At 43.2% G+C, this 288,358-nt stretch overlaps 3 protein-coding genes across 5 annotated transcripts; 1 reads left to right on the top strand and 2 right to left on the bottom strand.

Annotated features, from left to right (window-relative positions):
- The first annotated feature begins 46,581 nt into the window (after positions 1 to 46,581).
- INO80C (INO80 complex subunit C) lies at positions 46,582 to 70,599 on the top strand. The gene is made up of 5 exons (XM_075271045.1): positions 46,582 to 46,637; positions 51,303 to 51,422; positions 59,849 to 59,960; positions 61,197 to 61,264; positions 69,549 to 70,599. The coding sequence occupies exons 2-5, from the start codon at positions 51,333 to 51,335 to the stop codon at positions 69,678 to 69,680; spliced, it is 402 nt and encodes a 133-aa protein (XP_075127146.1). The 5' UTR covers positions 46,582 to 46,637; positions 51,303 to 51,332; the 3' UTR covers positions 69,681 to 70,599.
- Positions 70,600 to 76,618: 6,019 nt separating this feature from the next.
- On the bottom strand, positions 76,619 to 170,309 carry TMEM245 (transmembrane protein 245). Of its 2 annotated transcripts, XM_075270997.1 has the most exons (18): positions 169,551 to 170,309; positions 164,965 to 165,082; positions 162,599 to 162,700; positions 160,294 to 160,407; positions 156,220 to 156,411; positions 154,586 to 154,755; positions 145,366 to 145,389; positions 132,192 to 132,296; positions 126,835 to 126,917; positions 121,376 to 121,466; positions 113,987 to 114,085; positions 111,438 to 111,569; positions 109,583 to 109,705; positions 96,231 to 96,376; positions 89,175 to 89,275; positions 86,692 to 86,866; positions 83,776 to 83,970; positions 76,619 to 78,655 (listed from the first exon to the last, which is right to left on the bottom strand). In XM_075270997.1, exons 1-18 carry the CDS (start codon positions 170,187 to 170,189, stop codon positions 78,610 to 78,612), a joined length of 2,655 nt encoding a protein of 884 aa, XP_075127098.1. In that variant the 5' UTR covers positions 170,190 to 170,309; the 3' UTR covers positions 76,619 to 78,609. The 2 variants fall into 2 exon arrangements, with proteins under 2 accessions (XP_075127098.1, XP_075127099.1); XM_075270998.1 differs by lacking the exon at positions 145,366 to 145,389.
- A 14,456-nt stretch (positions 170,310 to 184,765) lies between these two features.
- Positions 184,766 to 239,731, bottom strand: FRRS1L (ferric chelate reductase 1 like). 2 transcript variants are annotated; one of them, XM_075272205.1, is made up of 7 exons: positions 239,563 to 239,731; positions 237,491 to 237,687; positions 209,870 to 209,954; positions 203,135 to 203,273; positions 200,225 to 200,471; positions 196,772 to 196,940; positions 184,766 to 184,893 (listed from the first exon to the last, which is right to left on the bottom strand). In XM_075272205.1, the coding sequence occupies exons 2-7, from the start codon at positions 237,681 to 237,683 to the stop codon at positions 184,887 to 184,889; spliced, it is 840 nt and encodes a 279-aa protein (XP_075128306.1). In that variant the 5' UTR covers positions 237,684 to 237,687; positions 239,563 to 239,731; the 3' UTR covers positions 184,766 to 184,886. The 2 variants fall into 2 exon arrangements, with proteins under 2 accessions (XP_075128306.1, XP_075128307.1); XM_075272206.1 differs by lacking the exon at positions 184,766 to 184,893 and having other exon boundaries at positions 196,743 to 196,940; positions 239,563 to 239,730.
- Positions 239,732 to 288,358: the final 48,627 nt, after the last annotated feature.

Raw genomic sequence — 288,358 nt, 5'->3', positions numbered from 1 at the left:
TAGCAAAATTTTTTCATGAGACCCCTTGGTTTTAGTAGAAAGGGTTATATGGGTATCTGATATCATGGTATAGTCTATCATAATCTATAGATAACAAATGGTTGAAGATACCATCTTAAAGTACTGTTCAACTTAGAGTATTTATCACCTTAGTCATTATATATATTAGTCACATTTTAATAATAATAATAATAATAAATTTTGTTTATAAAGCGCCAACATATTCCGCAGCACTGTACAATTTGTAGGGTTCAAATACAAACAGATACATAACAAAGAACGTCATTTCACGCAATGGGACTGAGGGTCCTGCTCGTAAGAGCTTACAATCTATGAGGTAGAGGGGGTGACACAAGGAGAATTAAAAGGAGAATCCAGCACTAAATTCATGGGCTTTGTATCTTTGTATCTTGTAAAGCGCTCACTTATATTCGAGCGCCCGGCTAGTGCCTTGACACCCATATAACCCTTTCTACTAAAACCAAGGGGTCTCATGAAAAAATTGTGCTATTTTAATACCATGAGATCTACCTTGTGATTACGTAATCCATTTAGGATCGAGATGAGAGAGAATACGCCACCCCAAACACAGACAAGCCCTGAGCCGGTACAGACTGGGCGCCCACAACCTAGAGATCGAAACAGGCCGAGTCAGGCAGAGGTACAAGCAACGGGAGAACAGACTGCGCCAGCACTGTGACCAAGGGGCCCTAGAAGACGAGACCCACTTCCTGCTACACTGCACCAAATACTCAGCTGTGAGGGCCGTCTACTACCAAAGACTCTCTGCCCACATCCCAGACTTCACATCTGCAAACGAGAAGAGGAAACTCTACATCCTACTGGGAGAGGAGGAGACCACTGTAGAGGAAGATGAGACGCATGGACTATCAAACCCCCCACCCCCCATGGACTATTAAACCCCCCCACCCACAAGACCACTAAGCCCCCCATCACCCGTCTACCCCATACTCACTGATACCCACACGCCCAAAACAAGAACGACGAGACCCTAAGGACACTCAAACCCCCAACTCATGAACTCCGTAACAACCCCCCTCCACCACCCCCAACCTCCTTTTTTGCTTTGGCAACACAAAATGTTTTATTCTTTGGTAACGCTAATAAAGCTCATTTGTATCTTGTATCTTTGCATCATCAATAATAGAATCCTCACCTTCCTCACAAAACATGAGGTCAAGAGCCAAGCAGGGTTCATGCCAAACCACCGCACCACAGACCATATCTACACACTACATACCGTATTTTACGGACTATAAGGCACACTGGACTATAAGCCGCATTGCCCATGAGCGCCTTATAGTCCGTCTCGGTTCATATATAAGGCGCACCGGACTATAAGCCGCAGTCCGGTGCGCATTATATCTTATTGAAAGCGGCGGCAGGCAGACTTTGCCAGCGGCCGCTTAACCCCCCGCGTGCCAGCCGCTTCTATTGGAAGCGCTCGGCAGGCGAGGAGGGGCTCTATCAGCAAAATCATGCTGATAGAGCCCAACCGTAAACGTTAGGTTAAACTACCCCCCCCCCCCCCCGTTTTAAAATAAAAGCCTGAAACAGAATGTCAAACTTACCGAGCGGTGTAGGGTGGGCGGGCATTCAGGCCTCCTCTTCCTCCGATGTTCCGTCCTCCTCCGGCGCTCGCAAGCTGATAATGGCCAGGGCACATGCGCAGTAGAAGCATTATGATATTGCGCATGCGCCCCGGCCATTATCAGCGAGCGCCGGAGGAGAAGGACGGAACATCGGAGGCAGAGGAGGCCTGAATGCCCGCCCGCCCGCCCTGCACCGCTGGGTAAGTTTCACATTCTGTTTCAGGCCGGCGTGACAGCAGGGCTGCCGGACACTTCCTATTCATTTCTATGGGAGCCGACATGCGAGCGCTCCCCATAGAAATGAATGGACTGCTTTTTTCCATTCATTTCTATAGGGAGCGCTCGCATGCCGGCTCCCATAGAAATGAATAGGAAGTGTCCGGCAGCCCTGCTGTAACGCCGGCGTGTACGGCTGTGATACACGCCGGCGTTCGGTAGTGTGAATGCACCCTTACGGTGTCTTTTATGTATGTATGGAAGCGGCACGCAGTCTTTGCCGCCGCTTCCATCCATATATAAGCCGCACCGGACTATAAGCCGCATTTACGATTTCTGAGGAAATCGTAGGTTTTTATGTGCGGCTTATAGTCCGGAAAATACGGTAATCTCATCAAGTCCCACGTCCACAACACAAGGTAAAATATTCACTTGCTTCGTGGACTTTAAAAAAGTGTTCTTGGGCCCCCCCACTTACCATTGATATCTATTGGTGTCTTTATAGTTCTAGGAAGGCCTTTGGGCCCCTTAAGACTCCAACTCCCAGTAGTAATTGCTATCTCTGCAACCCCTTTAGCTATAAGCCACGTCATCAAGTGGTAAATGAACCTAACAATGAGGGAAATTATCATTGATTTATTTTTATTATAAAACTAATGTATACACAACTACCCTCCACTAATACATGGCAATTATATCAGTAAACATGACATTCAGAGAAATGATAATTCTAAGATTGAAACAGTCATTTAGATGTGAGTTTACTCTCTCACTGACAACATACAAACAAATATATTGCTCAAATGCTTGTGAGATTCATGGCTGTCACTATATTTCTTATGTCACTTGTACCACAAACCCCTGGAGTCCCTGGATAACTGAATGATAGGAGCTTAATGTATTATCTCTTTCCCAGGATTAAATATTGAATTGATGACTCTGTGACGACAATTAAATGCATTAGGACAGCCAAGTGCAATTGTTAAATGTACTTTTAGGTAATGAATTTATGACTTAAAGTCAATTCAGTATTTAGCAAATTTGTTGCTGCAGATAAGATCTGTTTCAGAGGGAGCACTTCTATGTATACTCAGGTAATGTTATACTTAGGTGAATGTTCTATCAGAGCTAGAGCCTAGGAAACTGTGGAAGATTACTTATTGTTATTGAGCTATAAAGGGACTTAGTCTGAGAACTGTCAGGTTGTGTAACCAATATATTAAAATCCTAATCAATTATATAATTAGGACATAACAATTTCAACTTCTTAATTCAAATGTTTAAATACTAGATGGCAGATTGAAGGGAGAACATTTTGGATTTTTTTGTATTACCTATAATATAACACTTTTAAGTCAACCATTTACATAATTTTGCATTATGTCTTTCCTCTGTTAGTGCCTCCAGTTAATTTTTTGGCATTGTTTTGTCTTAATGTGGCGCTTTGCTTTCTTGAGTCATAGATGTGGCATCTTGCTTGTCACTTTTTACAAAAGTGGGCAATGAGCTAAGTGGGACGAGCAGGGACTCCTTGACCAAAAAATTTATTATAATTCATACCAGATTTCAATTCTGTCACACACAAATTTGTCTAATTTTTTAAGAGATTGAAGTCTCTTAATAAAACCCCCACTGGTATAAAGAGTTCCTGAATCATTAAGACTGACATAAGAAAGGATTTTATGCCACCAAAATGTTCTACCTGCCATTCACCTGTAGGCAGCATTTACTGGCACCTGGATTGCTTTGTGAGTATTTTATGGAACATTAACTTGGTGACAGGTTCCCTGTAGGTTATGATCTTAATAAAAATCAGGAAATGAATCCCCGTTGAAGTTGCAATATGATATGCTGGTTGTCTACTGTGGGTGTAAATGGGCTGGCATAAAATAAAGTCACCCTCTCAACATGTCCTGTTGATATGAACATTTGTTATCAGTTCCTTAGGCCTCTGTTTTTACAAAACATGGCATAGGTTTCTTTGTCTTGATTAAACTGTGAATTATTAATATGCCATAATATGGCTTACAATCAGGGTTGGACTGGCTCACCGGGGAATCGGGGAATCCCCCAGTGGGCCCCAAGCATAAGTCCATATGTTCCCAATGCAAATGCATAGGTCAGGGGCCCGATCAGGCCCCTAACCATGACGATCTGGTCCCTAAGCAATGCATTTGCATTGGGAACATGAGTACTTCAAGTGGTGAATGGCCGGATCGCGGCCCTGAAGCTGCATGAAGATCGGCGGCTGCTGGCGTCACGCAGTAGCAGAGAACATGCCTACGTTTTTGTGCCCGCCACCTAGTGGCAAGAACCAATAGAGTTGCAGCTTGTTGCTGGTAGCGTCACTAGTGTGTTGACGGTGTTCGCGGCAGCAGGATTGAGCAGAGGAGAGCAGCAGTGTGAAGGTAAGTTACAGAGACACACATGCGCATACACACACGCATGCACGCGCACGCGCACACACACACACACTTTTGCCCCCAAATGTTTAAATTTCACTAACCCCTTTGAGAACTACAACCCCCAGCAGCTCCAGAGCATCTATTGAGAGTTGTAGTCCCCACCCACAGCTATTTTCCCACTGTATTGTTATGCTGGTTCCTGATCTAGGGAACCAGCATAACAATACAGTTGCAGAAACTACTGAGGATTTTTCTGTCTGTCACTTCCAGTTTGAAAATGGCAGATACCTGGCAGACCTCATTCTAGGCAATGGGGTCTGCCAGTGTCCGTGTGTAACCTCCATTTTAACAGTCCACCTCTTCGCCATTCGGTTTCCCCAGCCTAGTTAAAAAATAGACTTTACCCTGGACAACCCCTTTTAAAGAGGACCTTTCACCTCCTGCTGCACATGCACAGTAATACACCTCTAGAAAGCCGACAGTGTGCTGAATTTTGTGCTTGAACCCTACAAATTGTACAGTACTGTGGAATATGTTGACACTATATAATTTTTATTATTATTGTTAATCACCGCATAGTAAAGAAGCTGCTCATCAGCAGCTAGACACAGAGAAGAACTTAAACCAGTAGGTGGTGGCTCATATATACTTGAGTATAAGCCGAATTTTTAAGCACAGTTTTTGTGCTGAAAAAGCCCCCCTCGGCTTATACTCGAGTCAAGGAAAAAAAAAATATATATATATTTTTTTTTTTTTTTTTTTGGGGGGGGGTCTATGACCAGCCGCAATAGTAATGTAGTAATGTATTTAATCTCCCATAAAATAGCGGAAAAAAAGAAGCTTTAACAAAAATATAATAAAAAAAATAAAATAAATAAAAGTTCTAAATCCCTCCTTTCCCTGGAATACATATAAAAGTAGAAAATGACTGTGAGACACATACACATTAGGTATTCCTGTGTCTGAAAGTGCCCGGTCTACTGAATATAGGGTATCTGCAGTGCTCCTGTTCCGTCGAGAAGGGGTTAATAGGAGCTCTGCAGATACCCTATATTCAGCCAGGCTGAATTCCACATGAGGGAAAAACAAAACAGTCCTCAAGCTCAGGGAAGGGGCGGACAGACAACCAAAACAACCCCTCCCCTTTCCTAGCACCCAGCAACTACTGCACCCAAAAACCATTTTAATTTTTGAAATTTTCCAGTAGCTGCTACATCCCCCCCCCCTCCCAGGCTTATACTCAAGTCAATAAGTTTTCCCAGTTTTTTGTGGTAAAATTAGGGGGGTCGGCTTATACTCGGGTCGGCTTATACTCAAGTATATACGGTACTTAGAGTGCACCCTTCCATCTGTCGTTCAGGATCCACTGGATTTCTGGACAGACAAACTGGATTTGTGTCAGTTTACTCTGGAACAGCTGTCCTGTCTGGCCAGTAGTGTGGCATTAGAGCAGTTGTTTAGTGCAGCGGGGGCCATACTTACCCCAAGGAGAAGTAGCCTGTCCACCCAAAATTTGAAGAGACTCACCTTTGTGAAGATGAATCAGGCGTGGATCAGCCAGGATTTCCATCCACCAATGCCTGATGCAGCAGATTAAATGATCCATGCTTATTCACCTCACTCTGCCACTGGGTCACTATATGGCCTCATAAGGCTACTGCAACCTCTGCAGTCTGCAGCTGGGTCACTGTATGGCCTCCTCACGCTGCTGCAATTTCCACACTCTGCCACTGGGTTACTGATTGGCATGGTATGGCTTCTGCAACATCCACACTCTGCCACTGTGTCCAAATTAGTGAAGTGTGCAGCAGTTCTAAGAGTGAAGTCTGTCATGTGTGTGTCATACTCACTGACTGTATTGTTTGACTACCACAGCAGACTCCCCATGTGTGTTACTGCAATGCACAGTGTTTTACACTAGTATACAGGCTCGCTGCAGCCAGGAAATAGCTGTTGTTTAATGTTATTTACCACAAATCAAATTGGAAAGAATCTTATGTTTTTGGGAAATCTGAAGAAGTGACCGAATCGAATATTGCAAAACTTCGCTCATCTCTAATAAAGTATCAAAACAGCTGTCTTTGGCTGAGAGACGAGGAGGAGGAGGAGGAGGAGGAGGAGGAGGAGGAGGAGGAGGAGGAGGAGGAGGAGGAGGAGGAGGAGGAGGAGGAGGAGGAGGAGGAGGAGGAGGAGGAGGAGGAGGAGGAGGAGGAGGAGGAGGAGGAGGAGGAGGAGGAGGAGGAGGAGGAGGAGGAGGAGGAGGAGGAGGAGGAGGAGGAGGAGGAGGAGGAGGAGGAGGAGGAGGAGGAGGAGGAGGAGGAGGAGGAGGAGGAGGAGGAGGAGGAGGAGGAGGAGGAGGAGGAGGAGGAGGAGGAGGAGGAGGAGGAGGAGGAGGAGGAGGAGGAGGAGGAGGAGGAGGAGGAGGAGGAGGAGGAGGAGGAGGAGGAGGAGGAGGAGGAGGAGGAGGAGGAGGAGGAGGAGGAGGAGGAGGAGGAGGAGGAGGAGGAGGAGGAGGAGGAGGAGGAGGAGGAGGAGGAGGAGGAGGAGGAGGAGGAGGAGGAGGAGGAGGAGGAGGAGGAGGAGGAGGAGGAGGAGGAGGAGGAGGAGGAGGAGGAGGAGGAGGAGGAGGAGGAGGAGGAGGAGGAGGAGGAGGAGGAGGAGGAGGAGGAGGAGGAGGAGGAGGAGGAGGAGGAGGAGGAGGAGGAGGAGGAGGAGGAGGAGGAGGAGGAGGAGGAGGAGGAGGAGGAGGAGGAGGAGGAGGAGGAGGAGGAGGAGGAGGAGGAGGAGGAGGAGGAGGAGGAGGAGGAGGAGGAGGAGGAGGAGGAGGAGGAGGAGGAGGAGGAGGAGGAGGAGGAGGAGGAGGAGGAGGAGGAGGAGGAGGAGGAGGAGGAGGAGGAGGAGGAGGAGGAGGAGGAGGAGGAGGAGGAGGAGGAGGAGGAGGAGGAGGAGGAGGAGGAGGAGGAGGAGTCCAGCACCTCCCATCCTGTTTGTTTGTCCGCAGCTGCACCTTTATTTCTGCAGGGGTCACCACCCTAGAATCCCCAGTCCCTATCTTCTTGCAGCTCTTGCCCTGTTTGTCTGTCAGGTCTTCGTGCTAGAGAGCTAGGAGTCGTCGGGGCCAAGGTTAGCTTGGAGACAGCTGACCACCACCCGTAGGCAGGGCCTAGCTAGCCACCGTAGTGCCAGGGATAGTCTCCTTCCCCTGTCTCCTTAGCGGTGCAATCTGCAGCCTATAATCTGTGTCTGGACTCTGACACGAACGTGATTTTCACCATAGACGAGTATTATCAGGAGAGGGAGGGGGGAGTGATAGGCGCTGCTGGGCAGAAGGGCGTCTCTGGCTAACTGTCAGAAACGCCCTTCTGACTGTAAAGGGGCACAGATCGGAAAAGCCGACAGTGCGCTAAATTCAGCGCACTGTCAGCTTTCTAGCAGTATATGGAACTGCCTGTGCCCAATCTGATGAAAGGTCCTCTTTAATAAATTTTTCAATATCTGTTTCTGGAGGGAGTTGATAAAAACATCAATTCTGACATTGCTTTTAACATTTTAAAATGGTTTCCCTTCATCATAACACATGAATAATATGTTACCTCTTATCCAGGGGTGAGCAATTCATTCATGTCGCCACATGAGAAATTGAAACGGTTCTAGAGGGCTATTCATGCCACTCCAAATTTAGCTCCACCCACTTCTACGCTGACTCCACCCATTCTCAATAATTTTGCCATGTGCCCCCACAAAGTATAATCCTCCTACAGTCACCCTAACATTATACACCCCCATATTATAACATTTTCCTCCAAATGTCCCACAGTATTATGCCCCTCTCCTGGTGCCCCAGTTTAAACTGGGGGAATCTAGAGGGGGACATGAAACTGGGGCAGCTGGAGGGGGACATTAAACAGTGGGGATAGATGGAGGGGGACATTAAACTGGGGCAAATAGAGGCAGACATGTCCCCCTCCAGCTACCCCCCATGGTTGTATATGCTCCTCCAGCTGCCTCAGTTTAATGTCCCCCTCCATCTGCCCCACAGTTTAATGTCCCCCTCCATCTGCCCCCTAGTTTAATGTCCCCCCTCCATCTTCCTTCAGTTTAACTGCCCCCTACATCTGCCCCCAGTTCCCTCCTCTTACTCACACATATGTTCTCTTCTCTTCTTATCTTCCATCAGTCTCCATTCCCAGCAACTTGCTCTTTCTGTGTAACAGCAACCACACTGTCCTGTGTGGCTCCGCCCACTAATGAGACTTAGCCTATCCTAGTGAGTTAAAGGACCTCATCACAGGTCCTTTAGTGGACTTCCCATTCAGCATCTACTTTTATACCACAAGTTATGCGAGCTGGACAGAACCAGTCAGAGGGCCAGATGTGACCCGTGGGCTGTACATTGCCCAGGTCTGCTCTAATCTATGTATTGGTACAATTACGGTGATACCTTATTTATATTGTCTTTCCATGCTTTGTTAATTTTGAAGTGAGATCATTATTCAAAATGAATATCAATCTCACCTTAAATTCTGATATTCATAGCCTTAATTAATCAGGCTGTAATGGGCACAAAGAATGGGGCAACTCTGTGTATATCACCTCAATCTATTCACCTGTACACAGGTACATCCATAATTACAGCCAGACTTACATACTACGACTTTGTGGGTTAACGTGAAAACTGATTATTATATTAATTGAAAGCCAATGTACAAAAATTCCACCCAATGATTTACTGATGTTACTTAGTAAAAATCTAAAGGAGTTGAGGTAAGAAAATTTATTACTGTCATCCGTGAAACTTGAACCATATCTTGGCAAGCTCCGCTACACAACTGCAGTAAAGTTATATTTTGGTGTTGTTTATTTTGACATGTTTCAATTACAACTATTAGGAAAATCCTCAGCAATTTCCGTCAACCATACTGTCTGCCAACTTAAGGAGTAAGCAAGGCAAGGTTTCAATTGTTGTACATACATATTGCCTTTGGTCTACAGAATGCAAGGTTTTCTCAAGGTTATTTGCTGCTAAAAGACACCACTAGCACTGTGCCTCTTAGCTACTTAGCTCAGAGTTAAACCTATAATAAGCATTAATTAATCAGGCTTTCTTACAGCTCATTACACTGCTATAGACATTGTTTGTTTCTCAAGTCTATGTAGACTTTCTAATTACATCATGAGCCTGATGAAAAGTAATTCATAATGACGTCTTTAGAAAACACTTCCAAGTCCTTATGGGTGATTTCTCCTTAGCTCTTACATTTACCAGACTATATACAGTATAGTAATTTTAGTGTGTATTGCTTATATAAAATGTTTTAATATTACTTAGAATTGTTAATGGTTGTTTATTTTAGTTTCCTATATGTAGTCATGGTTTAGACTGTTAAACGCAGAGTCAGAGGTTTAGAATAATAAATAAAAAGTCGTTAAAATTAGTCATTTAAAGAAGGACACATTTTATTTGGAAATAAGAATAGTTGTAATCTGTAAGCAGAAGTTGGCGCTATACATGGAAATACAGATACACACTCCCAATAAAGTGAATGAGACCGCTACTGTATTTCCATATGTATCCATATGATTTAATTTGAAGGAATCAATATTTAAGAAAAAAGACAACAGTCTGCATATTACTATCTCATGTGTATATCCAACTTGACCTCCCAGGCTTTGGGTGACACCACTCCATAGGCACAGCCACCATGTAACACTGCACCTTTACAATATGGTCAGTTAATTTGGAGGAGAGGGTGATTTTTTTTCATATTCCATATGAATCCAACAGAAAAATAAAAATGTTTCAGTGCCTGCATGTATAGTTAGTTCCATACATATGAAAACTGACAGAGCCTGTACGGGAGCACATGGTACCCTTATGGTTCCATACTAGGGACCTTTATGGATTTTGCACAGATAATGGCACTTTACATAGTTAGCTATTCAAAGTCAGTTTTTATTGCCTTATTATTTATGTAATTGAAAAACAATTTCGGATTGTTTTTACTTTCCTTGGCATTTATTCTCTCAGCTTCGATTTTTGCCTCCTTTATTTGTCTTTTACGCAATTTATTTTTCTCTTTATAGTTTTTAATGCTGTGTCACTACTTTCTTGTTTTAGTCATTTTTATCCCTCATTGCCTTTCTTACAGTGATAGTGTGGCTATCACTGTTATTGGTTGAGCTTTGGCAGAGACCTGCATATATTGTCCATAACTTTACAGACTTTGGTGTCCTTTTTGCATCAGGACACCCTGAATAACTCCCTGCTCCCAAGGCAGTGACTTTGGGCTGGCAGAGCCTCTCCCTGCCCTTAAAATACAGACAAGACCACTAGGGCCAGATATACAGACCAGTCACATTAATGTGACCACCTGTCAAAATCCAGAATAACTACCTTTGGCAGAGCGGACCACTGCGAGACAGGAAGAGAAGAGTTGTTGTGATGATGTTCACTGGGATGTTGAGCCATGCCGACTCCAGTGCCGTGTCCAGCTGCGCTAGGTTATGCAGTTGAGCATCCATGGCGCAAACAACCTGATCAAGGTGGTTCTACAGATTCTCGATTTGGTTCAAGTCCGGGCAATTTGCTGGCCAAGGGAGTACAGTAAACTCATCCTGGTGCTCCTCAAACAACACATGTACACTGGGAGCTTTATGACATGTCGTATTGTCCTGCTGGTAGATGCCATCATCCTTAGGAAAAACAATTCGCATGTAGGCGTGAACATGGTCTGAAAGGATACATGCATATTTGTGTTCATCCACAATGATGAGTGCACCCAGATGGCTGATGATACGTGCCTTTTGCGATTGGTTATTTAATGTTGACGTCAAAAGTCAGTGGTGGACACATATGACTGGACTGTGTATGTATGGAGCCATGGTGGCCATCTTGCCATGCAAACCTGTTGAGCCAACTTGGTGACTCTTTTCCCAGGATCTCCTCACATGAATTCCCAACCCTGCCTGAAGCGCTTCGATCTCCTGGCTGCCGTACTGCCTGACTTGATAAGGTCAGAGGCTGTGTTGATGGCCAATTGACCAGTAATCCTGCATAACTGTCATCGTCCTAATTAGTAAGGCTGAGTGCCAGCAATAAGGAAATGACACCACTCACAATGTTAGTTCCTCTCTCAGCCGAGAGGATGTGCACTGACGTAGTATATTTAAGGCAAGTGGGGTTAAATAGCAGCTGACAAAGGAAAAGAGATAAGAACAGCTTAAGTCCTATGTTTGTTCCTGATTGGTGTAATAAGTTAATCACACAAAGAGAGAAAGTTTAAACAGTTCCATATACAGTCATCTGCTCTGGTTTTGGATGGATTCTCCTGAGAGTTATTTCCTGGCAGAGAGCCAAACATGTGTCTTCACTTGCACACAATTTGATCTTATCCTGGGTGTAACTACCGTAACTACCGTAGAGGCAGCGGAGGCGGCTGCCACAGGGCCCGGGCCATCAGGGGGCCCGGTGACAGCCGCTACCGCTGCGTTTTTTTTTTTTTTTTAATAAGCCGTTACGGGCCCTATTCACTTGCCGATCCTGGCTGGGCCGGGATCGGTAAGTGACACCGCGGGCCCCACAAATACTATCATTATACTCGGGGGTCTTTGCAGACCCCCAAGTATAATGATCGGAGGCCCGGGAGAGGTAATAAACATAAAAAACACTTTTACACTGTTACTTACCTCTCCACGATCCTGCCAGGCCTCCTTCTTGACGTCCTTTCTGACGTCTCTGACGTCACATGAACCCGACCTGCGTCCGGGTCATGTGACGTCTGACGTCAGTTTAGAAGGATGGCAGCGGAGAAGACAGCGTAGGAGCCGGGTACAGGTAAGAAACAGTAGTTTTTATTCCCCCGGGTCTCCGATTATTATACTCTGGGGTCTGAAAAGACCCCAGAGTATAATAATTATTTATGGGTGTCCACTATGGGGTATAATACTGTGTGCAGGGGACACTATTAGGGATGATACTGTGTGCAGGGGCTACTATGGGGGATAATACTGTGTGCAGGAGCCACTATGGGACATAATACTGTGTGCAGGGGCCACTATGGGCTATAATACTGTGTGCAGGGGACACTATTGGGGATGATACTGTGTGCAGGGGCCAGTAAGGGACAAAATACTCTGTGCAGGGGCCAGTAAGGGACATAATACTGTGTGCAGGGGCCACTATGGGGGATAATACTGTGTGCAGGGTCCACTAAGGGACATAATAGAGTGCGGAGGAGGGGGCCGGTCGAGGTCTTCGACGTCAGTGTCAGTTGGGGGGGGGGGCATGTTAAAAGTTCTCCACGGGGCCCCGCCTTTCCTAGTTATGCCACTGCATCACATGATTATAACCCTCACAGACTTAAGGACTCATAGAGTGGAGGAACGAAAGAAGAGATTCCATCATAATAATTTGCAGATCCTGGATCTACTTGAAGAAGATGAGGCAGCTGAGGGGCAACATGGTGGCTCAGTGGTTAGCACTGTAACCTTGCAGCGCTGGAGTCCTGGGTTTGAATCCTGCCAGGAACAACACCTGCAAGGAGTTTGTATGTTCTCCCCATGTTTGCATGGATTTCCTCCCATACTACAAGGACATACTGATAGGAGAAAAAAAAAAAAGTACATTGTGAGCCCTATTTGGGGGCTCACAATCTACTTTAAAAAAAAAAAAAGAGGCAGCTGCTCCATGTGAATTCATGGACCAATGGCTGAAGGAGACCTTGCCAGACATAATCTTTTTTTTCAATCTTTGCAGATGAAAGGACCTATCGAGTTCCAGCCAAAACACCTCCTCACGGTGGGCAAAAGAATCATGCACGCCTTCAGGTGATCCAAGATGACAAAACCATATTTTTTTTACATCCCCGCAGTGCAGAAAATGGAGGACTGCTGGAACTTGAGGCCCACTATTCTGTTCTAACTGTTTTACTGTTTACAGCTTCCTGTACATTTTACTTATTTTGGGTGTCCAGTCGACTACGGCACCAGGACTTCTTATTATACAGTAGATGTGTGTAATGAGTCCTCTGCGTCTCACCCTGCAGAGATCATTTCTGCCTTAACTCTCATTTTCTTTATTTTAAGTTGAAGATTGTGCCCTGTTACTGTACCATCTAGGAAGTATTATTAAAGAACTAGCTTCTGCCCGCGACTTCATCTGCGGGTTGTTGTTGACGATGAACCGCTTATAATTAGCCAAATGTGGTTGGCGGTGATCCACCGGGGTCCGCCTGTCGGTTCTGCTACATCTCCCTGTTTGTTTAGGTACAACACTGACGTCATGTTGTCTGTTCGCACTTTGACCGCCTTCCCCTTGAGATATGGGGTGAAGTGCACAAGTGGAAGGTATATCGCCTTGAGTTCCCTCTGATTGGAGGATCACTCTTTCGGGCTGCTCCAATACCCTTGAACAGTCCTCTCATTCAGATGGGCTCCCCATCCTGTCTTGGATGCATCCGTTGTCAACAGAGTCTAAACTGGTTGGACTAAAGCCCTTCCGTCTTTCAGGTGTATTTACCATCTGAGGGAAAGACGGGTACCAGGAGAAAGGCAGATCTTTTGTGCACCCCCCTGTGGAGACCCGTTCCAGGTGCTCAACACTTCCGTCTGGAGGGGACGCAAATGCCATAAAGCTACTGCTCTGGTCGAGGATAACATTAGGCCGAGGCCTCTCCTGGCGGTTCTGACAGATACCCGCCTTGTTTTGTAGAGAAAACGGGCAGCAGCCTGAATTCTCAATCTCCTTGGGATGGAAAGTGAGCTCTGCAGAATCTCTGAGTCCAGAAGGAAACCTAGAAACTTCCTTCAGGTGGATGGTGTCACCTCTGATTTCTCACAATTGATTAGCCACCATAAGCTCTGCAGGAAGGAGGTGGCTAACAGAAGATGACGTTGGAGGACTGGGAGTGACCAAGCTTTTATAAGCCAATCATCCAGATAGGAAACTATGAACAGGCCCTGAAGCCTGAGAGCGGCGGCGACTGGAACCCCCACCTTGGTGAAAGTGTGAGGAGCGGATGAAATGCCAAAGGGTAGAGCAGCAAACTGGTAATGCTCCCTGTGACCGGGGATCTGGCTGGCAATCCTGAGGAACCTCCTGTGTGGTTGAACAATGGGTACATGCAAGTAGAGACCCTTTGGTCTAGTGTGACCCTCACCTCGCCTTGCCCAAAGGAGGAACCTTTTCCAAGCCGCCCTTCTGAATATACTCCCGATGGAGTTCTCCAAGATGGACTGTCGAGTGACAGGGAGAGGGCGAGTTGACACGAAATGGTCTAGAGGTGGCAGAGATAATTTGGCAGGAAGAAAGTGGGAGAGCCGGCCTCCCACAGGGATGTCGGCCACAGGGAGCGAGCACCTGTCAAAGGTTAGCCTTCTTCCTGGGGTCGTCTCTACCACGACCATGTCCAGAGTCTCTTGGCGGAATCTTGAGTGCCTACCTGGCTGTGGTCTGGGATGGGAAGAGCCACGACCTCCACCAGAGGGCTCTCGTCTTCCTCTTGCAGCTTGGGTAACGATTTGCCTTTGATGTCTGCCAAACCTTCCATCAAATCGTCCAGGGCGTGCCCAAAGCCTGCAGGCTCGAATGGAAGGGTACACAAGGTGAACTTTGAGGCTGTGTCCACCCTCCATGGCCTAAGCCAGAGGGGTTTCCGGGCGGCAGTGCCATGCCCTTAGAAGCTACTTTTAACTGTTGACGGGAGCCCACGCCCAGATAATCGGCAGTAGTGAACAGGGAGGACATTGATGAGAGAGAATATCATCCCTAGGGACCCTGGAATCGATATCTCGTTCCAGTTGTTGAATTCGGGAACGAAGACTGTCAGCCACAACAGTGGAGGATATGGCCACCGAAGTTTGCTCAGAGCAGGCCGAATAACATTTCCTGGGGGTCCCGTCCATGTGTCGGTCCAGCAGGTCTTGCAAATTAGAGCCGTCCTCCAGAGGTACCACTGTAAGGTGGAAGAGCTTCGCCTTAGGTGGAGGGCCCCATCGATCCAGCTGGGATGAGGAGATCGGATACAGGGTTCTAAATAATCTGGAAGCTAGATGAGCTCATTCCGGATGTTTCCATTCCATTTCTGTCAACCTTGCTAGGGCTGCGTCCACGTGGAAGGCCCTCCGCCCCCCAGAGGTGGACAAGGAGGCTTCCCCATCAACATCCTTGTTGCCTGACCGGATGGACTTCAGCAGTTTCCGCATCTTATCCATGTCGTCCGAAGAAACAGTTTGGTCGTCCATGGTTAATCGCACCAGAGATGGCAAGGACAAAGAGCACCTATCAGTGCGCTGTTTCTTGGCGACGTGGGAAATGGAATCCCTGATGTCCTTAGAAAAGAGAAAGAAAAAAGGGCCGTCCAATGGCTGGATGGTCATGAAAAAGAAAAAAAACTCACCATGAAGTCTCTTACCCAGCTAACCAACACCGCCCAAGGCCTGCCCCTCACCAGGCAGATGGCCTAGCAGCAGGCTGGAAGTGGAGGAAGCGACTGGAAATAGGCCGCAATATCCTGCCACTAAGGTCAGCAGCAAGTAAGCCAGACTAGGCTGCAAGCGCGGCCGGAACTAGGCCGCAAGTGTGGCCGTAACAAGCCGCAGTGCGGCCAGACCGCAAGCGTGGCTAAACAAGGCCACAAGTGCGCTACAAACAAGGCCCAAGCGCAGCCCAACCCAGGCCGCAGCGCGGCCAAAATAAGGCCTCACAAACACGATCTAACCGCAAGCGGGCAGAGCCTAACTGGAGCGGGCCACACTGCAGCTAACTGACCAGATAGGCAGCCTGCAAAACTGAACCTTCTTCTCTCATTTCTGCCTTAGGCAGAAAAACAAAGAAGATGAACAAAAGAAAAAGGACCGGGACCTCGTACACAGGCCGAGGAGAGGTAACAAAACCCCCAAAACCCCGGTCAAGGAGGACACAAAGTCCTCCCCACCTGTCCTACCTTCCGAAGGACAGAAAAAAACATGTGGGGGGGAGGTCTCTGTGCCCTCTTATAGGGCCTAGTCATGCATATTTAAATTAATTGCTGATTAAAATATTCCATCTGTCCTACCAGCACGCAGGGGCAGAAATACCCCACATTGTGGTGCTGTATGACGACAGGGCATGAATGGACCCCCTGCGTGCCAGCTGCGTCCATTCATTCCTATGGGTGCGTGCTATTCGAAACGTGAGTTTCGAATAATACTCTGTCATCTCTATTAGTGATAGTGGAGATAAGAGTGCTGAGGTTGGCACAAAGTAATTCAATCCTAAAGTCTATAGACTTCAATCACAAGATTTAATCACAAGTCTATAGAAGCTGCAGTTACTCATGGAAGTTAGACAGGGCAGAAGACAGACTGAGGAATTATCACTGCAAAAAAACTTGTAAGTTTCTTTTACAATTGTCTCAGTTTAGTACTTCTCCCACAGAAAACGATGGTAATATCTTTTATCTGGTCTTCTTACGGCTCTGTTCTGTCTCTGACTTTACTAATGCTCCAACCAGAACCTTCTTTCCTCTACCATCAAAGACTCTTGTTCTTCGCAAAACACACTGACCTACCGTACATACAGAAATCAATGAGCTGTAAACACACAGAACCTCTCAGACACCATACAGTAAGTATTGTCTCCCATCTCTGAACTGGCCACCAAACACTACAATGAGACTTTCAAAACCACCCTGGATAAAGTACCACCCTTGCTATTCGAAAATCCCAACACAGACACCGGCAAACTCCTCAAACACGTTTTCTCCAGCGGTGTTCAAGATGTGCTGAATGTCTATGGCGAAAATCTAACACATCTGCAGATTTTCTTCAGTTCAAGTTTATGCTCAAATCCTATAACTCTGCTCCTCACCTTCCCAAACAAACCTACTTCACCTCTCATCTTTTTTCTCTCCAATAACCCTAAAAGACTCTTTGACACCTTTAACTCTCTCTTCACGCCAAAGGTGTAGGTACTTGTCTCAGACCTCAGTGCTCAAGACATGGCCATGTACTTTAAAGACAAAATCAATAACATCCGTCAGAAAATAACCCAATCTCCAAGCAGCATCAGTCCCTTTCCATTCCTTGCTCCTCTTTGTCTCCCAACTCCTTTCTTCTTCTCGCCCCACTACTTGCACAAGTGATCCTATCTTGTCACAGCTCCTCCAATTTCTGTCTCCTGCTTACTAAACTCACCTTACTAAAATTTTTAACCTCTCTCTTTCTTTGTGAATATTTCCCTCCTCCTCCATCCTGTGCTGCTAATAACCTATCTATAACCTCCCCTATCTAATCTGCTATCTCTCTGCTAACTCTCTTCTGGAGCACTTACAATCAGGTTTTCGTGCACTACACTCTTCAGAAACAGCCCACACAAAAGTCTCCAATAATCTCTTGATGGCTAAATCTAAAGGGAACTATTTACTAATATTCTTCTGGATCTCTCAGTAGCATTTGACACTGTAGACCACAAACTCCTCCTCACTATGCTTCACTATATTAGCCTCAGGGATACCAACAGTGGCGTAACTAATGTCTTGTGGGCCCCCTACCTCATCCCTACAGCGAATTCTTGATAGTAATGGTTACAGGTGCTAAGGAGTTTAATCAACCTTAGTGTGGTTAGGGTAATATGTGGGTCTCCTTGGTTTATGGGACAGATGAAAGCTGCAATCTCAATACTGATGCCAGTGTTATAAGCCCCCTAAGGCTCCTGGGTTCTCGTGTGACGACACCCTCTGCACCCCTTCAAGTTATGTCCCTGGATACCGCTCTCTCTTGGTTTTGTTCCTATCTCTCTGACTGCACATTTAGTGTATAATTTGCTAGTGCTATTTCTTCTCCTAGGTCCCTTGCGGTTGTGGTTCCTCAAGGTTCCTTATAGGCCCCCACCTCTTTTCTCTGTACAGAGCTCTAATTGGACAAACCTATCTGCATATTTGGCTTTCAATACCATCTTTATGCTGATGACACCCAACTATATACCTACCTAACTATATACAGTACAGACCAAAAGTGTTAATTCATAGTTTTGATGCCCTTAGTTTGAATCTACAATTTCCATAGTCATGAAAATACAGAAAACTCTTTGAATGAGAAGGTGTGTCCAAACATTTATTCTGTACTGTACCTCATCACCCCTGCTCTACTACAGAACACCAGTGACTATCTCTCTGCTATCTTCATCATGTCTTCTCTTTATCTGAAATGGAATCTTTCAAAAATTTAACTTCTTGTGTTCCCTCCATCTTCTAACTGACCAGTGGCGTAACTAGGAATGGCGGGGCCCCGTGGCGAACTTTTGACATTGCCCCCCCCCAATCGACACCGACGTTGAAGACCTCGACCGACCCCCTCCTCCACACTCTATTATGTCCCTTAGTAAGCCCTGCACACAGTATTATGTCCCATAGTGGCCCCTGCACACAGTATTATGTCCCTTACTGGCCCCTGCACACAGTATTATCCCCCATAGTGGCCCCTGCATACAGTATTATCCTCCATAGTGGCCCCTGCACACAGTATTATGTACATTAGTGTTCCCTGCACACAGTATTATGTCCCTTACTGGCCCCTGCACACAGTATTATGTCCCTTACTGGCCCCTGCACACAGTATTATGTCCCTCACTGGCCCCTGCACACAGTATTATATCCCTTACTGGCCCCTGCACACAGTATTATGTCCCTTACTGGCCCCTGCACACAGTATTATGTCCCTCACTGGCCCCCTGCACACAGTATTATGTCCCTTACTGGCCCCTGCACACAGTATTATGTCCCTCACTGGCCCCTGCACACAGTATTATGTCCCTTACTGGCCCCTGCACACAGTATTATGTCCCTCACTGGCCCCTGCATACAGTATTATGTCCCTTACTGGCCCCTGCACACAGTATTATGTCCCTCACTGGCCCCTGCACACAGTAATATGTCCCTTACTGGCCCCTGTACACAGTATTATGTCCCTTACTGGCCCCTGCACACAGTATTATGTCCCTTACTGGCCCCTGCACACAGTATTATGTCCCTTACTGGCCCCTGCACACAGCATTATACCCCATAGTAGACACCCATAAACAATTATTATACTCTGGGGTCTTTTCAGACCCCAGAGTATAATAATCGGAAACCCGGGGGAATAAAAACATAAAATGATAGTATTTGTGGGGCCCGCGGTGTCACTTACCGATCCCAGCCCAGCCAGGATCGGCAAGTGAATAGGGGCCCTAACGGCCTATTTAAAAAAAAAAAAACGCCGCTGTAGCGGCTGTCACCGGGACTCCTAATGGCCTGGGCCCTGTGGCAGCCGCCTCCGCTGCCTCTATGGTAGTTACGCCCCTTTAACCGAACTAACCCTGATATCTCCATTTCTGTCTGTGGCCTTACTATTACACCGAGGCAACATGCCCGCTGTCTGTAGCTGAGAAATTGATTTGATTATAACCCCGCATTATGCAGTAAAGACTTCTGGGAAAGTTGGGCATGATGTTCAGGGTGCTTCCCATAGAGGGCGGCATAACAGAGGCACAGTCTCCCTGTTTACATCTTGGGAGACAGATTTGCATATTCTTCCCATGTTCCCTTGCAGTGGAGCAACTATGGCTGTATAAGTCTCCACACACCTGAAAAGGTGGTCTCTCCCTAAGGATGGACGTTATCCCCATAACGCTGTCTGGGGGTTATATTTGACTCAGATCTCACCTTTACCCGACATATTCAGGCACTTGTATGCTCTTGCCACCTGCACCTCAAAAAACATCTCTAGAATTCGCCCTATCCTCACCGTGCAAACATCAAAACCCCTCATTATCACTCAGATTCTCTCTCTTCTTCACTATTGCAACTCTCTTCTACTTGGGCTTCCTCTGACTAAACTCTCCCCTCTACAATCCGTCCTGAATGCAGCCATAGCAAAACACCAATTGATTCAAATGGCACTCAAAATTACACAATACACATTATATAAAAATATAAAAATTTTTTATTAACTTCAATAAAAAGAATAACATGAGACAAAAACAATACAAACAGAAGTGTCAGACAGGCAGTATAGAACAGAGGCATAAACACCCATAACTTATATTACAGGGATAAAACCATATATATAACATGAGATTACCAAAAGATCAATGTATACTATATTCCTCCCACATGTATGTAAATCTCTCTATATACTGTGATGCTCCCACCTAAAATTGCAGCCCTAAAGCAGTGGGGCATGGGACAACATATATCTCTAGAGAAGGTATACAAGAACATACAACAATACAAAGAATAAACACATACCAATATTTAAAACTCAGTAAAGAGTCTGGTGAAGAGCCAAGGTCCACCACCTGCTCACACTGCCCCATCGTGCTCTAGAATGCTTTACCCCAGACAATCTGATTAATTTCCAACTACAGCAGCTTCAAAACTGCCCTAAAATCACATCTATTTGGTCAGGCTTATCACTTGACCTGATCATGGTAAAGATTGATGAATTGTAGAACAATAAGACTTTTTATACTTTCTCCCTTGTTCCTCAGATTCTTTCCTCTCCATCTAGAAGTTACCCTGCACTGCATGCACTTAGTATCTGTTTATTTACAGGTACCAGCTGGTGATGGGATCATGCAGCTTCAGTTACATAGCCTTTCTCTGTTAAAAGATGACTGAACTATTGTAGCAAACAAGCCCTCTTACTTTTTCTGTCCCCTTATCTCTTCATAGAATGTAAACTCTTGCTCTCAGGGCCCTCACTCCCACTGTTTGATATGTTTATTTCTTTGTCACATTGTAATGAAGATATATAAATGTATGGTGGACAAGTGGTAGTAGTTCTGTTTCAATAGTTTTTATAATTTTTTTTCTGGTATAAGAGAAGATGGTACAGAAGCCTCAACCAACAGTACAGAGGAGTACAAACAAAATATATAACATACAAATTACACAATAAGGGGGTGGAAGGTGGTGTTGATAGAAGCACGTATGATAAAGGGCTGATAGCCCATATAGGCAGTTGCAATAAGTATTCAAAGAGATGAATAGCAGGTAAGGTTTTACCAAAAACACAGAACACAGAGTAGCAACCAGTAATAGAGAGAGCAAATAGGCAATAATTAGTGCAATGAGCAGTGCGGGCTCAGCAACCAACAACCCCAAGTAAGCAAATACTTGGGAAATGAGAAATCACCTAAGGAAATAGACCTTTCATATGAGTGAGTGGTGTCAATGGTCCTGTAGGGTAGGTGGGAGTGGTTGCTTCCATAGACTAGCTATAATAAGTTTGGCCATCAAGAGGATCTCAGATGACAGTTTACGTCTTTATGGGAGGATCACTTATATGTCCAGGTTGATCAGCGTCATTTAGTGAGAGCGAGGTATCAGTCAAGTTGTAGGGACTTAAGAAGGAATATTTCGCCTGGTACAACAAGGAGTGAGGGTAAGCTGGATGTACAGGTATTGCATACTATATTGGCAGCAGTCAAAAGGGTGTAACTGTTTTAATGAACCTTTCTTGTGGTGGGAGAGGTACAACGGGAGGTTCTGAGTTTTTGTTCATGTTGTAGTAGGACAGAGAAATAAATAAAGAGTGGAGCGAAGTGAGGTCAGTCAGGAATAAAATAGTATCATCAGCATATAGTGAAATGGTGTGGCCAGAGTTTCTATTGAATATATAAAGATCAGGGGCAATAACGGGCATCCTTTTTTTTTTTTTAAATGTAGATTGTGAGCCCCACATAGAGCTCACAATGCACATTGTTCCCTATCAGTATGTCTTTGGAATATGGGATGGAAATCCATGCAAACACGGGGAGAACATACAAACTCCTTGCAGATGGTTTTATGCCCTTGGTGGGATTTGAACACCAGGACTCCAGCACTGCAAGGCTGCAGTGCTAACCACTGAGCCACCGTGTGGCCCCAATAACAGGCATCCTTGACAGGTGCCATTTTAATTTCAAAGTGGGTGAACAGAGTGCCTGTAACAAATACTTTTGCTGAAGGAAGCGAGTAAAGGGCAGATGTTCTAATGAGGAAGTGTCCACAAACCCATAGCACATAGTGCCGTGAAGGTGAATGACCAGTGGATACAGTCGAACGTCTTCTTGGCATCAAGCACCAATGCCAAAATCACAGAGGGGATCCTTTCTCGCTCAATGTGACTTAGGAGGTTTAACTTCCGCCTGATATTATCATGGTCTAGTTGACCTGCAACAAAGCCCCCATGATTAGTAAACACCAAGATGGGCATCAACGAGGCTAGTCTGCAGGCCAAAAGTTTTGAATAAATTTTGAAGTTAGTATTTAGGTGGGAAATTGGTTCACCTGATTTGGGAATGGTGACAAAAAGGGCATCTTGGTTTTCTTTAGGGAATGTACTACTTACTATGGCAGAGTTAAAGGATTAAATAGTTAAATAGGGGAGCAGTAGAGGGGAACAGCATTCTCCCATTACAGTTCCCTAGGGAGTAATATCTAGTTTTGACTATTTTTAAAAAAAATTCATAGTCTGACGAGCAGATTCCACAATTGTTGTCAAGAGAGGAAGAGCGGCTCAGCATTAAAGGTAGAGGGGTTGGACATATTCAGCTGTTCATTATGACAGACACCATGATAGTACGTAAGAGTTAATATCATCCAGGAGTTTGGATAACTGGGCTTGTAATTGCTTTTTGACTAAATGACCTTATGAGCACTGCAGAGTGAGTTGATATGTATATCAGAGGTGGTATTACATGTGAAATAGTTATATTTCCATTAATAGGAGGGAGGGAATTGGCTGCTCTCTGCCACAGAAAGAGTGACCAGAGTATGATCACTTGATCAGCATCAAAAAGGATTGTGTGGATACAGCCAACCACATCCTATCAACAAGAAACAAATCAATTCTGGAATAGCTATTATGTACCTTGGAGTTGAGGAAATAGTCTCTCTCGTTACTATGGTGAGCTCGCCACACATCATAAAGGTCATGATTTCTCAAAAGCTCTTGTCCTCCCCTTTGGAACGAGCAGGAATAGTCCATAGAAGGATTTATCCTCAAATTGAAGTCTCCAGGGAGAAGGAGAACACAAAACAGCCAGAGTTAAGTAAGGGTACCAATAGCCAAGTGAAGGCACTTAAAGCATACCCGAATGTAGAATGAGGGGAAAAACCAGTCTTGAAACCGAACAGTTGGATGTGAAAGGAGACAAATAGGTCATCTGTAACGTTGAAAAGAATCCAATAGACACCTCGGCGGCCAGCTGACCTACAGAAGGTAATATACTGCCATAGGCCTTTGAAGCGAAGTGAAGTAGGTTTTGCAATGTTCTCTGAATCTGGAACTTGTAAAAAATGCTTGAGGATTTTAGCAGTCTTCCACAGATTTGCCGACATGCAGGTGTTAGGAGTATTTAGGTTCATTGCTTTCTTTCCTGGTTGATTAGTCTGTCCTCCCATTTGCACCTGGGAGGAGTGGTCTCTACTCTGTATTTAAACCCATGCCTCCCATGGTTCTGTGCTGAGTGTCGCTTTTACAGAGCTAGGCCTTAGCAGGAGGAGTAGGTGGTTATCTTGGATAGAGGAAGTTCCGTGGTTGGTTTTTGGGAGGTTTTGGGTGAACGAGTTGGTTTGTGTTTTCCCTTCTGTGTTCACCAATCCTCCCTCTGTGTATAATTGACTGTGTGAGTGAATTGCCTTATCCTTTGATTTCTACTCAGTTTCCCTGTGTTTGTTTCCTAGTGTACGGTTCCTTCCCATATTGGTTTGGGGAATTCTTTCCTACATGTTTCCTGTGTGCTGCTTGTGTTGTTAGTCAGCGCACACCCTTGTCAGTCCCTGTCAGTAGCAGCTTCACTTGTTCGTTAGGGGTGACCCCCTTTAGTCTCCAGTCCCTAGAGATCTTATAGGGCATTCCTTCTCCCACTTCCCTCTAGGCCTACGGAATCAGTGAGAGAGGAGCTGTCGGGGTCAGGCTTAGCCTGAGAACAGCCGACCTACACCCGTGAGGCAGGGACCGGGTTAGCTAGTGGGAGTAGTGCAGGGCGAGATTTCCTACTGGTATCCCTTAGCCCCGTTGCAGCTACCAGGACTGACATAACAGTACACTCAGCCGGTAAAAAAAAAAAAAAAAAAAAAAAAAAAAAAAAAGGTTTGTTTGTATTATGACGGACCTGAAACAGTTGTACCAGGCGGTGCAGCAGATCTCCACTGAGATGGAGGGGATCAAGCTACGAATGGATGCCATCCAAGCTTCTGGCGTATCTCAAGTACAGCAGTTGGCTCAACACACAGCCTCTCAGGTGGAGGGCATACAGAGGCAGGTGAGTAGCGCCCCTGTGGGTCGGCCTCTGGAGCCAAAAGTCAGCTTACCTGAACCCTTCCGAGGTAAGAGGTCAGATTTTTTCCGATTTCAAAAGGACTGTCTTTTGTATTTCCGGCTACGGCCGTTTTCCTCCGGTTCTGAGGTACAGAGAGTTGGGATTATTATTACTTTATTGAGAGATGATCCCCTCATCTGGGCACATTCGTTACCAGCCGACTCAGCTTGCTTACTAACTGTAGAGGCGTTTTTCTCCACAATGGGGTTACTGTATGACGACCCAGACAGGGTACGCACGGCTGAGTATAACCTACGACGTGTGGTGCAAGGGGATCACGCTATAGAGAAATATTGCACAGAGTTTCGTAGGTGGGCAGCAGAAGTACACTGGAATGACCCCGCTCTACTTAGTCAGTTTGAGACAGGGCTCTCAGACCAGGTTAAAGACCATCTAGTTTCTCACCCTGTTCCGGGAGATCTAGATGAGGCCATGCAGCTGGCAATTAGAGTTGGACGGCGCCTCCGGGAGCGTGGAGACAAGAGTCCTGGGGGGCTTAACCCTCCTCAATTCTCCGTTTTTAGAGAGGACCCGGGGGACCAACCCATGCAGATTGGGGCCACTGTGCGAAGTGCTAGACCCAAGAGTGAAGGGTCCCGCACAGTACGCTGTTTTGTGTGTGGAGGGATGGGACATGTAGCAAGGGTGTGCCCCTCCAGAGAATGGTTCGCCAAGGAGAGTAATAACCCCAGGTCTATTGAGGGTAAAGGGAGAAAACCTACTAAGGAGGGAGGTGTGCATATTTCCTGTACTCAGACTGCCGGGTTGACCCTTGAAGGATGGGTAAATGGGCAGAAGTGCCGGATTTTGGTTGATTGTGGTTCGGCAGTCAACCTTATTGACTCAGAGTTTTGTGAGCAATTAAGGGTGAGTCCTTTGGTCTTGAAGTCTCAGATACCGGTGTGGGCTATTGATAAGACCCCTCTACAGCAAGCTGTCATCTCCAAACAGGTGGAGGGTCTGGAGTTTGTTGTGGGTGGCCACAGGGAAGAGATTGACTTGTTCTTGTTGTCTAAATTACCAGCACAAGTAGTGTTGGGGTGGCCCTGGCTGAAGCAGCATAACCCTATTATCAACTGGGAGACCGAGTCAGTAGTTTCTTGGGGGCAGGGGTGTAATGGTCGATGTCTGCCCATATCCGTTATGTCTTTGTCTATAGACAATTTGCCTCAAGAAATATGTGAGTTCAGGGAGGTCTTTGAGGAAAGGGCAGCCAAGACATTACCACCACATCGCACCTATGATTGCTCGATTAAATTTATACCAAATGCAGTGCTACCCAAGACACGATTGTACAATCTCACTATTCCGGAGAGGGAGGCGCTCAAAGAGTATATTGAGAGGAGTCTAGAGGTGGGGCATATTCGCCCATCTAAGTCCCCAGTAGCAGTGGGGTTTTTCTTTGTAAAGAAGAAAGATGGAGGGTTGCGCCCTTGTTTGGATTTTAGAGAAATTAACAAAATCACGGTGCGGAATCCCTATCCCATTCCGTTGATCTCGGATCTATTCAGCCAGATTACGGGAGCCCGCTGGTTTAGTAAAATAGATTTACGTGGGGCATATAACTTGCTGAGAATCAAGAAGGGGGATGAGTGGAAAACAGCGTTTAACACACCCCTAGGACACTTTGAGAATCTTGTGATGCCTTTCGGTCTAACCAATGCGCCTGCGTTTTTTCAGAATTTTATTAATGATGTACTAAGTGCCGTCATAGGGAGGGGGGTTGTGGTCTATCTGGACGATATACTCATTTACACCCCGGATTTGGAGACTCATTGGGAGAGAGTGAGAGAGGTTTTAGATCTCCTGAGGGTTAACCAATTAAGTGCTAAGCTGGAGAAATGTGTGTTCGCGGTCAATAAGTTATGTTTCCTTGGCTATATCCTATCGGACAAGGGGTTCGAGATGGACCCTGAGAAGGTCAGGGCAGTCTTGGAGTGGCCGCGACCCGAGAACCTAAAGGCGGTCCAACGGTTCTTGGGGTTCTCCAACTATTATCGCCAGTTTATCAAGGGATTTTCTGAGGTTGTGAAACCTATCTCGGACTTGACTAAGAAGGGGGCTGACTGTGCTAAGTGGTCGCCAGAGGCGCTAGCCGCGTTTGAAGAACTGAAGAAGCGATTCTCGTCCGCTCCCATTTTGAGACAGCCGGATGAGAGGTTGGCCTTCCGAGTGGAGGTGGATGCCTCCTCGGTGGGGGTGGGAGCAGTACTTTCTCAGGAGTTCGAGGAGGGTACGCATCCCTGTGCCTTCTTTTCTAAGAAATTCTCTGCCTCTGAACGGAATTATGACATCGGAGATAGGGAACTACTGGCAATAAAACTAGCATTCGAACATTGGCGTCATTTCCTGGAGGGGGCCAGAAGGCCAGTCCAGGTATTTACTGACCACAAGAATTTGGTTTATCTTGGGTCGGCGAAGAGATTAAATGCACGGCAGGCCAGATGGGCTCTATTTTTTGCGCGGTTCCATTTTACCGTGACTTATGTGCCGGGTTCAAAGAATGTCAAGGCTGATGCTTTATCCCGGTATATGTCGACTGAGGAGGAACGAGAGGCGCCTGCCACTATTCTTGGGGATGGAGTGGTGGTAGCAGTATTGGGCGCGAAATTGGAGAAGGCCTTGATCGAAGCGCAACACGCTGCACCTTCCAAGATACCTAGAAACAAGCTTTTTGTCCCAACTTCTCTCCGACAAAGTCTCCTGAGGGAGTGTCACGAGTCGGTTCTTGCTGGTCACCCGGGGGTTTCAGAGACCATGAGATTGGTGTCTAGGAATTTTTGGTGGCCAGGGTGGAGTAAGGATGTCTTGCAGTTTGTTCAAAATTGTTCGGTCTGTGCAAGAGCCAAGGCGTCGCATACCCGTCCCCACGGTCTTCTACATCCATTGGAACCTCCTAAGGCACCTTGGACTCATCTGTCTATGGATTTCATCACGGGCCTTCCGGTGTCTAAGGGTTTCACGGTCATTTGGGTAGTCGTTGACCGCTTCACGAAAATGTGCCATTTGATCCCGTTTTCCAGGCTGCCATGTGCCAAGACACTATCTGAGGCGTTTATTAAAGAAATTGTAAGGTTGCATGGTCTTCCTGAGGATATCGTTTCGGACAGGGGACCGCAATTTGTGGCTAAATTCTGGCGGGCTTTTTGCAGCAGGTTGGGAGTTACACTGTCGTTTTCCTCCGGGTTTCACCCAGAGTCTAACGGACAAACAGAGAGGAAGAATCAGGATGTGGAACAGTTTTTGAGGTGTTTTGTTCGAGAGAACCAGAATAATTGGGCTGCCTTTCTCCCCCTGGCAGAATTTTCCCTAAACAACCATGATTCCAATGCCACAGGTACCACACCTTTTTTTTGCTCCGGTGGTAGACATCCTGTTTTCGGAGTATTTTCTTCCATTTCTTCCCCAGTTCCGGAGGAGGAGCTATTTTCTAAAAAGCTGCAAGGGGTATGGTCCCGTATCCGAGAGAATCTGGTGCGGGCGTCGCACCAGGCTAAGGTCCAGGCGGATCGGAAGAGAGGAGAGTTGCAGTTCTTCCCTGGTGAGATGGTTTGGTTGTCCACCAAGAATATCAAGTTGAAGGTTCCTTGCAAGAAGCTGGGTCCCAGGTTTGTGGGTCCTTTTAAGATCATCAAGATGGTAAATGAAGTGGCGGCGCAGCTGCAACTACCTAAAAGGTGGAAGATAAACCGGGTGTTCCATGTCTCCTTGTTAAAGAAGGCCAAGAAGGGAACGTCTCCTGTTAAGGTTCCACCAGTTTCTGAGTCCGGGGAGTATGAGATATCCCGAGTTCTGGATAGCAAATATGTTCGGGGGAAGCTACGGTATCTGGTGGCATGGAAGGGATACGGTCCTGAGGATAATTCTTGGGTTCTGGAGTCGGATATGTCAGCCCCCAGACTCGTGGAGAAATTCCACAAGGAGTTCCCGAAGAAGGATGCTCCTAGAGAATCCGGAGTCTTCTCCTTGAGGGGAGGATCCTGTTAGGAGTATTTAGGTTCATTGCTTTCTTTCCTGGTTGATTAGTCTGTCCTCCCATTTGCACCTGGGAGGAGTGGTCTCTACTCTGTATTTAAACCCATGCCTCCCATGGTTCTGTGCTGAGTGTCGCTTTTACAGAGCTAGGCCTTAGCAGGAGGAGTAGGTGGTTATCTTGGATAGAGGAAGTTCCGTGGTTGGTTTTTGGGAGGTTTTGGGTGAACGAGTTGGTTTGTGTTTTCCCTTCTGTGTTCACCAATCCTCCCTCTGTGTATAATTGACTGTGTGAGTGAATTGCCTTATCCTTTGATTTCTACTCAGTTTCCCTGTGTTTGTTTCCTAGTGTACGGTTCCTTCCCATATTGGTTTGGGGAATTCTTTCCTACATGTTTCCTGTGTGCTGCTTGTGTTGTTAGTCAGCGCACACCCTTGTCAGTCCCTGTCAGTAGCAGCTTCACTTGTTCGTTAGGGGTGACCCCCTTTAGTCTCCAGTCCCTAGAGATCTTATAGGGCATTCCTTCTCCCACTTCCCTCTAGGCCTACGGAATCAGTGAGAGAGGAGCTGTCGGGGTCAGGCTTAGCCTGAGAACAGCCGACCTACACCCGTGAGGCAGGGACCGGGTTAGCTAGTGGGAGTAGTGCAGGGCGAGATTTCCTACTGGTATCCCTTAGCCCCGTTGCAGCTACCAGGACTGACATAACAGCAGGTCTTCATCTTTGCTAGCAAGTAGAGGAATCGGGAAGCCCCTCAGATATTTAGTCTGGTTATCACGTAGAATAGAAGTGATCGGGGCCAGTTCCTGATGATGTTGCAGTGTGGCGGCCCACATTTCCCACATAGACAGAAATGTCTTTGTACTTATCCGAGACAGACTCTTTCTTTCTGGTAGCTTGCATAAGGAGATCCTTTTGAAAGAAAGTAGATTTTTGCAATTACATCATGGGGGCATTGTCAGGTAAGTGGCGAGGTTTGGGTAGCCAATGCAATCAGTTAGTAATAATGTCTCTGGTCGCAGATTTAGGCAACATGGTTTTGAAGAAGTCCTGGAGGATAGGCACTAGATCTGAATTGGATACTTGAAGTGAACTGAATCTTTAACCAGCAGTGTTTTTGGCTCTTGGAGGGAACTGAGCCTTTAACCAGCAGAGTTTTTGGCCCTTGGAGTGAACTGAGCCTTGTAGCAGCAGAGTTTTAGTTTATGGCCCTTTGGGTGAATTGATGATTGTAGGAGCCTAATATTATGCTCTATGGATAAATAGAGCCTTGTCAGAGCATAATATTAGGCCTTGAATCAAACACGTGTTAAGAAAGGTAGTCTGCTACACTCCAGGGTCCTTAAAAATTTCAACGCTTTATTCCATATTCATTAAAAAAGATAGTCCAACACAAACATCGTGACAGTAGGAAAACATACAAGTGATATAAAATGATCGCTAACGCGTTTCGGGGTTAATGTCCCCCTTAGTCATGCTATGACTAAGGGGGACATTAACCCCGAAACGCGTTAGCGATCATTTTATATCACTTGTATGTTTTCCTACTGTCACGATGTTTGTGTTAGACTATCTTTTTTAACGAATATGGAATAAAGCGTTGTAATTTTTAAGGACCCTGGAGTGTAGCAGACTTCCTTTATTCACATGTGTTTGATTCAAGATTGATTGTCCTCCATGGTCCAGAGGCAGAGTCTTGCACCTCCAAGTGAAGTCCGGTGAAGTGGTAAGCTCCAGTCTTTCCAAGTATTTGTTTATAATATTAGGCCATTGAGGTGAGCCTTAATGGGGTGATTTTAAATTTTGTTTTTCAACTGTGATGGTAGAGGAGGAGGAGGAGGAACTGAAGACCTGGAGCACACACATCCAATTTCATATTGGGGTGCTTGACCCTGGTGGACATGCAAATGATGGGTCAATCCAGTGGCAGTTCATTTTGTTCAGTGTCAGCCGGTCAGCACTGTCAGCTGACAGATGGCTGCGCTTATCTGTGATGATGCCACCGGCTGCGGTGAAGACCTTTTCTGATAGAACACTGGCAACAGGGCAGGATAGGACAGAGTATACCACTGGTGGAGAATTTGAGCCCTAAAAAGGGCTTTTGTGAAATTTTATGAACTAAGTGTATATACTAGTGGTGTATATACACTGGTGAAGTAGTTTAGCCCTAAAAGAGCTGTTGGTTCTAATTTTTCCTGACTATCCAGACCTAAATACTCTCTTGCCCTCAGCACAACGTCTCTCCCTATCTAACTCCAAATCGAAAATGACACGAATATGGCTGACACTATTCTTATGAATCGTAGGTCACCTGATTTCGCCAGCCAATGACTTTTTCCCATTTTTTTTTCGATGCCTACGTTTTCCTGCTTCCTGTCCCACCTTCCCTGCACAGTTATTGGTGCAAAAAAAGCGCCAGGTAAGGTGGGAGGGGAATTGAATTTTTACTGCGTTTACTGCGTGGTACTCGATTGGAATCGAATATCTCAAATACCTTAATATTTGATTGAATATCTACTCGATCGAATGGTATTCGCTCATCTCTAATTATTATGCCTAAAACGATCTTCCAGGTCTGCAAGTTTCTTTTGAATCTGGGTAAAAGTATTCTCTTGTTCAATCAAGTTCATCAATAAGATGAAGAGGGAGGAACCAAACTTACCCATCTTAGACTCAATATGGTGGACTTTGCCATACAAAGTCCTGCGTAAAGGAATGTATAAAAGCAACCAGGTTTGTAAAGCTTTACTGGAGAGAGCGATGCAAAGTCTGTAACATAGACTTCATGGAGGGCTCCATTATGGCAGTACAGTGTTGGCCAAAAGTATTGGCACCCCTGCAATTTTGTCAGATAATACTCATTTTCTTCCAGAAAATGATTGAAATCACAAATTCTTTGGTATTATTATCTTCATTTAATTTATCTTCAATGGAAAACCACAAAAAGAATTGTCAAAAAGCCAAATTGGATATAATTGCACACCAAACATAAAAATGGAGGAGGACAAAAGTATTGGCACTGTTTGAAAAATCATGTGATGCTTTTCTAATTTGTGTAATTAACAGCACCTGTTACTTACCTGAGGCACCTAACAGGTGGTGGCAATTACTAAATCACACTTGCAGCCAGTTGAAATGGATTAAAGTTGACTCAACCTCTGTCCTGTGTCCTTGTGTGTACCACATTGAGCATGGAGAAAAGAAAGAAGACCAAAGAACTGTCTGAGGATTTGAGAAGCAAAATTGTGAGGAAGCATGAGCAATCTCAAGGCTACAAGTCCATCGCTAAAGACCTGAATGTTCCTGTGTCTACCGTGCGCAGTGTCATCAAGAAGTTTAAAACCCATGGCACTGTGGCTAACTTCCCTAGATGTGGATGGAAAAGAAAAATTGATGAGAGATTTCAACGAAAGATTGTGCGGATGGTGGATAAAGAACCTCGACTAACATCCAAACAAGTTCAAGCTGCCCTGCAGTCCAAGGGTACAACAGTGTCACCCCGTACTATCCGTCAGCGTCTGAATGAAAAGGGACTATATGGTAGGATACCCAGGAAGACCCCACTTCTTACCCAAAGACATAAAAAAGACAGGCTGGAGTTTGCCAAAACTTACCTGAGAAAGCCAAAAACGTTTTGGAAGAATGTTCTCTGGTCAGATGAGACAAAAGTAGAGCTTTTTGGGAAAAGGCATCAACATAGAGTTTACAGAAAAAAAAGAGGCCTTCAAAGAAAAGAACACGGTCCCTACAGTCAAACATGGCGGAGGTTCCCTGATGTTTTGGGGTTGCTTTGCTGCCTCTGGCACTGGACTGCTTGACCGTGTGCATGGCATTATGAAGTCTGAAGACTACCAACAAATTTTGCAGCATAATGTAGGGCCCAGTGTGAGAAAGCTGGGTCTCTCTCAGAGGTCATGGGTCTTCCAGCAGGACAATGACCCAAAACACACTTTGAGAGAAAGCACTGGAGACTTCTAAAGTGGCCAGCAATTAGTCCAGACCTGAATCCCATAGAACACTTGTGGAGAGATCTCAAAATGGCAGTTTGCAGAAGGCACCCTTCAAATCTCAGGGACCTGGAGCAGTTTGCCAAAGAAGAATGGTCTAAAATTCCAGCAGAGCATTGTAAGAAACTCATTGATGGTTACCAGAAGCGGTTGTTCGCAGTTATTTTGTCTAAAGCTTGTGCTACCAAGTATTAGGCTGAGGGTGCTAATACTTTTGTCCGGCCCATTTTTGGAGTTTTGTGTAAGATGATCAATGATTTGACTTTTTTTTCATTCTCTTTTGTGTTTTTTCATTGCAAGCAAAATAAATAAAGATATTAATACCAAAGAGTTTGTGCTTGCAATAATTTTCTGGATGAAAATGAGTATTATCTGACAGAATTGCAGGGGTGCCAATAGTTTTGGCCAACACTGTATATAAAGCATATATTAAGTTAGTTTCCATACTTTAGACAGAGAACTCTAGTTCACATTGTTTGCAAACAGATATACAGTAGTCTACAGCTAATCGCTGCAGCCAATCACTGCTCTGTACAATACAGTTGTATATAGTGTTGGGCTGCTGCGGTTCTGCTGTGATATCTCATTGCAGCTGCTCTGCATACAAGCAAAAGTGACTGACAGATCAGTGCAGGTAAAGTGGGGAATGTACATGATAACTCTTGCTGCAGCCTGCTTTAAAAAGTATGATTGTACAACCCTTTAAATTAATAGGCCCCTGTATGCCCCCTTAAATCAATAATGCCGCCTGTACCCCCCCCCCCCCCCCTTCCTTAATAATACTCCTGTATGTCCACTTAAATCTACGGTGCCTCAGCTAATAAAGCCGACTAATTAAAAATTCTTCTGTATGCTCCAGGAAATACAGAACTGGGGAAAGAGGCTGAGGAAGATGAAACATAAAAAAAAAAAATCCAAAAAACCCAAACACACTCTTCTGTCCCCGGGAATCCGGTGTCCCCTGTTGCTGTACAGTCCAACATCACCTGTTTGCTTTTTCTGGAGGAAGTTCTTGCTGCAAGTGACTTCATACATCAAATGTGATGTCCTGGGTCCCTTTCTGTGACCGCTGTACTTCTGCCAGAACAAGCCCCTAGGTGAGACTTCGGAGCACTGAAGACTGTTTTTTTTAGTTTCACCTTACCTCACCTCCTGCTCAATGACATTATTAAGGCTCCCACCAACAAAAACAATAGCAACAAATATACTCACCTGACTCTGATCTTCTTGTTTGGACTTGCCACTGAGGACTCTCTTTGCCCGCTCATGCAGCCTACAAAATGCTGTCACCACAGGACATCTATATCCCGGATGAGGCGGCCCCCAATAGTGCCACCCACAGGTAATAGCCCCCTACAAAACTAATGTTGTTACCTGTAAGTGGGCACTATTACTGTAATAGTGCCCTAATAACATCTCCCTCACAGGTAATAGTTACCTCCCCCACATAAGTAATGATATTACTTGCAGGGGGCACATTTAGAGTAATTGGTTGATAACTGAGAGCAGTTGTTACTGCTATCTTCTACTAGCACACCTTTGCGAGCCAAGACAAACCCCCAGAAACCTTTGCCAGAGCTTCCCACAAGGGGAGATGTGCTTTGCTGCATCTGGGGATCTGAATTGTCACCAAACAGATAAATGTACTAACAATAAATGCACTGCTGCAGAAACCAACACAAAGTCCTGAAAACTACAAGAGGCATAGATGCAGAGACTTCATACTTAGCAGAGTCAAACTAGGAGAGCATATACAAACAGAGACGAGAATGATATCCGGGAAACTAGTCCATGATGACAAATCCAGCCAGAAATGTCAGCGCAAAATCAAGAGGCAAAAGGGAAATCTGAGGAGGAAGCCAGTAGTCAGAGGTCAAGCAGGTATACACAGAATGGAAGCCAAACTAGGAGTTGCAAACTAATAGTCAGCCTATAACTTTTAGATACGCCCTCTCAGCTGCTAGCTGGACCATGGCAGAAAGCTTCTGAAAGTGCAAAAACTTCCCAGGTTGCCATGTTAATATAAAAGGTGCAGCAGCTGTGTAGACAATGCTGACACTAACATTTTCAATTCATCTGTTTGATTTGACTTTCTTTATCTATCTTTAGTGATGTGTGAAAATCTGTTTTAGTTTTAGGTCAAATTTATTTTGTTGACTTAGGAAGGACTAGTAGTGGGCAGGCTTGCTAGGGAGATAGGGAGAGAGTGTTAGTGAGAAAGGGAGGGAGAGGGAGTGAGAGAGGGAAGTGGTGTGAGTCAGCTCTGAATAATTTACAAGGTATGGTAGTTGTAGGAAAACAGAACAGGAAGCTTCCCTTGTAAACAAATGCAGAAGATGCCAGGAGCTCCCAAAGGAACCCAGAAAATCTCTCGAAACGCTGATAAAGCTATTTGGGTGCACCAGTAGCACTAACCGACCTGAAATTTATTTTTTTTTGCTAGGAAAACCCCTGCTGAATGCTTTGACTAAGAGGTTTCCCTTCATTGCTTTCATTTGCCTTAATAAGGAATTTGGACAACAACTGTCATTGTGAGACAGTTGCTGAGAAGAATTCATCTCCAATACCAAAAATATATATACAGTGGTACATGAACAATAAAAAACATATAAGCAGTGTCCACTTGGATTATGCATAATCCCCATAATATATACAGTATATATATATATATATATATATATATATATATATATATATATATATACACAGTATATTCAGGGGCGTAACTATCTGGGTAGCAGCGGTAGCCACAGGGCCTGGGACATTAGGTTTTTTGTTTTTGTTTCTTTTAATAGAATGTTACCAGCTGGAGTAACTCCAGAAAGTAACGGGCCCTATTTACTTACCTCTCCTGGCTCCAGGCCTACTTGTGTGACGTCCCTGATGTCACATGGCCAGGACCTGCTTCCTTATGCGTCGCGACGCAGGTTGGGGTCAAGTGACGTCCCATATGTTATTAAAGATGACCGACATCAGCAGGGACAGCACCAGAGCCAGGGATAGGTAAGTAACAGTGTTTTTTATGTTTGTAACCTCCCCTGGGTCTCCGAGTCTCCTGAATATACTAATTGTTCATGGGTGTCCACAGTGGAGGCATAATACTGTGTGCAGGGGCCACTAGGGGAAATATTAATGTGTTCAGGGGCCACTATGGGCCATAATACTGTGTACAGGGGTCACTATGGTGCATCATACTGTGTGCAGGGGCCACTATGGGGCATAATAGTGCATGCAGGACTGTGTGGGGAAAGTTGGACGGTTAGGGTCTTCGACCTTGATCGTGGGGGGCCCGATGTCAAAAGTTCGCCAGGGGGTCCCGCCATTCCTAGTTACACCACTGTATATATCTCAGTATAAGAAAGGAGAAACTAGAGTTGGAATCCCAATTCTGAAATTATAGAATTTGTCCATGCTATTCACTCTTATTTTCTGTGCTGTAGACTACAGTCATAAATATTTCTTACAACAAACACTGTATTGGTGCTGATACAGTTGCAGTTTTATCTGCACAGCAAGCTATTTGAAATATAAATATATAAAGTGTCCCTGAGCTCTGTCATGAGAATAGACAAATAAATTTTTCATACAGCTGTCTAAGACTAAGGAAATAAGTAGCATGTGAGAGCATTTTATTGATAGCCTAGTTAAAACCTAACGCATGCTGAAAAATCCCAAGATAAAGCCAGGCTGTCTATTATGGTTATTGATTACATTACAAGTATTGTCAGGAGCATTTTAGTATTTTAGACTTGCTCACTTACTGGATACCTCTCACACTAAACAAATTAGATTTTAGATGTGAGCAGAAGGACAGGATTAGAATAATTTTATCTGTCTACTTCACACTCAAGTCATGTTATTATTGTAATTGTATTAGAGAACAAAGAAGTCTCTGAATGGAATTACATTTGTTTCTTTAAATGTGCATCTAACTCCTTAAAATCCATTATATCAAAGATACAGATTACAGTTATGGACAGCACTGGTGTATTATTAATAATGATGTGCTTGCTTACTCTGTCAATGGACTAGTTAAGCAGAAATGGTCCGCACGCAATTAAAGTAAAGGACTTTAAATATTAGAGATATGATATGGAAAAAAAATCAGTTACTATTTTCAATGCAAACATAAAACAAAGATAATGCGTTTTGGGGTATGATTGCATGCAAGAAAAACCCACCCCTTCATCAGATCTATATAAAATAATAACAGAAACAGAGAGGAAAGAAACTAGTTTCTTTTCTTTCTGTTTTTATTATTATTTTATATACAGTATATTATTTATATAGATTATATAGATTATTTATAGAGATTAGCGAATACCGTTCGATCAAGTAGGTATTCGATCGAATATTAAGGTACTCGACATATTTGATTCCAATCGAATATCACACGGTAAACCCAGTGAAAATTCGTATCCCCTCCCACCTTCCCTGGCGCTTTTTTTGAACCAATAACTGTGCAGGGGAGGTGGAACAGGAAAGAGGAAAACGTAGGCATCGAAAAAAATGAGGAAAAAGTCATTGCCTTGTGAAATCAGGTGACCTCGGATCTATAAGAATAGTGGCAGCCATGTTCGTGTCTTTTGCGGCTGGGATAGATAGGGAGAGACATCGTGCTGAGGGTCAGAGAGAAATTTTAACTTCTGCTAGGCAGGAAAGAGTCTGAAAAGAGCAGCTTATAGGCTCATCCTGCAGAAAGTTCTCAAAACTACGTTTTAGGGCTGAAATTCCGTATCACTGGTATACAGTATATACCGGGGCTGAGACTGTAAACGCTGCTGTGGCAAGTCACAAGTGAAAAGAGGGGTTAAAGAATGACTACTGGGGTGGAAGGGCTGAATTGGCACAGAGGGGCAGGAGAAAAATTCTCTTTTTGTGGGCTGAACCAACAGAATGGGGCTGAGACTGTAAACGCTGGTTTGGCAATTCACAAGTGGAAAAAAGGGGTTAAAGAATGCCTACTGGGGGTGGTAGGGCTGAATTTGCACAAAGGGGCAGAAGAAAAAAATCTCTGCTTCTGGCCTAATGCATTTATTCCTATAAGAGCTTGCTATTCGAAACGGCAGTTTCGAATAGTGTTCACTCATCTCTAATCATAAAGTTACAAGTAGAAGTATGGCTCAGTAAGTGACAATTGTGGTTCATTGTGTACACTCTGTGCCACCAAAAAGGCTAACTGGGGGGCCTACTTGCACCCCCTTGCCAAACTCACCCAAACCTCAGCTGGGGGAAGCCTCCACTCACCCCAAGGGCCATCGGTCCAACTTCTACATCCAATACGTGTAAGGCGCAGAGGGATCGGAGAGGACAGGGCTGTGGTTGTCCAGGTTATCACACAACATGCTCCTATACTTTTCCCTTCTGGTGACACTAGGTCCCTCAGTGGCGGTAATTTGGCCAGGCGGGGGGGGGGGGGGGGGACATTAACATGTCCCGCACCTTGGAGAGTGTTCCCCTGGTGGTTGTGGGCCGGATGGCAGTTGTTAGCCTCTATGAGGAAATCTCCTCTCTGCCGCCAGTCAGGGTTGACGGAAACATTTCCATCATATTCTGCACCAGGTGCTCGTGGCAATCATTTATGCAATTGTTCCTCTCCCCTATCAGAACGAAAGACGAGATGTTATTTTTATACCAGGGGTCGAGGATTACAAAAATCCAGTATTGGTTGCTCTCCATGACGTGAACAATGCCTTTGTCTGTGGAAAAGCAGCCCAACATGAAGTCATCCATGTGTGCCATAGTGTTACTTAGCATGACTTTCCTCCGCTTTCAACTCCCCTTCACACCATCAGTAGAGATGAGCGAACAGTGAAATGTTCGAAGTTCGATTCGAGTAGTCGCTCAATACTCGACTGTTCGATTGAACATCAAACCCCATTATAGTCTATGGGTAATAAATACTCGTTTAGGGGGAAACCACTATTCAACTCAGGAGGGTCACCAAGTCCACCATGACACCCCAGGAAATGATGCTAAAACCCTGGAATGCAACTGGGACAGCAGGGGAAGCATGTCTGGGGGCATCTAACATGCCCAAGTCACTGTATTATGTTGGGATCCCTGTCAGCTTGTGATATGCGCGAGCTGACTTTTTCCCATAGGAATGCATTGTCCAGCGTTGATTGACCGAATGCCGTACAGAGTACAGCATTCGACCAATCAACGCTGGTTCTGCCAGAGGCTAGTCTATGAGGAGGCGGAGTCTAAGATCGGACCAGAATGGAGACTGCTGTGGACCGATCTTAGACCCCGCCTCCTCCGCCAGAACCAGTGTTGATTGGTCGAATGCTGTACTCTATATGGCATTCGGCCAATCAATGCTGGTCAATGCATTCCTATGTCGAGATGTAGCAGTGCTGGCCGTGAGCTCAGCTCGTCTACTCTGAAGATGCAGCCGAGCTGAGCCAATGGCCAGCACTGCTACACCAGAGAACCGCTGCTGCACCGGAGAACCGCTGAACCCTGCTGCACACTCAGCTCTGTTGCATCAGAGAAGCGCTGAACCCTGCTGGCCGCTTAACCCCTTGCTGTACGGCCGCTCCCATGCATTCCTATGGGAGCGAGGTATTCGAAACTCTAGTTTCGAATACTATTTGCTCATCTCTACTTCTTAGCTATTACATTGGCTATTCCCCACGGATCTGACACTAATCTATTCTGTCTCCTAGGACCCCCACAGATCATCAGTCCTGCATTTGTACTACTGCTCTATTCATCTCTGTGGGTCTGCTGAAAAGATGTAGAGTTCAGAATCATCTTTGGCAGTCTCAAAGAGATGAACGGATCAGTAGCGCACATTGTGGATCATCGTTCTATTCACATGGGGCAGAAACAGGACATATGATCAGTGGGGGATCCCAATGGTCAGATCCCCAGTGATCTACTTTTTATTCCTAGAGGGAATAGCTTGATGCCTCTGGTGCTGGCAGCAGACATCTGTGTTCCTGGTATAGCAAGTGCCGAAGTACAGACATCTGTGTTCCTGGTATAGCAAGTGCCGGAGTACTACAGCTCTGCCCCCAATAACACAGCTGGTACACAGCTTTAGTATTCACCACCACCTATTTACAGTGAACAGAGCCTTCTGCTTCCAGATCCGTCCCCAGCATAGGTTCTAGCACTGGAGTGTTAGGATTCTGCCTTGTGTACCGTGTGTACTGGAATCAGGTGCCCTGAAGCAAGATGGCGGGAAGGGCTTCGCTGAACTAAGTTTCCTGTTTCCTGCAGCTGGGCTGGACTCCTGGTCACATGCCTCTGGTCACATGCCTTTTAAGGGGCGTGATATCTTCTACACATTGCTTGTGTATTCCGTTGGAGTTTCCTCTGGCTGACCTCAAGCTCCTGGAGCTGGCTTTATCCCGCTGGTTCCCCAATCCTGCTGGGTCTTGCAGTCCACCTCAGGATCATCTCTACTTGCTGCTGTACCCCTGCTGGGCTCCCCGACTCAGCCACCTGACTACACATCCTTCGGCTTAGCTGCTGCACCTGGCGACTCCGCTGCCCGCACGGAAGTGCGAAAGGTCTGCGCCTGCTGTCGCTGAAGACCCCGGTGCCTATTCGTCCACCTGGTCCGCTCTCCGGGATTCCCGTCCACCGACAGACTCTATCTGCCCTGACATCCATTTGACCTCTGCCTGGTTACGCACCGCCTTCCCGCTCTCAGCCGGCCCTCACTGTCTGCTTGTCTATCCTGTGTCAGTTTTGCAATAAAGGATTGAAACCGGACCACTGGCCTCCTGCGTATCCACTCATATCGTGACATGGAGACTGGCTGGAAGCGCTGAGGGCTGGACTTCCACTGATCTGATACTGGTGACCCTATCGTATGGGAGAGTCATCAGTATCAAAAATGCCCTCCAGCCCAGAAAACATGTTTGATTAAAGTTTTTTATAGACCACAGAGAAAACAAAAATGAAAACAGGACAATGAATATTTTTAGTGAAAAATCTATTTTAATTTTATATTTAGTATTTTAATTAAAATACAAAGAAAACACTATATAGGTACAAAATATAGAAAACCCCATGCAAGGAGCATACAAATAAAGATCACATATAAAAAACCATAATGGGCAAACTAGAGGAGTCCAGAGCGGAGCACACTAGAGGGCATAGGTGTGTCATGACCAGTCTCTCTAGGACCTTCATCAGGTGGGATGCCAGTGTTATAGATCAGTACTCATTGTAGCCCATCGGGTTGGGTTTCTTTGGGACTGGTACCACACAAGATGTTTTCCACAGTTGAGGTACCACTCCCAGCTTTAGACTCATATTGTACATAACACCAATAATAATAATAATAATAACACCACACAGCTGGTCTCCGCACATTTTAAGAACTCTTGCGCTTAACCAATCGGGTCCTCTGGCCTTGTCTGCTTTAATCCTCTTGATTTCCCTACACACTTGAGACTCTTAGATGATCAGATAGCCAGATGGCAATTTGCTGCAAGTCGGTGGGGGTTGGGTCTTGGTGTGTGAGGGGAAGGTGGTTGACAGACATGCTGGTGAAGGAAGAGTTGGCTTGGAGTCTATTGAAGAATAGATTAAGCTCGTTAAGCAACGTCCTGTCACCTTCTATCTGGGGACCTGCCTTCTGCTTGTGTCCAGATATTGCTTTAAGGCTATTCCACACTTTGGAGACCTTTTCTTCCCCCATCTGCAGGAAAGAGGCCCGGGAAGGGAAACCCAGACCACATCATGTTAGAAGAGCATATAGTAGATACTTAATAAGCTACCACTGGTGCAGACATAATGGACATCTCATGGGGCTAGGGTAACAGCTAGTCTCACATCCTGAGGGGCCACATATACACTCCACTGGGATTGGTTGCTATTAGCAAGAAGTGGATTCACAACTGCACTCTTTTTTCGTTGGGAGTTTCTGTCCCATTCCGCTTGAAAAATGCAAAGAGAAAAATCCTACAAGCAGGACTTTTCTTTCCACACTTTTTGGGCAGAAACATTATAGTCTATTGGGTTCACGTTTATTCGTTTTTTAATCGGATTGGGTTTCCGTTTTCCAAGCAGAAATCGGTATTTTCAGACACTGGGATACCTAATGTGTAAGTATTTCACAGTACTGAAGTACTTTTATATGTCTGCTACGGAAAGGGGGGTGGGAGATTTGAATTTTAAATATATTATTTTTTTACTTTTCATCTTGCATTTATTAGACCCCCACAGGAGGTCTGATCACTAATGCAATGCATTACAATGCTAATGAATTGCAATGTGTTACAAAATAATGGCAATTCTAGACTCCTGTTGTCATGCCAATGGGATGCCGGCCTCGGATCTCACTCTGGGTGACAGTGGGAGTAGATGGAATTGATGTCGGAATTGATCGCGGGCATTAGAGCTGGGTCTCTGCAGAGACTGGGCGGGTACAGTGGGCACTCAGCGCCTATCCTATTATAGCAGATGTCAGGAGGGGGCTAAACATCAGCTTGGGGACCATTTTATTTTAAGTGGGGGCTAAATATTTTACATGTAGAGGCAGAGTTAGGGCCATTATGTAACATGTTGGTCGCTGTGGGGTCATTATATTACATGTGGACACTGATGGAGACATTCACTGACTGTGGAGGCACTGAGTTATGTCACATAACTGTTATTGAAGGCACCAAACAATGCCTTATTTTATAAACCTTTATAAGTGATGGCTATTTGGAGGTGCCCGGTTGAGACCCCATGTCCCCTTCTCACACACAACTATATCGTTAATGTACTCCTTTTATCACACAGGCTGCAACCTCAATTCCCCATTTTGTGCAGCCTGCACCCTCATTTCCTCTTTTCTCTCTCCTCTTTTCAGCAAGAGGTGGGAATAGGGGGTACAGGCTGTGTGAGCAAGAGGAGGGAATAGGGGGTGCAGGCTGTGTGAGTAAGAGGAGGGAATAGGGGGTACAGGCTGTGTGAGCAAGAGGAGGGAATAGGGGGAACAGACTGTAAGCAGGATAGGGAATGGGGAGTGCAGACTGTGAGCAAGATGAGAAAATGGGGGTTTTAGACTGTGAGCAAGATGAGGGAATGGGGCATGCAGACTGTGTGAGCAAGAGGAGGGAATAGGCGGTGGAGGCTGTGTGAGCAAGATGGTGATGGGGGGGTGGGAACGCAGGCTGTGTGAGCAAGAGGGTGACGGGGGAAGGGGTGCAGGCTGTGTGAGCAAGAGGGTGACGGGGGAAGGGGTGCAGGCTGTGTGAGCAAGAGGGTGACGTGGAGGTGCAGGCTGTGTGAGCAAGAGGGTGACGAGGAGGTGCAGGCTTTGTGAGCAAGAGGGTGACGAGGAGGTGCAGGCTGTGTGAGCAAGAGGGTGACGAAGAGGTGCAGGCTGTGTGAGCAAGAGGGTGACGTGGAGGTGCAGGCTGTGTGAGCAAAAGGGTGACGTGGAGGTGCAGGCTGTGTGAAGGGGTGATGGGGGGTGAGCATGATGAGAGAATGGCAGTGCAGGATGGGTGTGAGCGTGATGAGAGAATGGCGGTGCAGGCTGTGTGAACAAGAGGAGGGAATGATGGTGCAGGCTGTGAGAGCAGGAGGAGGGAATGGGGTACAGACTGTGAGCAATATGAGGGAATGGGGGGGTGTAGCGCCCCACAGGGTGGGTCACTACAAATGTCATCTTATGTGATCTACACTGTGTACTGTGAAGGTATAGTGGGATCCAGTCAACCTGTTAGCATACACAAAGTTCCACAGCCATTATCTCTTTAAGAAAAGGGGTGGAGCTACAGACTGGAAGAGGGTCTCTCTTTTAGTTCCAGATCAGAGTGTGCGGGAGAGAGGAGCAGGTGTGTGGAGGTGCAGTGTGTGCTCCAGCTGCATGGTGTGACAGCACAGGAGGCCGGAGACCTGCAGAGGTGAGATGAGACCTCACAGGCACGGGGCTGCAGTTATAGGACCATCAATTCCTAACTAGTGTGAGAAACACTTAGAAAATTAAGAAACTCACTGGACCGAGGCCTAGTGAATGCAAGATTCCTGGAGGCTCAGTAACATATAGAGTTGGGGTGAGTGTATCCAGCATTACTCGCGTTACCTGCTGTCCAGAAGGGGGATCTACCCATTTGTAATTAACCTTTGAGCTCCTGGAACCCAGGACCAGAGGAAACCTATTAGAGAGTTTGAGCAGCAATGGAAGGCTGAATCATACTAGTGGTAAAAGGGGAGACTGGCATCTCGCTATACTGGAGCAAGGTGAATCCTCCTGTAACATCTGTTATCTCCTGCTGACTACAGAAGTAAACTGTAAGTGTTTGGTTAACCCCTGTCTGGACTGTATTCCTTTATTGATCATCGCTCCTCTGTTACTCCTCCTGGAAATCTCCCCTTCTTCACCTATATCATCTGGCCCTGGGACCTGCCCTGGTTGGGGAGGGTATAACATCTGGCACTGCATCACCACCTATTCCCAGAGGCCCTATCTACAGTGCCCGGCTTCACCTCAAGCCGAAACCCCAACTGGCGTCACGACAAACTTTTATTTTTCTTTATTTTAATTTAATCAATTTTTGCTTAAAACTCCCCTTTTTCAAGGCGCTGCCGCCCCGGTGTCGGGCCTGCTCGCACCGTGAATCCACATAGGCCGAGCCGGGGCGACTCACCTTTTTGGCATCACGAACAGGATAGCGAAAGTGCGCAAAACTTTTATTTTTGTTGAAAAAGACTGTTGCAGTTTTCAAAATTTTCCCTGCTTTCCAAAATAGCAATGAACAGCAGTTGTATGATTCAAGTTACATTGAGCAGCAGGGTTGGTGTCTTTTTCTTGCAAGCCATGCTGAGTGCAGAGCATGTGACATGCCTGTGCAAGGAGCACTGAAAGGCAGTGAAAGATACAGATTGCATCATCCTCAATTGCAGTCTACCCCTGACAACTGTAGAAGTCTCTGTAGCAGCCGGACCAGCATCCCCTGCAGTGATAAGTGATCCATACATCCATCCCTCCGGATCAACGCTTCACAGTATCAAGTCCGGTGAGTGTGGCCTTGCTGGGGTTAACAAGGGGGGTTGATGTCTCAAGCAAGTAGATCCTCATCTCCAGCCCCAGGCCCCTCTGAATCCCCCATAGACTCTAACCGTGGTCACAACCAAGTAACCATGGCACCTATATTACCGCTAACAATGCCATATATTCCAGGTGCATCCTGGCTGCCCCAGTATACAGGCGAGACCCATAGCCTCAGAGACTTTAAAGAAAAGCTGAGTAGCCTGTTTGACCTTTACCCTATGACAGAGGAGCAAAAGGTCGCAATATTAATAAGTCAACTTGGTGGTGCAGCACAAAGGGAAGTGAAATCCTGGCCATTGAGTGATAAAAGAACTGTAAAGGACATTTTTACCAAACTCAGGATCACCTTTGACACCCGCACCACAGCAGAGATAAAAATGCGGTTTTTCAGCTGTAGGCAAAAACCGCAGGATACTGTGAGAGATTTTGCCCTCAATCTGCAAGAGGCCTTGTGGGCTATTAAACAAGTGGATGATGTACCAGCGCAAATTCCAGTAAGCCCGATTCCTAGTGAAAGTATGCCTACCGTTCCGCTGATGACTCCAGTGAGTAGGAGAAGATTGTCAGGAATCCCATTTCTGTGTAGATCTCAGCGCAATACACAGGGACAACTCCCCATACGTTATAGGGACAATCAGTAAAGGTGTCCTAACCCAATGTGTTTACAGATAGTTGAGTTGTATTTGTATATGTTGAATTGAGTTTATGCAACGTTAAAGGTTTAATTGCAGTGCCGCCTCCCTAACGGATTGCACTAATGGGTGAGTCAGAAATACGGACTGTGCATTACTACTTACGCTCCTGAGCATGGCGCTACCAAGAGAGAATGGACTAAAGGAACTGTGCCAGTGCTTAACATGTTTAGTTTTTCAGGGTTCCTACCACAATAACTTTCTTGTGGGATTGAAACTTTAAAACTTCCGTTTGTCTACCAACCTCTTCAAGTGCATGGAATGCAATTTATGCAGGTGCACCAACGCTCTCGGGGGATGGGGGATGTTTCAAATATGGTGGCCTGTCGGATAGGAGCCATCAAAACAGCCTGTGCAGTGAAGAATTTTCAATGTTCCAAGATACTCCGCAGCTGAACTCGGAGTTAAGGAGGTGGACTAAGCGGTTTGGGGCTGTAATCCGCAAGGAAAGCAACCGTGAATGTTGCTGGGTTGTAAGGAATACACAGCCAGAGACTTTAACGGGTTACAGAAATTGTGTTTACTTGAACGTTTTTGTTTGTTTGAAAGTTTAAATTGATCTTGAGTAAGTTGCACTTTTCTCCTTAGGGAATTTACTTACATATGAAGTTTACACTTGTATGTAATGTCCTTCAAACACTATGATGTTCGTCTTACTGTCTACTAACCCTCTTCTTAGTTCATCGGAGGGGTAGCCCGAGACGTGCTACTTTTAACAAGGGGGGAATGTAGCGCCCCACAGGGTGGGTCACTATAAATGTCATCTTATGTGATCTACACTGTGTACTGTGAAGGTATAGTGGGATCCAGTCAAACTGTTAGCATACACAAAGTTCCACAGCCATTATCTCTTTAAGAAAAGGGGTGGAGCTACAGACTGGAAGAGGGTCTCTCTCTTTCAGATCCAGATCAGAGTGTGCGGGAGAGAGGAGCAGGTGTGTGGAGGTGCAGTGTGTGCTCCAGCTGCATGGTGTGACAGCACAGGAGGCCGGTGCCCAGCAGGGGTTAGACCTAAGCAGGCAACGAAGATGCAGTTATAGGACCATCAATTCCTAACTAGTGTGAGAAACACTTAGAAAATTGAGAAACTCACTGGACCGAGGCCTAGTGAATGCAAGATTCCTGGAGGCTCAGTAACATATAGAGTTGGGGTGAGTGTATCCAGCATCCCAAAGAACTCGCGTTACCTGCTGTCCAGAAGGGGGATCTACCCAGTTGTAATTAACCTTTGAGCTCCTGGAACCCAGGACCAGAGGAAACCTATTAGAGAGTTTGAGCAGCAATGGAAGGCTGAATCATACTAGTGGTAAAAGGGGAGACTGGCATCTCGCTATACTGGAGCAAGGTGAATCCTCCTGTAACATCTGTTATCTCCTGCTGACTACAGAAGTAAACTGTAAGTGTTTGGTTTACCCCTGTCTGGACTGTATTCCTTTATTGATCATCGCTCCTCTGTTACTCCTCCTGGAAATCTCCCCTTCTTCACCTATATCATCTGGGACCTGCCCTGGTTGGGGAGGGTATAACATCTGGCACTGCATCACCACCTATTCCCAGAGGCCCTATCTACAGTGCCCGGCTTCACCTCAAGCCGAAACCCCAACTGGTGTCACGACAAACTTTTATTTTTCTTTATTTTAATTTAATCCATTTTTGCTTAAAACTCCCCTTTTTCAAGTCGCTGCCGCCCCGGTGTCGGGCCTGCTCGCACCGTGAATCCACATAGGCCGAGCCGGGGCGACTCAGGTGCAGACTGTAAGATGAGGGAATGGGGGTGCAGACTGTGAGCAAAATGAGGGAATAGGGGTGCAGTCTGTGTGAGCAAGTGGAGGAAATGGGGGGTGCAGGCTATGGGTGAGCAAGAGGAGGAATCGGGGATGCAGGCTATGTGTGAGCAAGAGGGGGAGTGGGAGCACAGGATGGGCGTGAGCAAGAGGAGGGAATTGCAGTACAAACTGTGCGTGAGCAAAAGGGTGATGTGGGGGGGACCCTCCATTCCTCCCCCCTCTTGATCATACAGAGCCTGTACCCCATTCCACCATTTTGCTCACACGCAGCCCCATTCCCCCCTCTTGTTCTCATATGTTCACTTCTCTCTTCCTGCATGCAGAAGACAGAAACCACAGAACGGACTGTTGAACGCTAGTGTGAACCTAGCATAAGGTACTGAGAAGGGAGGGGGTTCTGAGATGCAGGATGGAGAGAGAGACAGAGAGAGAGAGTGTGTGTTTGTGTGTCTGTCTGTGTTTTGTCATTATACTGGGGGCAGAGATAGAGGGGGGATATGAAACTGAGGGCAGATGAAAGGGGACATGAAACTGAGGGGGAAATGGAGGGGGGTAGATGAAACCGGGAGCAGAGATGGAGGAGGGGACATGAAATGGAGCGGATAAAGGGGGCACTTAAACTGTGGGAGGAGCTGGAGGGGGACCTGTCTAGTTGCCCCCAGTTTAATGTCATCCTCCAGCTACCCCTACGGTTTAATGTCTGCTTCTAGTTGCCCACCGTTTAATGTCCCACTTCATCTGCCATTTATTTATTGCCCCCTCCAACTACCCCCATTGCTAATGTCCCCCTCCAGCTGATCCAGTTTCATGTTTAAACTGGGGCACCAGGAGAGGGACTTAAAGAGGACCTTTTATCAGATTGGGCACAGGCAGTTCCATATGTTGCTGGAAAGCCGACAGTGCGTGCTGAATTCATCGGCTTTCCCGATCTGTGCCCCGAATAAAACGCTATCGGTCCTGGTACCGTAGTGCTTTACAGTCAGAAGGGTGATTCTGACAGTCTGTCAGGAACGTCTTTCTCACACAGCAGCGCCTATCACACTGTAGCGTGTGAGCGGGGAGGAACGCCCCCTCCCTCTGCTCACAGTGCTCGTCCATAGACGAGTATTATCAGGAGGGGAGGGGGGAGTTCCTCCCCGCTCACACTGTATAGCGCAATAGGCGCTGCTGTGGAGAAGGATGTTCCTGGCTGACTGTCAGAAACGCCCTTCTGACTATAAAGAGCTACGCTACCGGGAGCGATAGCGCTTTACCCGGGGCACAGATCGGGAAAGCCGAAAGTGCGCTGAATTCAGCGCACTGTCGGCTTTCCAGCAGTATATGGAACTGCCTGTGCCCAATCTGATGAAAGGTCCTCTTTAATACTATGGGGAAGTTAGAAAGGAACATTACAATGCGGAGACATACATACCTCCCAACTTTTGAAGAACTGAAAGAGGGACAAAATGTGCGCTGCGGCAAATTGAGCCCTGCCCACTTTTATGTTGACTCCGCCCACTCATTAATTTTTCATGTGCCCGCGCACAGTATAATCCTCCTACAGTCACCCGTAAATTTCATGTCCCCCATCTCTGCCCCCAGATTCATGTCCCCCATCTCTGCCCCCAGATTCATGTCCCCTCCATCTCTGCCCCAGTTTCATGTCCCCCCCATCTCTGCCCCCAGATTCATGTCCCTCCATCTCTGTCCCCAGATTCATGTCCCCCATCTCTTCCCCCAGTTTCACGTCCCCCATCTCTTCCCCCAGATTCATGTCCCCTCCAGATTCATGTCCCCTCCATCTCTGCCCCCAGATTCATGTCCCCCATCTCTGCCCCAGATTCATTTCCCCCATCTCTGCCCCCAGATTCATGTCCCCCATCTCTGCCCCCAGATTCATGTCCCCCATCTCTGCCCCCAGATTCATGTCCCCCATCTCTGCCCCCAGATTCATGTCCACCATCTCTGCCCCCAGATTCATGTCCCCCCATCTCTGCCCCCAGATTCATGTCCCCCCATCTCTGCCCCCAGATTCATGTCCCCCATCTCTGCCCCCAGATTCATGTCACCCCATCTCTGCCCCCAGATTCATGTCCCCCCATCTCTGCCCCCAGATTCATGTCCCCCCATCTCTGCCCCCAGATTCATGTCCCCCCATCTCTGCCCCCAGATTCATGTCCCCCATCTCTGCCCCCAGATTCATGTCCCCCATCTCTGCCCCCAGATTCATGTCCCCCATCTCTGCCCCCAGATTCATGTCCCCCCATCTCTGCCCCCAGATTCATGTCCCCCCATCTCTGCCCCCAGATTCATGTCCCTCCATCTCTGCCCCTAGATCCATGTCCTCTCCATCTCTGCCCCCAGATTCATGTCCCCCATCTCTGCCCCCAGATTCAAGTCCCCCATCTCTGCCCCCAGATTTATGCCCCTCCATCTCTGTCCCCAGATTCATGCCCCCCATCTCTGTCCCCAGATTCATGTCCCTCCATCTCTGCCCCCAGATTCATTTCACCCCATCTCTGCCCCCAGATTCATGTCTCCACATCTCTGCCCCCAGATTCATGTCCCCAGATTCAAGTCTCCACATCTCTGCCCCCAGTGTCATGCTGTCCTCTCCTTCATCTGCCCCCAGTTTCACGTTCCACCTCCACATTACACTTACCTTCTCCTCGTTCCCCCGCTGCACTCTGCGCGCCTCTCTCTCTTACTGGCGCACAGTTGTAGACGCGATGTGACGTCCTGTGGACGCAGATCTGAGTTGAAATCGGGACATATCTCCCTCCAACTGGGACCGTGGGACATGTCATCGGAATCGTGAATGTCCTGCGGAAATCGGGACGGTAGGGAGGTATGTACATATAATGTGCGGATGACCGTAGGAGGATTATACTGTGTTGGGAGACATGTAAAATGAATGAGAATGGGCGTAGTCAACATAAAAGTGAGCGGGGCTAAATTTGCTGCAGCGTGCTATGCGCGCCGCACATTTTGTCCCTCTTTCTGTTGTTCAAAAGTTAGGAGGTATGCATTAGTCTCCACTTCCAGCAGCTTTCTCTTTCTGAATTAACACTGCACTGCCCAGTATAGCTCCACCCACACAAAAATTGGGATCACATGGGCATGACGTCATCAAGGGTCCTTTAAAGGGGCTCTATCACTGGGAAAAGTCATTTTTATCTAATCACATGCTTGCATAGGCTTTAGAAAGTCTATTCCACACTTACCTATAGTATGTAGATTGCTTCAGTGGTGTCTGAATAACGCTGGGTTCACACCTGCGTCTGGGGTCTCCGTTCTATGGTTTCCGTCTTCTGCATGCCACCGTGCGCGGCGGTGAGCGTTTTGCGCTCTCCGCCGCGAAACCGGATTTTTTTATCCGGACACAGAGTACTGCATGTCCGACTCTGTGTCCGGATTATAAAACCCGGTTTCGCGGCGGAGAGCGCAAAACGCTCACCGCCGCGCACGGCCGGACAGCTTTCTCACCCATTCAAATGAATGGGTGAGAAAGTCTCCTGCAGGTTTCCGTATCCTGCCTGTGTTTTAGGCAGGAAACGGAAACCTAAGTACGGAGTGCCGGGCCGCAGATGTGAACGAGCCCTAAGTCTGTTTTTATTCATATGCTAATGAGCCTCCAGCCAGCTCAGGAAGTTCCCAGCAGCCTCCTCTCTCCCATTATCTTCTAAGTGAAGCAAACAGGAAGCTGAGTCATCATCAGCCCCAGCAGCCTCCCATAGAAAACAGCAGGGCACTAGTCTAATTAGCATATGAATATAAACGGACTTATTCAGAAACCACTGAGGCAATCTACATACTATAGGTAGGTGTGAAATAGACTTTCTAAGGGCTATGCAAAGGTGTGATTAGTTAAAAATGACTTTTCCTAGTGATAGAGCCCCTTTAACTAGGATTTAGCAAGTACTATGTTCCTTCACTACACAGGATACAATTTTTCTTCATGTGGAATGACCTTTTTCAAACAAAGACACGCCTTCTCAGTCACGTGGCTTAAGCATGTCATGTGACTTTCTGACGTCAGAAGGTCCTTACTGATTATATTATTCAGCCTTTACCCACACTGAGCCGGCTATTTACTGTTACTGATAAGGGCTAGGGCCATATATCGAGTATAGCATTTACTCACAACCACATGGTCCAACCCTGCTCTGGAAACAACTTTCCTTCATGTGAAAGATCGTCTTACAAGTAAAGACACGCCTTCCTAGTCACATGACAAATCATGTGACTTTCTATCGTCAGCAGGTCCTTACCGAATATTGTGTTTGCTTTACCAGTATTCGTTCCTTATCCTTCTCCCCGCCACCATGTGCGATAGAACAGCGGCGTCTGACGGCTCTTCCTCCCAGAACGATCCTGCTTCCAAACCGCTGCCATTTAAACACCCCAATTTTCTTGTAAGTAGCCGTTTTGTCTTATTTTTCTCTGTGTTTACGCTGCAACCTGCTTGATCTGGCTCTAGTGTAATATAACGTTCGTACTATTAATCTGTGGACGTGTTTGTGGAGTTGGTCACGTGTGCAGATTACTGCAGTACCTGAGATGTACGTCCTTGTAGCAGAACTCGTGCATGAAATTGGCGGGCTTGTCCTTCTTCCTACATCTCTATTAGTTGTTGTGCTTAGTGGCTGGAGCAGAGAGTCCATCTAAACTGGTGATGCATGTATGACTTTCTACTATCAGAGAAATAAAATAATGACAATTTTTTTAAAATGTAACTTTCTCTTAACATGAAAGTGAATGCAGTTCATTGCTTTCATCCGTCATTAAAGAGGACCTTTCATCACTTGGGGCACATGCGGTTTTATATACCGCCAGAAAGCCGACAGAGCGCTGAATTCACGATCGGTGCCCCAGGTGAAGATACCTGGTGCTGGTACCGTAGCTCTTCACCGTCAGAAGGGCGTTCCTCATGGTCAGGGGCGTTCTTCACCGCTCTCACGGTACAGCGCTGTAGGCGCTGCTGTCAGGAACGCCCTTCTGACGGTGAAGAGCTACAGTACCGATAGCTGTTCACTTGGGGCACAGGTATATAAAACCGCGTGTGCCCCAAGTGATGAAAGGTCCTCTTTAATAAAGGTAGTGTGAACCACATGTGTACGTGTTGCAGTGGAAATGTTGTAGCAAAAACCGCAGTGTTTTATAGTCCCAAAGAAGTGTATGAGAGTCTAACGGATCCCATTCACACTCTACAGAAAAATATACACAGCAGAATTTTGGAAATTGCAACATGTCAAATATACCTACAGAAGTGCCAGTGGTTTCCCTATAGGTATAATGGAAGCAGAAAGTCTGAAGAGGAGACTTCTGTGAACTTTCTGTGAAAATCGCTGCAGGAAAAACCATGATGTGTTGTCAGGGCGGGGTTCACACCAGCACCCGATCTTTGTTTTCAGGTTTCTGTCTTCTGCCGACAGAAGACAGAAATCTGGCAGATAGTGTCTGGTCGTGAGCGCCTGTGAGCGTTTTGTGCTCTCTGTGGCAAAACCATTTTTTTTTAACTGGACACAAAGTCCTGCATGTCCGACTTTGTGTCTGGTTAAAAGTAAACTGTTCGCCGCAGAGAGCACAAAACGCTCACGGGCGGACACTTTCCAAACCCTTTTAAATAAATGGGTTTGAGAAGTGACTGCAGGTTTCTGTCTCCTGTCCAGTTTCTCGGGTAGAAAACGGAAACCTGCAAAACGGAGATCGGGCGCTGGTGTGAACCCACCCTCACCATGATTTTTCTCGCAGTACTTTTTTTTGCTGTGGCTCGCTGTGTGAGGACTTGGCCTTACAGTTTTGTTTTTTTGTTTAAATCATGACTTGATTGTAGTAACTAGAGATGAGCAAACAGTAAAATATTCGATATTCGTTTCCAATAGCCACTCAATATTTGACTATTCGAACGAATATCGAACCCGATTATAGTCAATGGGGAAAAATGCTTTGTTTCAGGGAATCCCACCATTCGACTCAGGAGAGTCACCAAGTCCACTATGACACCCCAGGAAATGATGCCAACACCCTGGAATGTAACTGGGACAGCAGGGGAAGCATGTCTGGGGGCATCTAACAAGCCCAAGTCACTGTATTATGTCGAGATCCCTGTCAGCTTGCGATATGCGGGAGCTGACTTTTTCCCATAGGAATGCATTGTCCAGCGTTGATTGGCCAAATGCCCTACAGAGTACGGCATTCGGCCAATCAACGTTGGTTCTGCCGGAGGCTCGTCTGTGAGGAGACGGAGTCTAAGGTCGGATCAGAATGGAGACTGCTGTGGACCGCTGTTAGACTCCGCCTCCACCGGCAGAACCAGCGTTGATTGGCCGAATGCTATAGCATTCAGCCAATCAACGCTGGTTAATGCATTCCTATGCCGAGATGTAGCAGTGCTGGCACTGCTACATCGGAGATTTAGCAGAGTTGAGTGTACGCTGAACCCTGCTGCACACTCAGCTTTGCTGCATCGGATTGCTACATCGGCCAGCACTGCTACATCGGGCCGTGCGCTCAGCTAAGCTACTCTGGAGATGCAGCCGAGCAGAGCGCACGCCCAGCACTGCTACATCGTAGATAAAGCAGAGCTGGCCGTTGGCTGAGCTTGGCTACTCCGGAGTAGCCAAGCTGAGCGCACGGCCCGATGTAGCAGTATGATGCAGCAGTATGATGCAGCATAGCTGAGTGTGCAGCAGGGTTCAGCTGAACCTGCTGCACACTCAGCTCTGCTGGATCGGACTGCTACATCAGGCCGTGCGCTCAGCTGGGCTACTCCGGAGATGCAGCCAAACAGAGCGCACGCCAAGCATTGCTACACTGAACCCTGCTGCACACTTAGCTCTGCTGCATCGGAGCGCACGGCCCGATGTAGCAGTGCTAGCCAATGTAGCAGTGCTGAGTGTGCGCTGAACCATGCTGCACACTCAGCTTTGCTGCATCTCTGTGTGTGCTGAGCTCTGCCGCTTCTCCGTGTAGCAGTGCTGTGTCAGCACTGCTACATCTGAGATCGGACCACAATGGAAACTGCTGTGGATGGATCTTAGACTCCGCCTCCTCCAGCAGATCCAATGTTGATTGGCCGAATGCTGTAGTCTGTATGGCATTCGGCCAATCAACGCTGGTCAATGCATTCCTATGGGAGAAAGTCAGCTTGCGCACATCGCAAGCTGACAGGGATCCCGACCAGATAGAGCCCCAAAGAGCTGGGTGAGTAACATTCCCCCCCTAAATAAAGGTAATCCCTAGCTAACCCTGCCTGTACATCTATCCCTGTCTCACAGTCACATAGTTCACAGTCCCAAATTAATGGAATGTTAAATCGACCATTCGTCTAAATTGGAGGTCACCTGATTTCGGCCGCCAATTCCTTTTTCCGTTTTTTTTCGATGCCTCCGTTGTCGTAGTTCCTGTCCCACCTCCCTGCGCAGTTATTGGTTCAAAAAACGCGCTAGGGAAGGTGGGAGGGGATACGAATTTTTACTGCGTTTGCCTCGTGCTATTTGATTGGAATCGAATACCTCGAACGGCCTGATATTCGATCGAATATGTATTCGATCGAACGGTGTTCACTCCTCTCTAGTAGTAACTTTAAAGTTCTATGTGTGTTAGTCTGGTACAGGGAACGTTTAGGCACACATGTAATCTGTATTTCATGAAACCAAGCTCATTCCTGAGTTACTTGATTTCTCCAACACTGTTGAAGAAAGAATAGGTTGTGCTATATGGGTTTTTCTTGTTCATGTGTGTTTTTGTAGTGCTATGTAACATACAGTTGTGCCAATCAACAAATTTTACATATCCCGGCAGATTTTTTTCTTGTTTGCCTTTTTTTTTTTTTTTTTTTTAGAGAATATCAGTGATAACACAATTTTTTTTTCTCCACTCATGGTTAGTGGTTGGTTGAAGCCCTTTATTGTCAAACTTCTGTGTTTTCTCTTTTTAAATCATAATGACAACCAATAACATCAAAATGACCCTGTTCAAAAGTTCACATACCCCAGTTTTTAATACCGTGTATTGCCCCCTCTAACATCAATGACAGCTTGAAGTCTTTTGTTTTAGTTGTGGATGAGGCTCTTTATTTTCTCAGATGGTAAAGCTGCCCATTCTTCTTGATAAAAAGTCTCCAGTTCCTGTTAATTCCTGGGCTTTCTTGCATGTACTGCACGCTTGAAATCTCCCCAGAGTGGCTCAATGATATTGAGGTCAGGAGACTGACATGGCCACTCCAAAACCTTCACATTCTTCTGCCGTAGCCAATGACAGGTGGGCTTGGCCAGGTGTTTTGGATCATTGTCCTGTTGGAAAGTCCAAGTATGTCCCATGCGCAGCTTCCTGGCTGATGACTGCAAATTTGCCTCCAATATTTGCAGATAACCTGCTGCATTCATCTTTCCTTCAACTTTGACCAAGTTTCCTGTGCTTTTGAAGCTCACACAGCCCCACATCTTCAGTGATCCACCTCCATGCTTTACAGTAGGAATGGTGTTCCTTTCATCATAGGCCTTTCTGACACCTCCCCAAATGTAACGTTTATGGTTATGGGCAAAAAGTTAGATTTTTGTCTCATCACTCCACATTACCTTGTTCCAGAAGTTTTGAAGCTTGTCTCTGTGCTGTTTGGTGTTTTGAAGGCGAGATTCTTTGTGGCATTTGCGCTGTAATGGCTTTCTTCTGACAACTCGACCAAACAGCCCATTTTTCTTCAAGTGCCTTATTGTGCATCTTGAAACAGCCACACCGATAGTTTTTACAGAGTCCTGTATTTCAGCTGATGTTATGTGTGGGCTTTTCTTTGCATCCCGAACAATTTTCTGGGTAATTGTGGCCAAAATTTCGTTTGATCTACATGACCATGGGTTGGTTTTTACAGAGCCCCTGAGTTTCCATTTGTTAATCACAGTTTGAGCACTGCTGACGCTAGGTTCACACTAGCGCCCGGAGTCTGTTCTCAGCTTTCCATCTTCTGCATGCAGAAGACGGAAAGCTGTCAGCCCGGGTACGGCCGTGAGCGCCGGTGAGCGTTTTATGCTCTCCGCCGCGAAACCGGTTTTTAAAAATTGGACACAGAGTGCTGCATGTCCGACTCTGTATCCGGTTTAAAAAAAAACGCTCACCATAAAACGCTCACCGGCGCTCACGGCCGGACATCTTTCAAACCCATTCAAATGAATAAGTTTGAAAGAGTCATGCAGGTTTCCATCTCCTGCTCAGTTTTGTGCAGGAAACGGAAACCTGCATAACGGAGACCGGGCGCAGATGTGAACGAGCCCTGACTGGCATTTATCAATTCCTTGGATATCTTTTTGTATTGCTCTCCTGCCAAAAAATCTGCCAAGGTATTTAAACTTTTTAAAAGAACTGTATGTGTGTAGGTTGGCCTTAAATGGCAGGACTCTAGGACTCAGTTTCTCTAGCAATATAGTAAATGTTGAGTATATAGGGTGTTGGTAATAACCACTTCATGCACAAGATTGTAGTCCTCAGTAGAAAAAGGATGGACTGCACACACAGATGGCATCTGTGAGCCATCCATGTTTTTCATGGACTTTATTTCATTAGAATAGGCTTACAGAGGTGCAAAAAAGAAATGGGACTTGCTCCATATTTTGCTAATCTGTTCTATGGCCTTCACACTGATGTGTAAGTATGTATGGGACGTTACAATGCAGCTATTCAAGTGGCTGTTTTTTCTGGAATGGGAAGAAGATAAAAGCAGGTTCCACTCCATGTAGCAGAGCAGTCCAGGGTTTGTTTTGTTTAATGAACTTCATTAGACGTCAGCTGAGAGGACTCCTGAAGAAAGAAGATCATCACTGAGACATGGCTGAGCCTAGGCCTGGAACCTAGGGCCTGGAGAGCTGCACCCTGAAGTTCTCGTATGAACTCTGTTTTGTTTTGAGGTTCCAGACACGAGACCTACAGCCTGATGGTATGGGACACTATTCTGTATGGCTACTGGTCAGACAACCAGGATTTTTTATTGTTAGAACATTGTTTTGTGACCAAGTTTTGTATCTCTGCACACTGTAGCTGGAGAAATAAAGCTGCTGAGGTCCATTTTGAACCTGAACTGCTTGTGTGTCAGTTACCGAAGTTCTTTATTGTGCTAATCATCTTAGGCTGGCGATGGCGATCATGTAAGCTAAAATAACTCCAGTTGTCACCAGGCCAATAGAAATGAATGAATCTGTTTGCTGTCTGTTGCCCATGGATCCTTAATAACTTATCCAAAAAATACACAGGAATTAGTGTGAGGGACATGATGGGATTAATTGTTGTGGGGTTAACTTTTCTGTGGGGTTTTTTCTTTTGTTTTGTTTCGTGTAGTATCTAGTGCAGGGTTGGCAAACCTTGGCACGCAAAGTATGTTTTGCTGGCACAGCAGCCCGCACACAGCCAGCCCAGGATCTGCAAGTATTAAAAGAAGAGGGGGCATTCTTTTAAGAGCTGCATTACATCAGCAGCAAAGGACGCTTTTGCCACCCTCTTGACCCACCAATGAGAAAAAAGAAGGGAGCACATCATTGTTCAGAACAAGGACTGTGCCTGCTGCAGTGATGTACATCCCTGCAAAGGCACCAGTTATATACTGGGGTTACTTTTAATGTCAGGCACTTGGGGTCATTTAGTTTTAGTAACTCTATGTGCCTCATATTAATAGCAATTAACCCCATCATGTCCCTCACTAATTCCTTTGTGCCTCACATAAGGGTTACTAATATGTGGGACATATGGAGTTACTAATTAGGGACTTAAATAGTGCCTCCATTCTGCTCACATATTAGTAACTGTTATGTGAAGGATGTGATGGGGTTAATTACTGTTAAAATGAGGCACTTGGAGTTAAATTGTAAGAGTGCTTGTCTTGTTGTTGTGACAGACTGGCCGTCGGTGCTTTCGCTGTGGTGTAGATGTAGCATGAACTACATATTTTTCAGACTATAAGATGCACCTCCCCCCCCCCCAAATTTGAGAGGAAAATGGAGGTGCATCTTATAGTCCGAATGTGTTGGGTGTTTTTTTTTTTTTTTTTTTTTGGGGGGGGGGGTAGGAGGAGCGGGGTCCCAGCATCGCCCCACTCCTGGCTGGAGTGGGATTATGTGCGGGCCTTGGGCTGAGAGGGTGTCCCAGTGAACCCATACTGGCATCCGCCGTGCTATTACAGTGGATGCTGGGTCTGTAACAAATGATGGCAGCCGCGCTGCTGCAGAGCGGCCATCATAGCTACTGGGTCACCGCTGTAATTCAGTGGACTCTGCTAGTGGACATTACTACTTTTGAGCCCCCTAAAATGTAAAAGAAGCCCCCACCTTTCTTGTTGTAGGCCAGCTGCTGCGCTGCATGGTGAGATTACAGAAGCTGACTTGTTTCTGTGACAGCCAGAAGCCTAATGAAGACTCCCAGGCCAGTCATAGTAATATTCCTAAATTCTCTATATTCTAAATCACCGCTTTCCCTAGGATATATATATAAAAGTAGACTATTACTGTGAATCGCCTACACATCCCTGTGGCCGAAAATACGCAGTCTACAAACTTATAAAAATATTTTTCCTGAACAGTGAATGTTGTTAGCAGGAAAGAAAATCAAAAGCTCCAAAAAGCCGTTTTTTTTTTTTCCACTGTTTTGACTCTGATTTGAATAAAAAGTGATCTAAGCAATAGACATTCCCCAAAATGGCATGACTGAAAAGTATATTCAGCCCACAAAAAAATGCCCTATTCATCCCTGTATAGCTGCAAGGCTACCTGTCAATGTGACTTTGCAGATTTTGCAAAACTACAATTCCCATATCTCTATATAAAAATTAGTGTCTTTGTCCTCTACGCGCAACCAAACAACTGGACCAATATTCACCAAATTTGGCACACAGATACATCATGTATCCGGGAAGCACATGAGTTGCTTCAATTCCTGGACAGCTACTTTAAAGAATTTATCCATATTTCTAATATTGGTGGCCTGTCCTTAGGGTAGGCTTTCAATATTACATCTGTGATGATACAGCAGCCAGGACCTCTGCAGATCAGCTTTTCCAGGACACTGCAGCTACAGATAATGGTAACATTTCTAGGAGCCATACTGTTCACTTGCCATACAAGGTGTAGCAGTAGGTTTAGGTGGTGCATATGGTATAGTGGGTGAGCAAAATGGCTCCCGACATGTTATTACCTTTAGCTGTCTTGTCTCAGTACTGCTGATCTGCAGGGTCCTGGCGGTGGGCCCCTAGAAACAATTCCACTGGTGGACCCTAGACACCCCAGTACGACCCTAGTTGCACATGTGCTTTGATTCTAAATGGTGATAAACACATGTGGCTGGGGACAGAGTGTGGCAGCATCCCCATGTTGTGGTTTGTCTTTATTTGATCTTAGTGTAAGTGTCAACAGCCTTACAATTATTGCCCAGCACTCTGATTACCTCATCTTTGATAGATATTTATTAGAGATGAGCGAGTACTATTCGAAACGGCTGTTTCGAATAGCACGCACCCATAGGAATGAATGGACGCAGCCGGCACGCAGGGGGTTAAGCAGCCAGCTGCTGGCAAAGTCTGCGTGGTGGCCGCTTCCATTCATTCCTATGGGTGCGTGCTATTCGAAACGGCTCATCTCTAATATTTATCTTTTTCACTTTTTTTTTTTTAAATCGGCACACTATACAAGAAAAAACTTGCCTACCCTTGACCTAGTGCAAAACAAATTTTACCTTGATCAAGTTATTTTCTTTTTACACTTATGTCTGCATTCATGGCATTTTCTCTCACAAGTATGAATGAGCTCTTCACTACACCTGCCATTAAGCATAATTTATCTTTTCTTCTGCTCTTCATCACCAGCATTCCGGGATTGGAGGAGCAGCAGCCGGCAAAAAGAACAGGACCTGGAAAAACCTGAAACAGATTCTTGCTCTAGAAAGAGCATTGCCATGGCAACTAAGTGATCCAAGCTGTAAGCTTCTTAGCATGTGTTCATAAATAATATCTACACAAATACATTTCATTGAAGCTATGCCATTTACACAGTTTTGCTTTGTATTCAGTTTAGTGGTTTTGTGGAGGTTTTTTTTTTTTTTTTTTTTTTTCTCTCCCCCTCTTCCCCCCACCCCTCCCTCACACACACACATCAAATGCAAAATACATAGTTGAAAGCGATCTCTTTGGGGTGGTTCTTTTGATTCCCAGTCCTGTCTTCATTTTTGTAAAATGGCCACTAGCTTGTCAGGGTGCATTCACACTAAGTATACGCTGAGCTGATTCTGAACGTAAAACACGTTCAGAATCAGCGCGTACAAAGCAGATCCCATTCATTTCAATGGGAGCCGGCATATGAGCGCTCCCCATTGGAATGAATGGGCTGCTTTTTTTTTTTTTTCCTCTATTGCTTTCAATGTGATGCGCGCGTATCACATTGAAACCAATAGGGAAAAAAGAAGCCCATTCATTTCAATGGGGAGAGCTCATATGGAGCTGAAATGAATGGGATCTGCTTTGTACGCGCTGATTCTGAACGTGTTTTACGTTCAGAATCAGCTCAGCGTATACTTAGTGTGAATGCACCCTCAGAATGATCTACGTTGTGTGTTTTTTTTTTTTTTTTGTTTTTTTGTTTTTTTTTCCATTGGCTTTTCCACCCCCTTCCCCAGTTTATTTCCCAGATTCCCCAGTTTATGGGGAATACATGGGGCAGATACAATCGTGTCTTCCTCTCTGTATAGTGCTGGGGATTAAATTGTTTCTGTATAGACAGTGTGTTCACCAAAGTCATTGTCATTGACCTGAAAGGAGTAATCTAGCATAGCAAAGTAATTAAGTAATCATTATCCTCCAACATTTGTAGCAGGGTGTTGTAAGCGGTTTACAGAAAAGTTAGTTGCCTTTCATGTAGCAGTAAACTTCACGTAGTTTATTCCTGACCCACTGCAGAGCCTGTTCCTGTCTATTTTGATCGGCAAATCCATATCATCCATGCAGGTTATTTTATCATGTGAACTACAGCCCAACTTGTTCAGACAGCGCAGTGAATTTCACAGTGAAAGTCATTTTAGCAGAGAGAGGGAGAACGGGCACACCACCTAATAAAAGTACAAAGAAGCATTTTTTTATAATTGCATATACTATTTATCTACAAAACTAGTTGAAATGACAATGCCAATTTGATAGTATTTGTTATTTTATAATTTTGCAGATTTTAATATTGATGCACCACCTTCATGCAAGCCAGCAAAGAAATATTCAGACGTATCAGGACTTCCTGTAAGTAAAAGTTGCCTAAGGAATTAAATTTACTTAAATGGATTCTATCATAAAAACAAAACTTTAGAAAGGCTGTTCACATCTCTTTATTTTGCAGGTCTGTACCGCTGTTTTTGAATTTTTCTTCTTAATGCTAACTGTGCCTGGGCTCAGAGGCTCCCTGTGCTTTCCGAGCAGTTAGCATGAAGAACAATTCAAAAACAGCAGTACAGACCTAAATGAAGGTTACCGTATACACTCGAGTATAAGTCGAGTTTTTCAGCACAGTTTTTGTCAATAAGTTTTTTTTTTTTTTTTTTTTTTTTTTTTTTTTGTGGTAAAATTAGGGGCCTCGGCTTATATCGAGTATATACGGCAGTTTAAGGGCTAGTTCACACGGGGGCAAAGAGGCTGATTTTGACAGCGGATTTCGCTTCAAAATCAGCCCCTTTACAATAGTGTTCTATGTAGACTGCTAGCTTTTTTTTTTTTTTCTGCTAGCAGATTTTTCTGCTAACAGAAAAAAAGAAGCGACATGACCTTTCTTCAGGCGTCTTCCGCCTGAAGAAAGCAATAGAAGTGAATGGGAGGCGAAAACCGCACGTTTTTTTTTTTACAAAAATAAGCGATTTTTTTTTTTTTTTTTTGCAACAACGCGTTTTTTCAGCCCATTCACTTTACAGGGTGGGAAAACAGCCTGGCTTTTTTTTTTTTTTTTTTTTTTAAAGCTGTTTTTTAAAAAAAAAAAAAAAAGCTCCATAAAAAGCTTGGCAAGGTCTAATTAGGAAGCTTTCTTTTTCCGGTGCCAAAATAAGCCACACGTTATTTACATGTGAACTAACGCTAAAAATAGTTTTTTAATGATAGAATCTCCTTAACTTTACACCTTTTTAAAACAAATATTTAAACTAGATAAACTATTAAGAACAATTCTAAATAGTAGTTTTAGCCTGCTTTGTTCCAAAACTGCTGCACACTACTCTTCCTTTCTTACTGACACAGATTTGTCAGATTTGCTAACATTCTGTCCTTCCTCCTCTATCCCTCAGATCCAGACCCCTCCACTGCACTCCCTGCACTTAGTATCTATGCATATACACTATCTAGTGACACGCTCGTATAACTTCAGTTACATGACCTTTATTGAGTATAAAAGATGGCTGGACCATTGTACTAAACAAGCCCTCTTTCCTCCTTTTGTCTCCTGATTTCCTCCTAGAATGTAAGCTCTTACAAACAGGGCCCTCACTCCTATTTTTTGATGTGCTAATTGTTTTGTCACATTGTAATTACATTGTCCATTCATGTGTCCTCTGTTTATATAGTGCCCAACATATTCTGCAGCACTTTACAAATCAAAGTTTATTATTGTGAAATGCTATATCCTAGCATTTCATCCAGGCTGTATATTTTTTGCACTTCCATGTCTTCTTATCTGCACTAGTGTCTTTTGATCTTCACTGATTTTATTGGTGTTTCTGGCCAAGTGTTTAGTTGGATCCACACTGCCAGTCTCCTCATGTGTTACAGTTTGTAGATTAATTAGTTAACGACTTAAATTAGTGCTAGTCTGAAGCTGTGCTTTCCTATATAAGTAGATATAGCTTATGGGGTGCATCTCATATGCGGGGGCATCTCATCTGCAGCATGCATCTTAACCAAATTGCATCTTAACCGAAGTGCAGATTAACCAAAGTGCACTTATACATGGCACTTAAACAGGGCACGAAACAGGCTAACCATGGCAGAACACCAGGTAAATTTCAACCTAAAACAACAAGTTTTACCTCATGGTATCCTGTAGCTGCACTGTCTCTTACTATCTTAGCCATTGGCTTCCTGCAGATCTCACCTCCACCACACGCCATCCATATCAGTCCCTCTCTTCTTCCTTCTCCCATGTACAGCTCTCACACACTTTTCACACTCTGTAATCATCCCTTTATTTCTTTTAGCAGTGACACCAAACAGAAGCGCCCACATAAATCCCTGAACCACCTTCTGTCTCTGTCCATTCTGCTCCTCCTAGCTGCTGGGGACATCTCTCCTAACCCCGGCCCTCCTTCCTTCACTAACTCTTCTCCCTGCACACATAGATGGCCTACAAACCTCATCAATATTTACCGTGTTCCTTCCCCTCATCTCTCCCCTGTCTCTTTTAACTGCTCTCTCTGGAACGCCCGCTCAGTGTGTAACAAACTAGAATACATTAATGACTTATTCCTTAGTAAATCCCTCGGCCTGCTCGCCTTTACTGAAACTTGATCCAGCAGGCAGACACGGCCTCCCCTGCTGCTCTGTGTCATGGTGGCCTACAATTCGCACACACCTCTAGGCCTGATAATAGGCAGGGTGGTGGGGTAGGATTACTTCTGTCACCGCAGTGCATTTTTCAGTCCATTCCCCCGGTCCCCTCACTCACATTCTCCTCATTTGAAGTCCATGCTATCAGACTTTTCCGGCCACTCTCCTTACGTGTAGCTGTGATCTACCGCCCACCTGGCTCACTCTACCAATTTTTGGACCACTTTGCTTCTTGGCTTCCCCACTTTTTATCCAGTGACATTCCTACCCTCATCATGGGTGACTTTAACATCCCTATTGCCCCCCCTCACTCCCCGGCTGCCTCACAGTTTCTCTCATTAACCACTTCTCTTGGTCTCTCACAATGTTCTTCTTCTGCCACACATATAGACGGTAACACGATTGATCTAGTCTTCCATCGACTCCTCACAGTCTCTAAATTTTCTAACTCTTCTCTGCCGCTTTCTGACCACAATCTTCTATCTCTCACCATCAGTGCTCTCTCCCCTTCACAAGACGCCCCTACCAATCACACATATAGGAACTTGCGTGCTATTGACACCCAGCACCTCTCAGATACTCTACAGTCCTCCCTGTCCCCCATCTCTTCAATCTCCTGTCCCAATCTGGCCACCAGTCACTATAATGAAACCCTCAAAAATGCATTGGATGAGGTTGCTCCCCCCTCCACTCGTAAAGTCCCACATAGGAGGCAGCAGCCCTGGCACACGCCACAGACACGATTTCTTCAGCGCTGCTCTAGGTGTGCCGAACGTCTCTGGAGAAAATCACGCTCACCTGCAGATTTCCTCCACTTCAAGTTTATGCTTAAAACATATAGCTCTGCCCTTTACCTCGCCAAACAAGACTATTTCACCGCCCTCATCTCTTCTCTCTCCAACAACCCTAAAAGGCTTTTTGAAACCTTTCACTCCTTACTCACACCCAAGGTGCAGACGCCATTCACAGACCTTAGTGCTGATGACCTGGCCATGTATTTCCATGATAAAATTGATAAGATCCGTCAGGAAATTACTGCCCAAGCCCCAGGTGGCATTGACTCCCACACCTACGATAGTACTGATCCCCTCACCAGCCGCACTTTAGACTGTCCATTCTCATCTTTTGAACCTGTCACAGAAGAGGAAGTCTCCCAGCTACTTTCTTCATCTCGCCCCACAACCTGCAGTAGTGACCCCTTCCCCTCACACCTTCTCCAATCTCTGTCCCCTGCTGTCACTACTTACCTTACTAAAATATTTAACCTCTCTCTCTCTTCTGGAATCTTCCCATCCTCCTTCAAGCATGCTGTTATAATCCCGCTACTGAAAAAACCCTCCCTGGACCCATCCTGTGCTGCTAACTATCGACCCGTCTCTAACCTCCCCTTCATCTCTAAACTTTTGGAACGCCTGGTTTATTCTCGGTTAATCCGTTATCTCTCTGCTAACTCTCTGCTTGACCCCTTACAATCTGGTTTCCGCGCTCTGCACTCTACTGAAACAGCTCTCACAAAAGTCTCTAATGATCTACTAAAGGCTAAATCCAATGGTGACTTCTCTCTTCTTATTCTTCTGGACCTCTCTGCAGCTTTTGACACTGTTGACCATCAACTTCTCCTCACTATGCTCCGCTCAGTCGGCCTCAATGACACTGCGCTCTCCTGGTTCTCCTCTTATCTCTCAGACCGCACTTTCAGTGTATCATTTGCGGGCTCTGTTTCCTCCCCTCTTTCCCTTGCTGTTGGGGTTCCTCAGGGCTCGGTCCTCGGCCCGCTGCTCTTTTCTCTCTACACAGCCCCCATTGGACAAACCATCGCCAGATTTGGCTTCAGGTACCATCTTTATGCTGATGACACCCAATTATACACATCTTCCCGTGACATCACCCCTGCACTCATACAGAACACCAGTGACTGTCTCTCTGCTGTCTCTAATATCATGTCCTCTCTCTATCTGAAACTAAATCTCTCTAAGACTGAACTACTACTGTTTCCACCATCTAACAGATCTGTCCCTGATATATCCATTGCAGTCTCAAGCCTTACTATAACTCCTAGGCAGCATGCCCGCTGCCTTGGGGTCATATTTGACGCAGACCTTTCCTTCACCCCTCATATTGAATCACTCGCACGTTCATGTCACCTCCACCTCAAAAACATCTCCAGAATACGCCCTTTCCTTACCAGAGATACACTAAAGACACTTATTGTCTCTCTGATTCATTCTCGCCTTGACTACTGTAATTCCTTACTAATCGGTCTTCCCCTCACTAAACTCTCCCCTATACAATCTATTCTGAATGCAGCGGCCAGGCTCATCTATCAGGCTAGACGCTACAGCGATGCCTCCGGTCTGTGTCAGTCACTACATTGGCTGCCTATTCATTATAGAATAAAATATAAAGTTATCACTCTCATCCACAAGGCTCTCCATAATGCCGCACCTCCCTACATTTCTTCCCTCATCTCTGTCTACCGCCCAACCCGTGCTCTCCGCTCACTCAATGACCTAACACTTACATCCTCTATTATCAGAACCTCCCACGCTCGTATACAAGACTTCTCCCGAGCTGCACCACTTCTCTGGAATGCTCTACCCCGGACAATCAGATTAACTCCCAATTTCTACAGTTTCAAACGCAAACTAAAGACGCATCTTTTCAGACAAGCCTATCACAATTCCTAATGCACAAAATTGTCTGAACACTGTATAAGCAATGCCGCCCCTGCTACCTCTTGTGTCACCCCCTCTACCTCATAGATTGTAAGCTCTTTTGAGCAGGGCCCTTAGTCCCATTGTGTGAAATGACGTTCTTTGTTATGTATGTCTGTATCTGAACCCTATAAATTGTACAGCGCTGCGGAATATGTTGGCGCTATATAAATAAAATGTATTATTATTAAAATGTATTATATTGTAAATTGGGATGTGTGGCAATCTACAGTCCTATGAAAAAGTTTGGGCACCCCTATTAATCTTAATCATTTTTAGTTCTAAATATTTTGGTGTTTATAACAGCCATTTCAGTTTGATATATCTAATAACTGATGGACACAGTAATATTTCAGGATTGAAATGAGGTTTATTGTACTAACAGAAAATGTGCAATATGCATTAAACCAAAATTTGACCGGTGCAAAAGTATGGGCACCTCAACAGAAAAGTGACATTAATATTTAGTAGATCCTCCTTTTGCAAAGATAACAGCCTCTAGTCGCTTCCTGTAGCTTTTAATCAGTTCCTGGATCCTGGATAAAGGTATTTTGGACAAACAATTCAAGTTAAGTTAGATGGTCGCCGAGCATGGACAGCCTGCTTCAAATCATCCCACAGATGTTCAATGATATTCAGGTCTGGGGACTGGGATGGCCATTCCAGAACATTGTAATTGTTCCTCTGCATGAATGCCTGAGGATTTGGAGCGGTGTTTTGGATCATTGTCTTGCTGAAATATCCATCCCCGGCGTAACTTCAACTTCGTCACTGATTCTTGAACATTATTCTCAAGAATCTGCTGATACTGAGTGGAATCCATGCGACTCTCAACTTTAACAAGATTCCCGATGCCGGCATTGGCCACACAGCCCCAAAGCATGATGGAACCTCCACCAAATTTTACAGTGGGTAGCATGTGTTTTTCTTGGAATGCTGTTTCTTTTTGGACGCCATGCATAACGCCTTTTTTTTATAACCAAACAACTCAATTTTTGTTTCCAAAATGAAGCTGCCTTGTCCAAATGTGCTTTTTCATACCTCAGGCAACTCTATTTGTGGCGTACGTGCAGAAACGGCTTCTTTCTCATCACTCTCCCATACAGCTTCTATTTGTGCAAAGTGTGCTGTATAGTTGACCGATGCACAGTGACACCATCTGCAGCAAGATGATGCTGCAGCTCTTTGGAGGTGGTCTGTGGATTGTCCTTGACTGTTCTCACCATTCTTCTTCTCTGCCTTTCTGATATTTTTCTTGGCCTGCCACTTCTGGGCTTAACAAGAACTGTCCCTGTGGTCTTCCATTTCCTTACTATGTTCCTCACAGTGGAAACTGACAGGTTAAATCTCTGAGACAACTTTTTGTATCCTTCCCCTGAACAACTATGTTGAACAATCTTTGTTTTCAGATCATTTGAGAGTTGTTTTGAGTAGCCCATGATGCCACTCTTCAGAGGAGATTCAAATAGGAGATCAACTTGCAATTGGCCACCTTAAATACCTTTTCTTATGATTGGATACATCTGGCTATGAAGTTCAAAGCTCACTGAGGTTACAAAACCAATTTTGTGCTTCAGTAAGTCAGTAAAAAGTAGTTAGGGGAATTCAAATCAATAAAATGATAAGGGTGCCCATACTTTTGCACCGGTCAAATTTTGGTTTAATGCATATTGCACATTTTCTGTTAGTACAATAAACCTCATTTCAATCCTGAAATATTACTGTGTCCATCAGTTATTAGATATATCAAACTGAAATGGCTGTTATAAACACCAAAATATTTAGAACTAAAAAGGATTAAGATTAATAGGGGTGCCCAAACTTTTTCATAGGACTGTATTTAGGGGCTTAGGTGATGCACTAGAGGAGGTAGAGATGTTGTGTGGTTCCTATTGTAGTATATCAAGGGGGTAGCCGTGTGCTCTGAACTCTTAGATCTGACTCGATTCTTCAAGCTCTAGAATACCAGTATTGGGATCTGGGAAGTGAATGTTTAGTGGAGCGGGGATGACAGCTGGAACAGTGTAACAAGCTATTTTGATCTGTTGGTTTGTTAAATAAGTCAATAGTGATACGATGTCCTTGAATGGTTGTATCGAGAAAATCATTTCTGGAAGTGCTAAGATGCATTGTGAAATCTAACTAAGGAAGTACATTGATAAAATGGTGCAATTCAAATAAAGTATTGATGGGGTCTTGCCAAATGCACAATATGTCGTTGATAAAACGCAGCCATAGCAATGAGTATTTTTTTGAAAATTGGATGTGCTTGTAAGCTTACCTATTTGTAGAACTAGAGGAGCTCTTGTTGAAATGTGTCAAGTAAAACTAAGTTAGTCTCTGACTATGGGAACAGGTAGTCTTTGTGGAAGCCATTGTTGGTGTTGTGCCTCCTGCTCCAACCACCCCGCCTGGTGGGTTTCTATGACTGATGGATCTGTCACTGTTAGAGCTATATAGCTCCAACAATTAAAGTTAACCCGATTGAACATTTGAGAAGGAGTCCTAGGTTGGAAGAGCTCCTATATGCCCCCCAAAAAGTGTCTCACTTTGTTGAGATATACGTTCAACACTCACTACGTTTAGTCGCTAAAGTATTAGCAGCCCACAAACCAGGCAGATATAGACATTCTTCTAACCTAATGAATAATGTATGCCATTAAATTCCCTTCAACAAGACTCGCGTATTAAGATGAAGACAATGGTGGTGCAATAGTCATCATGGACCGATGAGGAGATAATTGTTTGTGCACTTCCATGTACTCCCAAAGATTTTACATTTTGCCCAAAATTCATAAACCTCTTCAGAATCCACCTAGCTTCCTGATTGTTGCCTCCACTGGCTATCCTATCACACGGAAATGGGACACTTTCCCGTGTCTTGGCTGTTGCCAATGCTCCTATGTAGTCAAGGGCAGTAACGTCACACATCTGTATACCAGTCAGTGCTTTCCTATCCATGGTTACTATACATGTGACTCTTCCTTTGTAGGTTATAGTCTTAAATTCACATGTGGTCTACATGCCTAAATAAACATATACAGCAAATTAACAATCAAATGAACAATTCCTCCAATTGACATTTTGAATACCTACGTAGTGCTGAACTATTGATAATCCATTGCCCTATTTGGCAGTGAGGGTCTCTGCCTGCTACTTCACATAGGAGAGGAATCTAGGAGAAATATTCACGAATATAAAGTAAAGGATGAAATAAATCTGCAGTGTAATTAATGATGTTTTCCTTCACATTCATAGTTTCATTTGTTTTTCTTTTTGTTTTCTAGGCTAGTTATACGGACCCACAAACCAAGCTTCGGTTTAGTACAATAGAAGAGTTCAATTATATAAGGGTGCTTCCCACAGATGTTGTCACTGGATACTTGGCGCTTAGAAAAGCAACCAGCATAGTGCCTTGACAGTTACAATCTGCATTCCTCTATTTATTCTATTAATTTTTTGAAAATCTTGTCCTCTCAGGGGGAGTTCACAGTATGGTTACTAAAGTCCGTTGCTGTTATCATTCATAGGATGACAGCACCAGAATTTAGCTGTCACAGACTGATTCTATGTCCGTTTCCATTGACACTAATGTAATCAACGTGACTGAAATTGGCTTCCATCATGTTTGTTTACTTTTGTAATGGAAGATAAAGTCCTGCTTTCTATGATAGAAGACAGCAACAGACTTTAGTAATGGTAGCGTGTCTAATTTGTTTCTTTTACAGTATACAAAAACTGTACATTATGGATGGACACTAGAGATAAGCAAGTATCGAATCCCATTATAGTCTATGGGAAAAAATTCTCGTTTCAGGGGAAGCCACTATTCAACTAAAGGAGAGTCACCAAGTCCATGAGTAGCAGGAGGAGAGTGTTTAGGAGGAGCGCTGTGCAGTTAAAGCGCACGGACCCCATTATATTCTATGGAGTCTGTGCGCTTTAACTGCACAGTGCTTGCAGTTGCGCTGATAAAAAGTAAGCTCCCGTGTAATCGCAAGCTTCCAGCTCTTCCGATTAGCAAAGACGAGCCTGCAGCAAATCAGCGCTGGTTCTGCAGCAGGCTCGTCCTTGCTAGTCAGGAGAGCTGGCAGCTTGCGGTTACGAGGGAGCTTACTTTTTCTCATAGGAATGCATTGACCAGCGTTGATTGGCCAGTGTACAGCATTCGGCCAATCAACGCTGGTTCTGAATCGAATATTTACTGCAAATAGCGAGTAGTATTCAATCGAGTACGAATATTTCGAATACCGTAGTTTTCGATCGAATACTACTCGCTTCTCTCTAAGGGTGCATTCACACTGAGTAAACGCTAGCTTATTCTGAACGTAAAACACGTTCAGAATAAGCGGCGTCTAAAGCAGCTCCATTCATTTCTATGGGAGCCGGGATACGAGCGCTCCCCATAGAAATGAATGGGCTGCTTCTTTCACTCCGTGCAGTCCCATTGAAGTGAATGGGGAGTGCCGGCGTATACGGCAAGCTCTGCTCATGCCGGAGCGTACACGCCGGCACTCCCCATTCACTTCAATGGGACTGCACGGAGTGTAAGAAGCAGCCCATTCATTTCTATGGGGAGCGCTCGTATCCCCGCTCCCATAGAAATGAATGGACCTGCTTTAGACGCCGCTTATTCTGAACGTGTTTTAAGTTCAGAATAAGCTAGCGTTTACTCAGTGTGAATGCACCCTAATAGACACCTATAAGGTTACAGATCTATACATTGGACTATAATATGATTGTTCTAAAACCATAAGCGCATATGCTCCCTATTAGTCACTGGTGATTTAGAATGTGTTCTAGGTCTGTGTCTGTGCAAGGGGTTCAGAAGTGTGTCTGTGAAAGATGGCTCTCCAGCTATAACCTAAAAACTACTTTATTAAAAATGGTAGACATTTCTAGTATGTGGTGTTTTTTTTTTTTTTTTTTTAATTTGTATTTGTACAATAAAATGCCATACATGGTAACTGGCAATCTGTATTTGAGTTAGTATTTTGTTCTTTAATCTAGGGTTGCATGTTCATACCAACAGATTATGTTGAATTTAGAGATTAAAGGAGTTGGCCACTTTATATCTAACAGTTTGTAATGTGTAGCACAAAGGTAACTAATAATCTTACTCGTAGACTTTCATTTCTACTTCTGTATCATCATTTTTTTAAGCCATGCCCCCACTGACTTGGCTCTGTTTACTCCCTAACAAGCCTCCTTTGACCATTGAGCATGTGACATGAAGACATATGACACAGTATCGACTGTCACGTCACGTCCCTTTGTGTGCCTGTGCTTACTCTCCTGATTTGTCTGTTTCTAAATACTATACTCAGTAAGGACCTTTCTGACATCAGTCGGTCACATGGCATTCTCCATTCATGTGAATGAGAAGGCGTGTCTTTGCTTGTAAGAAGGTCCTTCCACATGAAAAAAAAGTTGTATCCCGTGCAGTGGAGGAACATGGAGAGATGTGGGGGGGTCGGGAGAGATGGAGGGTGTATTAGAGGAGTGTGGGGTGTTAAAATTTGGAGCAAAAGAGCCACCCTCCAGTGCTCATTTGCATATTGTGGAAAGGATCTCTCCAGTATGAAGTCTTGTACGTATATGAAATATGGAAAAGATCCCTATGAAGGCAATACACTATCATGGTAAAGGACCTCACCAGTATGAAACCTTGTAAATATATGATACTATTCTCCATAAGGACCTTTTCCATGTAAGTAGCCAGTTCAGTGTGTCGGCTATATACTATCACTGAAAAGGACCCCAATTGTATGAAACCTTGTAAGTATGTGATATAATGAAAAGGAAAAGTCGCTATGCTGAGACATTTTTCCATCTTTTATTATTTAAAAACAATTTTAGGAAATAATAATAAACCTAACAGGAATCGTATCTAATGTTGTCACTTTATTGTGGGATTCAGGCTGGTTTCACACCAGCACCTGCTCTATGCTCAGAGTTTCCATCCCCGAATCCGCTTAAAAATGTGGAGAGAAAAGTCCTGCAAGCATATAGTCTATAGGGTCTGTGGGTTTCCCAAATGCAGGTGTGCACTTAGCGTCGCAAACATAACTGAAGCTGGAACCAAGTTATTATAAAGGTCCTTACTGAGAGTGGAGTTTAGACAGGTCAGCTAAATACGGTAATATAAGAAAAAAAAAATAATTCTCAGATACAATAAATCACATATAATCAAAATTCATCTTTATTAGAAAATCTCTTTATATTGCAAGAATAAAAATAATCAAAATACAAATGTGGTACACAGGGATGGCAAATTTATAATCTCAATATAATTTTTATTAACACAGGATAATCATACAACATAATTACAGCCCTATAAATACATATATACATACATAAATGACAAAACCACCATAACTAAGTAAATACTCAAAAAATATATATTTATCAGCAAGTAACAACCAATGAGTGAAAGTGCACTGGGCCCTATGGTAGCGGAGAGATTCTTTGGACAGAGGGACAGTCCTGCATTTGCTGCCCAGGGCAGGAGCGAATGCCCCAACTCATTGGCATCCGGAGATGAAGCCATTGATGAAGTAGGAAGCAGTCCCTGCTTCACCAACGGACCGCTGTCTTTACTTCCTGGGAGCGGGAGGCACGATGTAGTGACCTCATTTACATCGTGCCTGTTGCTCCTTGAAGACTCTGAAACCAGAAAGGAGAAAAGGTGAGTATTAAAGGGATATTCCCAACTCCCATGTTCACCACCATGCAGGCTGTGTGCTCTGTTTACTTTCTGGTTGCTAATGGAGAGTGGCCTATCACTCACCTATCCTGGGCTCAGCATCTATTCCGGAGCTCTTCTGGCTGGTGACTAAGGTCCTGCACTACAGGCCTCTCTGCTGGGGCCTGTGATTGGGCTCTAGTGGTCACTTGGAGTGTGCCAGCTTAATGATGTTATCGCGCCCCACATGACCACTGAGGCCCAATCACAGGCCTCAGCAGTATCGTCTGGGGAGCAGGACCTCAGTCACAAGGAAGAAGAGGAGCTAGGAGGATGCTGCAGACTGCAGGATACCCAGAAGTGAGATAAGGTGAGTATATGCCTTTGTCATTTTTAATCACTTCCCATGGGCCTCTGATTATTATACTCTGAGGAGACCCCATAGTATAATAGAAGGGGGGGGTTTGGGAACATATGTGACTGTGACCACTACTTTTTTTTTTTTTTTGGTCCCCATAGGTGATTGAAGAAGCGATATTCCGATTGTTGCTTCAATAGGTATATGCTGCAATACAAGTGTATCGCAGTGTATAGGATGATGTCAGCCCATGTAGGCGCATAGGCTGATGGTCTCCATTCAAGACAGGATCCACCAGATATCCAGAGGGACAGCGATGGGGAAGACCCAGGGTCACTGGTCAGACCCCAATATATACTAAAACCCCTGAGATGCCGTAGTCATGTTTGACTGCAACATCTCAGGGGTTAACACCCGTGATCGGCGCTCAGCTCAGACCAGGGGTGTTAGAGGTTTTTCCCTAACATGGGGCAATTGTCATAAGCTTCATGGGTTGTTTTTGTTTTCCTTTGGATCAACAACTGTAGACTTCAACTGTAGGTTGGACTTCATGGACCTGTGTCTTCATCCTCATCTACTATGATGCTATGTAACTATAGATTGTCCAGACCTTGCTTCATATTGGCATCATCTTTTAGTCAACATTTTAGTTTATTTTGGACGTTAGAAGAATTTCAAGTGTAATGCAATTTTCCAAGAAAATTTCCCAAACTAATTTTATAGGGACCGATTTAGTTCTGAAGGAGATTGTAAAGACCTATATATTAGAAACCTCATTTTCAAAACTGTACCCATCAAATAATTCAAAACAGTATATAAAGAGGTTTTTTTTTTTTTTTAAATCCTTTAAGCATTTGACACAAATTAAAATTATATGGAGATGAAATTTAGACATCTAATTTTTTTTCAATAATAAATGTGCCTAGCATTAAAATTAACACATTCACAAAGGGTTAAAGGAGAAACTGCATCTCAGAGTGTTTTGCAATTTCTACCAAGCACAAAAATACCCCACATGTGGGCTCAAACTGATGTTTGGGTGAATGGCAGTGTGCAGAAGGGAAATAGCGATACTAGGTGTTTGAAAAGTAGATTTTGCTGGAATAGTTTCAGGTGTCATTTCACATTTGCAGAGCCCCCTAGAGTACCAATACAAAGGAAACCCACCCAAAAGTGACCCCATTTTGAAAACTACACCCCTGAAAAAAAAATGTAAAAAAAAAAGTATAGTGAGCATTTTGACCCCACAGCTATTTCACAGATTTTATTAACATTGGGGATAAAGTGACGTTTTAGTAATTTTTCATTCACACATCCCAAAGTTTTCAAGGTCTCCTGGCTGCGGTGGATAAAGCTATGCTCTTGGAGGCTATCTTCAGTCTCTATTAACCTAACATCCCATGCTCGAAAACCAGGCTTCTCACAAGTTGCACCACTTCTCTGGAATACTCTACACTAGACAATCAAATTAACTCTCAATTTCTACAGCTTCAAGTCCAAACTAATGGTCAATTCTTCCACCTAGTTCATCAATGTTAGCATTGATCATACTATAGAAGCCATGCAAGTCTCTATGCAAAGTGGATCTTAGTACCAGCATCATACCTTTTATGAAAGCTTCCGAAGCAGCCTGGTCAGAGGAAGTTATGTCTAAGAAGGGGTCTCAGTCTTCCATCTATCTCAGCACAGTGTCGTACTGTCCTCCTAAGTGCTCAGCTCCAGGTTTCTGTTTCTTAGAGCTGATGGCAAATTCATGGGTGGCTCATTCATTTGTTCCACTTCACAATTATGTGCTACTTTGTGTTGGTCTATCACTTAAATGTACAGTATTTTATTGAGATTTTAAGTTTGTGGTTGTAAGGTGACACAATTCCTATAACGAGATCACTGATGCCCATTACTACCTGAAAGTAGTGGATCCATGAATGCCAAGTTAGGAGATATAGAAGATAGAATTAGGAAAAATAATGTCAAGTTTAGGGGCATCTCCTAATCTATTTCTCCTACTATTTTACCAGGAATACCTAAAAACCTTCATAGGTTATTTTACCTGATGTTCTTCCACAGGATTTAATACTGGACAGAAATCGTAGGTTGCCAAAACCTAAATCCTTACCAGAAGTCACAAGAGATATCATTACTAGAGTGCATTTTTTTTTCTCTTCAAAAAGATAATGATTCAAGCTGCAAGAAAAGCACCATGTCTTCCTTTATCTTACGAGCAAATTCATCTTTACGCACACCTATCACAAGTTAGAAGAAATTACATATTCTTCATAAACCTGAGAACGGCACTTCTATGCTCAATTCCCTGGGTCTTCCTCCACTGACAGATAATAAGACTGGAATGAAGAATCCTGCTCGACTGTCCACAGACTGGAATATAGCTTCCTGAGATGATCATCTTGAACATGGTGCATCATAAGAGGTCGTTTGCATTCTGGTGAACTGTACGCTAGGATACAGTTGCTACATGAAACTCTTAGAACTGGTTTGTTTCTTTTCTCATTACTTTAACCCATGAATTTGTTATGCTTTCCTTCTCTCCCTCGACTGCTGTACCCATGAAAATATGCATAGCATTGCTGCATTCTAAATACTGTTGGCTTCTTAAGAAGCATTTCCTTAGTCTAGGGTCACCCATCAACTTATTAGCATACTGTTTCTTTTAGGATGTCTCTTATAATTAAGACGCTAAATACCATGGGTTTAATTCTAGAATAAAAAAATATAAAAAGACTGGCGCCCGTAGGTATAAAATAATAGGTTGTCAGTTGCAGCTTTTACCGGACACCATCCAATAGGTGGTGAGCAAAGCGGATATGAGAAGGGGAATAAAAACTGGGACCTGGTAAGCGCTACTGAAGGAAGAGTGAGTCCAAGGGTTAATTGGTATCGTTACTTTAATGGTTCCAAAAGACAGAAGATAAAATGATATACCTATTGCTAGAAAATAATTAATTTTCGAAGTGGGCGGTAGACAAAATAAGTTTGAGAACCTCTGGCCTAGAGTGATGTTATACGAAAGTGTTTAATTTCAACTGTTCACTTCAGCCTTTTACTAGAAGCCTGACTCTCCTGGTTTTACTTATCTGTAGGTTTTTTTTTTTTTTTTTAGAACAATGCAGTACTTCTTGTGCTCTTAATTACATTTTTCTAAAAATACCTCATGTGATCCTCCATGTACTGCTAAAAAGTCAAAATTATAACAAAACTATATTTTAGAAGATCCTTAAAAAAAAAACAAGACACAAGTGTAGAGTATATTCATACTTAAAAGTTTAATAGCCAATGCTAATACAGAATGTTAACGTTAGTAAGCATCCTAATAGTTCTTTATAAAACTACAATACGTTTGAGCTCCAAGCAAATTAAAGTTAGCACCAAATAGGGGCACTTTTTTTACATTCTGGAGATATTGTTACGGTTTCTATTTTCAATTATTAGAAAAGGCAGAGGTATTGTAATACTGGATGTTTTACCTAAAACAATAAGTTAACATGACAGTAAGCGCTCTTCCCATACTGTAACGAAACTATAGGTCACTGCCAGACATCTACCTCCACTGCACAAACTTTCTCAATGTTTCTTCAAGAATAAAATACAACCAACATATACAAAACAAGTGATAAAACATATTTGCATTTTTAAATATGCATAAAGTGCAAACAGAGTGTTGGCCACTGAAAATGGCTTTTTTTTTCTTAAGAGTCAGTATTAGATACACGTTTGGTAAAATAGTTTAGCCTTTAAAATATACACTGTTTTGTGTATTGCTAACATGAGAAACCTGATAAACAGATGAACACAAGACAACATTAACTAAATGCCCTGTGACTTTAGAAGATAAAAAAATAGTAGTCCCTAGGGTTACTCCAATGCATGTGTCCATTCCTTCATTAAAGGTAAACCTGTCAACTACTTCATACTCTCTGAGTATTGACAGGCATGACGATTCAAGCAGTATGCAGTTTATGTATAGCACAGTGTTATTTTGTAAACCTACACTTTATTTACGGCAGCATTTGACTCTGAAATTTTCTTGTGCTGCCCCATGCATCTGTCAGTGACGGCTTTTTTCTCTTTATACTGTACAGTAGTCAGCTTCTAGTGAACAGGGGAGCCTGGAGCGAAAAATTTCAGTGCCTCATGCATCTTACAAAGTATATATTTAGCTAAAAAACATCATATCTATACATAAAAGACACATTTGTGCCTGTCACTAAGGCCTGGTTCACATCTGCGTTTGGTATTCTGTTCGGGGAGTCCGCTTGGGGACCTCCCGAACGGAATAACGAACGCATTAAAAAGCGGTGAGCAATGAAAGCACAAGGACCTCATAGACTATAATGGGGTGCATGTGTTTTCCACACAGTGTCCGCATGAATCATGTGGAGAGAAAAGTACTGCTTGAAGTACTTTGCTCTCCGTATAACTCGTGTGGACACCATGCGGAAAACACACAGACCTCAATTATAGTCTATGGGGGTCTGTGCATTCATTGCTCACTGCTTTTTAATGCGTTCGGTATTCCGATCGGGGGGTCCCCAAGCGGCCCCCCCGAACGGAACACCAAACACAGATATAAACCAGGCCTTACATGCTACTCTCAGAGAAGGAGCATGAAGTGCATGACATATTGACACTTTTTAAAGTGGTTGCATCATCAAGACAACCCTTATTCATATACCCTGCTATGGCATATGGTCAGAAAAAAAAGAGTACCCTGCTTTATAAGCTATAAAAAAGTACTGTCAAGTTACAGTGGCTCCTGCTGAGGCACATTTAACCCATCCATGTAATATTATCTTGTAAAGTGTGGTAGGTCAAATCTTTCATAATGATGTTTTAGGGCCGGTTCACATTAGCATTCAGCTTCTGTCCAGAAGGAGTCCACATGAGGACCCCACTGAACGGAATACCAACGCTAATGCAAGAGCTGTGCAGTTAAGTACACACACCCCAGACTATAATGGGATCCGTGTGCTTGCCGCACACGAGATTTGTGTGGGTAGTGCGCGACAAGCACACGGACCTCATTATAGTCTATGGGGTCCATGTGCTTAACTGCACAACGCTTGCACACTTCTGCATTTGAAGCCTCAGCCTTACACTCAAAGGTTTCTGATGGTTTTTCTTCATTCAGCTATCATTCATACCAAATATGGTATGAACATGTGGAATCTACTACTTTTACATAAAGAATTAATCACATCGTTTCAACAGGGCAAAAATCATTTAGTAAAGATCAGTACAAGGTACAAAAAGGCCACCACTTTAAAACCAAAGTCAAGAAGTCTCTTCATCACTCAGGTGCGTGCGTCAGTTCTTGTGCAGGTCCTTTGAATGGCCTAGGAAATAATGAAGGGGAGTTATTTGTAATATATATATATATATATATATATATATATATATATATATATATATATATATACACACACACACACACACACACACACACACACACACACACATATGTAATAAGGAATGAAGACATAGGTCCAAGTTTCCTAATAGATAGACAGTACAAACTTGGACAGGCTCTCTGAAAATACGACAAAACAGAACAAAAGGGAGGAATACTCAAAATAATTGGGGATAAGATTTATATCTTTAATTAGAAAACATTAAAAGGTCATAGTAGAGGGATTGTTACCAACAGACAAAGAAATGGGGTCCCGGACCCACAGAGCATCCAAGCATAGCAGGGTAATTGTTAACGTGATTTGAATATAGTCACCTGTACAATAAAGTATATCATAAAAAAGTAACGGTAATGTACACATAAAATGATATCAAGGCGAGTATATAAGTAGAAAATATAGTGGACTCCAAAATCTGTATAACAATATATACAAGTCGCAAAATTGTATACTGTTATAAAACATAGATGGTCAAATACACCTGGTCATAAGTACCTATAGTAGTAGTGGTAAATAAATAATGATGACAATAAGGAGGGTTCCTCTAGTATAGGTAGATAGAGCAAAGAGTAATGAAGCACACCTAGAAACCACAAGTCATAGTACGATGTGAAGAAAGACTAAATACCACAATTAGCAGACAGGATGCCCGGTGGGACAGGACCTGTCCTGAAACGTGCGTTTTGGCGAATGTGCCTTCTTCTGGGGGTGGTCACCACTGTCTAGCATGTTGAAAAATGTTTGCCCAAACTCGATTGTGCTAAGATGCACCACATTTACACCAGTGTTTAGAGTTCATTTTTTTTGCAGAAATACCTGACATTCTTTTTACATTGTTCACTGTGCAGGGAAATTAATATTACAGTTGTATTGCTTGGCTCATGGTGGCTATGGGAATACTCAAAATGTATCTTACAATTTTAATTTTTTTTTTTATTTATAAAATCTTTTGCAAAAGGGGAAGGGTTAAGGTTTTATTACTGTTTAACATGTGTTTTTTGTTTTCTTTATATAAAACTTTGATTCTTTTTTGTTTTACAGTCCCCCTAGGGCACAACTGCCTCAGGAGGTACACAAGGCCGCATGAAAATGAAAAGAAAGACTGCACTCCCTAGTTGCCTCATGAACGGTTCATGTAATGTAATGTAATGTGACAGTTGTGACTGTTAAGGGAATGTAAGAGTTCCAGTCCCATTGCTTCCTCTTAGAGTAGTCTCCCCCTCTTAGGCCTCGTTCACATCTGCATCGTTAATCCGTTCGGGGAAGTCTGCATGTAGACACCCCTGAATGGACTCCCGAACGCATTGGCAAGCGTTGTGCAGAGAAAGCACACGGACCCCATAGATTATAATTTCCACATGACTCGTGCGGAGACCGTGTCCTCATGTTCCGTGCTGAGACCGTGCAGAAAGCACGCGGACTCCATTATAGTCTATGGGGTCCGCGTACTTTCACTGCACACTGCTTGCCAATGTGTTCGGTAATCCGTTTGGGGGGGTCCCCATGCGGACCTCCCTGAACGGATTACCGACACAAATGTGAACCAGACCTCAGCATTTTGGTGTGAAAGGAGCCCGAGCACAGACTATAGCTATTACTATATTACAAGCAGAATGGAGAAAGAGCAGAAGCAGCTGAAGTCACTAAGTCACTGTACATTGTGCAAAGTATGTGTAGTGGTCAGCATGGAGGAAGAAGAGCTAATGAGGATTATTCTAACCCCTAGCAAAGAACCGCCAAATTATACTTACCTTCATTGCTGTTTGTACTCATGGTATGTCATTGTTACCTCATATGTGCTGCTGTAACATGTATGTATTTACTGTCCTGACACTTGTATTGTGTGTTATAGTCTAGTGCTGCCACTGTCGCCACCATATGTCAGTAACTCTGCTAGCATAACCTGCCTGTACTGATGTGTGACATGATGTTTCCTTTAGTACATTAGTTATTGGGAAAGGTTGTAGTAATTACTATTTTATGGCAATTGCTTGACCCCCAGAAGCTATCCTTTTATTAGAGAGGCTATCTTCCTCCCCTTACTAGGAATGACATTAATGTTTTTAAGTTTTTTTTTTGCATGGACAGGGAGGTATTTGGATGGTTTTCCAATATGGGGTGCAGTATCAGTGCTACAGATTGCATCTACTATTTTAATTATAAACAAAAAAATAAAAATAAAAAATAAAAAACTTGATAGTCTTCAGTAGTTGATACCTTTTTAATAGCTAACTAATAATGATGACAGATTACAAAGTGTCCGAATTCTCTGCTCCTTTCTCAAGTAAATTTAAAAAACATTCCTGAAGGATGCATATTTATGTACAAAAGGACACATAGGGATAGAATTCTAGGAGGAAGGGGAGGAAGAGGCTTATTAGTCATTGGTAGAAACTATGTAAACAATTCCAGGTTCTTATCAGGTTATTTTAATTATAATGAAACTTTTTTTTATGCCATCTGGCTATCACATTATGGAGGTCTGTAGTCTATTTAAATAGGGGTCTGAATTAATAAGGCCACATTTACATGGCCCAGACTTTTCATGGTCATTCATTTGCAGGTGGTGTGCTGCCTATCATTGATCCACTTTTTTTTATATTTAGAACGCTGGTGTCTGAATAAACTCATTGAAAAAAAAAATAGGTACATGATATGTGGATATGTGAATAAGGCCTAATTGTCTATATATGGGAAGTGATATGCATTTTATCTTTAAGGCTAAGGCCCCACATAGTGGGCCGCTGCGCTTTTCACAGAAAATCTGCAGAGATTTCCTTTGCAGACTTTCTGCTCCCATTATACCTATAGGGGAAACCGCCAGCATTTCTGTAATATAATTGACATAGTGCAATTTCAAAAACTTCAGCGGTTTTGGAAATCACAACTCTTCCACTGTGCATATTTTTCTGCAATGTGTGGATGGGATTCACTTTGCAGTTACTGTAAAACGCAGGCATGGACCCCCGGCCTAAGTGACTTGAAAGGTTGAGAAATACTGCCCTAGAGGACTTGAATTTGTGATCTTCTGATTGCTTACATAATTCTTGTATTGCAATGTGTTAGGCAGCTTTCACACGGAGTTTACGCTCCGCTCATTCTGACTCTGTAAACACATTCAGAGTGAGCGGAGTAAAACAGAATCCTATTGACTTCAATGGGTTCTGTTTTACGCACGTTATCCATTGAATTCAATGGGAGGCTTTTTAAGCTATTGCTTTCAATGTGATACACGTGTATCACATTGACGGCAATAGCTAAAAAAGCCTCTCATTGAGTTCAATAAGTAGCGCGCGTAAGACCGAAACCATTGAACTCAATGGGATTCTGTTTTACTCCGCTCACTCTGAACGTGTTTACGTGTCAGAATGAACAGAGCGTAAACTCCGTTTGAATGCAGCCTTATACTGCCTGTCATAACCTGACAGGTAGTTTTAGGTCATGCTTTTAGCAGGGCATTTTTAGGAATATACTAAAGACAGACCTGAAAGGCGTCAGGGAAACCTTGCAATCAATTTCACAATGGAGGGAGTCCTCTTCCTCCAATAGTTTAATTTAGCATAGCACGTTTGGCATGTATGGGATCCATGGAGTGCATGTGTGCTTTACACACCATTATCTTTTTATATCTATTTTTACCATGTTTTTTGGGGACACATAAGGCTTGAAAAAAGTATCCTTTTCTGTTAAATAAACAGAATTTTTTTTTTGTTACAAGTAGAAAAATGGTATAAAATTTGAAAAAGAAAATTTGAAATTAGTTTGGTTAGGCCCTAACCCTTAAGGCCCTTAAGTCCCTAACCGTTAGGGAATTTGCAACGCGTGGGAAACCTTGACATTGATTGGCATCCACCCCCTTCATGAATTGTAGGTGTGCGAATGGATGTTTCATTAACCTGCACATTCAATCAACTGTTATTGGGTAAGTGAGGGCTTTTTTTGTGATATGTTTTTTTTTTTTTTTTTTTAAATATAAAAGAGTTGTTTTAATATATATTATTGCACATAAACATATTAACATCTGCTTTTCTATTTCTTCTGATTACAAAGGCTACACATTTATATAGTTTTTAAATAAAAAAAATTACATATGGTTTTATATCAAGCATGGCTTATTTTATGGCTTCACATATTGCCTTCATAAATTGACCAGTAATTTAGCATCATAGAGGCCAAATGCTTTTGTGATCACTAGCTAGGCTCACTGCTGGCAGAGCAGGGCTCCCGGAAGAAGGTGAAGGGCAAAGCTGGCAGCGGAGGAGCTTCTGATAGCACAGTGTGATCATGTTTCAGAAGTTACTTTCACTTCACTGTGATCACCATAAAAAGTTAAAGGTTGGTGATCACAGTTACCATAAGGAAACTAAAAGTTTCTCTTATCAAAGAAGACCTACTACAAAATAACCTCTGCACAAAGAAGTCACAATTTATCACTCTTTTGACATGCCCCCCCCTCTCCCTGCCCCCCCCCCTCGACACCAAAGACCTCAACCGACCCCCTCCTACGCATTCCTGCGCATTCTATTATGCCCCATAATGGCCCCTTCACACAGTATTATTAAATAAATTTGCTATTATTTTCCCAGTAGCTCCTATGTTTGGGGGAGTCACTTCTGGTGTATTTTCCGTCATAAGCTCTAAATCTGGGGTTTACGCTTGCAAAGCTTATACATTCCCTTCCTGTCCCTACTGTTAGGTGGACGATCCTGGGATGTAGAAGACAGGTGGTGGTGTTTGAACTTCATGTAAGAAAATAAAAGAAAACCTACATAGGAAACTATTTGATAGTACTTTCTCAGGAAGGGCAGGTGGTATATTAATGCCATCAACTTACAGTACATTGCAAGTGATGCATCTGGAGGTCTGAACCATTAACTACATTTGTTGTTAATGACCAGATTTGAATAGAAGTAGTGCACACAAAAACATAAGCATACAACTCCACACTCAATAATAAATAATCTACAGTTTTAGGTGAGAATAGGAAAGCCCTTGCCATAAACACAGAAGAACCATGCAATTTTTAAGCAGTAACACAACTGACTTACCGTTGAATTTGTAAAGGCCACGGAGTTGTTGTTGGAGTGGGTAACGTAGAGGTTGGGCTTACTAGCATTGCGCTGTAAATATTAGAAGCAACAACAAGGATACAGAGAAGAATAGGTCCAATAATTGCTCCTTCTAGTCCTAAATAGTATGCACCTCCTGCCACTGCAAGGCCAGTCAAGTAAGGATGTCCTCCTCTGTATTGCAGGAAAAAAGGAAGAGGATTACATTACACAAAGCAAGTTATTTTACTATTCACTGTAGTTCTGTAATCATAATACAGTACCTGTGATATGTATATATTGTATATATGTTCTCCTATCTAGTTATGTTTTAGCTTTTGCATTCATCAACTTAGTTTGGGTTGGTTCAAGTACCAGTAAATCTAACTGAGATGAGGATTTCCTGTGTACAACAGTACACACTGGATCCGGGGTTACCAATTGTCTACAAAAATTACAAAAAGGGGTACCCCCACTAGAAAGGATAAAACGTAACCTTTATTTGTTATGTTTAAATTTTAAAAGCCCCAAACAAAATTTCAGCCCCTATGATATTGACACAGGGCTTATGTGCAAGTGTGTATGTCCACCTTGCCAATTGTATGTTGTAAATTTATATTAATCCCATACAAGCAGAGTGTGTTTTGTTTTAGGATTCACACATCATTGTTTTCAGGAATGTAAATATAAATATGGTAGTACCTCTACCACAATAGACCATTCAGTCATGGGACGGGCGATTATAGTGCTTAAACACTGTTGAATTGTGTCTTATAAGACAATAAGCCCCAATTTGCATTTACAAGTTGTTCTTTGAATAATAACAGTGTGACAACTACAGCTAAATAGATAGCCTGAACACCCTTATTATTTATGGGTATTTGTTACAGGTGCTGCATTACATTCACACACAAGCTAGCTAAATAGCCCAAAGGTTCCTATTGTCTATAGGTACTCCTTGCAGGTACTGCATTACATTCACACAAAAGCACAGCCCACAGTCTAAAGGTTCATTTAGACTAGTAGGTAGTAATACAACTGTGGTTCCTAATTGCAGATTCAGGCTTAAGCTTGTTGTTCACCTAGAGCCTGTGTACTTTCTGCTTGATATCTTTACGGGCCACAGCACATTACATTACATGTGTAGTATATACCAACTACACTTAGTCCCTTGTCATAGTCCCGGGGGGAACAATTTGGGAGGCATAATGACCTGGTATTGAATCTCCTCAATTTTATTTTGACACATAACGTGTTCCTATTTAATGGGCGAGTTTACCATCAGCGGCGGGGCACCGCTATGGGGTGCCCCGCCGCACCTACTTTTGCCAATCTTTACTTGGGATACTGAGAGGAGACATGTGTTTTCGGACAACATGCCGATGCCTGGGCCCAGTACATAGTACTGTGGCTCAGGTTCATCGATGACATCATGTTGGTTTGGTCTGGCACATCTGAGCAATTCACGCAATTTGTCACGGTTTTGAATCAGAACTAACTGAATCTGCGCTTCACAACTTTTTATCATCCAACATGCGTTCCGTTCCTAGATGTTCAAATTACCCTTAGTCCGAATGGTAGTTTTACATCTACTCTCTTTAGAAAACCCACAGCGACTAATGCCCTACTTGAATGGGGAAGTCATCATCCCCTGTCCCTGAAGCGTGGTATCCCCAAGGGACAATTCCTTAGACTGTGGAGGAATTGTAGTAACATCACAGATTTTGACAAGGAAAGTGAGGCTTTAATGGAACGATTTATGATCCGTGGGTATCCATATGCATTATTAAATTCAGCTAGAGAGGGAGCAAGGAGGACTCAGAGAGAGTCACTATTGATACCAAAAAAGAGAATTGAGGAACAGAAGATGATACGCATGATTGGACTGTTTGACAGCTACTCCAGTGAGGTTACAAATATAATCAAAACCCACTGGAGCATTTTGAAACAGGATGCTGATATACGGAATGTTATCCCTGAACATCCTTCCATTACATTTCGGAGGGGTAGAAACCTGGGGGGGACACCCTTGCATAGGACGAATTAGCGGTTTCCCAATGGGTTTCCCAGCTGATTAAACTACTGTCGGATGTTGTGTTTCACTGTTTGTTTGTTTTTGCGTCGTCTGGATAAGATATTATGTTACAGCTGTTTAACCAATTGCAAAAGTTTGGGTTAACTCTGCTACACCTGTATAAAGCAGGGGTGTCAAACTCATTTTCACTGAGGGCCACATCAAACTTATGGTCGTCTTCAATAAGCCATTAGGAACTCTGTGACTGTATAAATGTAGCTTAAGCCAGTTGTAGTTAAATTTCTAGTCCATTGAAGGCAACCATAAGGGCTGGTGTTGACATATTGTTAATGTGAATGTAATATTTGGTCCATAAAGTCAATGACTGTATCTGACGTCTAACAATATGGAAAAACCCAGTTAATTGTTAGGGAGCGTTCACACTACCGTCAGTGTCCGACAGGTAGTGTCCGCTCCTAGTGTCCGCTCAAAATCTGTCACGGACATTAGGAGCGGTCACTAGCTGTGTCCGTGACAGCTGTCATTCATTTCAATGGGCATCGGGTGCGTTGTTTTGCATGCAGGGTTTTTCTGTCCGCTTGAGAAGTCGGACATCTTCACTTGCGGACAGGGAAGGACGGGCACGGAGTGCAAAAGAACGCACCCGATGTCCATTGAAATGAATGACAGGTGTCACGGACACAGCTAGTGTCCGCTCCTAATGTCCGTGACAGATTTTGAGCGGACACTAGGAGCGGACACTACCTGTCGGACACCGACGATAGTGTGAACGCCCCCTTAAAGAGCACTAAGGCCATTATTTTTCTAAAATAGTTTAATGATACAGGCCTTCTGTTTACAAATGGTATTTTACAATTTGGAAAGAATCACATTTTACTTACCCAGAAATATCAGAGTAGATAGCCGTATCAACACAATATGTTGGCAGTAAATGGCACACAAGTAGTAACACAGCTTTACAGCTTTCACCCTGAGAAAACCATAGGTCCAAAACAGCAGGAATAGCAGCCCAATAAGTCCCCAGAAATGGCACAGCTCCAAGAATTGCTGCCAGAGCTTGTACATACAAAGAAAACATATTGTTACACAAAATAACACACAATGAAAATATCAATCAGAAATGTACCATGAGAATACATCTTCTACTAAGATTAAAATGTGTATCAGGTGGAACAACACATTTGGATATTTAAAGGGGCAGTGTATTTAGAGAAAATGAACCCAAAAGATTTTAAATAGAAATACTGACACAGTATATTCTTCACCTTGTTTTATATAGCAAAAAAAGGTACAAAAAGGTTCAGCTCACCCACAGGTTGATATCAGACATCGGCTTTTTAATGGTTAAATTCTTCGGGGTGCACGGCAACACACTATTCCTTGAGTGTAATATCTCCACAGCAAAAACAAATTTCTCCGGCAACTCTCCGATGATAAAATATAACTTTTAATCAGAAAACATCATACAATGACAAAAAATTTGATGTCGATCACAAAATAAAGAAAAAAAAATTGTAGGGGGTTTACAATTTTTTTTTCTTTGTGATCGACATCAAATTTTTTGTCATTTTATGATGTTTTCTGATTAAAAGTTATATTTTATCATCGGAGAGTTGCCGGAGAAATTTGTTTTTACCTTGTTTTATAGGCTGACAAACTCACACTACCGGTAATTTAATGATTCACTTTTATGATTTCCACAAAATATTGCCTAGAAATGCGCACTCAACCATTCACTAGCCACAGTGGTGGCCTGCCTCAGTGTGTGTTCAGACACCCGAAAGTAAAGATCAGCAGGGACCTGACAGATCTTGAATATGAAGAATAAAACTTTTTTCAGATTACCAAAATCTTCACAGTAGAATAGAAAAATTCCTTAAAGTTGGTGCACGGAAAAAACCCTTTTGATTTTTTTTTTCCCGCTATAGAATTCACTGTTTGGTAAAAATATTTTTATATGCTTGTAGACTGGACATTGTCGGACATGGGGATATATAATTTGTTTATTTATCTTTATTTGAATTTTTTATTTCATTTTATTGTTTGTTTATACTTTTAAAAAGGTGGCCTGAACCTGCAATTTTTTTTGCCACATTACCTCCCCCAAAAATAAAAAAGTGTTCAAATATCATAATTCCTGAAGATTTTATTAATAAGGCAACAAAAAAAAACCTGGAAGTGGGAATAAAAAAAAAAGAAAAAAAAAAAAAAAAAAAAAAAAGGTCCTGGTGTCACAATGCGTTGAATAAAGCTATATCAATTTGGTACCTCCATGATCATATAAACCCACAGAATATAGGTAAAACCTGTAAGATAGTGGAGCGATCTTTCAATTCTAATCATGTGTTTGTTTGTTTGTTTTTTTTAAATACAGCTTCCCAGTACAATATACGTAATATTAAATTGGTGCCAGTATAAATTAAAATAAGAGCTATAGAAAGTGTAGAAGTAGCAGTTGCTACCAGGCCCTGGAGGTTGAGCGGGCCCAAAGGCCTCATTACAACATAGTAGGACATCAATATTATACATAGCACATGGTAAGTGGGAGCTCCAATACAAATCTTAGATCAGGGACGGCCCAGGTATCTCTACTCACACCTCTGTGATAAAATAAAAAACTTGGCTTTTAGAAAGTGGTGAGGAAAACATTGAAAACAAAAACATGGAAAACTGCTGTGGCCTTAAAGGGGTTGTCCGAGATAAAATGATAATTTAACACTAAACTAAACACCCTCACCCCATCATACTTACCTGTCCTCATGTCCTGATCTTCTGGCCACAAAATGTCACAGTTCCTTCACTTCTGCCGCCACCTGCACTTCTGCCGCCACCTGCACAACAAAGCCGGAGTGCAGATACTCTGGCTCTATTGTGCAGGCCCCAGGAGAAGTCAAGAGAAGAAGGAGCTGGTACAGAAGAAAGTGATCATAAGGACAGGAAGACAGGTAAGTAAGATGAGGTAGGCTGAGTTAGTTAGTTAGGAAGGGCTAGTAGTGGGCGGGCTAGTTAGGGAAACAGGGAGGTATGTGAGAGAGCAGCTCCAAGCTCCACCCTGATAAACAAATGCAGATAATGCTAATATCTCCCAGAGAAACCCAGAAATTACTCAAAACACTGCTAAAGGTATTTGGATGCATTTATTGACCCATTAATAGCACCAACAGACCTTTTTTTTTTTTTTTAAAGTTTTTTTTTGCCTGAAAAAATCCCTTTAATGGGCTTAAATTACTTTTGATGTTTCAGAAATTGGCTAGATACTAGAAGAATTTTGCCTTGAAGAAAACTTCCTCCACAATTCTGCAATCACACATACAAAAACAGTTTAGAATTGCATTACCAATGCAACACTAATTAAACTTCTTACCTGAAGGTATAAAAACAATGTTTATCCCAAAGACTGTATGAGTAAGCCAAGTATATAATCCATAAAAGCAAGCCATTTTTAGGGACGCATCAAAAACACCCCTAGATTTCAAAAACAAAACATATTAATCATCCCATACATTAAGTACAAAAGTATACATATGTATCTTTTCTGTTTGTCCATTGGCAGCACACAAATGGGTTAATATTCCCTTGTATACAGTTCAAAGAGACAGGATAATAAGCAGTAATTAAGAAAAATCAATTAATTTACCATAGACTGCCTATATAAAGATGGAAAGACCACACTACACTTGTATTTTATTGTAGATTCAGGTAAATAAGAATAGTATAGGTTTGACTCTTCTGAGCCCTTATTTCCATTTTGTATGCCCATGTCACTTTCCTGTGGTATACAATTTACTCTGATGCTCCTCTTGGAGTTACACTGGTCTATGCACCAGCTTAAAGACGTCCTCGGAAGGTATACATATTTGATGTATCACAGCCATGCATTTACAGAAGGAGTAATGGGCACTTCAGCCAGTGAAGGTAAGACAGAGGATTCATGGTAGTTATACCAGGCAGCAGATCCTTCCAAACTGTGTAATATCCAGAGATGCCTTCTACAGGCTAGTATTAGCTGCTTTGCTCTCTGGTGTCAGGTGTTATAGAGCATAATGTGGGTTCATATATTATGTTCTATATTTTACAGGTGATGTCGGTTGTATCTCAGATGGCATTCTCAGAGGATATCTGCTGTGATCAGATTATCTCTGGAATTATACAGCATATGTCTGTATTATCATGTAGTATGTTTAGGATCTGCTGGAGTTAACTGCTTTGGAGTTGATGAAAGGTCCTCTTTAATAAAGAAGCTAAGAAGTTGATCATATCCATTTAGGTAATGGAGAATCAGGAATTCAGTTAACCTATTTACAATGCATGAAATAACAAGTAAGCAAAATAAATTACAAGTAGGCAAGCTTTATATCAATTTATGTAGCTTTTGGGCAGCAATAGTATGGGTGTAATATAGGCAGACTGGTGAAAGGCTGGTGGGGAAGTTTAAATAATTCTATAAATATAACAAATTGATCACAGAGATTTGGAGCCTGTTAGATTCTCTTTCTTCTTTACACCTCCTTTTGGGTGCTATGTTAGACCAGCTCACCTAAAATTTTACAATATATACACTTCTCATATAAAGCTGCAAAAAAGTGTGAGCAGAATGAGCTAAGAATAGTGCAGAGCGGCGAACCTAATCATAAGCTTCAACAGTAGAAAGAATGCAAGTAACAAGCAGGCCCACGTGCAAACACTCATGTGAAAATATCACACACACTAAATTGCACCAAGACACCATGCAATTTAGTAATGTGCAATATTCCCACCCGAGCAAGCAAAAAAATGAGTAGCAGGATACAAGGACATGGGTCATTCAGGAAAAGATCATGCTGTAATGGGAAAGGGCAATTGTTTATGCAAACATGCACATGCTAAATAATTCAATAGTCAACTTGGTACAATGAAACCTCTCCAACACACCAAATATCTGTCTGTCTCAATATCTGTCTCAAAATCAGCTCCAAATTTTGCTTGAAATCTGCCTCCCATACATTTCAATGGGAAGCACAGGAAGGTTTTTTTTCTGATAGCTGATTTTGTCCTGCTTGTATTTCAGGTGGATTCTGCTTCAAACTCTTATTTTAGATGCAGATCTTCAAAATTGGCATCAAAATCAGCTTCCAAAATCTGCTTCAAATACCTGAAGCAGAAATTCCCTGCCTGACAAATTCAGTGTCAAATTCTTTGGTGTGAGCCACCCCTTACCCAAACTACATTTTTTATTTAGTTTTCCATAATATCCACCATGGTCATCTCAAAGAGGAATACATTGTATTACACAAATATAGACAAGCAGAAATTCTATTAACCAGCAGATAAAGTGCAGTCAGAAATTAACTTCAGAATGCACCATTTCTTAGAAAACATGAACTTTCTAAAAAAATATTTGTGATTTTGTCCAAAGGGAAGGAACGACTTACAGTAAAATAACAAAAGAGCCAATACTTACCTGCAAATCTCCCACCACTTCAGTGGTTCCATCGGTCTTTGTTGATTTAGCTGTAGTGATGGCGTGCACTACATATTGGGTATCACCCCATCCATAATGTTATTTTACACACCCGCTGAATGATGTAAAAAAAATAAAAATAATCTAAAATTATAACCAGAATTATAGTTTGTCTGTCAGCCACGAAAAAAGCATTCTAAAAAGTGATCAAGTGGTGTTATGTTCCCAAAAATGGCATAAAAAAAGGCATCAGGTCTTCCTGGAAAAATAAGAAATCGTACAATTCCATTAAAGGGGTTTTCCTATCTCTCTCCCACTTGCCCAGCAAAAAAATCATGCCCTCATACAATAACATTGCCAAAACAATTAAAAAGCTCTAGAGTTTGGTATGCAACGTTGGAAAAATGTTATTAAGTGCTATTGTGTGGATAGGAAGAGTGTCACCATCCACTTTAACTCCTCCCAAGACAACTGGGAAACAATTTTCCGTGAAATTGTGAAGTTGCTGAAGAAATAGAATATAGAGTTCGATTCAGAAAGACAACTGCACGGCCTCACAACACAAAGTGATCAGAGAATTGTCCAGTATATCAGGCATCATTATAAAATCTTTGGACAAAGGGGGCAATGTAGTATAGTGGCCGAGTCGCATGTATGAGAAGGAAGCATTGTTGCAGTTGAGATATACTTTATGTTATAAAAAGCTGATATTTAATCCCCTGCAGAAATAAGTATCTGAATTATCTCTCATTCTATAGGGACAATTGAACAAACAATTGAACGATCAGCAAGAGAACTAGATCATCAATTTCGACAGACGGACTACTATGAAAACTGGATCCAGAGGGGTTAAAGCGGCTCTATCATTTGGAAAAGTCATTTTTAACTAATCACATCCCTGCATAGCGTTTAGAAATGCTAAAGGATTTTATTCATATGCTAATTAGCTTCCAGCCAGCAGAGGAAGTTCACAGCAGCACTGTGTCTCTGCAATTCTTTCCTATCTGTGTGTGCAAACAGGAAGTCATCAGCAGCAGTAGCCTGTGCTGAATACATAAATAGGAAAGAATAGTAAGAGGGTGCACGATGAGACTTCCGGGGTGCACCAAGAGGCTAATTAGCATATGAATTAAAAACAGGCTCATTCAAAAAGCACTGAAGCGATTTACATATAAAAGGTACGTGTGTAATAGCCTTTCTAGAGGCTATGCAAGGATGTGTTCAGTTAAAAATGACTTTTCCCAATGATAGAGCCCCTTTAAGTGGGAGCTTAATTTATGAATCGACGTGACCATCTGAAATCTAAGATTTCAGCTAGGAGTTTGGACTGCCAGGTGAGATTTATTACCACTTTCAATTCCAGATGGTATGAGTTATGTCGCACCCTAAATACATTTTGTGGCATTTTCACATGTGATCGTACCCTAAAGCAACTTGTTGGTGTTAAACCATCTAATACATATAGAAGGTCCAAAAATTGTCAGAATCTAATAATACCATGACATTTTCATGGCAATAAGATAAAAAATCTGTTTGGCACAGAAGGTCTAAAACCCGGTTGTCGCTCATGCCGTAAATGTGTGGCCTGTACTTACATTGAGAGTAAAACTGTATTGTGGAACTTGGACCAGTGTTCTCAGTATAACAATCTTTACTCACTTAATTGTCAGTCTGCAGGTGTGGTCTACTTTGCTACATCTCCTCTGGTGTAATATTGTTGTTAACTTTGTATGCATAATGTATGTTATATGTACACGTTATATGTATGTATATGTGCATGTATGTATATGTTATATGTATTTATTATTATTATTAATTATTATTATTATTTATATAGCACCATTAATTCCATGGTGCTTTACATTTGGGGGTTACATACAATACACAAAATATACAGGTAGATATAATACTAACAATGACCGAATGGCACAGTGGGGTAGAGGGCCCTGCCCGCAAGGGCTTACAATCTATGAGGGAAGAGGGATAGAGACATAAGGAGAGGAGAGACTGTTCAAATGGTGGTGTGGTGATAGTGTTATTGGAGGTTGTAGGCCTTCCTGAATAGGTGAGTCTTCAGGGCCTTCTTGAAGCCTGTGATTGTGGGGGTCAGTCTTATGTGTCTTGGTAAGGAGTTCCAGATTATGGTAGATGCACGGGAGAAATCTTGGAGACGTTTGTGTGAGGAGCGGATGAGAGTAGAGCGGAGTAGGAGGTCATTGGAGAATCTGAGGTTACGTGTGGGCAGATAGCGGGATTAGATCAGAGATATATGGAGGGGACAGGTTGTGCATCGCTTTGTAAATTAACCTTAGTAGCTTGAAGACAATTCGCTGGGCTATGGTTATCCAGTGGAGCAACTGGCAGAGTGGAGCAGCCGATGAAGATTGGGGAGAGAGGTGAATTAAGCGAGCAGCGCAGTTAAGGTGGACTGGAGGGGGGTGAGGGTGTTAGTTGGGAGTCCATGGAGAAGGGTGTTGCAGTAATCTAGGCGGGAGATTATGACGGCCTGGACGAGTATTTTAGTAGTTTCAGGGGTGAGGAAGGAGCGGATTCGGTGGATGTTCTTGAGTTGGAGGTGGCAGGAAGCGTTGAGGGTTTGAACATGTGACTTAAAGGATAGGTCGGGGTTTGTTCCTTGATCATGAAAAAACAGCTGAACGGATTTGGATGAAATTTGGCACATAGATAGTTTGTAACCTCGATTAACACATAGGCTACTTTTTATCCCAGTAAATGACATGGCTTCACGACTGTTATAAATTTATATTCACATACTATATTAAACTGCTTTTGGCAACAGGCTGATAAAGCCAGGTCTGTTATTTCTCTATGTAAACACACAGCTAACCCTGAATCTATTGTGTACACGCATTTGCATATTATTTGATCTGCTCCAGACAGCTGCTGACACACTGGATGGGAAAACACCTTTAATCCAAATTGGCAGTTTGCCAATTTTAAATATGCCCAGAAAAAGAAAATTTAATTTGTCGCAAAATTCTAAAACAATGAGCGCTATGAAGACTTTTCCTCAGTTGGAGCTCACAGGGATCATCTATGCCAACAACACACTCATTATATGGCATCCCAGTGAGCTACTGAGATGCTGGAACAATCACAGGCATGAGGAACAAATTCAGCAGCAGGACAGCTTGAGAAACGCCGGAGCAGGCAAACCATTTACGGCAGCAATTTGCTGAATATAGGCGGATCATCGACGCCAACAACAAGCAGATGAAGTAGCGGGCAGAAGCTAGTATGAAATAACTCCTTTGTAATTATTTCTGTGTCCCACCTTTTTCAACTTTTTTGTTCAGGTTTTCCTTTTTTTTTTTCACACTTTGGCACACACAGCACACTTCACAATTTTCATTCTCACTATTTTGTCATGTTGTTTTGTCTCCATGTGTTAATATATATATATTGTATGTACATATTTTTAATTTCTTTCCTTTGTTTGACTTTGTCATTATATATTATTATTGCCTGCCTTTGGGTTTTTGTATTTATACCATGTATTTTAGTTGATAGAGTCTGTGTTTGCCTCCCAATCGGGAAGGGGCTGCACCCTCTTTGGTGATGCTCATATTGGCTGCATTCTGCCCAGACTTCTTGTGCCAACGATGGTTCTCGCACATGTGCGGTACTGCTTGTCTAATGAAGTTATTGAAAATTCCGTATCTAACTTCTTGTAGTGGCGCTTGCATCACTTCACTGTTTTGGTATTTTATACATCATGCTTCCATCTGTTTATCTCTAGTCATGTGAGTGTATGTTTGACTGCCATTGGCCTTAGTACCATTTATATTTCTGATGTAATATAATCACTCCCCCAGACCAAACCATTCTGACGAAACACATGTCAAAGGGTTGCGTCCATCTTTTTTGTCTGTACGAGGCATTTTTATGCAGTATTTATGCAGTATTTATGTAAATGTTTGTTCCCTGCTCCCTTTCCTTTCTACCTAGCATGTTGGGTATATGCACATTGTGTGTATGTGCTGCATACCCTAGTCTGTATAGTAGATTTTAGAAAACAGGGTTATATCTGAATATGTATTATATCAATCCCTCAAGGGCTCTTTTGAAGGTATTTATTTGGGGTTATCTTTGATATTCCCCTCTTTACTACGCTTCATTTAACTAAGATGTATTTTAACTTTCTGGTTGCTACTGTGAGTGCTCTAGTTTTCACTCGCAGTCCTTGTTTCAGCTGGTTACTAGCCTTTTTGTTAGTAGTGTGTTGTATTCCCGCTTCTCAAAACGATCCATGTAAGACCTCGGGTCCCAAGATAAGGTCTTCCCCATAGGTAGGGGGCAAGCGGGTCTGTGTGCTGAGCTTATGGGGTGCAAAGGAGCTGTAGGAGAAAAGTGCATTTAACTCAGATTCACATGTCAGTGCCGTAACCAGAAGCAACTGTCATTATTTATTAAAGAATCAGTAGCTCTGCTTGGGTTCTCCTCAAACTGCAAGTCATGTGATCAAATGGAGGCCATGAACTGAGCTCCTAATCCTTCAGTAGAGTGGTCAGCAGCCTCTTTTACTGCACTACTCCATCCATCATATATTTTACAAATGGGATTGGCAATAATATAAAATAAACCCAACTATTAGTATACACACGACTCAGCATAGATGAGCAGAAAGGACTAAGCAGACTACCTACCTACTGTGAATGGAGAAAACTGGTTTGCAATGGAGTGAAGACCATTCAAAAACAAAACTATAAAACCTACATCCTTTTGACTCCACTGTTTACCCGCACTTTCAATACAACCAGCAATCAAAACCTTGCTGACATGATTCTGTTGATTGGTCTTAATGACACTTTACAAATCCATCAAAAGCATAACACCTTAGTGGTTGGAACCAAAAATATTTCCCACAAGAGTATAAATGTTGATATTGTGGCAAAACTTTCCATGAAGAATAAGGTAATCTTACAGATACTAAATAAAACAATGGATTGGAAGTTTTACCTTATAGCTTCTTCTACTGACTGTCCAATTATATTGGAAGATGGGCCAGGTTGTGAGAGAGGCGTGAGACTTATAACCCATTTTACTGGCTTGTAGTACTCATCACTGGAGCTCAGAAGATAGAACAACGTTGTAAGAAAAATCACCTACAATAAAATAGCAGAAAACTGTGTAAAGAAAAAGGTAAAATCCAGCGTCCACAGGATGGATGCACATGCATTCACGGATAAATGTAAAATATAGTCTTTATGTCCTATTGATAAAAAGTTACAGCATAACTGGTGGATTGAACTATGTCATGTTGCAGCTAAGCGTTTCAGGACTTATCTCGTCCCTTTCTCATGGACAGAAAACTATACCTTATGCTTCCAAAGAATCAGTTTTACTTAATAATACTGAACATTTATGACATGTTTATAACACACATATATATGAAGAGCTCAACGGAAAAATGGCCTAAGTCCACATTTTGTCATATTTCAAATTATTACCTAGAAAGCTTCTTTGTACCTCGTTCTATGCATTGGGTTTACAAGGTACCTAGGATTAATGACCTAAGTCCATATATTTCAATGCAGAAGAATTTACATTCAATGGAATAATGGCCTAAGTCCAATACAAACTTACTTACTTCACTCTCGTTGGTCATTTTTTCATTGAAATCGTGACTTCCGGTCTGTTGTTTATATTAGTGTAAAAACTTTGTCTTATTGTTTAAAAGGCTCTAAATCGACTTTTGCACATATTTAGCGCCGAAAAGGGAGGCAGGTAATTATTATTCTTCATCGTTTAATAATAGTAGTAATTAATTAATAATATTAAATAAATAATATTTATACATGAAGCTGCAATTTTTTTAATAAATAATACAATTTATGATTAGGATTAACGGTGTTCATTAGCTGATTACATTGGATAGATATATTCCACAATAATGCCAGTTTGCTTTAGGCTAAAACTTTAAATTTCGTTTTTCTCACAATATTGATTTTTGGACTTAGGCCATTTTTCCGTTGAGAGCTCTGCATATATATATATTATATATATATATATATATATATATATATATATATATATATATATATATATATATATATTCATCAAACTGCTGCCGTTGATGGTTTGCCTGCTCCGGCATTTTGATAGCTGTCAAGCTGGCCTGCTGCAGAACTCGTTCCTCGCGCTGTGCCTATGATTGTTCCGGCATCTCAACAGCTCACTGGGACGTCATATAATGAGCGTGTTGTTGGCATTCATGTTCCGCATGCTCCAGTGTTTTGGCAACTCTCAAGCTGGCCTGCCGCTGAACTTGTTTCTTGCACTGTGCCCGTGATTGTTCCGGCATCTCAGCACCTCGCTGGAATGTCATATAATGCATGTGCTGTTAGTGTTGATGATCTGCCTGCTGAGGCATTTCAGTAGCTTTCAAGCTGGCCTGCCACTGAACTCATTCCTCAAGCTGTGCCCGTGATTGTTCTGATAACTCAGCAGCTCGCTAGGACACCATATAATGAGTGTGTTGTTGGCGTCGATGATCTCCCTTAGCTCAGCTTGAAGAGAACTCTGTGACTTCAGGCTACCTTCATAGCTCTCGTTGTTTGCGACAAATTAGATTTTCTTTTTCCAGGCATGTTGAAAATTGGCAAACTGCCAATTTGGATTGTCAGTTTGTCATCAGTGCCTGGAGCAGATCAGATAATATGCAAATGCATGTACACAAACCTCAGAGGGTTAGTATGTGTTTACATAGAGAGATAACAGAGATAACAGACCTGGCTGAGATAAAGCTGCTGCAGGAGAAGTGTAATATACAGTCCTATGAAAAAGTTTGGGCACCCCTATTAATCTTAATCATTTTTAGTTCTAAATATTTTGGTATTTGCAACAGCCATTTCAGTTTGATATATCTAATAACTGATGGACACAGTAATATTTCAGGATTGAAATGAGGTTTATTGTACTAACAGAAAATGCGCAATATGCATTAAACCAAAATTTGACCGGTGCAAAAGTATGGGCACCTCAACAGAAAAGTGACATTAATATTTAGTACATCCTCCTTTTGCAAAGATAACAGCCTCTAGTCGCTTCCTGTAGCTTTTAATCAGTTCCTGGATCCTGGATAAAGGTATTTTGGACAAACAATTCAAGTTCAGTTAAGTTAGATGGTCGCCGAGCATGGACAGCCCGCTTCAAATCATCCCACAGATGTTCAATGATATTCAGGTCTGGGGACTGGGATGGCCATTCCAGAACATTGTAATTGTTCCTCTGCATGAATGCCTGAGGATTTGGAGCGGTGTTTTGGATCATTGTCTTGCTGAAATATCCATCCCCGGCGTAACTTCAACTTCGTCACTGATTCTTGAACATTATTCTCAAGAATCTGCTGATACTGAGTGGAATCCATGCGACCCTCAACTTTAACAAGATTCCCGATGCCGGCATTGGCCACACAGCCCCAAAGCATGATGGAACCTCCACCAAATTTTACAGTGGGTAGCATGTGTTTTTCTTGGAATGCTGTTTCTTTTTGGACGCCATGCATAACGCCTTTTTTTTATAACCAAACAACTCAATTTTTGTTTCCAAAATGAAGCTGCCTTGTCCAAATGTGCTTTTTCATACCTCAGGCAACTCTATTTGTGGCGTACGTGCAGAAACGGCTTCTTTCTCATCACTCTCCCATACAGCTTCTATTTGTGCAAAGTGCGCTGTATAGTTGACCGATGCACAGTGACACCATCTGCAGCAAGATGATGCTGCAGCTCTTTGGAGGTGGTCTGTGGATTGTCCTTGACTGTTCTCACCATTCTTCTTCTCTGCCTTTCTGATATTTTTCTTGGCCTGCCACTTCTGGGCTTAACAAGAACTGTCCCTGTGGTCTTCCATTTCCTTACTATGTTCCTCACAGTGGAAACTGACAGGTTAAATCTCTGAGACAGCTTTTTGTATCCTTCCGCTGAACAACTATGTTGAACAATCTTTGTTTTCAGATCATTTGAGAGTTGTTTTGAGTAGCCCATGATGCCACTCTTCAGAGGAGATTCAAATAGTAGAACAACTTGCAATTGGCCACCTTAAATACCTTTTCTCATGATTGGATACACCTGGCTATGAAGTTCAAAGCTCACTGAGGTTACAAAACCAATTTTGTGCTTCAGTAAGTCAGTAAAAAGTAGTTAGGAGTATTCAAATCAATAAAATGATAAGGGTGCCCATACTTTTGCACCGGTCAAATTTTGGTTTAATGCATATTGCGCATTTTCTGTTAGTACAATAAACCTCATTTCAATCCTGAAATATTACTGTGTCCATCAGTTATTAGATATATCAAACTGAAATGGCTGTTGCAAACACCAAAATATTTAGAACTAAAAATGATAAAGATTAATAGGGGTGCCCAAACTTTTTCATAGGACTGTATATAGTATTATTATTTGTTCCTCAATCACGCAAAAACAGCTGAACGGATTTAAATGAAATTCGGCACATAGATAGATTGTAACCTCGATTAACACATAGGCTACTTTTTATCCCGGTAAATGACATGGTTTCATGACTGTTATGAATTTATGTTCAAATACTATATTACACTTCTCCTGCAGAAGCCTTATCTCAGCCAGGTCTGTTATCTCTCTGTGTAAACACACGCTAACCCACTGTGGTTTGTGTACATTCAGTTGCATATTATCTACTGAGGATTAGATACGCGCGTCTGCACACAGTACCATTGACAGAGGATTTGCTATGCGAGTCTTCACACAGTACCATACGCCGGAGGATTAGATACGCACGTCTTCACAAGTACCACATGACGTAGGATTAGATATGTGCATCTTCACACAATACCACATGCCAGAGGATTAGATACATGCGTCTTCACACAATACCACACACCGGAGGATTAGATACATGTCACTGCACACAATACCACATGATTGAGGATTGTGCGTCTGCACACAGTACCACACTTTTGGAGGATTAGATACATGTCTACAGTTTCCCACGCCGGAGGATTAGATGCGCACGTCTGCACATAGTACCACACACGGGGGATTGGATATATGCGTCTGCACACAGTACCACATGCCAGAGGATTGGATACGCGCATCTGCACACAGTTCCACACACCAGAGGATTAGATACGCGCGTCTGCACACAGTTCCATACGCCAGAGGATTAGATACATGCGTCTGCACACAGTTCTACACGTCATTGGATTAGATTCACGTGTCTGCACACAGTTCCACACACCAGAGGATTAGCTACGTGCATCTTCACAGAGTACCACATGCCAGAGCATATTATATGCACGTCTGCACACAGTACCACATGCCAGAGAATTAGATACGTGTCTTCACATAATACCACACACCAGAGAATAAGATACACGCCACTGCACACAATACCACACTTTTGGAGGATTAGATACATGCCTCTGCACACAGTATCACACGCCAGAGAATTAGATACGCGTCTCAGCACACAGTACCACACGGGGGAGGATTAGATATGCACATCTGCACACAATACCACATGCCAGAGGATTAGATACGCATGTCTGCACACAGTTCCACACGCCGTAGGATTAGACAAGCACCTCTTCACACAATACCACACAGGGGAGGATTAGATACGCTCATCTGCACACAGTACCACACGAACAAGGATTAGATATGCGCACCTGCACACAGTTCCACACGTTGAAGGATTAGATACGGGGGTCTGTACACAGTACCACATGCCGTAGGATTAGATATGCGGATCTGCACACAGTTCCACAAGCCAGGGGATTGGATACGCACAACTGCACACAGTTCCACCCGCCAGAGGATTAGAAACGTACGTCTGCACACAGTTCTACATGCCGTAGGATTAGATACGGGTGTCTGCACACAGTTTCACACGCCGAAGGATTAGATGCGCATGTCATAGTAACACACGCGGGGGATTGGATACATGCGTCTGCACACAGTACCACACGCCGTGGGATTGGATACATGCGTCTGCACACAGTACCGCATGCCAGAGGATTGGATACGTGCATCTGCACACAGTTCCACACACCAGAGGATTCGATACGCACGTCTGCACACAATACCACATTCCGTAGGATTAGATACGTGCGTCTGCACAGTTCCACACGCCAGAGGATTAGATACGCGCGTCTGCACACAGTACCACATACCAGAGAATTAGATACGTGCGTCTGCACACAGTTCTACACGCCATTGGATTAGATACATGTGTCTGCACACAGTTCCACACGCCGTAGGATTAGATACGCTCCTGTTCACTCAATACCACACAGGGGAGGATTAGATATGTGCGTCTGCACACAGTACCACACTTTGAAGGATGAGATACATGCCTCTGCACACAGTGCCACACGGGGAAGGATTAGATATGTGCATCTGCACACAGTACCACACTCCAGAGGATTAGATATGCGCATCTGCACACAGTTCCAAATGCTGAAGGATTAGATACATGTGTCTGCACAAAGTACCACACGGAGAGGATTAGATACGCACATCTTCACACAATACCACACAGGGGAGGATTAGATACGCACATCTGCACACAGTTCAACATGCCGGAGGATTAGATAAGCACGTCTTCACATAGTACCACCACCAGAGGATTAAAAATGCATGTCTACACACAGTACCACATGCCGTAGTATTAGATACGTGCGTCTGCACACAGTACCACACGCCAGGGGATTGGATACATGCGTCTGCACACAGTACCACATGCCAGAGGATTGGATATGTGCATCTCCACACAGTTCCACACAGTAAAGGATTAGATATGCACGTCTGGACACAGTACCACATGCCGTAGGATTAGATACGCGCGTCTGCACACAGTTCCACACACCAGAGGATTAGATACGCGCATCTACACAGAGTACCACACGCATTGGATACATGACTCTTCACACAATACCACACGGGGGAGGATTAGATACACGCCACTGCACACAATACCACACGGGGGAGGATAAGATTTGTGCATCTGCACAAAGTACAACACACCGGGGGGGTTGGATACACGTGTCTGCACACAGTACGACACACCAGAGGATTGGATATGCGCATCTGCACACAGTTCCTCACAGTAAAGGATTAGATATGCATGTCTGGACACAGTGCCACATGCCGTAGGATTAGACACACATATCTGCACACAGTTCCACACACCAGAGGATTAGATACGCGCATCTGCACACAATACCACATGCCGGGTGATTGGATACACACGTCTGTACACCGTACCACACGCCAGAGGATTGGATATGCGCATCTTCACATAGTTCCACACACTAGAGGATTAGATACGCACCTCTGGACACAGTAGCATATGTCGTAGGATTAGATATGCGCGTCTGCACATAGTTCCACACACCAGAGGATTAGATACGCACGTCTACACACAATACCACACGCCGGGGGATTGGATACATGCGTCTGCACACAGTACCACGTGCCAGAGGATTGGATATGCACATCTGCACACAGTTCCACACACCAGAGGATTAGATACGCGCTTCTGCACACATTACCACACACCGGGGTATTGGATACATGAGTCTTCAGACAATATCACACATAGGAGGATTAGATACACACCACTGTACACAATTCCACACGGAGGAGGATAAGATTCGTGCGTCTGCACACAGTACCACACGTGGCAGGATTAGATACATGCCTCTGCACACAGTACTACAAGCCAGAGGATTAGATACGTGCCTCTCCACACAATACCACATGCCTGAGGATTCGATATGCACCACTGCACACAATACCACATAGGTGAGGATTAGATACGTGCGTCTGCATACAGTACTACAGAGGGCAGGATTAGATACATGCCTCTGCTCACAATAACACGCTGTAGAATTAGATACGCGCATCTACATGCAGTTTCACTTTCCGGAGGATTAGATACACGCCTCTTCACACAATACCACACGGGGGAGGATTAGATACGCGCATCTGCACACAGTACAACACCATCAAGGATTAGATACTTGCGTCTACACACAGTACTACATGGGGAAGGATTAGATATGCACATCTACACACAGTACAACACGCCAGAGGATTAGATACGTGCATTTTCACACAAAACCACACACTGGAGGATTAGATACACGCCACTGCACACAATACCACACGGGGGAGGATTAGATATGTGCCTCTGCACACAATATCACATGCCGGAGAATTAGATACGTGCGTCTACACACAGTAGTACATGGGAGAGGATTAGTTACATGCATCTGCACACAGTTCCACATGCTGGAGGATTACATACACGCCTCTTCACACAATACCACACAGGGAGGATTAGATATGTGCCTCTGCACAAAGTTCCACAAGCCGTAGGATTGGATACGTGCCTCAGCACACAGCACCACATGCCGGAGGATTGGATACGTGCCTCAGCACACAGCACCACAAGCCGGAGGATTAGATACACGGCTCTGCACAGAGTACCACACATTAGAGTATTACTCCAGGTTTCCATAGCAACCCAGCCATTTTTTTCATTGCTGTATGTTAGCTTTAAAGAAGCAGGGCGCTGTGGGTGACACTGTTACACAAGGTCACATACACACAGCTTTACTCCAGGTATTCATAACAACTGATTTTTAGGTTTTTCACTGATATCCAAAATGAGATACACATAATCACATGACGCTTATGGACATATACACAAACAAAATACAAAATACACCAGTACAAAACTGGACAATTCTTATGGGGCCACTAAACAAACAAAAAATGTAATATACCCGTGCGAAGCCGGGTCCTCCTGCTAATATATACATACATACATATATATATATATCTATATATATATATCTATATATATATATATATATCCTATTAATATTATAAAGGTGAAAGTTTGTGAGTTTAAATGTTTGTGGGTTTGTGTGTTTGGATGTTTGTTCCTCGATCGTCACAATAGCGCACATACGTTTTTCCCAGGACCCCCACAAAACCCAAACTCACATCACTATCTCTGCAATCTCACACACTTTGGACCATAGCAAGCCACAAAATTCATATTACCCTCTACAGCAGAGGTCAGCAACCCCTGGCACATGTGCCAAGAGTGGCACTCCTGCCATATTTCACTGGCACGCCAGCAACACAAGACCTGCAAGTGTTACATGAAGTCGGAGCGTCCCTTCAATGCTCTGCTAGAGCTGAGGCATAAGGACACTCCCCTTCTCTCACTGCCCTCCAATGAGAGGGGTGCAGGAAATCCAGTGGGTGGAGCTTAATCGCTCAGGTCTCTGCCTGCTTTAGTGATAGCTCCTGCCGTCTGCATCCTGCAAAGGTTCTCCGAGGAGGAGAGGAGAGCTGCTAGCAAAGTGAAAGTAACAAGCACACAGGTCCCTTCCTTTAGTTCTTATTCTCATTAATGTCAGGCATTTGGGGTTATTAGTTTAGTGTTAGTAACTCCATGTGCCTCACATTAATAGGAATAAACCCCATCATGTCCCTCATATTAACCCCTGTGTGCCTCATATAAAGGTTACTAATATGTGAGACATATGGAGGACATGATGGGGTTAATTGCTATTAATAAGAGGCACATGGAGTTACTGAACTGTCATGCACAGGGCCAGACTTTTATCTACAATTGTGGATAAAACTATGGTCCTGTACATTTCAATGGGCCCATACACATAGATCCTGTTTTTGCAGCTGTGTGTCCGGGACAAATTGAGCTGTAAAATATAGAGCAGGTCCTATATTTGTCCTATACCTTTCCTACACCTGTCCGTATTTGCAGCCCTGTCAATTTATTTTTAATCTATAGGTCAGTGAAAACCATATCCATGCCATTTGTGTGCAGGAGGCCTAAGGCTGAAGCACCACGTTGCGTTAACACAGCGTTTTGGTTGCAAATTTTGCTGCGGTTTTATGAGCCAAAGTCTCCGATGTACCGTTTCAACACACCACGAACACGTAACGGTCGATAATGATGTCACCAATCTGCCTTACTGCCCACCTTAGAATTACCCGGCGTCGCTTCACATAAACTAGAACTCAAGATTGGCGGCCCTGTTCTACTCATGCGTAATCTCGATGCACCCCGATTGTGTAATGGCACGAGGCTACGTGTCACACTACTAGGAACAAATATCATTGAAGCCACTATTCTTACAGGAGCAGCTAAAGGTGGCAGTGTGTTAATCCCACGCATTCCAATTATACCAAATCATTTCCCATTTCAATTCAAACGACTACAATTTCCCCTTAAGTTGGCTTTTACAATGACCATTAATAAATCCCAAGGACAAACGCTGAAAGTAGCAGGAATACATTTGGCCACACCAGGCTTGTCATATGGACAACTTTATGTTGCTTGCTCAAGAGTATCCTGTGCCCAATAAATAACAAATTATACATTGTCATATATCGAAGTATATTAACTTGTAATACCTATGTCCGAAACACACTATGTACAGTTTCTCAGAACACCGTATAGCAGCTGAAATACAAATTACATTCAACACAAAAGTCTCACGTATTCTCAGAATTACAGCAAAAACAAGATAGAAAGTTACATTTCATATCCCATACCTTTTACACACTACTAAAACCTTACCCGCGCCTGTATTTACCCACTTCTACAATCACCACAGACGAAGTCGCGGGTACCAGCTAGTATATATATATTGTCAGGGTCTGGGGTTGCTAGGTGGGGTGGCATAGACACACAGGTGCAGATTCTTTTAGTCCAAAACAAAGGTAGAGTTTATTTTCACTCAAAAAGGTAGTGCAGCAACAAAAGGAAACAATACAAAAATAAATTCCTGCCCGGCTAGGCTCTAACTAAACATAAGAATAGGTTACCTCACCTAGGATAACATAAATCAAAAGTCAGTAGAATCACTCAGGACACAGCTCCAAAAATAGGACTTCTTTCTTTGGCTCTCCAGCCCAGCTCTGTCAAAGTGTTGCTTCTGGAGCTGACTTCTTAAGCCTCCTTGACGAGGAGACTTTCTGCAGATGAGTTGCTGCCGGAACATCCCCAAAGTGTGGACTGGAGGGGGGTTGAATGACAGGTCCCACTACCAATCCTACCAGTCATTCCTAAAAATCCAGCCCAGTACTGAGCATTTACCAAAATGCTCAGCAGACGAAAGTTGTCTGCTAAGAACAAACATTCCTTCTAGAGTTTTCTCATCTCACCCACCTTAGTAGTCTGGGTGAGATGTACACCCCCTCCATTACCTGACCAGCCTTCGGCTTACAATATATACACAAAACATATATATGACCGCACCGGTCTAGGCATAGGGTGCTCAATGAGAAAAGGATTTGTCCTTTTCAATATAACTCCAAAAAAGCAGGCGGCACACCAAAAATTGAACCGAAACGTCGCAGTATGAGGCAATAAACCACCTTCACTTTTTTCACAATTTTTGGTGTGCCGCCTGCTTTTTTTGAGATATATATATATATATATATATATATATATATATAGAATTTAATATGTGTATATAGATGTTTATGATATGTGTATATATATATATATATATATATATATATTTAATATGTGTATATAGAAAACATCTGTCACTTGGTAGACGCGATGCCAGTATGATAAGCACTGGATCGGCACACTGTGACTGAAGTACATGCAGACGCAATGAATGAGTTATGAACTAAAGCACATTGTTTCTCTCTACAATTGGCCCTACACTGGAGATGGGGTACTGCCATGCAGCTTGAAGAGATGTTCCAGGAAGTTTAGTGCTGTACATTGTGTTTTTTAACACACACACACTCTCTCTCTCTCTCTCTCTCTCTCTCTCTATTATATATATATATATATATATATATATATATATATATATATACATACACACACACACACACACATCTGGGCAACATACTGTTCAGGCTGATACTTTATGTCGCAGTAATAACATTAATTAAAATCAAACAGTTGTGATAACTCATGTATCTAGGAAATTCCATCCATTTTCCTGTGATAAGAGACGTTTTTCCTTATTTTATCATCACTGTGATCAGTAAAAATATAACTAATTATGTTGATCACAGTGAAGTGAAAAGAACTTGAAGCAAATTGTGTTATCAGAAGCCGCTCCCTGTGCCAGCCCCTTCTTTCACCTTGTTTCTGGAGCTCTGTTGTGCCAGCATGGCTAGTTTTAACAAGCAGTGTACAGTCCTTTGCTAAACTACTGATGGATTTACAAAAGGAACTATGGAGCTGTAAAATAAGCCATGATGAAAATAAATCCATATGCTATTTTTTTTTTGTTATAAACTACATAAATATGTAGCCCATGCAAATCAGAACAAATAGAAAACCATATGTTTTTTTTTTGTTTTTTTTTATTGTAGATTGTGAGCCCCACATAGAGCTCACAATGTAATTTTTTTCCCCTATCAGTATGTCTTTGGAATATGGGATGGAAATCCATGCAAACACGGGGAGAACATACAAACTCCTTGCAGATGGTTTTTTGCCCTTGGATTTGAACACCAGGACTCCAGCGCTGCAAGGCTGCAGTGCTAACCACTGAGCCACCGTGTGGCCCCTATGTTGTTTGTGCAATAGCATATATAAAAACAATTCTGCTTTAGATTAAAAAAATAACTTTTTTTTTCACATTTATACCATGTTCTACTTCTAACAAAAAAATGTTATTTATTTAACAAATAAGGTAACTAGGTTATTTCAAGCTTTAACTGTTCTGAATAAACGGTAAAGATATACAAAGCCACTAAAAACATATTTGTGTGTAAAGCAATGAATATCTTAAGTACTAAATTTGGCCTGAGCACTGGGGCATCGTTGACCCTTGGCAATGAAAGTGTTAAATATGGTGGTTGCTCACAACTGCAATATCATTTCTCCTATTTTGGGGTGGCTTACAGCTCCCATAACAAGATATAGGGGCGGTGTTCCAATGACAATACAGATGGGAGCCGGAGGTCATAATATTTATCCCTTTAGTTACATAGAACATAATAGTATGTCCTGGCCACTGAAGTCTTAATGCCTAAGGATTTATTATTATGTCCTGTGTCAAATGCCAGCCCGCTCACTTTGTGGCATCTAGAGCAGCTGTATAACTGACAGCTAACACTCTGCTCCATTACCCTCGATTGAAGCTGAGCTCCGATCAGGGGTTTTAATGCCTTTGAGGCCAGAAGTACTGTATATACTCGAGTATAAGCTGAGTTTTTCAGCACAGTTTTTGTGCTGAAAAAGCCCGCCTCGGCTTATACTCGAGTCAAGCGGCAAGACCCCTGTGGCAAGACACTTGTGGGCAGCGCTGGAGCAGCGCTGCTGCGGATAGGTGAGTGGTGAAGCAGCGCTGTCTCCAGGACCGCCCCAAGATGTTTCCAGAGCGTCTTCTCTGCCTTGGAAACATCTTGGGGCGGCCCTGGAGATAGCGCTGCTTCACCACTCACCTATAGGAAGGAGCGCCCACAGTCAGCAGCTGGCCTCCGCTCCAGCCCCCGACCGCTACATCACACGCCGTCAGACGTCTTACTGCATCTCAGCGCAGGCAGCGTAACGACGACGCCTACGCTGAGACGCAGTGCACTGCCAGGTGAAGAGGAGACGCGAGGTTGGTAAGTAAGGGGGCGTTCACACTACCGTCGGTGTCCGACATGTAGTGTCCGCTCCTAGTGTCCGCTCAAAATCTGTCACGGACACTAGGAGCGGACACTAGCTGTGTCCGTGACAGCTGTCATTTATTTCAATGGGCATCGGGTGCGTTCTTTTGCACTCTGTGCCCGTCCTTTCCTGTCCGCAAGTGAAGATGTCCGACTTCTCAAGCGGACAGAAAAACCCTGCATGCAGGAATTTTATCAATTTTCACCGATATACCCTTACAAAATAATTTATGTTTTATTAAGGACACGGAAATCTCACAAATTTGGATTACGGTCATGTGCAGATTCGTGAATATGCATAGCATCCATATGCAATCTATGTTTTCCACAGACCCTATAATTTCAATATACCAGCATACCAGGCAGAGCTGCAAAATTGAAGAGAATAAGACCTGATCCATATTTTGCAGATTGGTCCTAGAGTCCCCATAAGCAGCCATAAAAAATACGGTTGTGTGCATGCTGTCATAGAAATAAATGGGTCCTTATGCTACACGATATTGAAGATCTATAATAACCAATAGCACATGGAGAATAAATATGGTCATGTGCATAGACTAACTATGAATGACCACCATAATGACTTGGCTAGGAAAAATACAGTAGTCCATTTTCACACATTCAATACAACAGGTAGTTAAAAATTGTATTACATACCAAAGACAGGACAAAATTAAGAAGTGCCGTGCCACTGTAGATGAGGACTGTAAAGAGTGTTGTTACTGTGGTAAAAAGTAAACTTAAATTGCGACTCATTACAATCCAGAGGGACTCCAATATCTAATGGAAACAGAATAAGGAAAAATATATTATGAACCTGAATAATAACATTTCAGTTAAAGGTCTCAACGGATCAGAGTTATTTACGACATTGATGTTGTCACACTGCTAAATAATGTGCATAGAATAAAAACATTTTTTTAAAAATAATTCTGCGCCACCAGTCTGCAACCCCTGGCAAATTCCAGTTGATCTAAAACAACAAATTCCACACAGGGCAAACTGGAGTTGTGGTAGTTTAACTCTAGTTGTTAACCCTTAGGTCACCAACCATCTGTCATATCTTATTGTTTGGAAAATACACAAAAAAACAATAAGCTCTGATTTTTAGGAAAATTGTTTGAGAAGGCAAATTAAAAATGAAATAAAGCCTATGCCCTAAATAAATGTATGACACCAAGAGGCTTCACGTGTCTCCTCTTTTCATGTATAAGTCTTTTCAGCCAAAAAGGCTTGCAAGTCTACTTTGTTCTAACAGGATGAAGGAACATAGCAATAATGCTTGAAGAAGCACTTCAACATTTTTTGCCATGTAATGCTAGCTCATCAGCAATATTTTAGTAGCATTATTGGTTTTAAACCCTGCTAAGAGGCAAACCCAGTGCATCCACTAGTAGCTTAATCTCCTGTGTAGACAAAATGTGAGTTTTCCTAGTGTAGAGGTCTGTCTAAACTCTGGGATTACCTGACCTCCTTGTATGGTCCCTAGGAAAACAGTACTGCTTAAAATATAATTATTTATATAAGGAACTATGACTTTGACTACGGCTATTCATCATACGTACTGAGGAGAGACTGTTCTACAACTCTGTGGAGAAATGCAAATAGAATAAAAATGCAAACCCTTTTTATACTACTAACCCCTTAGCAGCAAAGTCTGTGCTCTTTATTTGTATACAACTGGTTAAGACATTTAGGCTAGGTTAAAATCTGTTCACGGGTGATGGAAAGCCGGATCTCTAACAGAGCAGTAACCGGTGGACTATAATGGTGTCTACCGTTTTTATACAGAATCCAGCAGAAAGAAATGTCCTCCTTGCCTCTCTGCCAATTTTTCTGTGGTTACTGTGGTGGCAGCCTCAATTGAGAATCATGCAGATATGAACCTGGCTTCAGTTTGTTTTTTGTGATTATCTACCATTTTAGAAGTATTACTAAAAAAAGCTGTTTTAGCTAATTATAATTACATAGTGACATAGTAAATGAGCTTGGATGAAGACATCAGTCCATCAAGTCCAACCTATAACTCTGCATAAATGGAAATGCAAGCTGCACATCAAAATAAATTAAGGAAATCACATCTAAGGAGGAAAAAAACAAAAACAATTCAACAAAACGCTTATATATGTAGAGCTCCAGTATTTAACCATAAACTGCTGGCGGGATTTTTAAAAGGGTTGTACGAGGAGTAGCAATTTAGTAATCTGGTCTCGAGGATAGCTGATGTTAGAACCAGGGATTCCAGTGTCATCACGACTCCGAGGTCATATGAACCAAAGCTCTGCCCCCCTCCTTCCCTGACCTCACAGATAATTAACTATTGGTGAGATCGGGAAAGAAGGGGCCCAAAAAAACCCAGGGAGCTTTTGGACTTGACTTGAAAGTTGTGAGGTTGCCGGAACCAGCAATCCTGGCGACCAGATTAGTAAGTTACTACTCCCTGGAAAACCACTTTAACAACACTCTTACCACCAATGAACATTACTTATGGAAAAGATGCCTAATGTCTCACCGATAGAAAAGTTTCAATGTTCTCATGAACAAAAGAAGCAATATCTTGCCAGTCCAAAATGTCTCCCAGCCAACTGTTCTGACGCTGTATTGTCATCTTTTGACCCTTATGTCTGCCTGAATGCGTCACGTTCTATCAACAGGAGATAAAAGAGATAATTAGTTTTAAAACACATTGAAATCACTTACTGTACAAAAACAAGGCTGAATACTTGTCATTATAGGCAAAAATATGTCACATATGTGTGAAATAGGGCACATGTGCAATGTTAGCTACATACGTACATAGCATGCAAACGTTTGGACACCCCTTGTTAAAATGGGATTTTTTTATACTCACCGTAAAATCTTTGTCTCATTGTTTCACTGGGAAACACAGCACCATAGACCCAGTCACTAGGAGGCGGACACTAGAATGAAAGCTGTCGACTTTGCCTACACAGTCTATACCCTCTCTTCGTCCACTAAGCCAGTTTTAAACCTAGTATCATAGGAGATAGTCACGACCTGACTCAGTTCTTTCTGTCCTACAACATTTTTATTTTTTATTCTCTTTCAAGTGCAGGGGAGTCTCCAGCGTGTACGCCACACTAGTCGTACCCCCACTGCGGGCACAGCACTCTGTAATACAGCGCCTCACCAGTCACTCATCCTCTGCTGGCTGGATATCCTGGTGACCCCACTTCCACGCGCGAGGTTCCACCGAAGGCGCGACCCTGCCACGTCTGAAGACGTCAGATAAGGTAAGTATCAGAAGATTTCACAGGGGTAAGTATGCCTATTCCCTCAGACAGGAGGCTGGACTTGCCCATCAAGGCAGCTTTCTCTGTGGCTGACTCTGCTTTGCACCCCTCTTTTGCTGCCTCTTGGGTCAAGCAAGGCTTGCATTTCCTGGGTCAAACAGCTCCAGGAAGGCCTTTCTGATGAAGCATCCCATGGTGCTGTGTCCCCCAGTGAAATAGGCGAGAAAAAGACTGTTATTGTGAACAGTTAAGCAAATTGAAGATAAAATAATCTGTAAAAGGCATAACATTAAAGACAACACATTCCCAATGTATTTTTTTGGGGAAAAAAAATATTTTCATATTTTACATTTTCAAAATAACAAAAAATGAAAATGGCCCGATGCAAAAGTTTGACAACCCTGCATGGCTTCCCCTTTAGCAAGTATCACAGCTTGTAAACTTTTTTTTGTAGCCGGCCAAGAGTCTTTAAATTTTTGAGGCATTTTCATCCATTCTTCCTTGCAAAAGTCTTCCAGTTCTGTGAGATTCCTGGGTCGTCTTGCATGTACTACTCTTTTGAGGTCTAGTCACAGATGTTCAATAGGGGGACAGTGAGGGCCATGGTAAAACATTCAGCTTGCGCCTTTTTAAGTAGTCTATGGTAGAGTTTGACACGTGTGCATCATCCATTTGTAGAAGACATCCTCTTCTCAATTTAATTTTTTTTTAACAGATTGTGTTATGCTTCTTCATGAATTTACAGAAATTTCACTAAATCCATTCTTCCTTCTACCCTTGAAATGTTCCCTGTGACATTGGCTGCAACACAACCCTAAAGCATGATTGATCCACCCCCATGCTTAATGGTTGGAGAGATGTTTTTTTCCTGAAATTCTGTGTCTTTTTTTCTTCAAACATACCATGGATCACTGTGGCCTAAGAGTTCTATTTTAACCTCATTGGTCCACAGGACTTGTTTCCAAAAGCATCAGGCTTGTTTAGATGTTCTTTTGCAAACTTCTCATGATGAATTTTACGGTGAGGACGCAGGAGAGGTTTTCTTCTGATGACTCTTTCATGAAGACCATATTTGTTCAGGTATCACTCAACAGCACAACAGCTCAACAGAACAATGTGCCACAACCCCAAAGACACCTTTCTGCAGGTCTTTTGCAGTCAAGCAGAGGTTCTAATTTGCCACTCTGGCAATCCTATGAGCAGTTGTCTCTGAAATTTTTCTTGGTCTTCCAGACTTAATCTTGACCTCCACTGTTCCTGGTAACTGACATTTTTTAATTACATTTCGAACCCAGGAAACGGCAACTTGAAAACGCATTGCTATGTATAGCTTTCTCCTGCTTTGTGGGCCTCTACCATTTTCATTTTCAGAGTGCTAGACAGCTGCTTATAAGAACCCTTTGCTGTTGTTATTTGGCACAAGGTTAGAGAAGGCTGAGTATTTATAAAACTGTAAAACTTGAATCATTTGGCCTTTCCTAATGATAAGTTGTCTGAGCACACAAATCTACATTAGTTACAAAACTTTTGCAAGGTATTCCTTTCACTTTTTCACTCTAAAATTATATTCAAATATAATAATACACTAATGTTGCTTAAAATTATAGACAAGTGTGTTTAATATTTGATTTAATGCTTTTTAAAAAATCATTTCATCTTCACCTTCCTTAACTGCTCACAATAAGTCAGTTTGAACAGGGGTGCCCAAACTTTTGCATGTCCCTGTATAACATTATTAATATTTCAGGTAAAACAAACAAACACTTTGATACGTATGTAAATTGTAGAATTTATCTAGAAAGGTTACCTTTATAACCCAAGAGTGGTATAGTCGGTCCCAAAGCTCTAGGACTTGCTTCTCAATAATAGCCGTGTTGTTTACTTTTTCCCCAAGTACCTTGTGTAGCTGCAGGGCAATACAAACATTTTTATAATTAAAAATTTCTATTTACACTTATAACATAAACAAAAACATAAAATCATGAGAGTCCTTATTACATTTCAAATAAACAAGACAACAATTCAAAGATATATGGAATATAGACATATAATGCTCACCGGGTCCTACTGTAAAATTGGTAAAATAAATGCTGCATGGGATATCTTTCTTTGCAGAGGCCTACTGATTAGGAAAACAGTTGTTGTACCCTAAAAGAACAAAATTACACTCTTTTGGCCTACATTTGGTGAATAAAACCCCATGAATACTGTATGCTTGAAGCTAAATGTATGCTCGCAGCAGTTTTAAGAATAAATTTGCTAAAAATATTTTGGAAAGCCCCTTTAGTTTATATTTAATGCTAGGTTCACACCAGTGTTCAGGTTTCTGATCTATTGGTCCAATTGGAGACCCGAAAAAATGGAAACCATATCAACTTAAAAAGTGGGTGGAAACCCACAGACTCCATGTTAAACAGAATGGGGGGCTGACTCCCTGAATAGTCACCCAACGTTGGTGTTACCGCAGCCTTATTGTCAACCTAAATAGCCACACAAGGAGGACGTGGCCTGGCTATGGAGGAGCCAAAGTTGTTACCCAACTATGGGCAAGACGAGAAGGGCCTACACCGAGGTTCTCATATACCCCTTTGGGGGTCCCTCTGGGGCCTTCTATTGAAAAATACCTTCAGGCCTGTGTGCCTCTGATCTTAGCCCAGTGTCTACTAAGATGGCACCTGTCTCTCCTACAAGCCGCTGACCAGCAGACACATCACTCCTGGAACCTGACCTCTCTGGAAAGGACAATGCGGCTTCTATCTCCGCCGGCTGATTCCTCTTATGTACCCAGCCCTCCGATGCCATGGACAGTGAGAGAAGCCAGGTACCACTCAGCACCATCATGCTCCCTGTCAGTGGCAGCGTCTGAGACTTACTGGCCCTCACTGCCACTGAACTCCAACACCTCTGCGATACAGCGACTGCACGAACATGGCATGGACTTGCAGTTTGCTCCTCTTGAAGAATCAGAAGGTAGCAGAGGCCCCTGTTTCCATCGCTCTCCCCTGCCCTGGCCTGCTACTGCCACCATCCCCACTAAAGACCTGGCATTGCCACTGACTGTCCATTAGAATGTACTTCCAGGCACAAGGGCATAGCATACTGCAGCTACTCCTAGCACCTCTAATACCTGAGGCCCTGGCAGGTGTCTACGACACTTTCAGCAGGCTCTCATCATGCCATTACGGTCTCTCACCTGCCAGAACCTAAACTGCCCCAGGTCACCCATGATCCTCATACAACATGTCCTGGCATAGACCTTGCTTCCACTGGACACATGTACTCTGCTGGTCTTGGTGGGCCCTGGCCTTTTCCTCTAGCACTCCATCTCCCTCTACTACCACCTCTGATATGTTCGATGAGCTCTGCAGACTGAGTGCTCATCTCAATGCTATTGGTACAAAGTCTGATATGGAGGAGCATGTGGCACAGCTGGAGCAGTCCTACAAAGCTGAACTGTCTGCTGTTCGCTCTACTGTGCAACTCCTGGAGGGGGGAGTAGATCCCCTGGAGGCCTCATATGCCTCACAAACCAGCTCTTTACACATGACTCCGTCATCTTGTCTCACACTCATCAGCTGCACTATCTGGTGGATCTCCTGGATGACCTCGAAATCGGAAAGGAAGAGATTGAATAATATTAGCGTTAGAGGCCTCCCTGAATCTAATGAACCCCAGTAACTCAACGCTAGTCTACGTATGATTTTCAACTCACTCCTGGGGGTCCCTCCTGGCTCTGCACTTGAACATGACTAACACGAGGTTGTGCTGTTGCACCTCTTTGATTGTTGCTATGGTGGAACAGACAAGCAGTGGGTCTCCATAGAGGCCGACCTGGTTTCCGCTCACTTCCCTTCCCTAGTTACCGGCTCATTACCGCTCCAACACCATTAGGCACTCTGTGCTGTCTTCAAATGTTCTTAGGACCAGGGATGCAGAGTGTGAGGGTTATGGTGTTGCTAGGGTCCCAGCCCTCTTACTCAAGGGTCCAATTGGCCACAGGAAAATGGAGGCCAGGAGTGGATTTAGCAGAAGGCATCAATGCTTGCTTTATATTTCCCATTCCTTTTGAAGCCATTCCTCTTCCTGCAATGTGGGGCCTCAGCTTAAAGGTCTGTTACTAACTAGAAATCACTGACACAGTACAACAGGAAATGGTAACCTTTTTTGTACAGCATGGCAATTTAAAGAGTCTGTTATCAGTTTAGATGTCCAAAATGTCTTCCAAACCAATAATATATAGTCACATGGTCTTCCACCTGCCGCCATGTTATGAAAACAAGAATTGTCCACTTGAGACAATGGCTAGCAAAACGGAGGAGATTTGATCATCGATCACAGGGCAAAGAGGGAAAGCAGGAAATAGCTGTGGCAGGGAAAATATGGCTCGATTGCCACCCTTGGCAAATGTCCAAAGGGTTGCCAATACCTGCAATATTCCGCTTGGTAGCCAATAGTAGGGAATACTAAAATATATTCTATATTTTTTATTTAATATTTCTCAACATGTGAAAAATTCCAAATAATCCAAAAAAATAACCACCTTTTCACCATCCGCCCTACTATCGCAGGAAATGCTGGGTCTTTAAGGATGGTGGCCACTTTGCTGCAGAGCGTCTGCCATAGCTACCAGGTTTCTGCTACAATGTATAGTAGAGACTTGGAGCTAATTGCTGAGTGTGAGAAAGCCCCCCCCCACCAAATATTAAAACTGCCCCTGGGGACCGGTCCCTACTGGTCCCATAACTGTATCATTGCAGGCAGGCTCCCACGTGGCAAGATCATGGAAGCCAACCTGTTCCCTTCACAGCCGGGAGCCTTATGAAGGCTACCAGGCTTGCCATAGGAATATTACTATTGAGCCTGGTCTATAACTGGCCTCAATAGACAGTAATGTAGCGAATCTCCCATACAATTGTAGTTTCAAGCCCCCTAAGGGGGATAATAAAATAGTTAAAAAAAAAAAAAAAATGAGTTTAAAAGAAAAAAACCCTGAAAGTTCAAAATCGCCCACTTTTTCCTAAAATACATATAAAATCTAAAAAATTACTGTGAAAGACATTCACATTAGGTATCCCTGTGTCCGAAAATTGCTGTCTACAAATTTATAAAACCTTTTTCTAGCATGACAAAAAAGAATCAAAAGTGCCAAACCGCTGTTTTGCCTCTGATAAAAATTTGAATAAAGAGTGATCAAAGCAATAGACACTCCCCAAAATGGTATAATTAAAAAGCACACCTAGCCCTACAAAAAAGATGCCGAAATATAAATAAATTACAGGTCAGAATATGGTGACTTAAAGAATTTGTAATTTTTTTTGCAAAGTTTTAGATTTTTGTTAATCCCTTAAGGACAGGACACAGCCCAAAAGTGTGTTAAGGACCAGGCCTCTTTTTTCAAATCTGACATGTGTCACTTTAAATGGCAATATCTTTGAGACGCTTTAACTTACACAAGTGATTTTGAGATTATTTTTTCATGACACATTATACTTCATGTTAATGGTAATCACTAATCAATATTTTTGTATTTATTTATAAAAAAAATAGGAAATTTGATGGAAATTCAAAATGTGAAATTCTCTGCTTTTCAGGCAGATAGTCATACCACCCAAATACATGAATAAATATTATCTACCATATCTCTGCTTTATATTGGCATCATCTTTTGATTGTCTTTTAATTTATTTTGGACATTACAGCGATTTTCCAGATTTACAAGAAAATTCCCCAAACTAATTTTTTAGGGACGACTTGTCCCTAAAATCCCCCACATATGGGCGTAAACTGATTTTTGGGCAGACGGCAACGCATGGAAGGGAAGGAGCGACGCAGGGTGTTTGAACAGCAGATTTTGCTGGGATAATTTTCAGGCACCGTGTCTCATTTGCAGAGCCCCTAGAGTACCAAACCAATGGAAACCCCATAAAAGTGACCCCATTTTAAAAACTACACCCCTCACAGAATTCATCAAGGGGTATAGTGACCTTTTTGACCCTACAGCTGTTTCACAGATTTTACTAACATTGGGATGTGTAAATGAAAAAATGACTAAAATGTCACTTTATCCCCAAAATTTTCATTTTCACAAGGGGCTAAAGGAGAAAAAGCCCACCACAGTTTGTTAAACAATTTCTCCTGAAGACGGCAATACCCCATATGTGGTTGGAATCTGTTGTATGGGAACATGGTGGGGCTTGGAATGGAAGGAGCGCGATTTGGCTCTTAAAGGCAGATTTTGCTGGAATAATTTTCAGGTGCCATGTCGAATTTGCAGAGCCCCTACAGTACCAATACCATGGAAACCCCCTAAAAGTGACCCCATTTTGGAAACTACACCCCTCAAAGAATTTATTTAGGAGTTTGGTGAGCATTTTGACCTCACAGCTGTTTCACAGATTTTATTAACATTGGGACGTAAAAATGAAAAATTACTTTTTTTTTCCAATAAATCGTCCATATTTTTAATTTTTGCAAGTAGTTAGAGAATTAAAAGCCCCCCACAGTTTGTTACACAATTTCTCGTGAACACGGCAATACCTCATATGTGGTCATAATCTGCTGTATGGTTAAATGGCGGGGCTCAGAATGGAAAGAGAGCTATTTGGCTTTTGAGGGCAGTTTTCTGGTGCCATGTCGCATTTACAGAGCCCCTAAAGTACCAATACAATGGAAACCCCTCAAAAGTAACCCCATTTTAGAAACTAAACCCGTTAAGGAATGAATCAAGGTGTATTATCATTTTGAGACTAAAAATGCTTCCCAAAAATTACAAAATGAAAATTTAAATTTTTAAAGAAATATGCCATTTCGGTGCCCAATACGTTGTACCCACTTTGAGTTGTCAGAGACCTGCACTCCTAAAAATAATAAGTGGGCGATCCCGAGGGTCAAAAAATTATATATGTGGGTATAAACTGCTGCTTGGGCACACAGCAGGGCTCAGAAGGGAAGGAGCACTGTGCTTTTGGGGTACAGATTTAGAGGGACTTTCTGGGCGCCATGTTGTTTTTGCAGAGCCCTGGAGGTGCCAGTAAACTGGAATTCCCCAAGAAGTGACCCCATTTTGTAAGGGAAATTTTAGGGTCTCTGCAAAAGTGTGATGGCATCCAAAAAAAAACACCAAACTGTCTAAGTCTGTGCTCCAAAAACCAAATAACCCTTCTTCCCTTCTGTGTTCAGCTGTGCCCTAATATCAGTTTATACCCACATATGACATTATGTACATTATTTCTGGGTACACCAGTGTCATACATGTACCCTAATATCAGTATATACCACATATGACATTACGTATGTCATCCCGGGTACACCAGTGTCATACATGTGGCATAAACTGCAGTTTGGGCACACAGCAGGGCGCAGAAGGGAGTGCAGATTTTTGGAGTGCAGATTTGGATGTTTGGTATCTGGACGTCATTTCATGTTTGTAGAGCCTGTAAAGTACCAGAAAAGTGGATTTCCCAAAGGAGTGACCCCATTTTGAAAACTGCACCCCTCAAAGAATTTATCAGGGGGTGTAGTGAGTATTAGTATCCCAGACGTGACTGCACAGCGGATGGTGAAGAGGGAATATACAAGCGGTGGGGAGAACATTGGGGACACCAAATTCCCTACTATGTCCCAGTAGCTCCTATGATTGGGGGAGTCACTCTGGGGTCACTTCTGGTTTCTTTTCCCTCATAAACTGTAAATATGGGGTGTCCCCTGATATACGCTTGCACAGCTTATATATTCCCTTCCTGCCGCAGCCAGTTGTATTCTAATAATTTGTCGATTTTAGGGTTTTTTGTCTTCACATTGCTAGATGCTATATTTTCTTTATTTTTCTGGTGACGCGGCCATATAAGGGCTTATTGTTTGCAGGATGAGATGCATTTACTTTTTATTAACTCTTTCTTGCTGGATTAAAAAAAAAAAAAAAAAAAAAAAAAATCAATTTGATACTGATACTGCATTTTACCTTTTAAATTTTTGGCCATGCAACGTACAGTATAAGTAACATGTGACCTTTATTCTGCGGGTCGGTACGGTTACAACGATACCTCATTTATATTATTTTTTTATGCGTTACTAATTCTGAAGAGGGAAAACACATTTGGGGACGTAAATAATTGATTTTTGCATCGCCATCTTCTGAGAGGCGTAACATTTTTATTTTTTGGTTGACAGTGATGGTTGAGGGCTTATTTTTTGCGGGACAGCCTGTGCTTTTTATTGGTACTGTTGTGGTGTACATATGACTTTTTGATCACTTTTTATAGTATATTTTGTAAGATGAGATGGCGAAAAATCATTACTTCCGGCAGGATTTTCCGTTTTTTTTTTCCTGCCGTTCAACAAGTACATTAAATATTGTTTCAGTTTTGTTGTACAGATTGTTACTGACGCAACGATACCAAATATGTATTGTTTTAATTTTTAGTTTAGTTTTTTTTTTTTAATATTCATTTTCTATAGAAAAAAGGGAATTTGTTTTTTTTTAATAACTTTATTAATTTTTTTCAAACACTTTATTTTTTTGCACTGTTTTTTTCACTATTTCATGTGTCCATTTAGGACACTTGACTCAGCAATACTTTGATTACTGATAGTGTGATGTTCTATGAGACACAGCATACACATGTCTCATAGTGCATGACAGGAAGTCAGGCTGTGCAGACGCACAGCCTGACGCCGGAAGGTCCTGGCAGGATCAGCCAGGTAGGTGGGTGCTCCGGGAAGCCTGGGGTCACTGGCCAGACCACGGGCTACATATTACAGACACTGACACCCCCCCATCTCGCCGGTGTGTGTGTGGGGGGGGTTAAAAAGGTCGCGGAACCCTTTCAATGCGGTGATCATGTATGACCATCGCATTGAAAGGGTTAAAACCTACAATCGGTAATGGAAAAGGGTGTTAGCTGACTGTAGAGCTGACACCCGGTTCCGATGCAGCCCGCCCACTCAGGCGGGCTGTCTTTGACGTAGTATTACTTCATGGTGCGCGAACTACTTTGCGCCCATGACATAATACTACGTCAAAGGTCGCTAAGGGGTTAAAGGGTAAAAATGTAAATAAACTTTATAAATTCGGTATTCCTGGAATCATACTGAAATAGAATGCAGATGACATGCCATTTTGGCTAAACAGTGAACGCTATGAAAACGAAACCCGAACAGAATAATAAACAGTACTTTTATGAAGGACAATGATTACCTTATTTGTGATCCACTCTCTGCCATATTGATATACATTGTTCGCAGCAGAGTTAAGAGCCTTCTGGATGACTTGTGCTTCAGGTAGCCAGCTGCATTGCAAACAGAGAAACTTATTCAGTACAATGGCAGATTTTAAAACAAAACATCTTGTGAAAAGACAGGTTTGAAATGTATATCAAATCAAATATTCTAGTGCTATTTATTATTTTCCTTGCTATTCTTAGTTATTGCATAGGTGATAAATGCTAGGTTTGTGACTGACCATTGACCACCAGAACAGTGGTTGCATATCCCTAATTTTCTCAAACTACAAGACCACGGCCAGAGCTCAACCAATAGCTCTAATCGTATAGGCAAACAAGTTAACTCCAAGATGGTCAAAGAATGTCTATAGTTACTCCAAAATGTAATAAAATAATAGATGTTGTAAGCCGATGGCTGGTCAGGTAATGGAGGGGGTGTACATCTCACCCAGACTACCAAGGTGAGTGAGATGAGAAAACTCCAGAAAGAACATTTCTCAGCAGCTAACTATTGTCTGCTGAGGGTTATTTCAGAGTTCCAGTTACTGGGCTGGATTTTTAGGAATGGCAGGTAGGTTGGTAGTGGGATCTGTCATTCCACCCCCCTCCAGTCCACACTTTGGGGATGTTCCGGCAGCGACTCAGCTGAAGAGAGTCTCCTCATCAAGGAGGCTTAAGAAGTCAGCTCTAGCAGCAGACTTTGGCAGAGCTTGGCTGGAGTGCCAAACAGAGAGGTCTTTTTTTGGAGCTGTGTCCTGAATTATTCATCTGGCTTTTGATTTCTGCTATTATAGGTGAGGTAACCTAGTCTATGTTCAGTTAGAGCCTAGCCGGGCAGGTATTTATTTTTGTATTGTTTCCTTTTGTTGCTGCACCGTTTTGTTTTGGGTGAAAATAAACTCTACCTTTGTTTGGACTGAAGAAACTGGACTCGTGTCTATGCCACCCCACCTAGTAACCCCAGACCCTGACAATGTTTAATAAACCAAAAAAAATATTATACTTACCTGCAACTACAAATGATGCAAAAAAGTCCACTGGATGAAAACATTTAATTCTTGTACTCACCGTAAAATGCTGTTCTCATTCTATTAATTGGGGGACACAGCATCATGGGTAAAAAACTGAAAACTAGGAGGCTGACACTAGGAATAGCAAAAGCAGTCGGCTCCTCCTCTGGGTTATATCCTCTCCACAGACAGTGTGCTAGCCAGTACGGAAGCAGTAGGAGAGAGACACAAACAAAAAAGAAAGAAGAGCGCAGAACACAGAACCAACAACGACCAACATTCCGAAGCACCGGACAGGACAGCATGGATCTTAGGCTCCTGAAGGGAAAATCTATGGATATAGGAAGTCCATGTGCTGAGAAGATACAAGATCGGTCTGTTCCTTGTTGATGAGTGAGCCAAACTGGCAAAGGAGATCCAAAATGACCCGTAAACTGATCAGATTGTCAATAGAGGAGGAGGCCTAGATCGGGAGAATGACCAAGTATGAAAACACAGTGACTCCTTTGGAGTGGAGGATCGCCATTAGGGACGCCATCACCTCGGTGAAGACCCGTGAGGCAGAGGTCAGTCCGAAAGGAAGGGTGACAATGGAAAGGACGCAAACCCACTACAAAGTGAAGAAAAAACCACTAAAGACACAATGCACAGATGTGGATGTAGATATCGTGAATGTCGAGTAATGACAAGAGATCCGGCGTCCTACAGATATGCCACAACTGACGGTAAGAAATCCATATAATACCTGCAAACACGGACAAACTAGTTGAGCCACTGCAGGTCCAAGATGTGTCGAAGGGAGACGTCTATCTTGATGACGGAAAAAGGGAGGGAAAAAAAGCCCTGAGGCCGCTCTGGAGTGGGACTCTCTGAACCATAGAGCAGAGACTACCTGCAGGAAGTCAGTAGAGTCAAGGAAAATGGAGCAGCTGGTTGACACCATCTCGCAGCTCTCATCCACACTGGCAAGCCAGATCTCCCAGGCGAAGTGTTGCCATCCCCTCTACCCAATGAGCCCTGAGTGGGGAAAGACCTTCATGCAGTGAAACATGGGAAGTCCTAGAACTAGAAGAGCCAAGTCTTGAGGACTTGGAACAAACTGCCAGGCTGACCTGGCACTGAAGCAGGGTTTCCTGGAGTGCAGGTCTCGGAAGGACTGCCCTCTGGAGAAGAAGTGATGCAAAAATGAGCAAAAACTCAGAAAGAGGGCGGATGAGGATGGCTGGAGCAAAACCTCACTGAGGGAGAAGAGGCTCTTTACCCCGGTAATTGCATAGATGAGCTTCTTAATAACCTGCAAAAAAATAATATAGTCTGTCCTGTACATCGTATAGAAGGGAAAGGCCACAACCGGTCTTTTAGAGGTGGCTTCACTCGGATAGAGGCAGAGCCAAATGAAACAGCGGATTTTTAGCCACTGCGTAGCCTGCTGATTGGCAGAGTGGCAAGTTGCTTTAATAGAGGCAACACACAGATACTTGGAGGCATACAGAAAAAAGATGAGAAGCTGGATTCGGAATCCCTTCCAGAAAGGGGTGTTCCAGTGGGCAGGCTCTTTTGTCTGATGGATCCCTGAGAGAGGCAGAATCTGTCAGGTGTAGAGCAGTAGCCACAAATGACTGAGCTATGGTGGAATCCACGTTTGGAGGCTCTGTCCATTTTAGGAAACAGGACAGCTAAGTTCTAATGGAAGGCAAGTGATGGTTTGGATGGAGCAAATCATACTGCTAGATATGTGCAAAAGCTCCGTGCAGAGAGGGAAGACCAAATGAAGGCAGCGAATCACTCAAAGGGTGCATTCACACTAAGTATACGCTGAGCTGATTCTGAACGTAAAACACGTTCAGAATCAGCGCGTACAAAGCAGATCCCATTAATTTCAATGGGAGCCGGCATACGTGCGCTCCCCATTGAAATGAATGGGCTGCTTTTTTCCCTATTGGTTTCAATGTGATACGCGTGTATCACATTGAAACCAATAGGGAAAAAGCAGCCCATTCATTTCAATGGGGAGCGCACGTATGCCGGCTCCCATTGAAATTAATGGGATCTGCTTTGTACGCGCTGATTCTGAATGTGCTTTATCAGAAAGGCAGAGAAGAAGAATGGTGAGAATAGTCAAGGACAATCCACAGACCACCTCCAAAGAGCTGCAGCATCATCTTGCTGCAGATGGAGTCACTGTGCATCGGTCAACAATACAGCGCACTTTGCACAAGGAGAAGCTGTATGGGAGAGTGATGAGAAAGAAGCCGTTTCTGCAAGCACGCCACAAACAGAGTCGCCTGAGGTATGCAAAAGCACATTTGGACAAGCCAGCTTCATTTTGGAAGAAGGTCCTGTGGTGGACTGATGAAACAAAGATTGAGTTGTTTGGTCATACAAAAAGGCGTTATGCATGGCGTCCAAATAAAACAGCATTCCAAGAAAAACACTTTGCTACCCACTGTAAAATTTGGTGGAGGTTCCATCATGCTTTGGGGCTGTGTGGCCAATGCCGGCACCGGGAATCTTGTTAAAGTTGAGGGTCGCATGGATTCCACTCAGTATCCGCAGATTCTTGAGAATAATGTTCAAGAATCTGAAGTTGAGAAAGTTGAAGGTACGCCGGGGATGGATATTTCAGCAAGACAATGATCCAAAACACTGCTCCAAATCGACTCAGGCATTCATGCAGAGGAACAATTACAATGTTCTGGAATGGCCATCCCAGGCCCCAGACCTGAATATCATTGAACATCTGTGGGATGATTTGAAGCGGGCTGTCCATGCTCGGCGACCATCAAACTTAACTTGAATTGTTTTGTAAAGAGGAATGGTCCAAAATACCTTCATCCAGGAACTGATTAAAAGCTACAGGAAGCGACTAGAGGCAGTTATCTTTGCAAAAGGAGGATCTACTAAATATTAATGTCACTTTTCTGTTGAGGTGCCCATACTTTTGCACCGGTCAAATTTTGGTTTAATGCATATTGCACATTTTCTGTTAGTACAATAAACCTCATTTCAATCCTGAAATATTACTGTGTCCATCAGTTATTAGATATATCAAACTGAAATGGCTGTTGCAAACACCAAAATATTTATGATGATGATGATCGATGATGTCCTCTTAATATCGACAGGACCCCGTGATTTGTTCCATCAGTTTGTGTCTGTTCTGAATTACAGTGGAATGGTTTAGATCAAAATGTGTTAAATGGCCCAGTCAAAGTCCAGACACCTAAATCGCACATGAGCAGCTGTGGCAAAACAAGAAAAGTGCTCTTCACAGTCACTCTCAATCCAATCTGGCTGAGCTTGAGCTATTTTGCAAAGAAGAATGGGCAAAAATCTCATTTTCTAGATGCGCAAAGCTGGTAGAGACATACCCCAAAAGACTTGCAGCTGTAATTGCAGCGAAAGGTGGCTCTACAAAGTATTGATATAGGGGGTGCTGAATACTTTTCCACATCACACTTTTCAGATTTTTAGTTGATTAAAATTTTGAAAACCATGTATCATTTTCATTTCACTTCACAATTATCTGCTACTTCGTGCTGGTCTATGACTTAAAATCTTAATCAAGAAATGTGACCTTATTCCTCCCATTGTTTACACAGAGTTGTTATAAACACGGACCTGGAAGATAGGACAAATTACATCACTTAGGGTGCGTTCACACGATGTAAAGTGGAGCGTGATCTGGCACGTATACGGCATGTCAGAGTTTGAGCGCTCAAAAAGATTCAATTGATTTCAATGGGAGTTACGAGCGTATACTCCGCGTTATTTTGAGGCCGCAAAGTTACGAGTACAAAATAACGCGGCGTATAAGCTCGTAACTTCCATTGAAATCAACGGGATCTTTTTGAGCGCTCAAACTCTGACACGCCGTATACGTGCCAGATCACGCTCCATTTTACATCGTGTGAACGCACACTTACTCAGTCCTGGCAGGAAAAATTTTTCAGTTAATTGCAATTTTATGTCTCTATGTAAACACACAGATAACACTGAGTCTGTTGTATACAAGCATCTGCATAATATTTGATCTGCAGAAGGATTGTGTGCCCTGTTAAGCAGGTGGGGGGGGGGAGAAATACAGGAAGTGAGAAGCAGATACTGCAAGCAAAGCTGAAACAAGGAGATGGGAAAACCGCTTTAAGATTGTGGTTGTAAGGAGACGAAATGTGAAAAAGTTCAAGATTTATGAATACTTTTGCAAGGCACCAAGTAATCTGGTTACAACATGACCATTTATAATACATGAATGTGTACACAGGAAGAGGTACAACCAAAAGAAAGAGACTTATATACCCTAATAAGGAAATATATCACATATATGGAGATGTACAGAATGGGTGAGTTACCACCCGTCAGTACTACATTGATAGGTGAATACCAGAATGCCCCTTTTATACATAAAACTTTAAACTTCTTACTTTGCCCATTCAGGATGATTAGAAACAGTCTCATTTATAAGATTGCTGGTCACTTCAATAATATGCACACTCTCCTCATGTACCTGAAGATAAATATATGAAATAAAACAATAAATTAAGCATACATGTATAATAAAAAAAACCTTGAAAACAAAATCATGTGTATACACTGTCCTCTGTCCTGAAATGGTATCCCCACTCTTTCCCTTTGAAGTGTTGAGATAGATGCCGTAGCTTTCCATACCACTGCACAAAAGCAAGAGTGATGACAGCTGAAGTCTCTGTCACCAGCCAACACCCTCCAATCAGATACTAATTGTCTATTCTGAGGATACTTCATCAATATCAGTCTTAGAAAACCCCATTCAACAGTTGGCTGTGAAGGAAGATCTACCTCTTTAGGAAACATCTAATTTTTTGAGAATATTTTTGACAACAAATGAATCACGACAAATTTCAATGAACGTTACGCTTATTTTTGATTTTTAAATTTACAGAAATTTACAAAAAACATTATATGGCTTCAATTATAGTGTGTAGTTATTCAGCATACTTCATTGAAAGGATTATGAATATTCATTAATGGAAAAGTGAGGACTTAATGAGGTTGTCCCATTATAGACAGTTATCTCCTATCCACAGGACAGGGGATAAGTGAGAAGCTTTCCTCCCTGCCCTGGCTGCGAAATGGCTATGATGGCTGCTGTCCGATATAGAAGATCTTCACCGCTATCGAGAAACAGACAAATGGCAGCAGTCCCACATTGGCGACCACTGACTAGTAGAATGCTAATGGCAGTGTTTGTCTAAGTGAGACCACTTCTTGATCAGGTGTCCAAGATGTAATTGTTGCTGTTCCAAACAGCAGACCATCCCATCTAGATGGCCAGTGACAAATGGTGGTGGTCCCACATTTCCGCCATTAGTTATGTGGGTAATGGAGGTGATTGTCAATGTGCGATCACTGCCATTTGCCTTTGTTTACCTGATCAACCTGTGATGGCTGTTGTCTGCGATAGCAGACCAGCTAAGCTAGATGCCCTGTGAAAAATGGTAGTGATCCCACATTGGCGTTCACCGTTATTTGTGTTTATTTACCTATTCATGCTGTGATGGCTGCTGTAAGGGAAAAAACCCATCACAGCTTGATGTCAGGAGCAAATGCAGGCAGTCCCTCAATGGGGGTCACCGACATTATAAGATCAATGGTGGCAATACCCAAAGTGGGATTGCTGCCATTTGCTATGAAACACTAACAGGGGTAGCAGCCTATTACAGCTCAATAATGATAACCAATAGTGGAGGCCCTGCCTCCTCCGATCAATAGACCTGCCTCAATAGTAAAATTACTATTGCAGGCCTGGAAGTCTTCAGAAGGCTTCCAGCTGCTGAAGTAACAGGACATTCCCACAATCTCACCACGTGGGAGGTGGCCGGCAACCAGAAAGGTACCAGGGGGATTTTTTTTTTTTTTTTTTTTTTAGTTTGGGACTACACACTACTGTGCAATGCCCATGATCAGAGTGAAACTTGATTGTGGGCATTAGAACGAGATCTTTACTGTACATTACAGCGGAGAACCGGTAGAGCTGCAGCAGAGCAGCTGCCATCTTTAAAGAACCGGCATCCTCTATTACTATTACGGCAGAAGTACAGCAGAGATAGAAAAAGAAAAAAAAAAAGACAGACTATAAATAAATATAAAAATATATAGTGTATCTTAGTGTCACTTTAGTTAGATTTAGCATTAAGGACTGTCACCATAGTTTAGTGTCGTTCAGTGTAGTTAGATTTAACCAGGAAAATTTCCTCCAAATTAGTTTTAGAGAGTTTGCATTAAATTAATTTAGATTTAGTACAATGTGGGGAATTCCAAAAAGATATAATATACACGCACATATATATGCGTCTGTGTGTATATATATATAAGATAAGATAGGATAATCCTTTAATAGTCCCACAGTGGGGAAATTTCAGTATGTTACTGCAGGATAGTAATACAGATACAGGATAATACACAGTAATATATTAGAGACGTAGACACACATAAGCTGAGAAGAGAAGATATACTAGGAGTCGATAGCAGCTAAGGAACAGAAGAAGAAAGAAGGAAGACTTCATAATCATAATCATTAGTTTTCTGTATGGAGTGATCTTCGCTTGGTCTGATGTAGATTATACAGCCTGATCGCGGTTGGAAGGAAGGACTTGTGATAGCGCTCCTTCTCACACTTGGGGTGAAGCAGACGGTCACTTACAGTGCTACTAAGTGCCATCAAGGTCTCATACATGGGGTGATAGGTGATTCCTCAGGCAAGCCCGACAGGAGTGGAGGGGTAGGGAGTAAGCGCGCACAACAAAGTATGATCTTGAACAGTTTATTAAAGACGACGCGTTTCGGGCACCTGCCCTTTCTCGAGTGTGATACAAACTGTGTAGTGGTGAATACAGCGAAGCAGCATACTGGTATTTACCACTACACAGTTTGTATCACACTTGAGAAAGGGCAGGTGCCCGAAACACGTCGTGTTTAATAAACTGTTCAAGATCATACTTTGGTGTGCGCGCTTACTTCCTACCCCTCCACGGCCTGAGGAATCACCTATCATTGTATCACGTTGTTTCAAAGCGTAAGGGAAAGAGCTGCTGCTTTAACACCTTTTATATGCTCATATGGAGTTGTGACCATTTCACAACACCAATAGGTAAGAGACTAACTACATATCATCACCAAGAGTGTTTATAATTACTACACTATATTGGCGCTCGGTGTCTCTCCCATTTTATCTTCATACATGGGGTGGGATTTATTCTCCCGCATGGAGCTCACCACGGACAGTATCCTTCTGTAACCCACCACCTGTACTGGGTCCAGGGGGCTCCCCAGGACAGAGCTGGCCCTTCTGATCAGCCTGTCAAGTCTATTTCTGTCCCTGGTTGATATACTGCTCCCCTAGCAGGCCACACCAAAAAAGATGGCTGAAGCAACCACAGAGTTGAAAAAGGCCCTAAGAAGTGGCCCCTGGACTCCGAAGGCTCTCAGCCTCCTGGGCAGGTAGAGTCTGCTGTGACCCTTCCTGTGCAGCGCCTCCAGGTGACCAGCCCAGTCTAGTTTATTATTGAGAAGCACACCCAGATACTTATAGGTCCTGACTATCTCAATGCATGTCCCTTGGATCTCCACCGGGGTCAGAGCACTTCTCTGTTTACTAAAGTCTACCACCATCTCCTTGGTCTTCCCAGCATTAATCCTGAGGTGGTTCTGCTGGCACCATTCAACAAAGTCCCGATTTAAGTCTCTGTATTCCCTATCGTCACCATCCACTGATGGTGATAAGGCCTACTATAGTAGAGTCATCGAAGTACTTCTGTAAGTAACAGCTGGATCAGTTGTGCCTAAAGTCAGCAGTGTACAGTGTGAAGAGAAATGGGGCGAGAACAGTACCTTGTGGTGCCCCCGTACTACAGATCACAGTGTCAGACACACAGTCCTAGGCTCTCACATACTGAGGGCGGTTTGTCAGGTAGTCTAGTATCCAGTTGAACAGGTGCTGGTCCACACCACCAAGGTTCAGCTTCGCCCTCAATAGCCCTGGCTGAATGGTGTTGAACGCACTGGAGAAATCAAAGAACATTATTCTCACAGTGTTTCCGGGTTTCTCCAGGTGAGTGAGAGCTCTGTGAAGAAGGTGGATGATGGCGTCATCTACCCCAATGCCCAGTCGATAGGCAAACTGGAGGGGGTCCAGAGCGGGGCACACTAGAGGGCGTAGGTGTGTCAAGGCCAGTCTCTCTAGGACCTTCATCAGGTGGGATGTCAGTGCTACAGGTCGGTAGTCATTGTAGTCCATCGGGTTGGGTTTCTTTGATACTGGTACCACACGTGTATCTGCCTGTTATACCAAAGTTAGTATATTTTTAGATACTTAGTTTTATATGCCTAATTTTTTGGAGATATATATATATATATATATATATATATATATATATACACACACACACACACACACACACACACACACACACACACTCAGACGCTCTCCACCCAATTTGACTGAGCTTGAGCTATTTTGCAAAAAAACGAATAGCCAAAAATCTCAGTTTCTAGATATGTAAAGCTGGTAGAGACATACCCCAAAAGACGTGCAGCTATAATTGCAGCAAAAGGTGGCTCTACAAAGTATTGATATAGGGGAGTTGATTACTTTTCCACATCACACTTTTCAGATTTTTATTTGATTAAAATTTTGAAAACCATATATCATTTTCATTTCACATAATTACCTGTTACTTTGTGTTGATCTATCACTTAAACCCTCAATAAAACACAGTTAAGTTTGTGGTTTTAAGGTAACAAACTGTGAAAAAGTTCAAGGGGCTTGAATACTTATGCAAGCCGCTGTATCTTGTGGTCACAAGTTGTTGTCTTGATCGGAAAAGTGGATATGACCATAAACGTAGAACTTTTTAAAGTCAGATAATCAGTAATGATTACTTTATTGTGGCCAGGATATCTTCTGGTGCAGCTAGGGGCCCTCCTGATAACCAAGCTACAATAAGAAAAGCATGGCTGAGTTCCTGACAAATCCTAGACCATAGAAAGTTTCTGCATTTGTTGTTATATCCATTGGCAAGCAATCAAGACAAAAAACTACCACCACTAAGATGGTTGCAGAAAATCTTTAAAAGTCTGCAGAATTTTTAACTACTTATATTTGCAAAAATGTTTAACTTTAAATTTCTACAAATCTAGATATGATTATCTTCATGGGAATACCCCTTTAAGGCCCAAACTACCCTGCATCCTTAAGGGCTTAAAAGGAATCTGACCGTGGGAAAACTAATGATAGTACCATGTAGGGCTGCTTACTACACTTTCCAAAAATTATTTTTTTATTCTGCATTGCAGCTCCATTTTAATAAAAATTAGTGTTGTATTTTTATGAATGTTATCTGAAAAGGGCTTTAGGAGAGTTTCTCCTCCTCTGGGGCTTCACACTCTGCTCTAGATAACTGCACCTAACTGCCATCTAGTTGGGTGACAACTTTCAACTTTCACTTTCACATATCTGCTATGCAAACAGCATAGCAGATATGCCTATAATATTTATGTGAATTAGAAGCTACAGAAATGGTGTAGCTTGGTTGTGCAATAGTCTTTTTCTAGATTAATTTATCTCTATGCCAGTTACAGAAACAATGTACAATTGCAACACCAATCTGGTTCTGTAAAACCCAGTTTGGTGGTCGGAACTTGTGGGCAGTTAATGTTGTCTCGATAGAGATTTGCAGAGATGGGAATAAACCTAGAATTTTACTTCTGAGACTCACTGTATCACAATAAAGTTTTACGTTACCTTAGCAGTTAGGAGTAATGTTAAAAGCAGGGTACCGATGACAAGCAGGAATATAATGAAGATGCTTATGATTTTGTCAAGAGTTTTCTCCAACCAAACAATCATCTGCAGAAATGGGGGGGAAAAAACAGGTGATTTTTACAAAAGATTTTACAAAATTTATGTTTAGCTTTGTTGTAGCAGCACACACAAATTACATTTTCAACAGTGTAGAAAAGGAGAACCACATTTACAATGCCAGGTAGAAACAATATTTTGGAAAAACGAGTAGAGTAGCTCATGAAAAGAGTACAGATATTACAGAGTTTAATTGACACAATGTTTATGCAACTTGTCACTAAGAGGGGATTCTCAAGAGTGAATACTAAGGTCTAACCATAATAGATAAATTGCAGTAATAATTGCAGTTCCTTGAGCCCTGATGGTGGGCTCTCCGGTATTAACAATAACTGATGTCGCACCGATGCTAGTTTTAACTAGAACCAGCGCTGCCTGGGGACCAGAGAGTTCAGCAAGTCCCCATTCTCATCACAGGGAATGCCATGGCTGCAGATTGATGTTCCTAGCGCTACACAGAGCAGGTAGGTATGAATGAAAGCATACACAGCACAATCCCACTGCGATTAGCTGGTAAAGATGTATGTCGAAATCTGGTGATATAAATTTAACTGCCCACAATCACCAATGATACAATATAGACTGATGAAGGTATCCCATTCTACCAAACAAAACTTATGTCATCTACCCATAGGGAATAGATAAATAAACCAATAACGATATCATGATGGCAGTATCTGCTTACCTAAATAAAAAACAAAAGTGGCCACGCTCCCGCCAAATGTCAAAGGACCAAATAAAAGTCTAACCATCTCCCTAATACCAACACCCCCTGAATAAATATGACAACCACCCAGTCCAACGATTCATACTTTCACAAGGAAAGGGTGGTAACAAGAAAGTACATATCATCCTCCACCAATACCCAATTCCGATTGTGTAAATGCAGTTTAGATCCTATTATATCAGATACTAACCAGAAATATAGGGCATTGTGGTGGTAGCCAAATAACAAATGTGCATACAATGCCTAACAAACAGGCAAACTACCATAATATTGTAAAAAATATATGCTTTATTAAATTTTTGAAAAAAAAATATGTATATACGATTGACAAAATCAATAGGGGGAATACTAATACAACCACAAATTGCACAGAGGTAATGAATGTTTAGAAAAGATAACCTGTATAAAATCTCACTATGTATGTATATAAAGATACCAAACTAGATCAATTGGTCCATCAATATACTCTAAAAAGTTACAGTTATGATCATAAAATGATCTAATATATGAATAGAACAAGATATATTAATGTGAACCCAACAATATTTCAATTTCAATATTAAATAAAAGACATAAATGAGAACAGGATTAAGAAAGTATAATAATCATTACCAATGGGTATCCTCTGTGCAGATAACGCACCCCGACGCGTGTTTCGCCACAATATGGCTTCGTCAGGGGGAAAAAGCAATTATTCCCCCCTGGTTTAAAATAAAACTCTAAAAAAGAATATGTTAAACTTATCTATTGTGCACGGTGGGCGTGCATTCCTCCGGCGCTTGCGAACTGCCATTGATAAAAAATGGTGCGGGTGCATGCACAGTGGCATGCTGCTACTACTGCACATGCACCCGCGCCATTTTTCATCAATGGCAGTTCGCAAGCGCCGGAGGAAGACGGGACCCAAAGACATCGCTGGAAGAGGAGGCGTGGCTGAAGATGATGTCGAACCCTGAATGCCCGCCCACAATAGATAAGTTTATCATATTCTTTTTCAATTTTAAGCTCAATTTTCTTGATTTTGCTAAAAAAGAAAACAAGAAGAAAATATCACTGAGCTGGAAGAGGGAGGAGTTAGATACAGTGCCTTGCAAAAGTATTCCAACCCTTTTAACCTTTTCACATTTTGGTCACCTTACAGCCACCCACTAAAATGAATTTTATTGAGATTTTAAGTGATAGACCAACACAAAGTAGCAGATAATTGTGATGTGGAATGGAAATGATACATGGGTTTTTAAAATTTACAGCTGAGTCTTTTGCGGTACAGTATGTCTCTACCAGCTTTGCACATCTACAGACTGAGATTTTTGGGCATTCTTTGCAAAATAGCTCAAGCTCAGATTGGATGGAGATTGTCTGAAACAGTAATTTTCACATCTTGTCACAGGAGCTCAATGGGATTTAGGTCTGGACTTTGACGCTGGGTTCACACCTGCGTCTGGGGTCTCCGTTCTATGGTTTCCGTCTTCTGCATGCCAGAAGACGGAAACCATAGACCGGGTCCGGCCGTGCGCGGCGGTGAGCGTTTTTTTATCCGGACACAGAGTACTGCATGTCCGACTGTGTCCGGATTATAAAACCCGGTTTCGCGGCGGAGAGCGCAAAACGCTCACCGCCGCGCACGGCCGGACAGCTTTCTCACCCATTCAAATGAATGGGTGAGAAAGTCTCCTGCAGGTTTCCGTATCCTGCCTGTGTTTTAGGCAGGAAACGGAAACCTAAGTACGGAGACCGGGCCGCAGATGTGAACGAGCCCTGACTGGGCCATTCTAACATATGAATATTCTTTAATCTAAACCATAACACTGTAGCTCTGGCTGTATGTTTAGGGACATCGTCTTGCTGGAAGACGAATCTCCCTTCAAGTGTGTTGCATTCTTGCAGGTTTTCTACCAGGACTGCCCTGAATTTAGAGCCATCAATCTTCCCATCAACTCTGACCAGCTTACCTGCCCATTCTGAAGAAAAGCATCACTACTGCATGATGCTGCCGCCATTATGTTTCCCAGTGAGGATGGTGTGTCCAGGGTGATGAGCAGCGTTACTTTCCACCACATATAGCACTCTGCATTTAGGACAAAAAGTTCAACTTTGGTCTCATCTGACTAGAGAACCTTCTTCCACATGTTTGCTGAGTCCCTCATATGGCGTGTGGCAAATTCCAAACTACACTACTACTACTTATGTCTTTCTTTTAACAATGGTTTTCTTCTTGCCACTCTTTCATAATGGTCAGATTTGTGGAGTGCATGACTTATAGTTGTCCTGTGGACATATTCTCCCACCTGAGCTGTGGATTTCTGCAGCTACTCTGGAGTGACCATGGGCCTCTTGGCTACTTTTCTGACAAGTACTCTCCTTTTTTGACCTGTTAGTTTAGGTAGACAGCCATGTCTGGGTAGGTTTGCAGTTGTAGAATACTTTTTACATTTTTGCATGATGGATTGAGCAGTGCTCCTTATGATGCTTAAAGTTTGGGATAAGTTTTTATAACCTAACCTTGCTTTAAACTTCTCCACAACTTTATCTCTGACCTGTCTGGTGTGTTCCTTAGTCTTCATGATGCCAATTGTTCACTAGAGTTCTCCAGCAAAGCACTGAGGCCTTCACAGAACAGGTATATTTATACTGAGAGTAAATTACACACAGATGGACTCTATTAACCAATTAAAGGACTCCAAAAGGCAATTGATTGCACTAGATTTTATTAAGGAGTATCAGAGTGCAGGGGGCTGAATACTTTTGTACATCACAGTTTTCGGATTTTTATTTGATTAAAATTTTTAAAGCCATGTATCAATTTCATTCTACTTCACAATTATGTGCTACTTTGTGTTGGTCTATCACAAAAAATCTGAATACATTTAAATTTGTGGTTGTAAGGTGACAAAAAAGTTCCAGAGGTATAAATACTTTTGCAAGCCACTGTATACTGTATTTGGTGCACAATTCTTTATCATACCACCCAACTATTAACTACAGTCAATAAACTGTTGATAATATTTGGCAGCAGAAGGAGAAAACCTGCATGGGGTACACCAGACTGTGGAGTAGAGACCAATAGCAAATTAATTTAACCCCTGAACCCCTATAAGGCAATAGAAATGTACCATTACGGGCATGTTCCTCACTGCTCAGATATGACACTGAGCTATAAGGCCAGTGCCTCTGAAGATGCACTGATAACGGTAACCTAAACTAATGGCACCCAATTCCAGAACAGGGGCAAACACCTGAAAAATTTAAGTTTTATTTTAGTGCTCAGGAAATAATCAAACACAAAACTAAATCGAAACCTCAATTAATCTTTGTGAACTTGCTCACATCAATTATTTCAAATACTTTACATTAACACAATCCTGTGTCATACTGCCATTTTTTAAGGGAGTTGGTTATATGTGAATAACCAAAATTAAAATGGTGTGCCATGTAAATAGGGGGCATGGCATGTAAAAAGAGAAGTGTCCTAAAAAAAATTATTCATTAAGCATAATCAAATTAAAATTGTCAATAAATCGTGATTTTGATTTATGTCATACAGCAGTGTATAGCACGCCCTAGCTTACAGAACATGAAAGGTCGCCTGAAAGAACATGGGTCCTTTTTTTCCCCATTGTCACATTCTAAAAGCCATAACTTTTTTTTATTATTTTAGTGTTGACTTAGGGCTTGTTTTTAGCATTGTAATTTTCTATTGTGACACTTTGGAAAACATTCAGCTTAGTGTTTAAATTTTATTAAGTCAGTCAGTAGATCATCCTTTTATATGATCTACAGTGAACATTGACAAAAAAAAAAAAAAAAAAAAAAGACGAAAAAAATGCCAGAAAGTAATGATTAGAGATGAGCGAGTACTATTCAAAACTGCCGGACGCTTAACCCCCTGCACACAGTCTGCGTCCATTCATTCCTATGGGAGCGTGCTATTCAAAACAGTAGTTTCGAATTGTACTCACTCATCTTTAGTAATGATGGTATAAAAAGTAATCAAAAAGTTATGTGTACCCCAAAATAGAACCAATAAAAAGCAAAACTCATCCCGCAAAAATTAAGCCCTTGATCAACTCTGTTAACAGAAAATTAAAAATGTTACACCTCTCAGAAGACAATAATGCAGAAACAATAGGTTAATTTCCCCAAATATTTTTTTGTGCTTCAAAATTATCAACGCATAAAAGAAAAAAACTAAATGAATTAGGTATGGCTGTAATCATACTGAACCATAGAATAAAGGTAACGTTACTTGAATGGCAAAAGATTAAAAAGATAAGAAGCGAAGTCAGAATTTATTTAATTTTTTTTTTTTTTTTTTAGAGATGAGCGAACAATAAAATATTCGATATTCATTTCGAATAGCCCTCAATATTCGACTATTCGAGCGAATATCAAACCCCATTATAGTCTATGGGGAAAAAGGAGAGTGACCAAGTCCGCTATGACACCCCAGCAAATGAGGACAACACCTCTGGAATGCAACTGGGACAGCAGGGGAAGCATGTCTGGGGGCATCTAACATGCCCAAGTCCCTGTATTGCGCCACTAATAATGCGATAATAAGAGTTGAGCGGGAGTTGACTTTTTCCCATAGGAATGCATTGACCAGCGTTGATTGGCCGAATGCCATACAGAGTACAGCATTCAGCCAGTCAATACTGGTTCTGCTGGAGGCTCGTCTGTGAGGAGGCGGAGTCTAAGATCGGTCCGCAGCAGTCTCCATTGTGGCCCGTTCTCAGGTATAGCAGAGTTGACACAGCTCTGCTACACCTGAGATGTAGCAGTGCTGACTGTGCGTTGAACCCTGCTCCATCTGAGATGCAGCAGAGCTGACTGTCCACTGAACCCTGCTCTATCTCAGATGCAGCAGAGCTGACTGTGTGCTGATGTAGCAGGGTTCAGCGCACAGCCAGCACTGCTACATCTGATATACAACAGGGTTCAGCACACAGTCAGCTCCCCATAAAAATGAATAGGCTGCTTTTTTCCCTATTGCTTTCAATGTGATACGCACGTATCACATTGAAAGCAATAGGGGGAAAAAAAGCAGCCCATTAATTTCTATGGGGAGCGCACGTATGCCAGCTCCCATAGAAAGCAATGGGATCTGTTTTAATGCCGCTGATTCGGAACGTGTTACATGTTCAGAATCAGTGAGCGTATACTCCGTGTGAAGGGGCCCTTAGGTGTGTAGTTTCCAAAATAGGGTCACTTTTGTGGGGATTCCAGTGTTTTGGTACTCTAGGAACTCTGCAATTGCAAGTCTTTCCATTCCAAGCCTCACCATGTACCTATACAGCAGATTACGACCACATACGAGTATTGCTGTGTTCAGAAGAAATTGTGTAACAAACTGTGGGGTGCTTTTTCTCTTTAACCCTTTGTGAAAATGAAAACTTTGGGAATAAAGTGACATTTTAGTATTTTTTTTTTATTTTTTTAAACATCCCAATGTTAATAAAATCTGTGAAAAAACTGTGAGGTTAATACTCACTATATCCCTTGATGAATTCTGTTAGGGGTATAGTTTCTAAAATGGGGTCACTTTTGGGTGGTCCCTTTGTTTTGGTATTCTAGGGGCTTCGCAAATGAGACATGATGTCACTGAAAACTTTTCCAGCAAAATCTGCTTTTCATACCCCTATTGTAGCTCCTTCCCTTCCATGCACTGCCATGTGCCCAAAAGTCAGTTTACACCCACATGTGGGGTATTTCTGTGCTCTGTATAACAAACTGTGATGTGCATTTTCTCCTTTAACCCTTTGTGAATGCGTTAATTTTAGGGTTAAATGATTATAGAAAAAAAATTAAATGTCTATATTTTACCTCCATATGGCCGCTTACTTACTGTGTAAGCAGTCATTTTTCTTGTGGCCGCGGGCATGCGCAGTTGGCTCTGCCCAATGCCTACAAGTTTGACCGTCTGTGCCGGAAGAAGACGCGTGAAGAGGACGTTCCTGAAGAAGATGGAGGCATCGCTGGAGAGTTTTCTCGCAGCATTGGGAGCGCCCCAAGTGAAAGGCGGCGCGGAGAAGACATCGAAAGGTAGGAGAAGAATAGTCTTTCTTAAGGCTATTCCGATATGTTAGTGAGAAAAAAAATGTGTTTGAATGATAACACTTTAACACTAACATGAAGTACAACGTGTTATGAAAAAACTCTCTCAATCACTTGTGTAAGTTAAAGCGTCTCTGAGTTATTACCATATACAGTGACACGTCGGGTTTGAAAAATGAGGCCTAGTTCTTAATGCACTTTTGAGCTGTGTCCTTAAGGGGTTAAACAGGACTGAGCACTAGCCTCCTTAAATTTCACCAAAGTATTTGACTGCACCGAATGGCCATTTCTTTTAAAACTTATAACTTGGGTTTGGCAAAGTTTATATTGACTTGATCAGTTTCTTATATAAACCTCGCAGGGCTGTCCTACCCATTAATGGTACCCTCATACCACATTTTTCTCTACATAGAGGAACACGACAGGACAGCTCTCTAATCCCATTTTTGTTCACAGTGGCAGTGGAACCCATGGACATCATTTTTCAGACTGATCCTGCCTATAGCACTGGTGGAGGAGAGAAATGCATTACATGCGGATAATCTTGTCCTCGTTCTGTCTGATCCATTCCATATGGTTTCCAGATTAAGGCTTTGATTTATATACGATGTCTATCACACAAGATCGCCAGAGGGTGGATGGAGAATGTATTTGTACTTATAGTAATGTCCCACACTGCAAATACCTTGGTATACATATTTCCAATGACCACATAAACTTTGTAGTGTTGAATATCTACCCACTTCTCACTCACTTCAAAGCCAATTTTAAGATATGGGTGCACTGCATCTGTCAGTGGCAGGTAGAATAGAATCAAGATGGTGGTTGGGAGATGGCCCTCTTCTTTTATTTGATGGGTCAGCTCCGACATCTCAGGCCCTATTACCTGACCCACTGCCAGGACCACAGTTGTACCTGGTGCATTACCTAAAACTATACATCCTTGTTGTCGGTTCTGGAGAAGAATTCGGGTGTTTAGAGGGAAGTTAAAGCCTATTTATAAGCTAGTGGGACAGATATCGACTCAGCCTAAGGGCCCATTCACACGGAGTAAACGCACACCCATTTTGGCAAAATACACGTGTAAAGAATACACATGTAAAAATAAGACTCCAATTGACTTCAATGACATTTTTTTTACATGTGTAAAAAAAAAACCCACATCAAAAAACACATTGCGTTTTTATGGAGTGTTTTTTTTTTTTTACACGTGTAAAAAATGTCATTGAAGTCAATGGGAGTCCTATTTTTAAACGTGTATTCTTTACACGTGTATTTTGCCAAAATGAGTGCGCGTTTACTTCGTGTGAATGGACCCTTAGAAGGTAGATGTGTACACTGCCATACCAGCTGAGACTCCACTATGGCATAATCCTGGCTTCAGAAAGCTACCAAGTTTGCCCAATGCCCCCTTGTGGACACTGTATGAGGTCTTCACCTTCATATGACCTTTATGATCTTTACAACATTCAAATCCATGAGCAATGCACATAACATCCCAAGAACTCAATTCTTCTACTTCCTTCAAATCCGGCATGCAGTGACTTTTTTTTATTTTTTAAGGTATTAAAACAACAAAAACTATACAAACTTGTTATCGCCATGATTGTGACAATGCAAAGAATATAAGGACCTTGTCATTTTTATTGCACAGTGAACACCATAAAAACAAATCCCTAAATTCGCATTGAAGACAGTTATAATAATGTTTTCCATGCTTCAATAGCAACCTCTTACTATTATTATAACTGCATATCATTTATTTTCATTACTGCAAACTTCATACTCCTAGGAGAGTATTTTTACTTTCCTGGAAAAAAAAAAAAAGCAGCATGTCCTCCACCACCCACTCCTCTGCCCCTCAAATCAGTAACCAGTGATTGCTGGGGAAAACTGGGCTGTAAATACACTATTAGGGTGCATTCACACTGAGTAAACGCTAGCTTATTCTGAACGTAAAACACGTTCAGAATAAGCGGCGTCTAAAGCAGCTCCATTCATCTCTATGGGAGCGGGGATACGAGCGCTCCCCATAGAAATGAATGGGCTGCTTCTTTCACTCCGTGCAGTCCCATTGAAGTGAATGGGGAGTGCCGGCGTATACGGCAAGCTCTGCTCATGCCGGAGCGTACACGCCGGCACTCCCCATTCACTTCAATGGGACTGCACGGAGTGAAAGAAGCAGCCCATTCATTTCTATGGGGAGCGCTCGTATCCCCGCTCCCATAGAAATGAATGGGCTGCTTCTTTCACTCCGTGCAGTCCCATTGAAGTGAATGGGGAGTGCCGGCGTATACGGCAAGCTCTGCTCATGCCGGAGCGTACACGCCGGCACTCCCCATTCACTTCAATGGGACTGCACGGAGTGAAAGAAGCAGCCCATTCATTTCTATGGGGAGCGCTCGTATCCCCGCTCCCATAGAAATGAATGGAGCTGCTTTAGACGCCGCTTATTCTGAACGTGTTTTACGTTCAGAATAAGCTAGCGTTTACTCAGTGTGAATTCACCCTTAGAGATGAGCGAGTACTGTTCGGATCAGCCGATCCGAACGGCACGCACGTATTGAAATGAATGGACGTAGCCGGCACGCGGGGGGGTTAAGCGGCCAGCGTCAAAGCGGAAGTACCAGGTGCTTCCATTCATTTCAATGCGTGCGTGCTGTTCGGATCGACTGATCTGAACAGTACTCGCTCATTTCTATACACTATGTGATCAAAAGTATCCAGACATCCCCAAAAACATACGTTTTTCATATTAGGTGGATTGTGCTGCCACCTACTCCATATCAGCAACCTCAGTAGACATTAGACATCGTAAGAGAGCAGAATGGGGCACTCCGCAGAACTCACAGACTTCGATGGTGGTCAGGTGACTGGTTGCCACACATCACGCAGGTCAATGCCAAACGACACCTCGCTTGGTGTAAGGAGCGTGAACATTGGACGATTGAACAGTGGAAAAACGTTGTGTGGAGTGACTAATCATGGTACACAATATGGTGATCCGATGGCAGGGTGTGGGTATGAAGAATGCCTGGTGAATGTGATCTGCCAGTGTGTGTAGTGCCAACAGTAAAATTCGGAGGCGGTGGTGTTATGGTGTGGTCGTGTTTTCAAGGAGGGGGTTTGCACCCCTTGTTGTTTTGCGTGGCACTATCACAGCACAGGCCTACATTGATGTTTTAAACACCTTCTTGCTTCCCACTGTTGAAGAGCAATTCGGGGATGGCGATTGCATATTTCAACACGATCGAGCACCTGTTCATACTGCACGGCCTCACCGACCTATATCGATACCTCTCCTCAGTGCAGCACTCCGTGAAGAATGGGCTGCCATTCCCCAAGAAACTTTCCAGCACCTGATTGAACGTATGCCTGCGAGAGTGGAAGCTGTCATCAAGGCTAAGGGTGGGCCAACACCATATTGAATTCCAGCATTGCCAATGGAGGGCGCCACGTACTTGTAAGTCATTTTCAGCCAGGTGTCTGGATACTTTTGATCACATAGTGTATATAGCAGCCTTGCAGAATGGCATGATGCTGCATGATGTATATTTACAATGCCAGTTTGAAAGAGGTACAGACAACAATTGTTCATGCAGCGTAAGAAACAATCATAAATCAACAGAGTCCATGCACACGGGGCAAAATGTCGCCGAATTTACCGCACGTTAAAAAGCGCGTCCCATTGATTTCAATGGGTGCCGCTCACTTTTTTCTATGCAAAAAAATGCGAGCAGCACCCATTAAAATTAATGGGATGCGCTTTTTAACGCGCCATTTTGGCCCGTATGCATGGACCCTTACTGATAAGGCTTAGTTCTTTGAGAGACTAGCTATATACTTAGGATTTAAGACATGTTGGATGACAATACAATAAGTTTAAATGAAAAATCCTTGACTTATTGATGTGAAACCGATGGGTTATATGATATGCTGAATATATGTTGGGTCAGCACACAGGACATGACTAATGGCAAAAACAGACCTTTATTGTATATAGTGCATGTAAAAGAGCAAAAAAGTGGCACTACTGCAGCTGAGGCAGAACTGCTTTATAAGCAGGTTAAGGCAAAAACTGCATATGGGCTCAGAAAAAAGATCCCTGGTGGTGCTCACTATTATGAATACATCAACATTTGGCACATGAAAAAAATAGAAAAGAAAAATAGGGCACTCACCAGTCAACGGATCTAAAAACAGCAAAATTTTATTTCATCCTTAAAAAACAAAGGTCAGCCATTTCGACCATCAGGACAGAGAAGATGGAATGATACAAAAAAGAAAAAAACGGCGATCGTTTCATGCGTCTAGCACTTCGTCAGGCTTCAAAGCCTGACGAAGTGCTAGACGCACAAAACGATCGTCGCTTTTTTCTTTTTTTGTATCATTCCATCTTCTCTGTCCTGATGGTTGAAATGGCTGACCTTGTTTTTTTAAGGAAGACCTTTATTGTAACTACTTCACAATGTATGCATTTACTTAGCATAACATCACACCCTAGAAACACAGCTATTAAAGTAAAAAAGCCAAAAAAAGTGAAAACAATTATATAATAATGATAAATAAATAAAATGGTAAAAAAAAACAAAAAAAAAAACACACACACGGAGAAAAAATGTTCTCTGCTTCTCTATAGACAATTACAGATATTGTGAGATGCTGTTTCCGCAACCTGTTTCAGTTTTAAAGCGACAGACACCAAACTGACTCCATTATAATCAATGGGTCCCATCAGACTCCGGTGTTACCATTATTTTAAAGGTCCGCCTCGCCGTTAACAGAATGTCAGCAGTCATATGACACAGGTAAGAGTCAAATGACACCATGCTTAATCCGTTTCAGTATCACGGGACTAAAAATGAATCATACTCAAATTATATATATATATATATATATATATATATATATATATATATATATATACACATACACACACACACACACACACACACACACGCTGCTATACTGATACAATAAAGATTACACTTACTGATAATCAGATTTCCCTGATCCCGTGACAGCACCCACACAGACAGAAGATAGGACAGGAAAGCTTTGAAACTTTTTGGACCTACCTCCATCCAGCCTTCATTGCTACCTTTGGTTCACATCTGTGTTTGGTAATCCATTCGGGGAGTCCGCAAGGGGACCCCCTGAACGGACTACCGAACGCATTTGCAAGCAGTGTGCAGAGAAAGCACATGAACCCCATAGACTATAATAGGGTCCATGTGCTTGCCTTGAGATGTCTGCAAAAGTCATGCGGACAGAAAAGTAGATTGTGAAGTACTTTCCAGTCTGCATGTTCCCTGCGGAGATCTCGTGACAAGCACACAGACCCCATTATAGTCTATGGGGATCCATGTGCTTTAACTGCACACCGCTTGCACTTGCAAATGCGTTCGGTAGTCTGTTTTTTTTTTTGTTTTGTTTTTTTTTGGGGGGGGGGGGGTCCCCATGCGGACTACCCCGAACAGATTACCAATGCAGATGTGAACAAGGCCTTACTGTTACATAGTTGTTGATGAGGTTGGATAAAGGCATTAGTCCATCAAGTCCAACCTATAACCCTACAATCCCTACTGTGCTTAAGTCTAGGAGAATCTGTTATTTTACCTTCTGCAATCCGATTACAGGTAAGTGTAATGTTCATGTTCCCCCTCTCCCATGACAGCACTTACAGAGTGATACCAAATTAGGGAGGGTAAACAGCCTGGAGAACTTTTCTAACAAAAGATCGATCAGAAGTCCTCAAGTCCAAAATGTAATGCCTGAAAAAAGTGGCTGAAAAGGACCATACAGCTGCCTTGCCCATCTGATCTTAAAGAGGACCTTTCACCTCCTGGGGCACATGCGGTTTTATCGGCTTTCACGTTTTGAGCCCCCGGTGAACAGCTATCGGTGCCAGTATTGTAGCTCTTCGCTACCGCTTTTACAAATCTGGAAACTCAGGGGGTCTTCAACTAATTTTAACTGAGGTCCAAAAAGCTTTAATAGCTTCCTGTACTTGGAGGTCTGTCCTCCATTTTCTATGTTTGCGGTTATGAGAGAGAGGGTGGGGGGGAACAAATATATGCAATATTTTAAATACATGCATGATATTCTACACACAAATAAATTATGTAAAAAAATAATGGAATACCTCTAAGATGCACAAATAGAAATTTATTAGATGCACACACGTTTATTTATTAAAACCTGTGAACACTGTGTTAGACACACTGACACACGCTCATGCCAGAAGAGAAGCAATTCAATAAAATGTTGCTTTACCTGCTCATTAAGCCAATGCCACATCTTTATGTGGGCAGGAAAGTGCAACGGGAAAAAAGGACAAGGAGAGAAATGGAAGAAAGGAAGAGAAGACAGCAGTACATTAGTAAACAACATGCAGATACAATGTGACAAGAACAAAGGGCACACACATGAATGGGGTAACTACATCACAAACACGTGCTATACATTTCCATGATCTCACTGAAACAGGGTTACGGTGTTCACCAAAACTAAACACCGATAGTTTTGCATAGATAGTGAATCCACCAAAATTCAGAGATGTGATCATAATACAGATAATCATAACACACATTACTTAGCATTTAATACAAAGTTATGTATGCAGGTGCCATCACAAATACCATTTATGCTATATAATACTGCAGCAGTAACATGGGAGCTGAAATGTGATATATCTGTTTTGGCTTTCTAATGTAAATCCACAGAAGCTATTCCTAATATTCTTGTTTCCTCTACTGCATTGGTAGATCTTTCATAAAATGAAAGAATTCTTTATCGATTTCCATTATAATGTCCTTATACAGTTTCAAAGGGAAGAAGAATCTAGTTTCTACATAACCACATTAGTTTAGGACAGGGGTCTGTAACTAGGTGGGCTGAAATTCCTTTCAAATTCTAAACAATACAAATTTATTGTTAAATAACCCACTAGTTGCCCTTCACAGTTTAATGTTCCCCAGCAATTGTCCCGTACAGATTAACCCTTTAACTGCCAAGGGTCTCTGGAAATTTTGCACCTCCAGTAGCCAGAGCAATTTTCACAGTTTTGACATGTTTGAATAAAATGCATATTTCTAAATTAAATATTTGTCTAAGACCCCCATACCAATATATTTTCTGAAAGCAGAGAGCCAGGGGAATATATCTTGAACAGTTCTATCTTGGAATGCTACATTATACTTGTATACATTTGAGTTAAAGTTTTTTTTTTCTAAAAAAAAAATCCAAAATTCCAAATTTCTGACCTAAATTCTACCACATGCAGGGATATACTGACATAATTTCTTTAGTATACTAAAGTCTAACGTGTCTTTAATTCAACAATACTACACATGTGAATAAACTCCCTTTAAGACCCTAAAAAAGTGCACCACAATATCTTGATTTTGGTCTTAAATGCGAAAAAATAGCATGAATAAAGCATGTCATATACATTAGATTCAATGACTAAACTCCATAAACCTATATATTTCCAAACAGTAGACACCCTGACGATCATAAAAAATACCATCTAGCTTATTATACTCACAGGCACCTTCATGCAACTTTTTATCAAACATTGATTTTTTGCAAAAATTACACAAAAAGTTCAGCTTTGAGACAGTTTGAACTATATTCATCTAGTACTTCCTAAAACTAAAAGGCCAGAGTGTGAGGAGTTTATACATACCACATGTGTATACACCCGGACACTATTTATGTTCTCAAAACTGCAAAAAAATCACAAACACCCAAAATCTGCTTTTTGTCTTCAAATTTGAAAGTAGTAGTGACATGGATAAAATATGCCACACACACCAGAAACAATGACTAAACCGCCAAAAACTATATATTTCCAAACAGCAGACACCCTGGCCCATACCATCTAGCTTATTATACTCACAGCCACCTTCATACAACTTTTTATCAAACATTGATTTTTTTTCAAAAATTACACAAAAGTTCAGGTTTGAGACTAAATCTCTGAGACAGTTTGAACTATATATACAGAAAACTGTCAAAGCTGAGTCCTTTGTGCAGCAAGTAATACTAACTTTTAACAATATATTATTGCTTAAATTTAAAGAAGAATCCCTTAACTTAAAGAAGTTATAGGAAATAGGGGGTTTGGATAATAGAAGGGGAGTGGGGTCGGTATATCAGGGACAAGGGTAAGGTGCTAAGAATTTTTTTTAAAAGGGGTATGTACGTGTATACATTTTATTCTGTTAGTGCTTCCTGGGCTCCTTACTTTAGACAGGTAAGGACAGTTTCTATGCAGTCAAGATGACACCAAAACTATCAAGATAACCCAATTTTTTTTATAGCGTTATGGGCTTCAGTAGCAAGGACGTAGTAGCTACGTCCTCGGCTACTGAAGTGCCACCTTGGGAGCACGTATAACTACGTGCTTGGCAAGAAAAGGGTTAATGTGCCCCACAGCAGAGCCACCAGCCAGTACCTACTTTCCAGGACCGCTCTCCTTCCCTGTTCCAGGTGCACATAAGTCATAGCAGTGTACCTGGGGCAGAGAAATGGAGAGGAAAGTATCTACACTAAATCTTTAGCTTGTGGCCTCAGATATGGGTCAGGGGCGCTTTTCTTCCCAGTTCTGCTAATTCAGCTGGATAGGAAAAACCAGTAAGAAGATATACAGCCTCAGAGACAGAGTTTAAATCCCTGATTTAAGCTATATCTTCTGATATCTGATTCCTGATAAAAGCACAACCCGCCATGACTAATGTTTCCATAAGATAATGAGACATTCACACTACTGTCATATATGTCAGTTGCGCTTCTTTGTCATATGATGACAGCAATGGACACTAAAGAGTACCTTTCACCACTTCCACCAATTCAGGTTCTTAGCATCTGTGCATAGGTGTCTCCACTGATTACAGCACAGCTGGAATTTTGTCTGTAGTCCCCATATTTCCTGAGCAACAAGTGCAGGTAGTGTCATGCCTGAGGTTCTATTTAAAAGGAGTCTAACACCTCCCCGAACCCTTTCAAACTGCCACCACTGCACTGTAGATACGGTGACATGCTTGTAAATTATAACGTCAATATGTCTCACAATCCTGTGGATGCCAAGATAAATATTTTATTAATTGTGCAAATAATGTACATGGAGCACAAGGGCTGTTCCCATAAGTCCCTGAGTACATAGTTACATAGTTGATGAGGTTGGATAAAGACATTAGTCCATCAAGTCCAACCTATAACCCTACAGTGTTACAGCTAGGTAAGTTGAAAACACACCTGTGTACAGCTTTTGCCACCCCCTGGCCAGTGGGAAATTATCATCCCACTGTTGTGGTATCTTCTGCTCGGTGAAAAACAATAAAAGTCCCACCTTTCAACAAGTAAGTATGGTCCTTCCAGACCCAATTTCCTTAGAAGGGGGAACCATCTATTTGGCCACATACAGTGTTGGCCAAAAGTATTGGCACCCCTGCAATTCTGTCAGATAATACTCATTTTCTTCCAGAAAATGATTGCAAACACAAACTCTTTGGTATTAATATCTTCATTTATTTTTCTTGCGAACAACCGCTTCCGGTAACCATCAATGAGTTTCTTACAAGGCTATGCTGGAATTTTAGACCATTCTTCTTTGGCAAACTGCTCCAGGTCCCTGAGATGTGAAGGGTGCCTTCTCCAAACTGCCATTTTGAAATCTCTCCACAGGTGTTCTATGGGATTCAGGTCTGGACACATTGCTGGCCACTTTAGAAGTCTCCAGTGCTTTCTCTCAAACCATTTTCTAGTGCTTTTTGAAGTGTGTTTTGGGTCATTGTCCTGCTGGAAGACCCATGACCTCTGTGGGAGACCCAGCTTTCTCACACTGGGCCCTACATTATGCTGCAAAATTTATTGGTAGTCTTCAGACTTCATAATGCCATGCACACGGTCAAGCAGTCCAGTGCCAGAGGCAGCAAAGCAACCCCAAAACATCAGGGAACCTCCGCCATGTTTGACTGTAGGGACCGTGTTCTTTTCTTTGAAGGTTTCTTTTTTTTTTTCCTGTAAACTCTATGTTGATGCCTTTTCCCAAAAAGCTCTACTTTTGTCTCATCTGACCAGAGAACATTCTTCGAAAACATTTTTGGCTTTCTGAGGTAAGTTTTGGCAAACTCCAGTCTGGCTTTTTTATGTTTCTGGGTAAGAAGTGGGGTCTTCCTGGGTATCCTACCATACAATCCCTTTTTATTCAGACGCCAACGGATAGTACAAATTGACACTGTTGTACCCTTGGACTGCAGGGCAGCTTGAACTTGTTTGGATGTTAGTCGAGCTTCTTTATCCACTATCCACACAATCTTGTGTTGAAATCTCTCGTCAGTTTTTCTTTTCCGTCCACATCTAGGGAGGTTAGCCACAGTGCCATGGGCTTTAAACTTCTTGATCACTGCGCACGGTAGAAACAGGAACATTCAGGTCTTTGGAGAGCTAGCTGCTTCTCCCAGCACGTGCCCAAAGTGTTTCTCCATTCCCATCTCCACAGTTTTCGGTCTACTTCTGCCGGTGGGCCGCAGCTATAGCCCGGCGGCAGTTTCACCTACCTGCTGCTTCTGATAAGAACAGATACTACAGGCCGAGAAGCGATAAAACTCGTTCAGAATGAGCGCGTAAAATCCAGATCCCATTGATTGCTATGGGTGCTGGCATACGTGCGCTCCCCATTAAAATCAATGGGACGCTTTTTTTCCCTATTGCTTTCAATGTGATACACGCATATGCTGGCACCCATAGAAATCAATGGGATCTGGTTTTCGCATGCTCATTCTCAATGAGTTTTACGTTCAGAATGAGCGGAGCGTATACTACATGTGAAGGCTCCCTTAGGGTTGAGGAGGAAGCCTCTACCCCCTTTAGGGTAGTTCCAGCAAACCATTTTGCCTTTCCCTGTATAATTGGAGGAAGTTTTTCTTTTTGCCAGAAGCTTTTTCTAAAATATCATCTAAGACAGGACAAAATATAAAGTCTCCCAAGAAGGAAATAGTGCACAACATGCTTTTGGATTCTATGGCCTAATTCACACATGAAAAATCGCCTGGCTTATTTTGGTCCTGAAAAAAAACACTTCCTAATTGACCTTTAAGGTGTTTTTTGGAGCGTTTTGGTAAAAACTGCATCAGAAAACGCCAGGCGGTTTTCCCCTCCCCTAAAGTGAATGGACTGTAAAAAAAACGCTAGGCGTTTTCAGCCGCGTTTTTTTGCAAAAAAATGCTAGGCGTTTTTTGCCTCACATTCACTTCTATTGCCTTCCTCAGGCGGAATCCGTCTGAAGAAAGGTCATGTCGCTTCTTTTTTCTGCTAGCAGAAGAAAACTGCTAGCAGAAAAAAAGCTAGCAGTCTCCATAGACCACCATTGTATGGAGACAGATTTTGATGCAAAATCTGCTGTCAAAAAAATCTGCCTCATTACCCCCGTGTGAACTAGCCCATATATGTCTCCTGACTGCATCTTTAACCACAGAGCCCTCCTGGGTGGTGTTGGCGAGCGCTCTGTTACAGGTGGCGAATCTTACAGATTCCTTCGATGCCTCTGCAAAGAATCCTAAGGCCATTTTTAATAAAGGAAAGGATTTAATTATCTCGTACCTAGAGGTCTTCATTCTTAAGCGGTTTTCAAGATGGTCTAACCACAGAGACATGGAAATCCCGACTGACGTAACAGCAATATTTCTATATATAATAGCCTAAAAGGATGCCAACACTTTTTTCCCCCAATCCCATAATTCAGTACCATATGGATTGAAGAGTAATCTGTTATTAAACTCTCTGGATATAAAAAAAAAAAAAAAAAAAAAAAAATTTTTTTTTTTTTTTTTTAAAAAAAGGTATCCTATCATTCAGACGACATTTTTTTTTTTTTTTTTTTTAAAGTACCACGTCGGAACAGCCTTAAGAAAGGCTATTCTTCTCCTACCTTTCCTAGTCTTCTCCGTGCCGCCATTTGCCTACAATCCCGATTTTTGTCGGTTGCATAGTAATGTAAGCGGCCATTTTCTCGGGGCCTGTGGGCATGCGCAGTCTGCTCTGCTCGAGGCCTAGAAGTAAGACGACACTGCTGGAGGAAGAGAATGAAGAGGCCGTTCCTGACAAAGATGGAGGCGGCGCTGGAGAGAGTTCTCTCGCAGCATTGGGGCCGCCAGTGCTGTCTGAGCGCTGGGGCTCGCCCCCAGTGCTGCGAGAGAGCTAATTTACATACCGACAAGAACTGGGATTGTAGACGAACGGCGGCACGGAGAAGACAACGAAAGGTAGAAGAAGAATAGCCTTTTTTAATGCTTTTCCGACGTGGCACTGATAAAAAATGTCATCTGAATGATAGGATCCCTTTAAAGATTTTGGTTTCTAGTGAAAACCTTAGCTTTTAGATGTAAAACTCCCAAACACCTCATCTTGAATAGAGCGTGCAGGTTCCTCATCCTGAATATTCATAGTCTCTTTTACAGCCTGGAGTAAAGAACTCAGGTCTTTTGGTGATGGTCTTTCTTGGGATAGTGAAGAATTTTCAGTTGTAAGGTCATCAACTACACCATCAGATAGGTGAAAGCGTTCCTGATCTGAATCTGAGTCTGGCTGTGAGAGACTGAACTAAACTGCCACTCGATTTTATTTATTTATTTTTGGGGTAAGGAGGCTCTTCAAGAGTATCCTGACTTTTAAATTAGCATGGACATAGACTGCTGTAATTCCACCCAAATCATTGTTTTAAAGATCTGCCATAAAGGACGGACCTTCTTCTTGTTTAAAGGGGTTGTCCGATCACCAGGATCCTATCTACACTGCTTGTTAATGTGGATGTAAGACTTTTCCTAAATACACTGCTTCAGCAAAACTGCTTGGTTTGTCCACCATCTTACTTTATTCAATTCATTGTTGACACAGCCCTTGACTTATCTGCTCAAAAGTCAAGTGATGCATCTGCCTGCTCTCAGGGGGGGAGGGAGGAGGGGCTAAGTGCACGGGAGCAAGCCTGTGTTTATAGCTATTCCTGTGTCTACACCATGTGACCTAGGTCCCTGCTATCAGATAGGGGAGAGGAGCTGCTTTAATTTCTTCTGTTCTCCCAGTTATCAGGCTAGCTAATTCAATTGTGTTCATTATGGCAGAGACAGGCAGTCTCTGTATGTAACAAAGAATGGAGTTGCTGCTGCCTATACTTCATAGTCGCCTATACTTCATAGTCCAATATGGGTGGGCGGAGCTACACACTATTGGGGGGGGGGGGTCGGAGCTAAACGGCAGGATGCATGTGAAACCCCGCCCACCAAATGATGCAAGAAACCAGGAAGAAAGATGATTTTACAGCAGTGAAGACTGGTGAGTATGCGACGTGGGAATACCCTTTTAACAATACAGTCCTAGCAATGCTGCTTTTTATGGGCTTCCTGGAGAAATTTGCCACAAGAATTGCACCAATGCATTTTTTGAGTCTGGTTTAGAGGGATCATAAGGACCATAAGGCCGGGGTCCCACATGGTGTAAACCACAGAGGTTTAAAGTTTCTAGCGTTTGTTTTTACTTTCTTATGAATATGTTTTTATTAGTTGGTCCCAATTCCTGGAGAGTATTTATGGGGATATTGTCACTCCTTAGGGAGAGACCACCTTGTAGGTGTGTGGAGTTTTACAAAAGCACTTTTGCTCCACTGTGGGGGTTTATGGGAAGAATATGCAAATATGTTTCCCAAGATGTAAATAGGGAAACACTGCCTCTGTATGCTGCCTTCTATGGGAAGTTCCCTTGAACATCATGCCCGACTTTCCAACAAGCCTTTATTGCAATAATGCGGGATTTTGCCAAGTCAGTATCATCCCATCTGTGGACAGCGCCATTTCGATCTGATTGGATCTCATCAGCACAGCCTAGGGAGAACGGACTTTGCAGAGGAGAGAGGCTTCTAGACCAGATTATGGGGATATTGTCACTCCTTAGGTTTAGAACAGAAGAAAGGAATTCAGTATTGCAAACATTCTCCAGGAATTGATACCAATTAGCAAAAAGTAAACATCCAGTGAAAACTTGCATGGCCCAAAGTATCCAGGCTGCCCTCAGGGCAAGTTTTCAGGGAGACATTTTTTTTTTTGTTTCATAGCTCAGCAAAAAACAGAGTCCCAGACAGCCATGTGCTTTACACATGCCCTTTAAATAGGTGATCCTGGAGCTAAAATGAGGTGGGAGTGGCTGTGAGACGCAGGAAGGGCCCTGCTGGTGTGTCACACTGCAACACCACATCCCTGCGGTTTAACACTCTAGTTTTTTCCCCTAGTGCCACCTACAAGATGGCCGCGATGATGGAAGAGACAGAGATGACGTTGATGTATTGGAAGAGTGACACACTGACTTCCAATCTTACCATGTGCTTACAGCAAGAGCCAGAAGTTAGTGCCGGATCTATCATGAACATTGAGAACTTAACTTAGAGCAGCATTCATCAAGGATTTCCCAGTCACTGATGGAGGAAGACTGCATTAAGGGACCCCTTCCCTGATGGGTGGTAACGCGAGGCTGGAGAGGAAAGGAATGGGAAAAATACTGGTATGGAAGGAGGATTGGTGAGGGGGGTGGGGGGCTTTTAACCTGTGTTCCTGTCCCTATAGTGTGTAACTCCTCCTGTAGTTCTGTCATGTGGTACATCCTGGATAATATGGTATATGTTAATTAATGTATTAATAAGGGAAAATCAAATAAGTTGTACTGCATCTGGACAACTGTAGGAGCTGAATATTCAGAATCTGTATTTTTGAACCAGTTTAAAAACGCAGAAGAATCAATAAACAATTTATGGATTCCCCACCACTTGTTTCAGCACTTACCAGGTCCTCAATGTTCAGCCACTGATCACTGCAGCTAGTGTTTAGGCCAAGTGGATATATCCTGTAGGTCTACAGGGATCATAAGGCCGGGGACCCACGTAGTGTAAACCACAGCATTTTAAAGTGTTCAAGCGAATTACATCCACACCTTTCAGAAAAATATATGAGGGGAAAAAAAAAAACTTCGATTTCCAAAACAGTCGCAGGATAAACCACAATGTGTTGCCATCGTGGATTTTCCCGCAGTGATATTTTGCTGCGACCAGCTACGTGGGGAAGTGGAAATCAGCAAAGGACCCAAGCAGTATTGCAATGGGAATTTTGGAGGAGAGCATGACTTTTCACATCTTTAACTCAATCTGTTTAAAAAATTTTTAAAAAAACCTTTACACCACACACACAGCTCCTTTAATTATTGAACTATGTAAAGTCAGTTATTGAAGAGAACCGAAGTTCTTCCACACGTACAAACTAATTCTTCTCATATATAATAAACTATTCTACAATTATAAACAAAGCAAATTGAAATTGGTAAAACTAAAGGTTAATATACTGTATGCTATAGTTAATTCCTGTAGTATACAAGGCAGCAAGGCATACTGTATATCATCCATAAATTATGTTAAATAGACAAACTTGAGAACTGGCTCTAATCAGACACTTACCTTACTGTCAACCTTCAGAACAAATTTACCCAGGCCTCGTATGGGTCTAGGAGCCAAAGCTTCCTTACGTTCCTTCACAAAGTCCTCTATTATTTCCCACCAGCAGCCAAAACGATTCCCCAAAAAACCAATTACTCCAAAGTGGATCACCAGTTTCTTAACTGCAAAAACTAATATAGACAAATTGAACACACAACTTCAGTTTCCCTTAAGGCAAAGGGCCCACATTGTGGAAACTTAACGTTTTTTTTTTTTTTTTAGCCAAACCTAGTAAAGGCTACAGAAAGAATATGAAATATATAGAAGTACTTATACTTCTATTTCTGTCTCTCTACTCAATCCATTCCTCTATTTGATTCAAAAACTGTAGCAAACCCTTGTCCGCAATGCAGAACCTTAGCCTGACACCATTGTACACATCTGTTCCTTTACTTAGATTGTAACTTTTTTTTTTTATATATAGGTAAAATCATTTCAGAGCGTCAGAAATAACTATTAAAAGAAGGGCAAACAAAAAGTCATACAATACCCAAAATGTTATGAGTAAAAACTACAACGTGTCCATCAAAAAATGCCATTTCACAGCACTGAATATGGAAGAAAAAAAAAAAAAAAGTTGTGTTTCACAACATGGAAATGTACAGAATTTTTTTATTTTTTCTCAGTTCACAGGTATCACTATGATTGTACCAACCCACAGAATAGGTTGCTTTTTACATATTATTCTTCTAAAAGGGGAAAGCTAACATGAAGAGGCTGCTACAGAACACACCCAATAATTGCTGCTGGTAAAACATAGAATAGCAGAGCCTAGCACTGCTATATTGTAGATAAGAGTGCACAGATTAAAGGGGCTGTCCCATCTCAAGGATCCTATCTATACTGCTAGCTTATGTGGATTTAAGACTTTTCCTAAATACATCGCTTCTGCAAAACTGCTTTGTTTGGCTGCTGAGATTATTCACTTCATTGTTTACACTGTGTTTCCATAACCACGGACCTGGGGATGATCTTATCTCTCCGGCCAGGACAAGTGATGTAGCTCATTGCTCTCAGGAGGGCAGGGGGAACTGAGTGCTCAAAGCAGCTTGTATTTGAGCTGTTTATCTCCAGCTCTTCCAGGGAGTCTGTTACCGCTGTATGTAACACAAACCTAAAACTGAGTTTATTGCAAGCTGACTCTTGGTCCTGTAGTATGTAAATTTGGGATTCTCGTCACCTATCAAATGCAACTTTGCTACATCAGCTTCATATTGGGTATTTGCCATTGATACTGTGCTAATTTATTTGCAACCATCCCTCATTACTGACTGCAAACATGTACTGCTATGAAGAGAGCTAGCAGAGCAAGTGAAACCCCGCCTACCAATTTACCGAGAAAACTGGGAAGTGAACAGAGCATACAGCCTACAAATTGGTGAACAGGTGAGTTGGGAATACCCCTTTAAGGCAATAAAATCAACCACCTATCCAGCACCAGCCTCCTACTGCACCCCTGCGTTCTCCATGGAGCCAAACAGCCAAACACTTTTGGGTCAAGACGGATGACTTTTCAGTTTTATGTCAACATACAGTACAGCTTCTTAATAATATTTGAAAATTTAGTGATTGGGACATTAGCTTACAGTGCTTACCTGCAATAGGTACTGGAAGGAGCTGTATGATCCACAGATTAAGCCATAACTGGACAATGACTATAGCCCATACAAGTAAGACGAAATAGATATCACTAGTCTTTTTTTTCTTAAGAAAGGCTCCAATGTCACTTCTCTGTCTTCCCAACGAAGATGAAATTGGGGTGGTCGGCATCTCATTGGGAACAGACTCTGGTAAAAGTTATACAGGGAAATTACTTACACTATAAAAAAAAATTAGTTCAGAAACTGAAGAAAGTAAAAATTGTGTCTGTCAGCAACAGAAAAAAAACAAACAAAAAAAACACACACACAAAAAAAAAAAAAAAATCTAAATCTGCGCTGAAAAAGCCACATAGTGCTCCTTTACATCTGTGTCCTGCTGTCTGACCAAATAGCATTTTATACACATATATGACATTTAGTTATCCTGGGTACAACAATGTCATACATGTGGGCATTATCTGCTATTTGGGCACAGAAGGGAAGGAGAGCTATTTTGGTTTTCGACATCATGCCACTTTTACAGAGCCACTGATATACCAGTAAAGTGGAATCCGCAGATATGGTTATACATTGGACGAACCTCAAGAGATTCATCTCGCAAGGTTATAACAGCAGTTCTGATTTGGACTCTGTTGGGCTTGAACAGTACTGCAGGTAGACCCTCACAAATTATGTAATAACCAAACCGAAATAACTGACGTGAACAAAATCACATCGTTAATACTGGTTGATGGTCAGAGTTTACCCCCACCCACCCACCCAGACCTATTAATTGGTATATTGAATTTAAACAATTTTCCAATTGATGTGATGGTTATGTGAAGGACACTTTTGGCACAAGGTGCACAGCTTGTTTCAAGACCGAGCTCTTATTACTGTGCTGTGACCGCAACGAGCTGTGCAACTGTGTTCATCACATGACCAAAAACGGATTATTTTTTTTTATCCATTTCACGTAAACAATGGGTGGAAGCAAGCAGAACAGCTGTTAAGTTATAGCATCATTCTGTGCACTGGTAAAGCGATGACACAGTGTGCTATAGCGTAGAGTTCATTTTTTGCACATGGGACTTCCCAGGTTGTGACTAAATTATAAGGGCTAGTTCACATGTAAATTACGTGTGGCTTAATTTGGTCCAGAAAAAAAAGTTTTTGGACCTTGACGCATTTTTGGAGCGTTTTCTGGAGCAGTTTTTGGTAAAAACCACTTCAGAAAACGCCAGGCAGTTTTCCCCTCCCCTAAAGTGAACGGACCACAAAAAAAAAAAAAAAAAAAAAAAAAAAAAAAGGCACCAAAAATGCGACGCAAAAAAAATAAATAATAATAATAATAATAATAATAATAATAATAATAATAATAATAATAATAAACGTTTTCGCCTCCCATTCACTTCTATTGCTTTCCTCAGGCGGAATCCGTCTGAAAAAAAGGTCATGTCGCTTCTTTTTTCTGCTAGCGGCAAAAAAACTGCTAGCAGAAAAACTAAAGCTAGCAGTTTCCATAGACCACCATTGTATGGAGGCGGATTTTGAGGCGAAACCCGCTGTCAAAATCCGCCTCATTGCCGCCGTGTGAACTAGCCCTTACAGTGTATCTGCAATTAAAAAAACAAATCAATCATACACATGACTATAAGAAACTTTGTCATATATATTATTTAAAGAGGACCTTTCACCACTTTTGGGCACAGGCAGTTCAATATACTGCCAGAAAGCTGACAGTGCGCTGAATTCAGCGCACTGTCGGCTTTCCCGATCTGTGCCCGGTGTGAAGAGCTTACGGCCCGGTACCGTAGGTCTTCTATGGTCAGAAGGGCGTTTCTGACCATTAGCCAGGAACGTCCTTCTGCCTCGCGGCGCCAATCGCGCTGTGCTGTGGAGCCGGGAGGAACACCCCCCTCCCTCTGCTCACACAGCTTGTCCGTAGACTAGTATTATCAGGAGAGGGAGGGGGCGTTCCTCCCGGCTCCACAGCACAGCGCGATTGGCGCCGCGAGGCAGAAGGACGTTCCTGGCTAATGGTCAGAAACGCCCTTCTGACTGTAAAGCGCTACGTTACCGGGACCGATAGCGCTTTACACCGGGCACGGATCGGGAAAGCTGACAGTGCGCTGAATTCAGTGCACTGTCAGCTTTCTGGCAGTATATAACACTGCCTGTGCCCAGATATGGTGAAAGGTCCTCTTTAAGAAATAAGTGTTTCTTTCCCCATTTACCCAGCTTAGGGGAGAATGGTGATGAAAGAAAATAACTGTTTCTGCCTATTTCTGCAACACTGAGAACTATTATCATGAATCATAGCAGCGTTAAAGGGGCTCTATCACTAGAAAAAGTCATTTTTAACTAATCACATCTTTGCATAGCCTTTAGAAAGTCTATTCCACACTTACCTTTAGTATATAGATTGCCTCAGTGGTTTCTGAATAAGTCCGTTTTTATTCATATGCTAAATTAGACTGTTGCACGATACATCGTGCACTCCTCTCCTGTTGTTTCCTATGGGAGACTGATGATGATGATGATGATGATGATGACAACGACTCAGCTTCCTGTTTGCCTCACACACATAGGAGATAATAGGAGAAAGGAGGCTGCTGGGAACTTCCTGAGCTGACTGAAAGCTCATTAGCATATTAATAAAAACGGACTTATTCAGAAACCACTGAGGCAATCTACATACTAAAGGTAAGTGTGAAGTAGCATTTCTAAAGGCTATGCAAGCATGTGATTAGTTAAAAATGACTTTTCCCAGTGATAGAGCCCCTTTAAGAGTCTACAGGTGGTAAAACACTATACACCTGGTAAAATGGCAACCTCACAGCCTGTAATGATATGTAGGTGAAATTGATCAGTGTATTACTTGCACAGAAGTGAAGTACATGCAGTAGCTTCAGAAGTGAACCACATGCATGACCTAAAAAGTGATGTGCATGCAAAGCATTCCAAAAATGAACTGAAATTTACAATTGCAGATATTCACTCATTGTGCTCAATAAACGACATGAACAGTGACATTGGATTTGAATAATTATGACTTAGATCACTGGGTCTCCACACACCTATATGGTGCTCTCTCCCCAAGGAGTGACGATACCCCCCTTACCCTGTCTAAGCCTCTCACCTCTACCAGGTTAGTCTTCTCTACACCGGGCTGACGAGATGCAATAACATCGAAACTGCCGTCCTCGGTTGAGAGACTATACCTGGTAATAATCCCAGCATCATTGCAAAACAAAGGCCTCTTGGAAGGTCAAGCAGGATGTTAAAAGGAGCAGCCTTTATTGGGCTATATCACTGAGATTCTGTCTTCCTAATTACATCAGGGAAGACAGGCTTGCACATTCCAGTGAGCGCCCTCTATTGGTTTGCAACACTGAGGCACCTGACTTCCTAATTACATCATGGAAGACAGATTTGCATATTCTTCCCATAGTTCCTTGCAAAGTGGAGTGCTAAAGGCTTAATAAGTCTCCACACACCTATATGGTGGTCTCTCCCCAAGGAGCAACGATACCCCCCTTACTGGGTCACAACCTGTGATGCAACCCGCACTCCCTTGCGCCATAGCCGAGAACTACTGTGTCTCCCCTGCCCAGAGTGAACACCCACATACAATTTGAAAAGTGCAATGAGCATTTCCATCAGAAAGCTCTAGGTGTCGCGTGCTGACATTATAGCAGTCTCTGGAGTAGTCAATGCAAATATTTAGATACATGGACATAACAATGACCAGTTTCTCTACTGGTACTGGATTAAGATTAAATTCAATTAAAAATAAATAAGACATGAACTAAAGGAAGTCTTGTAAAAACAAAAAGGGAATGGGGGGGTGGAATTATCAATGAAACGCCACCAGTTTTCTATATAGATGTGTCTATACCAACTTTATACTTACGCATTATGTCGTGAATCAAGCATTCATTTTAAGGATACCACATCACATAGTTTTGCCTTACAAATTTCACTTAATCCAAAATACTTTGAAAAAAAAAAAAGCTCACTATCACATTTTACTGTATGGTATGCAAGGAGGACAAAAATTGCAAAGATCTTAGAGTACTCAGTCACCTGGACGTTGTGCTATAGTCAGCTCTTCCTGGTGTTCCTCAAAACCTGTGATTGATATTGCCATGGCAATAGTGGATGCTGCAATGGTTATCACTTGGCCAGGAAGCACTGTGGCTACAAATAAAAATATAAAGACCTTAATTAAACAAGTAAGACATTAAAGGGATTATACAGCTTTTTAAAACAATGTCCTATTCATAAGAGAGCGTTAATTTTAGTTCAGCAAGAATCTGCTCACCGGGACCCCCCCAGACCAGCTCTTTCTTAGTGCTAGCTTGAGTCCCATGCTTATTATCCACGCTTATAATGGTCATAGTCAGTACTGCAGTGGTTGTCCCACTGAAGTCTATGAGATAACTGTCGCAGTGTTCACAAAAAGTGGTATTAAAAAGTATGGCTAGTAAGCACTGCAGCTCATGCCAGAACCGTAAAACAACTACCGTATTTAATTTATTTTACTTATATGACAGGGACATATTCTATAGTGCTTTACAGATGATATCATCACTGTTCTAAACAGAGCTTAATATCTAAATTTCCTATAAGTAGGTATTTGGAATGGGGGAGAAACCTGAGTAACCAGATTAAACCCACACATACACAGGAAGACGATACAATCTCTGTCCAAAGAATGTTCTTGTCTAGATGTGAACACAGTACTCCAGAACTAACTTCTGAGCTACCATGCTACTCCTGCAGCTGACCTGCAGGGGTGGATCCCCACCAATCTAAAACAAATGTCTTATTCTATTATCGTAATTTGACAGAAATTGTAAAAAGCTGGATAAGGGTATGTTCACATGTAGAAATTTAGCATTTGTTATCAATGGGAGGTAGAGATAGCAGCTGAACACTGACAAAATAAGCCTCCTGTTTGATTTTGTCACGGATTCCACGGCACGAGACTCCCTGCTAATTAGGCCCAATCATCTGAGATTAATCAGTGGCGGAAAGCTGCAACGGAATGCTGATGTCCTGAACAGGAATTTCTCTACAATATTTAGTAAAAACATTTTTTGATACATTTAGTTGCTCTTCCTTCAAAAATTCAAATGACCTTGTTTCACTTTTAACAAATATAAATTAAAAAAAATATATATGATAGATATTAACAAACTAGCATTTTCCCACGACTTAGGCCAAAAGGTTCAACTTTGGTCTCATCTGACCAGAGCACCTTGTTCTGCATGTTTGCTGAGTCCTCTATATAGCAAACTGCAAAACACACTTCATATGGTCTTTCTTTCAACAATGGTTTTCTTCTTGACACTCTTCTATAAAGGATAGATTTGTGGAGTCCACAACTTATAATTGTCCTGTGAACAGATGATTCTCCCAAATGAGCTGCGAATTTCTGCAGCTCCTCCAGAGTGACCATGGGCCTCTTGCCTGCTTCTCTGACCAGTGCTCTTCTTGCTCAATCTGCCAGTATAGGTGGACAGCCATGTCTTGGTAGTGAGAAAATCCAAAAATAAAAGTTGATTCCAGCCAGGTTTCGTGGAAAATTGAAAAATTCTTCTTTATTGATTAAAATGACATAACATAGATGACAGCACACATCTCAACAGGAGCATGGGCGTCAGACTGACGCGTTTCGGATTAGTACCTTTGTCGACCTGGCTGGAATCAACTTTTATTTTTGGATTTTCTCATCACCAAGCTCCGAGCCGAGGGAGTGTATTCCGAGCTGAGCTTCTGAATTGGGTGGAAAAAACTACATGCTGGAGACTGATTTGATGCTGCGATTTGGCTGAGTATAAATTCCGTTTTCCCCCATTTCCTCTATGCATATGTCTTGGTAGGCTTGCAGTTATAGAATACCCTTTCATTTTTGGATGATGAATTGAACAGTGTTACGTTTTTGTAATGTAATCCTGCATTATCGCCACAACTTTAACTCTGACCTGTCTGGGGAGTTCTTTGGTTTTCATACTATTTGTTCACTAGTGTTCTCTAACAAACCACTGACAAAATGTGAAAAAGTTCAAGGGGTAAGAATATTTTTGCAAGCCATTGTATAACTGACATGCTGAGAAGCGTTTTTCAAATCTCAGCAACTCTGCAATGTTTGGATGAGATTAGCCAGAATCCCATCGACTTTGCAGGCACTGTAAAACACCACAGCAAAATAGTGGCGTTTATGTTACATGGAGCCCTGGCCTTAATAATTGAGTTTTGTGAAAACTTGAATTCCTTTGCATGAAGTCACAGTCTTAGCAGGTAGCGCTTACAGCATTAAACTTATTATAGTTGGAAAGTAAGAAGGTCGAGTGGCTTCTACAGCTGAGTAGAGCATTAACATTACCTGATGACCCTTGCGCAGACTGTTTCTCATGCAGTGTGCCCACTGTCATCAAAAACACAATCATGAGAAAAACTGGAATTTTCCAAGATCCAGCGACAGATGCTGAAAAAGAATACAAGAGATAATATGATAAACAGTATATTGTATTATTTACAGGATGGAAAAAGAACCAGCACATAACAGCAATTTATATCATTGCACTAATATAAACTGCTCAAAAAAATAAAGGGAACACTCCACATGGTCATCAGGAACACAGACCATGTGGACCAAAATATCATGTGGAAAATGGATGTGCCTAATGCAACGTGCAATACTAAGAGTGCTGTCTGTGTGCAGTTCATTATGCAAAGATACTGCCAATTAAATAAGTCCTTAGTGAATCTTAAACTTTAGAAGGTCACTATCTTCTCAGACAACTTAGTCTTCATTTCATAAAGCATGTGATTCTGGACCAAAATGTAATCAACTTTTTAAAAAGAAAAAAAAAAAAAAAAACCTGAAAACCCTCTCTAAAAGTTCCTGCAACTTGAAGTCTCCCTCCTAGTTAATTTGCAGTTCACTCCCAGTTGCTAGGTAAGGTCCGTCGTTGACAGATACCATTCAAAAGCAAGACGTCTTCACAGTGAGTGAAGGTGAAGGTTCTTGTCATGTACGAGCCAAGATGCTCACTCCACTCAGGCTGCAAATTGAGAGTAAGTCGCTCCTTAACATAGTCCATGCACCCCAAATAAATGCCGCCACCACCACCACTGATTTGACTCATTGAAAGGCTGCTCACATTAACAGGTGTCTCAAACCTAAGAAAGTAAGAAACTGTGTAAGCGGACATTTTTCTTGTGGCCGCGGGCATACCCAGTAGGCTCTGCCCGAGGCCTACAAGTTTCAAAGCCTGCGCCGGAAAAAGACAAAGGAAGAGGATGTTTCTGAAGACGACGGAGGTGATGCTGGAGAGTTCTCTGGCAGCATCGGGGAAGCCCCCAATGCTGTTTGAGTGCTGGGGACCACCCCCAGTGCTGCGAAAGAACTCCTTTGCATACCGGCAAAAACGGCACCATGAAGAAGACATCTAAGGTAGGAGTCAAATAGCTATTCCGACATGTTAGGGACCAAAAATTACTTCTGAATGATAGGGTCCCTTTAAAGCCAGCTTCTAGCCACACCTATTTTCCAGGGTGTCTATCTCCTATTACTCCCCAATGCAGGACCATGAGAAAGAAGTATGTTTTCCTGGCAGCGGGAAAAGTTGCTTCTGGGATTGAACTCAGGGTCATTGGCCCTCCCTCCCTACTTTGCCATCTGTTTGTCCAAACTGTTTGGCTGGAGCCAGAAAGGGCCTTGTATACACAAAAAAGCACTGAAGTGAATTTATTAGCAAAATAAACACATAGGACTAACAGCATTAGGTAATCTGTACACATATAAAAGAAAAATACATAAACTGTAGAGACAGTTCTGCTCTGTCTTTACACAGAAAATGGAGAAAGGAGGAGTTAATTCTCCTCAAAGCCCCCCCCACACACACACACTAATCCATCTGTAATCTATATGATCTGTAAAAAGGACTGAACAGTATGCACATTGCACAGTTTACAATGTAAGAAAAGCCTTCTATGTACTTGTATCTACTACTGGCCATTTGTGTGACTATAGATGTGATGCTATTCACAGACAGCAAGCCGATTTCTTGATTGTTTTTTCCTGTGTTGCCAGTAATGGATAGGGTGATGGGGGGGGGGGGGGGAGGGACACTGCTCTTTGTTGTACATACTCACAGCCTCAGAAACAAATGCAAAATGTCCTGCAGCCATAGTGGATATATCCGTAACAGATAGACTTTTTGCTTCAATTATATTGATGGAAATGCAGGAGGTTTAATTTACATGTTATTTCCAAAATAAAATAAAAAAAATCAGCATCTACATTTTGTGTATGGGATTCACTAGAATCCCATACACTTTAAAGAGAGTGTAAAACATTGTGGGCCTAAAGAAGTATGCCTATGAAACAATGTTATGGCATACTGCCAGGAAAAAGCTCAGAGTCCTGTCCACTGCTGAAGCTTTTCAAGTCACTTGTGAGATTGTGCAGCACAGGTGTCCCAGCTGCTGGAGCTCAGGAGAGAGAAGAACTCTTAAATCAACTACATGAAAAAGTCAAATCTTTTATTAGTTACTACAGCCTGTGCTTTCTCATTAATCACTGGAAATGCACTTTACTGCAGCAGCAGTAGAATTAGCATTAAATCTTAACATTAAAGTTTCAATATCTGTAAATATGTTGACATTGACATCTTCAGGAAAAAAAAAGGTTCTGTCTACACATTAAAAAAAAAAAAATACCACCAAGATAACAAAATAACTTACCCAAATGGAAGAGCAGGATGAGCCACACAGGTATTGAAAAGGCAGTAAGGTAGCGCTGAGTGTCTGGATTCCACTTGAATGAGACTGCAAGAGCATATCCAATGACCAGCGTCCAAATCTAGAACGAAATTAATCAGTACACATTGACAACAAGCACAGAACAGAAGCAGCATTACAAGTGTTGCCATCACAAAGTGTTTCATTGTCAAAGCAAACTTCCACTACAACCTTTATAGGAAGTCAAAGAAAGTCTATGCATTTGCTGCAAATCAACAGATTGCCAAAAGAAAGAACACTGGTAAGGCCAACGTGTGCAGCCATATTCGATCTCCACTTCACTCACAGTGATACACAGTTCTTTTACAGTACTTTACTATAATTTCAATTTTAGACAAGGATATAAAGAGATTGTGGTATGCTCCATTGGTAGTACCATTTGAAGCTTTGCAGGGCTATAAAGCTTCTGTGCTATGCACATGAAGCTTAAATATGATTGAATATTTTCGGTACAATATTAGCCAAATGTGAAAAGTATGTAAGAAGTCCAGGAAATGTAACAAAGCATTCACACTACTCAACAGCATCGAAAAATATCACATAGTTAGGCATGCATACTATTTAGTAAGTTTCAAAACAAAATGGGGAGAATTTATTAAAACTGGTATTTCCTAAGCCAATCTTAATACAGTTCCTAACTGTATTCCTATACAAAGAAGAGGTGAGACATCTATTAGTGCCAAGTTGGCTCCACTCCTGGGTTCGGCTTACAATTGACGAAAATACTGCCATCAGAATTTGGTTTTAGGGCTAGTGATTGCGTATTTTGGTCCTGATTTTAACGCGGGAAGCTGGTCAGAATCAGGACCAAAATGCGCCTGCCGTGACTAGCCGCAACGGGCTCCGGAGTAGGCCCAAATGAATAGGCCTAGTCTGGAGGGATTGTCTTGATGCGGACGCGCCGTGGTATCCACCTCAAGAAAGGGCAGCTCGCTTCTTTTTTCCGCGAGAAGGAACAAACCGCTCACGGAAAAAAGATCACTAGCGGTCTACATAGACCTCTATTGTGAGGGGGCGGATTTTGAGGTGGATTCCGCTCCAAAACTCACCTTCTCTTGCCCCGTGTGACCTGGCCCTTACTGTATCTTGACCAGAAGTTGCTACACACCATGTACAAATGTACATATAATTAGTCTGTGTTTATTTTTGATTCTTTAGTGCCTACATTACAGCCACAAAAGCAGGAAAAAAAGCTTCTGCAGAACTCAAGTGCACCAGACCTAGATATCCATAGGTTTTCAGAGGTGATCCAAGTTTGATTCACTTGAACCATAGTAGGATTGGGCTGTACCACAGGCAATAAAATGAGTCTGCATTATGGCTTTCTGAACAAGACCTAAAACAGTAACGTGTCGCTCATCAAAGCGTTGTTTAGTAATGTATGGGCTCATATGGGAAGATGGAATACGACAAGTCTGCCTCAAACGCTCCAAAAAACGCCTTATGTAAAAAAAACTGCATCTAAAAGAGTTTCCTAATTTCTGAAGCAGATTTTTTCTGCTGCCAAAAAACTCCATGTGAACATACCCTTAGGCTAAGGCCCCACGGGACCAAATGCAGCGCTAAGGGAACAACCGCAGCAGGAACGCATTACGGTTCTTCCCACAGTGCTTTGAACAGAAACTTCATGTTGTAGATATAATTGACATGCTGCGATTTCCAAAACCACGCCGATTTTAAAAATAGCAACGTGTCTGCGCTGTGGTTTTGATTGCAAAGTGGGCATGGGATTCGGTAGCTTGAGAGCTGCTGAAACGCCGTAACAGGCAAACCATCGTCAGCAACAATTTGCTGACTATAGGCGGATCATCGACGCAAACAAAACACAGACAGAGTCGTGAACAGAGGCTAGTAAGAATATAACTCAATATTTCATATATACAACCACCTTCATGCAACTTTGCAGCAAATTACAAGCAAAAATTGCACAAAAATTCAAATTTACTTCTAAAGTGCATGTTCAAGCAATCCTTTTCTGCAGACAAAATGTACTTTCCCAAAAAACTACAAGGTGTGAGGAATCATACATATAACACATATATACATTTACAGGTGCAGCTGTTAAAGAAACTCCAAAATCTCAGAAATGCATCAACCAATTTTGTGCATGCAAATTAAATAGGGGCTGGTTTAGAAATATAATTTTCTATTCCCCTATATAAATTGCAACTCTAATGAACAATTATAATCTCTATACCTAACAAATGTGACAACTAGGGCCAGTTTCACATTAGCATAACATGGCCGCTTCACTGCTCACATGTTATGTATGCAATCTGTGAAGTTCCTGCGGTCATAAGGATCCATTTACTACTGGAAGTTTAGTTTACACTGGGGGTGAAAAAAGAGAAAGTTAAAAAAAATAAAAAATGTTATTATACCCATCTGAAAGCTGCCAAAAAAAGGGATTTTATATTATATTCAATGGGTGAAAATGTGTTATCCAATTGAACTTATGTTCATGTCTAGTAAAAAAAAAAAAAAAAAACGCTATTGCTATTATTTTTCCTGAAAAAGCCATACGGCGGAAAAGGTTTCTGCCGTGTGAACTAGTGCTGCACCTCCATCTCAAGTATTTTATTTTGCATATAGATGATAAGCCATCAAAAGGAAAAGAAAAATAGAAAAGATAAAATATAACTTTTAATAAATATGCATTAATATACATCTATAAAATAGGCAGGGAAGGATATGTAGATGATGAGCAAATATTTTATTTACCTAAAAGATAACAGCTAGATTGATGTCCTATGCAACAGGAAATGTTTCTAATAATACAAAATGGTTAAAAATTGTAAGAAATAATTAAAGAGGACTTTTCACCACTTTTGGGCACATGCAGTGTTATATACTGCCAGAAAGCCGACAGTGCGCTGAGTTCAGCGCACTGTCGGCTTTCCCGATCTGTGCCCGGTGTAAAGAGCTTACGGTGCCGGTACCGTAGTGCTCTATGGTCAGAAGGGCGTTTCTGACACTCAGTCAGGAACGTCCTTCTGCCTCGCGGCGCCTATCGCGCTGTGCTGTGAGAGCCGGGAGGAACGCCCCCTCCCCTCCTGATAATACTCGTCTATGGACGAGCTGTGTGAGCAGAGGGAGGGGGCGTTCCTCCCCGCTCCACAGCACAGCGCGATAGGCGCCGCGAGGCAGAAGGACGTTCCTGACTGACTGTCAGAAACGCCCTTCTGACCATAGAGCACTACGGTACCGGCACCGTAAGCTCTTTACACCGGGCACAGATCGGGAAAGCCGACAGTGCGCTGAACTCAGCGCACTGTCGGCTTTCTGGCAGTATATAACACTGCATGTGCCCAAAAGTGGTGAAAGGTCCTCTTTAAAAATAACTAAAATCATAACTTTTTTCAGACTCCACACAAAATTAGCCCAATGACTAAAGCTTGATTCACATCTGCGCATGCGTTTCCGTTCGAGGGTCCACTTGGGGACTTCCCAAACAGAAACCCAATCCGCATAAAAAAAGCAGTTACCTTAAGAAACCTGTGGACCCTATAGACTATTATGGAGTCCATGTGGTTTCCACAGGAAAAACGCAGAGAGAAAAGTGCTGCCTGCAGCGCTTTTCTGTCCACATTTTTCACGCGGAGAGGAGACCAGAATTCCTGAATAAAGATGTGAACAGAGCCTCAGCCCCGTTATTGACATACAGTACTGAAACTACACATAAAAGGCCCTAATTATCTTTATTACTGCAACTACAGAGGCCCAATGTGTTCAGTCTCAGGCTTATTGAACCATGGCACATTACTAGTTGCATCCATGGCAAGGAATATGCAAATAACTCCTTGGTGGAAAAGGAGACCTTGCTCTAGCACTACCTTTTGGAAGGTAGCTTCCTCAAAGCCTGATTTTCCTGAAACCTAGCGGCATAATTTGGAAATATGTAGCCATAAAAATTGTCCTATGAAGATGAGCTAGTGTAGCCAATAGAAATGAATTATATTTTAACTTTAATGTTCCCAAAACAGATTTGGAAATGATGAAGTGATATTGGTCGTTGTAAGCAACATTAACAAGTCAGGAACATGAATAACTCTTATGTGTGAATAGTGGATTGTCACAATCCAGACTGTGTGAATTTGTAGCTAGAGAGAGGAACAATATAGTGAATATGGGGCACTGGATTTACTGTATACTGCTCATATACATATTCACTAGACCTGCATCTGCCTTGCTTTCCAGGCTGAGCCACAGCCTATGCTCCTAAACGTGGAATCCATTTCCATACACATCCATGACTGAAGTAGGATATGTACATAACTTCCTATGGCTAAATCTCCCATCCAGAGGAAGACATATGGGCACATACATTGCTGCAGTGGTCCTCAAGTAGACAGTGCACGTCCTCCTTTTCACAACTCTGGTACCCCCACTGTCTCAGGTCATGAAGAAGTGTAAAACATGAAGCAGTCGCCCACAGCAATCAGTAATGCGATTGGCTATAGGCGCCGTGCACTTGTCCTACATACTAGCAGGCAATGGAAACATATGGTAGCACAGAGATCCCTCCTCACCCATAGAGTGCTGAAATAATCCAGAGCCCCGCAGATCAGGCCGCACACGTGAGCCAGCAGCTCCCGCACACCGAGGTAGCTTCCGGCCAAGTACAGCACATACAGGAGAGGTGCCCCAGCCAAGACAGGTACCAATACCCGCAACCTGCGGGCAACGAACTCTCCCAAGGCCTCCAGGCTGTGATTGACAAAGCTGACGGGCAGCAGCAAAGTGGCAAGAACTATAGGGGAGCCCTGCCGCTGAAGGCGGCACAGCCAGCGGCGGCATACTCCTGTCAGTGAGTGCTTGAAGGGATGAAGAAAGGTGCCACATAAAGCCGCCCACAGCAGCGGCCGCAGGAAGGCCTCCAGGATAAAATAGACCAGCACAGCCGCCCCGCAACATCCGGCCGCGAACAGCAGGGCTCCCGTGTTGTAGAAAGCCTGCTTGATGTTCCGATCAAAGCGAAGCGGTAGCCCGGGCGGGAGCTGGAGTAAGGCGGGCGGGCTGCGGGAGGAAGTTTGTGCTGGCTGTCTGGGAGCTGTTGGGGTTTCAGTCACGGGAGCGGCGCTCGGCTGGGTGGGGGTGCCAGGCCGAGAGCCATGAGTAGGGCTAGAGGAACGACCATTGTTGTGGGAAGACTCCCCGTTATCTTCCATGTTTGAAGCCGCCCAGTACCGAGGCCCAGATGTTACTGTGTACCCCACGCCCACCAAATAATATAAGCAAGGCCACGCCCTCACTGCAAAACTGACTGCTCTTTCGCCTCACAGCCAGGAGCGACTATCTGTCATTGTGCTGGTCACACGTGGAGAATTCATACAAAGGTCTGCTACAGTATTCTATGCAGAGGCGGAGCGAGGGGTTCAGCACAGGGGCAGGGCCAGTTTAGACAAAATGGAGCCCTGGGCAAAATTAAAAGTGGGGCCCCACTTGTACATACAACATAGTCACATTCTGTTAATTCAATCACTGGTACTTACAGGGGTGTTCTTAATTAGAGATGAGCGAACACTGTTCGGTTCAGCCGATCCGAACAGCACGCACCCTGTGATGCTGACTTTGCCGGCGGCCGACGTCACAGGTGTTTCCATTCATTTCTATGGGTGCGTGCTGTTCGGATCAGCTGAACCGAACAGTGTTCGCTCATCTCTATTCTTAATGTCTTTTAAATGGTTGTTTGTAAATTAATGGGGTTTTTTGCCTAGGAAAACTAGTTGCTTGAGAGCCTTATCTTTAACCCCTTCCCACCGATGGCATTTTTTGATTTTCGTTTTTGACTCCCCTCCTTCTAAACCCCATAACTTTTTTATTTCTCTGCTCCCAGAGCCATATGAGGTCTTAATTTTTGCGGAACAAATTTTTCTTCATGATGCTACCATTAATTATTCTATATAATGTACTGGGAAGCAGGAAAAAAATTCAGAATGGGGTGGATTTGAAGAAAAAATGCATTTCTGCGACTTTCTTACGGGCTTTGGTTTTACAGCGTTCACTGTGCAGCCAAAATGACATGTCCCCTACATTCTGTGTTTCGGTGCGGTTCCAGGGATACCAAATTTATATGGTTTTATTTACATTTTGACCTCTAAAAAAAATTCCAAAACTGTGTTAAAAAAATTTTTTTCTAAAAGTCGCCATATTCCGATGGCCGTAACTTTTTTATACGTAAGTGTACGGGGATGCATAGGGCATCTTTTTTTGCGGGGTCGGGTGTACTTTTTAGTTCTACCATTTTCGGGAAATGTTATTGCTTTGATCACTTTTTATTCAAATTTTTATCAGAATCAAAACAGTGAAAAAACGGCGGTTTGGCACTTTCGACTATTTTTCCCGCTACGGCGTTTACCGAACAGGAAAAATATTTTTATAGATTTGTAGAGCGGGCGATTTCGGACGCGGGGATACCTAACATGTATATGTTTCACAGTTTTTAACTACTTTTATATTTGTTCTAGGGAAAGAGGGTTGATTTGAACTTTTAATTCTTTTTATATTTTTTTTATATTTTTTTTTAAAAAAAATTTAAATTTTTTTTTTTGCATTTATTAGACCCCCTAGGGGTGTTGAACCCCAGGGGGTCTGATCACTAATGCAATGCATTACAATGCTAATTCATTGCAATGCATTGCAAAAAAGCATCCTTTCTTTTGCAGGCTGCATAGACCAGCCTGCAAAAGAGAGGATTTGCAGACAAGCCTGGGAGCCTGTACAAGGCTCCCGGCTGTCATGGCAACGGGACGTCATCCCTGGAGCATGCTCCAGGAGCCGGCGATCCCGGGCAAAATGGCGGCGCCCATGCGCCGCCGGGAAAATGGCGCCTCCGGCGCCTTTGACCGCGGCGCCGGAAGGGTTAATGCCTCCGATCGGTCCGGGGACCGATCGGAGGCATCAGAGCCGGTTGTCTACTGCTTAAAGCAGTAGACACCCGGCGGCTATGGCGGCCGCCCGGCTCCCGGGCGGTCGCCATAGTTACAGACCCGACATGCGCCGTACTATTATGGCGCATGTCGGGAAGGGGTTAAAGGGGTTGGCCACTTTCAGACTAATATTGACAAACAAATGTACCATAAAAAATATATATAATTTTCCAATATACTTTCTGTATCAATTCCTCACAGTTTTCTAGATTTCGGCGTGCTGTCATTCATGGCAGCATATGTTCCAATATGCATAATTAATAAATAATAACTAAAGCTAAATATATAATAAAACTAAATAATAGAAATAAATCCAAGACAACAAAATTCTTTTGTGGATGTTATTTGGCTACGATGTTTATTAACCCCTTCCCGCCGATGGCATTTTTTGATTTTCGTTTTTGACTCCCCTCCTTCTAAACCCCATAACTTTTTTATTTCTCCGCTCCCAGAGCCATATAAGGTCTTAATTTTTGCGGGACAAATTTTTCTTCATGATGCTACCATTAATTATTCTATATAATGTACTGGGAAGCAGGAAAAAAATTCAGAATGGGGTGGATTTGAAGAAAAAATGCATTTCTGCGACTTTCTTATGGGCTTTGGTTTTACGGCGTTCACTGTGCAGCCAAAATGACATGTCCCCTATATTCTGTGTTTCAGTACGGTTCCAGGGATACCAAATTTATATGGTTTTATTTACATTTTGACCCCTAAAAAAAATTCCAAAACTGTGTTAAAAAAAATTTTTTCTAAAAGTCGCCATATTCCGACGGCCGTAACTTTTTTATACGTAAGTGTACGGGGATGCATAGGGCGTCTTTTTTGCGGGGTCGGGTGTACTTTTTAGTTCTACCATTTTCGGAAAATGTTATTGCCAGGGGTGAACCTGCCCCTTTTGCCGCCCGAGGCGAACTACAGAAAGCCGCCCCCCCCCCCCCCCTGCCGGGGAGGGGGTGGATCGGGGGCATGGCTTAGTGTAGGGGGCGTGGTGAATTGAAGGGGGTGGGGCTTAGCGCCGTTCGCCGGCAGAGAGCAGTCCCGGAGACTGCCTGCTCTCTGCCTGAGCGTGAGGGGAGGCTGCTGGAGCAGCGCTGCTCCAGTGGCCTCCCCAAACCACCGCTCAGTGCTAAGCCAGTCCAGGACAGCTTGTCCTGGACTGGCTTAGGTTAGCAAAAATGCCGCCCTCCCTGAGGCCCTGGCATAGCGCCGCCTGAAGCGCTCGCTTCAGGTCGCCTCATGGGAGGTGCGGCGCTGCTTTGATCACTTTTTATTCAAATTTTTATCAGAATCAAAACAGTGAAAAAACGGCAGTTTGGCACTTTCAACTATTTTTCCTGCTACGGCGTTTACCGAACAGGAAAAATATTTTTATAGATTTGTAGAGCGGGCGATTTCGGACGTGGGGATACCTAACATGTATATGTTTCACAGTTTTTAACTACTTTTATATGTTTTCTAGGGAAAGGGTGGTGATTTGAACTTTTAATTCTTTTTATATTTTTTTATATTTTTTTTAACTTTTTTTTTATTTTTTTTTGCATTTATTAGACCCCCTAGGGGTGTTGAACCCCAGGGGGTCTAATCACTAATGCAATGCATTACAATGCTAATGCATTGCAAAAAAGCATCCTTTCTTTTGCAGGCTTCATAGACCAGCCTGCAAAAGAGAGGATTTGCAGACAAGCCTGGGAGCCTGTACAAGGCTCCCGGCTGTCATGGCAACGGGACGTCAGCCCTGGAGCATGCTCCAGGAGCCGGCGATCCCGGCCAAAATGAGGACCGATCGGAGGCATTAGAGCCGGTTGTCTACTGCTTAAAGCAGTAGACACCCAGCTCCCGGGCGGTCGCCATAGTTACAGACCCGACATGCGTCGTACTATTACGGCGCATGTCGGGAAGGGGTTAAGGTAACTACATAACAATCAAGAATTCATTAATAAATAGATAAATCAATTAATAAATAACCAATCAATAAATTAAACAACTCAATACAAAGCAAAGTCCAATCAGCATAAGCTGATCAACTAACCCCCTTCAACAAACACCATGACAATATTAGCAAAAGCGGCTTTTACTGAGGGAGGGAGGGCGGGTGCTTGATTGAAGATCGCCTTCCCGAATGGCCAAATCAGCTGATTCAGCCGGTATTTATTTCAAAAATTCCCGCCATAGAGCTGTCAAAAACCAATCAGCTGACGAGACCGAAACAGCTGATCGCTAAGCCTCTCCCTTTTCAAAACTTCTAGGTCTCACCAGCTGATTGTAAATAACCTTTGCCCTAGATTCAAGTGCCTGAGGTGATTTCAAAAGGGCGGGAAAGTTAACCCTTTGTGGCCCACACAATAAACTAAAGTGCTTTTCCTGAGGAGAAAATGTTAACATTCATTAATGAAATTTAAACTATTATGCTGGAACCAAGCAATGCTGCTCTGAGGGGCCCCTTCATTCTGTTACTTCTAGAGCAGGGGTCTCAAACTCGCGGGCCGCATGCGGCCCCCCGAACAATTTTGTGCGGCCCGCACAAGCCTAGGGACGCCGGATCCAAGTTGAATCCGGACGTTTCACCATTTTGCCCATAGGCAGTTCTATATACTGCCGGAAAGCTGACAGTGCGCTGAGTTCAGCACACTGTCGGCTTTCCCGATGTGGGCCCAGTGTGAAGAGCTTACGGTCCGGTACCGTAGCTCTTCTATGGTCAGAAGAGCGTCTCTGACACTCAGTCAGAGACGTCCTTCTTCACAGCACAGCCAATCGCGCTGTGCTGTGAGAGCCGGGAGGAACGCCCCCTCCCCTCCCTGATAATGCTCGTCTATGGACGAGTACTGCGAGCAGAGGGAGGGGGGCGTTCCTCCCGGCTCTCACAGCACAGCGCGATTGGCTGTGCTGTGAAGAAGGACGTCTCTGACTGAGTGTCAGAGACGCTCTTCTGACCATAGAAGAGCTACGGTACCGGACCGTAAGCTCTTCACACTGGGCCCACATCGGGAAAGCCGACAGTGTGCTGAACTCAGCGCACTGTCAGCTTTCCGGCAGTATATAGAACTGCCTGTGGGCAAGATGGTGGAAGGTCCTCTTTAAACATTGAGGTGGAATGAAGGGGCTCATGACACTGGGGGCAGACGAAGGGAGGGGGGAGAACGGCATGACACTGGGGCAGAAATGGAGGGACATGAATCTGGGGGCAGAAATGGAGGGACATGAAACTGGGGGCAGAAATGGAGGGACATGAAACTGGGGGCAGAAATGGAGGGACATGAATCTGGGGGCAGAGATGTGGAGACATGAATCTGGGGCAGAGATGGAGGGACATGAATCTGGGGGCAGAGATGGGGGGACATGAATCTGGGGCAGAGATGGGGGGACATGAATCTGGGGCAGAGATGGAGGGACATGAATCTGGGGGCAGAGATGGGGGGACATGAATCTGGGGGCAGAGATGGGGGGACATGAATCTGGGGGCAGAGATGGGACATGAATCTGGGGGCAGAGATGGAGGGGACATGAATCTGGGGGCAGAGATGGGGGACATGAATCTGGGGGCAGAGATGTGGAGACATGAATCTGAGGGCAGAGGTGGGGGGACATGAATCTGGGGGCAGATGAAGGGTGTATATGTAACTGGGGGAAAGATGGAGGGGGGACATATAGTTTACGGGTGACTGTAGGAGGATTATACAGTGTGGGGGCACATGAAAAATGAATGAGAATGGGCGGAGTCAACATAAAAGTGGGTGGAGCTAAATTTGCCGCGGTGCGGCCCGCCGACTGGCTGGGATCTTGCTCTGCGGCCCACATGCTGAGTTGAGTTTGAGACCCCTGTTCTAGAGGATAAAAGTCTGACCATAGTCATGTGATTTATGGTCCATGGTCATGTGATGAGGACACAGGTGTACAGCTGATTACCAGGCCGCTGTCTGAATAGTGTGCTGGGACTGTAACGAGAGGCACCTGTGTCCTCATCACATGACCATGGTCAGAGTTTTATCCTCTAGTAACAAAATGTAACAGAATGAATGACAGCAAGCCGAGATCTAGAAAACTGTGAGGAATAGATACAGAAAGTATATTGGAAAATTGTATATCTTTCTATTGTACATTTGTTTGTCAATATTGGTCTAAAAGTGGCCAACCCCTTTAAAGATCAGGTGCAAAAGCAACAAGGCACATGCCCTTCCATACACTAGAAAATATTTATATACATACGGAGTTATCAAATAGGACCGCTATACTAGGACTAAATACTGTCACATCACCTGATGACTGCTATATCAGGACTAAATACTGTCATGTCACTTGCTGACCACTATACCAGGACTAAATATTGTCACGTCACCCGCTGACCGCTATACCAGGTCTAATTACTGTCTTGTCACCCGCTGACTGCTATACCAGGTCTAAATGCTGTCACATCACCCACTGACTGCTATACCAGGTCTAAATACTGTCATGTCACCCGCTGACTGCTGTACCAGGTCTAAATATTGTCACATCAAGCGCTGACCGCTATACCAGAACTAAATAGTGTCACGTCACCCTCTGGCCGCTATACCAGTACTAAATACTGTCATGTCACCTGCTGACCGCTATACCAGGACTGAATACTGTCACGTCACCCACTGACCGCTATATCAGGACTAAATACTGTCATGTCAGCCACTGACAGCTATACCAGGACAAAATACTGTCACATCACCCACTGACCGCTATACCAGGACTGAATACTGTCACGTCACCCACTGACCGCTATATCAGGACTAAATACTGCCATGTCAGCCACTGACAGCTATACCAGGACAAAATACTGTCACATCACCCACTGACCGCTATACCCTGACTAAATACTGTCATGTCACTCACTGACCGCTATACCAGGACTAAATACTGTTACATCACCCACTGCCTGCTATACCAGGACTAAATACGGTCACATCAGCCACTGACCGCTATACCAGGACTAAATACTGTCACATCAGCCACTGACCGCTATACCAGGACTAAATACTGTCACATCACCCGCTGCCTACTATACCAGGACTAAATACTGTCACGTCACCCGTTGACCGCTATACCAGGATTAAATAATGTCACATCATGCGCTAACCACTATACCAGGACTAAATACTGTCACGCCAGCCACTGACTGCTATACCAGGACAAAATACTGTCACATCACCCGCTGACCACTATACCCTGACTAACTACTGTTATGTCACCCGTTGACCACTATACCAGGAATAAAGAACAGGAAGGAAGAACAGTCTTGTTAGAAGTGACAAAACCAAGGAACTCAAAAAGAAAAACAGACGCAGGGGGAGGGAAAGACAAAACAAAGCACACAAATGAAGAACAAAAAGGGGAGGGGAAACAAGACACATTTCAGACGCAGGAAGAAGGGGACAAAACCAAGTGTGAGGTCATTCTGGGAGAGAACAGACAACGGGGAAGTAGGAGAAGTCATACTGAGGGGATCAGGCAAACAGGAAGGAAAACTCCGAAGATTCCTGGAACACCACCCACGGCCGCCAGAGGGTTTTACGCTGAACTCGTTCCTCGCGCTGTGCCTGTGAATGTTCTGGCATTTCAGCAGCTCGCTGGGACACCATATAATTAGCGTGTTGTTGGCGCTAATGATCCCCGTCAGCTCCGCTTGAGGAGAACTCTGTTGACTTCTTTTTCCAGGCATGTTTAAAAGTAGCAAACTGCCAATTTAGATTAAAGGTGTTTTCCCATCCAGTGTGTCAGCATCTTGCCTGGAGCAGATCAGATAATATGCAAATGCATGTACAGAATCCACTGAGGGTTAGCTGAGTGTTTATACAGAGAGATAATAGACTTGGCTTTATCAGAAGCTGAGATAAGCTACTGCAAGAGCAGTGTAATATAGTATGTGAACATAAATTTATAACAGTCGTGAAGCCATGTCATTTACGAGTATAAAAAGTAGCCTATGTTTTAGGTGAGGTTTCAATCTATTTGCCAAATGTCATTCAAATCCGTTCAGCCGTTTTTGCGTGATTGACTAACAAAAACACAAACATCCAAACACACAAACTTTCACATTTATAATATTAGTACCTGGGTGTGCGCCTCAATAATAAACTGTACTGGGCCAATCACCTGGATGCGCTGCACAGAAAGGGTCACAGCAGGCTCTACAGGAGGCTGAGATCCTTTAGAGTCCAGAGGACACTTCTTAGGGCCTTTTTCAACTCTGTGGCTACTTCAGCCATCTTTTTCGGTGTGGCCTGCTGGGGGAGCAGTATCTCAACCAGGGACAGAAATAGACTTGACAGGCTGATTAGAAGGGCCAGCTCTATCCTGGGGAGCCCCCTGGACCCAGTACAGGTGGTGGGTGACAGAAGGACACTGTCCGTGGTGAGCTGCATGCCCGAGAATAAATCCCACCCCATGTATGAGACCTTGACAATACTTGGCAGCACTGTAAATGACCGACTACTTCACCTCAAGTGTGAGAAGGAGGGCTATCGGAGGGCCTTCCTCCCAACCGTGGTCAGGCTATATAATCTACATCAGACTAAGCGAAGAGAGAGAGCTAAATGATCCTGAAGTCTTCTTTCTTTCTTTTCTTCCTTAGCTGCTATTGATTCCTAGTATAGTATTTTCCTCAGCTTATGTGTGTCTCCTTCTGTAATACACTCACCGGCCACTTTATTAGGTACACCATGCTAGTAACGGGTTGGACCCCCTTTTGCCTTCAGAACTGCCTCAATTCTTCGTGGCATAGATTCAACAAGGTGCTGGAAGCATTCCTCAGAGATTTTGGTCCATATTGACATGATGGCATCACACAGTTGCCACAGATTTGTTGGCTGCACATCCATGATGCGAATCTCCCGTTCCACCACATCCCAAAGATGCTCTATTGGATTGAGATCTGGTGACTGTGGAGGCCATTGGAGTACAGTGAACTCATTGTCATGTTCAAGAAACCAGTCTGAGATGATTCCAGCTTTATGACATGGCGCATTATCCTGCTGAAAGTAGCCATCAGATGTTGGGTACATTGTGGTCATAAAGGGATGGACATGGTCAGCAACAATACTCAGGTAGGCTTTGGCGTTGCAACGATGCTCAATTGGTACCAAGGGGCCCAAAGAGTGCCAAGAAAATATTCCCCACACCATGACACCACCACCACCAGCCTGAACCATTGATACAAGGCAGGATGGATCCATGCTTTCATGTTGTTGACGCCAAATTCTGACCCTACCATCCGAATGTCGCAGCAGAAATCGAGACTCATCAGACCAGGCAACGTTTTTCCAATCTTCAATTGTCCAATTTCGATGAGCTTGTGCAAATTGTAGCCTCAGTTTCCTGTTCTTAGCTGAAAGGAGTGGCACCCGGTGTGGTCTTCTGCTGCTGTAGCCCATCTGCCTCAAAGTTCAACGTACTGTGCGTTCAGAGATGCTCTTCTGGCTACCTTGGTTGTAACGGGTGGCTATTTGAGTCACTGTTGCCTTTCTATCAGCTCGAACCAGTCTGGCCATTCTCCTCTGACCTCTGGCATCAACAACGCATTTCCGCCCACAGAACTGCCGCTCACTGGATGTTTTTTCTTTTTCGGACCATTCTGTGTAAACCCTAGAGATGGTTGTGCGTGAAAATCCCAGTAGATCAGCAGTTTCTGAAATACTCAGACCAGCCCTTCTGGCACCAACAACCATGCCACGTTTAAAGGCACTCAAATCACCTTTCTTCCCCATACTGATGCTCGGTTTGAACTGCAGGAGATTGTCTTGACCATGTCTACATGCCTAAATGCACTGAGTTGCCGCCATGTGATTGGCTGATTAGAAATTAAGTGTTAACGAGCAGTTGGACAGGTGTACCTAATAAAGTGGCCGGTGAGTGTATGTATGTTTATAGATGCAGGTGTTAAAGGTGCTATTATTTTAGCTTATAACGGATATATCACTAGAAAGGCGTATTTTACTATATAAAGATCAGGTAAGGACAGGGTCAAATGTAAACTTTATTGATGACTTTGTGTATGTGTTGTACAAGTGTTTGGTGCAACTCTTTTGGCGCCACGACCTGAACAATGGTAATCATCTGCGTCACAACGCCAATAAACTTTTGGTTATGTTCAGAAGAGTATTACAGAAGAATACCCCTGTGATTAGGCTCAGAGGGGTATTACATTATCCCTCTATGTGGCAATAAGAGAGCAAAAGTATAGTATGCGCTATGATTTATAGAAGAAGGTTTAACATGGACAGAAGTCCATGCTACTCCTCCCCTGGGGTCACATACTGGTTATGCAATGATGATTTACTATCGTCTGTGCAGTCTGCAGCTCTACTTATTCCCCCTTCTTCCTTTACAAGCAGCTCCAGATCTGTTAAGGCTATGAAGATGAGACCATCATAATATCCCTTACAGATTCAGAGCGATCTACTGCTATAAACGCTGTCGGAAATTGATATCTGCATTGGGATCTCAATGCTGAATAGTGTTTTCACCAGCAAATCATTCTGGATCCATTAGGACTATCATGATGATGGTATCTTGGTATCATTTTAAAGATGAAATTCTCTTGAATAAAATGAATCCTAGGTCAGCATCATAGACCTAACCAATCCTGAGATATCGGCATTAGTAGTAAGGACATATTAGATACTTCCTCGTCTACAAAAGTGCCACTCTGGGTGGACATATAAATATGTGGATGGCAGGGAAATAAATATTATCTACCGTATCTTTACTTTCTATTGGCAGCTTTTATACCTCATTGCACAAATAAAAGTATTTTGGTCACTTTGCCAGGATTTAAAGTTACCTTCTTTCCCCGGACCGCTGCCTGTCCCTCCATACTGTACACAAGACAGAATACCCATACCAATAAATATATAACTCACCTGCTGTAGCTGTATACAGACAGGACAGTTTTCAGTGGCGTTAACCCTTGCTGGTGTTCAGAGTCAGACTGGGATGTCTATGGCCAACCAGTGGAATTGTTTTCTAGTGGCCCACCACCAGGACCCAGTGTCAGACTGAAGGCTAAGGCTTTCTATTAATAGCCTACACCACAATTCCTTCACTGAAATCTTACATATGTGCTATCTGGCGTTACTGAGTATGTTACCAAGATACTCATTCCCTATAGTACTGTTCAGGCCCCAGTAGCTCCATGACTGGTTCATGTACAATACTGTATAGGGAATGACACCGCCATAGAACACTACACGTATGTTCAAGATTATAGTGAGGGAGCTGTGACGCAGGTAGACACACAGGGCTGCCAGACGGAAGATGGAGCCCCCCCACAGTATAATGCTCCACGTAGTATGTAATGCTCCACATGGTATATAATGCACCACAGTATAAGTACTCCACTGAGCTTCCCGACCACAGTGGCTCCACATGGTTTATAATGCTCCAAACAGTATAGTATGCTTCTAAGAGCCCCAACATAGCATAGTTCCCAATAATGGCCCCCACAGTATAATATGCTCCCCATAGCCTGCCCCCCCCCACAGTGTATTGCTTCACAGTGGCCCCCAAACAGTATAATATGCTTCCGAGAATCCCCACACAATATAATATCTCAAAGACTGAACTACTGTTGTTTCTACCATCTAATAGATCTGTCCCTGATAGTCTCCAGTCTTACTCATTACAGTTTCCAGCCTTACTATAAATCCTAGGCAGCAGGCCTCAGGTTTTGTTTTACTCAGACCTTTCCTTCACCCACCATATCCAATCACTCACACGCTCATGTCATCTCTACCTCAAAAACATCTCCAGAATATGACCCTTACTTACCAGGAGATACATTAAAGATGTTTGTTGTTGGTCCGATTCACTCTCGCCTTGACTACTTTAACTCCTTACTAATCAATCTTCCCCTTACTAAATTCTCCCCTCTACAATCTATTTTGAATTCAGCAGCCAGAATCATCTATCAGTCTCAATGCTACAGCAATGCCTAAGGTCTTTGTCACTCACTAAATTGGCTGTCTATTCATTACAGAATACAATATATACTTATCACCCTCATCCGCAAAGCTCTCCATAATGCTGTACCTCCCTACATTTCCTCCCGCAACCCTGTCTATCGTCAAGCTTGTGCTCTCTGTTCACTCAATGACCTAAGACTATCATCCTCTATTATTAAAACCTTCCATGCTCGTATACAAGACTTCTCCCAAGTTGCACCACTTCTCTGGAATGCTTTATCCTGGACAATCAGATTAACTCCCAATTTCCACATCTTTTCAGACAGGCCCATCACAATTCCTAACGTAAACTCTTCTGTAGATGAAATCCCTAAAACAAACCCTTCTCTGTTCACGCTCCCACATTACCCCATAGGATATGATGCCATTTCAGACTAACTTTATTTGTCCAGGCACCATCTGCATGTAAAGGACACAACTAGTGATGGCCCATACAGTTTTATGTTTGTATGATAGTAAAAATGGTCTGACCATTGTATAAGCAAAACTACCTCCGATGCTGCCCCTGCTTCCTCTTGTCACCCCTTCTGCCTCATACATTGAGAGCTCTTGTGAACAGGGCCCTCAGTCCCATTGTGTGAATTGACTATTTCTTCGTAATGTATCTTCTTTGTACTCGAAAGTGCTGCAGAATATGATGGTGCTATATATATAAAATGTATTATTATTATGCTCCACAGTGGCCCACACACAGTATAATAGGCTCTTCACACTGCCCCCCCCAGTATAATACTCCACAGCGGAACCACACAATATGCTCCCAGTAGCCCCACACAATATAATATGCAACCCTGCGCCCCCCCAGTATAATATACTTCCCACAGTGGCCCCTGAGGCTTCTCAGAGGGCCCCTAATATAATGCTCCACAGTGCCCCGATGTAATGCTCCACAGTGGCCCCGATGTAATGCTCCACAGTGGCCCCACATAATTTAATATGCTCCTCAGAGCATCCCCCCAGTATAATTCTCCACAGTGAGCCCACACAATATAGGCTTTCCAGAGGCCCCTCAATATTAGGCTCCACAGTGGCCCAACACAGTATAATATACTCCCTAGAGCCTCAAGTAGACTCAGGTGAATGCTTCCAAATTTGTTTTGAAAACTATTCGAGATCTTCGCCCGTTTGTTTCAGTGCTTTTATTAACTGTTCAAACTCCAAAGTATATTAATCGGAGGCCCAGGGAAGATGAGGGAATACAACAAACCTTCCTTTACCTCTCCTGGGCATCCCCACATTGCACCAGCTTCTCCTTCAGGTCTGCAGCTGCCATCTCACATTCCAATCACAGGGCATAGCGGTCACGTGGGGCATGCTGATATTATGACACCAGCCCACCCCATGTAACCACTAGGCCCAAACTCAGCAGTGATGTCCGGAATGCATGACATCAACTACAGGCCAATATTGGCCAGAAAATGACGCAGGTTGCTGGACACCACGGAGAGGCAAGTAAAAATATTTATTTTCACAGACCTCCCATGGGCAGTCTTTTCTGTTATCAATGTGGCCGGGCCTGACTCTGAGATCCCGATTCATCAGGTTCTGGATCCCTAAAGGCTAGGGGCCCACTGGGGGATACGCTGGTGGGCCAGTTCGAACCTGCTGGAATTTACTTGCTTCCTCCCAGCACATCTGCCATGCCAGGCAAATATAGCTTATGTGTCGCTCTTTGCATGCATGCTGGGGTTTGCACCCTATGTAATTATTTATACTAGGGTGTGAAGCTTCCAGTACTTTGTCTGTGTAAACTGCTGAACATGACCATAAATGGATAAGTAAAGAGAGGGGAAAAAAAGTACTTAAAGTGACCATAAATTGGAAGCATGAAATGCATACATAGTGGCCAGTAACATACAGTAATTTAAAGGGGTTGTTCAGTTTTAAACAAATATTGAGAAATAAATGTTGTTGTTTGTATAATAAAAAGTTTACAATTTTACAATATAATTTCTGTATCATTTCCTCATGGTACAGTTATCAGACATCTGCTAGGTAATAAGCTGTGAACCTGTTTGTATGGAATTGGACAATCCCTGTAACCCCTTCAGTTTCAGATAAGACACTTTTATTATGTCAGATAAACACTATTGAATAATACGTACATTTTAATATTAAGATTTAAACCATAAACATTAACAATTTATTTATTTAAAAAGAAATGCTCAAAATGTTATTCGAAACAGAATATTTTATTATAGATTTAAAACCATATTGTATACAAACAATACATTCCTTGTACTTCAATAAAAATGAATCTAGACTTTTCATACTTCATACAAAGTCTGCTGAAAGTCTAGCTATAAAGATTTTCCAGAAACTTCTGTTACAAACGAATTAATTGGATCTCCAAGCACAATAAACACAACTGATATAAAGCACAATACTGCTTCTTCCATGTCTGATCCAATAACCGTGTTATGTGGGACTCTGAAGAAAGAATGAATACTTAGTTATGATGTATGAAAATATATTTTTAATAGATAACGATTCTTACCTTTTATTATTAACTTTTATAAAATGTTTGACAAACCAGGGGCTCATCACTCAAAATCTGTAGCGATGTATGTTAAAATGGACAGTACCCATACACACAGCCCCATAGCACTGAATGGCCAAGACAAGGAGAGAAACGAGAAAAAAAAAATTGTATAGTATCACCATTTTATTCTTACTGACTCTACATCTGTGAAAAACATCAGATGTGTGAAAGGCCCCACTGACTATAATGGATCCACGTACTGTCTGATTTTTTTCACAGATAGAACACAGACAGAGTAGTAAAACGAACTGTACACCCACTGGGAACAGATTCTCTTAGATTTTGTTCAATATTTTAATTGCAAAGTATCACAGAACAAGGTGATCTTAGAGTGAGTATCCACAATGTGCAGAGTAGAGAAAATAATCCATATTGAACTGAGTGAAGTTTCAGTCCTCCGGACCTTGGTCAGACTCTACATAAACAAGTGCAGATATCATACCATTAGTGTATTATTAATATTAGAATAAATATGCCAAGAAAATCATACAGTACAATAACATATCAAAAGTAAATACAAAGAATATAATGTGTTCATTATGTCACTAGGAGAATGAAAGGACAAGGTCTAAGTCACTGTTCCACAGGAAAGTAGAATCCAGATAGGTAAAGTCATAGAAGAAATCAAAAATTTGGAGGAGGCTTACAATACCGCTTATGTAGTCATTAAACAGCGGATCAGGAAAATACATAATCAAAAGATTAAGGACACATACCATACATAAATAACACAAAGTAATCTATTCAAGTGATCAACTTAATTGTATAATTCCAAATAGTTGATCATAATGATAGCATAAATAAAAACTTTGCAAATAAAATACTGAAAATAATTTTATTGTGACCTTACAGGTTGGGACCATACTTCTGCACACAATAGCTACATACTAACACTGAGTGTAAATCAGTGTAAACACCTACATGTAAATCAGAAAAGTAGTTACTGTGTTTTGGACACTGCATTTTACAGTATGTACAATGTGGATGGGATTCTGGCTAATCTCATCCACACATTGCAGAAAAAAAATCTGCAGCAGAAAAGCTGTGATTTCAAAAACACTCACAGTATGTCAATTATACCTAAGGAAACTCTTTTTGTTTTCTAGGTATACTAGGGTCAGAAAGTCCACAGAGGAAAACTCTTTATGCGGACTTTCTGTGAAATACGGGAAAAAAACGCAATGCCTTTTCCGCATTGTTTTTTGACTGTGGCTCACTAGATGGGGTCTTAGCCTCCGGGTTTCTTTTACAGTTACATTTCATAGTTATGTGTTGTTGTTTCTTTAGAATAGAGAACTCTAATGGAATGTGCAAAATTTAACACTTTTCCTTCCCTATCTCTTGCAAAATCAGAAAAAAAAAAAACATATATAATGCTTGCAAAATCATGGTGCTATTTTTTGTACTTTTTTCCATTCTAAACTGACTCCAATATGTACAATACCAAGCAATGACCTTTGCAATGTAATTTGTTATTATTGAGACCTTGGCATATGCAAAGTTACCTTAAAGAAGCACTCCGGAATTTTTTATTCATTCATCATGTGTCCATTATCCCATTATATACAAACTCAGCTAGAATTACCTTAGTTATTTCTTTCTGTCTGAAAATTCAGGGTCTTCTTCTCCCCATTTGGGCCGATCTCAAGTTGAAGCATTGAGAATAAGGGTTCGTTCACATCTGCTTTTGTATTCCGACTGGGAAGAGTCCACATGGAGACCCCCCCCCCCGAACGGAATACAAATGCAATTGCAAGCGCTGAGCTGTAAAAGCACATGGAACCCATAGACTATAATGGAGTCCATGTGCTTGCCACGCACGAATCATGCGGACAGGAAAGTAGATGAACTACTTTCCTGTGCGCAGGATGCCTGTGGAGATCTGGTGGTAAGCACATGGACCCCATTATAGTCTATGGGGTCCGTGTGCTTTTACTGCACCAGCGCTTGCACTTGCGTTTAGTATTCCGTTCGGGGGAGGGTCCCCATGCGGACTCCCCCGGACGAAATCCAAACGCTGATGTGAACGAGGCCTAACATAGTTTTCTATTCTCAAGGGTCACCATCTCAGGCAACAGACCTTTCTGTATACCACACACCATGACTAGATGCAGAAGCCTAGTGACTAGTTAAGATAAATTTGCATATACCAATCTTAGGTTTCAAAAGCTTATAACTTTTCAGAAACAGCTTAAAAAAGCCATTACTTAAAAATCCTGATATAGCCCCTTTAAATGGAATCCATCAGCAAAATTATGCTGTATGAGCCCCACATACATAAAAAGGCCATTCAGGCACCGCTAGTGTTTAACCCCCCCGGTTTTAAAATAAAACCATAAAAACATATATGCAAATTATACTTATCGTGCACGGTGGGTGATCATGCACTGTCCGACGTCATCTTCTAGCACACCTTCCTCTTCTTTGTTCTTCTTTCGGCAACGCCCTCCGGTTCTAGCTCATCCCTAGCTTTATCGTCCTCTTCTTCTGGCGGGATTGGTTCAAATTGGTTTAACCAATACCGCCGGAAGAAGAAGAGGAAGGCATGCCAGAAGATGACGTCGGACAGTGCATGACCGCCCACCGTGCAGGATAAAAATAATTTGCTTATATGTTTTATTGGTTTTAGTGTCAAAGACGAACACTCCAAAGGCTGTTGTACCAAGGATAATCCACTTAACAGTTTTTGAAATATGTATCTCTGCTGTCACAAACTGGGCGCAACATATCAAGCACCAAAACGGTGTATTTCTGGAAAAAAATTAAAATTTTTCACTACACATTTATTTCTGCAAATTAAAATAATGCAATACTCGAGAGGAATAGTTTCTAAAATAGGGGGTCCATTTTTTTTGCCTCTAAACTTCTCCATTTTGTTGTCAATGCAGTTTTAAAATGCACATGATGCTTCTTAATTTCTGAGCCCTGCTGAATTTTTAGGCAAAAGATTTGGGCCACATGCCGGGTGTTTCCGAAATCAGGAAACAGATCATAATAACTTGAAAGCTGACTTTTCACATTGCCATGATATGGGCATGACATACTGGGCACTAAAAAGCAACAAACATAGCAAATAGTAGATGCAGGAAGGTGGGGAGGAGAAAGAGAGCAACCCCCTTCAACATTTTAACCCTGGGTCAAAAATAATAAGCATGTGTGCTAAGATACCGAATAACAATATCAACCAACAAAAATACAAATGGTGGGGATAGCACAAAAATAAGAAAACATGCGTAAAAATATGTATATTTTACTGATAACAAGTAAAAAAGTACAATAAATAGATAAAAAAAGATACAAAACCAGCGCAAAAAGTGTGAAGTTAATAACAGAGGTCTATAAGAGTAAGTAGTTATAAGATTATTCAAGGAAATAGTAAGTATACTAGAGGGTATAGAGGTAAAATAAAACACAGGGCATCTCAGCAAAATAGTGTGCCTTGAGAAATATGTATCACAAGCACCTTGAAAGACCTAATGACAGAAGAATGCAGCAAAACCGCCAAGCTATGTAGCTATAGAATATCCAATGACAAGTGCAGTACTAAACTACCAACAAACAGTGAAAACACAATGAGACTTACCCATGATAATAAATAGGAAATCCAGGACCTCTGTACCACTGACACGCACCCAAATGCCTTTGTCAAGGGGTGGTGTCAATGATTACAGGGAATAAGATATATATGTAAAATATATTGACAAACATGACAAACACGTGTCCAATAAAAGATGAGCCAATCATACTAAGCGTTATAATAATCAGTTCCCTTCATGTGTATTGCATGATATATCAGTGGGAGTGTCAGCATCTTCATTCTACTCACAATAGTTAAATAACATGGTTTGTATATTGTACTTTTTTACTTGTTATCAATAAAATATATATATTTTTATGCAAGTTTTCTTAATTTTTGTGGTATCCCCACCATTTGAATTTTTGTTGGTGGGCACTGAAATGGCCTATCTGAAAAAAAATGTCAATTCTCATTTTGCTCCATCTGCTGCATATTACATTTTTGAAAGCATCTCTGTGGTCAAAATTATCCCTATACGCTTAAAGGGGCACAGTTTCCAAAATGAAGTCACTTCTTGGTACTCTCCACTCCACCTTAGGGGAAAATGTGTCATGGCACCTGAAAATGATTCTGCCCTCCAAAAGCCTAATGACTCTCTGCATTCTGTTCTCTGCTGTGTGCCAATACAGTAGTTTTCCTCCACACATGGAGTATTTCTGCAGTCAGGAGAAATTGCATTACAAATTGTTGGATACATTTTATTCTTTAACTCTTTGCAAAAATGAAAAATTTGTAGCTAAAACAACATTTTATTGCAAAAAAATTTTTTTTTTATTTTTACTGCCCAATGTTAATAAAATCTTTGTAACAGCTGTGGGATCAAAATGCTCAGTAAATCAAAATAGCTCTTGATAAATTCCTTGAGGGGTGTAGTTTTCAAAATAGGGAAATGTTTTGGGATTTTGTCATGTTCAGGAGAAAAATGTTAGTTGGTCATTCACCTTTAAATCTGAAAAATTTGAGACTAAAGCAACATTTTATCAGAAAAAAAATACATTTTCATATCCCAATGGTAATAAATTCAGGGAAAAACCTATAGGGTCAAAATACTCACTATACCACTTGATATATTCTTTGAGGAATGCGGTCACTTTCTGGGGGCTTCCACTGTTTTAGCACATCAGGGGCTCTGCAAATCTGACATGGCGCCACAATCACAGCAAAATCTTTCTTCCAAAAGCTCATTGGCGCTCCTTCCCTTCTGTGTCTTGCTGTTAGGATGGGGTCCCGCAGGTTTCCTGTCCAGCGCACAGCACCACCTGCGGGCCAATACAACCTTCGGCGTCATGCAGTGAGCTGTATGGACTCTAATTCAATGCATTCCTATGGGAAAAACCCAACTCCTGCATAATACCAGCTCACCCAACTAGCCTATGATGGGCTGTCACTAGATGTGCTTGCAAATGAACTTTCACATTGCTACGTTCTTCCCAGCCCAAGATACACTCAAGAGTACAGTCAATGCATTCCTATAGGAAAAACCCAACTCCTGCATAATGCAAGCTGCCAGCTCACTCAACCAGCCTATGATGGGCTGTCACTAGATGTGCTTGCATATGAACTTTCACATTGCTACGTTCTTCCCAGCCCGAGATACATTCAAGAGTACAGTCAATGCATTCCTAGGTGAAAAATTCAACTCCTGCATAATAGAAGCTGCCAACTCACTCAACTAGCCTATGATGGGCTGTCACTAGATGTGCTTGCATGTGAACTTTCCCATTGCTTCTCAGCCCGAGATACACTCAAAAGTACAGTCAATGCATTGCTAGGTGAAAAATTCAACTCCCACATAATGCAAGCTGCCAGTTCACCCAACTAGCCTATGATGGGCTGTCACTAGATGTGCTTGCACATGAACTTTCACATTGCTACGTTCTTCCCAGCCCGAGATACAATCAAAAGTACAGTCAATGCACTCCTAGGTGAAAAATTCAATTCCCACATAATGCAAGCTGTGAGCTCACCCAACTAGCCAATGATGGGCTGTCACTAGATATGCTTGCATGTGAACTTTCTTATTGCTACGTTCTTCCCAGCCCGAGATATACTCAAGAGTACAGTCAATGCATTCCTAGATGAAAAATTCAACTCCCACATAATGCAAGCTGCGAGCTCACCCAACTAGCCTATGATGGGCTGTCATTAGATGTGCTTGCATATGAACTTTCACATTGCTACGTTCTTCCCAGCCCGAGATACACTCAAGAGTACAGTCAATACACTCCTAGGTGAAAAATTCAACTCCCACATAATGCAAGCTGCGAGCTCACCCAACTAGCCAATAATGGGCTGTCACTAGATATGCTTGCATGTGAACTTTCTTATTGCTGTGTCCTTCTCAGCCCGAGATACACTCAAGAGTACAGTCATTGCATTCCTATGGGAAAAATACAACTCCCGCATAATACAAGCTGCGAGCTCACCCAACTAGCCAATGATGGGCTGTCACTAGATATGCTTGCATGTGAACTTTTATTGCTACGTTCTTCCCAGCCCGAGATATACTCAAGAGTACAGTCAATGCATTCCTAGATGAAAAATTCAACTCCCATATAATGCAAGCTGCGAGCTCACCCAACTAGCCTATGATGGGCTGTCATTAGATGTGCTTGCATATGAACTTTCACATTGCTACGTTCTTCCCAGCCCAAGATACACTCAAGAGTACAGTCAATACACTCCTAGGTGAAAAACCCAACTCCCGCATAATGCAAGCTGCCAGCTCACCCAACTAGCCAATGATGGGCTGTCACTAGATATGCTTGCATGTGAACTTTCTTATTGCTGCGTCCTTCTCAGCCCGAGATACACTCAAGAGTACAGTCAATGCATTCCTATGGGAAAAACCCAACTCCCGCATAATGCAAGCTGCCAGCTCACCCAACTAGCCTATGATGGGCTGTCACTAGATATGCTTGCATGTGAACTTTCTTATTGCTACGTTCTTCCCAGCCCGAGATATACTCAAGAGTACAGTCAATGCATTCCTAGGTGAAAAATTCAACTCCTGCATTAATGCAAGCTGCCAGCTCACCCAACTAGCCTATGATGGGCTGTCACTAGATATGCTTGCATGTGAACTTTCCCATTGCTCCGTCCGTCTCAGCCCGAGATACACTCAAGAGTACAGTCAATGCATTCCTATGGGAAAAACCCAACTCCCGCATAATGCAAGCTGCCAGCTCACCCAACTAGCCAATAATGGGCTGTCACTAGATATGCTTGCATGTGAACTTTCTTATTGCTGTGTCCTTCTCAGCCCAAGATACACTCAAGAGTACAGTCATTGCATTCCTATGGGAAAAATACAACTCCTGCATAATACAAGCTGCCAGCTCACTCAACTAGCCTATGATGGGCTGTCACTAGATGTGCTTGCATATGAACTTTCACATTGCTACGTTCTTCCCAGCCCGAGATACACTCAAGAGTACAGTCAATACACTCCTAGGTGAAAAACCCAACTCCCGCATAATGCAAGCTGCCAGCTCACCCAACTAGCCAATGATGGGCTTTCACTAGATATGCTTGCATGTGAACTTTCTTATTGCTGCGTCCTTCTCAGCCCGAGATACACTCAAGAGTACAGTCAATGTGTCAGGATACGGAGTCGCCGCGGTCTCCTTGCTGCGCGGCGTCTCCCTGGGAGACGTGTTAGGAGTTCTATTGGGTGTGCTTAGGTCATTAAGGGTTAATCTTTTCCTTGCCTTCAGTCTCCATGCCGTTAGCCATCAGGTGTGTTCTCTGCTGCTATTTAAACTCCACCCAGGCATGGATCCTTGCCAGCCATTCAATTTGTGTTTCCTGGTCCCCCTGCTCAGTCTGATTCCCTGTCTGTTTGTATTCCATATGTTTCTTGGTTTTTAGACCCGGCTTGTATTTTTGACTATCCCTTGTCTTTTGATTTGGTACCTTTTATTATATCTCCTGGCTTGACCTCTTGCTCGTCTGACCTCGTCTTCTCTTCTGTGTCTTGCTGGGACTTGTGGTCCTCCCTGGTTCCATGCTGTTTAGTCTTTTGTTTTGCATTGCATTTACACTGTGCTTTCTGTTTAGGTGTGACCCCATGACTCCAGTCCCTAGGACTTTCAGGGCCTCCTCTCCCCTTATCCTAGCCGCCGGATAGAAGGTTAGGAGCCGTGGTAGGCGCACTTCAATTAGGAAGTGCATTGGTCTGCCTCATCTCAGATACTACAGCATAGTTATAGCTGCAGGGCCTGCGACCCCTTTTGTCATTAGTTGCACAGTGTTGCTTTCCCAGCTGTGTCACTTTGCACTGCCTGACCCTTACTCCAATCCTTACACAATGCACTCCTAGGTGAAAAATTCAACTCCCACATAATGCAAGCTGCGAGCTCACCCAACTAGCCAATGATGGGCTGTCACTAGATATGCTTGCATGTGAACTTTCTTATTGCTGTGTCCTTCTCAGCCCGAGATACACTCAAGAGTACAGTCAATGCATTCCTATAGGAAAAATCCAACTCCCGCATAATACAAGCTGCCAGCTCACCCAACTAGTCTACAATGGGCTGTCACTAGATGTGCTTGCATATGAACTTTCACATTGCTACGTTCTTCCCAGCCCAAGATACACTCAAGAGTACAGTCAATGCACTACTAGGTGAAAAATTCAACTCCCACATAATGCAAGCTGCGAGCTCACCCAACTAGCCAATGATGGGCTGTCACTAGATATGCTTGCATGTGAACTTTCTTATTGCTGTGTCCTTCTCAGCCCGAGATACACTCAAGAGTACAGTCATTGGATTCCTATGGGAAAAATCCAACTCCCGCATAATACAAGCTGCCAGCTCACTCAACTAGCCAATGATGGGCTGTCACTAGATGTGCTTGCATATGAACTTTCACATTGCTACGTTCTTCCCAGCCCGAGATACACTCAAGAGTACAGTCAATGCATTCCTATGGGAAAAACCCAACTCCCACATAATGCAAGCTGCCAGCTCACCCAACTAGCCAATGATGGGCTGTCACTAGATGTGCTTGCATATGAACTGTCACATTGCTACGTCCTTCTCAGCCCGAGATACACTCAAGAGTACAGTCAATGCATTCCTAGGTGAAAAATCCAACTCCTGCATAATACAAGCTGCCAACTCACTCAACTAGCCTATGATGGGCTGTCACTAGATGTGCTTGCATGTGAACTTTCACATTGCTACGTTCTTCCCAGCCCGAGATACAATCAAAAGTACAGTCAATGCATTCCTAGGTGAAAAACTCAACTCCCGCACAATGCAAGCTGCCAGCTCACCCAACTAGCCTATGATGGGCTGTCACTACATATGCTTGCATGTGAACTTTCTTATTGCTGCGTCCTTCTCAGCCCGAGATACACTCAAGAGTACAGTCAATGCATTCCTATGGGAAAAATCTAACTCCCGCATAATACAAGCTGCCAGTTCACTCAACTAGCCTATGATGGGCTGTCACTAGATGTGTTTGCATATGAACTTTCACATTGTTACGTTCTTCCCAGCCCGAGATATACTCAAGAGTACAGTCAATGCATTCCTAGGTGAAAAATTCAACTCCCACATAATGCAAGCTGAGAGCTCACCCAAATAGCCTATGATGGGCTGTCACTAGATATGCTTGCATGTGAACTTTCCCATTGCTGCGTCCTTCTCAGCCCGAGATATACTCAAGAGTACAGTCAATGCATTACCATGGGAAAAACCCAAATCCCGCATAATACAAGCTGGCTTATACTGGAGTATATATGGTATATATTTCACCACATTTTCTCTTAATTCTTGTTAAACGCTTATGAAATTAAGATATTTCGTATATACTTCTTTTGACTTATATAAGGGCTGGAGTTTTGAAAATGGGATGAGGGTTTCAAATACAGAGGCCTTTCAAAACCCCTTTAGAACTGAATTGGTTCCTTGAAAAATGGGTTTTGGAAATGTTCTTAAAAATTTTGAAAATTGCTGTTTGACTTGTAAGCCTTATAACATCCAGAATTAACGGGTGAATAAAGTTTGATGCCACCATAAAGCAGAGATATGAAAAATTTGATTTATGAACTTATTTTGGTGGCATGACTATCTGTAGGAAAAAAAAAAAATTCCACCAAATTTCCTATTTTTTCAATCCAAGCACCACAAATTACAGAAAAATACCCACTGCAGAAATACTTCAATTTCCAACAGTCACGTTTTTGGAAATTGCGGTAGTATGTCAATTTTATATATACGGAAATGCTGGCGGTTTCCATATAGGTATAATTGAAGAAGAAAGTCAGCAGAGGAAAACTCTGGACTTTCTGTGAAAAGTGCTGCGTACGTAGGGGGCCGCAGCCAAAAAGTGATGTGAAAAAACCATGGTGGAAACGCGTTAGACTCAACGCCATGTGTGTCTGTATTAAAAATAAAAAAACATTTATACTTATCCAGTGGCTGTACTCCAGGCATCTGTGCAATTCTTCAACATCACCGGCTTCTCTTAAAGGCGACAGAGAACTAGAGATGAGTCAGATAATACATCACACTTATCTCTATCTAAATATAATGATTTATTTTTGAATAATACGGTTGTGGACAGTGTTGCGACAGGTCTATTTGGGACACTAAATCTTTGATCCATAAGTACCTGTGGATGGTTTAGTATCTCAAAGGCTACTGACAGTTTCCATAAGGCTATATTTCAGGAACAGAGGCACCAATTCAAAAAAGTAAACACCTTTGATTAAATTGACCCGAAACTATCTATCTGCAAGTCTGGAATGATATCCTGGGTTCTAGTGACAGATTTCCTTTAACTATTTCCAAATCTGCTTAAAATAACTTCTATGGTACACAAGCAACACATTTTTGGACGCCCAAAGTTCATAAATTGATGAGCTATGAATATCCTTTTAAATGTTTGCTGTACTGTCCTGTTACAATAGAAACCCATGAGAAGCTAAGGCCACAGGTTGTGAATAACAGAAAAAACAATGTGTAAAAAATGCAACAAAAATGCTTGTGTTTTCAGATTTTATTCTGCATTTCATATTTGTGCTTTGTCCATATAAGTGTATGAGGAAAACACAGCATTTTCGCAGGTAAAAAATGCTGTCTTTCTAAAAAAAAAAAAAAAAAATGTGGATGAGATTAAATAAAATCTCATTCATTTTGCTAGCTTTGTAAAATGCAGTGTTTTTCATGCTGCGATTCTGTAGTTCAAAACCACTATATTTCCATAGTATGTAGCCTCAACCAGATATTTTTCCTTAAAGCAGCAAGTGGGGTTACATACAGTTTAATCAAAATGTGTACTAGGAACCACATGAATAGTTTTGAACTATTTTGAAAAATAGCAATAGATGAAAACTGGATGGCAGGTATGTTCTCTCCCTGTTCAGTAAAGTCTGCTCTGTTGTGGTGACCTGTGGTGTTGTGTTGGTGACCTTGTATGATAGATACCTCATATTAAATACAATGTAAATACTGTAATTTTAAAATAGTACTTGAAGTTTTATATACTATGTCATATTTGAATAGTACAGGTGAAGGTAATAGAATGTCTGTTATTTCTCTTTTTCCGTGATCAAATCTGTTGAGGTCTATTCAGCTGTACGTTGCAGACAACAGAAGTTAATGGAGAGAGATTGGGGAAGAGGACAACAAGCTCCTGAGGCACACAATAAGCAGATGAGGAGACCTGGCTGCACCATACAGCAGATGATTCATATCCTCACAAAGCTTTATTACCGGTTAGCTCTGTTGTGATTGCAGACAGGTCTCTCTATCTGTTTCCCTCCATAGCACTCCAGTGTCTTGTTTTAATGAAAAATGAACTGGTGTACAAATTTTTGTATGTAAGGGCCCTTTCACACGGGGCAAAATGTCGCTGTTTATGGCGCCGAATTTACCACGCGTAAAAAAAGCATCCCATTGATTTCTATGGGTGCCGCTCGCTTTTTTCTACGCGTGGTAAATTCAGCGCCATAAACAGCGCCATTTTGCCCCATGTGAAAGGGCTCTAAATGTGTAAGAAAATCCCTAGATGATGATCAGAGCAGGAGGAGGGAAATGAGTGAAGGAAAATGCATTTTCTTTAAAGAGGACCTTTTACCATTTCCAACAAAACCAGCTCTCTCAATTAATAGGTGCCCCCTTCACTGATTTTAGACATTTTTTCTCTAGCCCCCACCACTCCCGAGCAATCAATGCTGCTCTGTATTGTCAGGAGAGTGGTGTCAGGCAGGCACGGGCAAGGGGTGTCATCTGAGCTCTGACACTGGCTGCCTCTGATTGGAGCTCTGAATCACACCCCCTGCCTGACACTGCCCTTCCGACACAAAAGAGCTGAAATAGTGCATGTTACTCGGAAGCAGTGATGGAGCTAGAGAAAAAATTCTAACTGCACTGGAATCAGTGAAGTGGCGCTTATTAACTGATGCCAAGAACTTGCCAAGAACTGGTGAAAGGTCCTCTTTAAAAGAGTATATTACAAAGGTTGTTACTTTCACCTGTGTTATTGATTTATGAAATATAAAATATTTATTTAATTTTTAAATAAATAGGATAAAAGTTTAGTTATTCTATAAGCATTTTAAGAATTACTTTATTTTCAACCTTGGCACATGGTCAATAACTATGTAACCACCACATTGGTTTCACCCTGCTGGATTAATATACTGTAAAACATTGTCTGTTGTTCCAGTGGAAAATGACATAATTAACAAATGCAGTCTTACGGAGTTCCCATTAGCAGGTAGAAGGTCAAAGCAACAATCAGAAGAAGGCAGAAAGGAGAAGAGAAAGTCTGGTAGGCTGCTGAAGGCATGAAAATATCTTCATAACGGTAAATGCTGACTACGTGCTCTGAAACTGGAGGTGAGTCAATATCATGACGTGTTATTGAGCCTGGAAAGTTATAAAAAAAATATTTTTAGATATAAGTACATGCATCTTTAGTGAACAGAGGCATTGACATTTTGTGAACCTCCCCAATTCAACACTATATTATGAACCTTTTTAGTTTCAAGGATATTTATTAAATGTCAAAAACAGAACAAACATACGAACCATAAGAACACTCAGAAGATCAGTAAAAAAACAGCAAAACATATATAATACAAGGAAATAATAATGAATCCAAAGTTATCACACCTGTAGGAATAAAAAGTGTAAAATGGTGAAAAAAACATTAAGAAACACAATGGGAAAGGAGAAGAGATGAACAGCACCATAACGCATAGATCAGATGGCAGGGTGGGAGATCCTGCCTAGGGAAACGGGTATGAGCACAGCACTTAATCCTATTACCTATTTATTGTTGAAGACAGATTGGCAAACCTGGGATGTTGTACCCTGGGGTACAATCTGGGGTGCAAACCCTGTCAAAGAGTGGACAAATATCAGAAATGGTAGTTTTAATCTTTTCATGGAGCATGTCAACTCGCAAACAACATCTGTCAACGAGAGACTTGACCATTTCCATTCAATGCAATATGAATTAATGCAGCCATTAGAATGTACTGGAGTAATTTCTGAGGGTTTAAGGATAAGAAATGACTTTCCAAAAAGTCGTTGCACCATTCTGTGTCTAGCTACCAAAAAAGTGATGGGCTAGAGGACAGGTCCACCAAATATGGAGAGTAGTGCCTAAGGTATTATAGCCTCTAAAGCAGAGAGGTGAGACCATAGGGAAAAACTGTGTAGTCTATGGGGGATCAAATAGGTCTTATGAAGATTTTTTAAAGAAGGCTCTATAAGGTTGACCTGCCAACTGCCTTTGCTAATGGATGTGTTACAATCAATCCACTGAGCTAGAGTTAAGGTCCTGTTCCCAGACCAGCATAAAGTCCAATTTGGTTTCAGGGGCATGGCGTTTAATATACTGCATATATAAAATTGAAAGAGCCCCTATCTGTATACAAACATAATCTCTCAAAGCTTGTGGGGGAAATTTCTGGATTAAGTGGAGTGAGGGAACGTAGGAAGTGAAAGACCTGGTTAGTCCTGAAAGCCTCTGAAGGAGGCGGAGAATATGTATTAATGAAATATTCTTTGATGAAGACCTGCCAGTGACAGAGGAATGCAATGAGCCAGACAAACAAAGACCTCAGGAGGTAGGCCAGGAGGGAAGAGGGGATTAAGAAACATGGGTACTAACGGGGAAATTGGGTTTTGCAGCCTATAACTAAACCCTCTGACACGATTACAACATATAATCATATTATCTTAGCAGTCAAATTGTATGAGATGCCCACCACAAGGTCCAAAGTAAGGTTTGTAGGGAAGTCAGGGCCACCAGCGTTGACTCTAAGGTGACCCATTGTGGGCAGGCCATTTAGTTATAGATCGGTCATAGCTGTGAGAACCTAGCAGCAACATAATATTTATAAAGCAGAAGGACCAATACCCCACGCAATCTCTTATGAAATTACATAATACACCTGCAAATACGTGGTCATTTAAACACCCATGTGAAATAGATTTCCTTCCTTAGGTTAGCTAGGGAAAAACTGTGTTTGTCGCACGCTGCCCGCACGAATCATGCAGACAGGAAAGTAGATTGTGAACTACTTTCCTATCCTTATGATCCCTGCGGAGATCTGGCGGCAAGCACACAGACCCCACTATAGTCTATGGGGTCCGTATGCTTTCACTGGCACACCGCTTGCAGTTGTGTTTGGTATTCTGTTCGGGGGGGGGGGGGGGGGGGTCCTCATGCAGACTCCCCCGGATAGAATAACAATGCATGAATGAGGCCTTATCAAACTATATATCTGCCCTACTCTTACATCTAATATTCAGAGAATTGGATTTGAATAATAAGTTGATGAATTGAGGGATTGGTTCCACGTCATATTTTATAAGTGGACACTTTTATTTTCATTTAGGAACTCTTTGTATTTATCATTATGATAGATGCTCCTTTATTTCACTTTTAATACTAAACTTTGAATGTATTTATGGGTGGTTGAAAATTAGGACTTTAACTCTTTGTGGCCCCCCACTTTTGGTAGATTCCTCTTAATTTACATAACTTTGGGATATCACAAGTGAGCAGCCCTTTCTTGTTTCTTTTCTTGTCCTTCCCATTCAGGATATAGGCAGCAATATTTGCGAAAGTTGCCATATATCTGGCAAATACAATCCTATTGTCAGTTTAAATCACGTTTTGGGGTCTAGTTTGTTATTTTATATTCTTTTTCATTACTAAAAGTTAAGTTTTAGATATATCTTTACCAAGGGACTTTGTAGCTTTCTAGCTTAGAATTTTCTATATTCAAGTCCTTTATATATCTATTAGTCTTGCAAGCTGTGTGTAAGAGCAGGTCTCGCCCACCCCATCACTGCTCTGCAAGTACATTATAACTATTCAGAGCAATAGTATATGGAATGGTATGATGGGGAAGGGGACTATTACCTCACTATTACTGTAATAGTGCTTCCCACAGGTAACAGCATTACTTATGTGGGGGGACTATAACCTGTGTGTGTTTGGGGGGAAGGGGGGGCACTATTACAGTAACAGTGCCCCTCCATAGATAATAGCATTACTTATGGGGGGGCTGTTACCTGTGCGGGTGGGACACTATTACTGTAATATTGCCCCCCATAAGTAATAGCATTACTTATGTGGGGTAGGGAACTATTACCTGTGAGTGGTGCTATTAGAGCACTGTTACAGTAATAGTGCCCCCCACAGGTAACAACATTATTTATGTGGGGGGGAGCTATTACTAATGGAGGGGGGCACTATTGAGTAGAGTACCACCGCTCCATTGATACAGACCACTCAGGAGACTTGCATTCCCTTTTTAGGCTAATGTTCCAAGTAACAGGCCGCAGCAAAAAAAACGCTGGGGGCAAAACTGCGTCATCAATGCATTGAAGTTTTTCACAGAATGTCCGCAGAGGTGTCCTCTGCAGACTTTCTGCTTCCATTATGCTTATAGGGAAACTGCTAGCATTTCCGTAGGTATAATTGACATGCAGCGATTTCCCAAACCGAAATGGTTTTGGAGAACACCGTGTTTTCACTGTGTATATTTTTCTGCAATGCGGGGATGAAATTTGCAGTAACTGTAAAACGCTGCATCGTTTCCATCACAATCAAACCACGGCGTTTGAGCCACATCGGGCCCCAGCCTAACATGGATATTTTAAACTTGGTTAAAACTCAATGTGTTTCTCACCTTGAATTGCAGGGCCCCAGGCAAATAGATAATACCAGCTTAAATGCAAATCAACAATTGTTTCATCTCTGGGAACATATACAGGCCTTTTGAAACGACACGTGACACGGTTACTTTCAAATATGCCTTCCTCATCTCTGGCTGGATTCCTCTGGATCTCTTTAGCCCACTGGCCAACATTGTAAAAGTGCTGTATGCGTACCCTTCCATTATCATCATGGACACACGCCATGACATCATCCCCTCCCTGCAACAGAAACCTTTAATTAGTCAGTATCTATAGTCATGTATTAGTTTACATAATTAAACAAGAGTTATAATATCAGCAAATAAGGGTCATTCATTACAAGAGAAAATTATATAGTTTTTCAATATAATGCATCAATTCTCTGTGGTTTTTCAAGACCTCTGCTTGCAGTCTTTTAACTCCTTAAGGCTGTGGCCCCACGTTGTGGAAGAGTGGCTGCAGAAAGAATGGGAAATATATAAGACGTTCTTATACTTCTACATTCTGCTCAATTCACTACTGACTTTGGCTCAAAAAACAACTAAATCTGTGGCAACAAAAGTTCTGCAAAGTGGGGCCACAGCCAAAGGCTATAAGGCCCCATGTTGCAAAGTACATCTCTTTTGTTGCAGATTTTGTTGCGGCTTTTTGAACCAAAGCAGCAAAGAATGGCTACAAAAAGAATGGGAAATATATAGGAAGCTCTTTTACCATTTGCTCAATACACTCCTGGCTTTGGCTCAAAAAAATGCAACATAAAGACTGTATGAAGAAAAACATTGCAGCCGGCTGAACGCTGTGTGCGGTTCTCCGTGTGCACAGGAAAGGCGGCTGCTTCCGCTGATGTGATACCATGAGTTGTATCCACTGTTCCTGCTGCTGTGGGATGAGCTGGGAGAGTGGACCCCCTGTCATATATACGATGCTTGGTGTATGCACAGCGAGCATCTCCCAAGCTCATCAGGAAGAACAGTGGATACAACGTATCGCAGCGGCGTCAGCAGCCGGCATTCCTGTGCACACGGAACATCGTGCACAGTGTTTAGCCTGCTGCAATGTTTTTCTTCATACAATTTTTGTGTAGAAAGATTATTATCATATTATTGGGGGATGTCTTACTTTTGGTGGTGGTGCTTATATTAGGCAATTCAACAAAACCTTTGCTATGTCTTACTTTCGGGGGATGACTTATTTTCAGTTAATCTCCCCATGTCAACTCAAAGTGATTGTAAGAGGTCGATCCTTTATTTTGGTGCTGGTGGGCGTGTGGTGTTGTACTGAGGCATAACCTAATAATGAGCAACAACCATTTTCCTTTAGGAACAACTTTTTTTGTTACAGATTTTTGAGCCAAGACCAAGAATAGATACAAAAGGAATCAGAAATATATAGGAAGCTCTTATAATTATACCTTCTGCTCAATCCACTCATGGCTTTGGCTTAAAAAAAAAAAAAAAAAAAAAAATCTGCAACAAAAAAAGCTGCATTTCTGCAACGTGGGTCCTTTCTCAAGTGGAGTTTTCATACTGACAACCTATCCACAGGATAGGTCATCAGTATGTGATCTGTGGGGGTCCAACATGTGGACCCCACGCAAATCAGCTGTTCCAACAGACTCTAGGCACTAAAACCTGGTGCAGTGGATGGAGAGAGCACACAGACTTCTTTATTCAAGTAATAGGAGCAGCGAAGTAGCCCCGTACACTCTGTATTAGTGGTTCAGGGGTTGCGTTTATAACTTGAATAGAAGCAGCCTGCACACTCTCCTTGACCACTGTACCAGCTTCTGGCAACTAGAGGCAGCTGGAATAAGTCACATACTAGTGAATTATACTGTTTTCTAAATGAGTTGTGCTGGATCACAACTGCCAGAGCACACACTGTCACCTTTTGCCACTACCCAGGGCCACCACCTAATATAAAGATTAAGGCCCCACATAGCAGTCTCCAGCAGTTTTTCCCACTGCGCTTTTCATAGAAAGTCTGCAGAGGTTTTCTGTGCTGACTTTCTGCTTCCATTACTCTGCTGACTTCCTGCTTCTGTTTTACCTATAAGGAAACCACCAGCATTTCCATAGGTATAACTGACATGCTGTGATTTCCAAAACCACAACAGTTTCTGCTGTGCGTATTATTCTGCAATGTGTGGATGGGATTCTCTAATGACTTTGAAACACTGTTTTTGCCACCACATGGGGCACCAGCCTTAATGACAGGATGTGACTAAAAAAAGTATGTTTACTATGCCACTACCAACCCCTACAACAGCATATCAGTGTTTTAAGAAGCGAATTTGGTGGTAATATATTCAGGGGTGAATTCAGCCTCTTGGCTACCTGAGGCGACCTATAGAAAGGCACCCCCACTAAAGAAAAATACACAACCTCGCCATCTTTATTTATGGGGCCCTCTAATTAAAACTGTAGACCATGCTGCTCATATGCTAATCCAAAATCCTATTATTTGTCCTACACACACCCCTATTTTTTTTATCAAAATTTTTTTTGGTTTTCAAAAATATACAAAGCAAGTAAACAAGTAATTACAAACTATCAAAGTGCAAAGAACATCCAAAGTTAAAGTGGATAAATGTTACCCCTTTTACTGGTCCTCACAGTATACTGCCCACTTTACTGGTCCTCACACAGTACATTACCCCCTTTATTGGTCCACACACAGTATATTGCCCCCTTTATTGGTCCACACACAGTATATTGCCCCCTTTACTGGCTTCTACACAGAATATTGTCCTATTTTAGCCCCCACATATAATATCTCCCTCTTCTTTTTGGCCCCTACACGGTATATTGTCCCTTGACGCTCCCACACATATTTTCCAAAAGTTTCAGACTTGGGCAGATGTGGCCCAGGGTACACTCCCATTTATTATTAGTGTAAATTACCATCTTTTTATCAGAGGAAAATCCGACAGCTACCCATCCATCAGTGTCAGCACTTAGCTCGAACTCAACATCTGCCCCAATTCGGCGATAGCTTAGAAAGTAATCACAGGTCTCTGCATTACACCCAGGTTTGCCATACCTAAAAATAAAACAACATTTTAGTAAAAGTGATAGTACTGCAGATGAAAGCCTAGATGGGAAGTCCAAATACATACATGGTGGATTCAGGGCAGACTGCAGATTTTAAAACCTGTAGCATGTCTCTTATTCTGCAGATCTGCAAATATGGTATGTTGAAACTATGCAAATGTAATTGGCCTTTATAGCCATATGACCATTAATTTGTTATACGGTCCTTAAAAAAAGTGAGAGGCTGAACTATTAACTTAACAGATCACATGCTGCTCATATCGTTATGACATGTGTTAGGTTATGTTACCTGAAAATCTATTCTTACATCTGAATTAGATTGTTTCTGCAACATGTTATACAGTTTTATGAACCCCATTTAGTTTAAGAGAAGAGAAGAATCTACCATGTTCAAGCTTTGTTGCCAATAGCAACTGGTCATAGTCACAGTCACTGAATATACAGTGCGAGGGTGTGAACTTAGAAGGCGCTGTAGAGCGACCCGAAGCAGGGTTAAAAAGGACTCTGACCACACCCATACCAGAGAGAAAGGGGCTCAACTCCAGAGGGAGTGCACACAGCAGGAGAGTGCTGCTCGTGACCTGCAAGAGCAGGTGTACTGGACCAGTTAGGGTAAGTTCACACGGAGGAAAGTGGAGTACAATCTGGCACGTATACACGTGCCGGCAGATGATGCGCTCAAAATGCTCCCATTCATTTCAATGGGAGTTAGGAGCGTATACGCCGCGTTTTTATACGCCCGTGATTTTGCAGCCGCGACATCTGCCGGCACGTGTATACGTGTCAGATTGCGCTCCATTTTCCTCTGTGTGAACTTAGCCTTAGAGACAGACAGGAGGTTTGTCCCAAAATGACTGGATACCATAAAGGACTTTGTTAAGCTCAGTGTGAGCTGGACTGGTGAGACAAAGTATCTTGCCCTCAGTAGATTAGTCAGGGTTCAAGAAGTGAGGTGTTGCCCTGTGTGTGGGCTAGGCTGTTTGTTATTTTTGTTCACAGCAATTGTCACAACAGATACAGTTTTAAATTTTCTGAAAATAAAGATTATTTACATTTACATTGGTCTCTTAAAGGGAGTCTGTCACTAGGACCCAGAATATCATCCCAGCTCCCCAGTCAAATAGGTTAGGGTCACTTGAATCTAATGTTGTTTTCCCCTTAGGCTTGGTTCACACATCATTATGCCATCCGTCCGTTTGAATTCAGTTTGAGACTAAAAACGGACTGATGCACATACTGATTGTATACTGAGACCTTTTTATGCTGATAGCAAACGATGTTTTGTCCCCTAAAGGTCAGATAATGGGATTAAAAGTAGAAAATTGTAAACAGAGTAGAGATAAGGACATTTATTATATGAGATAAGGACATTTATTATATGTCCTTATCTCTACTCTGTTTACAGTTGCTGCTTTTAATCCCCCTGTCTGACCTCTAGGGGACGGACAGCGTTTGCTATCAGCATAAAAAGGTGCCCGTTTACAATCAGTATGTGCATCAGTCCGTTTTTAGTCTCAAACTGAATTCAAATGGAAGGATGGCATACTGATGCGTGAACCAAGCATTAGCCTTGGTTCACACATGCTTATGTTATCAGTCTGTTTGAATTCAGTTTGTTTGAGACTAAAAACGGACTGATGCACATACTGATTGCAAACTGAGACAAAACTGACACCTTTTAATTAAAAATGCTGTCCGTTTAAAATCTGTCAGTTTACTTACCCCTGGTTCACATTAGCGTTTGGATTCCGTCCGAGGGAGTCCGCATGAGGACCCCCTCTCCCCCTGACGGAATACCAACGCAACTGCAAGCGCTGTGTAGGTAAAGCACACGGACGCACACTGCCCACACAAATGATTCGTTTGCGCTTGCAATTACGATTGTATTCCATCCGGGGGGTCTCCATGCAGACTCTAACCGGACGGAATACAGACGCTAATGTGAACCGACCCTTAGATCTGCTTATCTCTACTCTTACACTTTTATACTTTAAATCTCCTTATCTGTACTCTATTCAAGTGTTCTTCTTTATTATATGTCCTTATTTCTACTCTGTTTACAATTTTCTAATTTTAATCCCCTTAGGGCGAGTTCACATCTGCGCCCCGGTTTCAGGTTTCCGTTTCCTGCCCGAGAAACTGGACAGGAGACGGAAACCTGCAGTCACTTTTCACCGAACGTTAACCGAACACAAAGTTGGACATGCAGGACTTTGTATCCGGTTAATAAAAAACGGTTTCGCCGCGAAGACCACAAAACCCTCACAGGCGCACGTGGGCAGACACTGTCTGCAAGTTTTCCGTCTCCTGTCTGCAGAAGATGGAAACCCACAAAGCGGAGACTGGGGCGCAGATGTGAACCTGCCCTTATCTGTACTCTAGTCAAGTCTTCTCCTAGATTAAAAGAAAAAAATATCTAAAGTAAAGTGACTTCAAACGGAACACAGCAAACTGACACATTTTAAAGGGATCCTATCTTTTAAACACAATTTATTCTCCCTAAATATAATTAAGAAAGGCTATTCGTCTCCTGCCTTTCGTTGTTTTCTCCGCGCCGCCGTTCGCCTGCAATCCCGGTTTTTCTCGGTATGCAAATGAGCTCTCTCGCAGTGCCGCCTCCATCTTCTTCTGCGACGAGGTCTTCATCGCTTCGTTTTCCGGCGGCGTCTTCTTACTTCTAGGCCTCGGGCCTAGGGCAAGCCGAGTGCGCATGCCCGCCGGCCACGAGAAAATAGCCGCTTACAATACTGTGGAAGCGGACATTTTTCTTGTGGCCGTGGGCATGCGCAGTCAGCTTGCCCAAGGCCCGAGGCCTAGTAGTAAGAAGACGCCGCCGGAAGAAGACACGGTGAAGACCTCATTTGCATACGGAGAAAAACCAGGATTCAAGGCGAACGGCGGCGCGGAGAAGAAAAGGAAAGATGGGAGAAGAATAGCCTTTCTTAAGGCTATTCCGAGATGTTAGTGAGAAAAAATGGTGTTTAAAAGATAGGATCCCTATCCCTATTGCTGAGACATTGCAGTTTTTATCAATATATAATTGAGTTTTATGGAACAATTTGGGCAGTGTTTTTTTTGCAACAGAAGCATTTTTCATTGATGATGCTTCACGGATGCAGCTAACCAACAGACCAAAAGTCTATAAGTTCATGAAAAAAAAGGATGACATCCATGTGTCATCTGTTTTTCACAGACCCGGAGACTTATATAATATAGAAAAAAAAAAAAAAAGAGAGAAGCTGCTTTTCACAGATGGGAAAAAAAGATCAAGCATGGAAAGCACACTGTTTGCAAATGAGCAGGGTGAGGTGCTGTCCGTAAATGAAGCCTTAGGAGCAACAGCAACACCCTCATTCTTCCAAAGAGCAAATTTGCATATTGAAAAAACTGTGGTAATATTGTGCCAATGAAGGCACAAATCACCAAAGAGAAAACACTGTTTAATTCAGTTGAACGCAACCTAAAATCTGTTTCCAGGGCTGGGTTGCTAAGCTGCATCATAGTGAGACTCCTTTTGAGTTACAATAATAATTTATTTCTTTGTAACTTGAGATCATAACTTTATGGAAAACTAGTCATCAGTTCCGAAGCCCACAAAATGTCAACTTAAAATAAGAAAAAAATGAAAATAAAAGAAAAATAGATAAAATAATACATAAATGGCAAGTTATCACCTAAAAAGTCAGAATTAAAGTTAGAAGCTGTAAAACACTTTCTATGTGGTCCTGTACAGTACAGCTACCATACCATCATCTGGTGTTCAAAGAAGCAGCTCATATTGACATAGGTGAAGAGCGATAGAGAGATGCAAGTAGACAGTCACCGCATGCACTTGAGTAATACCAACTAAATGCAACGGAGGAAAGATCCATGCTGCAATCATCCCCCCCTATCACCCGCATTTGGCTGAATGGATTTTTGCCAGAACTAATCATACTCTGCCGATAATCAGCTTCTTTTACCTCTCTATATTATAAAAATGAATTCTTGTCTGTCTGTCTGTGTGTTCTCTATGCGCGACCAAACGACTGGGCCGATCTTCACCAAATTTGGTAAAAAGATATTACAGGTATCCGAGAAGGTTTAAGACGAGACTCTATCTTGCTTGGATGTACCGTTGCTGAGATACAGCATTCCCAACACAATGACCCCCCCCCCCTTAGCCAATAGAAACCTGCAAGTCTTTCACTCATATTCCAACTGCAATACACACGGTCACTCCACATGCACAATCCAACACTGATATCCAAACTGTGATACATGCATCAGAGGATTAGATACACAGATCAGCACACAGTATCACACACTGAAGGATTAGATACGCGCGTCTGCACACATTACCACACGCCTGGGGATTGGATACATGCGTCTTCACACAATAGCACACACTAGAGGATTAGATACACACCACTGCACACAATACCTTACGGGGGAGGATTAGATATGTGCCTCTGCACCACACGCCAGAGGATTAGATACGAGCCTCTCCACACAATACCACATGCCGGAGGATTAGATATGCGCCACTGCACACAATACCACATAGATGAGGATTAGATACCTGCGTCTGCACACAGTATCACACGGGGAAGGATTAGATACATGCATCTGCACACAATACCACACGCCGGAGGATTAGATAAGTGCCTCTGCACACAGTACCAAACTCCAGAGGATTAGATATGTGCATCTGCACACAGTATCACACCAAAAAGGATTAGATACTTGCGTCTACACACAGTACTACATGGGGAAGGATTAGATACGCGCATCTGCACTCAGTACAACACGCCAGAGGATTAGATACGCGCATCTTCACACAATACCACACGGTGGAGGATTAGATACGTGCCTCTGCACACAGTACCACACGCCGGAGGATTAGATACGCACATCTTCAGACAGTTCCACACGCCAGTGGATTAGATATGTGCGTTTACACACAGTACTACATGGGATAGGATTAGATATGCGCATCTGCACACAGTTCCACACACCAGAGGATTAGATACGCGCCTCTTCATACAATACCAAACAGGGAGGATTAGATACATACCTCTGCACACAGTACCACAAGCCGTAGGATTAGATATGTGCCTCAGCACACAGTACCATACGCTGGAGGATTAGATAGATGGCTCTGTACAGAGTACCACACATTAGAGTTTTACTGCAGATTTCCATAGCAACCCAGCCATTTTTCTTCATTGCTGTATGTCAGCTTTAAAGAAGCAGTGTATTCTGGATGACACTGTTACACAAGGACACATTCACACAGCTTTACTCCAGGTATCCATAACAACTGATCACAGGTTTTTCACTGATATCCAAAATGAGATAATCACATGACGCTTATGGACATACACACAAACAACATACAAAATACACCAGTACAAAATTGGACAATTCTTATGGGGCCACTACACAAACAAAAAATGTAATATACCCGTGCTAAGCCGGGTCCTTCTGCTAGTAATGTATAAAATATGCAGTCAGCTGACCGGTGAGTGTTCGCTCACTAGTTAGCTAATAAGCAATGCTATTTGTCTGGAGATTATCAGCAATGAGCATTCGTGCCAATAATAGCACTGAATATCAGCCCAGCTAATAGGGTCTTAACTGACAGATCAGACTCATACCACTCATACCGCAAGCCCATTTTGGCAAAATACACGTGTAAAGAATACACGTGTAAAAATAAAAACTCCCATTGACTTCAATGACATTTTACACTTGTATTTTAGCATGTTTTTTTACGTGCTTTTTTGCACGTGTAAAAAAATATCATTGAAGTCAATGGGAGTCTTATTTTTACATGTGTATTCTTTACACGTGTATTTTGCCAAAATGAGCACGTGCTTACTCCGTGTGAAAGGACCCTTAGTTACAAATATACTGCATATACACACTGAACTGAAAATTCATAGGTACATGTAAGGCTAGTTTCACACAGAGGAGTTTGTAGAGGAATCTGAGACGTAATAATCAGCTTGAAATTATGTCATGTGAACATACCCTAAGCCTTCTGGCACTGTAAAGCTAAATCTACTATTCTGAGTGGAAGCCTAGGAAGCCTACATACTAGGCTTTGACATTCTCACAAATCTGATTTGAAGGGCTAGATTATAAGTGCAAAGTGAATGCTTGTATAAAGTACTAAAAACTAAATAAATATATAACATATATAAATTATGAAATGCAACATTTGCACAACACTTAAAGGGGATGTACCAAGTTTTGAACTTCTATCCACTGGACAGTGGGAGTCTGACCAGTGGGATCCCAACCAGTCATAAGTACACTGGTCCTAAGCCCCCTGATGTAAATGAAGTGGCAGTCAAGCATGCTGCTCTATGAGACTACGAAACGAAAGCTGCACACAGAGCTCAACTTCCCCGCTGTTCATTCAAGCGACATGGTATGGGACCCCTTCTTGTACGTAGAACATAAATTAATGAAAGCTTGTTGGAATACCTACATCATCAGATCTACTCACCTGCAGCATACAAATAAAATAAAAAAATACATGAATACTAAAGAATATTAATATTGCCAAACTGTAAAGTACAATATTCATTTACTGACCTAAAACATCCTTTAGTTTTTCCACAATCGTCGACACGAATCCTTGCAAAAGGATCAACTGGAGGAGCTGTGGGAAAAGGATACCCTGAAAAATATAAGTAATAACACATTGATACTATCATTAATAAAGTGGTATTGATTGTGTTATATCATACATCACTGCCCAAACGAATACCGTTCCTAATAGGCAGATGAAATGTGATGTTTCCAGTTTGGACTAAAGAAGAAAATCACAGTAAGGCTGGGTTCACACGATGTATTTTGGCTCGTAATGTGGCACGTAGACAGCGCGGGAGCTTTTGCGGGCCGTATACGCTCCCACTGATTTCAATGGGAGAGTGGATCGTATACGTGGCGCTATTTTGAGGCCATGATTTTACGGCGGCAAAATAGCGCCGCGTATACAGTCCCGGCTCCCACTGAAATCAATGGGAGCGTATGCAGCCCGCAAAAGCACCCGCGCCATCTACGTGCCACATTACGAGCCAAAATACATTGTGTGAACCCAGCCTATCACAGCTTTCTGGACTTTCTAAGTATTTTGGGGAATTTACTGCAGATTAAATAGCTAATATTTACTTTACTTTGCAATATTATAAGGATAACTTCTAATACTACTGAAATGTCATTGTACAGAATATAGATTTTTGTCATTGTACAGAATGCAGATCAATTTTATCATAAAAATATATATATATATATATATATATATATATATATATATATATATATAAATTGTATATATGTAAAACACTGAAAAAATACTGTAATGCAATAGAATATGTGTATGTTCTTACAATGTTAATTTCCTTTTTTATTTGAAATGAAAAATAAAATAGTTACAATAGAGCACAACATGATTTACGGAATTAAAGCATAAGACTGCTGATACCACATTGTTTTTTATGTGTCTGTATTGTGAATTTAATGCTAAAAAATACACAATTCATGGATGTACAGTGCCTTGCAAAAGTATTCATACCCCATGAACTTTATCACATTTTGTGACCATACAACCACAAACTTAAATGAGATAAGATAATCCTTTAATAGTCCCACCCAGCATGACAATACGGATACAGGACAATAACAGTAATATATTACAGAAGGAGACACACATAAACTCAGAAGCAGATGTATTTTATTGAGATATTAAGTGATAGACTAACACAAAGCAGCAGATAATTGTGAAGTGGAATGAAAATAATGCACAATTTTCAAAATTTCAATCAAATAAAAATCTGAAAAGTATGACGTACAAAAGTATTCATCCCCCTGTACTCTGATATCCCTAAATAAAATCTAGTGAAATCAATTGTTTTCAGAGGCAATGTTGGCTGTTGTCCGATACAGCAGACCATCACAACTAGGTTGTATAAGACAACTGGCAGCAGTTCCACATTGGTGAATGACACCATTAGTCACTGACTAAAAGGAGACTAATGGCGGCAATCTCCGAAGCAGAACCACTACCATTTCTTTTTGATTGAGTGTACAAGCTGTGATGGCTGTTGTTCCAGACAGCAGAGCATCCCAGCTAACTTTCCAGTGACAAATAGCAGCGGCCTCACATCACAGATCACCACCCATTATTCACGTGGGTAATAGCAGTGATTGCAGAAGTGTGACCCTTGCCATGTGCATTTATTTCCTTGTTTATTCTTCAATTCCTGCTCTGATAGCAGGCTATCAGAGCTTGCTTTGGGGCACACATCATATTACAAATGGCACTGATCATAATGGCAACCTCCGCTATTACCCATGTAACAGCAAACCATCACAGCGTGGTATGCGTGCAAATGCCGACAGTCCTACAACGGTGATATGGGATTGCCGCCATTTGCTATGTGATAGGCTGCTGTTCCTGATATATCACAACTCAATAATAAGAACCAATAGTGGAGGTCCTGCCCCTCCAATCACCACTATTGGTTTGTCAGTGACTACTGACCAATAGTAGTGATCAGTGAAGTCACAAGCCAGCTATATCCCTTCTTGCAACTACCCTCAACTACTGTTTGATTAGTTAGGTTTTTGAGTGCAGTTGCTAATTGATGAGCTGTGCTGATTTTTGCCAATTTGCTCTATTTGTGCTATCCATACATACCTCCTCTGTTGTGTGTCTCCTTCTGTGTCTACTTCCCTATTTTATCATCTGCACTACCCTCTGCCCACCTCCTCATTGCACCATCTGTGTCCCATCTGCCTAACTCCTCACTGGATTTGAAAGATGCCTGCAGAACGGAGACCCCAGGCAGAGATGTGAACGAGCCCTTAGTGTAGTTCAGTGTTTGTAGTTAGTTTAAGAGTCAGGAAAGTTTGCTCCAAATTAGTTAGTGTTAGGGAGTTTGCTTAAAATTAATTAGGTTAGTTAGGTTTACCATCAGGGAACTTTGCATAACATTAGTTTAGGTGTAGTGTTAGTTAGGTAATCTGTAGTTTAATGTAGTGTAGGGGAGACTACTGGAGCAGGGACATATTATACTTTACTCCATTATACCGAACCACAATGTCCAAGATGCGTTTCTGAAGTCATACTTCGATTCCTACACTATTCACGTAATGGACAGTGCCTACCCCAAGATGACCCCAGTTCTGACTGTGTATATAAACTGAAACCCCTAATAGACCATTTCAGTCCCAGTTTGCCCAAGTATACACCTCTGAGAAGTGTATTGCCTTTTTTTTAAATGCAGATTGTGAGCCCCACATAGAGCTCACAATGTACATTTTTTCCCTATCAGTATGTCTTTGGAATACAGGATGGAAATCCATGCAAACACAGGGAGAACATACAAACTCCTTGCAGATGTTTTTTTGCCCTTGGAAGGATTTGAACACCAGGACTCCAGCACTGCAAGGCTGCAGTGCTAACCACTGAGCCACCGTGTGGCCCCGAGAAGTGAATTTCTAATGATGAATCGCTGCTACATTTGAAAGGAGGCTTCAATTCTGTCAATAGTATGGAATAGAAAAGTATGGTATGAAGATTAGAGATGAGCGAACAGTGTTCTATCGAACTCATGTTCGATCGGATATTAGGCTGTTCGGCATGTTCGAATCGAATCGAACACCGCGTGGTAAAGTGCGCCATTACTCGATTCCCCTCCCACCTTCCCTGGCGCCTTTTTTGCTCCAATAACAGCGCAGGGTAGGTGGGACAGGAACTACGACACCGGTGACGTTGAGAAAAGTAGGCAAAACCCATTGGCTGCCGAAAACATGTGACCTCTAATTTAAAAGAACAGCGCCGCCCAGGTTCGCGTCATTCTGAGCTTGCAATTCACCGAGGACGGAGGTTTCCGTCCAGCTAGCTAGGGCTTAGATTCTGGGTAGGCAGGGACAGGCTAGGATAGGAAGGAGAAGACAACCAACAGCTCTTATAAGAGCTAAATTCCAGGGAGAAGCTTGTCAGTGTAACGTGGCACTGACGGGCTCAATCGCCGCAACCCAGCTTTCCCAGGATCCTGAATGGAATACACTGTCAGTGTATTCCCGTATACCCGATATATACCCCGATACCCGTTCCAACGGTGTGCCCCCCCACCTTCACCCCAGAAATACCCTGCAAGTCCCCTAGCAATAGAATTGGGGCTATATACACCCACAATTTTTACTACTGGTATACAGTGCCATTGTCTGACTGGGAATTCAAAGAATATATTGGGAATACAAATACCCTCATTTCTTGCTACTGCCATATAGTGCCAGTGTCTGACTGGGAATTCAAAGAATATATTGGGGTTACGTGCACCCACAATTTTTACTACTGGTATACAGTGCCATTGTCTGACTGGGAATTCAAAGAATATATTGGGAATACAAATACCCTCATTTCTTGCTACTGCCATATAGTGCCAGTGTCTGACTGGGAATTCAAAGAATATATTGGGGTTACGTGCACCCACAATTTTTACTACTGGTATACAGTGCCATTGTCTGACTGGGAATTCAAAGAATATATTGGGAATACAAATACCCTCATTTCTTGCTACTGCCATATAGTGCCAGTGTCTGACTGGGAATTCAAAGAATATATTGGGGTTACGTGCACCCACAATTTTTACTACTGGTATACAGTGCCATTGTCTGACTGGGAATTCAAAGAATATATTGGGAATACAAATACCCTCATTTCTTGCTACTGCCATATAGTGCCAGTGTCTGACTGGGAATTCAAAGAATATATTGGGGTTACGTGCACCCACAATTTTTACTACTGGTATACAGTGCCATTGTCTGACTGGGAATTCAAAGAATATATTGGGAATACAAATACCCTCATTTCTTGCTACTGCCATATAGTGCCAGTGTCTGACTGGGAATTCAAAGAATATATTGGGGTTACGTGCACCCACAATTTTTACTACTGGTATACAGTGCCATTGTCTGACTGGGAATTCAAAGAATATATTGGGGTTATAAATACCCTCATTTCTTGCTACTGCCATATAGTGCCAGTTTCTGACTGGTAATTCAAAGAATATATTGGGGTTACGTGCACCCACAATTTTTACTACTGGTATACAGTGCCATTGTCTGACTGGGAATTCAAAGAATATATTGGGGTTATAAATACCCTCATTTCTTGCTACTGCCATATAGTGCCAGTGTCTGACTGGGAATTCAAAGAATATATTGGGGTTACGTGCACCCACAATTTTTACTACTGGTATACAGTGCCATTGTCTGACTGGGAATTCAAAGAATATATTGGGAATACAAATACCCTCATTTCTTGCTACTGCCATATAGTGCCAGTGTCTGACTGGGAATTCAAAGAATATATTGGGGTTACGTGCACCCACAATTTTTACTACTGGTATACAGTGCCATTGTCTGACTGGGAATTCAAAGAATATATTGGGAATACAAATACCCTCATTTCTTGCTACTGCCATATAGTGCCAGTGTCTGACTGGGAATTCAAAGAATATATTGGGAATACAAATACCCTCATTTCTTGCTACTGCCATATAGTGCCAGTTTCTGACTGGTAATTCAAAGAATATATTGGGGTTACGTGCACCCACAATTTTTACTACTGGTATACAGTGCCATTGTCTGACTGGGAATTCAAAGAATATATTGGGGTTATAAATACCCTCATTTCTTGCTACTGCCATATAGTGCCAGTTTCTGACTGGTAATTCAAAGAATATATTGGGGTTACGTGCACCCACAATTTTTACTACTGGTATACAGTGCCATTGTCTGACTGGGAATTCAAAGAATATATTGGGGTTATAAATACCCTCATTTCTTGCTACTGCCATATAGTGCCAGTTTCTGACTGGTAATTCAAAGAATATATTGTGGTTACGTGCACCCACAATTTTTACTACTGGTATACAGTGCCATTGTCTGACTGGGAATTCAAAGAATATATTGGGAATACAAATACCCTCATTTCTTGCTACTACCATATAGTGCCAGTGTCTGACTGGGAATTCAAAGAATATATTGGGGTTACGTGCACCCACAATTTTTACTACTGGTATACAGTGCCATTGTCTGACTGGGAATTCAAAGAATATATTGGGAATACAAATACCCTCATTTCTTGCTACTGCCATATAGTGCCAGTGTCTGACTGGGAATTCAAAGAATATATTGGGGTTACGTGCACCCACAATTTTTACTACTGGTATACAGTGCCATTGTCTGACTGGGAATTCAAAGAATATATTGGGAATACAAATACCCTCATTTCTTGCTACTGCCATATAGTGCCAGTGTCTGACTGGGAATTCAAAGAATATATTGGGGTTACGTGCACCCACAATTTTTACTACTGGTATACAGTGCCATTGTCTGACTGGGAATTCAAAGAATATATTGGGAATACAAATACCCTCATTTCTTGCTACTGCCATATAGTGCCAGTGTCTGACTGGGAATTCAAAGAATATATTGGGGTTACGTGCACCCACAATTTTTACTACTGGTATACAGTGCCATTGTCTGACTGGGAATTCAAAGAATATATTGGGAATACAAATACCCTCATTTCTTGCTACTGCCATATAGTGCCAGTGTCTGACTGGGAATTCAAAGAATATATTGGGGTTACGTGCACCCACAATTTTTACTACTGGTATACAGTGCCATTGTCTGACTGGGAATTCAAAGAATATATTGGGAATACAAATACCCTCATTTCTTGCTACTGCCATATAGTGCCAGTGTCTGACTGGGAATTCAAAGAATATATTGGGGTTACGTGCACCCACAATTTTTACTACTGGTATACAGTGCCATTGTCTGACTGGGAATTCAAAGAATATATTGGGAATACAAATACCCTCATTTCTTGCTACTGCCATATAGTGCCAGTGTCTGACTGGGAATTCAAAGAATATATTGGGAATACAAATACCCTCATTTCTTGCTACTGCCATATAGTGCCAGTTTCTGACTGGTAATTCAAAGAATATATTGGGGTTACGTGCACCCACAATTTTTACTACTGGTATACAGTGCCATTGTCTGACTGGGAATTCAAAGAATATATTGGGGTTATAAATACCCTCATTTCTTGCTACTGCCATATAGTGCCAGTTTCTGACTGGTAATTCAAAGAATATATTGTGGTTACGTGCACCCACAATTTTTACTACTGGTATACAGTGCCATTGTCTGACTGGGAATTCAAAGAATATATTGGGAATACAAATACCCTCATTTCTTGCTACTGCCATATAGTGCCAGTGTCTGACTGGGAATTCAAAGAATATATTGGGAATACAAATACCCTCATTTCTTGCTACTGCCATATAGTGCCAGTTTCTGACTGGTAATTCAAAGAATATATTGGGGTTACGTGCACCCACAATTTTTACTACTGGTATACAGTGCCATTGTCTGACTGGGAATTCAAAGAATATATTGGGAATACAAATACCCTCATTTCTTGCTACTGCCATATAGTGCCAGTGTCTGACTGGGAATTCAAAGAATATATTGGGGTTACGTGCACCCACAATTTTTACTACTGGTATACAGTGCCAATTTCTAACTAGGAATTCAAAATGCGCAAGGCTCCCGGAAAGGGACGTGGACGAGGCCGTGGGCGAGGTCGGGGGAATGGTTCTGGGGAGCAAGGTAGCAGTGAAGCCACAGGGCGTCCCGTGCCTACTCCTGTGGGGCAGCAAGCATTGCGCCACTCCACAGTGCCAGGGTTGCTTGCCACATTAACTAAACTGCAGGGTACAAACCTTAGTAGGCCCGAGAACCAGGAACAGGTCTTGCAATGGCTGTCAGAGAACGCTTACAGCACATTGTCCAGCAGCCAGTCAGACTCTGCCTCCTCTCCTCCTATTACCCAACAGTCTTGTCTTCCTTCCTCCCAAAATTCCGAAGCTTTACAGAACAATAACCCAAACTGTCCCTGCTCCCCAGAGCTGTTCTCCGCTCCTTTCATTGTCCCTCAACCTGCCTCTCCACGTCACGATTCCACGAACCTAACAGAGGAGCATCTGTGTCCAGATGCTCAAACACTAGAGTCTCCTCCATCTCCGTTCGATTTGGTGGTGGATGACCAGCAACCCACCCTCATCGACGATGATGTGACGCAGTTGCCGTCAGGGCATCCAGTTGACCGGCGCATTGTGCGGGAGGAGGAGATGAGACAGGAGTTGGAAGAGGAAGTGGTGGATGATGAGGACACTGACCCGACCTGGACAGGGGGGATGTCAAGCGGGGAAAGTAGTGTGGATGTTGAGGCAGGTGCAGCACCAAAAAGGGTAGCTAGAGGCAGAGGCAGAGGTCAGCAGCTTAGGCGAAGCCAGGCCACACCCGGAATCTCCCAAGATGTTCCAGTTCGTACCCAGCCCCGAAAAACTCCCACCTCGAGGGCACGTTTCTCGAAGGTGTGGAGTTTTTTCAAGGAATGCGCCGAGGACAGATATAGTGTTGTCTGCACAATTTGCCTCTCGAAATTGATTAGGGGCTCTGAGAAGAGCAACCTGTCCACCACTTCAATGCGCCGTCATTTGGAATCCAAGCACTGGAATCAGTGGCAGGCAGCAACGGCAGGACAAAGGCCGCCTGCCGTTCACGCCACTGCCACTGCCACTGCCTCTGCCTCTGCCACTGCCACTGCTGACTGTGCTGGCGATGCACTCCAGAGGACGAGCCAGGACACCACTTCATCTGCCTCCGCCACTTTGTTGACTTCTACCTCATCCTCCCCTGGTCCTGTCTTATCTCCTTCTCCTGCACCATCAAAGGCACCATCAGGCGTTTCTTTACAACAACCCACCATCTCTCAGACATTGGAGCGGCGGCAGAAATACACTGCTAACCACCCACACGCGCAAGCCTTGAACGCCAACATCGCTAAACTGCTGGCCCAGGAGATGTTGGCGTTCCGGCTTGTTGAAACTCCCGCCTTCCTGGACCTGATGGCAACTGCGGCACCTCGCTATGCCGTCCCTAGCCGTCACTACTTCTCCCGGTGTGCCGTCCCCGCCTTGCACCAGCACGTGTCACTCAACATCAGGCGGGCCCTTAGTTCCGCGCTTTGCACAAAGGTCCACTTGACCACCGACGCGTGGACAAGTGCATGCGGACAGGGACGCTACATTTCACTGACGGCACACTGGGTGAATGTAGCTGAGGCTGGGACTGCTTCCCAAACTGGCCCGGTGTACCTCGTCTCCCCGCCTAACATTCCTGGCAGGGACACGAGAAGAACACCCCCCTCCTCCTCCTCCTCTACCGCCTCCTCCTCCGCCACCGCCTCCTCCTCCGCCACCGCCTCCTCCTCCGCTGTTAGATTGACCCCAGCTACGAGTTGGAAACGTTGCAGCACTGGCGTTGGTAGACGTCAGCAGGCTGTGCTGAAGCTGATCAGCTTGGGGGACAGACAGCACACTGCCTCCGAGGTGAGGGATGCCCTCCTCGATGAGACGGCAATATGGTTTGAGCCGCTGCACCTGGGCCCAGGCATGGTCGTTTGTGATAACGGCCGGAACCTGGTAGCAGCTCTGGAGCTTGCCGGACTCCAACATGTTCCATGCCTGGCCCACGTCTTCAACCTAGTGGTGCAACGTTTCCTAAAGAGCTACCCCAATGTTCCAGAGCTACTGGTGAAAGTGCGGCGCATGTGCGCCCACTTTCGCAAGTCGACAGTAGCCGCTGCTAGCTTAAAATCTCTCCAGCAACGCCTGCATGTGCCACAACACCGGCTTTTGTGCGACGTCCCCACACGCTGGAACTCAACGTTTCAGATGTTGAATAGAGTGGTTGAGCAGCAGAGACCTTTGATGGAATACCAGCTACAAAACCCTAGGGTGCCACAAAGTCAGCTGCCTCAGTTTCACATCCATGAGTGGCCATGGATGAGAGACCTTTGTGACATCCTACGGGTCTTTGAGGAGTCCACAAGGAGGGTGAGCTCTGAGGATGCGATGGTGAGCCTTACAATCCCGCTCTTGTGTGTTCTGAGAGAATCCCTGATTGACATCAGGGATAACTCAGATCACACAGAGGAGTTAGGGATAGCATCCGATCCGTCACAGCTGAAGAGTAGGTCCACACATCTGTCCGCTTCACTGCGTTTAATGGAGGAGGAGGAGGAGGAGGAGGAGGAAGAAGAGTTGTCCGATGATGTGATGGTGATACAGGAGGCTTCCGGGCAACTTCGAATCGTCCCATTGTTGCAGCGCGGATGGGTAGACATGGAGGATGAGGAGGAAATGGAGATTGAACTTTCCGGTGGGGCCAGAGGAGTCATGCCAACTAACACTGTGGCAGACATGGCTGAGTTCATGTTGGGGTGCTTTACAACCGACAAGCGTATTGTCAAAATCATGGAGGACAACCAGTACTGGATCTTTGCTATCCTTGACCCCCGGTATAAAAACAACATCTCATCTTTTATTCCGGTAGAGGGGAGGGCCAATCGCATCAATGCTTGCCACAGGCAATTGGTGCAGAATATGATGGAGATGTTTCCAGCATGTGACGTTGGCGGCAGGGAGGGCAGTTCCTCCAGTAGGCAACCAAGTTCTCACCGGTCCACACAAACGAGGGGCACACTGTCTAAGGTCTGGGACACCTTGATGGCACCCCCTCGCCAAAGTGCCGCCACGGAGGGTCCTAGTGTCACCAGGCGTGAGAAGTATAGGCGCATGTTGCGGGAATACCTTTCCGACCACAGCCCTGTCCTCTCCGACCCCTCTGCGCCCTACACGTATTGGGTGTCGAAGTTGGACCTGTGGCTTGAACTTGCCCTATATGCCTTGGAGGTGCTGTCCTGTCCTGCCGCCAGCGTCCTATCTGAGAGGGTGTTCAGTGCAGCCGGTGGCATCATCACTGACAAGCGCACCCGTCTGTCAGCTGAGAGTGCCGACCGGCTCACTTTGATAAAAATGAACCACCACTGGATAGAGCCTTCATTTTTGTGCCCACCTGTGTAAAGCACCCCAACATGAAACTCCATGTCTGTACTCAACCTCTCCAATTCCTCCGCATCCTCATACTCATCCACCATAAGCGTTGCACAATTCTGCTAATACTAGGCTCCCTCCAACATGATTTCCCCCAACTCTGCTGGTTAGAGGCTCCCTCCACCCTGATTTCCACCAACTCTGCTGGTTAGAGGCTCCCTCCACCCTGCTTTCCCACAACTCTGCTGGTTAGAGGCTCCCTCCACCATGAATTTGCCCAAACTGGGCTGTTTAGAGGCTCCCTCCACCATGAATTGGTCCAAACTGGGGTTTTTAGAGGCTCCCTCCACCATGAATTGGTCCAAACTTGGCTGTTTAGAGGCTCCCTCCACCATGAATTGGTCCAAACTGGGGTGGTTAGAGGCTCCCTCCACCATTAATTGGTCCAAACTGGGCTGGTTAGAGGCTCCCTCCACCATTAATTGGTCCAAACTGGGCTGGTTAGAGGCTCCCTCCACCATGAATTGGTCCAAACTGGGGTTTTTAGAGGCTCCCTCCACCATGAATTGGTCCAAACTTGGCTGTTTAGAGGCTCCCTCCACCATTAATTGGTCCAAACTGGGCTGGTTAGAGGCTCCCTCCACCATGAATTGGTCCAAACTGGGTTTTTAGAGGCTCCCTCCACCATGAATTGGTCCAAACTGGGGTTTTTAGAGGCTCCCTCCACCATGAATTGGTCCAAACTGGGCTGTTTAGCGGCTCCCTCCACCATTAATTGGTCCAAACTGGGCTGGTTAGAGGCTCCCTCCACCATGAATTTGCCCAAACTGGGCTGTTTAGAGGCTCCCTCCACCATGAATTTGCCCAAACTGGGCTGGTTAGAGGCTCCCTCCACCATGAATTGGTCCAAACTGGGGTTTTTAGAGGCTCCCTCCACCATGAATTGGTCCAAACTTGGCTGTTTAGAGGCTCCCTCCACCATTAATTGGTCCAAACTGGGCTGGTTAGAGGCTCCCTCCACCATGAATTGGTCCAAACTGGGTTTTTTAGAGGCTCCCTCCACCATGAATTTGCCCAAACTGGGCTGTTTAGAGGCTCCCTCCACCATGAATTGGTCCAAACTGGGCTGGTTAGAGGCTCCCTCCACCATGAATTTCCCAAAACTTGGCTGTTTAGAGGCTCCCTCCACCATTAATTGGTCCAAACTGGGCTGGTTAGAGGCTCCCTCCACCATGAATTTGCCCAAACTGGGCTGTTTAGAGGCTCCCTCCACCATGAATTTGCCCAAACTGGGCTGTTTAGCGGCTCCCTCCACCATTAATTGGTCCAAACTGGGCTGGTTAGAGGCTCCCTCCACCATGAATTTGCCCAAACTGGGCTGTTTAGAGGCTCCCTCCACCATGAATTTGCCCAAACTGGGCTGGTTAGAGGCTCCCTCCACCATGAATTGGTCCAAACTGGGGTTTTTAGAGGCTTCCTCCACCATGAATTGGTCCAAACTTGGCTGTTTAGAGGCTCCTTCCACCATGAATTGGTCCAAACTGGGGTGGTTAGAGGCTCCCTCCACCATTAATTGGTCCAAACTGGGCTGGTTAGAGGCTCCCTCCACCATTAATTGGTCCAAACTGGGCTGGTTAGAGGCTCCCTCCACCATGAATTTGCCCAAACTGGGCTGTTTAGAGGCTCCCTCCACCATGAATTTGCCCAAACTGGGCTGGTTAGAGGCTCCCTCCACCATGAATTGGTCCAAACTGGGGTTTTTAGAGGCTCCCTCCACCATGAATTGGTCCAAACTTGGCTGTTTAGAGGCTCCCTCCACCATTAATTGGTCCAAACTGGGCTGGTTAGAGGCTCCCTCCACCATGAATTGGTCCAAACTGGGGTTTTTAGAGGCTCCCTCCACCATGAATTGGTCCAAACTTGGCTGTTTAGAGGCTCCCTCCACCATTAATTGGTCCAAACTGGGCTGGTTAGAGGCTCCCTCCACCATGAATTGGTCCAAACTGGGTTTTTTAGAGGCTCCCTACACCATGAATTTGCCCAAACTGGGCTGTTTAGAGGCTCCCTCCACCATGAATTGGTCCAAACTGGGCTGGTTAGAGGCTCCCTCCACCATGAATTTCCCAAAACTTGGCTGTTTAGAGGCTCCCTCCACCATTAATTGGTCCAAACTGGGCTGGTTAGAGGCTCCCTCCACCATGAATTTGCCCAAACTGGGCTGTTTATAGGCTCCCTCCACCATGAATTTGCCCAAACTGGGCTGTTTAGCGGCTCCCTCCACCATTAATTGGTCCAAACTGGGCTGGTTAGAGGCTCCCTCCACCATGAATTTGCCCAAACTGGGCTGTTTAGAGGCTCCCTCCACCATGAATTTGCCCAAACTGGGCTGGTTAGAGGCTCCCTCCACCATGAATTGGTCCAAACTGGGGTTTTTAGAGGCTCCCTCCACCATGAATTGGTCCAAACTTGGCTGTTTAGAGGCTCCCTCCACCATGAATTGGTCCAAACTGGGGTGGTTAGAGGCTCCCTCCACCATTAATTGGTCCAAACTGGGCTGGTTAGAGGCTCCCTCCACCATTAATTGGTCCAAACTGGGCTGGTTAGAGGCTCCCTCCACCATGAATTTGCCCAAACTGGGCTGTTTAGAGGCTCCCTCCACCATGAATTTGCCCAAACTGGGCTGTTTAGAGGCTCCCTCCACCATGAATTTGCCCAAACTGGGCTGGTTAGAGGCTCCCTCCACCATGAATTGGTCCAAACTGGGGTTTTTAGAGGCTCCCTCCACCATGAATTGGTCCAAACTTGGCTGTTTAGAGGCTCCCTCCACCATTAATTGGTCCAAACTGGGCTGGTTAGAGGCTCCCTCCACCATGAATTGGTCCAAACTGGGTTTTTTAGAGGCTCCCTCCACCATGAATTTGCCCAAACTGGGCTGTTTAGAGGCTCCCTCCACCATGAATTGGTCCAAACTGGGCTGGTTAGAGGCTCCCTCCACCATGAATTTCCCAAAACTTGGCTGTTTAGAGGCTCCCTCCACCATTAATTGGTCCAAACTGGGCTGGTTAGAGGCTCCCTCCACCATGAATTTGCCCAAACTGGGCTGTTTAGAGGCTCCCTCCACCATGAATTTGCCCAAACTGGGCTGTTTAGCGGCTCCCTCCACCATTAATTGGTCCAAACTGGGCTGGTTAGAGGCTCCCTCCACCATGAATTTGCCCAAACTGGGCTGTTTAGAGGCTCCCTCCACCATGAATTTGCCCAAACTGGGCTGGTTAGAGGCTCCCTCCACCATGAATTGGTCCAAACTGGGGTTTTTAGAGGCTCCATCCACCATGAATTTGTCCAAACTTGGCTGTTTAGAGGCTCCCTCCACCATGAATTGGTCCAAACTGGGGTGGTTAGAGGCTCCCTCCACCATTAATTGGTCCAAACTGGGCTGGTTAGAGGCTCCCTCCACCATTAATTGGTCCAAACTGGGCTGGTTAGAGGCTCCCTCCACCATGAATTTGCCCAAACTGGGCTGTTTAGAGGCTCCCTCCACCATGAATTTGCCCAAACTGGGCTGGTTAGAGGCTCCCTCCACCATGAATTGGTCCAAACTGGGGTTTTTAGAGGCTCCCTCCACCATGAATTGGTCCAAACTTGGCTGTTTAGAGGCTCCCTCCACCATTAATTGGTCCAAACTGGGCTGGTTAGAGGCTCCCTCCACCATGAATTGGTCCAAACTGGGGTTTTTAGAGGCTCCCTCCACCATGAATTGGTCCAAACTTGGCTGTTTAGAGGCTCCCTCCACCATTAATTGGTCCAAACTGGGCTGGTTAGAGGCTCCCTCCACCATGAATTGGTCCAAACTGGGTTTTTTAGAGGCTCCCTCCACCATGAATTTGCCCAAACTGGGCTGTTTAGAGGCTCCCTCCACCATGAATTGGTCCAAACTGGGCTGGTTAGAGGCTCCCTCCACCATGAATTTCCCAAAACTTGGCTGTTTAGAGGCTCCCTCCACCATTAATTGGTCCAAACTGGGCTGGTTAGAGGCTCCCTCCACCATGAATTTGCCCAAACTGGGCTGTTTAGAGGCTCCCTCCACCATGAATTTGCCCAAACTGGGCTGTTTAGCGGCTCCCTCCACCATTAATTGGTCCAAACTGGGCTGGTTAGAGGCTCCCTCCACCATGAATTTGCCCAAACTGGGCTGTTTAGAGGCTCCCTCCACCATGAATTTGCCCAAACTGGGCTGGTTAGAGGCTCCCTCCACCATGAATTGGTCCAAACTGGGGTTTTTAGAGGCTCCCTCCACCATGAATTGGTCCAAACTTGGCTGTTTAGAGGCTCCCTCCACCATGAATTGGTCCAAACTGGGGTGGTTAGAGGCTCCCTCCACCATTAATTGGTCCAAACTGGGCTGGTTAGAGGCTCCCTCCACCATTAATTGGTCCAAACTGGGCTGGTTAGAGGCTCCCTCCACCATGAATTTGCCCAAACTGGGCTGTTTAGAGGCTCCCTCCACCATGAATTTGCCCAAACTGGGCTGGTTAGAGGCTCCCTCCACCATGAATTGGTCCAAACTGGGGTTTTTAGAGGCTCCCTCCACCATGAATTGGTCCAAACTTGGCTGTTTAGAGGCTCCCTCCACCATTAATTGGTCCAAACTGGGCTGGTTAGAGGCTCCCTCCACCATGAATTGGTCCAAACTGGGTTTTTTAGAGGCTCCCTCCACCATGAATTTGCCCAAACTGGGCTGTTTAGAGGCTCCCTCCACCATGAATTGGTCCAAACTGGGCTGGTTAGAGGCTCCCTCCACCATGAATTTCCCAAAACTTGGCTGTTTAGAGGCTCCCTCCACCATTAATTGGTCCAAACTGGGCTGGTTAGAGGCTCCCTCCACCATGAATTTGCCCAAACTGGGCTGTTTAGAGGCTCCCTCCACCATGAATTTGCCCAAACTGGGCTGTTTAGAGGCTCCCTTCACCATGAATTGGTCCAAACTGGGTTTTTTAGAGGCTCCCTCCACCATGAATTGGTCCAAACTGGGCTGTTTAGAGGCTCCCTCCACCATGAATTTGCCCAAACTGGGCTGTTTAGCGGCTCCCTCCACCATTAATTGGTCCAAACTGGGCTGGTTAGAGGCTCCCTCCACCATTAATTGGTCCAAACTGGGCTGGTTAGAGGCTCCCTCCACCATGAATTTGCCCAAACTGGGCTGTTTAGAGGCTCCCTCCACCATGAATTTGCCCAAACTGGGCTGGTTAGAGGCTCCCTCCACCATGAATTGGTCCAAACTGGGGGTTTTAGAGGCTCCCTCCACCATGAATTGGTCCAAACTTGGCTGTTTAGAGGCTCCCTCCACCATTAATTGGTCCAAACTGGGCTGGTTAGAGGCTCCCTCCACCATGAATTGGTCCAAACTGGGTTTTTTAGAGGCTCCCTCCACCATGAATTTGCCCAAACTGGGCTGTTTAGAGGCTCCCTCCACCATGAATTGGTCCAAACTGGGCTGGTTAGAGGCTCCCTCCACCATGAATTTCCCAAAACTTGGCTGTTTAGAGGCTCCCTCCACCATTAATTGGTCCAAACTGGGCTGGTTAGAGGCTCCCTCCACCATGAATTTGCCCAAACTGGGCTGTTTAGAGGCTCCCTCCACCATGAATTTGCCCAAACTGGGCTGTTTAGAGGCTCCCTCCACCATGAATTGGTCCAAACTGGGTTTTTTAGAGGCTCCCTCCACCATGAATTGGTCCAAACTGGGCTGTTTAGAGGCTCCCTCCACCATGAATTTGCCCAAACTGGGCTGTTTAGCGGCTCCCTCCACCATTAATTGGTCCAAACTGGGCTGGTTAGAGGCTCCCTCCACCATGAATTTGCCCAAACTGGGCTGGTTAGAGGCTCCCTCCACCATGAATTGGTCCAAACTGGGGTTTTTAGAGGCTCCCTCCACCATGAATTGGTCCAAACTTGGCTGTTTAGAGGCTCCCTCCACCATGAATTGGTCCAAACTGGGGTGGTTAGAGGCTCCCTCCACCATTAATTGGTCCAAACTGGGCTGGTTAGAGGCTCCCTCCACCATTAATTGGTCCAAACTGGGCTGGTTAGAGGCTCCCTCCACCATTAATTGGTCCAAACTGGGCTGGTTAGAGGCTCCCTCCACCATTAATTGGTCCAAACTGGGCTGGTTAGAGGCTCCCTCCACCATGAATTGGTCCAAACTGGGCTGTTTAGAGGCTCCCTCCACCATGAATTTGCCCAAACTGGGCTGGTTAGAGGCTCCCTCCACCATGAATTGGTCCAAACTGGGGTTTTTAGAGGCTCCCTCCACCATGAATTGGTCCAAACTTGGCTGTTTAGAGGCTCCCTCCACCATGAATTGGTCCAAACTGGGGTGGTTAGAGGCTCCCTCCACCATTAATTGGTCCAAACTGGGCTGGTTAGAGGCTCCCTCCACCATTAATTGGTCCAAACTGGGCTGGTTAGAGGCTCCCTCCACCATGAATTTGCCCAAACTGGGCTGGTTAGAGGCTCCCTCCACCATGAATTTGCCCAAACTGGGCTGGTTAGAGGCTCCCTCCACCATGAATTGGTCCAAACTGGGGTTTTTAGAGGCTCCCTCCACCATGAATTTGCCCAAACTGGGCTGTTTAGAGGCTCCCTCCACCATGAATTTGCCCAAACTCTGCTGGTTAGAGGCTCAATCCACCCTGATTTTCAAAACAAATGTTGGTGCCAACCTCAACTTACTACAAGGGCCAAATTCACTGCTGGTGACAAGCTCTCCTCACTGCAAGTGCCAAATACACTTTTTCCTACTGTCAGAGAGGTGGTATTGAGTGTGTAAAGTGTGTAGTTGTTAGGCTGTGATGTTGGGGTAATAGAGGGTCTTTGGTGTGTTAGATGCCCCCAGACATGCTTCCCCTGCTGTCCCAGTGTCATTCCAGAGGTGTTGGCATCATTTCCTGGGGTGTCATAGTGGACTTGGTGACCCTCCAGACACGGATTTGGGTTTCCCCCTTAACGAGTATCTGTTCCCCATAGACTATAATGGGGTTCGAAACCCGTTCGAACACACGAACATTGAGCGGCTGTTCGAATCGAATTTCGAACCTCGAACATTTTAGTGTTCGCTCATCTCTAATGAAGATGCATAAGCTGTGCAAGGGTGCATCAGAGCATATCTACAAATTTAGGATATATGAAAAAAGTACTCCAGAATTGATTCCCCAGAATGCACCACCTTCCTAGGAGTGACCTCCAAAATTGTGTTGAATTTCGTACATCCACTGCTGGACCAGAGTTACCACCTCTCCCTGGATAATTTTTATAACAACATGGCACTCTTCAATAGCTTCACTTCCAGAAGTACTGAAAAAAAAGAAAAAAAAACAGATAGGCTTCCCTAAGGCACTGATTGGGCCAAGACTTAGAAGTGGTGAAAGCAGGGCTCAATGTACCAGCAACGTTTTGCCAGTCAAATACAAGGATAGGATGAAGTACTTGCATTGATAATAATACATGGCAACACCAGCACCAGTACGAGGTATCAGTACAGAGATTCCCAAATCAGACTGCATTCTGGAGTACAATAGATAAACTGGCCATGTATATCGTACAGACAGCACTGCACAATGCGTACATGTTATTTCAATGTGCAGACCAAAGGGGAACTTTGCTGGAGTTTCAAGAGATAGTTATCAAGAACCTTCTTTATAGAGACCAGGAAGAGGGGGAAATCAAGTACTTCTTAAAGTGAGGCCACATAGTATAAGAACAAGAAGTTCATTAAACAGCCAAGAAGCAGAGGCATAGCTAGTGAAGGGGCGGCTGTCCTGGGCCCATTGACTCTGTGGGGCCAATCCCAAGGCCACCATTAATACATACTTTACTTTTAACTAGATAAGTGTCTGCAGACACCGATCTAGTTAAAACGTATCATACAACCTAACTGTTTTGTAAACCACAAGCCTGCAATTTACAAGACACAGAGAACCCCAGACGGATGTCTGCTTCTCAGCACAAGCGAGCGCAATGACATCATCACGTTCCCTACACTGAGACTCAGACGTCCTGTGTTTGGACAGTGCGATCAAGAAGAGGAGGCAGCAGCTCCATTCATCAGGATTGCATGTTGGTGAATAGAAGTTTCACTTTTTGTTTATTAGTGCAGTAGTAGCTAATTTAATAGTAGAGCAGGAATTCTTTAGTGGGCATTAGGACGAAAGGGAGGTAATTTATATAATAGACCATTAGTGGGAATTATGAATTACCGTATTTTTCGGACTATAAGACGCACTGGACTATAAGACCAGGTTTTAGAGGAGAAAAATAGGGAAAAAAAATTTTCAGGCAAAAAATGGTAAAATATTTAATAAATGGGAGTTGTAGTTTTGGAACAGCTGCAAGGCCACATTGACAGGTGACCCTGCAGCTGTACGGGGATGTATAGGGCGTTTTTTTTGTGGGGCCAGGTGTAGACCGGGCATTTTCAGACACAGGGATACCTAATGTATATGTTTCACAGTAATGTTATACTTTTATATGTATTCTAGGGAAAGGAGGTGAACTTTTATTTATTTTATTTTTTATTATATTTTTTTTAAGTGTTTTTTTTTTTTTTTTTTTTTACTATTTTAATATCCCCCGCCTAGGGGGCTTGAACCTGCAATCATTTGATTGCAAGTCCCATAGACGGCAATACAAGTGTATTGCCGTCTATGGGAGATTCTATACATTACTATCGCAGAGGGTCATAGACCAGCCGCGATAGTAATATATATCTATGACAGGCCTGGGAGCCTTCATTAGGCTCCCGGCTGTCATCGGAACAGGCCGGCTCCTGCGGCCTCGCCGTGCAGGAGCCGGCCTGCATCGCTAAAGGTATGAGGCCGGGGGGGGGGGGGTTAACTAACTGTCGGGACCTGCGGAGGAGCAGTGGGTTTGCAGCATGGCCGTGCTACTGCCACCGCTGGTTTTCTTCAGCGGCAGTAGCGCAGCAATCCGCAGGCCCCGGCAGCTAAGACAGTCCCCGGCATCTGCTGTAATAGACCGGCGGATGCCGGGGAGTGTCTTAGCTGCCGGGGCCTGCAGTATTGTCACACTCCTGCCGCTGAAGAAAACCAGCGGTGGCAGTAGCGCGGCAATCTGCAGGCCCCAGCAGCTAAGACACTCCCCGGCATCCGCCGGTCTATTACAGCAGATGCCGGGGACTGTCTTAGCTGCCGGGGCCTGCGGATTGCCGCGCTACTGCCGCTGAAGAAAACCAGCGGTGGCAGTAGCGCGGCCATGCTGCAAACCCACATTCAGACTATAAGACGCACCCTCATTTTCCTCCGAAATTTGGGGGAAAAAAAGTGCGTCTTATAGTCCGAAAAATACGGTAGTGGGAATATGGGGGGGGGGGGGGTATTTATATAAGGGGCCATTATGAATATAAGAGGGGTTATTTATATAAGGGGCCACTAACGGGCATTATGAACATAAGTGGGGGGAGGTTATTTTTATAAGGGGCCAGTAGGGGGCATCATTTATATAAGGGGTCATTTGGGGTGCAGAATTTATGTCAGAGGGAATCAGGGGCATAACATAAGGGGGCAATTAATTTAATTAAGGTGGCACTTGGGTTTTATTAAAGCTAAAACTCCATGTATCAGGTTGCAGCAAAAAAGCGCTGCAGGAAAAACCACACACTGTGGTTTTTCCCGTGACACTTTTCACAGGAGATTTGCAGAGTTTTCCTCTGTGGACTTTCTGCTTTCATTATACCTAAAAGGAAACTGCTAGCGTTTCTGTAGATATATTTGACATGCTGTGATTTACAAAACCGCAATGGTTCTGGAAACCGCAATGTGTCTGCTGCGTGTATTTTTCCACAATGTGTGAATGAGATTCGCTACTGTACCGTTTTTTCCGCCACGAGGGGTCCTGGCTTTAAAGAGTATTCCACCTCATTTTTATCGATGATCTATCCTCAAAATAAATCATCAATAAGAGATAAGTGATTCCCCACTGATCAGCTGTATGAAGGGGCCATAGCACCTGTTTATATCACACACTGTCTGTTTATAGTGATCATGTGATCACATCTCCTACATCAGAGCCGAGGGTGCGCTTGAACCCTTGTGCAGCCTCGGCTCTGCTACATCAGAGCCGAGGGTGCGCTTGAACCCTTGTGCACACTCTGCTTCATCAAGCTAATAGAATGCATTGGCCAGCACTGATTGGCCAGAGTACGGAATTCGGCCAATCAGCGCTGGCCAATGCATCCCTATGGGAAAAAGTTTATCTCACAAAAATCATAATTACACACCCGATAGAGCCCCAAAAAGTTATTTTTAATAACATTCCCCCCTAAATAAAGGTTATCCCTAGCTATCCCTGCCTGTACAGCTATCCCTGTCTCATAGTCACAAAGTTCACATTCTCATATGACCCGGATTTGAAATCCACTATTCGTCTAAAATGGAGGTCACCTGATTTCGGCAGCCAATGACTTTTTCCAATTTTTTTCAATGCCCCCGGTGTCGTAGTTCCTGTCCCACCTCCCCTGCGCTGTTATTGGTGCAAAAAAGGCGCCAGGGAAGGTGGGAGGGGAATCGAATTTTGGCGCACTTTACCACGCGGTGTTCGATTCGATTTGAACATAGCGAACACCCTGATATCCGATCGAACATGTGTTCGATAGAACACTGTTCGCTCATCTCTAGTCACTAAATGTTACTGCACTGTACTCACCTAAATTGTGTGCAGAGCCCTGTGTAAAGCTGATATATACCACTATACAGTCATCACATAGTGATAATATCAGTATACCTATGCTGGGGGCCCACTTGGACATGTTCCCCCCCCCCCCCCCCGTAATGAACCCCTATCTACACTTCAGCCAAGAAAGGAAAGAGTCAAAAGAGGTGCAGAGTGTGCTCAAACAGGGAGAAAAGGAAGGATAACATCCATAAATCTAGGAGAACCCACATTACAATTTATGGGGTCTATGTCCCTTGTGGCAAATGCCAGGCCAATATATCAGGCACCGAAATGGCACATATATAGTCCTATGAAAAAGTTTGGGCACCCCTATTAATCTTAATCATTTTTAGTTCTAAATATTTTGGTGTTTGCAACAGCCATTTTAGTTTGATATATCTAATAACTGATGGACACAGTAATATTTCAGGATTGAAATGAGGTTTATTGTACTAACAGAAAATGTGCAAAATGTATTAAACCAAAATTTGACCGATGCAAAAGTATGGGCACCTCAACAGAAAAGTGACATTAATATTTAGTAGATCCTCCTTTTGCAAAGATAACAGCCTCTAGTCGCTTCCTGGAGCTTTTAATCAGTTCCTGGATCCTGGATGAAGGTATTTTGGACCATTCCTTTTTACAAAACAATTCAAGTTCAGTTAAGTTAGATGGTCGCCGAGCATGGACAGCCCGCTTCAAATCATCCCACAGATGTTCAATGATATTCAGGTCTGGGGACTGGGATGGCCATTCCAGAACATAGTAATTGTTCCTCTGCATGAATGCCTGAGTCAATTTGGAGCGGTGTTTTGGATCATTGTCTTGCTGAAATATCCATCCCCGGCGTAACTTCAACTTCGTCACTGATTCTTGAACATTATTTTCAAGAATCTGCCGATACTGAGTGGAATCCATATGACCCTCAACTTTAACAAGATTCCCGGTGCTGGCATTGGCCACACAGCCCCCAAAGCATGATGGAACCTCCACCAAATTTTACAGTGGGTAGCAAGTGTTTTTCTTGGAATGCAGTTTTTTTTTGGACGCCATGCATAATGCCTTTTTGTATGACCAAACAACTCAATCTTTGTTTCATCAGTCCACAGGACCTTCTTCCAAAATGAAGCTGGCTTGTCCAAATGTGCTTTTGCATACCTCAGGTGACTCTGTTTGTGGCGTGCTTGCAGAAACGGCTTCTTTCTCATCACTCTCCCATACAGCTTCTCTTTGTGCAAAGTGCGCTGTATTGTTGACCGATGCACAGTGACACCATCTGCAGCAAGATGATGCTGCAGCTCTTTGGAGGTGGTCTGTGGATTGTCCTTAACTGTTCTCACCATTCTTCTTCTCTGCCTTTCTGATATTTTTCTTGGCCTGCCACTTCTGGGCTTAACAAGAACTGTCCCTGTGGTCTTCCATTTCCTTACTATGTTCCTCACAGTGGAAACTGACAGGTTAAATCTCTGAGACAACTTTTTGTATCCTTCCCCTGAACAACTATGTTGAACAATCTTTGTTTTCAGATCATTTGAGAGCGGGCTGTCCATGCTCGGCGACCATCAAACTTAACTGAACTTGAGTTGTTTTGTAAAGAGGAATGGTCCAAAATACCTTCATCCAGGAACTGATTAAAAGCTACAGGAAGCGACTAGAGGCTGTTATCTTTGCAAAAGGAGGATCAACTAAATATTAATGTCACTTTTCTGTTGAGGTGCCTATACTTTTGCACCGGTCAAATTTTGGTTTAATGCATATTGCACATTTTCTGTTAGTACAATAAACCTCATTTCAATCCTGAAATATTACTGTGTCCATCAGTTATTAGATATATCAAACTGAAATGGCTGTTGCAAACACCAAAATATTTAGAACTAAAAATGATTAAGAATTAATAGGGGTGCCCAAACTTTTTCATAGGACTGTATATATATGATTAGAAAATTTCAGTTCTCTCTGGGGGTTTTCCACTGTTGTAGTACCTCTAGGGCTCTGCAAATGCGCCATGGTACCTGTACCATTCCAATAAAATCAGAGCTCTTAAAGACAAATAACGTGTCTTTGCTTCTGAGCCCTCCTCTGTGTCCAAACAGCATTTTTTGACCACAAATAAGGCATTGCTGAACTTGGCAGAAATTGTGTAACAAGACAAGGTACTTTTCTTCCCAGGTAAAAGGGAAGAAAATTACAAAAGAGTACATATAATTAGAGAAATTAATATTTTTTCAAATTGATGTCCAAATTCAAAAAATTTCAGTGAAAAGCCTGGGGGTCCAAAAAGGTCAAATCGCTTACAGATGAATTCCTTTAGGCTTAGTTCACACGTAAATAACGTGTGGCTTATTTAGGCACCGGAAAAAACGCTTCCTAATTAGGAAGCGTTTTTTTTTTACCTTGGCACGCTTTTTGTGGAGCGTTTTTTTTTTTTTAAAAACCGCTTCCAGCCGGTTTTCCCATCCATTAATAGAACGGGCCGTAAAATGTGCAGAAAAAAAAATGACATTTGGAAATGTCGGCTCTATTTTGCATTAATTCCTGTGGAACAAGGGTTTATAAAGTTCCTATACACTGTTTTGAGAAATTCAAGGAGTATAGTTTCTGAAATGGGATAATTTATGGGGGTTTTCTATTATCTAGGCCCCTCAAAGTCACTTCCCAAATGAATAAATCCCCTGGAAAATAGGATCTTGAAATTTTCTACTAAATTTATAAGACATATGGTAAATGTTAACTATTAACAATTTTGTGTGATATGACTATTGTGTTTTTACCATAACATAAACATTCAAAATTGGTAATTGTATGACATTTTTAGTAAATTGTCCTTTTTTAAATGAAAAAAACAATCTTGGAATCACCTGGATATGTAAATGCATTATGAAGCTATTCTCACATAAAGTAAAAGATGTCAGATTTGAAAAATGGTATCTGAGCATTAAGGCTCAAACTACCCTGCGTCCTTAAGGAATTAAACAACCCACTTATTTTTCCTACAGAAAGAATAGCTAGGCACAACTAAGAACAACTAAGCACAACCACTGGAAATTTGTGTGGGATGTTGTGTCATTTTCACAATCATGTGATCACCAAGAGATGTCTCAAGTGAGAAAGGGTTGTAGGAATAATATAATACATTGCTTTGGATAATCTGATGTTAGTTTGATTTATTATGCACTGCCAAATGTATGCCCAAACTGGAATGCAGATGAAGGAGGAAGTGTGAAAGTTTCCAGAATCCACTACATAATGAAACTGACAAAAACTTCAAAGAAAAATAGACTGGAAATGAAATGTTCCCTGTTGTCCGTACCAGCGGCACAATGTGGGGTATTTCTGCCCCTGTGTGCTGGTAGGACAGGTGGACTATTTAATTAGCCAATAAAATACATGGCTTGCCCTATAAGAGGGCCCAAGCACCTCCCTCCTGCGTGTTTTTTTCTGTCCTGTGTGACTGGACAGGTGGTGAGGAGGCCTGTGGCCTCCTGTAGGGGAAGAAGGTGTTTGTTAACCCTTCTTCTTTCCTTCTTTCTCTTTCCCTTTTCTTTCCTCCTGAGAGAAAGATTTAGGTTTTGTCTTAGGGTATGTTCACACATCAGTATGCCATCAGCCAGTTTGAATTTAGTTTGAGACTAAAAACGGACTGATACACATACTGATTGTATACTGACACCTTTTTATGCTGATAGCAAACGCTGTCCATCCCCTAAAGGATAGATAAGGGGATTAAAAGTAGAAACTGTAAACAGAGTAGAGATAAGGAGATATAATAAATGTCCCTATGTCCTCCTTATCGCTACTCTGTTTACAATTTTCTACTTTTAATCCCCTTAGGGAGCGTTCACACTACCGTCAGTGTCCGACAGGTAGTGTCCGCTCCTAGTGTCCGTTCAAAATCTCGCACGGACATTAGGAGCGGACACTAGCTGTGTCCGTGACACTTGTCATTCATTTAAATGGCTATCGGTGTGCGTTCTTTTGCACTCCGTGCCTGTCCTTCACTGTCCGCATGTAAAGATGTCCGACTTTTCAAGCGGACAGAAAAACCCGACATGTAGGGAAGGGAGCAGGGCGCAAATTTTGAGGCGAGATCAGCTCTCCAGGGTTTTAGCCATAGTGGCCTCATGGTGGCCGTAGACATAGCCATGGATTTAGAGGCAAGCTTCAGCTGTTGTCTGGACGACTCCGAGATGTAGTCCACTGCTCTGTGGAGGTTAGCCATGGAAGCTAACATGTCATCACGAGGTACTCCTGAGTTGATGTCCCATTCAAGTTGAGAAAGACAGGTCCGCAGTTGAGGCTATGGCTACTGAGGCCTGAGCTGAACTTTAGGTTGGAGTCCGCTTTGCGATCCAGGAGGTCCTAAGGATTCGAGCCATCTTCTAAGGGAACTACAGTCTGACGTGATAGTTTAGCCACCACGAGGTCCACCTTCGGGGGAGGCCCCCACTTGTCCCATTGTGATGGGTCCATGGGGAACAGGGACCTGAAGACTCTCGTAGAGGAATTGTCCCTTCTCAGGTTGTTTCCATTGCTGATACATGATGCTGGCCAGAGATGCGTCTGCATGGAAGGTAATGTGCCCCCCAGAGGTGGACGTGGAGGCTTCCCCGTCAACATCCTGGTCAACTGTAGACCGGATGGACTTCACCAGCCTCGTAGCATAATAGAAGATAGGTCTGCTGGAATGAATAGATTCATTATCAGATGATTCTGAGTCATCGCCCACCTAGAGCCTGTCCATAGAGGGGAGCGACAGGGAAAGCTTTTCAGGGCATGGCTTCTTTGTGAGCTGAGACACGGAAGTATGGATGTCTGCCAGAAGTGAGGAGATACTTTCACTTTTATTCCGGATCCGTACTCACCAAACCACCTCCTTGTAGAGGGTCTATAATCTGCACCAGCAAGATGCTTCTGCTCATGATGCTCCTACAGGCGCAGAGGTAGCAGGTACTCAATGCAGGTAGCCATCTGTAGGAGGCCAGCAGCCGAGTCAGGCAGATGCTGCAGATGGCTGCCCAAGAAGGCAACAATGAGATGAGCCAGGTAGTCAAGCCGACACAGTGGGTGTTAGTAGGCAAGTGGCAAGCAGCTCACAGGCAGATGCCGCAGATGGCAGAAGGTAGATCTAGCCTTCGGGTAGAGTACAAACAGTATTGAACTCTAGACCCAGTGCACTCAACATAAAAGTCTGTTTCCTCACAGACTGACACACAAAAAAACTCCCTTTTTTTTTTTACTCACCTGAGCTGTTGGAGTTGCTGGAAAAAACTCACTGCCATCTCACAGGATGCTGTACACGTTAGCTGCGCTTGAGGGCAGCGGACGAAGCTCGGCCAGACATGTGCGCACAAGCCATAGCAATCGATATAAGTGCTCAGACTATGCACTAAGCATAAAGGGAAAGCTAAAAGCTCCCACACAATTTCCATGCCTGTGACTGTAACACAGACAGGCACATACAGGCCATAGCAATAGACAAAAGTGCTCAAACTATGCACTAAGCATAAAGGGAAAGCTGAAAGCTCCCACACAATTTCCATGCCTGCGACTGTAACACAGACAGGCACATACAGGCCATAGCAATAGACACATGTGCTCAGACTATGCACTAAGCATAAAAGGAAATCTGAAAGCTCCCACACAATTTCCATGCTTGTGACTGTAACACAGACAAGCACATACAGGCCATAGCAATAGACATATGTGCTCAGACTATGCACTAAGCATAAAGGGAAAGCTGAAAGCTCCCACACAATTTCCATGCCTGACTGTAAGACAGACAGGCCATGCTACACTGCGGCACAGATAAGTTGACAGAGTGCCCGTAGCAAAAAATATCAATGCCGTGAATGAGCTGAAACACAGCTGAACAATCAGAACACCCTGCAGAGCAGGTAAGTCAAAACCTAAATCTTTCTCTCAGAAAGAAAGAAAGAAAAGGGAAAGAAAAAGGGAAAGAAGAAGGGTTAACAGACACCTTCTTCCAACCCCTACAGGAGGCCATAGGGCCTCCTCACCACCTATCCGGTCTCACAGGACAGAAAAAATCACGCAGGGGTGAGGTTCTTGTGCCCTCTTATAGGGCAAGCCATGTACATTATTGGCTAATTAAAACATTCCACCTGTCCTGCCAGCACACAGGGGCAGAAAATACCCCATATTGTACAACTGGTACAGACGACAGGGAAATAGCCTTTCTAAAGGCTATGCAAGGATGTGCTTATTTAAAAATGACATTTCCCAATGATAGAGCCCCTTTAACCATAGAAAGGTTTTCAGTCAATAAGTTACAAGTTACAATTAATCTTTTTCTAAGTAAGATATATGATAAAACATGTATACCTCATTTTTTTTCACAAATAAATTGATTTCTTAATGGAATCTTACCATTTAACAACTGTAAATTACTGACTTACTAAGTAATGAAAATAAACCAGATATAATGAAAGATAGTAAATCATACAGAGGCTAGAATATGGTCAAAGACATGATTCCTTACCTTCTTCAGATAGATATCTTAAATCATAGAACTCAGATGCAAAAGTGCCATAAGTGTCTTGGTGCTTCTCATCCAGAGCAGTGTCTCCCTGGTCAGCGTGACTTCCCCTTGCGGCACTCTCATCTGCAGGACTTGCCCCAGTTGATGATAAAAAGAATAACAAAGTCCCAATCCGTAGACACTGCAGAATCATGGCACTTCAAGAAAGAAAGAGAAATAAGGTCAACTTTACAAAAAAACATAATACGTGTGCAGATACTGTTCTTGGTTTGTAATCAAGTTGGATATGTACAATTATTTTTACCCATAAAATATCACCATAATTGTTCAAGTTCGTCAAACAAGCAAATTTTGTCAGGCTGATCCTATATCCTAATGTGTACAGGGGCAGTCCAACAGTCCACTAACAACATAGATTGGAGGAAAGAAGGTTTGGGGTTGTAGAATTTTAACAGATATGCTGCTGCGAATGATGCAGTGAATTAGCCTATCATCTTTTCTCTATTAAAATTAAGATGCAAGATCTGACAAATCCAGGTTTGCAAGTTTATCAAAGAGTCTGGAGAGATATCTTTAGCTTGCATGAGAGTTTGACTGATAGATATCAGACATGAGAAAAGCTCTATTTTAAGGGCTAGTTCACACGTGAACTGCCCGCGCGGGTTTTGACACAGAGAGAGACGCGGCGAGCCGCGTCTCTCTCTTGTCAAAACCCGCCCGCCGCGACCATCACTGTCGCGGCTTAACCCTCTGCTGTCGGCTTAAATGAATGAGCCGACATAGGAGGGAGCTGCGGGGGGCAGAAGCCGCGCGACTGAGACAGCGCGGCTTCCGCCTGAAGAAAGGACATGTCCTTTCTTTTCTCCGCTAGCAGCAGCTCGCTGCTAGCGGAGAACAGAAGCCCGGCGGTCTCCATAGACCACCATTATAAGGGGAGGTTTTGGACGCGAAATCCGCTGTCAAAAACCTCCCCTTATACTCACGTGTGAACTAGCCCTAAAAGTCAAAGCTAACATTGACATTTTGCAACTATGGGAAGAATATGCAAATCTGTCTCCCAAGATGTAAACAGGGAGACAGTGCCTCTGTTATGCTGCCCTCTATAACAAGCAACCCTGAACAACATGCCCGACTTCCCAGAAGCCTTTACTGCATGATGCGAGGTTACAACCAAATCAGTTTCTCAGCTACGGACGGCACCGTTTCTGTCTGTTTGGACGTCATCAGCGCAGCCTAGAGAGAACTGATTTGGTTTAACTCAAAACAAATTTACAAATTCAGCTATTTCTAGCTTGGATGGGTATCCTGCTGACCACAAACTCTTCTTCTTCATGAACTGTGCTGTGGGGGAATAAAAGCACTAAAGCCTATGGAAGACATCTTGTTGCACCTGTAGGCACGGTCACATTTACAAAAGAACTGGTTCAAATACATAAATCTGGTGGAAGATGCTGAGGAGGTACATGCATGGGAGGCATGGAAACCGCTCACATGCCCACGTTTCCAAATATCGGTCTACTGAAGAGAAGAAACTGTCATTTACATGTCATCCGATGTCACAAGCATGTCACTATTGCACACATAGTTTTACACACATTTAAATCTTAAATCTATTTACAGTAGGTCCGTCCTTACAAAGGACTCTGTGTGAATGGGACTACTATAGTGCAAAAGACAAAAAGCTATCCAATTGCCATCTAAAACACCTTGGCCACTTGTGCCATATTGAGGACAATTCTTTTCACATGCCAGTGACAGTCTCAGGGACAACATGCTGGACAAGCAGAGGTCCCCGGGCAATACCCAAAGGCCTACCCATAATTCCCCGAACAATTGTGCCATCCTGGATGAATAGATATCTGCTTATAGTATATAACACATATAGAGACCCCCTGTATACACCGCCCTCCATACGTCTGCCACTCTACGCTGGACGGCGACATGTTACATAGACGGTTACATAGACCTAGAAGAAGCCAGCACGTATCATCTGCATTATCTGCGGCTGCAAGGAGGGAAAGGTCCCTGGTGCTGAACAGCTCCTCACACATCTCCGGCTGCATGTACTGTACCTTCCCGCGCAGCTACACCTGCTCCCGCTGTAACGTGGATACCCGGGCTCCTTCACCGGCGGCCATATGATTTCTTCGGTGGGAAGGCCCGCCGATTACATCATGGTCATGTGACATTGTCGATGCTGGGGGTCTTGAGAAGAGAGGCTGAGGCGTAAGAGGCATGATGCTACAGCGTATTCACACACAGGCTGTCTTCATACCTACAAGGATACTGGATATGAAAGCAGAAGACTTCCAACATTTGCAGGAATGTTACCTCATGCATTCCACTTATTTCCCCATACAAATAATACTAGCCTCAGTTCCTGCTAGAAATAGAACCAGCAAGAGGTGCAGCTTGAAGCTCCTGGGCCCCATGCTAAATCTGTATATTTTATATGTATATTTTGTGTTATGGTTCCCCCCTCAGGGGCTGGGGTAATGCACCTGCTATAGCTACACCCCTGGTGCCAGCACTGGTGGTCCTACAGACATGATAGCCAGGGTTATCCTATAAAGAATGCCAGCTAGCAGTTAGTCACCCCTCCAGAGCAGCCCGGGCATGCCCAAAACATTTCTGTGGTTACACTATTTTTTTGATTTAACAATAAAAATTATTTTGTGTTTATTTTGATGGGTTTGGGAAACATGTTAAATATATTTAGAAATACAATTTTAGTTGTGGCTTGGACTCTGACCCTTGTAAGTCCTTATTCTGGTTCCTGAAGCCTAGGAAGAAGTCCAATTTTAAAAAGCAAGTTGGTATTGCATACGCAATGATGCACATCATGGACATGCAGAAACTTTTATTTGTTTCTCTTATCCTGAGAAGTAACTGGTTATAGACAGAGCTGACAAGTAGTGTAGTCCTTTCTGCTGAAATCTAAAAAAACAGTATTTCCATGTGTTCCTCTGTATATGCAATTACACTCTTATGTACAGTGGTCCCTCAAATTATATTGACCTCAGAATACAACATTTTTAACATACAATGATCTCTTCTGGACCATTATAACTTAAGACCAGACCTGCTGGAGGGAGAGTCATTCACTGGTAAAAACCACATGTACTGATTGCTGACTGATAGCGTCTATCTACCTATCTAACTGCTCCAGTGGACACCAGGTGAGAGCCGCTCCATGTTATTTTTCAGGTACACTATAAACTATTCAGTAAGACCCTGATAAAGCTCCCATCCCCATGAAGAAAATCCCAAAGAATATCTTTTTGACTTTTATGTGTAAGGATTTGCTATGCCTATGAAAGAACCTATGCCAGGACGTTTCTTTAAGTTGGGTGTCAGAAAAAGTACATGCATAACGTGAAAAAAGTAAGAAAGTACAAAGAAATACTCAGCCCACTTGTGGTCTGTGACTTCTGCGGTTTTCGTTTCCACCTGTATTCCCTTGTCTTGAGCCTTGCTCGGATGATATACTCCCTCGGCTTGAAGCGATGTATTGGATCCACAATAAAAGATAAATCCAGCAAAGCCGTGGTGGAAATGTAAAAAACTCCTTCTTTATTGTTTACATCTTCTCATAAAACCGATGGTACACACATAATACAGGAATGATGCGTCAGACTTGACGCGTTTCGGATTTCCTCCTTCTTCAGAAACAGTAGTCTTAATAAATCAGGCCCATGATATATACAGCGGATGAAATAAGTACTGAACAAGTGACCATGATTACAATCTATGTAATCCACAAAAGCAAAGAAATCAAACTAAAGATGTCCAGAAATTAAAGGGGTTGTCCCATCACAAGGATCCTATCTGTACTACTTGTTAATGTGGATGTAATACTTTTCCTAAATACACTGCTTCAGCAAAACTGCTTTGTTTGTTCACCATCTTACTCTATTCAATTAATTGTTGACACAGCCCTTGACTTATCTGCTCAAAAGTCAAATGATGTAGCTGCTGCTGTCAGGGGGGAGGGAGGAGGGGCTAAGTGCACGGGAACCAGCCTGTGTTTCTAGCTATTCCTGTGTCTGCACCACATGACCTAGCTTCCTGCTGTCAGATAGGGGAGATGAGCTGCTTTAATTTCTGAACTCGTCTTCTGTTCTTCCAGTTATCAGGCTAGCTAATTCAATTTTGTTCATTATGGCAGAGACAGGCAGTCTCTGTATGTAACACAGAATGGAGTTGCTCCTGCCTGTACTTCATAGTCCAATATTGTGCATATAGTGTTTAAGGACCTTTGATGACATCACAGGCCCTTCAGCCGCCCCATAGGATCACGCTATGTGGTGGGCGGAGCTACATGCTAATTTTGGGGCGGAGCTAAACGGCAGGTTGCATGTGAAAGCCCCCCCACCAAATGATGCAAGAAACCAGGAAGAAAGAAGATTTTACAGCAGTGAAGACTTGTGAGTATGCGACGTGGGAATACCCCTTTAAGTTATGTGTAATGATAAATGAAATGACACAGTGAAAAAGTGTTGAACACATGAAAAAAAAGAGCTGCAAAAAGCTAAGGAAAGTTCTGACACGGACTGAAATCTAAGCAGTTATGAGAAAAGAAATCCTGTCACCTAGTAAGCGTGCTCAATGCTTTTCCCTGTGTCATTTCTCATTATTACACAGAACTTAATTATTTACATCCATGGTTTTATTTCTTTATCTTTGTGAGCTAAACGGGTTGTTACTGAAATCTGGTGAGAATTTCATGTCAATAGCACCTTTACAAATATATTTACCTTGAAAATTGGTGACGTGTTCAATACTTATTTCACTTACTGTACATTAGCTATATTGGTATATGTTATATCTACTGTATATTATTAGTATTTATTATAACCCCGAGAACACTTATCTGATGATTTTTCTTTAATCTTAATGTTTCCATATTTTCGGGGTTATAGAGTTATGGTCTTAAGGTACAATGGTTTCAATTTACAATCGTTATCCTGGAATCAATTAATATTATAAATTGGGGACCACTGTATAGCCATAGCAGCGAACATTCCAATCCCTTTCCTGCCAGTAGGGACTTCTTCACTAAGGACACTCCCAATAGGGAACATAACTCTCTCTTTGACACAATGAAGAACTTATATTCCAGTCTTCAAATGCACTAAGAATTATTTTAAATGTTTCAGGCTGATGTGGAAAAATCTTTTCTCTGGCTGAGGCATTTGTAAGAACATAATATATGCGATGATAACAAGGCCACATACATTACATAGTGCACGTATGGTTACTGGATCTGAGGTAGCTTATCTATAAGGACATACTGTACATTGAATGGCCAAAGTCACAGGAAAGCGTGTTCCTGTGCCAGTTGTGTCGGATATGACGATCAAACAGTGTGACGCAATGTGGCCTATGGCGCTAGTGTTGCCAGGATATCTGAGCAGTCTGATGCAGACAGGTGTCTCGTGAGCATGGCAGCACGTCCCGAGTTAAGTGACTTTGAACGTGGGATGATAATCAGTGCAAGATGCATGGGGCATAACATTTTGGAGATTACCCGGGAATTTGGGTCTCCGAAGTCAACAGTTTCTCAGGTTAACCTGCAATATTGCAGAGACAACGTTGGCAACCACATAAACTGGCGCACCAGTCGACCACGAGTGTTCGATGAACAGACGACTCGTCACCTCCGCAGAGTCGTACGGGGCTCTCAACGGTCTACTGTGGGTCAAATCGCCACCGATTTGAATGTGCGGCGCCAGGACCCTATTTTCACCCTTTTCCACCAGGACTGCATGCCAAGAACTGCACCACATAGACTTCAACAGTCGACCCCTGACCCTTGTCCCTTTGCTGATGCTGCAACACAGAGCTCGAAGACTGGCATGGGCCCGCGACCATCATCATTGGACCATGGAACAGTGGTGGCATGGTCTGATGAATCAAGGGTCCAGTTGTACAGAGCTGATGGGCATGTGGGAGTGTGGCGTATGCCCTATGAAGCCATGGATCCTACATGCCAACAGGGATGTGTCCAGGCGGGAAGTGGCTCCATCGTGGTCTGAGCCGTGTTCATATGGTCGCAATTGGGCCCCAATGTCGTGTGTAGGGATCAATGACCTGGGCTCGATACATGCAACTTATGGAAGACCATCTGCGCGCCTTTCTGGTGTTTGGAGTTCCCTGATGGGAATTATTGTGTACCAACAGGACAATGGAACATGTCATCGCTCGTTGGAGGCACAGAACTGGCTTAATGAACACACCAGTGACCTCACGACCCTCGATTGGCCTGCCCGCTCGCCGACTTCAACCCCATAGAGCATTTATGGGATACTGTGGATACCAGTGTCCGCTCCATGGACCCAGCGCCAACTACAAAGGACAAATTGTGGGCTGCAGTGCAGACTGTGTCAATCAATATCTCTCCAGAACTCTTCCAACACCTCGTGGAATCCGTGCCTCATTGTCTTGCTGCAGTTATCAGGGCTCGCGGAGGGGCGACCCACTATTAACGGCGCATCCGATACCTTCCAATGACTTTGGGACACTCAGTGTAGTTTAAGTGTATGGTAAACTGTACATACAGTAGCAGCAACTTTAATCCAATACTGTATGTAGATGGACTACTAAGCAAAGAGAATCCTTCTGGATTCATTCACTGACCACTATTGAACCTATGAGACTCAATAGGGCTTACGACCGGACCTTCTCTTTTTGAGAAATTCAGCTCCTGAATGAAGAATGTATCGCAATATCATGGATTCCTCCTCGTTTGTATTATCATGAAGAATGTAATATATGGACTCTGCTCTACATCTTCCGTCCTGTGATTGATGCCTATTTGTTTAACCATTTTATTTTGTTTCCCTTTATTATAGTTGGTATAATGGTCGGTTTAGCCTTGAAATGCTATAAAAGATATACTGTATGGTCACTTGGATGTAGCAACTCTAACAAAGGCTCTTATTTCGCTTTACAGACGAAGTGATATCCTCCCATTCGTCACTGGTATAGTATAGATATATTGTAGCGTAAGTTAGCTCCCAATACCCGTTTTCCAATTATTTAAATATTTATAATGTGGCTTACATCCCTCTAAATCGAACCCCGTCCCCCCTTTTTCCCCCCTTCCCTTTTTTCCCCCACTAACCCCCCCTTCTCCCCCCCCCACCCCATTATGTAACTCTAGTGTTTGTTTATTTATTGTGTGCGTTTCGTATATACTGAATCTCTTTTAGGTTTTAATGTATTGTGTATACTCATTGGCTTCATACTTTGTTGTTCACCATTTCATTTCCTCTTTTTCTTCCCCAACCCTTTTTCTATCTTTCTGGTTCTTCTTTTTAAACTTCTGCTCGGTCTTACTATCGCAAGTTGTTTCGCTTATTCTTTTTTCCTTTCATTACGCATGCGTTCAGCTGGTGGAACGCACCCGTGGAACGCATGAGTACCTCCTCAGTTGTCACTTCCTGTTTTGCGGTACTCGCAAGCCGGGAACCTTGTTTCAGGCTGCTCAGTTTATGCAGGGACTTCCTGTTTGGCACACTCCACCCACCATATGGGACTATTTAACCTCACTGCACCTGTTCTCTGTTACACACCATGACACTTATCTTCGGGCCTGCCCCACACTCGGCGTAAGTCTCTGCATCTGATGCTAAACGTTACACCATTCGGGTCCGTGCTATTATCTCCCTCGGTACCATGTACCTAGTCGCTACAGTTTATGCTGTACTCCACATCAGTATTGTCCTTGCTATTAACCCCCTCTGTACCATATATCAAGTCTCTACAGCCGATACCTTACTTTACTCTGCGTTTAGATATCTATCAGAGTCAAAGACCAATCAAGTGGCAGAGGAGTGGGGTGGAGCGCGCACAAACCAGCCGAACATGAAATCTTCCAAAAACTTTATTACCAAGGCACTACGCGTTTCAGGCAATAGCCCTTTTTCAAGTGCATATAAAACTTGTAAACAAATGCAGAAGATATCAGGAACTTCCAAAGAAAACTGAACCCGATTGGTCTTTGACTCTGAGGGATATCTGTACGTATTCATTGCGAGCCTCGGCTAACGCAATGGGACTAGCTGCTGCCACCACGTTCCATTTCTGTGTGTTATTGGTGTTGTGACTAGTCACAACACAACAAGGTAAGAGGCTTTAATTTGTGCCTATTACCCCATCATTATCGGGATTACTACACTATTGGCGCTCGGTGTCTCTCTCTCTCTTTTTTGTTTACTCTGCACTTGTCCTTGCTTTAAAACCCTCTCAGCACCATGTATCAAGTTCCTGCGGTTGTAGCTATACTTCACACCATTGTTGTCCTTATTTATTAACCCCCTCTGTACCATTTCGGCACTGCACCTCTATGGTGTCTGGTGCTTTTTTTATTCCTCCCATGCCGTTTTGACCCTATTTTATTGACTATGATCAGCGTATGTTCTTTTATATACTTACTCTTTTATACACTTATCTGCATTAATACTACCCTCTGTCTATCCACTACTGCTTAAATACCTGTTACTTCCATTTTGTCTTACTGTACAGTCTCCTTGAAGTTTGGGTTTCCTCTCTTTACCATCTATTTTCTTTATTGATATTCATGGGCGTACTATCATATGATTTGTTTTCTGCTCTTGTGATCTGATTTTGTTACAACCATGACATTATAGTATATATTACCTGCTGTGGTTTTTTGACTATGTTTTGTGTTTATTACTTCTAGATCAACTCTGATGAAGGTCGCATAAACGAAACGTCATATACCCTGATCTAGCCCTCACGTTGTTCATATATGCCTATTTGCTTTATGTTCATGGCGTTATCACTGTAATAATTATTCACCTTTTGAATAAGTAATCACATCTTTTTGAACACTAGTGTGTGCAGCAGCATCTATCCTTATTGGTTATACGTGTCGGAGGACCCTATTACTGCTAGCACCACACCACTAAGTTGAGTGTGCGGTACCATTGATACTTTCTACTGTAATGGAAAGGTGTTGCCCTCCTCATGCACTTTGGGCGTAGACGGGGTTTCCACCTTTGGCTGTGTGGTTGTACCTTTTCCCCACATATCCCAGAACAAAGGGAAATCACATCCCAAAATCACATTATGCACAAGGTTTTATAGTCTCTATTGTGACCTTGGACATGGGGTAGTCCTTGATATCCCCATGGATGCAACAAACACTCATACGTTTGTCCGGGATAAAGTCCCCAGCTATCAAGCTGGCATGCACCAGAGTGACCAGGCTACCAGAGTCCAACAACGCCTGGACAGAATGGCCATTCACCACAACTTGGCAGACCTGAGGCCCAGTCTCTAGTCCTGGTGTCGCAGCACAGACAGGTCTCACAAATAATGCAGTCATTATTTGTGAGACCTGTCACAGTCCATTGGCTCAGAGGTGAATGGGCACTGGCCAGCAATATGTCCCCACACATGGCATCTTTAACACTGTACCAGCCCTGGTTTCTCCAGCAGAGAGTCCCTTCTTGGGCTGGTGGACTGCTTAGAAAACACATCTCGAGCTCTTTTCCCTCTGCTCTCAAATAACGGAACAGTCTTACCGGGAGGTGCCCTCCGCTGGGTGTTCCTGGGGAATGGTCGCACTGTAAGGTCATCACGGAGCTCCGCCTCAGTCGCCAGGTACCTCTTCAGAAGGCTGATGAGCTGGTTGGCATCTTTGGAGTCTCCATGTCCAACCCAGCGCTGCAACGCAGGAGGAAGAGCTTTGGTAGACCGGTCTAGGACCACCTTCTCCACCATCTTTGCAGGAGTACAGCTGTCTGGTTCCAGCCACTTTTTCACCAGGTCGTACATCTGGGATCTGGCAGGCTTGTCCATCTGGTAGCTCCAGGTATATACCCACCGGGCACGGACAGCAGTGGTTACCCCAGCCGAGCAAGTATTACCACCCTTAGTTTATCATAGTCCTGGACATCTTGCTGGCAGAGGTCATAATTGGCCTTCTGGGGTTCACCGGTCAAATAGGGTGCAATAACGTCCTCTGCCCAGTCAGCAGCTGACAGTTCCTCCCATTCGTCCACTCTCTCAAACACAGTCAGGAAGGCCTCCACGTCATCATCTGGGGTCATCTTTTGCAAAGTTTTTTGCACAGCCCGCTTCTCATCTCTGTGCTCCACAGGTCTTTGCGGGCTAGTGACAACAGCCTCTTTAAGGAGCACAATTTGCTCCATCAGCAAACGATTTGTTTGTTGTTGCTGCACATTGGACTGTACAAGATTCTTCAGTATCTCCTCCATAGTCTGGGTCTGTATAGCGGCAGCAGCCTTCACCCAGGACATAATTTTTTTTTTCTTCTCGAGCAAGGAGTGGACGTGTCGTTGCCCCTAGCAACCGCTGTCTGCCCGCATTCTCCACCAATTGTCAGTGTCTGGGGTTGCTAGGTGGGGTGGCATAGACACAAAAGTCCAGTTTCTTTAGTCCAAAACAAAGGTCGAGTTTTATTTTCACTCAAAAAGGTAGTGCAGCAACAAAAAGGAAATGATACAAAAATAAATACCTGCCTGGCTAGGCTCTAACTAAACATAGAATAGGTTACCTCACCTAGAATAACAGAAATTCAAAAGCCAGTAGAATCATTCAGGATATTGCTCCAAAAATATGACCTCTATGTTGGCTGCCAACAGCCAACTGTTGGCTCTCTGTTGGCTGCCAAAAATATATTGCATTCAGCCAAGCTCTACCCACAGTCTGCTGCTGGAGCTGACTTATTAAGCTTCCCTTGATGAGCAGACTCCCTGCAGCTGAGTCACTGCCGGAACATCCCCAACATCCCCTTAGTAGTCTGGGTATACCCCTCCATTACCTGACCAGCCATCGGCTTACAACCCCTTGATAAATTCTACAAGGGGTGTAGTTTCCAAAATGGGGTCACTTTTTGGGGCTTTCCATTGTACCATTAGGGGCTGTGCAAGTGTGAAATGGCACCCAAAAACTATTCAAGCAAAGACTGCCCTTCAAAAACCAAATGGCTCTCTTTCAATTCTGAGGCCAGCTCCAGAACAATCAAAAGTGGCTGTTTTTTGCTGAGGGAGACGTATGGAATGCTCTGTATTTCAGTCCGCTCCAGTAGAAATAGATACAACCTGTTCAGACATCAGAAAGAAGAGAGGAATTTGAGAAGGACATTTACCTCGGATTCTTCTTTAATTTCTGCCTCCCAGCTCACGGTACAGACCATCAGCATTCTGTTGTGGTTTTCAGCCACTGATTAGGACCAAATGAATTAGTCTAACCAGTGGGGAATCTCAAGCCGCAGCCTCCGAATCAGCAGCAAAATCCAGCAGGATGCTTTTTTCCAGCTTCCTGCTCCAATTAGTTTCAATAGTAGGCAGAATGAGGGAGGAATCTGCTTCTGATTTAGGTGTGAAATCCACTGCAAAATCAGTGCCAGATTCCACCGTGTCAAAAAGGGCCTGATACTGTCAATAATGCCACTCCACTGTGGCCCCTACACAGTATTATATGCTCCGCAGTGGCCACTACAGAGTATTAAATGCTCTACAGTGGCCCTTGCACAGCATTATATGCCCACAGAGGCCCCACGCAGCATTATATGCTCGGTAGTGGCACCCACACTGTATTATATAACCCCAGTGGTGCCTACACAGTATTATATGCTCCACAGTGACCCCTACACAGTATTATATGTTCCACAGTGGCCCCCACACAGTATTATATGATCCCAAGACCCTCTCCCCCTAGTGCTATATTTTTGGGTCCTTGATCTGTTGACCTGTGACATGTACAGTGTTGGCCAAAAGTATTGGCACCCCTGCAATTCTGTCAGATAATACTCATTTTCTTCCAGAAAATGATTGCAATCACAAGTTCTTTGGTATTATTATTTTCATTTAATTTGTCTTCAATGGAAAACCACCAAAAGAATTGTCAAAAAGCCAAATTGGATATAATTCCACACCAAACATAAAAAAGGGGTGGACAAAAGTATTGGCACTGTTTGAAAAATCATGTGATGCTTCTTTAATTTGTGTAATTAATAGTACCTGTTACTTACCTGAGGCACCTAACAGGTGGTGGCAATAACTAAATCACACTTGCAGCCAGTTGAAATGGATTAAAGTTGACTCAACCTCTGTCCTGTATCCTTGTGTGTACCACATTGAGCATGGAGAAAAGAAAGAAGACCAAAGAACTGTCTGAGGACTTGAGAAGCAAAATTGTGAGGAAGCATGAGCAATCTCAAGGCTACAAGTCCATCTCCAAAGACTTGAATGTTACTGTGTCTACCGTGCGCAGTGTCATCAAGAAGTTTAAAGCCCATGGCACTGTGGCTAACCTCCCTAGTTGTGGACGGAAAAGAAAAATTGACGAGAGATTTCAACGCAAGATTGTGCAGATGGTGGATAAAGAACCTCGACTAACATCCAAACAAGTTCAAGCTGCCCTGCAGTCCGAGGGTACAACAGTGTCAACCCGTACTATCTGTCGACTTCTGAATGAAAAGGGACTGTATGGTAGGATACCCAGGAAGACCCCACTTCTTACCCAGAGACATAAAAAAGCCAGGCTGGAGTTTGACAAAACACCTGAGAAAGCCAAAAATGTTTTGGAAGAATGTTCTCTGGTCAGATGAGACAAAGTAGAGCTTTTTGGGAAAAGGCATCAACATAGAGTTTACAGGAAAAAAAAAGAGGCCTTCAAAGAAAAGAACACGGTCCCTACAGTCAAACATGGCGGAGGTTCCCTGATGTTTTGGGGTTGCTTTACTGCCTCTGGCACTGGACTGCTTGACCGTGTGCATGGCATTATGAAGTCTGAAGACTACCCACAAATTTTGCAGCATAATGTAGGGCCCAGTGTGAGAAAGCTGGGTCTCCCTCAGAGGTCATGGGTCTTCCAGCAGGACAATGACCCAAAACACACTTCAAAAAGCACTAGAAAATGGAGACTGGAGCACTGGAGACTTCTAAAGTGGCCAGCAATGAGTCCAGACCTGAATCCCATAGAACACCTGTGGAGAGATCTCAAAATGGCAGTTTGGAGAAGACACCCTTCAAATCTCAGGGACCTGGAGCAGTTTGCCAAAGAAGAATGGTCTAAAATTCCAGCAGAACATTGTAAGAAACTCATTGATGGTTACCGGAAGCGGTTGTTCACAGTTATTTTGTCTAAAGGTTGTGCTACCAAGTATTTGGCTGAGGGTGCCAATACTTTTGTCCGGCCCATTTTTGGAGTTTTGTGTAAAATTATCAATGATTTTGACTTTTTTTCATTCTCTTTTGTGTTTTTTCAATGCAAGATAAATGAATAATATAAAATAAATGAAGATATTAATACCAAAGAGTTTGTGCTTGCAATCATTTTCTGGATGATAATGAGTATTATCTGACAGAATTGCAGGGGTGCCAATACATTTGTCCAACACTGTAAAACTATTCTTGAAACTATGGCTACTCAACTAAGCAACATTTTTTATTTGCTAATGCACAAAATCAGGTGGGTTTTGTCAGAGATAGTCTTACGCTGAGGCCACACATTGCGGAAATGCAGCTTTTTTTTTTGTTGCAGATGTGGTTTTTTGAGCCAAAGTCAGGACTAAATTGAGTAGAAGTTAGAAGTATAAGAACTTCCTATATATTTCCCATTCTTTTTGTACCCATTTTTGGCTTTGAGTCAAAAAACCATAGCAAAATCTGCAGCAAAAAAAAAAAAAAAAGCTTAATTTCTGCAATGTGGGGCTTCAGCCTCAAACAGTCTTGTTTACTGATGAGTAAGGAGGTGGTGGAGTTGTCTTTTGGGCAGGAATCATGGGGAGGGAGCTGGTAGGCCCCTTTTGGGTCCCTGAAGGTGCGACGAATATAGTTTCTGACTAACCACTTTCTTCCATGGTTCAAAAAGAAGAACCGTGTCTTCCATAGCAAAATCATGTTCATGCTTAACAATGTGCCATCACCTCTCAAATTAATTCAAGCAGACATTATCAAAAACTCACAAGTTTTTTGGATGCAAGAATTGTGAAGGTAATATTAAAGAAGGTGTCCTATGTTTACATGCAAGATAGCCTGTTAAGATGTTTTCGATTAAAATAGCTTTTGATTTCTGTAAATGTCAGCTCTTAATGCTGAAAATTCAACAACTGACAATTTTTAGGTCTTTACAACCTATACAATTTTTAAAAACTCCAATGGTGCTCTCCAATCTCTGTTGCCTGCTGTCACGACTTATCTTACTAAAATATTTAACTTCTCTCTCTCTTCTGGAATTTTTCCATCCTCTTTCAAACTGGCTATCATTACCCCGCTATTGAAAAAATCCTCCATAGACCCATCCTGTGCTGCTAACTATCGACCTCCCAAATCTTGGAATGCTTGGTCTATTCTCGTTTAATCCACTATCTTTCTGCTAACTCTCTTCATGACCCCTTACAATCTGGCTTTTTCTTGCTGCGCTCTACTGAAACGGCACTCACAAAAGACTCCAATGATCTCCTCATGGGTAAATCTAATGGTAACTTCTCTCTTCTTATTCTTCTGAACCTCTCAGCAGCATTTGACACTGTTGACCATCATCTCCTCCTCACTATTTTCCGCTCAGTCGGCCTCAAGGACACTGCGCTATCCTGATTCTCCTTTTATTTCTCAGACTGCACTTTCAGTGTATCATTTGCGGGCTCATTTTCTTTCCCTCTTCCCCTTGCCATTGGAGTTCCTCTGGGCTTGGTCCTAGACCACCTGCTCTTCTCTCTATACACAGCCCCTATTGGACAAACCATCATCAGATTTGGCTTCCAGTACCATCTTTATACTGATGACACCCAATTATACACATCTTCCTGTGACATCAGCCCTGCACTGATACAGAACACCATTGACTGTCTTTCTGCTGTCAAGTATTCGCTCTATCTGAAACTAAATCTCTCAAAGACTGAACTACTGCTGTATCCACCATCTAATAGATCTGTCCCTGATATATCCATTGTAGTCTCCAGCTTACTATAACTTCTAGGCAGCAGGCCATAAATAAAATTTGTTATTATAATTATTATTGAGCATAATTATTTGGAACAGTAGATTTTGAATTTGGGAGGTTTGTTCAATAAAATTTGATTTATACTCTTAACAGTTGAAGATTTGAACATTTTACTGACTGTCATTTGCATGAGCCATTTAGGAAAATCATAAAATGGGAATTCAGGTAAGTATAATACTGTGTGTGTGTGTGGAAGGGAAGGCTACTGTGGAGCATATAATGCTGTGTGGGAGGGTGCTACCGTGGAACATATAATACTGTGTGGTGTGGTCTACTGTGGAGCATATAATACTGTGGGGGGGGCCTACTGTGTAGCATATATTAGTGTCTGGGGGCCCAAAGTGGAACATATAATACTGTTTGTGGGCCCAAAGTGGAGCAAATAATACTGTGGGGGGGGGGCCCATTGTGGAGCATATAATTCTGTGTGGAGGCCACTTTGGGGCAGATTAGAATGCGTGAGGGCCCTTTACTATTTATATAGCATACTATATGTTTTATAGCAGATTTGATATTAGTACAGGCTGTAATAACATTTCATGGTCACTATAAAAAGATCCAGTGTGACGTAAATAGTGAACATTAATTGTTCAAAAGTACCAAATGCAGTACAAAGTTGTTTTGTATCATTAAGCTCTGTAACACCCCATTCACACAATTGTAATTTATGGATTCATAACTTTCCACAATTGTGGATTCACACAGTATTAAGGTTAAATTGCCATGTTGCAGTTTGGGCACTCGGTCTCTAAAAGGTTCGCCATCACTGACCTAGCCCATACATAACAGATACACCTACAAACATTATCCAGAATACTAATTCTTAATCAATAATTTTATTCAATAAATTAAAAAAAACGAAACCATTTATATACAGTATAAATATATTGATGAAATACAAGGATTCTTTTAGCAGTTGAGAAAAAACGTTAAGGTAAATTAATAAAGACTCATAATAGTACAAAGTAATAATATATAATAATAAATTTTATTTATATAGCGCCAACATATTCCGCAGCACTGTACAATTTTTAGGGTTCAAATACAGACAGATACATAACAAAGAACGTAATTTCACACAATGGGACTGAGGGCCCTGTTCGCAAGAGCTTACAATCTATCCATAATGAAAACTAAATTCATGTCAAAAGTAAATGCCTAAATCTCATCACAAACTCTTATCTAGCCTGCAAAAAAATAAACATATAAATGGATTACACAGAGACCCCAAATCATCTTTATGCCTTTAACCCCTTAAAGATGCAGGTTGTTTGTACATTAATGTGACTTTTTCATGTTTCCTTCCCTGATTTACTGTTGACATACCTGGTCTCTTTAGTCTGTAGGAAAACTGCAGCCTTGACCTTCATAATGACTAGAGATGAGCGAACAGTGTTCTATCGAACACATGTTCGATCGGATATCAGGGTGTTCGCCATGTTCGAATCGAATCGAACACCACGTGGTAAAGTGCGCCAAAATTCGATTCCCCTCCCACCTTCCCTGGCGCCTTTTTTGCACCAATAACAGCGCAGGGGAGGTGGGACAGGAACTACGACACTGGGGGCATTGAAAAAAATTGGAAAAAGTCATTGGCTGCCGAAATCAGGTGACCTCCATTTTAGACGAATAGTGGATTTCAAATCCGGGTCATATGAGAATGTGAACTTTGTGACTATGAGACAGGGATAGCTGTACAGGCAGGGATAGCTAGGGATAACCTTTATTTAGGGGGGAATGTTATTAAAAATAACTTTTTGGGGCTCTATCGGGTGTGTAATTGTGATTTTTGTGAGATAAACTTTTTCCCATAGGGATGCATTGGCCAGCGCTGATTGGCCGAATTCCGTACTCTGGCCAATCAGTGCTGGCCAATGCATTCTATTAGCTTGATGAAGCAGAGTGTGCACAAGGGTTCAAGCGCACCCTCGGCTCTGATGTAGCAGAGCCGAGGCTGCACAAGGGTTCAAGCGCACCCTCGGCTCTGATGTAGGAGAGCCGAGGGTGCACTTGAACCCTTGTGCACCCTCAGCTCTGCTACATCAGAGCCGAGGGTGCGCTTGAACCCTTGTGCACACTCTGCTTCATCAAGCTAATAGAATGCATTGGCCAGCGCTGATTGGCCAATGTATTCTATTAGCCTGATGAAGTAGAGCTGAATGTGTGTGCTAAGCACACACATTCAGCTCTACTTCATCGGGCTAATAGAATGCATTGGCCAGCGCTGATTGGCCAGAGTACGGAACTCGACCAATCAGCGCTGGCTCTGCTGGAGGAGGCGGAGTCTAAGATCGCTCCACACCAGTCTCCATTCAGGTCCGACCTTAGACTCCGCCTCCTCCGGCAGAGCCAGCGCTGATTGGCCGAAGGCTGGCCAATGCATTCCTATGCGAATGCAGAGACTTAGCAGTGCTGAGTCAGTTTTGCTCAACTACACATCTGATGCACACTCGGCACTGCTACATCAGATGTAGCAATCTGATGTAGCAGAGCCGAGGGTGCACTAGAACCCCTGTGCAAACTCAGTTCACGCTAATAGAATGCATTGGCCAGCGCTGATTGGCCAATGCATTCTATTAGCCCGATGAAGTAGAGCTGAATGTGTGTGCTAAGCACACACATTCAGCACTGCTTCATCACGCCAATACAATGCATTAGCCAGTGCTGATTGGCCAGAGTACGGAATTCGGCCAATCAGCGCTGGCTCTGCTGGAGGAGGCGGAGTCTAAGGTCGGACCTGAATGGAGACTGGTGTGGAGCGATCTTAGACTCCGCCTCCTCCAGCAGAGCCAGCGCTGATTGGTCGAGTTCCGTACTCTGGCCAATCAGCGCTGGCCAATGCATTCTATTAGCCCGATGAAGTAGAGCTGAATGTGTGTGCTTAGCACACACATTCAGCTCTACTTCATCAGGCTAATAGAATACATTGGCCAATCAGCGCTGGCCAATGCATTCTATTAGCTTGATGAAGCAGAGTGTGCACAAGGGTTCAAGCGCACCCTCGGCTCTGATGTAGCAGAGCTGAGGGTGCACAAGGGTTCAAGTGCACCCTCGGCTCTCCTACATCAGAGCCGAGGGTGCGCTTGAACCCTTGTGCAGCCTCGGCTCTGCTACATCAGAGCCGAGGGTGCGCTTGAACCCTTGTGCACACTCTGCTTCATCAAGCTAATAGAATGCATTGGCCAGCACTGATTGGCCAGAGTACGGAATTCGGCCAATCAGCGCTGGCCAATGCATTCTATTAGCCCGATGAAGTAGAGCTGAATGTGTGTGCTAAGCACACACATTCAGCACTGCTTCATCACGCCAATACAATGCATTAGCCAGTGCTGATTGGCCAGAGTACGGAATTCGGCCAATCAGCGCTGGCTCTGCTGGAGGAGGCGGAGTCTAAGATCGCTCCACACCAGTCTCCATTCAGGTCCGACCTTAGACTCCGCCTCCTCCAGCAGAGCCAGCGCTGATTGGCCGAATTCCGTACTCTGGCCAATCAGCACTGGCTAATGCATTGTATTGGCGTGATGAAGCAGTGCTGAATGAGTGTGCTTAGCACACACATTCAGCTCTACTTCATCGGGCTAATAGAATGCATTGGCCAATCAGCGCTGGCCAATGCATTCTATTAGCGTGAACTGAGTTTGCACAGGGGTTCTAGTGCACCCTCGGCTCTGCTACATCAGATTGCTACATCTGATGTAGCAGTGCCGAGTGTGCATCAGATGTGTAGTTGAGCAAAACTGACTCAGCACTGCTAAGTCTGCATTCGCATAGGAATGCATTGGCCAGCCTTCGGCCAATCAGCGCTGGCTCTGCCGGAGGAGGCGGAGTCTAAGGTCGGACCTGAATGGAGACTGGTGTGGAGCGATCTTAGACTCCGCCTCCTCCAGCAGAGCCAGCGCTGATTGGCCGAATTCCGTACTCTGGCCAATCAGCACTGGCTAATGCATTGTATTGGCGTGATGAAGCAGTGCTGAATGTGTGTGCTTAGCACACACATTCAGCTCTACTTCATCGGGCTAATAGAATGCATTGGCCAATCAGCGCTGGCCAATGCATTCTATTAGCGTGAACTGAGTTTGCACAGGGGTTCTAGTGCACCCTCGGCTCTGCTACATCAGATTGCTACATCTGATGTAGCAGTGCCGAGTGTGCATCAGATGTGTAGTTGAGCAAAACTGACTCAGCACTGCTAAGTCTGCATTCGCATAGGAATGCATTGGCCAGCCTTCGGCCAATCAGCGCTGGCTCTGCCGGAGGAGGCGGAGTCTAAGGTCGGACCTGAATGGAGACTGGTGTGGAGCGATCTTAGACTCCGCCTCCTCCAGCAGAGCCAGCGCTGATTGGTCGAGTTCCGTACTCTGGCCAATCAGCACTGGCCAATGCATTTCTATGGGGAAAAGTTAGCTTGCGAAAATCGCAAACTGACAGGGATTTCCATGAAATAAAGTGACTTTTATGCCCCCAGACATGCTTCCCCTGCTGTCCCAGTGTCATTCCAGGGTGTTGGTATCATTTCCTGGGGTGTCATAGTGGACTTGGTGACCCTCCAGACACGAATTTGGGTTTCCCCCTTAACGAGTTTATGTTCCCCATAGACTATAATGGGGTTCGAAACCCATTCGAACACTCGAACAGTGAGCGGCTGTTCGAATCGAATTTCGAACCTCGAACATTTTAGTGTTCGCTCATCTCTAATAATGACTAAAAGGAAGACTAAATCAACTGTTCTTAGGAAACTTACTGAATTTTTTTTGGCAGTCAAGGGGCTCTATTTGAGGACTCTAGCTCACAAGGCTCTCAATCATCTACTACACCTCACAACTTTCCCTCTACACAAGATGATTCACAAAAAAAAACCCTGAGCATGGTCCACGTATTGCCCCATGTTCTCCTAGCAAAGATGACAATTCTGCTGAATGTAGCAAGCGCAATGACACCTGATGCCTCACCTGTGAGCAAAAGCCTGGCTCCACAAAATCAAATCAATATTCTCTCAAACGCTTTCTGAATCCACAATATAATTTGTCCTCCCTCCCATCTAACAGTGATCTGATAACTGTGGACACTCTTGTTGTTTGATTGGGATGCTCCAAAATGGCATCATCCACAGTGTCACCTCTTTAACTAAAAAGATACAATCCAAGATCTAGGAGTTCATATGGACCACACAAAATGGAGGAATTTTCGAAGACACATAATGAGCTTGTCGATGCCCACAATGGAAGATGATGTTAAGACAAAGCTACGGACACATACCATGTTTCCCCGAAAGTAACACAGTGTCCTACATTCTTTTTACCCCCAAAAGTCCCACTATGTCTTACTTTTGGGGTATGTCTTATATTGGAAAAAAAATGACAGGGGTTGATGGATTGAAGCGGCGGCACGCGAGGAGTTAAGCGGCGGCGGCCGGCCGCTTCCATACATTGCAATGGGAGCGTGCTATTCAAATAGTATTCGTTCATCTCTAACTTTAATTGTAACTTCTTACAATTGAAGTTAGAGATGCGCGAATACTATTTGAATAGCGCGCTCCCATTGCAATGTATGGAAGCGGCAGGCAGACTTTGCCGACGGCCGCCGCTTAAAGGGATTCTACCATTAAAAGAAGTTCTTTCCTCTGACCACGTCGGAATAGCCTTAAAAAAGACTATTCGTGTCCTACCTTTTGCCATAGCCAGCGCCGCCTTCTTCCTCAGCTGTGCCCTCCCCTTCTGTGTCGTCTTCTTTGGGCGTCATGGATGACGCATGCGCAGTCGGCTCTGGTTGCGAGAGCCTGTTAATGGTAGAATCCCTTTAACTCCTCACGTGCCGAGCGCTTCCATTCATTTCAATGGAAGCGTGCCATTGAAATGAATAGAAGCGGCTGGCACGCGGGGGGGGGGGGGGGGGTTTAAGCGGCCGCCAGCAAAGTCGGCGTGCCGCTGCTTTCAATCACATATAAGGCGCACTGGACAGCGCTGCGCCTTATATATGAACCTAGACAGGACTATAAGGCGCACCAAACTATAAGACGCAGTGCTGTCCGGTGCGCCTTATGTTTACTACGGTATGTCTTACTTTTACTTTTAGACATTTACTATGTCTTACTTTCGGGGTACGTCTTACATTAGCCCACCCCCCAAAAGTCCCACTACGTCTTACTATCGGGGGTGTCTTACTATCGGGGAAACACGGTAGAATATGTCCAGGTGTAACAATATAAAAATCAGAGTAGTGCCAGAGGAGATATTTCTTACGGATCTAGCCAATTACCTCAAACAGCCATTCCTGTCTATTGTTCCTCAATTATCAGAGTTTGACCGCGCCCACCTAAATCTAAGAATGCTCCCGAGATACTTTGGTCAGTGTTCATTCTTAACACTTCAAGGACCTTATGTTTGCTACTAGGAAGTTAAAGATGCTCCTGGACCCATATACAGTTGTATCATTATATCTGGATCTCCCTGCAAGCCAGAAGGGGTATTCGGTCATAAAGAAACCCCTGAGAGACCATAACATCAGGTTCCCGTAGGAAATTCCAACAAGGCTTTTGATATCCCGCAATGGAGCCATCGATCACTACGTTCGGGGAGTCTTACTCCTCCGGATCCTCCAAGCAAGCCTAAAGATTGTCGCTTCCCAAAACAAATTACCAAGAAATGGCATATGATGGGCTAATTTTCTTTTGCTGTACATGTTGAAAGGACTCATTGCTTTTCTTAGTTATTTTCTTAGTTTATCTCATGTTGTTAACAAATGTTCTATTGAAGTGTAGAGCTGTTATTGTACTTAATATTATACAGTCCTATGAAAAAGTTTGGGCACCCCTATTAATCTTAATCATTTTTAGTTCTAAATATTTTGGTGTTTGCAACAGCCATTTCAGTTTGATATATCTAATAACTGATGGACACAGTAATATTTCAGGATTGAAATGAGGTTTATTGTACTAACAGAAAATGTGCAGTATGCATTAAACCAAAATTTGACCGGTGCAAAAGTATGGGCACCTTAACAGAAAAGTGACATTAATATTTAGTAGATCCTCCTTTTGCAAAGATAACAGCCTCTAGTCACTTCCTGTAGCTTTTAATCAGTTCCTGGATCCTGGATGAAGGTATTTTGGACCATTCCTCTTTACAAAACAATTCAAGTTCAGTTAAGTTTGAATTGAGTCCTTATGAAGGACTGAGAGTGCTGGTAATTGGTTAAGAAGTGCACCCATATACCATTAGCAGGGTTAGCATTAGCATTAGCAAGTGTCTCTGGTTGCTGCTGCATCTTCTGTATTTGTTTACCTGTTGTAGCTTCCTGCTGTGCAGACTTCCTGTAGCTTCTGCACTAACTCCCTCTCACTTAGCTCCCCCGATCCTCTCTCACTCCTACACTCCCCTTCCCTGTCTTTCATTAGAATAGCGATCCTGACAATTACTAACCCCTCCTTCCTCCCATGTCTCTCTCTAGAATAGCAATCCCGCCCCGCCCCCCCTCCCATCTCCCGGGATAAGTTATTCCTCCCACTGTAGAAGACAGGAAGAGGGGAAGGACCCGTTCTCAGGACACAGGACACTCATTCGCAGTTTTTCTTTGTGACTAACAGTGGTTCTTAAAATTTCCTCTATAAATGCTTAAATAACACAGGTCTGCGACTAAAAAGCTGTTTCATTATTTTCATCTAATTTCCATGTATTTTGGTGTGCTTAACACAATTAAAAATTGAAAAACTCCTAGATGTCAGGATTTGCCACAAAATGCTAAATTGTCTTCAAATTTATCAAATTACACAGGTTTGCCCAAAAAAAAATTTCAAGCTCTGTTTTGATTACACAGGCCAATGACCAAAAAACTTTTTCTTGAATAATAGGCTATTTCCTTGCATTTTTGTGTGCTGAAAAGAAAAATGACATCCAAATTTGTCTATCATGTCTCAGATTTAGACAAAAGTCCCACCCCCTTTTCATTATTGGAAGCGCGTTTAAGCCAATCAGAGCTAAGCTCTATTTTACGTATTATCTCCCAATGTAGTTACACATCTAATTAATTTACCAATCATCATAAGTCGATTGGTTAAACGCTATTTTATCCTGGCTATATAAAGCCATTCATTACTGCATAAGGTCTGTTCCTGCTTTATATTATATTTTCATTCAGTATTTTTTTTTATTTTTTTATGTAGATTGTGAGCCCCACATAGAGCTCACAATGTACATTTTTCCCTATCAGTATGTCTTTTTTGGAATATGGGATGGAAATTCATGCATTCATTCAGTATTTTTTAAAATGGCATCCCATGCCGTTTGTGGTTGTGTTACATCTCCAAATTCCTTTTGCTATATATGTGGTGAATTTACTGTTAAAAAAACCCAGCGGCCTGTGTCTGAGTTTGTTAAGAGAATGTATTTTGCCTACTTTGGCATTAGACTTGGAGTTCAAGACAAGACTTGGGCACCTCACAAAGTGTGCTATATTTGTGTTGAAGATTTGAGAAGATGGTCAAAAGGAAAGAAGAAAGCTTTCAAATTTGATATCCCGATGATTTGGAGGGAACAGAGAGATCTTCTTAATGATTGCTATTTCTGCTGCACTGACATTAGTGGTTACAATTCCAAGAACAAATAGAATATTTTGTACCCAAACCTTCCATCTGCCATTCGCCCAGTGCCTCACAGCGAAGAAATTCCTGTGCCTCAACCCTCTGTATTGTTAGAGATGCCTTTGGATGCAGATTCTCCCAAAAAGTGATGGACCTGCCAAAAAGTGAGTGACCTGCCAGGATCTGAGGAGATTCAACCTGACAGCCTGGAGGTTGACCAGTCCCTATTAAGGAATAGCGGACTTTCAAGAGCCATCCTGAAGACGCTTACATATGCTCGGGCGGAATCAACTAATAAAAATTACCATAGAATCAGTAATGTACTTAATTCGTGGTTTCGGGAAAGTGAGGTGGACTCCACGGATCCCCCAGTGGAGGCGATCCTGGACTTCCTTCAGGACGGGCTAGACAAGGGGCTCTCTGTAGCTACCCTGAAGGTACACGTAGCCACTTTGTCTGCCTATCTGGGGAGGCGTTTATCTCAATACTCTCTAATAAGCACCTTTTTAAAGGTGCTGGGAGGTTGAGACCAGCAGTCACTGCTCCCATCCACAAATGGGACCTCAGTACGGTCCTGTCAGCACTATGTGAAGAGCCTTTTGAGCCTCTAGAAGAGACAGAACTGAAGTTCCTCACCTTTAAAACAGCTTTCCTCCTGACCATAACATCGGCCAAGAGGTTAGGTGAGTTACAGACATTCTCCTCTGAAGAACCTTACACCATTTTCTTCGAGGCTAGAGTCCAGCTCAGATACCTCCCTGGATTTCGGCCTAAGGTACCTTCCATTTCCAACTTGGAACAGTTGGTTACATTACCGGTATTCCACTCATCTCCTTCCTCGGCAGAATAAATCAGATTCCATACCTTGGATCTGTCCAGATGTCTGAGGATCTATATAGAGCGCACTCGCTCCTTCAGAAGAACAGAAAACCTCCTCGTCAATTTCGTAGGAAGGCAGAAGGGCCTTAAGCCCTCTAAACCCACCATATCCAGGTAGGTGAAGGAGGCTATTAAAACTTCTTTTTCATCCCAAGGTCTGCCTCCACCTGCCTTCCTGAAGGCGCATTCTACGAGGTCAGTGGTGACCTCCTGGGCCGAGAAGCGGGCTTTGCCCCTAGAGCAGATCTGCGTTGCAGCTGCATGGTCGTCAGACTCCACTTTCATTAAACACTACAGATTATGTAGACGTTCTGCAGAAGCCTCTGCCTTCGGGCATGCGGTACTATGCTCGGTCGAGTGACAAAACCCACCCTAGGGGATTACTTGATATCTCCCCGTATTGTGCCGCTGGTGGGACGACAGGGAATGGATGATTATGTAGATAATCTGTTTTCCCTTAGTCCCAACAGCGACACAAGGCTTCCCTCCCTATGTTTGCATTAAGGATTGTAAAAAAAAAAAAAAAAAAACTTTAACAAAAATGTACATGTATATATATGTATGTATAAAGTTGTTTGTATATTATACTCTTGTACTAACATGCGGGGGGAGGATCTCTGTGCCCTCTTATAGGGGCCAGCCATTTGTAAATAATTTGGCTAATTAAAAATTCTGCCTGTCCTACCACCACACAGGGGCAGAAAATACCCTGTATTTTGCCGCTGTTGGGACTAAGGGAAAACAGATTATCTACATAATCATCCATTCAGAACTACTGGGTTCATGTTTACAAGAAAAAAATCTATTGGTCGAAGGAACGTCAGTGTATTTTTATAGAAGGAGAGAACTCAAGTTTACTCCTTATTTTGAACAGGAAGAAAACCTGGTGTTTTGTTATGATGTCCCTGGATTTATGACTGCTTTTGGTATACAGTACGAAGCAGATGCATGGAGGCTCTTCATTGATTCCTCCAAAAGAAGCTTGGAAGCTGTTCTGCTCAATAATGGCGACCAATATGCTTCTGTTCCTGTTGCTCATTCTGTGTGCCTTAAAGAAAGTTATGAAAATCTTCAACTAATCCTAGACAAGAAAAAGTATCCAGAACATGAATGGATGCTCTGTGGAGATTTAAAGGTACTGTGCATGCTACTAGGACAGCAGTCAGGATTTACTAAATTCCCATGTTTTTTTGTGTGAGTGGGACAGTAGAGCTCATGACCTTCATTGGATAAAATAAGAATGGCCTGCTTGTCAATCCCTTACTCCTGGAGAGAAAAATGTTCTGCGGAGGAGTTTGGTTGATCCGAAAGAAATTTTACTCCCTCCTCTTCACATCAAATTAGGTATTATGAAACAATTTGTGAAAGCCTTACCTAAGACTGACCATGTTTCACATATTTCAGTGAAAAATTTCCTCACCTCTCAGAAGCTAAACTTAAACAAGGTGTTTTCATTGGGCGTGATATCCGAAATCTGATGTTTGATGTTAACTTTGAAGCGACAATGACAGAAGATGAAAAGGAGGCATGGAAAGCATTCAAAGATGTGGTAACCAAATTTCTTGGAAATAACAAAGATCCAGACTACGAAAAAATTATTCAAAATATTCAGCAAAAATTTCAAAATGTAGGATGTCTGATGAGCCTCAAACTTCACTTTTTGAATTCGCATGTAAGATTTTTCCCGGAAAATCTTGGAGCAGTTACCGAAAAACAAGGCAAACGCTTCCATCAGGATATCAAGGTGATGGAGAAAAGATATCAGGTTCGTTGGTACGTTGCAATGATGGGAGACTACTGCTGGTCGCTACATCTAGACCAACCAGAAAAATCATACAAGAGGAAAAGCAATGTACGCAGTTTTACTGGCAAAAGAATTCAAAAATACAAACAGATGTAAAGTAATAGCATAAGAAAGTAAATAAACAATGTTCATCATAAATGTATGTTAAATTTTCAATTTTTCTATTATAAATTTCATTTGTTGTGCTTGATATCCGAAATAACGGTAGAGGCTAATTAGAAAAAGAAATGGTGGGTGATACAGAAAAACTAATTGCAGATTGGTAATCAGCACCTAAAAAACATTTAAAATCACCTTACCAGACAAAAATTTTTTTCAGAAAGTGCTTTTTTGTCGGCCAGTGTTATTCGACGTAATCTTAATGTTTTTTGGTGTGGTGAAAATGACCTCCCTTTTGTCATAGGACAATGATATTTTCTGACAATTTAGGTAACTATATTAAATAAGACAATACTACAAAATAACTTCTAACTTCGCAGCAAACTTTCCCAGCTTATATCGGATGTTGAATGCTCCTGGTACTAAGCACACCTGCATTCCCATCAATGTTATATGGTACAGCGTTCTCATAACAATATTCTGTGAGAAGCATTGATAAGAAAGCTATGCTTAAACATGCACCGTCTCTCACTAAACATTACCAAGTGTTAGGAACTTAAGTCTATAGAACTTACAGGTTAACTGTTACCATCTAATATTCTTAAAGAGATACTGTCAATATGGATTCCAGATGGTCAATTAATACCTTAGCACTACACTGGGGTAAGCGGCCACAAGAAAATGGCCGCGGGCATGCAGTAGGTTCTGCCCAAGGCCTGATGGCAGAGCCGAGTGCGCATGCCGGAAGAGGGAGATGCCGTTCCAGGTGAAGATAGAGGCGGCGCACGAGATTTCTCTCACAGCATTGGGGGCACCCCCAGTGCTGCGAGAAAATTCATTTGCATACAGAAGAAAACCGGGATTTCTACCGAATGGTGGCACGGAGAAGACACCTAAAGGTAGGAGAAGAATAGTCTTTCTTAAGGCTATTCCTACGTGTTAGGGACAAAAAAATAGCATTTTAATGATTGAATCCCTTTAAGGGCTCTCCCTTTAGTTGATGGAGCTGCAGGCAAATTGTAGCAATACTGAAGTTACTGCTTCTGCTCTAGTTAACTGACCCAACATTTTACTCTCATCTACCCCATTGAACTCAAGGGTGGGACGCACTACTCAGATGAAAATTAAAAACATTAGTTTTATTAACAAAGCCCTTCCTAACCTTGCTGTCGTAAAGTTTCCCGTAAAGTTTCCCCAGCTGACACGTTAGCCTGCTACGACTAAGGAACCAAGTTCAAAAAGGGTCAGCTGAGACGCTCCTTTCTTTTCTTTTTTTCACAGGAGTTACTACCACCATATCAAAAGTTTTTGTATGTTTTAATTGTATAATTTTAATAAATACAGGATTTTAGAAATTCTTGGCTGCTGGATTCCGTCTAAGACAGGGGTGGGTAATTAATTTTCCCATGGGCCACATGAGAAATTTAAACGGTTCTAGAGGGCCATGTGTGCCATGGCAAATTTAGCTCCACCCACTTCTACGCTGACTCCACCCATTCTCAATCAGTTTTTCCATGTGCCACAACAAAGTATAATCCTCCTACAGTCACCCGTACATTATATGTCCCCACATTATAATGTTCCCCTTCAAATGTACCACAGTATTAAGTCCCTCTCCTTGTGCCCCAGTTTAAACTGGGGGAAACTAGAGGGGATATTAAACTGGGGCAGCTGGAGGGGGACATTAACAGTGGTGGTAGTTGGAGGGGGACATAAAACAGGGGGGGTAGTTGGAGGTTGAGCTACCCCCCATGGTTTAATATCCTCCTCCAGTTGACCCCAGTTTAATGTCCTCTCCTACATCTGCCCCCCAGTTTAATGTCACCCTCCATCTGCCTTCAGTTTAACTTCTCCCTCTACATCTGCCCCTACTTCCCCCCTCTTGCTCACATATGCTGTCTCTTCTCTTCTTTTTTCATCTAGCAGCTTCCACTGCCGGCAGCTTGCAGAAAACACACTGTCCTGTGTGGCTCCGCCCACTAACGAGTCTTAGCCTATCCTGGTGATAGGCTGTGATGACATCATCACAGGTCCTTGAATAAAGTTCTACAAGCTATGTGGGCCGGATAGAAGCAGGCAGAGGGCCGGATGTGGCCCGTGGGCCGTACATTGTCCAGGTGTGGTCTAAGAAGTTCTTCCGCTATACTACAATTAATGTTGTAAATGTATGATAATAATATTGATGACACACTTAACCCTCAGTTTGCATCCACCAAATTTCACTGCAATGTTAAAAAAAAACAACTTTCTTTGTCCACTCAGAAAAAAACAGATATGATCTTCTTTATGAATTGCAGCACTTGTGTGTGTAACAGATTGGGCTTCTTACCATGACTGACAGGAGGCTCGCTGAGACTCTGTCACCCAAACAAAACCTGGAGCTGGCCCTGCTTGCATGGACCCAGAGGTGTCTTTTTTGATAAAGTACTGCAAACATTAGCTGCTGGCACAGCTTTCCTTATGGAGTACTCGTATTTTGTGATTTGTCATTAGACGTTGACTATCCTGAACACTGGCCAACTGACATTTCACAAGTTTCATTTATCGTCATACTTATGTTATTACAGCATTAGACTGTGTATCCAATTTTATTTCCCTTTATATTTATTGGTTTCAAAGAGGAATATTTTATTGACAGGTATTTTATGTCAGCAGTACAGGTAGATTGTTACTTTTATACAGGATGAGGATGTCAAACATTAATTTAATGTACATAATGTTATGGATATGTCATTTTTGTTTGAATCACAAGAAAAGTCTTCATCACTGCATTACTCACTCTGCGTCTCATGAGAAATAATACAGAATTTGCTTACTGATATTAAGCTATGTAGAATAACAAAATGTCCAATGTAAGCTATTAAAATACTCTTTAAAATGTAAATCTTCTAAATTATGTAGAAAATCCAACATTAGACATAATGAAGCAATATTTTTTCATTTTACATGCAGAATGGTTTCCTCAACTGTCCTCAAGTTTTGGCTCATTATTTCTAATGTAGTAGGATATATCCACCTACTTAAGAACACAGTGGAATGCTACATGACAAAAGGCTTTTACAATGATGGCAAGCCCTGGTCCAGCAGTCTGATGATAAACACGAGAATCTAAAGCTCTGTCATCAAAAGTCGTTTCATCATCTTCTCTCTTTCAAGTCCACGTCTGAGAACTTCAGAACTAGAAACAGGAAAAAAGAATATTTGTAAAACCTTCTGGAAAAACAAGCACCTTAAGAAAGAATATTTCCCAATTAGCTGTCTATGGCAATGTTATATTATAAACCAACCAGCCATAACCTTAAAATAAACAGATTAATCCACTCCATAAGACCTTAAAGGGGTTGCCCCATCTCAAGGATCCTATCTATACTGGTACCTTATGTAAATTGAAGACTCTTCCTAAATATATTGCTTTAGAAATGCTGCTATGTTTTCCTGCTATGTGAACTTATTCCTCCCATTGTTTACACAGCATTGCTATAACCATGGACCTATAGGACAAGTGACATCAATCACTGTTGCCAGCAGGACAATTGTACAGCTAATTGCAGTTTGCTGATAAAGCCTAGTCTGTTATCTCTCTATGTAAATACACAGATAACACTGAGTCCGTTCTGTACAAGCATCTGCATATTATAAGATCTACATAAGTATTGTAATACTTCTCAGGCCTGTTCAGCAAGAGGGAGGGAGAGAGGGGTGGGAGAAGACATCCAGGAAATGAGAAGAAGAGACTTCATTTACTTCCTGGCGCCTTAGTGGCTACCTCAATGCAGGGCTACAAGCTGGGAGCAACCCTTATCTTTCCTTTTTCACTCTTTTTCTCTGTATCTTCAAGAATCCTGTAACTAAGCAAACTAGCACTATGAATTAGCAACTATAAGTCGAATGGAAGACCCTGTGGAGTTATTTTTGTTCTTTTTGTTACTTCAAGACCTGGTTCAGCTGGTTTTCCTGTGTGTACACATGTGCCTGTTACCATTCCCCCAGCTAAGGACAGCATGGACACCATGCGGCATGGAGGAGAGACCTGCATGGAAGTGTGGACTTCTTCTTTCAAGGAGATGATTTTTTGGCATCTATTGCTGATGTGTGAAGATACCTACAGCTGACTGGTATTTCTTTCTTTTACTGTGGACACGTGGGACTCTGTTACAGCCTGGGAACCTACAATCACCCACCTACCCCAGGAGGTATGGAAGCTTGGCAAGAGAGCAGCACCATGTATACCTGGATGGCTTCAGACTTCTTTGGGGCAGTAGAACACAGTGGTAAGAAGAAAGGAGGAGGAGGGCTTGTGATGAAGGACATTTGGGGCATTTTTTGTGGTTAATGGACAATAGTGCTGATGTAAGATACCAAACTATCAGCTGTGAACATGAGATCTCATTACCTACCAAAGAACTACCACATGTTATCATGATAGCTGCCTATGTCCCCCACCTCTGCAAAAATGTTTTTCTGCTTGTTATATCTAAATGCTGTGACCCCCCCATCCTCGTGTCCTCCAACCACAGTCGGCTGCATTATTAACATCAATCCGCACAGAGAACTAAATGATCCTGCAGTGTGTCTGTGTTTCTTTCTTTTTAGTTGCTATGATTCCTAGGATTTCTCTATCTGCCATGAGCTTGTATGTGTTTTTCTCTCTTGTTATATACTACTGTACCATCCATGAAATTTCCCCATTGTGGGACTATTAAAGGAATATCTTAACGCTTAACTCTTAATCCTGAACATTATTAATGCTGAAGATGGGAAAACCCCTTTAAACAGTGTCCTGTAGTATCTGGCAAATAACATTAGTAGCAGATCGCTTAAAGGGTACTTATTATTTTAAAAAATGTTTGACATGTTGTATTCTCGGTGCTGATATCCTCAGTGACTGCCCAAACAAACAGAAAGAATAGTGCAGATAAGTGGAGTACTCCTTTATTTCTGAATGTCCCTGCTATGCTCTCTCAGAGCATTTTATGAAATCAAAGACTTTTTATTCAAAGTAAAAAAAAAATTTTTGTGCAAGATAGTTGAAGAATACAAACAGCAACAAATTTTAAGAACACATATATCGAAATGTACAAGAAAACCACATAAACAAAGACTTTACAAGGGGGTAATTTTAATAAACATCTTGAGTATAATAATTTCACAGTATGTTGGTGGAATACCATAGACAAAGGAGGTCCTTCTCAAGATGCTAGCAATTTTTGGCGTATAACAGTGAAACACTTATTATGGTGAGGGGGAAGATAGAAATGAAACAAGAATAACAAATAAACACAGTAATCAAAACTTAGTTCTAACAGGTCTAACGATAACCTGTACTATAAGAGTAGAGTTCACTTGAAGAAAAACGTCCTCACATACTGTCTTATTGAAAATAAACAATGAGCTGTGTTCCAATCCAATGACTTTCGAGTGGGATTTTCCATTCCAGCATTGTAGTCTGGTGGATGGAGAGTGATGGATTTTAACAGAGAAAAGACATCTTCTAGTTTATGAAGGATGTGCATGGTACCATCTTCATGTATTAACAATTTTATCAGGAAGCCCCTTTTATAAGCCACCTTGAATCTTTGGAGAGTTGCAGTTATGGGTACAAATTTTCACCTAGCTTGGATGGTCGATTGTTACAGGTCAGCAAAAACATGTATTTGCTGATAGGGAAGAGGGAAACATGGTGTGTCTTTCTATTTGCTTGCATCCGTGCCTCTTTGACATGAAAAAAGTGCACTCTAGTAATGACGTCCCTTGAGATCTTTTCCGATAATGACTTGGGTTTCAGCAACATATAGCTGTTGTGCAGTACAAAATGTTGTGAGAGGACATCAAGCAGAAGCATTGATTATGAAGATAATCTGTTTTCTCTTAGTCATAACAGCAGCACAAGTGGGGGTATTCTGCCCTGTGTGCTGGTAGGACAGATGGAATTTATAATTAACAATTAATTAATTACAACCCAGCCCTATAAGAGGGCACAAGGACCTCCCACCTGCGTGTTAATACAAGAGCGCATAAAATATACAGTTCATATAAACAATAAAACATAACAATAATAATAGGGAGGGAAGCCTTGTGCTGCTGTTATGACTAAGGGAAAACAGATTATCTTCATAATCAACGCTTCCCTGTCGTCATACCAGCAGCACAAGTGGGGAGATAGCAAGTAATCCCCCCTTAAGGAAGGTTTCCTTGGCCCATGGAGGTCAGGACCGACTGCCTGAAGGCCGTAGCGTCGGAAGTCTGGGAGTTTAGATGATAATGCCTTACAAAGGTGAGAGGTGAGGACCAAGAGGCGGCTGCACAGATGTGTTCTAGCGGAACCGCTGACCTCTCTGCCCAGGAAGATGAAACCACTCTGGTAGAGTGAGCAGTTAGGCAAGCTGGAGGGAAAAGGCCCCGGCATGAGAAAGCCGTCCTTATGGCCTCCCTCAGTCAGCGGGATATGGAGGTCTTTGAGGCCTTCTGACCGCTAAACCTCCCGACTAAATTAATCAGAAGGTGCTCCGACCTCCTAAAAGACAAAGTCCGGTTCAGGTAGATATGGAGGCATCTACCTAAATCCAAAGAATGTAGTCTAACCTCCTCGGGGGAGGAAGGCCCCAGCACGAAGGTTGGTAAAGAGATCAGCTGGTTCGAATTTGCCAAGGAAGGCAGCTTGGGAGTAAACCCTGGCAGAAAACGCAGCTGAACCCTGTCACTAAAGAAAGAGATGTAAGGCTCTTCAGAAGACAGGGCTTGAAGTTCCCCAACTCTCTTGGCCGAGGTGATGGCCAACAAAAAGATCACTTTAAAGGTTACAAACCTCTTCTAACGGCTCAAACGGAGGGTCACACAAAGCCGCCAGAACACTCCCAAGATCCCATTGTGGGACAGGGGCTGATACTGAAGGTCTAATCCTCGTAGCACCCCTAAAAAATCCTTTCACTAAGGGGTGTTGAGATAAATGCCTCCTCAGATAGGCGGACAAAGCGGCTACCTGTACCTTCAAGGTTTCTGGAGATAGCCCTTTGTCTAGGCCATCCTGGAGGAACTCCAATATTGATTCCACAGGGGGGTTGGACACTCCTATCCCGCGGTCCAATCCCCAGGATTTGAAGATGTTCCAAATTCTGCAGTACTTCCTATTTGTGGATTTGGCTCTGTTGCAGGAGATAGTTCTCAGGATGGCCTCTGACAGTCCACTATGACCTAATAGGGACTGGTCAACCTCCAGGCTGTCAGGTTGAATCTCCTCAGATCCTGGCATCTCTGGCCTTCTTGAGTGACCAGATCTGGGAGAGGGGGAAGCCTCCAATATACGCCACGACTCATGCCTATGAGCTGGGCGAACCAAGTCCTCTTGGGCCAGAATGGTATTATGGCAATCGCCTGGACTTGGTCCTGTCTTATTTTCATTAGTACTCTGGGTATGATGGGTATTGGAGGGAAGATGTAAACCAGCCTGAACCTCCATGGGATGGACAATGCATCAACTGCCAAGGGATCGTCCTCCTGGTACAGAGAGCAGAACTTCTCCAACTTGGCATTGAGTCCGGTTGCCATGAGGTCAATGTCTGGAAGACCCCACATCTGGACAATTTGCTGGAACACTTCTAGATTGCGTGACCATTCTCCTGATATGGTAATACCCCGACTCAACTGATCCGCTACTATGTTCAGGGAGCCCTTGATGTGAACAGCGGATAACTGGGACAGGTTCCTTTTTGCCCAGGATAGAATTTGATTTGTCTCTCTCAAGAGAATGCTGGACCTGGCTCCTCCCTGTTTGTTCAGATACAACACTGTCATTATGTTGTCCGACCGGACCTTGACCGCCTTCCCTCAGAGGTAAGGGGTGAAGTGCTGTAACGCTAGGTAAACCGCCCTGAGTTCCCTCTGGTTGGAAGAACCTACTTACGGGCTGCTCCATCGGCCTTGAACAGTCCTCTCGTCTACATGGGCTCCCCATCCTGAATGGGATGCATCTGTAGTCAACGGAGTCCAGACTGGTTGAACTAAGGACCTTCCGTCTCTCAGGTGTATCCACCATCTGAGGGAAAGACGGTCTCTGGGAAAGGCAGATCATCTTGTGGAGTCCTCTGAGAGACTCATCCTTGCTTTCAGTACCTCCGCCTGGAGGGGACGGGAATGCCATAAAGCCTAAGGGACCGCCCGGGCAGAAGATGATATTAGGCCTAGGACTTTCATGGAGGCTCTGATGGAAACCCGCTGGGTCTTGAACAAAAACCCGGCGCCCGCCTGAATTCTCGCCCTCCTCAGGCCGGATAGAGAGTTCTGCATAGTCTCCGAGTTCAACTGGAACCCCAGGAACTTCCTTTGGTTGGATGGTATGACCTCTGACTTCTCCCAATTGATTAGCCAGCCTAGCTTCAGCAGGAAGGAGGTGGCAATCTGCAGATGTTGCTGGAGGACTGGGACTGATTGAGCTTTTATGAGCCAATCGTCTAAGTAGGGAACTATAAACAGACCCTGAAGTCTGACGACGGCAGTGACTGGGGCTACTACCTTGGTGAATGTGAAGGGAGCAGAGGTGATGCCGAAGGGAAAAGTGGCGAACTGATAATGCTCCCTGTGGCCGGAAATCTGAACAGCGATCCTGAGAAATCGTCTGTGCGGCTGAAAGATCGGTATGTGCAGGTAAGTGTCTTTGAGGCCTAAAGTGACCATGACGTCGCCCTGCTGCAGAAAAAAAGCTACTGAGTCGATGGATTCCATCTGAAAATGCCTCATTACGATAAAATGATTCAAGTACCTGAGGTCTATGATCATTCTCCAGCCCCCTGATGCTTTGGGCACCAGGAAGACTGGAGAGTAGACTCCGAAGGAGGGACCTTTTCCAAGGCTCCTTTCTGGATGTACTTGAGGATGGAAGACTCTAGGATGGCTTGACGTGCAGCAGGTAAAGGGCGAGTGGTCACAAACTGGTCTGGAGGAGACTGGGTAAATTCGATCGCATACCCACGTTCGATGACCTGAAGCACTCAAGGATCATGGATAAGGGTGCACCACACATTTAGATAGCAGGAAAGACGACCTCCCTCCGCGATAACGGTAACAGGGAGCAGCGTCCCGTCAAAAGTTCTGTTTCTTCTTCGAGTCCTCTCTAGGGCGACCACGGCCAGGGCCCCTCGGGCGGAATCTAAAGCACCTCTGTGTCTGAGAACTCGGACGAGATGATCCACCTCCTCTGCCAAAAGCCTCCTGTCTGCCTCTCGTGGCCAACCAGCGGATTGACTGAGCAAGATGCACAGAAACGCCAGTCTAGTCCCACTACAAGGTAGGAATGAGAGAGGAGGGAGTGAAGTTTAAATAGCCCACCCAGAGGAAGGGGCGTGACTACCCGCTGTCGCCAGCATGCAGAAACCTAGGATTCCTACCTCTCTCTTTTTTTTTCTTTTTTTTTTACCCCATCTCACCTGTTTCGAGAGGGGGGGAAGGGCCGTAGCGCAATATGCGTCCACCGGATCGGAAGTGGGCACAAAAGAAGGGAGTCCCCAGCAGGAGGAACAAGAACGTTCCTCCAAGATCCAGCCCCTGAATCTGCAGGGATCGTAGGAGGGGACTAGGAGAACCCACGGCCTATGTAACGCTGATGGAGGTTGCGGCGGAAGACACGTCACTAAGGCACGCCAGCCAACCAACCTGCTAGCCGGGCGCACCGGAACTGACGTACGAATGCCGGAGAGGAGAGGGACGGCAGCCGGAATCTTCATCCCCAGCGACCACCCCAAAGGGAGAAAAGACCCTGCAGCCGGATCGCAGGCTAAAGGGAAAAGAGGACAGGAGGTAAGAATCACACCTGCCCAGAGAGGACACAAGGTCCTCCCACCTGTCCTACCATCACAGGACAGAAAAAAACACGCAGGTGGGAGGTCCTTATGCCCTCTTATAGGGCCGGATTGTAATTAATTAATTGTTAATTAAAAATTCCATCTGTCCTACCAGCACACAGGGGCAGAATACCCCCACTTGTGCTGCTGGTATGATGATAGGGCATAGTTTTTGTAAGAGCTTTTAAGTACTCCGATGAGTCTATAGGACTCAGAAATACCCCTAAACTTAACATTATTTCTCCTACTTTTATCTTCTATTGTATGTACTTCATCAGCCAGGGAGTAATGTGCATCTAGGAGTTCATTGTGGGAATTGGTTATTTTCAAGGTAACCAACACTGCTACCCAAGATAATCAGTTTTATCATTAATTGTGTTGTATACACTGCTGAGCAAAAGTGTAACAATGTTTTGAACTTTTGACTTTCAGGTTCCATATCTCACCATTCACTACAGCTTGGAACATGAGACTACCATCATTTTATAGACAATCTTCTTATCTCATACATAAATTTGACTTGCGACTATTTAGAATAAGAATAGTTATGTAGATCCTCCTCATGTAACTGCATTGTTACTGTTTCGGTCCTGGGGTTGGTAAAAAAATATTTTTCTTCTAATGTAATACAAATTAAGACATGTTCTCACATTCCCTAATAGCTCTGTGGTTTTTTTAGATTTATACCCAAGCGACATATGACTGTTTCAGATCAAAGATCAGCCATGATAAAGATTTTCCAAGAAAAAACAAACTTCCCCATGCAGCTCATCGATAGCAGTCTCTCGGCCAAGAAAATTTCCAAACTGCATGATGAGTGCCACAGCACCGCACCCCTAATGAGGCGAGGTGAGGCGACGGCCTCAGGCGTCACGCTGGAGGGGGGCGGCAGTCGCTGTGTTTTTTCTTTTTTTTTTCTAAACTAGTGCGGGAGAAGGCCGCTCTGAAAACAACCTGAATGGCCCCTCTCCTGCACTGGTTTGACCACTGCATCTTATTGCCGGGAGACAGGAGGAGGAGGCGGTGGCAGCGGCGAGGTAGGTAAGTAACATGCCTCTTTTTTTTGTTTTATAATAGGCCACTACCTGCTGGAGTATCCCCGGGCCTGCCACTCTGGATTCCCCTTCTACTATAGGCCGCAGAGGGCGGCAGTGAGCAGGTGCCTGTGCTAGTAGTACCATACAGGCCCGGATCCCGTGCTAGTAGTAATAGCCTGTTAGCACAGGCTTTGGGCACGAGATTGCAAAAAAGTATACAAAGTGGATAGCCGAAGCTTGGAAACGGGTGATTTGGAATGGAATGCCAGTCAGTAGACTGGATGCAAACAAGTCTGAAAGAAACAAGGGGAAAGGAAGCTAACAAATTGAGAAAAAGAATTGTCAGGTTTGGTGGAGGAAGTTTGATATGGGGTTGTTTCATATCCAAAGACGTTGGATACTTGACCAGGATCAATGGCAGTCTCAATGTTAAGCTATATGTGAATATCCTTCAAGACACATTACTTCTTACACTCAAGTACTATGGGTATGAAAAGGATGACATAGTGTTGTAGCAGGTCATCGACAATGTATATGTCAAGATTAGTGAATAAATAGTTCAATAACAATGAAGTAAAGGTGCTGGAAGGCCCCACACACAGACCCCAGACCTCAACCCCATGGAACGCTTGTGGATAGAGTTGAAGAAAAATCTGTATTTGTACCCAAGTGACTTGACCAGTATGCACCAACATTGCGAATGTGTAGAAGAGACTTGGGATCAGATTTTGGTTGAGTCTTGCTTGAATCTGATCAAGAGCATGTCCAGAAGGATTCAGTCAGTGTTAAAAGCCAGAGGTGAATTTACAAAATAATATAATATAAAAAATTTTATTTTTAGGAGCAAAACTGTAACAATGCAGTTACATGACAAGAATCTGCATAACTAATCATATACTAAAATTTTAATTTATGTATGAGAAAGCCACAATGATTATCTATAAAATGATAGAACTTGATGATGAACTTTGAACTCCTATTCAAAGTTGTAATGAATGGTGAGATATGGTGCCTCAAAGTCAAAAGTTTAAAACATTGTTACCCTTTTGCTTGCAGCCCTGCAAGTCCTTATGTTAGGCTTAGTTCACACGTAAATAATGTGTGGCTTATTTTGGCACCAGAAAAAAACGCTTCCTAATTAGGAAGCGTTTTTTTTACCTTGGCACGCTTTTTGTGGAGCGTTTTTTTTGTAAAAACAGCTTCCAGGCGGTTTTCCCATCCTTTAAGAATACGGGCCGCAAAAAACGCATCGCATTTATTTGCAAAAAAACGCACGGTAAAAAATGCTTCCCATTCACTTCTATTGCTTTCTTCAGGCGGAAAATGCCTGAAGAAAGGTCATGTCGCTTCTTTTTCTCTGCTAGCAGAAAAAAAAAAGCTAGCTGTCTACATAGACTAACATTGTATGGAGGAGGATTATGACGTGGATTCCACTGTCAAAATCCTCCTCCATGTCCCCGTGTGAACTAGCCCTAAGGATGATCTTAGAACTAAATTCATACCTTTTATAAAGGCCTCCAAGGCAGCTTGGTTAGACTTAGGGATGGCCGAAAAGGGGTCTCACATTGTGAGTGTTTTCTTCTTGAGTTTCTGTTTCTCTGGACTAATGAACGGAGAATTCCACATGTAACACCTCGGGGCATGAGGCCATTGCCAACTTTAATTCTGCTTTTACGTGTGAGTGCAAGGAGGCAATGAGTATGACTAGTACAGTTGTTCCTTTGTTGCAGATACTCCATGTTAAAATAACATGTAAATGGGCCAATACCAACAATTTCACATTGAGCAAGTGGAACATGTAGCAATATATCAAACAAATCATGCCAACAATTAAGTAGAAATATCTCACATTTATTAATTACCATTAAATGAAGATCTACAATATACATAAATGGGGGAAATAATAAACACAGCATATATAGCTATACAAGATATATAGCCATAGGGGAAATACAGGGGGTAAAGGGTAATACCATTCGACGAAGATTTTGTGTCAAAATGTGCAGTTCCTCCAGCCAGGTGGGCTATTTTGGGGTCTGGTATCTGCTTCTATTGTTTGGCTTATTGACAGTTTGCTCTTTTGTACTATTGGCATCTTATACACTATATTGTTTACAACACAGCATCATAATTGCTAGGTTGCACATATAGATTGATATACGTGTTGGCTGCCAGTTAGGTACTTGTACACACTATTGTCATACTTCTGTCAATCATGAGCATTATTTGATATTGCCCTTTACTCCCTATATTTCCCCCATTGGCTATTTATCTTGTGGTATACTTTGTGCTCATGACCTCCCCATTTAAGTATATTGTATGTCTTCATTTAACTGTAATTAATAAATTTGAGAAAATGTTACTTAATTGTGGGCATGGTTTGTTTGTTTGCTAGAGACTCCAATGTTGTATGGGCAGGTGGGTTGTCAGTCTCTGATGTACCAGGTGTGTTATCTTCACATCTGCAGGAGTCAGCGGCACTAATAGAGATGGAAGTAAGAGATCCCGTGCTATCTTGAGAAGGACATGTAGCAAAAAATTCACCAGTCTTTTCAGACCAGGTTTAGAAGTTTTCTTTCTAGTCATTCTGGTTGTAGGTGATGGCTGGGATGAAAAAGAAGGATAACAGGAACACCTCTGAGGGTAGATTTAAAAGTTGCTAAGAGGTCTCCGGATGAAATTCAGTGAAGTGTGTCTGTCCTTTTTCATAACCAGGTAAGCCCCCCCCCCTCCCCCCCGAATTGAAAGAATTCTTCTAGATCTGTATATTATACCTTCAACTCTCCGGAACTCTCACTGATCTTTGAATACCTTGTCAGAGAAAGTTGCAAAATATTGTTTATTTCTGTTGGGAAAAGCCAAGCAGAAAGTGCACAGAGCTTAGTTGAGTTCTTCAGGTATTTTGCTCACTGATCTTGGGTTTCTACCAGTATCGGACTGGGAAGTCTAGGGCCCACTATGAAATAGCCTAGTTTTATTTCCATAGGACTATTAGGCCTGGTTCACATCTGTGTTCAGTAATTCGTTTGGGGACTCTGCAGGGAGACACCCCCCCCACCCCGAATGGATTACCGAATGCATCGGCAAGCGGTGAGTTTGTGAAAGCACATGGTCCTCATAGACTATAATGTGGTCCGTGAACTTTCTGCGCGGTGTCCGCACGGAACATGCAGACAGAAAAGTACTTCATCATCTACTTTCCTGTCCGCATGACTTGTGCAGAGACCGCGCAAGAAGCACACAGATCCCATTATAGTCTATGGGGTCCATGTGCTTTCACTGCTCACCGCTTGCCAATGTATTTGATAATCCATTCGGGAGGTCCCCATGTGGACTCCCTGAACGGATTACAGAACGCAGATGTGAACCGGGCCTCAGATGCACTTTTATAAAACTCTCGGTTTCAATTTGGTAACGTATGCCAAAAATATTTACATGACAAGGACAATGTTTCATCCAAAACTAAATGTGCTTGTAATTTCCTACTGATTCAATAATCAGGATTATATGTACACAAAATCCTACCAATTGCAACTTTGTGTGTCTACTGATGTTATCCATCACAGGATAAAAGTAAAGGATATTTAATGACAGATACACACTCTCTCTGTTGGGTGTCTATCTGCATTCATCCATATGTAAAATGCATGATTAAATCTTTTTTCCATCATGGACTTTACTTTTCTGATGGAAGAAAATGTTCTGCATTGAGGACTTTTTCATCCATTAAATGCAAAGAAACATGAAGAAGAAAACGTCCATCATGTTTTTTACATTATAGGCAATGGGAATAGAGATGAGCGAGTACTGTTCGGATCAGCCGATCCGAACAGCATGCTCGCATAAAATGAATGGATGTAGCCAGCACATGGGGGGTTAAGTGGCCGGCCGCCGTCAAAGCGGAAGTACCAGGTGCATCCATTCATTTCTATGGAGCGTGCTGTTCGGATCGGCTGATCCGAACAGTACTCGCTCATCTCTAAATGGGAACAGAAACAGAAGGAGAGAGTCCCGCCTGTTTCAGTTGCTATACTACTGTCATTGTCTGTTGCTGCCATCCTAAGATAGACTGTAATAATGGCAGTGTGAACATAGTCTTATAAAATTCTGCTAGACAACTTTAAAGGACAACAGTCAATTTACCTGTCCACCTTTGAGTTGTGTGAAGAATGTATTGTTTGTGCTTGGTTCATCAGCTGTCTTGGATGCACCATTTGAATTGCACTTGACAATGTCTTTGGGGAAGTCTCTGCTGAGTATTGTTCCAAAGGGGTAGGTAATAAATCCACCTGAAAAAATAAATCACAGAATGCAGTTAGTAAACATGGTAAATCACAGAACTGTTTTTTGTTGTGTGGGAAGTTAGCATAAAAACTGCAAAAATTACAATATACAATAAATTTATTTATAATTGAATAATCTTCAGTTATGAATAGTGAATATATGAATTCTACTGCTTTTAGCTCATTGCATTACATCCCATCTTCCTGGGCAGTGGTGGGTCTAAATCTATGTCCATACAGATTAGATTTTTGGACATTTTAAACGTGGTACTGTTCCAGTCTGATGTGGAAAGGCTATTTTATTTTTGGCAGACTACAGATTGCCACTTACAAGGGACATTTCCAGTATTTTTCATAGCCGTTTGTTGACTGAAAATACTGAAATCACCCATTTCAGCTAATGAAAATGTAATGTGTGTGGCCAATGACAGACTTTAGTGTTCGGCACAAACAGCCAGTTTGCTCAAACTCCTTATCAGGAGTGGAGTTGTTAATGCCCCCTGATCAGGAGTGGAGTTGTTAATGCCCCCTGATCAGGAGTGGAGTTGTTAATGCCCCTTGATCAGGAGTGGAGTTGTTAATGCCCCCTGATCAGGAGTGGAGTTGTTAATGCCCCCTGATCAGGAGAGGAGTTGTTAATGCCCCCTGATCAGGAGTGGAGTTGTTAATGCCCCCTGATCAGGAGTGGAGTTGTTAATGCCCCCTGATCAGGAGTGGAGTTGTTAATGCCCCCTGATCAGGAGTGGAGTTGTTAATGCCCCCTGATCAGGAGTGGAGTTGTTAATGCCCCCTGATCAGGAGTGGAGTTGTTAATGCCCCCTGAACAGGAGTGGAGTTGTTAATGCCCCCTGATCAGGAGTGGAGTTGTTAATGCCCCCTGATCAGGAGTGGAGTTGTTAATGCCCTCTGATCAGGAGTGGAGTTGTTATTGCCCCCTGATCAGGAGTGGAGTTGTTAATGCTGATGGTGGGATTGCTTGTATAATAACTGTCCAAAATCTAATGTGTATGGCAAACATTAGCTCTTCACTTACACATCTGTGATGTAGACTCCATCATTTATTATAAAAAAAAACAAAAAACAACTATGACTGCATGCATTGATATATTTTCTGTCAAAATGATGGTCAATTCTATAGAATCTGTGTCCTCGCTATCATTATAAATCAATGGGGTCCGCATTGCTGTTATCTGCGGTGTGACGATCTGGCACTGTAGTGGTTTACGTTTTATAACAAGTCAAACATGAATACATCCTCAATCACCTGCATTTTTCTGTTGTACAAATCATACTTTGTATGTGTAGAAGACAGGAGTCAATATTTAAACAGTTATGGTATACAGTATAACCTCAACATCTTGCAAACGATAGTAGTACAGTGCAAAATGGTCAATATCATCTACATGAAGCCCATGCTCAAATCATAAAATAAGTAAGAGATATTAAAGAGAAAATATGCAACTTAAATACATTACATTATTAAAAAATACATGAATAAAATAGTACAGAACTACAAGGAAACCAAGGAGACGTACAAACTAAAGCTTAAAGTGTAATTTCCATTTCATTAACTTTTTTTTTTCATTATTGTGTCAGTGGGTGTGTAGTGAACCTAATAGACTTAATAGAAAACAGGCTGTAAAGTATCTATAAGGAATGATCTAACTAAGTAATGCCAGAGACTCTAATCATAGACATGTATTCAATGCAGTACATAGAGCGCAAGCATTTACCAAAGGGGGGGATGGTCACTTCAAATAGCTGTATCTTCGGTTTTATACCACCTCAGGGTCCATTCACAAGGAATAAACGCGTGCTCATTTTGGCAAGATACACGTGTAAAAAATACATGTGTAAAAATAAGACTCCCATTGACTTCAATGACATTTTTTTATACGTGTAAAAAACACGTCAAAATACACGTCAAAATGCACGTCAAAATACGCGTGTAAAATGTCATTGAAGTCAACGGGAGTCTTATTTTTACACGTGTTTTCTTTACACATGTATTTTGCCAAAATGAGCACGTGTTTATGCCGTGTGAATGGACCCTAAGGGCCCACATAGCGGGCAACAGCAAAAAAGTGCTGCAGGAAAAACTGTGTTGGCAACGCATCACGATTTTTCACTCAGAACTTTAACAGAAAGGACGTAGAGGAAACCTTTCTGCTTCCATTATATCTATAGGGACTCTACTGGCATTTCTGTAGGTATAACTGACATGATGAGATTTCCAAAATCGTGACAGTTTTGGAAATCACAGCGTGATTTTTTGGCACAAAGTCCAATCTTTAGACAGCTGAGCTCCCTAGCTCAGGGCGGTTTCTAGATGAGCTTTGGGTTGTATCTTCCACTTAGGGCCTGTATGGAAAGCAGTTTAAGCTCAGTTCTGGCACTGACTCCTCTGCAAGCTGTCACTATTGTAACTGCACACTAAACCCTCAACTACACAGGAACTAGACTGAGCTCTAACAGTTCCCCGGGAGACAAAAGACTCCTCAGACCCTGCTCTGTGGCCTGTAATAGGTCAGGGCTGTACCAAGGGATAAGGTTTGAAACACAAGGGGAGAACTACAGGGAAAACAATGGGATAAGCTACCAAACAGTATGTACAATACATAGAACATATAAACAAGGACATATAAGCAAAACCTGGAGGCACAAGAGACAAACAATAAAATCAGGGGCACTCTCGGATACTACAGCGTGACATGAAAATTACTCTTCACAGACACTTTACATCCAATCTGGCTGAGCTTGAGCTATTTTGCAAAGAAGAATGGGAATAAATCTCAGTCTCTAGATACTCCAACGTGGTAGAGATATACCCCAAAAGACTTGCACTCTGATTGCAGCAGGAGATGGCTCTCCTAACTATTTATTTAGGGGGCACGTCACACTTTTCACATTTTTAACTGATTAAAAATTTTTAAGCCATGTATCATTTTCTTTCCACTTCACAATTATGTGATACTTTGCGTTGGACCATCACTTAAAATCTCATTAAAATACATTTGAGTTTGTGGTTGTAAGGTGACAAAATGTGAAAAAGTTCAAGAGGTAGGAATACTTTTGTAAAGCACTGTAGGTTCCTAGAGGCCCTAAGGGTATTTTGCACTATGTTTTAAGCCATTTTAAAGTGTGGTACTGAACTTGTTCATCACAAAAGAAAACAGGGACCCAAGCCGCCGAAACTCATCCAGGGATGTGCAACCCCCAAGGAGGGGCCTCAAAACAATTGCTGAGGCGCCTCCAGAAATTCCTGACCCAATGTGAATCCCACCCCCTGAAAATTATGAGTGGGGGGCATGTAAGGGGCTTATGGCATAGCTGTGTCATTTGTCTGCTTCACAAAAGAACCCCCCTACATCTCAGAGAAAAATAGTATGCTCCAGGGAGGAAAAGCGTGTGAATACAGGAAGCTGCAGGCAGAAGGAGACACATATTATGCACAGAGGACCTTTTGCAGGTTGCTGTGCCCACTAAGGACTTTCCATTGATAAACAAGGACTCTGAGAGACTTCACTATTCCTGCATTGTGTCAACTTGTAAACAGAGGTACATAGGAGTGTGAGAAGAGTGAGGGGCCATACAGCTCGGTCAAGCTTTAAAGCAGCCTTGCATGCTGGAAGACAAAGCAGGCCCCTGCCTGGAAGATTAATACGGTGCACCGTGTTACTGACTTACTTTAAGAGAGGCCTCTTCTATTCAATGCATGCAGATTCTAACTAAGGAAACTAGAGGGGTAACTACCACAATTTGTTGTGTGCACTGTCATATTGAAGTTATACATTTTGCTTAGATACTGTATACTTATTTCTTACCTTCTTTTCCGCTCTCATTCCCCTTCCACCCCTTTCTTTATTAAACTGTTTTATATCGTTGTTCTGTGGCTCCGTGAAGTTACTGCGAATATTATCATCTGCTCCCCATTACATTTATTGCACACATATCCACAAGGCAAAGGATTAGATACACGCGTCTGCACACAGTTCCACATGCCAGAGGATTAAATACATGCATCTCCACAAAGTACCACATGCTGGAGGATTAGATACACAGGTCAGCACACAGTAGCAAACGTCAGAGGATTAGATACTCGCATCTACACAAAGTACAACATTACGGAGGATTAGATACGTACGTCTGCACAAAGTACCACACGCCGAAAGATTAGCTACGCACGCCTGCGCACATTTCCACGAGGCGAAGGATTAGATATGTGCGTCTGCACACAGTTCCACATGCCAAAGGATTGGATACATGCATCTGCACAAAGTACCACACGCTGGACGATTAGATACACAGGTCAGCACACAGTATCACACGGCAGAGGATTAGATACACGTGTGTACATACATTTCTACACACCAGAGGATTAGATGCGTGCGTTTACACAAAGAAACATACGCCAAAAGATTAGATATGCGCGTCTGCACACAGTTCCACATGACAGAGGATTCGATACATGCGTCTGCACAAATGACCACACGCTGGAGGATTAGATACACAGGTCAGCACACATTATCACACGCCAGAGGATTAGATACCCGCATCTGCACAAAGTACCACACGCTGAAAGATTAGATACGTGCGTCTGCACACAGTTCCACATGCCAGTGGATAGATATGCGTGTCTGCAAAAAGTACCACATGTTGAAGGATTAGATACACAGGTCAGCATAGTATAGTATCACATGCCAACCAATTAGATACGCATGTTAGCACACAGTACAACACGTGGTAGGATTAGATATGCACGTCTGTACAGAGTACCACACGCTGAAGGATTAGATATACAAGTCAGCACATAGTAACACATGCCAGAAGATTAGATACATGCTTCTGCACACAGTTCCACATGCCAGAGGATTAGATACATGCATCTACATACAGCACCACACGCTGGAGGATTAGATGCCCAAGTCAGCACACAGTACCACATGCCAGAGGCTTAGATACATACATCTGCACACAGTTCCACATGCCAAAGGATTAAATACGAGTGTCTGCACAAAGTTCCACATGCCAGAGGATTAGATACAAAAGTCAGCACACAGTATCACACACCATGGGATTAGATATGCGCATCTGCACACAGTACCACACGCAGGAGGATTAAATACGCATGTCTGCACACAGTACCAAGCACCAGAGGATTAGATACACGCATCTTCACACAATTCCACATGCAAGAGGATTAGATACGCACCACTGCACACAATACCACACGGCGGAGGATTAGATACACGGCTCTGCGCAGAGTACCACATATTAGAGTTTTACTCCAGGTTTTCATAGCTACCCAGCCATTTTTCTTCACTGCCTTGTGTCAGCTTTAAAGGGGCAGGGCTCTGTGGATGACACTGTTACACAAGGTCACATACACACAGCTTTACTCCAGGTCTCCATAACAACCGATTGCAGGATTTTCACTGATATCCGAATTGAGATGCTTATGGCAACACACAAACGATAAACAAAATACACCAGTGCAAAACTGGACAATTCTTATGGGGCCACTACACAAACAAAAAATGAAATATACCCACGTGAAGCCAGGTCCTCCTGCTAGTATGATATATCTCTCTATCTTATAAAAATGAATTCTTGTCTGTCTGTCTGTTCTTTATGCGTGACCAAACGACTGGAGCGATCTTGACCAAATTTGGTACAGAGATACTTAAGGTATCCAGGAAGGTTTAAGACAAGACTCCAACTCGCTTGGAAGTACTGTTGCTGAGATACAGCATTCCAATCACAATGCCCCCCCCCCTTAGCCAATACACACCTGCAAGTCTTTCACTCATATACCAACTGCAATACACACGGTCACTCCACATGCACAATCCAACACTGATATCCAAACTGAGATACACACATCAGAGGATTAGATACACAGATCAGCACACAGTATCACACGCCAGAGGATTAGATACACGCATCTGCACACAGTTCCACATACTGAAGGATTTGATACGTGTCTGCACACAGTTCCACATGCCAAAGGATTAGATACACGCATCTGCACACAGTACCACATGCCAGAGGATTGGATACGCGCATCTGCACACAGTTCCACACACCAGAGGATTATATAGGTGTGTCTGCACACAGTTCCACATGCCAGACGATTAGATACACGTGTCTGCACAAAGAACGACACGCCAGAGGATTAGATACACAAGTCAGCACATAATATCACACGCCAGAGGATTAGATATGCGCGTCTTCACACTGTACCACATGACAGCCGGAGCATTACATACATGCATCTGCACACAGTACCACAAGCCGGAGGATTACATACGCACAATACACAATACCAAATGCTGGAGGATTAGATATACATGTCTGCACACAGTTCCACACACCGCAAGATTAGATACGCGTGTCTGCACAGAATACCACACAATGGAGGATTGTATACACGCCACTACACACAATACCACATGGGGGAGGATTAGATACACACATTTGCACACAATACCACATGGGGTTGGTTACATACACGCGCCTGCACACAGTTCCACACGTGGGAGGATTAGATATGCGCATGTGCACTCAGTACCACACACTGGAGAATTAGATACACAAGTCAGTATACAGTACCACATGCCGGAAGATTAGATACGTGTGTCTGAACACAGTTCCACATGCCAGAGGATTAGATACACGCGTATACACACAGTACCACACACTGGAGGATTAGATACACAAGTCAGCATACAGTACCACACACACCAGAGGATTAGATGCACGCGTCTGCACACAGTTCCACACACCAAAGGATTAGATACCCAGTTCTGCACACAGTTCCACATGCCAGAGGATTAGATATGCATGTCTGCACAAAGTACCACACGCCACAGGATTAAATACACAAGTCAGCACACAGTATCACATGCCAGATTAGATACGTGCCACTGCACTCAATACCACATGCTGGAGGATTAGATACGCACGTCTGCACAAAGTTCCACACGCCACAGGATTAGATACGCGCCATTGCAAACAATACCACACGGCGGACGATTAGATATGCACTACTGCAGACAATACCACACGAGGAGGGTTAGATACAAGTTTCTGCACACAGTACCAGATGCCAGATGATAAGATATGCATGTCATCGCACAGTACCACACGCCGGAGGATTAGATACATGTGTCTATACACAGTTACACATGCCGCAGGGTTAGATACGCACATCTGTGCACACTTCTACATGCCAGAGGATTAGATATGCACGTCTTTACACAATACCACACGTTGGAGGATTAGATACGTGCCACTGCACACAATACCTCATGCTAAAGGATTAGATACATGCTACTGCGCACAATACCACACGGGGAGGGTTAGATATACACATCTGCACACAGTACAACACGGCAAAGGCTTAGATACTCATGTCTGCACAGAGTACCACACACTGGAGGATTAGATACAGGTGTCTGCACACAGTACCACATGCTGGAGGATTAGATCCACAAGTCAGCACACAGTATCACATGCCAGAGGATTAGATATGTGTGTCTGCACACAGTACCACATGCTGGAGGATTAGATACACAAGTCAGCACACTGTACCACATGCCGGAGGTTTAAATATGTGCGTATGCACAAAGTACCAAGTGCCAGAGGATTAGATACACGCGTCTTCACACAAATCCACACGCCAGAGGATTAGATACGCAACACTGCACACAATACCACACGCCAGAGGATTAGATACATGGCTCTGCACAGAGTACCACATAGAGTTTTACTCCAAGTTTCCATAGCAACCCAGCCATTTTTCTTCACTGCTTTATGTCAGCTTTAAAGGGGCAGGACACTGGATGACACTGTTACAAAAGGTCACATACACACAGCTTTACTCCTGATCTCCATAACAATCGATCGCAAGTTTTTCACTGATATCCGAAATGATTCAACACACAGGGTGTAAGCAGGCTAATAAATATACACACTAATGTCCCTACAAATGACCAATAAAAATTAAAATATAACTTTTATTTCCAAAATACTAAAATACGTGGAATCTACCCTAAAAACTTATTTCACAGTAAACTCAGGACACAGTAGGGTCCCAGAGTGTAAACCACGCTATGGCAGGGCTTCCCTACTCCAAATAACAGGTGTGTATCCAATACATCCAAGTTCCAATGCCTATACACACCTGCGCATATACATGTGGATAGGGACCGATGATTGCCCTAGCGTAGGTATAACAATGCTACATGTGGGCCTTCCCACTCGATATAAGCATATATATTAATTTCGGGGTCAAAATCTATTATAGTCTGTTATACCCAGGGTCCATTCTAGTCCTAACAAGGGTATATTTTGGCCCCAAAACTGAGGTGGTATTATCCAAACTTCATGTAACTATCGAGTGAGAGTTAGATATTGCCCCCACATAGAATAGATTGCCATAACCAGTGCTGCAAATATTATTGAATGGAGGGGAGGAATTGCTACATCGCAGGATGTTCACTGATTTAATATGCTAAACCGAGCCCGGTCACCCTCGGTAGCAGTCACTCACTCCCTACACCATTTAGCTATTGTCCTCTACGCGTTTCCCTAGCCAAACTTCATCAGGAGGTATTTCGTGGCAGCATAAAGGTTTGTTGTGCCGGCTTTACGAGCACTCCCATTGAAGTGAATGGGAAGTGTTTAGAAGCGCTCGCGTGTACGACTTGGAATGAGCCGAGCACTCACGCTGTGTGAAGGGGCCCTTATGTTGGTGTATCAATATGTCCATGCCATATAAATGAAAAGTATCAAATCCAATATGACAACAAAGTATGAAATGTTCCTATGCATAGTGCGGTTATAGCCGTATCTCGATCGTCTATTCACCTCCATCAGATGACTCACATTCGCCAGGAGCCGTATTGGATCCGTCAATAACCTTCTGGTCTAGATTATGAAGACCAACATCGATGAGAAAGCAATTTTTTTCATGTGCCTTTTAGTTCCCGGAATAGACAAATCATTGACATCATATGCAATCCATCAACATGTTAAAGCGACTCATCATGTCGATGGTTATGCCGTATCTTCAGATGTCAGCCATGTGACGGTATGCATCAGATCAAATTCACGTCTAAAACATGACTGACATCTGGAAATACAACATAACCATCGACAAATGATGTCACGGGCCTCAAAAACATCATTATTATACTTGGGGGTCTTTTCAGACTTCTGAATATATTGTTCGGAGGTCCAGGGGAGGTAAGGTAACATAAAAAACCGTGTTACTTACCTCTGAGGGCAGGCTTTAGGCCTACTTCTGTGACACCCCCTGACGTCACATGACCCGAGCCTGCGTCATGGGTCA

Source organism: Leptodactylus fuscus, chromosome 4 (assembly GCF_031893055.1).
Source record: "Leptodactylus fuscus isolate aLepFus1 chromosome 4, aLepFus1.hap2, whole genome shotgun sequence".
NCBI lineage: Eukaryota > Metazoa > Chordata > Amphibia > Anura > Leptodactylidae > Leptodactylus > Leptodactylus fuscus.
This window is presented reverse-complemented; position numbering and strand designations above follow the sequence as displayed.

Bases quoted from the DNA above. Each gene is read 5' to 3' on its own strand.
- INO80C (XM_075271045.1), top strand. From the start codon at position 51,333: ATGTGCGATAGAACAGCGGCGTCTGACGGCTCTTCCTCCCAGAACGAT. The intron at 51,423-59,848 runs GTAAGTAGCCGT...CTTCATCACCAG, and splicing joins TTAAACACCCCAATTTTCTT to CATTCCGGGATTGGAGGAGC. The intron at 59,961-61,196 runs GTAAGCTTCTTA...ATAATTTTGCAG, and splicing joins GCAACTAAGTGATCCAAGCT to ATTTTAATATTGATGCACCA.
- TMEM245 (XM_075270997.1), bottom strand. From the start codon at position 170,189: ATGGAAGATAACGGGGAGTCTTCCCACAACAATGGTCGTTCCTCTAGC. The intron at 160,408-162,598 runs GTAATGTTAATG...TTTTATTTGTAG, and splicing joins GTCTGCGCAAGGGTCATCAG to CCACAGTGCTTCCTGGCCAA. The intron at 89,276-96,230 runs GTAAAACTTCCA...TTTGAAATCTAG, and splicing joins TCAGTAGAAGAAGCTATAAG to GGGTGTTTTTGATGCGTCCC.
- FRRS1L (XM_075272205.1), bottom strand. From the start codon at position 237,683: ATGATTCTGCAGTGTCTACGGATTGGGACTTTGTTATTCTTTTTATCA. The intron at 203,274-209,869 runs GTCAGTAAATGA...TTTTATTTTTAG, and splicing joins AAAACTAAAGGATGTTTTAG to GTATGGCAAACCTGGGTGTA. The intron at 196,941-200,224 runs GTGAGAAACACA...ATAACTTTCCAG, and splicing joins CTGGGGCCCTGCAATTCAAG to GCTCAATAACACGTCATGAT.